Below are 269,223 nucleotides of genomic sequence, written 5' to 3'. Positions count from 1 at the left end.
TTCTTTTTGTTGGATTCTCCCCCTTTACATTTAATTTCTTGTCGTGCCTGACGGATTCATTCTGCTGGGCTTCCTGGGGCTGTGATCCTCATTATCTTTTCCTAAGATATTGTCTAAAATTTTTTGGAGTGCTGGTTTGGTATTCATGAAGTTCCTAAGGTGCTTTTTGTCATGAAAGTATCTTATTTCTCCATCAATTTTGAAAGATAGTTTTGCAAGGTACATCAATCTGGGTTGGAGGCTGTTTTCTTTTAGGGCTTGAAATACATCACTCCAACCTCTTCTTGCCTTGAGAGTTTGCACTGAGAAGTCTGCTGTGATTCTGATGGGCTTTGCTTTGTATGTGATTTGTTTCTTTTCTCTAAATGCTTGTAGAATGTTGTTCTTCTGTTAGGTTTCTGGAATCTTAACAATTATATGCCTATGTGTAGTTTTTTTTGATCAAGGCTATTTGGAGTCCTATATGCCTCACTTATGTGTATGTCAAGCTCTTTTCCCCTGCTTGGGAAGTTTTCTGCCATCACTTCTGTGAATGGTTTTTTTTTATGTCATCTGCACTCTCTCCTCTTTCTTCATTGACTCTGATCAGTCTTATGTTATTCTTCTTTGCATCATCTAGCAACTGCTGGATTGATTTCTCGAGGTCCCTTACAAGTGTAAAGAAATTTTTCTTTTTCTGGTCACTAATTGCAATCTTTTCTTCTATATCTGAAATTCTGTCCTCACATTGGTTCATTCTGCTGCATAGACTTTCAGTGGAGTTTTTAATCTCCTGGAAATCTGTCTGCATCTGTTTTATGGATTCCATTTGTTTCCTATGTTGGGATTCCATCATGTTCCTCAGCTCCTCTATTTTTTTTATCTGTGTCCTCTCTAGATTTATTAATCATGTCTTCCACTATAGGCACAATCTCTGCTGTTATGTGAGAAATTATTTTGGATTTCATTTTTTGCAGATCCTCTTTTGTTGCCAGTTCAGGAAGTCCAGGTGGTTGTGTAGCAGTGTTCCATCTCATTTCCCTTAGGGTTGTTTTAGGTGATCCGGAAGTCTGGTTTTGAAACTTGTTTATGTGTCTTCTCATTTCAATGGGGGTGTGTGTGGGGGGGTGCTGCTGGCACCCACAGGGCTCACCTTCTCTGTGCTGGCAGGGGTGGTATGGTGGCCTGGAAGCCTCCTCTTGTTTGCTGGCAACAGCTCACCTCCTCTGTGCTGGCAGCAGTGGTACGGTGGCCCGGAAGCCTCCTCTTGTGCGATGGGAGTGACTCACCTCCTCTGTGCTGGCAGGGGTGGTAAGGTGACCCAGGAGCCATTTGGTACTATTTTAATGGCAGTACTTCCAAACTGGACAGATCCAGTGTAACCCCTGTCAAAATCCCACCTGGATTCATCACAGATATTAACAAGCTGATTCTGAAATTAATATAGAAATTCAAGGGTCTCAAAATGGCCATTACTTCTTAAAGAAGTGCAAAATTGGAGGGCTTACATCTTTCCAGTTTCAAACCTACTACAAAGCTATAGTAATTGAAGTGTGGCACTGCCTCAAGGTAGACTATAGATCAGTGGAATAGGATGAGAGACAGGAAATAATCCCCTACATTTATGATCAATTGATCCTCCACAAGAAAGCTAAGAGAATTCAATGGAGAAAAGAATAATCTTTTCAACAAAAGTTAAATGGACAGGTAGATAGGCACTAGTAAAACAAAAGAAATAAACACCTACCTCACACAGTATCCAGCAAAATGCTTCAAATACCGAAATGTAAAAGCTAAAATGAAACTCCCACTCATTGCTGATGGGATTGTAAAATGGTGTAGATACCTAGAAAAGCAGTCTGGCAGTTCCTCAAGTGACATGGTTTCCATATGACCCAGCAATTCATTCCTAGGAATACATTCAACAGAAATGCTAATATATATCATAACAAAAACTTGTGAATATTCACTGCAGCATTGTTCATCATAGCCCAATGCAGAGGACTATAATATTGATTATGCCCAATGCAGGCTGTGAAGAGTTAACCCCACAATTGGCTTGTTTATAGAAGTGAGTCTGGCCAAAGCCTATGTGCCAAGGTCAGAGTAACTCACACTCAAATTCCATTCCAATAATTTAAACCTTCAGACTAGAAGGACAATGTTCTAATTACAACCATATATTTTGTCTATTCTGTTCCTAATTCGAGAATGCTTTGTCTTGTTCTTTATGAGCCTTGTTTACATTAATTTCCATAGAAACCACACGTCCCCTTTACCCCAATTGATTGCCAATGAAAGTCAGTGCCTGGGACTTTCCAGCACGTTTGTTGGTTGCACCAGCACTGGTTGTCCTGGCACCCCACTTTCTCTCCTAGTTCTGTCTCTTAGTGTATTTTTTTCTCAGGCCTGCATTGTATACTGGGCAAGTGGGTACTGGAATCTGACTACAGGGGTCTCAGGCAAACTGGAAACAACACAAATGTCAAACAAACAACAATATTTCCAAACTGGAAATAACACAAATGTCCATCAACTGCTGAATGGACAAATAAAATGTGATACTGTGTATTTATTCATTTAAAAAATGCAGTACTAATACATGTTAAAACACGAATAGATCTTGAAAACATTATGCTAAGTGAAAAAAGCTAGTCACAAAAGACCACAATGATTCCATTGACCTAAAATGTACAGGATGGACAAATCTATAGAGACAGAAAGATATAAAGATTAGTAGTTTCCTGGAGCTATGGAATAGGCAGGAAATGGGAAGTGATTGCTGCTGGTACATAGTTTCTTCGGGGATAATGAAAATTTTCTAAGACTGATTGTGGTGGTGGTTGCACAACTCTATGAATATGCTAAAAGTACTGAATCACACACATTAGACGGATGAAATTTATAGTATGTGAACTGCCTCTCAGAAAAGTTGTTACCAAACTTAGTTTGTCACAATGCTTGCAACTTTGTGACAAAAGATACTCGATGAAGGTGCTTTAATTTACCTTTCATTTTATTTATTCATTCACTCAACCTTGCTGTGTGTCACTACGCAATTCAGAATACTTCTGTCGTCATTTGTCACTCTGTGCCTTCTGTCTATGCTCATATGCTCAGAAAAGACTTGTCTATAGGGACAGTGGAATATTTTTTAAATCTAAATTTCTCATAGGATTTCTTTGGTTTTCATTTTATGTATAGCTCCTAAGTCTGGGTGGGATGCTTTTGCTGAAGGATGCAGGAGGGCAGTGCCCTTTGCCAGTGTCCTGGTGGGATTAGGGGTCCTTGTGGGATTGGGGCCCTCTGCTCCTCTGACTGGGTTCTCTGGATGCCCACACACCGTTCCCTCTGTCATCCTGACATTTGCTCACAGACCCTCACTGTTTCTAGTTGTGGGTCCTGTCCCCCTTCCCTCTCTCTGTTCCCAAATGGCCTCAGAGATGCTGCTGGTGGTGAAGTCAGGCAGGGAACCACATTTAGTCCATTGTGTCACCATCAAGGACACTCATGGCCATTAGTCATTGTGTTAAGCCACCTAACCCTGATGGCCAACACTGTTTCACCCTGCATGTTTCAAAGATGACAAGTCAGTCTCCGGACATTTGCACACGCTGTCTCTGGCCCGGCCTTCTCAGGTGATACCTGGATGTAGGGACAACAGGAGCCTGGAGAGAAGGCTCCATCCAACTCTGGAACACAGCTTGGTATGGGCAGACCCCAGAGCCCTGCTCTGCACAGGTCCTGCAAGTGGGCACTGTGGACAGAGAGGAAGGTCGTCATTGATCAGCTCCTTGCAGATGGTGCCCTGCCTGTGCTGCCTTTTTCTATCCTGATGACTCCTATACCTCTTCCTGCCTAAGGTCATAGAAGTTATGCCAAGCCTCTTGCCTCTCTTAACAGACCAAAGACAAATGGTTCTGTGATGGTTACTTTGTCTATGTGACAGGATCTCTGGAAGCCCAGACAGCCATCACCATCACTTCTGGCTGTGTCTGGGGAGAATTTCCAGAGAGCTTAGCATTTGGGAAAGTGGGCTGTCTTAGTTCCTTTCTCATCTCTGAGACACAATACCCAATTCCACAAATTAAAGAAGAGGTTTATTCTGACTCACATTTTGTAGAGGTCTCAGTCCATAGCTAACTGGCTCCAAGACCCAGTGGCATGGCAGAGGGGATGGTAGAGGCAGAAAGCAGAGAGAAAACAAAGGGCAGAGTGGGAAGAGATGATCCTTGCAGAGCATGCTCCCAGTACCTACTTCTTCTGGCCAGGCTCCAGCCTCCCAACATCATATTTAGCTATAAACTCATCAATGGACTAATCCACTGATGAGCATCACACCTCCATGATCCAATCATCTCCCCAAAGCCCCACCTATGAGCACATGAGGCTTTGGGGGACATCCTGATAGAAACCATAACAGGGGTTGAGTGGGTGGACAGCCTTGCCCAAGTGGGGGCTTTGCCCAGGCTGCAGGGGATGGGGTGAACTTTCCCGCTGCCTGACCCTTGGGCTGGAGCACAGATCGGCTGCTGCCCTTGGGGCTGCTGGTTTTTGGGCCTGCAGATTCATAAATTGTGCCTGTGGTGCCATCAGCTCTGGCCCACAGCCTTCATGCTATACTACTAGATGTCCCAGGTCTGCAGCTTGCACACGGCTGATTGTGGGATTTATCAACCTCCATAGTGCATGTTATGGTTTGTATCTAGATGTCCCCCCCACAGCCTCATGCAGTCATAGGTGGGGCTTTTGGAGGTGGCTGGATCTAAAGTGTGTGATGCTGGGATCAAGGATGTGGTGCAGGGATTGATTTGTGGTGTGATGCTAGGATTAAGGCTGCCCCATCCTGAGTGTGAGTACTACCTGCCCTAAGGGTGGATAGCCTGGATAGAATATAAGGGACAAAAAAAAGGGTGCTGCTGTTGCTTGTCACTTGCTGCTTTTGGTGCCTCCTGCCTTCCACCTTCCATGCCATGAACTGTTTTTCTTCCTCTGTGATGCCCCTCTACCATGTCACCCTATCTCAGAGCCAGCCATTTATGGACTGAAACCTCTACAAACTGTGAGCCAAAATAAACCTTTCCTCTCTTAACTTTAGGTGTTGAATATTTTGTCTCAGGAATGAGAAAAGTAACTAAGACAGTGCACAAGACAATGGCTTACAGTAAATGAACATTTGCATATGTTTGCATATATGGAAGATATATCTCCCACTGGCTGTGCCTCTCTTGAAGACTCTACAGCCTCTGAGTTCCCACAGCCTTTGAACACAAGTGCTAAGCTGTCTCCCTGTGTCTACACTGGGTTTTCATTGCTCCAGAGCTTGCCTACCAATCACTGCTCAGTCATGGTAACAGAGGGGAGACACTTGTACAGCCCCGGAGGGATGATAATAGCCTAAGGAGTGACAGCCTTGCTTCTGGCAGCCCCCTTGACTTTTGCCCTGGGAGGGGGGATGTGTGGAGAAGGGGTCCTGAGGACATACCGAGTGCCCTCAGCTTCCTCAGGGGCAGAGCACTGCCATTGGGCACCTGCTAGGGCTGGGGTCATTCCCTGGTAGAAGGGATAAGGCAGACTGTGTTCGACAACCCTGGCCCATTCTGCAACAGGGAGCTAACCTGGAAGTGAGGCTGCCATGTGTTTAACTTTCTCAAAGTGTGGACCTCAGGTCAGCAGCATTAGCTTCTATAGGAGATGTTATCAAAGACCCCTGCAGTGAGATTCGAACACCCATGAGACAGTATGATGTCTGCAATATAGGAAAGAGAGAACAAAGACACAGACACAGAGAGTAGAGAGAAGAAGCGGGGTCTTGGGCTGATCTAAGTTGCTCTGGGCAGCAAAGACAAAAGGCACCAAGGACATCCAGTGTTTATCCATTAAAAGCAGGGGAAGTAGGGGAGATGGGCAGGCCTCAAGACACCTGCTGATAATGGTTTTCACAGGTAGGACTGTGAAATGAGGGCACTAGCATATCTTTGCTGAAGAGAACAAATGATTAATTCAGAGGGAAAGAACTCAATTGGAGTCAAGTGACCTTGGCTGGAAGTGAATTCAGCCAAGTTCTGCTACTTCACAGACCAGGACTTAAGCCTCGATAGCAGCCATTAGCAAAGGAGCAATATCAGCCCAACTCTGCAATCTGACATGCCCATCTGAATCATGTAAAGCTTCAGTCAGACTCCTAAGATAGTACAGCCAAATTATAGAGGGGCAAGAAGTTTGTGCCACTTATAGCCTGTTAATACTGGACAGAGGTGTCTGTTACAAGCTTCACCTGGGAATGTGTTAGTAGGACACAGGCTTGGGCCCTACCCTAAGACCTGCACAATCAGAAACAGGGTGGGGTGGGGTGGAAATGGTGACCTGTGTCTGAGCAAGCCCTCCAAGTGGTCTTGAAACACATCTAAATTTGAGGAGCATTTGTAATCAACCAAGAAACTTTTAAAAAAATTGATGGCTATCCCCAAAGAGAGCTGGAGCCAGCTTGACCTGCTGAGTTTTTAAATTTCAGAAATTTTGTGAGTTAGACATTTAATATAGCCATTATATAAAATTATATTACATACAAACTTACAATCAAATAAATCATACTAAAAATAAAAGTAGTGCCAGCCATGATGCAAACCTGCAATCCCAGCCACTCAGGAGGCTGAAGCAGGAGGATCACAAGTCCAAGGCCAGCTTGGGCAACTTAGTGAGACCCTGTATCAAAATAAACAATAATGATTATAAGGGCTGCGGACGTAGCTCAATGATAGAGCCTTTCCCTACCATGTGCAAAAGCTGCGTTCAAGCCCCAGTACAATCAAAAAGAAAAGAGAGTAGTAAATATTCAAAACACATCATCTCCAAACTATCTTACTGCATTCTACTATTATCAGTGTTCTTGACATTACATCTATTTTACCTGCTCAGCGAAAACACTTATTACCCATTCACTGGGAGCATCTTTCTCAGCTCTGTGTCCAGGGCAAGCCCATTGGTACCATATTTCCCTGATAATAAGACCTAGCTGGGAAATAAGCCCTAGCATGATTCTTCAGGATGCTCATAATATAAGCCCTACCCCCAAATAAGCCAGAGATAAGATTCTCAGCCAGACATGTGCAGTTAGTATGTCTGTCGCAACACATGATGGACGTACTGAACTATAAAATATTAATATATAATTAAATATAAATAATATTCTTGAAAATACTTTAAATAAATGTAAAGGTAAATGATAATTAAGACTTTGTCAATACCTAAGCAGGTGCCTTTGGATGAGGTAAACACCTGTGTAAACGGATGAACTCGAGACTCATTGCCAAATGACCAATCAGAGCACAGATACAACACATGAATAACGTGTGCACTTGAAAATAAATAGACATGATTGTGTCTAAGATGAATCTTCCTAATTCAATATGCTGTGTGTTGTAACAGATATACTTAATGTACTTGTGTGAAATAAAGAAATCTTTTCTGAATTTTGGTGCCTGGAATTTTTTGTTGCTTTTGTGTGGACCATCATTCTTAACTGTCATCATTTTTGTTGTCACTTCTTTCTTGTAAGTCTTCAGTTAACACCTAATATAATGGTAGATTTAAAGGGAATGAAATTAGATTGTTTTACATGAAAAAATAAGAGACAAGAGCTATCTCCTGCAAATATGACCTGTTGGGTCTTTTGGAGAAAAAGTTAATATAAGACCCGGTCTTATCTTCAGGGAAATATGATAGCTTGAAATCAAGCCTCTGGCTCACTGCAGCCTCTTGGGTCAGGCTTAGTGGGGTCTGTGTGGAGATATCAGAAGGATCCTCAATTATTCCATTGGAGGCATAAAATTAGGGCAAGTAAATTCTGAGGAGCAGAGACCAGCCGGAGCACTCCCACCCTACTAGACCACACCCTGAGTGCTCAGCCCTACCCAGGGCTGCCACATGTGGGGTGCAGGACCGAGGCTACCAAAGCTTCTGGATTTTTCCAACCATGCTAAAAGTCAGTGGACTTCCAAACCTTGGGAAAACATGAAGGCTGAGCAGAACCTTTCTTCTGTCCAGCTTCATCCAGCCAGCTGCTGAATGAAACCCCTGTCTAGCAGAAGAGGGCCCCATCTGGGACATGGGAAAGTATGGCCATGTCAGAAGCAAGTGAAAGTCATACTTTTATTAGTGCATATCAGTTATACAGAATAATGGCTCACAATGAGAACCACTCTTGGTAGTTCTGTGGCTGCATCTTATTGGAAGCATAGACCCTGCAGAGTCACCAGATTCTTCCTCAGAGTCCATGTGATAAGTTGAGGCCCCAGGACCTGAGGAAGCAAGAAGGTAACATTTTCAGATTTCCCCTCATATGGTATAGTCTTCTCCAGATAGAGGAAGAGAAATGATCAGGGGACAAAAGGAATAACGAATGTTAAATCACAGACCAGGACAAGTCGGTTACTCCAGGACATTCTATAAGCTGACACTAATGCTTGAACACTGGTGTGGAAATCTGTGGCTGTATATACTGTCACAGAAGTATCTGGACAGAAGAACAGATCTCCTGGGCTGCAGCAACCTGTACACCTCATTAATCCTCATGGCCTTGGGTTTTCAAGAAGAATTTCTTAGATCCTTCGTACTTAGGTATGGACAAGTCTAATCACTGTCTGGTTATAGCCACAGAGAATTAGAACCTTCCAGTAGTGCTGGTGGGAATATAAAAAAGCTCTTCCACTTTGGAAGACAGTGTGACAGTCCCTCAAATAGTTGGACAGTCTTACCACACAGCCCAGCAGTCGCACACAGCAGTCCCTGTCTGAGAGACCTGGAAGCACAGTTACAGGGACACCTGCAACATGAATGTTCATAGCAGCATTAGTCACAATAACCTCTGGTATCCATCAGCTGAAAAATGAACAAACAAAATGTGGTCCACCTACACAATGGACAAAAAGGAATGCAGTACTGATCCATGCCATCGTATGGATATGCCTTGAAAACACTGTATTGAGTGGAAGAAGCCAGCCTCAAAAGGCCAAGATTCTAGGGTTCCGTTTATAGGAAATGTTCAGAATAGGCAAATCTGTGAGACCAAAAATAATTTAGTGGTGGCCATGGTCTGGGGTAAGGGAGAATGGAGCATTAATGCTAAAAATGATCTGGAATTAGATCATAGTGATGGCTGTATAATTAACCTTGTGAGTATACAGAAGCCACTGAATTGTATAAAGTGTACAATTTTAAAAGTTATGGCTGTCTCTCTAAGGAGATAGCTTGTACTCTGGCAAGAAATATGTAAACATTCCCTTTATCTCACTGTAGGTGAATCGGGACAGGAAGCGGCGTGGTGATTGTCCTCTGATGGCAACTGATATGACTGAGGCGAAAAGCACAGACTTTTGCCAACACTTGTTCCTGCATGGCCGAGGAGGAGTTGGGTCTGAAGACACATTGTTTGGAATCAAAGTATCACACAGCTATAAAATGTGAAAATGTAGAGGAGAAGCCCACAGGAAAGGACTCTCGTGCTTAGAATCCTGCAAAGGGACCTTGGGTAGGTAAGCTCCTTCAAGGGAGTCTGGGTGGCATGGCCTGACTTTGACAGTCTCAGAGCTTGGGGTTGCAAGGTGGAAACTGGGTGGACTGACCCACCTTAGCCACAGGCCACCTTTCCTTGGTCCTCCCAGGAGGGCAGGGATGGGTGAGGACCCCAAGAGGAGCCTCCCTCGTGGCAGAATCACTTTCAAACGCAAAAGTCTGGAAGAGCAAGGCCTAGGCACGTTCTCAGTGCTGTTTCTGACTTCAGGGGAGAACAAGGCAGTCGGTGTCCTGCTGGGAAACAGAAGTTGCACCATGTGCTCCAAACAGAGGGAACTGGCTATGAGGAATGGATTCCAAAATGCTGGGAAGGCCAGAGGGGCAGAGAGAGGAGGCTTGCCAGCAACTCAAACTAGAGAAGAGCAGACTCCCTGGGCAGGAGAGTGAGTAAACAGGAGAGGAGTTGGCCTGAGCTAGAGTGCTGTGGGGAGCACGGGCTGCCAGCTCACATCTCGGTACCCAGGGAGTCAGAGCTTAGGCTCCCTCCACTGCTGTCAGAGCCAGATGGCCAGACACCAACCCTATGTGATCCGCAGCCACCCAGCACCATGCTGCAGAGGCGGCTGTACTACTGTAGGAACCCAGGCGCCCACCCTCCACAGTGCTACTGAAGACTGGGAGGTTCCCTCCTTCCACTAGTGCACCCCAGGGACAGACAGACTGTGCCCCATGTGCAAGGCCCCAGCAAGGGGGAGTAGGAATGGGCTGAGGACAGGTTGGTCAAGAGGAGGCAGTGGAAGAGACTTCCATGGCCAGGGGGAGCTAAACAGAGAGGAAAGTACCTCATTTCCACCCTAGGTGGCACTTCATCTTGGAGGAAATTGGCCTTACCAAACAGAGCAAGGCACCAACTCATTCTCTTAGCCACTCATCCACACGTGGGATCCCTGGGTTATCCACTAATGCAGTGGATGGTGAGTGGCATTAGTCTCCTACCCTCTCACACCCTCCGGATCTCTGGTCCTCCTGGGCGTCTAGAATTCCCAGCAATCTCTTTTCTCCGTGCGGAGATTGGAGCTAATGTGGAAGGGGGTGGGAGTCCAAACACACTAATGACTCCTCCTGGAGGCTTTGTGAGCTCCCCCTGGAGCAGTCTTTGGAAATCCTCCATTTCAGAGTTCAGGGGGGCAGGACAGAGACTGAGTTCACACTGTCGTTTTGTTCCAAAGGCAGAAGCACACCTGTTCTTTGAGGGTTTGCTCTGGCACAGAATCCTAAAAAGACTTTGGTGTCCACAGAGCATTCTATGATGTGCTGTGCTGCCCTGTGACATCCTAGTGTCCTCACCACCTCTTCTCAGCCAACCCAGACCACTCTGGGTCCACGCAGCCACTTCTGGTGGAGGCGTCAGAGAAAATCCATGGGGCCAGAAAGGGCTGGGTCTGTGGGCCATAATGGCCCCAGAAGTGCAGGAAGTTCAGGGGAAGAACTGGTGTCTTGGGAGAGCAGGTCTCCTCCTGAAGGGGGGCTGCCTTGGGGAGCATGGCAGGCACGGAAGTGTGGCTCCCAAAGAGAGGGCTCTGCTGTGCCTGAGTTGGCCCTGGTGAGCTGTCTTGGATGGGGCAGGCACAGACGAGAGAATATCCGGGTGGGGCCTCGAGGAGAAACAGCAGATGGACATGGGATCTGAGGTGCAGGTTGAGTGGTGCAGAGAAAGAGGGCGTAGGGGGCAGCCTGTGAGCTGAGGCCTGGATCTAGCAGGGAGAGAAACAACATCCCTGAGTGGTTTCCATGCTACCCTTTCCTTTTGGGTCCCTCATGGTTATGGCAAGACACCTCCCAGAGCAATACAGCTCTGGCTTGTGGGTCTCCAGGACAGGCAGCTGAAGCTCAGCAGTGGAGCAGAACTAGGATCAGAAAAAGTGAGATCTGGTACCAGCCAGACAGGTGGAATTATGACTGCTGGCTGCTCCTGAGGGCCACCACGCAGTGTCTCCCACTAGGGAATGATGTCTGGGTAACATGCTCCTGCCACTCTAGGTTATACAGTGACCTGTGTGGCAGACATAGCACAATTGGGCCAGGGAGGGGACACATTTGTGTGTGGTGTGGCATTCTGGTGGGAGGAGATGAGTAAGTTATGATAGGAGAACTGTGGAGGTCCAGAGGATAGGCTCATGGTGTTTTGCAGATTTGGCAATGAGAACATTTCAGATCCTGGTTGGCAGATGGCCTTTTGCTATCTGGAGTTACCAGCAACTTGATGGAGTCCTCTTTCTAAACCAGGAGTCAGACAGGCCCCCGAGCTCAGGAGTGCATAGTCAGCCCGGAAGGAAGACCGCCTTGGTGGTCACGGAGGGGACGATGCATGAAGGAGCATATGGATGTTAGGAATGACCTGTCCTGGAGAGGGGAGCTACTTGCAGTTCTGAGTAGAGACAGGTAGGACAGATGGAGACCAAGTCAGGGCAAGACTGTCCCAAGAATGTCCCATCCTCCCTGTGCTGCTCCAAGGTCATCACAGCAGATGACCTCTCCTGCCAACTGGCTCCTCACAGGTTTTGCAGAAGGAGGCCTTGAGAGAGGCCAAGGGAGGTGGTCACCCACCCAGTTCTGGGCTCCAGCAAGGGTGGTGGCTCCATCTGTCTGCCACCTCTGTTGTCCCAAGCCGGCCTCGCTGGGGGAGGCCAGGTCTGAGAGGAAGTGCAGCAGCATCGGAGGGGGTCTCAGTGCCACCCAAAATGTCTGCACTGGCTTGTGAAGGAAAATTAGGGCACCTCGAGGCCAATGTCACTGTCAGGAGTGCGGCATGTCCAGAAAGCCAGCTCCTCCATCATCTCCCTGACTATGGGGACAAGGGACTCCAAGAAACACTCCAGAGAAAAACTACAAACTGCTAAAAAACATCCAAAAATACCAAAACGGCAACAACAAAACAAATGCAAGAATGTACACAAATGTCCAACTTCACCAGTAACTAAAAAAAAGGAGAAGAGTCAATATTGAAATGCCATTTTCTACTTCTGTTGACAAAGTCAAATGAGAATAATAAACACTGAGTTTCTGGAAACAATTACTGATGGGTACCAAATGGAGATGTAGTAGATTGTTTAGCAGAGTGTTATTTATGATGGTGAAAAGTTAAAGTAAGCTGTATGTCAAAAAATAGAACGATACTAAATTATTATAAATCCACATTATGAAACACTGTTAGATATTTATATCATCCTGAAAACAAATATCTGCCATCATATAAAATATCTGTGGAATAATATTACTTAATAAAGTAAAAATGGAAAATTTAAAATAGATGGTATATGCATTAATATGATCCCATTGAAGTCAAATATATGTGGGTGATAAAAAAATGCAGTGAGTGCTGCTGCCAAGCGCCATCCAATGGAGATGGAGAGGCGGAGAACTTCAATATGAGACAGTCAGTTGTGAGCTTCAGTGGAGAGAGGGTGAGTTTTAAAGTGTGCTGTAAGTTATCGATCACAGAAAATGCACTAACATGAAATTTTGTCAATCTCAATGGCTTTTCAAGGTCCTACTGCTTCAGATTCTAGCTTTTTAAAAAATATCATCATGGAAGATGAAACTTGGGTCTGTGGTTATTTATGACCCTGAGACCAAGCATCAGAGTTCTCAATGGAAATCACCCAGTTCTTCTCATGCTAAAAAAATATATCAGTCAAGATCAAACATCCAGGTCATGTTGATTGTGTTTTCTGAGCTTGAATGAATTATATAAACTGAGTTTGTAACCAGGAGCACCATGGTGAACTCTGAATATTAAAAGTGCTTATTAGAGCATGTAAGAAATGATGAGCAGAGAAAACAGGCTGAGAAATGGGCAAAAAGTTTCATCTTCCATCCTGCCAATGCTCTCTGTCACACAATGCTCCTGGTTCAACAATTTCCATCAAATAAAAACATTACAGTCCATCCTCATTTTCTTATTCACTGGATCTGGCATCATGAAACTTCTGGGTTTTCCTCAAAGTCAAAATGAGCATGAAAGGAGAGCATTTTGAATCAATTCAGAACATTGAGACAGCCACAACAGGGCAACTAAAGACATTCAAAGAAAGAGGACTTCCAGAATTGTCTCAAAAAGTCATAAGAATGATGGGGTAAGTGTGTTTGAAACTAAGGGGAAGATTTTTACAAAGAATTGATGGCAATGTGTCTTTATAAAAAATTTAAACATTCACTGTACTGTTTGATTACACCTCATGTGTGTGTTAATATTATATATGCATGCACACACACACACGCACACACACACACACACACACACACACGAATTTGATATGTTTAAAAGAGAAGATTTTAAATGTCCTGAGTCCAGGCCATACCGCAAAGCAATTAAATCATAGTAAAGTGTCAGGAAGGACATGGCTGTCAGTCTGTAAAGCGCCCCCAGGTGGTCACAATGTGTAGCCAGGGTTGGAAATCACTGGTGTAATTGTAAGCACATCCAGTCGTACTCTGTGAACTCTCCACCTCTCCTCCAAAAAGAGTGCAGCATAGTAAAGTTGATTTGCTGTAGAGAAGCCAGCACATCTTTCTAGGGCAGGAATCTGCAACATCTTAGAAGTCTGTCTGACTCTCTCTTGTGAGTCATCTATAGGTATCAGTCAGAGCCTTCTGAAAGTTAAGATGGACCTCAATTTATGGCCTCGTGCTTTATAAAAAGGAGTAAGAAGTAAGGCATCATGTTAATGGAGGCTCTCCAGAGAATCAGAACCAAGAAGCTACTCAGAGATGTGTTAAAAGACCTGTTTTCAAGGATTGGCTTATACAGTAGGGTGAAACATCTTCTACAGAGCCCCATCCAACTCCACCCAGCCCGGTTCCACCCGGAACTCCCTGTGACACCCAGGATCTGTCTGAGATTTCCACCCTCTCCCTGGCAAATTGCGCAGGAGGCTGTGGGGAGGATGTGCTGCTTGAGCAATCATCACTGCTGCCAACTGCCACACTGACTCTGGGGCTGTGGTCTGCTCCAGGTTGGCAGGTGGGAGAGAAACTGGCTATGTGCAATGTGGGAGGACAGGACTGGGATGAGGAGTCAGAGTCTGGGTTCAAACTACATGCTCCCTGCTTTCCAACTGCCTGAGACTCACTTTTCTGGGGAGTTCCCCAGTCTGTTGCATGGCTGTGCATGGATTTCAACCTGGCTGCACAGTGAGATCTTTAGCAAATACTTGTCCTGTGCCAAGGAACTGCAATGGAATTGGTGTGCGGTGCTGCCAGAGCCCCAGAGGGCACAAAGCCAGGCTAAGCCATCCCTTCAGGCTCAGAGTGGTGGATACAGTTTGGGAATGGTATTCTCCAGTGGGGAACTGGTGGCACCAATCAACATCAGCAACCCTGGGATCAGGTTGCAAATGAAACTTTTCAGGCTCTATCTGCCTCTGCCTGCTGAATCAGGTTACTCTCAGATACCCTTCCAGGTGATTCCCACAGCTAAAACTCCAGAGCCACTGTTCTCAGACTGTGATTCTCAACTCATATTCCTTACAGCTCCTGGGGAGGCTTGCATGGAGAATAAGACCAGGGACTGGCCCTCCTGGGTGACCCAGATTCAGTGGCCTCCAGGAAGGCCCAGTCTGTGTCTTCAGAGCTCTGCAGGTGATTCTAATACTGAGAACAGCAGTTTAAAAAGAGAAGTAGTTTAAGCAGAAGCCCAAAGAAGCAGTGTGCACAAGCGCATACATACACACACACACACACACACACACACACGCACACACACACACACCCCAGAGCCCCAGCAAGCTGAGAAGTGCTGCAGGATGTAGGATGTTTATGACATGATGGTATTCATCTCTTTCGTTAGTGACCTTTGGATAGATTGAATCATTTCCTTTGGAAACTTAAAGAAAATGCCTCAATTGTTTTTTAACAAGTCCTCTTCGTCTTTGAAAATATTTTGCAAAGCAACATTTCTCTGATTTGGAAGCCTCAAACTTCCTCTGGATGCTGTCTCTATTGACCTCAGCAGACAATAATATAATTCTGGGGAAACTCTCGATTTAATGGGGAAAATTCTCACACTGAAGTGGAGGGTTCTCTTCGATGTTACTCACTGCAGCCCTTCCTCCTCTGCTTCTTGGCTGGGAAACAGACATCCAGAAAACATCTAAAGGCCTCCGAATATTAATAGCTGAGCTGGGAAGGGTGCCACGTTTTTGCTGCCTCCTTTGGCTCTGTTTTTCACCAGATCACACTGTGTAGATGATAAGCATTTCTCTGGGAGTTCCTAGGTATCATCAGATTGAAGCCCTAAGATATCCAGCCTCTTGGATCAGCATGGCAAGGTTTGAGTCCTAGTTCAACAAGGGAATAGTTGTGAGGGTTTTGGCAAGTTACCTAACCTCCCTGTGCCTCAGATTCCTCATCTGATGGGGATTCTCCTGAGGATTAAGTGGGGTGATTCACATAAGGCATTTGAAACAGGGTCTCCACTTCTTAGTGATGGTATCATTTCTGTGCCCATGGGGCAGCTTGTCCTACTGTTGTGGTGCTAGCTTATTCGTCTCTTACCTTAGCCCTACATCCCTCTCTTGGGGGTCCATTCCCATGGAGTGGCTTGTTAGTCTGTGTCCTTTGCCAGAGGGTATGGGGCTTCACAGCCAAACACTGGGAAATGCTGCTGAGCATGTGGTGATGAGGGAGAACACAAGGCCTGGATGCAGCAGAGAAGGGTTCTGCTGGGAGAAGCCTGAGCTCTCTTGCTGAGAGCACTGGCCAGCTGAGCCACTGGGATGACCAGTTTGCTCCTGTGAGAGCAGAAGCACTTTGTGTGGCTGTCAGCGGGCTCCTGTACCCCTCACCAGGCCCTTGACCACACCTGCTGCAGAGATGTGGTTCTCAGCACGCTCATCCTTCCCTCAACCCCATCTCCACCCACTGTGACCTCTCTCCCCAGCCCCTCAGCCTCCACAGAAATCCGCTCCTCCTTTCTCCCATCTCCTTTGAGCCTCATTTAAAGCCAGATTCTGAGTCAGAGTGATCTAGCCTGAGACAATGCGGGCTCAAAATGGGTCCCTGAGGTACCAATTTCAGGAAACCAAGCTGATACTTAGTACAATTTCCTCAGGTCAAAATGCCACCCCCTAAGGAATGACTGACTTGTGGGTGGCAGAAATTTTCAGCACCTTGATAGTCTGGAGGGACAGTGTTGCTCCTAGTCAGGCAGCCCGTGGAGAGGTGGAAAGACACAGCCCCGGGCAAGTTCTGACCCCCTGGGTGCACCTCTCCCTCTCTAACCTCTGTGCACACAGTACCAGCTCAGACCCAATGCAATCTGCGGTCATGGCTAACCTCCGTCCATTTCTCTAATATCCTAGTACACACAGCCATGAGTCCACGGCTGCTCCTCAGAATATACTCGTATTTGCCTACATCCTTCTGTGTCTCTCATGAGGGGCCCCGGATTATGCAGACAGGGATCTCATCTCATCATCTTCCAGTAGCGTGAGAACAGTTAGGGCTCTCTCACCCCACACTGACTTCCCTTTCCCCATTTGCCTCTTGGAGAAAGAGAAACTAGAAAGAAGAAATGCCAAGTGTGTGTTGCTAACAGCTGCTGGTCAGGAGTTGTATGAAAAAGGGTGAGCCATGGCTTTTGCCTGAAGTGTCCCTGGCTACAGCCTGGGCAAGGGGGAGGCAATGCCAAGGGGTCAGCCTGGCCATCCCGTTGAGTTGAGAGAAGCAGGGCCAGAATCGCTACAGGCCAGGACGGCTGAAAAGTGGGTCAGCTAGGGAGTTGTCTTCCCACTGCAGTTATTACACAAACAATAATGGAATCAGGGAGGGACAGTCACTGCAGTCCTCCCTCAATCCATCAGATGTTTTTATTTTTCCAGGCCTGGTGACATTTATGCAAAAGCACTATGGGCAAGGGACCCTGCCAATTGTGCTGTCCTCCCGAAGCCTGACACCCCAGCAGGTCTGTGTGTGGCCACACACGCCATGGTGATTTAACAGCTCACAGCCTCTCTCAGCTCAGGGCACTTGCACAGTGCCACCAACAATGGATGAGTGTGCCTGTTTCCGGAAACTTGCGTGCGGGTAATGATTCTTACTATTTGAAATGTTTACTCATCTCGTTTGTTAAACACTGAACTTCTCTTTGTATTTGTTGCATTTCCTTGAGAAGTAGGAAGGTTGGGGGGGTGACTGAATCTGTTCTTTTGTTTGCTAATTGTAGCTCCTGCTTGAATTACGTCTGGATCTTCAAGGTCCCTGGACCTGCCACTCTGTGTGTCTCTTTGCCCAGGTGAGCCTGGGTTTGCTCAGGACAGGAACTCTCTGGGGCCCTGGAGCTCCCATTGTTAAATCCAGGATGAGCTGTTCACCCTATCCTTATGTTTTTAGAGACAGGGGTCTCACTAAGTTGCCCAGGCTGGTGTTCCTCCTGCCTCAACCTACCGAGTGCTGGGATTACAGGTGTGGGCCACCACACCTGCATCAGTCTCAACTATTTTCCAGTGTACACTTCAGTGGTATTAAGGGCATTCACAGTATTGTGCAACCATCACCACCATTCATTCCCTGAGGTCTTTTCACAATGTACGGACGTCATGGGCTTGCAATGATACATGTCAATAATGTAGTCAGTGGATGTGGCCTTGTACACGTGGCCTCTCCTGTCCCCTCCATCTGTGCAACTGAGGCAGCAGCAAGGACACAGCAGGTGAAGTTGAGAGGGCACAGTCAGTGTCTCCTGTACAGAGAATTTGCAGGATGGTGGGCATTGGGAAGCCCCTCCATCAGTGGGGTGAGGCCGTGGGAACACCTCGCTCTCCAGCCTGCAGATCCCCACGCCCACCTTTCTTTGAATTCTCCCCGTATCCTCATCTCCTTCCCTCTGGTCTCTGGCTTTGTGGCCAGCAGACAAGTGGAAGTGGAGCCACTGTCTCCCTGGACGTGTTGGCGCTGATCACCCAGCAGGGGCCTTGGGTCTCTGGTCCTGTGCATTCCACAGCAGAGGACACAGCTTCTGAAGATGAAATAACTATGAGGAGTTCTGTCCATTATTTTTTTTTAATGTGCTAGGGATTGAACCTAGAGCCTTTGCACTGAGCTATATCCCCTGTCTATCTGACTTTCTTTCTGTCTGTCTCTCTTTCTTCATCTTTCTTTTCTGTTCTTTTCTACCCAGACTGTCTGAGAACTTGTGATCCTCCTACCTCAGCCTCCTGGAGTGCTCAGATTATAGGCATGCAGCACCACACCTGGCACATGAGTTGTATTTTCTGCAGCACTTTCTAAGGACCAAAAGCCCTGCCAAGCCCTTGACACTGAGTTGGCCCCGCACCCGCTGACTGGCAGAGGTAGGTTGTCCTGTCCTTGCAGGTTCTAGACTTTTGCTAGTGCAAAAAAGATCACGTTCCTTCTTGTCAACCTGGGCAAGGCAGAAGTGAGTTGAGAGATGGCTGTACACAGGATGAGTGGCCAGGATACAGAACCAGGGGAGACATTTGGACCAAATATGGGAAAGGCTGTAGACTTTGGAAAGAGGAAGAAGAAAAATTTCAGGGTCCTGCAAAAGGGGTGTGGGTGACCAGAGGTCATGGAGTAACAAAACTGGCATGGCCGCGGGCTGGGGACACCCAAGTTAAATGAAAAGCACCTGCTAGCAGGTTCTCTCTGCTGGGGAGAGCCCTGGCAGGGAGGCCGAGGTGGACCCAGCTGCTCTACTGAGTGGTTCTGCATGGATGAGGGTGACTCAGAGGTCGATGTCACCCAGAGGAGCTCAGCACCTGGGCAGGGGGACAGCAGCCCCCAGAAGGACCTTTTCTCGGTTTACTCTCTGGAGTCAAGCATTGGTGCCTGGCGAGGTGGCTCTGCCAGGAGTGATTTGTAATCCACAGTTTCCCCAGCTGTCCCCCAGTTTAATGGAGATGAGTAATTTCATCTGACTTCACCGTGACATCAACTGGCCCATCTCCTGCAGGAGTTTTGTCTGCTGCCTGCCCTTCGGGTCGTATTTATATTTATGTCTTATTTATTCTCCTCCTCTGTGGATTGTGGTTTTCCGGGAGAGAAGTAAATTCTGCTCCAAGAGAGCATGGAAAATCCAATTGTTCAATAGATGATAAATCCAATTTCCTCTCTCTTTTTTCAAAATATGAGTTGTTGAATCACGTGTCAGGAGTGACCATAGAGCTTGAAATACCAGACTTCCCATGTTTACCCCTCATGCGCATCTGTGGCGTGTGTGCCTGACATTTGACCTCTTTTGCCTTTGGCAATATCAGTCTTCTGTGAGGCAGGTTCACCTCCCCAGAGAGTAAAAGTCTGTTCTTGAGTGTGTAGAACCACTCAACCCTGAAGGTCTTTCTTATCCCCCATCCACACCTCCACCACCACCGGGTAGCACTGTGAAGGGTGCCTTTCCCCTCGCTGTCTGCCTCCGACATTCCTCAGCATCCCTGTGGCCCCACTCAGTCCCATCCTCCCTCCTCCTCTGGAGCCCTGCGTGACCCCTCTGCTGCCTGCTGTCCCTGCTGGTGCCTAGCTGGGAGCTGCTCACCTGTCTTCACAGCCCTGTGCTTGGGACTGCCTGAGACACAGTGTAGTGAGAACAAATTACTCTGTATGAGAGGAGCCCACTTGCTACGCCCTTACCCCATGATGACTTCTGCAGTCCTTCCACCTGGAGGGCATCTCTACCTGTGGGCTTCTTTGGCACTGCTCTCTGAGCCCTGCTCCCTTTCTGGCTTCCTGTGCAGTGGCACAAGGCCTGGTGCTTGGAAAGTGCTGAGGAAGTGTTTGTTGAACAAAGCTTAGTTGGAAACTGAGTTGAACTTGCTCACAGTAGTGCTGAAAGGATGACTAGATACTCTGTACCAGGACTGCTCTATCCCGTGCTCTGCAAAGACAGTATTCCTAGGAGTCTCAGGAAGGATGTCCACTCTGAAACAAAACCACTGCCTGCTAAATGTCCTCATCTTTCATTGGTTTTGAAGGTTTGTGGAATTTATTGCTGTTGGTGGGAGGTTCATAGAAATGTAAAGGTGTAGAATGCAAGAGCTGGGAAGAACTTGAAAGCCATTTTACCTTATGGTTGGGAAAACGAGGGCCCGGAGAGACAGAACAACTCATACAGGTGAGTCAGTGGTCTCACCTCTCCTCAGCCTCTGCACACAGACATAGTGATGTCTGACCAGGTCGGTGTAAGAAGGACCATGAATACAACTTGCTTCTCCTCCCCTTGGAACAGGGAGCAGAAGTCAGAGCGATGGTCGATCCTGACTCTCTCCCTTGTCATGGTGAAGAATGTCAGGGCAGAGTCCTCAAGGGATGAAGGGATGGAGAGTGTTTTAGAAAGACCGGCAGAAAGCGTGACCTGAATTCCGCAAGCCTGGCTTAGGGTCGCAGGTGAGAAAGTCCCAGAGAGCAGGGCGCAGACCCTATAGTATCCACTGCACTCGCCACGATACCCAGCGCCTAGTAAAGAGTGCTTAAGATACATTTATTTGGCTGAAATGAAATCAAGTCTATGCACTTCACCAACTTGTGAAGTGACACAGAGAAGACAGCAGGTCCCCATGCTGTCCACAAACGTATACACGCATATACAGAACAGTCAATGTTCCCAACGGAGAATGTTCCCAAAGGAAGACTATGCACTGCACCCATGGGGACCAGATCTGGGGTGGGAGTATAAAGGAAACTGGAAATGTCTATTATACTTTACTTCTTGATAAAAAAGGGAAATCAAGGAGGAACTGAAACAAATATGATAATATATATGTATTTATTCTGGGTGATGGGGATATAGGTGTTTTTTGCTATTAACTTCTGTCATTTTTTCCAGGTTTGAGATTTTAAAATAGTACTATAGCAGTAAGTTCTAAAGTAACTATTTTAGATTCATTCAGCTTGGGATCTGGTGTTGGGGGTTCCTGAGACTATGTTCAGGTTTGACGATTTAATAGAAGGATTCAGGATTTGGAGATGCTGTCATCTTACAGCTACAAGTATGTGACCAGGAAAGGTACAGAAACCATCAGAGGAAAAAAATGTGCAGAAGGAAGAGCCAGATGAGACCAAACGTGACTTCCAGCCATCCTCTTATGGTGGAGTTGTCCAGAAAGGACTTAACTCTCCCAAATGCTGTGTAACAGCACACACAGAAGCATGCCAGTCTTGATGTCCTGGTCCTTTTCCTGTTTCTGTAACAGAACACCTAAGGTTGGTAATGTATAAAGAAAAGAGGCTTAATTAACTCACAGTTCTGGAGACTGGAAGTCCAAGGTCAGGCTGTTCCATCCATTAGGGCTCTGGTCAGTGCCACGGCTGGGTTAGGGCATGATGGGCAGCAATATGGCAGAGACATGTGAGACACAGCAAGATGGCAGAGGGGCTCAGGGGAGAGCCCGGCTCTTTGTATCACACCCTGCTCTTGGGGAGCTAAGAGAACTCACTAATCTCTGACCTGCTCACCTTTCAGAAGCCTCATTGCTCAAAGGGTCCATGCCACACACTCACCTCCACATGGGGAGCAAGGAGCTAGCACACAAAATGTTGGGGGACAAAAGCCCTTATACCATAGTACTCAGTGCCCAGGGCTTAGTTACTCCTCTCTGGTCTCATAGAGGTCAGACAGATACAGTGCAGCTCAAGATCCCGGTCATAAATCGCACTGCTAATGTTAAGCTCTCTGGTGTGGTACAAGGCCTCAGACACACAAAAATAAAAATTATGTTCTAGGTGTTCCTTTCAGGGATAGATCTGGTGGGGGAGAGAAAGTTTCTAGCACCCAATAAATTCAGAGAAGCTAACAGTGTCTACATATGTGCACCAGCCTCTGAAACTGGGAAAGGGAGCTTCCAACAGGGGCAGGAAGGCTCAGATCAAGTTTTGCAGCCAAGCTAGGAACACAAGGACCAAAATGACAACAGTAAAGCATCATGGGAAACAGCTAGGAAAGGAGACAGCAGTGGTTTGTTGAAAGCATTGTAGTAACTTTGGAATTTTAAGATTATGCAAATGAATTTTGATCTGTCCTTATATGAGCAGAAGGAATGAATGGGACCCTTAATCTTTTTATTTTTATATTTTTTGGTACGAGGGATTGAGCTCAGGACCTTGTGCTTACGAGGCAGGCAGTGGAACCACTGAGCTAAATCCCTGGCCTGGGACACTTAATCTTAAAAAGAAACACAAATGGTCAAAATAGGGGGAAAAGTGTTTAAATAAAGGTTGAATAAAACAAAAAATATTTTTTCTTTGGCTACAGCAAGCATTGAACACAGGACCTTTGCAATGAGCTATATCCCTAATCCTTTTTTTTTTTTTTTTTTTTTTTTTTGGTACCGGGGATCCCTAGCCCTTTTTAAAATTTTTGTTTTCAGGCAGGGTCTCACCAAGTCACTAAGTTACCCAAGTTGAATGTAAACTTGTGATCCTCCTGCTTCAGCCTCCCAGAGACAGTTTCTAACCTAGAAGCACAACAAAGAAATTAAGCATGGAATAATTTAAATAAACAGGAACTCAAACAACTCAAGTGTTCCCAAATGGATAGATTGCTTAAATACATTATGATGGATTAAAGAACCATATGGATATAATCCTATTTTGGCAGAAATAAAATTATTTGAACATGTATATGCGTATGATCCATATGACCTGAATGCCATACTATGCAGAAATGTTAGTGATGGTTAACCTCAGAGAGGGGGGAACTGCAGGTTTTCCTCTGTGTTCTTCCCTTGTCTGTACTTCCACGTTACGATGAAAATACAATGGTTTGGTAATAAGAACTCCTTCCCCCTCAGCACCTCTAAGAGCTCGAATTGTTTACGTGTGAAATGTTCCCAAACTTGCCTGCACGTTCCATTTGCTTGGAGATCTGTAGAATTTCCAAAGCCCAGCCTCCCTCCAGATGACTGGAATTGCAGCACCTGGGTGGGGTGCAGCCACTTGCACATCCTGGAGCTTCCTGGGCCTTCGATGGTAGCCTGGTTGGGGCTCATGGACACATACCTGCTGTCTGAGCGCCTGGCCGCTGTGTTGTGGGGAGTGTGACTTGTCAGACTCGCCTGGCTCCACCCAGGCCTCCAGAATGAGAATCTGTCTTTTGTCTGGATCTCTACTGTTCCCGGCATGTGCTGAAGTTTGAGAAGAGCTGGTATACAACAGGATCTGCTCTTGCTCTTTGTGACTGGAAATAGAGTGTGGCACATTTTCACTATGGGGTTCATTGGAAAGGGCAGTAACTATAGCTCCATGTTGGTAGACTTTATGCTTTCATTAAATTAAGTCACTTTCAACGTGCTTTCTTGGTTTTATTATGATTGTATTTCTGAATGACTATTATATATTCGCTTTCTAGTGCACGCACTTGAGTTCAAAAGGCTTTAGAGAAACTACCTGCTTTTTCCAACAAATCTTTTCAACCTTTGAATGGTACTATACCTTCTACAAAAGTCAAACTCTCCTCTCCCCCTCCTTCAAGCTCAGCAGGCTCTTACTGAGCCCTTGTACTGTGTGTGATCCTGGGAGGGAGATGGGGAGGCAGATGACGGTCATTGTCTCCGCTCCTGTAAGGCATAGACGGCTCTAGAGCAGGAGAGAATTTGAGGCAAAGGTGCTTGAGGATGGTGCCAGTGGTTCAAGTGGGTGAGCTCACTTCCTGCTACTGGGGCAGGGATAACAACATCAGGGAAGCAGCCTCTGAGCTCAAGGACTGGCACACTCCTGGCAGAGAGGCGTGCAGGAGAGAACATGCTCCCGGGGTGGTGCCCATCCTTAGCTGAGTGCTGATGAGTTAGGACGCCTGGGCGTGAGTGTCCTGATTCCAGCTCAGTGTCCTTAAGGCTGCAAGGCAGTTTTTGGCTCAAAATCTACAGGTCAAACAGTCAAAGGTTGGAGAGGCTTCTGGAATATTAAAATCTCCTAGACCAAGCCATCGAGGCTCTTTCCCTGATTTTCCTTCATGTCGTCTCTGATTAGCTTCCTTCAAATGACAGGGACATGACTACATGGCTCTTGTCTTTTATTTCCATCCTGCTTTCCAACACCAGAGAAGGAAGTCCCAGATATCTGGCATTTGCTTCAAAATAGTGAAGGAAAGGAGGAAGAAGATGTTAGAATTGGCCACGAATTGACGGAAGCTTGACATTCAGGGCAGAGGGCTTCATTATGTTTTTTGTTTGTTTGTTTTTGGTTTTTTTGATACCAGGGATCAAACTCAGGACCTTGCCCTTTCGAGGCAGGCACTGGAACCACTGAGCTAAATTCCCGGCTTCATTATGTTATCTACATATTTTTGTATATGTTGGTAATTTTCTTTCAGTTAAAAAAGAGAAGAAATCCTGCTATCCTGAACTGAGGCAGGCACCTGGAGCCAGGGGCCAGGGGATATGATAATGGACGAGCCTGGCAGCTCAACAGAGAACCTCATGGTTAGACAAGAGGTAGGAAGGAGGAGCTTGAATTCCAGGGAAAAGAAGGGAGGGTCTTGGGTACAGAGGGTCACTCAGGGGGATGCCTGAATTTATTACTAGCCTCCCCATGACTCCTGGGCCCAGGTTCCTGGAATCACCAGGCTGTCCCCACTGGTCAGAGGAACATGATTAGCTAGACACATTTGTGTCTAGCTCCTTTTCTGGAGGTGTCTTCACCTACCCTCAGCTGGACAGTTCCGAGTCACATTCAACAGATCCTGCAGCCTCACAAGGCCGGTATCTCAGTTTTGTCCATTCTGGCTCTGAAATGCTGATCTACTCCATTCCTTCCTCCCCATTCTGAGCTCCATTGCAAGTCCAAAGCCTCCCAGCCTCTGTGGCTCTAGAGTCCAACTGCTCCTCCAACACGGCAGCTTTCTACAATATCACTGTTCATCCCTGTGCCTCTGCTCTCGCATGGCTTCTTGAGGCCCCATAACAAGTGTAAGGCATAAAAACCTTAAGTTTTCATGTTGTTCAAAATCTGGTCTTAAACTGCTTTTAAAGCTTCTTGCCATTTGTGTACAAGTACATTTATTCTTGTGTGGTTTTCCACATGTTATCTCTTCTATGTGAGCACATTGGCGTAATTCCACATGATTGAGCTTAAAACCCTCCTCCTGTATAGAAAACCTTCTCCCTCTTCTCTGGTCCTCACGCTCTCTTTTGTGCTTCTGTGATATCCTTTTAGAGTGGCACTTCTGGTTTCAGACAGTAATTACTTTTTTGCATTCATGTCCTCCTCCTTCCCAGCAGAAACCCAGTTTAATCATAATGACTAGATCTCCTGCTCATAAAGCAATGAGAACATATTTTTTAAAAATAAATCTGAAAGCTAAAGCACAGAACAATAGTCTCTCTTGGTTACTAGGGATCCCCTAATTCTAGTTTGGTCACCAATGAAAGATCCACTTTGATCCAGGGAAAAGGGAGCCTTTTATGTGGAGAGCTCTTACAAGGTGTCTCCTCGTTCTGGCCCTCGTCCTCCTTCTCTGTAGTTCTTGTCAGTTTGTCCAAATTAAATTCTTTGAGCCCTCCTGAAGGACTCTGAGGCCTCTGAAACCAGCCCTCATGTCCTTCAGACTGAACACTGTAGCAGAATTATCACTCTTTCAGGAATTCCTTGCAGGGCATGGGTTTGAGTCACAGCCTCTGAACATGCACCAGCCTGCCTCGGTCTTCTCAGGCCAGTAGCTCTGGAACTGCACCTAGGGCGACTGGGAGCAGAGAAGACTCAGGAGTCCTGTTGGAGGCACAGCTGAGCTGATAGGGTGTGGCCCAGTGCACTTCAGCAGCTCCTGTTGAGGAACAAAGTCTCATTTGTGTTTATTCAGGACCAGGGGCTGACCAGGAAAGTCACGAGGATCACACAAAAGAGAGCCTGTCTTTGAAACCCATCCCACAACTGCACCAGCGTCTTATAGTCTGCAGAATGGTCTGCTAGATCTTTGACGACTTCAACATCTAAAGTGAATTTGTTTGGGCTTTCCTCACAGAATGTATTGCTTTTTAATTTTTTTTTTTTTTTTTTTGGTACCGGGGATTAAACTCGGGTCCTTGTGCTTTCATGCTTTTTAACTTTTAATCTATTTCTTCTCCTTATTTGACATGGCAAAGGGCAAGATATTTATCACATTATTTTCCTAATGGTGCGTTGCTTAAAAATTGATAGACGAGAGGTTCCTTTAATAGAGATAACACAAGGGAATGAAATAAGCCTTATCTCATTCAACTTTCAGAGCTAAAATGGAATCTAAGCCACCCACGACTGCTGGTCTTCTGAGTCAGTCTCCTCTGCCAGACCTCGTAGGTCTCTAACACTGGCGAGAGGAGTGTTCAGGTGGGGTGGGAACCAGGGAGATGTGTGTGACTCTTCTGTCCTACAGTGCTCATCACAAAGAAGAAAGACAAAGTTAAACCAGGTGTAATTTGTTACTGATGGAGGAGACACTTCTAATTACCAAGGTCTCTCAACACTGGGGCACTGCTACAAAGCTAAATATTGAGCCTCTGTGGATGCTCGCTGGGGAAAGGAATGTCCCTCGAAAGGGCAGCAATGTCCTTGAGACAGAGTGACCAGATCTGAAGGGATTAGATTGGCTTCATAAGAAGAGGAAGACAGGGGGCTGGGGATTTAGTTCAGTGGTTTCATCGCCTGCTGTGCAAGTACAAGGACCCGAGTTCGATCCCCAGTACCAAAAAAAAAAAAAAAAAGAAGAGGAAGACAACTATCCAAACGGACCTGTGACACTAGTTACTGGGGCAGAGGATGAATTTGACTTATACAGGAGGAGCTTCATGATTCACATGAGAAAACTATTTTGTAAATAGTAAGTATAACTTCTGCTGCCTACACAATCATGTGCATTTCACTGTAATAGTGGGGGTTTGAGATGACCATCGAGTACAGTATATATAATCTCCTAAGGGCAGAGTGAGCTAGCGCTATGAGAACTCAAGAAGAGAGAATGGGGATTAGAATACATTTTTTAAACCATCACTTAGAAGGGAGACTTTGACAGGTGCTGCGGACCCACAGACCATGCCTGAGGTTTGAAGGGCAGCTACCACTTTGGGCCCAAGGAACATGATAGTGATTGAGACAAATTTTGTTCCTTTTTTCCCATGGAACCTAAAGTTTTATGGCAAGGGAGTAGAGAATATGGTTTGTTTAAGGAATTGAAAGAAGGTTCTTATGAAGTGGGAAGTGAGCAGAGATGAAGTTAGAGAGAGAAGGACTCGGAGGCCATGTGAGAGAGTTTAGGCTTTGTTCTAATGACTGAAATATTTTAAGAAGGATTTTGAGGCTGGATGTGGTGCTGCATGCCCATAATCCTAATTACTGGGGAGGTTGAGGCAGGAAGATCGCAAGTTTGCAGCCAGCCTGGGCAACTTTGCAAGACCCTATCTTCAAATAAAAAACCGAAAAGGAGTGATGCTGTAGTTCAATGGTGCAGCTATGCTGGGATCTATCCCCAATATCACACATATACAAAAAAAAGGATTTTGAAAAATGACATGATCAGATTTTACAGCAGACAATAATTGAGGCAAAGACTAGAAGCCAAAACAGCAATGTACACAAAAAGGATTATAGCTTGGTTTGAGACAGGAATGGACTCAGTGACAGTTTGGAGTTAGATGTGGCAAGAGTCAACTCTAACTTGGAAATGGAGTAAGAAGAAAAAGGAGTCAAAGGTAATGTCTGCCAGAATGGTTCCGGCTCTGGGCAGTGGTACTCAAAGTGGGACAGGCTTGGGGACAGGTTGAGCTTGTTTCTGGCCATGTCCAGGAAACAGGGCCTGTGAGTCATTCACATGGAGATGTCTTAAAGGCAAATGGAGCAGAAATTTGAAGGTGTGCCCAGAAGTCTGGGCTGAGAGTGCCCAGGGCGGGCCCCTGGGCTGACATTGCACATCTGGATATGAATCTGTGAAATGGAGTGTGCAAGCAAACTGCAGAATCCAGTCGTATTTTTACATCATTCCCTTTTATATTTGTTTCACAACAACCTTTTTAAAATAAATAAGCCCATAAGAGCTTAGTAATCTGTCAAGTTGAAAACATAATTTTTTTTGGCAAACATTAGATCTGAACGGAGAATGGAGGTATCTACTAACATTTCACAAAAGGTAATGTCCTTACTGTAAGCATCGGAGCCCTAGTTATTGATTTAGCAATTGTTGGCCTTAAATATTGTACATCCCTCACCTCTGATTATTATTTCATTCTTACCTATTCAGGTGAGGAAAAATCATTTCCAGGCATTTCATACACAAATAGATTTGCCAAGAACCTGAGGTACAGTTGAGCAGCCTGTCTCCCTTAAAATTGCCTGTTGGTGGAAAAGCCCACACATCATAAATGCAGGCAGGCAGACAGACGGGCAGATGGTGCCCAGGCCAAGAAATTCTCCTGTCTTATCAAAACTCCTAAGAAGGTTTCCCCTCATTTCCTGGGTTAAGCTATATCTCAGAAGTTAGTGGGATGCATATTATTGGAACTCTTTGCACACAAGGTCCTTGCCTTGCTCTGGGGCATAGCAAACACAGTCCTTCTTGATTATAGGACAGCACTGGGAGGACACCACTCCCTACGCTCCTTCTCAGTTATCATTTTATTATCCGAGTTTATAGCATTTGGCATTTTCTCAGTGCTCTTTAATCATATTGTATGTGGGCTGATGATCTGGATCTCTCAGTGCACTTGGGATACCAGATGTTCCTGTTCTCCAGACCTTCCTGATGGAGGAAGAAGGCGGGGACCAGTTGGGTGAGGACAGCTCCTGAGAGTGGCAGGTCAGGGTGGCTGAGTCTTCACATTATGGCAAAGGCCTGCTGGTTAATGTCAGATGGTCAGTGGGACACTGTGACACTGGATGCAAGGCAAAATGTACTGTCTTGAGTCCTAAGGTTTAAAGACTGACTTCCCTGGATGATTCAGTGTTCCTCTGAAAACAGGAGCCCTGGTACCACCAGGCCATCAAGGCAAGAGCTGTCTTGGGCTCCTGCTGCCGCTGAAGCTGGGCTACCTCTGGTGTCCTTGCTCTTTCTCCCCTGGTCTAACAGCTTCTTGGCCTCTCCTGGTCTCTTAACTGGACAATAGAGATCAGGATGGGGAAGTGAGAGTTGTCTCAATCTGAAATACAAAGCACAGGATCCCATCACCTTATCCAAGTAACACAAACACAGATTGCAGAGATTCTGACAAAGTTGTACATTTGTTTATGACTGGATATTACATTTTGATTTATAGCAGCTCCCAAGAAGTACTGACACATACCATAAGAGCCAGCTCTCCTAGGCACATCCAGCTTGATCTGAATGGTTATGTATGTAGCTGCATGATGTTCTCTCTAGTCATCACCAGAATCTGTTGCAGAATCATATGGAAATAGTATTTCACCACCATTCTGTATCTGATTCGTGGCAAACACAATTGCCCCTCCCACTCCCAACCATCTGGAATTCTTTCTTTCATTGTAAATTGTGAATCTCATTTTTGTAGACCTGAAAATTATTTAAATATGGGGCTGGGTTTGTTCAAAATGACTTTGGCATTGAATATGAAATCAGATGAACAAATTGTGTTGTACTTTTTTTCTTCCTCTGGTTTCATTGTGAACATCACACTTAAGTCTTACTTAATAAGATGAGTAACTTTAAAGGAGGGTAACCTATCCTGGGCTTCCCTCCCAAAGTTGAAAGTTTGACCAAAGGTGACTGTTGGGGTTGTTTTTTAATGAGCTAAGTTGGTTTTTAATGAGTAGCTTTCTGGTAACCCAGCTGGGTTCTCACTCAGTGCTGGTTAACATATGGTCACATATCATCACATTCTCTGAGGCAGTGCTTTAAACCTAAGCTCTCCTTGTCACCTCATTCAATCTGTTCTTCCTCTGCTATTTCTGGTAAATAACTGCCAACCCAAGGGTCTGACCAGGGGAAAAATTTCTTGCTGCAACCTTACTCTCCGCTGTAGTTTGGATCTTAAGTGTACTTGAAGGTACATGTGTAGTACTGAGGGTGGTGTCACTGGGAGAAAGTGGGCCCAGTGGGAGATCTTTATGTTGATGGGGGCATGCCCCCAAAGGGAATACGGGGAGTCTGGGCTCTTCCTCTTCTGCTTCCCTTCTTTTGCTACCTGGCAATGAGGAGACAGTTCTGCTCCACCACACAATCCTGTCATGATGTGCTGTCTCACCACAGGCCCAAAAGGAAGAGGACCAATCATGAACTGGAGCATCTAGGGCTGAAAGCTAAGGTAAACCTTTCTTTTTTATAAGTTGATTGTCTCAGGAATTTGTTACAGTAATGGGAAGCTTACTATGTTGTCTCTCTGTCTTTACCTTCTCCCATTTACACCTGACTTTGCACAGAAATGCTACCTTTGGTCAAGCTGTTCCTCTTTTGGTGCCTTGAATCTCAACTTCCTGCTCCAAGAGGCATCCCTTCCTGAATCTCCAACTTCTTCTTGATGTTTCCTCCACTTGCCTACAAAAATATGGTTTCCCCTATTATTGAAAAAAAAATGCCCTACCCTAAAAACAAAATATAGCCGTATTTCTCTCCTCTTTTTCACCATCCAGCTTCTCTAACCATGCTTTATACTCATGTAGTGGGGTGAATAGTCTTCCACAAAAATTGATGTTCACCTAGAACCTCAGAATGTGATATAATTTGGAAATAGAGTGCTTGCAGATTTAATTAATCAAGAATATCTAGATAACTTACCAACCAAGAAAAGCCCGGGTCCTGATGGCTTCAATGCTGAATTCTACAAGACATTTAGAGAGGAACTACTGCCACTACTGTTTAAACTCTCCAATGAAATTGAAAGGGAAGAAATACTCCCAGATTCATTCCTGGAAGCAAGCATCACCTTGATCCCCAAAGCAGAGAAAGACCCAACCAAAAAAGAGAACTATAGGCCAATCTCACTAATGAACATAGGTGCAAAAATCCTTAATAAGATACTGGCAAACAGAATGCAGAAGATCTTCAGGAAGATCATACACCCTGACCAAGTGGGACTCATCCCAGGGGTGCAGGGATGGTTCAACATATGCAAATCAATCAATGTAATCCACTATATCAATAGAGCCAGGGACAAAAACCATATGATAATCTCAATAGATCCAGAAAAAGTATTTGACAAAATCCAACATGCATTTATGAAAAAAACCCTACAAAAATTGGAATAGATGGTCTCTACCTCAATCTGATAAAAACCATGTATGAAAAACCAACAGCCAATATCATACTAAATGGTCAAAAACTGAAATCCTTCACACTAAAATCAGGAACAAGACAAGGATGACCACTATCACCACTCTTGTTCAATATAGCTTTGGAAACATTAGCCATAGCAATTAGACAAGAGAAAGAAATAAAAGGAATAAAGATAGGAAATGAAGAAGTCAAATTGTCATTATTTGCAGATGACATGATATTCTATATAGAAGACCCCAAGAACTCCACCAAAAGTCTTCTAGACTTAATAACCAAATTCAGTAGAGTAGCCGGAGACAAGGTCAACACATAAAAATCAATAGTTTTCCTCTACACGAACAACAGGCTCACTGAGAGAGAAATAGGGCAAACAACTCCTTTCACAATAGCATCCAAAAACCTGAAATACCTAGGAATCAACCTTACAAAAGAAATCAAAGACCTCTTCTCTGAAAACTATAACACTCTGAAAAGAGAGATTGAAGATGATATCAGAAAATGGAAAGACATCCCTTGCTCCTGGGTAGGAAGGATCAACATAGTGAAAATGGCCATACTTCCAGAACTGCTATATAGATTCAATGCAATCCCAATTGAAATCCCAGCAGCATACTTCACAGACTTTGAGAAAACAATCCAAAAATTCATTTGGAACAAGAGACCCAGAATAGCAAAAGCTATTCTAGGTAACAGAGACTTGGCAGGGCGTATCACAAGCCCCAACTTGAAACTATACTACAAAGCTACTGTGATAAAAAAAAAACAGCATGGTACTGGCAAAGAAACAGACTTGAGGACCAGTGGAACAGATTAGAAGATGCAGAAACAACGCCAGACACACTCAGCCATCTCATCTTTGACAAAGGAGTCAAACACCCTCGCTGGAGGAAAGATAGCCTCTTTAATAAATGGTGCTGGAGAAATTGGGCTTCAATTTGTCAAAGATTAAAAGTAGACCTATACCTCTTACCATGCACTAAACTAAAATCAAAATGGATTAAAGATCTAAATATTAAAATAGAAACTCTGAACCAGTTGGAACAGAGGTTAGGTAGAACCCTTGAAGACATTGGTGTAGGAAAAGATTTTAAGAACAAAACCTCAACTGCCCGTGAACTAGCACAAACAATCAACAAGTGGGATCTCTTCTTATTAAAAGGCTTCTGCACAGCAAGAGAAACCACCAGCAGTGTGAAGAGACAACCCACAATGTGGGAAAAAATCTTCACCTGCTCTTCCTCAGACAAAGGTCTCCTATCTTGAATCTATAAAGAACTTAAAAAGATCAGACCTCCCAAATTTAAAGACCCAATCCAAAAATGGGCATCTGAAATGAACAGACATTTCTCAGACAAAGAAGTAGAAAGAGCAAATAAATACATGAAAAAATGTTCAACATCACTGGTCATTCGAGAGATGCAAATGAAAACAACGCTGAGATTCCACTTCACTCCAGAAAGAATGGCTGCTATCATGAAATCAACCAATAACAAATGCTGGCGGGGCTGTGGGGAAAGAGGAACACTGCTCCACTGCTGGTGGGAGTGTAGACTGGTGCAACCACCTTGGAAATCAGTATGGAGATACCTCAAAGAACTAGGACTGGAAGTCCCACTTGATCCAGCTATTTCCCTGGTGGCTATCTTCCCCAAAGAATTAAAAGAATCATACCACAGTGATATATGTGCACCCATGTTCATAGCAGTACAGTTTGTAATAGCTAAAACTTGGAAGCAGCCCAAATGCCCATCAACTGGAGACTGGATCAAGAAAATGTGGGGTTTTTTTAATAAAATGCAGCACTACTGAGCCATAAAAAATGAGAAATTAGAGACATTTATAGCTAAGTGGATGCACATTGAGGCAATACTCTTAAGTGAAATAAATAGGACACACATGTGTAAATACCGAATAGTTTCTCTAGTGTGAGAAACTGAAAGTGTAAATAAGGACTAAAAGGTATAATAGATAATGTGAAATAGGAATAAAAGGGCAAAGGGGAAGGGGAAAGTGGGAGGGGTAGGGGAAAGGAAAGAAGGGAAAGGAAAAATTATGAGAAGTGGAAAAAATGGAAACAAAGTCTTTATAAATAGGGAGGGATGGAGGGAGTGAAGGGAGGGCTGGGAATGGGGAAAAAAATAAGAACCAAGATGCATTATGTAAAGGTACAATTCCCAATGAGAAATGTAAATGTACTGTATACCTACAATGTACCAATAAAAGAATTTAAGGAAAAAAAAACCCTGGAGCTCCCAGTAGCCTGGAGCCTGGCAGCTCCAAAATCCTCCACCACTGCCCCACTGTGTATGTAATACCTAGGTTTTCGTGATACTTTGGAGCCCAACCTTAGTGTTCGCTGCAGCAACTTCATCTTTTGCCACGGCCACTCCTCCCAAATCCTTCTTAGACATTTCCCCATTCTTCCCCTTCCCGTAAAACTGAGAGCACACATCCTTCCTGGGTGTTCCTGTCCTGTGGCACTCTGGAAAGCCACAGATCCTGTGATATCTGAGATTATTTTGCTTCCCCCATTGGTTTGCACACTCTGAGAGGACATAACACTCCCCACTCCCACACTCTTGTGGGAATGCACACCCAGAGTGAGTGTGAACTTTGGGATCAGAACTGGATTCACACTGCTGCTCTGGGATGTGAAAGCTAAGTGACTGTGGAGAAGTTATTCCACCTCTCTCATCTTCACAGTTCCTGGCTCAGGCAGCTGAGGTTCTCAGTGGGGCCACACCACAGGGCAATCCTTCACCTGCACAATCCTGTTTCCCTTTCATCCCTGTCATGGAGCCCCTGCCAGGAGCAGCCTGATGAGCATCCTGCATGTGGGTCTCAGACCAGGGGTGGCTCCCTGCAGAACAAGTTGTGGCCATGCGTGTGCCACCTGGCACTGAGGCGGGGCTCTGTAAATGTGACCCTCTCCTTTCCCATCCTGACTGGCTTCGTGGGCTGCCACCTACTCTGCTTGTTGCTACACATTCTCAGAACTTTGCTGCACAGTCGCCTTTCCCATGAAGCCTTGCTCACTGCCGTCTTTCCCTGGGTGGAGGGCACTGCTTCCCAAACACCCGCAGTGTTTTCCATGCCTCTGTGAGCACTAGTCTAGTGGTCCCAGCACAAAAGAGCACATTCTGCCTGATCAGCAGGACATTCTTCTGGGGTAAGTGGGGCCACTTTCCATCCCAGGCCAGAGAACGTGTGCCCTGCTCGGTTTATTATAGTCCTCTGAGCCCATGGAAGGCTTTGAATGCTAAGAGTTTGTGTTTGCTTGGTGGCCAATTATTTTCAATGCTTTGGGAGAACAGAGCAGAATAAAGGTGACAGCATTTGACTTAGCTATTAAGTGACCTTTGAGGGGGCAGGTTACATGGAGTTATGGAGGTGATGCCTCAGCTTGGATAGGCACAATGCAAGTACCCAGGGGCTTCAAATACTGCTGCCTGTATCCCTTCCCTAGAGACTGGCCTTTGGAAGTTTTAAGATGCTTGGATAGTTTTCATGTGCAGAAAAACTTGGGAACCATGGGGCTGTGGTATTCTTGGACATTGAGATAGCAGAGATAGAAAGTATAGATCAGCAATGCTTGGGGGGAGGGGTGCAGGGACAGGTCAAAGAAACTGAGTAGCCAACACAGGAGGATGAGGCCTATTTGTTTATAAGATGGGGAGATTCTGGGAATCCTTGTTAGGTAACAGGGCGCACCTCGGAAACAGTAGAGACTGAAAGTGATAGACAGAGTGAGAAGTTTCTAAAGCCATCATTTTATCACTGACCTGGGGCTCTAGAGAGGGGTTTATGTTAGGGTAAAAAGGGAGACTCTATCTCTAAGGCAGGAGGCATTTGGATATGGATCAGAACCGCATTGTCGTTCATGGACTCTGGGCACTGTTGACTTAAGTTTCTCTTTTGCCACAAAAAAAATAAGAAAACTACCTTATTTCCCCCCAAATAAGATCTAACTGGAAAATAAGCCCCAGCATGATTTTTCAGGATGCTCGTAATACAAGCCTTACCCCCAAAATAAGCCCCAGTTAAAACCATCAGCCAGATGAACATATTTAGTACATCCACTGCAACACACGACGGATGTATTGAATTATAAAATAATAATATTAACACAATTAAATATAGATAAATGATATTATAGATCTTAATACTTAAAATAAATGTATTGAATTATAAAATAATATTAATACATAATTAAATATAGATAAATGATACTACGGACATTAATACTTAAAATAAAGGCTAATGTAAATTATAATTATTTGTAAATTCTCAAGTGGGTGCCTTTGGATGACAGATAAACGGCTATGTAAACAGATGAACTTAAGACTATTGCAGAATAACCAATCAGAGAACAGACAGGATGCATGAGTACTGTGCACACCTGATAATTAACAGATGTGGTTGTGTCTAATATGACTCTCCATAATTTAATACATCGTGTGTTGTAACAGACATACTTACTGCACTTCTGTGAAATAAAGAAGCATTTTGCAAATTTTGGTGCCTGCAATTTTTCATCGCTTTTGTGTGGACCATCATTCTTAACTGTCATCATTTTTGTTGCCACTCCTGTCTCATAAGTCTTCAATTAAAACTTGATTTAATGGAAACTTTGCGAAGCCTAGCCTGCAAGAATTTATGACTTGGGTGAAGAATTCATGGGATAAAATCACTGACAGCTGAGTTGCTAATGCACTACTGGGGCGTGGCAAAGCTAGCTGCTGGAGAAGTGGGCGGGAACTGTAAATTACAAGAGCCCAGGGTGCCCAAATGATTCCCAGGACCCTGTGTGCAGAATTTCTCTCAGACTCCCATGAGACATGTACGGCATAAAGAAAACCAGACGCCATGAGGAGCCTGCTATCATGACTCCTCACAATAGCCCACCCTAGGCCTCCCAGACTTAGGGTATACTTTTAGTTTTGCTTTTTTTTTTTTTTCCTCTTCGCTCTCTTTGTTTGGCCCAAGTTTGCACTGCAGAGCTAGTTCTTCCCTTACTCCTTTACCCCTCATTTTCAAATAAACTTTTGGCACCATTTTTGGCTTGTGTCATCCAATTCTTTATTGAGTCAAGAAGGACCTGGGATGCCTTTGTTTGGGGAGCCATTTCTAAAGGAACTGCCCAACAACCCTACAAGCAGGCTATGTGGGCAAGAAGTGCTCATTCAAGGAAAGCTCTATTGCTCCTCAGGAAGGATTGGCGTCAATGGTTCTACAAGAAATGGAGTTGCAAGAAATTCAGGCCGGAATTTGGGGTTTGGAGACTTATGACAATGTTCCAGCAGATGATATGACTGTATTGGAATAAATGTAGATTTTTATACATGAACAAATGTAGATTTTTGTACATTAGAAAATAAGACATTCCCTGAAAATAAGCCTTATTGCATCTTTTGAAGCAAAAATTAACGTAAGAGTCTTAGTTTGGGGGAAATAGAGTATATTTTATGACCACATTGATTTGAAGTCAAGTACTATATATCAAAACATGTACAAAATATATGCAAAAATGATTTCTCCAACCTAAAGGTACATTTTTTTCCTTCTAATTTAAAAAGATATCAAGACCTTTTTTTAGATCTCTAGAAGTATCTGAGGTGGGGTCAATGTGCTCAGCTTGCCTGATGGATGAGTCAGCCCTGTATAACTGAGAGAAGGTGAGAAACCACTCTGTGGGGCCTTTATTTCAACCAAGTCTTACGTGCCATCACTCAAAGAAAGTAAGCAAGTTGGAGCTGGGCATGAAGAGGGCAGATTTGGAAAAGCTGCTGGCAGAGGAGAAAGGATATCAACACCAGGGTTGCCACGCAACGGTGACACAGGGAAACTGGAACCCACCCACCCCATGTGTGACTGTACCCAGTAGTCCTGGCACTTCTGGAGGCCTTAGGTGGCAGATGCTACAGAAGATGCCTCCACATGGCCTTGGGGCATCCCTCCCAGACCAGAGAGGAATATTCCTTCTCTAAATATCCTGATGTCTCTCTGTTGCCTTCAAAAGAAAATAAAAACCCTTTAGTATGCTCCAGAAGTCATTAAAATAAAGTTTATTTTTCTTTTCCACCATTCTGAAAGTAATAATGTTCATTACAGAAAATCTGGAAGCCACAAGGACTAAAAATTTTAAAATAAACATTACCCATGGTCTTATAGCAAAAGACAACCAAGGCTGATATTTGAGAATAGTTCCAATCTTTTTTTTCCCCACTGTACATCTTCAGTTTGTTGTATGACACAGCTGGGATTGTGCCATATATCATATCTTAAGGAACTAGTGTGATTTGGGGAAGCCTCAACAGAAATTGTGTGCACGATAAAGAATGTAATGATTCCTAGTCCGGCTCCCTGTGGGTGTGACGTTTTAGTCTGAGTTCCCATTCTGAGGAGTGGAACAATGAGGTAGATTACCCAAGAGGAAGGAAACAAGCAAGAGAAGGCCTTTTTTAGTGAACTTCAGCTACTGATTTTAATTTCATCTCCTGCCATGGATGTCGCTAACCACTGTGCAACCCCCTGTGCCCACTAGTTCTCAGCATCCAAGCATGAAAATCCCTCTGTGTCCTCTGCACCAGTCTTTCCTCTTAGAATTGTCCCTTCCTCCTTCAACACCCCGCTCTCTGAGGACATCTACCACCAGCCCTGGAACAGAATGGATCATTCTGAACTCTCAGTGTTCCTCCTATTGCCAGGACCCTGAGAGCGATGTGGTCTTTCTCCCAAAAGGCAAGACCATGACATATCCAACTTTGTGACCCTCTTGTAAACCCTGTGTAGTTTCTGGAAAATATCATATTTAATTTTATTAATCACACCCTACCTTGTTCCAGAAATGATCTACAAAGGCTTACAAGGATACCTAAAATGTAAACTGGCATAAATTATAAATAGCATTTTAAAAGGAAAGAGAAAAAGAGAACAACATAAAAATAAGAAAATTAGAATTGCAAATTATTGCTGCCATACCAGGCCTATGAGAGGCTGTGAGTTTTCTGGGAGCCAAAGAGCAGGTGAGCTTCTGGACCACACAGTTCACAGCGTCTGTGGCTGGACATGGCTGGGCAAGAGTGGGGCAATTACTGTAACTGTCCAACTCTTCTTGGTATCAAACTGCAATGAAAATTTCTCCCCAGGTGTGCTAAAAAGACAATTTTAGGTGTTATGCTGAAGATCAGTTTTCTACAACTATGCAAGAAAGTACTCCCAAGCCTGGGGGCAAAATGAGGTATTCCTCAGGGTTCTGTGGTTTAATGGGCTTAGTCAGTCACTCCCTTGGAGTCCTTCATAAGGTTGTGGTCAGCGGTGGCTAAGGCTGAGGCATCTCATGGCTTCTTTACCCAAATGGCTGGTATCTGGCTGGTACAACTAGGGGAGCTAGCAGTTGGCCATTGTCTCTCTCCACGCAACCCTCCATTTGGGCAGCCTAAGCATTTTCACCATGGTGGCTGGCTTTCCTCATAGGAAACATATCAAGAGTGTCAGAAGGAAGCCACGGGGCTTCTCAGGACCTAAGCTTGGAAATTTTACAGACTCATTTCGACCACGGGTGGATAATCAAAGCAGCATAGACAACCCCAATTTCAAGGAGGCAGAGGAATAAAGTTTTCTCTCAGGAGGGAATGGCTTACACCAGGAGGGAAGGAATGAGAGTTGGCCATCTTTGTAGGTGAGCTACCACGTCCTACTGAATACCCTAATTGGCAATTCTCTACCAACTGTTTCTCAGTTGTACCTTTGCTCAGCATGGTCTGAGACACTGATTTATTCATAAATATATGCTTTTATTGAACAAATAATTATTATTTATAGTGAAAGTGCAAAGTATTGATTAAGAGCAAGGGTGAATCTAGAGTTTTCTACTTACTAGTGATGAGACCTTAAAAGTTAGTTAACTTTACCAGGAAAGTTTCCCCATCCATGAATTGAAAACAATAATGATATATATGTCATAAAGATTGTTGTGAGAATAAACTGAACCACTATAGGTAAAGTACAGCTGTCATACATTAATGCATTGGCACAGTAATTACTTATTAGTGTTAGTTCCTCTCATTATCACCATGACATGCCAGACATGAAGCTTTGCAGATAACACACAGCACAGTGAGTGGAGGAGTTCTCTGGAGACAGGCTGAGTGCTGTGATCTGTCCCTGCCTGCTGCAGACCTCACAGCTAGCAGAAGAGCACCTGCCAGGTAGGAGCCATTTCTATGTGCCAGTGCCTATGTAGGCACCTGTCAACCTTCACAAATCCCCAAGAACACAGAATCATACAGGTCAGCCACGTGCCCAAATTTACCCAGCTTGTACCTAACAGAGCTGGAATTTGATCCAGGTTTGTAGTTACTGCTTCATCTAGCAAAGGGATCAAAGAGATTCTGTATGAACTTTTAAAGTATTAGGGATCAGGATTTAGTCACTTGCTGCTGAAGTGTTAGGCTTGTCATCCTTGAACTCTTACCAGTTTACAAGGTCTTTTCTCCCAAAAAGCACTGTTATTTCCTCTTGCAGATGGGGAAACTGAGGTTCTGGGAAGTGGATTTGTGCCCATGTTTGCAAAATTGGAATTCAAATTCAAAGCTATCTCACTCCAAATTCTAAGCTCCTCCACTGAATCAAGCTGCTTCCCATTCTATTAGACTTAATAATAAATAGTGTTTTTTAAGTGATGAGCTCTGGATAGTCCAGCTCTGTACCGTTTTATGTGGTACGGAGCAGATTCCCAATGATATATTGCTATATATTTGACCTAAGTAGGGAAGAGGGAAGTGGCCACAGTAGAAAGACTGCAATGTGGGGTGGAGGCAGGCGCCAATGAGAGCATTCTTGACAGGACTTCCTGTGAGACCAAAGTCAGGAAGAGCAAGGGACAAGGAGGGCCTGGATACTGGCCTCTGAAGGGTAGTCACTGGGAGAAAAGAAGAGGCCAAAAATAGGGAAGAGAGTGTAGCTTTTCAGACAAACAGAACAAAGGGGAATTACAGAGGGAGGGAGGAAGCTAAGAGGAGGCTTTACAAGTCAGCGCCAGTTACGGAGGCTGATATCTCCCATGGTTTGCTGCCTATTGGTCTGTGATGCCCTTCAGTCCACAGGCACCAGGACTAGAGAAGCCTATGGTGAAACTCTGGTTCTGAGGCCAAAGCCCAGAACCCAGGCGAGGTGGAGGATGGAAGAGTTGCCTTCTTCTACCCTTTCATTCTACCTAGGCCCTCAAGAAGGTGAATGATCCTGCCCACTGCTCCCTTACTCAGTCCCCTGATTCAAGTGCCTTTGACATCCTCACAGACACACACACCTAAAAACAACATTTCACCTGCTACCTGAGCACCCCTTAGCTGGGTCAAGCTGACACACAAAATGAACCATCATAGCGGGTACTAACATGGAGAAAGTTTAGGTAGCAATATTACATGGACTCCAAAAGGAAAAAAATATGAAACTGGGAGAGGGGGAATCCCATGGACTATCTTGTGCATTTTCATATTTTCTACAGAAGTTACTACATTTCTGGCTGATAATAAGTCTTGGTAGAGCTTTGTTTAACCCAATTATAATAACATTATTTTGTTCCTCTATTAATAAAAAATTACTTTATCTTTCGGATGCTAATTTTAAGTATCTTAAAATAACTGCAATACCCTTATTCTAAAGTACTTTCTTTTCTCCTTTTTTGTGTTTGTCAAAAAAATGACCTTTATTATTTTATTTTAATTTTAAAATTAATATATGTTTACAACTTATAGACTATCTACACACACCAGAAACAACCAACCAACCAAAACAAAACAAACCTCCTTAACCTCACTGAACAGTAATAGTCTTTCCTGGACTTAAACTTTTAAAGTATATTTACCTATTATACATATTTCATGCCCTGTTTTCACTTAATATATTGTAGATATTTTCCTGTAGTGATAAATATGGTCCTCCAGTTCTAGTTTTGGTGGCACTTATTTAGTCTGTCTGAATGTACCATTGTGTACTTCTTTACTCTGTGAAGTTTCCATTTTTTTTTGCCTTTATAAACCATGCTGTCAGAAACATCCTAGTATTTAAAATTTTATGTGAAAAATGAGTTATTTCCTTTGACTAAATTCCAACCTGAAATACTGGATTATGGATTTGGCATATTTTAAACCTCTTTATATATACTGTCAAGTTCCCTTCCAGAAAGTTGTACCAATTAACACTTTTGGCAGAATATTGTATACGAGAGTGCATACACTCCTACGCCATGTCCAACAGACGCTCTTTCATCTTTTTGTTTAAAAAAATTTTGAGTCAATTCATGGATAAAAATACATCTTTAGGTTTGCTTTTAAAAAAACTAATGGTAAGTTTTTCTCATGCTTATTGGTCATTTATACTCCTTTTTATAAAATGGTTGTCTATGTATTTGACCCATTTTCCCCCCATTAAGGTGTTTTGATTTTTTTAAAAATGTGTTTGCAGCAAATATTTTTGCCCAATTTTCCTGTCAAAATTCTGAAGATTAAAAAAGATGAAATACTTTTATTACAAAGAATTTCAAACCTATATAGAATCAGAGAGAATAGTATACTAAACCCACATACACCTATGAACCCATAACTCAGATTCAACACTTATGAATCCATGGCTAATCAGTCCTGTTTCACGTCGGTTATGGCTTAGATCTAGAATGTTTCCAAAGGGCTCATGTGTGCAGGGGTGGGTGTTTGGGAAGGTGACTGGATCACGGGGTGCTGTACTCACTGGTGGATTAATCTAGTAATGAACCCATAGTTGGATGGGCTGTTAGAGATAGGGCTGGTTGGAAGAGAGGGTCTCTGGGGTGTGACCTGGAAGGGTATGTGCTTGTGCAGTGCCTCTACCTTCCTGTTCTGCTTCCTGGCTTCTTTGGGTTGAGCAGCTCTCCTCCGCAAGGCCCTTCCACCATGGTGTTTTTGCCTTGGAGCCAGACAACCATGGACCGAACCCTCTGAAAATCATAAGCCAAAATAAAGCACTCCTTTAAGTTGTGGGTGTCGGGTATTCTGTCCCAGTAAGAGAAAGAGACTAAGACAATGTCTCTCTCTTCTCCTTACCCTCCCCATATGATTATTATATTTTGAAGTACATCTTTAACATTATATCATTTCATTTGTAGATATTTCAGGATAGAGAACTGAAAATGTATGTAATCAAGACACGCACCTTTTCTTTTGTGATTTCTGCCTTTGATATTATGTTTAAAAGAACTTTTTATCTACATTTCCTCAATTGTCTTCAGTTTCATTTTTTAAAAGTTTTGAATTTTTGAACCATTTGGACTGGAATTTTTTCAATAGTTTAAACAAACGAATAACTTCATGTATCCTCACTGATCTGAAATATCAACTTTAGCATATATGAAATACTTTTACATAGTTGGTCATTTTGGTTACTCTGGTCTTATGCTGATATTACTATTTTGAGGGGATGATATTTAACATTTATCATCATAAATTCCCTGGAATAACACTATAAGTCATCATTCACGTATACTGACTGATTCAATGCATAAACAGCCAAGCTTTGGGATAAAAATCCTTAAAATTGATGTCATGAAATTGTTCATTATCATCTTAAAATTAGATCTGGAACCCAGCACATAAAAGCCCTATTCCTTTCCTTCCTACTTCCCCATTTAAAAAAAATTATATAGCTAAATATTTACTTCTTTTCTTTTATTTTATTTTTTTGGTACTGGGGAGCGAACTTAGGACCTTGCACTTGCAACGCAGGCACAGTGCCACTGAGCTAAATCCCGGCCCACTAAATATTTACTTCTTACTTAATTAAACACAATCTAGCTATTGTACCTGCGCACATTAAGAACAAAGTGATACACATTACTGGGACTTTAGTTGTAACAGGTTGACAAGCGTGCCTTGTGTCCTCATGGCCGGCTAGGAGCTGTCATTTGGTGCTGGCTGTACAGGGAAAAATGAGGGACAGTAGACAGTTCCTAACCTCAGTCCCTCACAGCCTCCAAATTCCACAGTCACTTCCAGGGACTCGGCTGCTGTCGCAGGACAGGGAAGCACAGCCTGTGGGTGTCTTTTTTCTCTCCCTCCTTATCTCTGGGTGCTGCCTCGGCACTCCATGCTCTCAGCTCTCCCCTCTGTGTTCCAGTGACCACATTTACTATGCTTTGCAGAACAGCCCTTGGGCAGAAAAAGGTCTGGGAAAAGATACTTTTCCTCCAAAAGCTTTTAGTGGAATGGAAGGCCCCTCACGCTAATGAATGCCAAGAGTCTCACAGTATGTTACCCTATTAAAAAAAATTATAAGCTTTTCACTTCTTCACATTTCAGATGTGTTAGTTTAATAGATTATCTCTTCAAAAATCTATTCCATCTTTAGTCACGCTTCAATATTTTTCTATGGGAGAACAAGCAAGATTTAGGAGTAACTGTTCTAACATTAATCAACAAAATATTCCCTGTCCTTATTGAGGAAGCTGTTAAGAACAATGTAAAATCTTTTGCTTCTGATTCCCAAATCACTTAATAACACATTTGGCTACAGATAACAAATAATGACAACTAGTGACATAAAAGTTTCACATAACAAGAAGTCTAGACAAAAATGGGCCAGAGCTGGGCAGTTATTCAATAATGGCATAAAGAATCTAGACTCTATCTTCCCATAACACCATCTTCAGCTGCAAAATTCAACCTCATGGTTGCAAGATGGCTGCTATGGCTCTAACAATAGAGTCTGTAACCCAAAAGGGAACAAAGCCAAAGTGCAAAGGGAAACATCAAGCCGATTCTGGCTCCATTAAATGTCTTTCCAAAGATCCTCCTATGTTCTCTACTTAGGGCCTACTAGACAGAAACATGTCAGTTGGTCATGGTCACATCTGGGGAGGTTGGGGCAATGTGTGTCTCTACTCTGAGTATTGCCATCCAGAACAAAATCTGGGCTCTGTTGTAAGATGGGGAGAACAGCACATTCCTTGGCTTGAGAGCACATAGATACTGCTCAGGTATTGTGCTGCTGGCACAGGTTTCAGATCACTTTGTCTCCTACCCTGCAGTAATACTCCCCACCCAGAGACCATACCTCCTGATGCAGATACTAAGTCATTCACTCATTCTTTCATTGACCAATTTAGTTACTATTTACTGATTGTCATCTCTATGTCAGTCATGTGGGAAATAATGATGAACAAATGAGACATGGACCTGATTTTACAGTGCATCCAGTGTTCAATTAAATGAAAGAGGGAAGTAAAAGGAGGAAGATGCATCTCAGATCCCAGCTAAACAACTAGGTGCAGTTTTTGAGCATGCGTATCCCTCTCTGATCGCCAATAAATCTATGGGTCATTCTATTCCACCTAAGGCAGTTTTGCCCTTATAAATCAAGGTAATCATGAGCCACTCAACGTTCTTCGACAAGGAAATCCAGTTGAACCTATGAAGAACCAGGGGTCTGCCCTGGCATTTGGCTGCTTGGCACACTGGGTAGTTTATCCCTCCAGCCTGGTATAGCAGGCACAGAGTTGTTCTGGGCAACAGATGATTGGGTGAACTTGTACCTTTATACTCCCCAGGGTGACTCTGTGACTGGTGCACACAAGTACCTAGCAAATGTATTTGCTGACCTGAACTCAAAAGCAGACCTTTCTCTACTAGAATGTTAGGGTTACATAGAAATTCTTTAAGTTCCCAAACTGTATGCCTCAGCCAACTGCTACCTTTGTTACAGATGTGCACAGATACCATACCTTTCAGCCCAGGGCAGCAACCTTCTCATTGCAGTGGGCACACAAACTTCACCACTGGCTCCCTGTGGTGAGAGGTGAACGGGCTTGGTACCACTGCTCTATTGAATGTAACTTCAGTCTTGGTTTAATATTCATCGCCCTCCCAACCCACATGCCTTCCTGGGGGAGTAAGTGCTCTTTCAGCCCACCTCCCTGCAGCCTCCAAACAGCATGAAAATAAGAGCCAGGCTTTAGCTGGTGGCTCGCACCGGTAATCCCAGCACTTAGGAAGCTGCCTAGCACACTGGATAGTTTATCTTTCACTACCCAGGATTGAGAGTTCAAGGCCAGCAGGGGCTACACACCAAGTTAGAGACCAGCTTGAACTACATGAGATCCTGTCTCAAAAAAGACAAAACAAAAAGCCAGGCATTTATTTATTGGTATTATACTGAATTGCATGCCATATAGGGGAGACAGTATCTAAATAAACCAGTATCTGGTGTTTAAATTCTCCTAACCTGTAGTCCTGCGACGAGACTCTTCCATTGGCAAAAGCTCTGCACTTGGGACTCATCCGAGGCCCCTCCCTGGAGCTGCACCTCCCCCACTTATAGGAGACAGGTTGGGGAGTGGAGTTGGAGCTAGACTGACCCTGGGGCACTGCGCACTCCTCCAGCTTGTTCCCCAAGTTCTCCTCCCGAAGATCAGATCCCACTGGATCAGAGACAGAGATCCCTTTGGCTGGGACCTTTGCTCCCCGTGGAAATGCCACCACCCATCTAGGACACTCTGAACACAGAGCAAAGAACACCATAGCAGCACCTCTGCAGCTTTCTAAGAGAAGGAAACCCAGTCCTGTGCAGCTGAGATGTGGCTTCCGGTGAACAGTTTTACCATGTGTGAACAAATTTAAATCAGACTTCAAACTTGTACTCTGAACAGAGTTTGCTACCATGTTTCTTAAAATTAATCGTGGATAGTTCAAAAACACCTAACACCCAACAAGGATTTTGGTGAAGAAATGGCTTTTGGCTCTTTTTTTTCTCTCTCAGTATTGGGAATTGATCCCAGGACCTTTGTACTGAACTACATCCCTACCTTCCTCCCTTTTCATTTTGAGACAGTCTCCATAAATTACTAAATTGCCCAGTCTTGGCTTGAACTTCCGGTCTTCCTGCCTCAGCCTTCCAGGGTCTTCCAGGTTACTGAAATCAGTATGGGCAAATTCACTGAGAGGAGGGTGATCCAAATAGTCCCATAAAAGCCACAAGGAGAAGTTCAGATTCTGGGAACATGTAGAACTGTTGGCCAGGAGTAATGATTCTGTCAGCCAGGGTCCTGGCGGCTCTGCCCAAGTCCAAGAGGGACCCCAGCCCCAGCTCCTATAAGAGGGAAGGGGGTGCAGAAGCCCAGAGCCCAGGCGCTGAGGGTCACACTTGGAAAAATCACTTAGAGATGGCTACCTCGATCACAACAGTTTAGAAACCCTGGACCCAGAACAGGTCTACAGGAACACTGTGAGAGACATCTACGACCTAGTTACTACTTCGCAAGGGACAGAAACCACTCAGTGCAGGGCGGCCCTTACAACCGCTGACTTTTATAGATACAAGGGCACACTGAAATCATGCCATAGGTAGGCGACAGCATTGCCACCCGCAGGTGACAGACCTTACGACCCCCACCCCCTGAGCTCCCCTTAGGGTACTGAGACTGTGCAATAATGAGACTCGGAAAACATTGGACACCAAGTCCCGATCGTCCCGAGTTTGTCCCAATTCTCTTCCACCCATGAATTCCTTTTTCTGCATAATCCCAGGAACCTTCCTCCAGGACTGCAACTTGGTTTGGGGCAGCGAATCCGAAGAGCAGGGAGCGAGGGGGCGGCTCCCTCTCAGGGCACCTGCGTCCCTGCGGGTCCCGCGGGGTTTGCGCCAGGCCGGGAGGCGCGCACCCACACCCGATGGGGAGGGGCCCGGGCCCGCGCGCATTCCCGCGACCGCCCGGAAGTCGGCGGGGGCGCGCACGGGCCATGGCCGCCGAGGGCTTTGTGTGCGGCGCGCGGGCCCGGGCTGTCCGCGCCTCGCCCGGGCCGCGGGGCCGCCGCTGAGCGCCAAGGATCGGAACGCCCGGCCTGCCTCCCGCCCCGCCCTCGCCGCCGTCCTCCTGCTCGCTCTCCGCCGCCCTCCTCTTCCGCCCTCCTGCCCTCGGTCCTCAGCTCCCCGCGCGCCCCAGCCCCTGGTGGGCCCGCCGCCCCGATGCCCGAGCCCGGTCCCAGGATGAACGGCTTCTCGCTGGGCGAGCTCTGCTGGCTCTTCTGCTGCCCGCCCTGCCCCAGCCGCATCGCCGCCAAGCTGGCCTTCCTGCCGCCCGAGCCCACCTACACCGTGCTGGCTCCCGAGCAGCGCCGCGCCCCGGACCCGGACCCGGGCCCGAACCCCGAGCCGGCCCCGGGCGCCGGCGCGAGTGCGGCCCAGCCGGCGCCCCCCGCCGAGGCCCCGGGCCCGGGCGCGTGCAGCCTGCGGCTGAGCGAGCGCGCCGACTGGCAGTATTCGCAGCGCGAGCTGGACGCGGTCGAGGTCTTTTTCTCGCGCACGGCGCGCGACAACCGGCTGGGCTGCATGTTCGTGCGCTGCGCGCCCGCCGGCCGCTACACGCTGCTCTTCTCGCACGGCAACGCTGTGGACCTGGGCCAGATGTGCAGCTTCTATATCGGCCTGGGCTCGCGCATCAACTGCAATGTGTTCTCCTACGACTACTCTGGCTACGGCGTCAGCTCCGGGCGGCCCTCGGAGAAGAATCTGTACGCCGACATCGACGCCGCCTGGCAGGCGCTGCGCACGCGGTGAGTGGGCGGGGGAGGGGTCGGGGCAGGGGCGCCCGGAGGCCCCGGCGGGCAGGGACGCGTGTCAGGTCGCCAGCCCTACCGGGACGGCTGCCACCTTCTCCAAAGCCACGCAGTCCCCGGGTCCTGCGGAGGCCAGCCTGGAGGGCCATGGCCTCCAGCTTGGTCTTTGTGGCTCTGGTCACACCAGGTGTCTGCGTGGGGTGCTTAACTATAACTTGGATCGTGCTTAACTTGTTGAACTGGCCACCAGAGGCTGGCGATCCTCGGGCAGAAGTGACCTTGGGCACGACACAGGCGTCCCTGGACCTATTTTCTGCCCTGTAAAATCGGGGGGGGGGGGAGGCAGGATGACCTCTACCCGACTTTCTGGCTGCAAGGTGCCCCCGGGCAGTGTCTGGGCAGCCCGGGAGGCAGCTGGAGGGTAGGGTGGGGTTTGCCTCCTGGCATAGTGGGCAGGAAGTTAGCCGGTGGCCTGGCACCTCCGCAGGGCCTGGGAATAACCCAGCATGTGTGATCTTCCAGGGGCTGAGGACTCTCTTGACCTTGAATTAGCCTTCAGGAAGGACTGAGAAGTGTTTGGTAAGGCACTTTTACACACCAGGCGTAGGCTGGAGGCCCTGTTTAGGGGATATAGTAGGCCTGATAAAACAAGCGAACAAAAAACTGAAGTTTTATTCTGAACTTGAACAAAAAGTCTGCAGTGTGGGCAGGGCAGGGGCCTGCTTGTGCTTTTGTTTGGGTGCCTGACCTTTCTCACCTGTTTCAGAGCAGTGGTGTGGAAATACCTGAGGTCAGGTGTAGGAGTAGATGGATTTCTTCAGAATCCCCACAAGGAGCACAGTAGCTTTCGTCATCACTAGACCTTCATGTAGCCTTTACCTGCAGCTCTGTTCAACTCATGCGGGCACATTAGTGGTCTTGTTTCTGTTTGTGCCCATTCCAGTGTCGTAAGTTACCCTTGGCCTGCTGGGGACATGGTCCGGCCAGCAGGGAAGCACTTAGTATTCAGTGTATGTTGCTTGTTCCTGTTCTGAATTTCTGCAGACCTGCCCTCATTTGGAACCCACGCAGATGAGAATGTATCATATTCGGGTCCTGAGTCACAACCCACAAGTAGTCACCTGTTCAGGAAAACATTTCGAAAATATGTGCCACACACAATCAGTAGATTATTAGGTTTGCCATTGGTATAGGTATTAAAAATAAGCTTGATGTAAGAACTTTCTAAAGGGAAACATAAAATTCTTTGATGTTTTATGTAAAATTTTCTGGGTGATATATATATATATATAAACATTCTCCTGTGTGTGCGTGTCTGTGTGGCCAGGAATGCTTTTCACAAGGCTGACCATTTGCCTGGAATATGCGGTTGTGTACGTGTGTATGTGAGGCGTAGTTGTTTCTTGTGGACTTTTATGATATTTGGGTGAACTGAGAGGCACTATTTTGGGTAGTGGTGAATTTTTAACTATCCGATGCTATTTCTAAATTTTGCTTAACCTTTCATGTTACATCACAGTCATATCTAAAATAGGTTAGAATTTAGTGGCTAAGTAAGACCCTTAGAATTTGAAGAAACTTCACAAATCTTGTCCTATGTTTTTCAAACTCTTTTGACTGTGTCCACCCCCTGAGTACAAAACTCATTTTACATCTTGATCAAACACTCGCATAACTCATCTGTGTCCATCTGTGTGAAACACGTGTTTCACAAAACTGTATTTTCTTCAACGGTCACTTCACACAGCAAAATGTGTTCTGTTTTATTTCACTTTAAAAAAATAAGAGTAATGTCAGTCATGAATGTTAAACATGTTTCCCAGCTTGTGCATGGATACGGGTCTGGTCTTGTCCATCCACCTCCCTTGACAGAATGATAGTCTCGCAGGGACGGCCAGTAGGTCTCCGGACTCCTGGTTTTGAACTCCTTCTCTGCACAATGTAGTCGTACATGTGGGATTTCTCAAAAGGTCCATGCATGTGTCTGTATTGTTTCACTGATGTGGTGTTACCTCATCCTGAAGGCTTAGCTCCTTCAGTCTTTGGCATCCTCTGTGTGCTGTCCCCATGCCTGGGACGTACCCATTCTCTGTTCCTTTACAGCTTTGTTCTGGTCATTGCCGTGGCAGGAGCAGCATCCACCCCGTGAGCCCATTTTCCTGTGGCTGGGTCAGAACCTCCGCCCCTCCAACCCCAAGTCTTCTGGGGGCCCGCCCTCTTTCTGGACTTCCTGGTTGCCCGTGCTTCTGGGAACACTGACTTGAGAGCTTGCCCTGCCCTGTGCCATCTCTGTCCCTGCCCCCCAGGAGGACATTGACCTGTGTCTGTCACTGCTCTGCAGCCCCCAGTGCACTGAGCCAGTGGCTCACCCTCCCTCAGCTTACCCCCAGTCTTTTGAATGTGGCGCTCTGTGTGGGCGGCACTGGATCCTGCTGAGTCCCGGGTTCCGACTATATCAGGACCCACCTTGGCATCCACCTGAGTGCCTGGCATTCACCCTTCTGTGTGCACTTACTGCAATGTGGCAGTATCTGTGTCCCCCACTAAAGTGAAGTTTCCTTCAGGGCAAGGACTCACCTCTTTATAACCAGCAACTAATAAAGTACCTTTAAATAAGTTACTCATTAAAATTTGTTTAGCTGTACATAATGGGTGCCCCATCAATAAATAGGAAACATTGAGTTTTTCCTAAGTTGCAAAGAGTTGTATCATTTTTAACTATAGAGTTTAATATCCCCAGTTTAACCATAGACCAAAAAAAGGGATTCTGGTGGATTGGCTTGAGCTTTGACCCACTTTTGTATCCATTATTTGGTATTCCTGTGACACTGAAGTGTCTGCAGGACAAAGGAGCAAAATTGGCCCTTCATTTGTACCTCTGCTCACCTTTTATCCATTGCTTATCTGCGCCAGCTCCTGTGTATGTTATTGTGAGCTGCACAGCGCCTAACAGGACTGGAAAAAAACACTCTGTAGTGTGCAGGCCCCACATATGTGGAATAGGCAGCAAATCCCCTCGAAAGAAGAGTATTAAGGTGTGCAAGTAATCTAGAAAAAGTATTTCAGGAGGCAAGAAAGCTAGCTTGTTATTTGGACAGTCGATAGTTATTTTGTTGTTCTTGTTTGCAGTTTTGGAGATCAAACCCACGGCCTTCTGCATGCTAGCGCTGTAATCCTGAACTATATACCTCCATCCTGTAGATGATTAAGGACTTGAAAGATTGCTGAAAAGGGCGTAGAGAGGTAGGATTTGAAGGAGCAGGAAGAATGTTGACTTATGTGGAAGAAGAAAGTTGGTTTGGAGCAGTCAGGGAGCAGCTAACACTAGATCAAGGTGCATTTTGCCTGTGAATTACCCTAGTGTACTTTACAAGTGTGCTGTAAATCGGAGTCCCTTGGAGGTGTTTTCGGAAGGATGCCATAAAGCTCAGGGCTGCCCTTTGGGAGCCTTTTCCTCCTTGAGTGGGGAAGTGAAGAGACTAATGTGTGCAGGTTAGGATGAGAGTAAGTGGCCTGGCCTCCTTGACACACATCCTTCAGGGCAGCTCCTGGATCTGAGCATGGGCTGTGGTTCCAGTGGGAGTGAATCCAGCTGTTCTGAAAGTAGAGACCCAGACCACCTGAAGAGTGAGTGTCCAGTAGACTCAGCATCTTAGCTGAGGCATTCAAATCTGGAGAAATAGCAAGCCGCTTGTGATTCAGTACATCATTGACATTAACTGATGTCAACCACAGAAGTTGTGTGTGTGCATCCCTGGGGATTGAACTCAGGGCCTCATGCATGCTAGGCAAGCACTGTACCACTGAGATATATATATATATATATATATACACATATATATATATCCCTAGCCCTTTGTATTTGGAGATGGGGCCTCGCTAAGTTGCCCAGGACCCTCCTGCCTCCGCCTCTTGAGTAGGAGGAAATATCGGTGTGAGCCGCCTCTCCTGGCCACAGAAGTTATCATCCATGCTTCTATTTGATGTAGATGACAAAGACTGGAGAATAGAGCCTTTTGGTAACATAGGCAAAGGAGGCAAATACAGAGAGAGGAAGATAAATGAGAAACTTGTGCCTGGGTGCAAGAAGTACAAAACACTTAATATTTCACTTATTTGATCAACAAATCATTAACCATTAAATACACATTTGTCAGTGCAGTGCTAGTTCCAGACACTGTGCCAGGTTCTCTTTGAGTGTTGTTAGTCTTGCAGTGTTTCTTGTGGTTGTGGAAGGGATGGAGTGGATCTCAAAAGCATTTTGAATGTATTTTGAATGTGATTCCTGCTGCCGTTGTGGCAGACCCCTGGTGACACCGTCCTTGGAAAGCACCTTCTGCTGGTCTTGTTCATAGTCACCACTCTGGGGCTCCCCCGCTCCTGGGAGTAGCCGAACACTTGCTTTCCTGGCCACAGTGAGGTTAGTGACAGATCGTTGTTCTGAGCTTTCTCAGAGGGGATACAGTAGTGCTGTTCGGGGAAGAAGGCTGCAGATTCCTGCCTGACTTTGACTGATCGGGAGACAAGGAAAACAGAACAGGCTATGAGCACTGCTTGTGGTCAGGCGAAGGCACAGGGATATTTGTAGAAAGGAAATACGGCTATCCCTTAGTACTCACGGGAAGATCCCCTGTGGATACCCAAACCTCCAGATGCTCAGGTCCCTAATAAAAAAGAATAATATTTGCACAGAACCTGCACACACCCTCCCATAACTTTATATCATTTCTGAGTTGCTTGTAATACCTCGAGCAATGTAAATGCTATATAAATAATTGCTATACTATATTGTTTAGGGTGTAATGGCAACAAAAACAGTTGTGAATGTTTAGTACAGATATAAGTTTTATTATTTTGAGTATTTTGAGTCCTTGGCTAGTTGAATCTGCAGATGCAGAGCTTGCAGATGTGGATGGAGGCCTGACCATCAGAGCTTGCTATTCAAGCTGGCCATGCTAACACCCCATTAGAAAGGTGGTGACTATTAAGAACAGACTGGGCATGGTGGCTCACGCTTGTAATCCCAGCACTTGGGAGGCTGAGGCAAGAGCATCGCTGCCAGTTCGAGGCCAGCCTGGGCTACGTAGTGAGTTCAGGGTCAGCCTGAACTACAAAGGGAGAGACCCTGCCTCAAAACCCAAAACAAACAAACAAAAGAACAGAGCTGGTAAAGGTACATTTGGAGGTCAGGTGTATTTGGGAACTTGTTCAGCGCTCTTCCCTTTTGCCCCCTTGTCTCTTTGCCCACAAGCTTTTGCCTCACCCACACTCACAGTTTGTTCTCCTTAGCACCAGCTCCTGTGCGCACACCACCAAAATTTATCCACTTGAGCTTGTTTTGAGGGATCCTACTTTTCTCCAGGAAACCAGTTAGAAAAGATCTGACAATTTCATTTTCTTTGTCAATGGGCATGTTCTTTTCTGAGCATGTTTGTTTTTATTTGGCATGTACTTGGCAAGACTTCAGTCTTGTGGCTGTAGCTGGATACTGCATGTTGATAGAAGCAGCATCTTGTTTCCCCCTGCAAGAGCCATTCACACCGTCTGGTCCTGTGGTCATGTGGCCTTGTCCTTTAGGGGCACTCGCTACCTTCTCCCGCTCCTCAGCCTTCTCCAGATTTAGTAACTTCTCGGCTTTGTTCAGCAGCGATAATCCCATTTAAGAGTTCAGAATCTGGCTTTAGGGATTTCGATGTTCAGCTTTGGTAGCAGCTTTACTCTCTCTACTGGCTTTTTCAGAGTTCATGTTGAAACTGTAAATCTGTTACACTCTAAGGAGCCCGATGTACAAGAATCTAAAACAGATACACTGAGAGATCTTTGTTTGGATAACAGTATGGTTTATTGTAGGAGTGATATAAATAACAAGCTCTCTGATTTTGTCTAGTAGATATGATTTACAAAAGTCAGACAGGTTGGATTAGGGAAATTAGTTCTAACTCTAGCAATCCCACTAATTTACTGTGTCACTTAGTCCATTGGTACTGGTATAATGGAATGCCCAAGTCTGGGTAGTTTATAAAGAACAGAAGCTTATTTCTCACAGTTCTGTTGTCTAGGAAGTCCAAGATCAAAGTTTAGTGTCTTGGGAGGCCCTGTGATGGCTTCTAAGTTAACACCTTGAATGCTGCATCCTCCAGAGAGGATGGCAGAAGAGAAGAAAGAAGGGAGGGAGGGAGAGAGAGTGAGAGAGAGAGAGAGAGGGAGAGAAAACTCATATTTATGGAGAGCCTGATGGTGACAAGACATGAAACCCCTCTTGCAGAGGAGCTATCCCAGCCTCATCTCCTGGCACAGATGGGATGGGAGTTAGATTCCAATATGTGCTTCAGAGTGAGCAAGTGTGCAGAGCCTGGATGATTACACTTCTGGTCTTCATACACCGTTGTTATTAAGCAGACAACAGTGAGATGTGACCAACTACGTGACTTCCAGGGGACACATCTCCTGCTTTTGAAATTGCTTTCTTGACCACACCAGGAAGCTTGGTTGACTCAGTCTGGTACTTTGGATCTCAGCCCTGGCTATACTTTACAACTTCCCTGGTAAGAGTTGTTTCAGAAGTGGTGCGTGTGTGTGTGTGTGTCTGTGTGTGTGTGTGTGTGTGTGTTGGTGTGTTGTCTATCCAGAGTAGAACTGTACTATCCTAGAGACATCCAAAAGCCAACGTACAAAGAGCAGCCTCCATCACTGTTGGTTGAGTCGGAGAAAGGGGAATGTTGGAGTCGTTTCACTCACTTATACAGATGGAGCCCACTAGAATAAACCAGATGACAGGAAGTGGTTGCAGAGAAAGAGCCACGTTTGTGTTGGAGACCCACGAGCTCCGAGGCTGGGCATGGACCCTCCCTCTGCAGCCCATCTGTGCTCAGGCTGCCTGTCCCCATGGTCTTCCATGGCACCACTTCTGCCTGGCTGCTCTGGAGCTGGCCCTCTTGGTGCTTGGTGACATCCCTGGCTCAACCTATTGTTCCCCTGGGTTAGTGACTGTCTGAAGAAACTCTGGCCTTCACTGGGGCTACAGGAGGGACAGTCAAGGCAGGAGGTGGCAGGTAAGCGTGTCCAGATCCTTTCCTCCATCCCTGCTGTGCCACCCATTCTGTCCTGCTCCTCTGAGGGGTGGGGACCACGGTCCATCAACAGTGCTTCCTGCTCAGTCTGTGTGTGACACAGAGTTCCCTCTGATGGAGAGCCTCAGCCTGAATAGTATGGACCATAGCTAGTTCCCAAGCCAGCTCAGAAGAGCGCACAGTCAGTGCCTGCTGTGTGGGCACCACTGTGGGCCTTCAGTGAAGGGCTCTGGGAAAACAAAGCCTCCTCCGTGGGCCTTGGGAAAGTGGCCTGTGGTGTGGACTTGATTCTGAGCAGCCCATAGGGAGGGAAGGCAGGCCAAGCCCAGGGTAGAAGGCCAAGGGCCAAGTGCATGGTGTTCACAGACTTCTGTGGGATGTGGTTACAGTTCCTCCAGCATGAAATGATTTCATGATTTATTTCTTCTTTTGGATCATTTACAGCTAGAACTCACTGTTGGCTCTTATGTCAGCATAACACAGACAAGGTTGTCTCAAGGGTGACCAGGAGGAATGTCCCCTCTGTTCTGGACTCTCTGTGATAAGTCACATGTTTAAGTGGCAGAAAGACCTGATTTATGGTTTAGGTCCTGCCTGTTGCTTGTGATTGCCTACCATCAGGAAAGTGCCCTAACCTTTCAAGCCTCAGTTAAGATATTAGTAACAATAAAGAAATAATGATGTTAATATTTGCAACCATCTTTGTCAGCTGCTGAACACAGTGCTTTCTGAGTACTAAGAGTATGACGAATGTGACGTTATTTTTCGGGATTATTTCTAAAATCGTTAGCACTGTAATGACCAGATGCACAGGTTGAGCTCAAAACCAGACCCTCAGGTCAGAAGGAGGGCTGGACAGTGCCTCTTTCCCCTGTTTGTGAGTAAAACTTCCCTGGTCAAGCCTCGCACAGTGGGTGTGGAGGTAGAGGAACAGGAAGGTGTTTCTGTTTCATTCACGGGGGAAAAAGGCCTTTTGGATTTGTAGCTTGTGGCTTCTGAGCTTTGGAGATGTACGGATTGGTGTTTTAAATCTGATAGCACTTCATCTACCAAAGTGTTTATATCCTCAAAGGAGAGCTTCAGAGAAGAGGAAACCCTACCTGTAATCCAACACCTGCAATTCCTTTGCAGACCATTCTGCTTTTGCTCCTTCTGTTCTGGTGTATCCAGGCTCAGCTCCTAGGAGTGGAGCGGAATAGAGGGTTCAGTAGGTCAGGGATCATGGGGACATGAAGGTGAAACCCTGTGAGCTGACCTTTGCTAGATAAAGTTATCCTTCCCTTTCCCTGAAGTTAGCAGAGAAACCTGAATCACACACTTCCTTTTAAAATATGAGCGCACCCGTAGTGCCTTGTACCTAGGAAGCCTGATGAGTTTTCAAGAGTCTGTGTAATGGAGCTCATTGATAATGCTGCAGTATTGATCCACGATGGAGTGTCAAAGGACTGTGGCACCATGGCGAAATTGGAAACCTCTGTTTCCAGGAAGCCTAGGTCATTCACACTCAGTCTCACTGTTTCGAGTATCTGTTACTTGCTGAATCACTGAGAAGAGTCCAGCCCGGAGATTTCTCACTCACAGAACACTGCTTCAATTTTCAAAGGAGAATGCAACACTTAAGAGCCCCAAATGATTATTCTTTTACTTCTTCAGAGTTTACATTTTTAAATGGTTACAGTGAATCTGGGTGGTTGCTGGGGGTGGTGGTGGTGGTGACGGTGTAAAGAAAACCTGTATTCAGAATACATCCACAAGGAGCGAGTTTCTAGATGTTTACTTACAATCTTCTAGCTAGAGCCTTTTGGTAATTGAAAGAGAATTCCAAGTTACTGAAAGCTGACTTTAGTGATTGTCAGGGATATAACGAAAATCTTTGTAATGATAATTATATTGACTGCAAAGGTCTGTGAAGCCAGAGATTATTTTTGTGTACAGCTTTAATGAAAATAATTTGATTTTGCCATATTTTCATAAGTAAGTCTATCTCACATTCTTTGTTTTGGGTTGTCATGATGTTTATCACTGTTTTCCTTATAACTTTGTAAAAGCACTATTTCAGTTTTACTATACTTGTTGAGAAAGGAGTACTTACATATTTATTGATCGAAGCATATTTTATATTATCTAACGAGGCTGGGTAAAATCAGCAAGTTAAAAAAATAAATGTAATCATATAGCTAATTGGATTAAATTAGTTTTTCCTATGAAAAACTTAAAGCCCTAGAAAGCTAGGTTAGGAACCGGGTATATTAAAAATAAACATACAAGAGAGGGACAGGATGCTTTGGACTGTCATCAGTGCACGGAGAGCTCGTCTGCATTCGAGGCTCTGTGGAAACTCACAGTTGGGGGCTCTGTCCCCCTCTGCTTGTGCCCTTGAGTTGTCTGGCCACAACTTGGGTTCCCTGTGTCTGAGACGTAAACACAACTCTGTGTTCTGACCTTGGAGCGCTTGTTCCATCTATCTGGGCTTCAAACTGGAGAGGTCTTTGCTGCCTTCTTGTCTTTGTCCATGCATCTAAGCAGCCACAAGTTTCTGTCAGTTTTCCTTATCCATCCCCTTCTTTGCTTAATCTAGGCCCTGGATAACTTGTCCCTAGTTATCACGAATTCGCTGGTTCCCCCTGTCTGGCATCCTTTTCCACACGGTGCATCCGGTCCCTGGCGGGGTGGGCTGAAATCTGTACAACCTGCCCCCTGCTGTCTGAGGCACCTGAACGGCACAGCTGGTGTGTGATGAGTGCTCATTGGACCTGTGTTCCGTAAATAAACAGACGAGTTACTAACCAGAGCTCTCAGACTTTAGTGTGAGGGTTACGGGTGGGGGGTTTATACCCAGTGCTGGACACAGTCTTCCAAGGCTGTGAGGCTGGGTAAGGTGCTGCCGCAGCTGGAACCACCTTAACCCAGTAGCCTGGAGTGAAGGGGTGGACACAGAGATTCTGGGCTGAGAGGCACGTGAAGGCCCCCACAGTGTGGCTCATGGTGTCTGTCACCCCTTTTTTTGGCTTGGTGTAATCCCCTTTGCCTGGAGCACAAAAGCTCGTTGTGAAACTTGCTGTTTACCTTGTAACAGGACTTGTCTGACTTCATTTTGAAGTAAAGCCGTACATTTGTAAGTATATTATAAATCTATCAGACCATTTTGAGAAAGCTATTTGTGGCCCTTGGCTTCCAGGATACAACGGTTGCACACTCTGTGAGGATTTCCATGTGTGGACCCCTCTGTTCCCTTTGTCACTGCACCTCCTACTGTCATCCTGAGCTCTTTCAGCTCTCTTCAGCAGCCTGCCTGGTGGCTCTTTGCTGATTATTCTCCTGCTGCACTCTGCACCACCCCACAGGCCGTACCTGTGGGCACACCTTGCTGCTTTATCACCTGGCATGCTCTGCTTCCAGGGTTTTGAGTTCTGAAATCCCCCTTTCTGATTCATCTCATTTCCTGTTAGATCTGCTTACAGCAAAGGTATCACGTACCCCGCCCCGTGGCCCAAGCATTCTTCCAGCACAAAACAAACACAATCCCTGCTGTGTTTGGGAGTTTCCACTCACAAGTGCTGATGACGAGCAGTAATCATAAAGAATTATTATCTAGAAGGTAGTTTATTAGAACTTGGTACATGCTATAAAAAAAAAACATGCAGCAGGGCAGGGTGTTGAGAACCCTGGAGAGCATATGTTTGGGTTGCAATTTAAGAGGGTGGTTAGGATTTGTGTCATCCAGAGAGTGACATCTTGCCTGAAGTGGGGTCAGTGTGTGCCGGCCTGGCCTGGTAGACAAGGGCTTGGTGATGGAGAGGGATGACAGACCCAGAGAGTGTGACAAAGCCAGGGCCAGAGCAGAGCATGTGAGATGCAGAGGCCAAGAGGATTGGTAGCAGATGAGGACAGAGGGTGGTAGTGGTGGTCACATAGGGTCTCAGACCATGGCAAAGCATAAAACAGGAGCTAATGGGGCTTGGGGTAGACAAGTGACATGATTGACTGGTATCAGAAGGACCATTGTCTTGTGTGCCACCAGAAGAAGAAAGAAGACCAGGTAGGGTTTGCTGGCAGCATTTTAGTGAGAGACGATGGTGGCTGAGACCAGAGGGATAGATAGAGCAGTAGTGGTGAGATGCTGAAGTTTTAGATGTATTTTTCAAGGTGGAACCAACAGTCTACCTTTATAAAGGAGCGCGATTTTTGGCAATGTTGTTGGGGACAGACTTCTGCCCTATCCTTGCTAGGTACAAGCTGTATTGTTCCATTCCTTTGTCCCATGGCACCTTTGGTCAGTGCCTCTGCAGACCCCAGCATGACAAGGCCAGATGCTTGTGGGAATGTCTGCTTGGCTGTCCTTGTCTCCCTTGAAGACAGTGCCATGTGTCAGGTGCTATGGATCCGCCTGCTGGCTTTGGCCCTTTGGTCCCTCTCTGTGCCTGGAGAGCGATCTGCTTTCCCCTCTGATCTTGTGAGCACCCAGGAGAGCCAAGCTTGCTGTTGTGCCCCACACAGTGGTGGACGGATTCCCAGAAATACCCTGCAGGCTTGAGGTTCTGCTGGAGCTGTCTTGCTCACTGCCTGATTCCTGGCTTCCACCAGATTATTTTGGAAAATCCCTCACACTGACCCAGTTCGCGCTAGTGTTTCTCACTGCGTGAAATGTGAAAGAACCATGATTACTTTTGAAGGGTTAGGGATGTAGAGGTTAAAGATTACCGATTTAATTTGCATAATGCTCCCTGCCTGTCTGTTTCTTGTATTCCTTCTCTGGACTGAAATCAGGACAAAAGTGTCTTGGAAACTTTTGCAGGTATTGGGTCTTCTAAAATCCTTTCCTTTCTTTTTATCCTCTTACCTTCACTGCAACCTTCTCTTTGTGAAGATAGTTCTAGGCAAAGTCTAAATGCCTTAGGGTTGTCCCTTCTGTCACAACTCTTTCCTGAAAAGTGCTACCTAGAACAAGAGGACTGTTTCCTGTATATTTCTGAAGGAAAACAAAATAGCTTGTCCCTTTTGTGCCCTTGCCTGGCATGCCCTTCTCCTGTGGTCAGGATTCCTCCAGCTCATTCAGTGCTCTGCGCTGAGCTTCCCAACCCTGCAGACTTCCCTGTCTCCACCCCCATAGCTCTGGTTACATCTCTGTCCCAGCTCCCATCACCTGGCCCCTTGGTTAGTTCCGAGTGTCTGAATGCCCTGAATGCCCGGTAAGAAGGCCACCACCTTGAGGACAGAGACAGATTCGCCAAGAGCCCAGGACCATCTCCACGCAGAGAAAGCTGCCATTGTTAGTTCAGGGCTGGGTAGAAACACTAAAGGGCATGTTAGTATTCACAACGCTTTCTTTTGCACATTGAAGATTCTGGCTCTTCTAGATTCTGGCCATGGAAGTCACTCATGTAGCTGTTTTTGCAGTCCTAGCTTCCTGCCCGGGTCCCACTCTGGGGTTGGGTGTGACATTGTAACCCAGCCCAGCAGAGCTTAGGGGGCCCTAGGACCAGGGAACAGAGGCCCTGGCCTCACCCTGAGGACCAGGAAATGGAGGTCCTGGCAGCACCCTGCCGTCTGACTTTCCATGCCTGCCTTCTCCAGGGAAGACAAGCTTGCTTTCCTGGGAAAAGCCTCACATGTGGGACATTCCAGGACAGGGGACAGAGTGCTGAAAGGAGGGTGCTTGTCTCACTGTGAGGTGTATGAGGAGGCAGGACAGCACCCATGGCTGCACTCGCTCTAGTGTGCTTTCAAAATACCTGGAAAAGATAGTTGTAGTTATTATTGAGGGATGTACACATATTTCTTGACAGCTAACAGTGTCAAGAATGCAGTATTTTTTAAAGGGTTTTTAAAAAACCCTGTACACTGCTTGTCTACAGCTTCATCTCCTTGGATCTCTGAGACTTTTCTTTTTTGCTTTTGTTATATTGTTTATTAAAAACAAAACAAAGCCAGGTGTGGTAGCACATTCCTGTAATCCAAGCTAGATTGACTGAGGCAGGAGGATTGAAAGTTCAAGCCCAGCTTGAGCAACTTCACAAGATCATGGCTCAAAATTTAAAAATAAAAAAAGGTCTGGGGATGTAGCTCAGTGTGAAGGCCCTGGGTTTAATCCCCAGTACCATTTGTTATGGAAAATCTCAAATTATATGCAAAGTAAATATGAAAATAAACCCCATAATATTAGCACCTATCTTTAAAGTTATTCATTCTGCTGCTCCTGTAGCATCTGCAGGACCGCTCACACCCAACCGTGTCTGTTCCTTTGTGGAGGTCTGTTTTTCTTGTTAAAGCAAGAGCATATGCTCTTTGAGATGCACGGACGTGGTTGTCTAGTTTCCCTGAAGCTCTCCAGCCATGTGTGCCAGCGCTTGATCTGGTGAGGAATGGTGCAGTCAGGCTCCCTCTCTGTGCTGTGCCAACAGTGTCACTCAGGCATGGGGGTGGATTGTGAGGCCAGGGAGGCAGCAAGCAGATTTAATGCCAGGTCAGTATTAGAGGGAAGGCACTAGGGGCCTGGCCACGTTCTTCAACGTCAGTCTTGTAAAGATATGTAGATTAGCATTGGTAGGTAGATGAGTAGATATCTAGTTGATAGATGATAGATAGACTTATTGATTGACAGATGGATGGACGGGAACTCCAGCATTGTGTCCGCTTTACCCAGAATTAGTGGAATGCAGAAGACAGACCAGTGTGGACCTAGAACACCAGTGGCTTCTAGTCAGTCACTGAGATGAGCAGCTCTGCGTCCTGGACAGTCATGCGATGTAATTTGGGCCCCAGTGTCTCCGTTCCTAGCAGGAAGTTTGTGTCAGATGCTGGTCCTGGTTGGGCTGCATTTGTTGGATGTTCTGTGCTAGGTGCATTTCACATGTTACATAATTTAAATTGCCGCATCTGTGCAGCAGGGACGGTGGTTGTCTGAATTTCACAGACGTGGAAACGGGAACAGGAAACGTGAATGACTTGCCCCAGGTCACGTCAAATTAAAAAGTGAGCAAGGAGTTAAACTGGGGCTGCCTGACCCTGGAGCCCAGGTTGTAAAGTCAGACAGCAGGCGGGGGCGGGGCTGGGCAGCATCCTGGAAGATGCTTAAGACTCTGCTGTGGGATTAAGAAGGGAAATTACATTTCTGCTTGTTTTTCATTTTTTATGTCTGTTTGTTGAGTGTTTTAAAACACCACACACACACCAGGAACATGTGGTCTCATTTTTATTAAAAAGGATGCATGACTTTAAGTTTAGACACCAGTGGTCTTGATTAATATTGTTATTTAATATAGTTTTGGATTTGTTTTCCCAAAATTATAGAATCTTGGCATGATAATAAAATGTTTAGAAATTTTTAATCTTTCGGCAAACTGAGCTCCTGGCATATGTAGGGGTAAGTGCAGGTACAATCTTGTATAGCTCACATAAAAAATTTAATTTACATTTTAAAAGAAGACTTTGAAAACCCGTGGAGAGACTTTCTCCCATGAAAGTCTGTACTGTTGTCTAACAAAATATTCTGAAGATATAATGTCTCTTGAATCTTTGGAGATCACTTGAAAGGAAAAGAAAAAATGCATTTTCCAGTGAGCTGGCACCGAGTTCCTTACAGCTGTGGGTCAAGTGGTTCTGACTGCTTTGCCGATTGTGGGTGGGTTCTGACCAGGAAGGGATGGCTGTAAACAGAAGCTTTGGTGACTTGAGTGGCCTCACAGTGCTGGGGTGAAGCGAGGGTCACAGTGCCAGCTTGCCTGGGTCTCCGTCCTCCTTGCACCATTGAATTGCTCTGTGCCTCAGTTTCCTCATCTGTCAGGTGGAGAATGATAGCAGTCTATATAGTGGGGCTGTTATTCATAGTAAGGGAGTGAATATGCTTATATGTAAATTTGACAAAAACAACTTTTTAAAAAACTGGAAGGAGGGAAAGAAATGAGTCAGTTTACAGTAATAGATAGTCCTCAAAGATTTGAAAAATATCAACCTACTGCATTTCTGGCAGATCTGTCATTTTGAAAGCATTTGCACATACACTGTGTTCCTAAGAGCAGCTCTGTGGGAAAGGCAGGAGCAATACTATTATTTCCACTTGATAAATTAGAAGAGGGAAGATCCGGAAGAGAGAGAGTCAATGATTTAACTCAGCCTAGGTGGCTAACTAGGGAGTACTTTTTTCGACTTTTAAATATTATTCGCCGCCTTAGTTAATTTGTTGCTATTGCTAGTTTTCTGTAGTTCCTCCCTCCCTGACGCCTTTGTCAGTTGTGTCCTAGAGGCCCAGCAATAGTCTTTCTATATCTGACTGTTTTCTCCTTTAGGGGAATTGTGTTTTAAGTCTTATCCTCTACTTATGGACATCCTGTAATTGGTGTTGAGAGTCATGATAACCTATTTTATTTTAAACAATAAAGTAAAGCATACTTTATTCCTGATTGTTTCAACAAGGTTTAGCTTCTCCTACTGAATTGCATCTCTTTAGATGAGGAGCTGAAATCTTTAAAATCGATCTGATTTGCTTATGGGTCCTCTGCAGTGCTCCTGACTTCGAGAGATAACTAGGGAAAGGCTTATGCCTTCCACGAGCTTGACACAGCATGGAGCCGGGTGGGGGAGTTGTGCACACTCTGGGGATGTCTGTCACAGCCAGCCGCACAGGAGTCTGGACCTTGACAGTTCTCAGAAAGGGTCACTGAACTTGTCCCCGACTTAGCTCCTGATATGCATCTGTCTCAGGACCACAAGGACATCAAGTCAGATAAGTCCAATGGCCTTTTGGGATCTACTTCATGGGTTCTTAGCAGGCTGAGTGTCCCTCACAATTTCTAGAGTAGAAGGGGCCCTTTATCCTTAAGATTCGAGGGCTCTGGCCACGGAAACCTAGAGCCTGTCCAGAGCACTGGGCCCAGCAGGACAGGTTACTGGTGTAAGACCATCAGTAAAGGAAATCATACCAAATCTCTCCGAGTTGTGGACAGAGAAACCACGAAGCTTGGTCACATCTCTGGTTAAATGAACTGTGTCCTGTGATGCCCACTATGTTCTCCAGTGCTTTTAAGGTTGCAGCTCTTACATTGCTGGGGATACCCTCACAGTGGACAGAGCGTTGAATTAATCTAGTGACTCCCTAATGCTGATCCCTGCACAGAAAGACATTTTTTACTCATCCAGCAAAACAGGAAGAAAAAAACAGCGATAATTTCTTGAAGCCTGATGTATTCAGTAGGTCCAGTGTTCTGAGGATTTTTATAAATATTTTATTTTAAACCTAAATCACTTCTTGTTTTATTGCGGGGAAAGAAAAGGGGTAGTTTGGAAAGTGTGTGAAATCTAGAAATTTGGACTCTATACCTTCAATTTGACTGAGATCTACTCTTTCATAAGTCATACTTGATTCAGGAATTTCTTTTTTTTTGTTTTTGTTAAATTCTTTTATTGGTACATTGTAGGTATACAACACAATTACATTTCTCATTGGGAATTGTACCTTTACATAATGCATCTTGGTTCTTATTTTTTCCCCATTCCTAGCCCTCCCTTCACGCCCTCCACCCTTCCCTATTTACAAAGACTTTATTTCCATTTTTTCCATTTCTCATCATTTTTCCTTTCCCTTCTTTCCTTTCCCCTCCCCCTCCCACTACCCCTACCCCTTTGGACCTTTTCTTCCTATTTTGCATTATCGATTATTCATTCTAATCATTGGTACATTTTAGGTATACAATATAATGACATTCATCATTGGAAATTTGCACCTTTACATAGTCTCTCTTGGTTCTTATTTTTCACCCTTGCCCAGCCCTCCCTTCAACCCTCCATTCCTCTCTATTTACAAAGATTTTGTTCCTATTTTTCCATTTTCTCATATTAATCCCATTCCCTTCTATCCTTTCCCCTACCCCTCTCACTTCCTTCCCCTTTGCCCCTTTTCTTCCTATTTCACATTACCTATTATACGTTTTAGTCCTTACTTACACTTTCAGTTTCTCATACCAGAGAAACTATTTGGTATTTATTCATGTGTGTCCTATTTATTCCACTTAAGAGTATCGCCTCAATGTGCATCCATTTAGCTATAAATGTCTCTAATTTCTCATTTTTTATGGCTGAGTAGTACTGGATTTTATAAAAAAAAGAAACACCACATTTTCTTTATCCAGTCTCCAGTTGATGGGCACTTGGGCTGCTTCCAAGTTTTAACTATCACAAACTGTGCTGCTATGAACATGGGCGCACATATATCACTGTGGTATGATTCTTTTAATTCTTTGGGGAAGATCCCAAGCAGTGGAATAGCAGGGTCAGATGGGATTTCCAGTCCTAGTTCTTTGAGACATCTCCATACTGATTTCCACAGTGGTTGCACCAGTCTACATTCCCACCAGCAGTGGAGCAGGGTTCCTCTTTCCCCATAGCCCTGCCAGCATTTGTTATTGGTTGATTTCATGATAGCAGTCATTCTTTCTGGAGTGAAGTGGAATCTCAGCGTTGTTTTCATTTGCATCTCTCAAATGACCAATGATGTGGAACATTTTTTCATGTATTTATTTGCTCTTTCTACTTCTTTGTGTGAGAAATGTCTGTTCATTTCAGATGCCCATTTTTGGATTGGGTCTTTAAATTTGGGAGGTCTGATCTTTTTAAGTTCTTTATAGATTCTAGATAGTAGACCCTTGTCTGAGGAACAGCAGGTGAAGATTTTCCCCCACATTGTGGGTTGTCTCTTCACACTGTTGGTGGTTTCTCTTGCTGTGCAGAAGCTTTTTAATAAGAAGAGATCCCACTTGTTGATTGTTTGTGCTAGTTCACGGGCAACTGAGGTTTTGTTCATGAAATCTTTTCCTACACCGATGTCTTCAAGAGTTCTGCCTAACCTCTGTTCCAACTGGTTCAGAGTTTCTATTATAATATTTAGATCTTTAATCCATTTCAATTTTAGTTTAGTGCATGGCAAGAGATATAGGTCTAGTTTTAATCTTTGTCAAGTTGAAACCCAATTTTTCCAGCACCATTTATTAAAGAGGCTATCTTTCCTCCAGTGAGGGTGTTTGGCTCCTTTATCGAAGATGAGATGGCCGAGTGTGTCTGGCTTTGTTTCTGCATCTTCTAATCTGTTCCACTGGTCCTCAGGTCTGTTTCTTTGCCAGTACCATGATTCAGGAATTTCTTAATGTTTTTAAAATACTTGAATGTCAGGTGCAAATTTGATCATAATTAAAGGTTCTTGATACATTTTATGGCCCTCTATCACTTTACATTTGTTTTTGTGCTTGTTTCAGTAATGTAGTAAGTATCCCAAACCGTTGCCCTTATAACAGCTAGGGAAATGGCACACGTTTATCCCTCAGCCTTTGGTCCCTGCCTTGCTCTGTCCTCCCAGGTCCACACCCTCCAGTCCTGAGGTGGCTAGCCATCTAACCCTGAATTGTCTTGGCCAATAATTCCATTATTATTGATAGCCACTCGGTCTCATAAATGTTGTTGAAATGAATAACTAAATGCATACATGGATATCAGAAGAGCTTCTGTTAAGCTCCACTCTGTTTTCATTTTCTCATTAACCCTAAGTCTTCAATATCCTATCAGATGTGTGGAATTTTCCACCTCATATACTCCTGAGGGAACAGGGGGCATCTTGTTCACACTTGATTTCTCACAGGACCCACCAGGAAGCAGAGCTTGGTGAGTGTTGCCTGAGTTGAAGTCTTCTCTCCCTGGCTTCATCATCTTTTTTACATCCCCAGTTCTTTTGGCCATTCTTTGGATGAGAAGTTTCCAGATCCTTTATGATTCCACTTCTCTCTGAACTCAGTCTTGATAGTGCATTTCTGAGGCAGGCCTGCAGTCACTAGTAATACTGCAGGTGTGGTGTAAACCAAGGGACCCCAATGACTGCAGTCCTGTCCTGACAGCCACTCTATGGCTGACAAGACCCAGTGATGACCAGGCGATCTGCTACTGTCGCAATAGATGTGCCTGAAAATATTGGAGCAAGAAGTGTAGACTTTATATGGTATAGGGATGATTTCACTCATTGGGGTTGAAATTTTTAAAAATAGCTCCCTAATTATATCTTGATTTTTGAATCATTAAAAAATGACATTTATTTTTAGTTTTTCACCTGTGTTCTTTAAATGATCCTTTATCCTGCACAATTGAACATATACTGTGCCAGCCCGATGCCAGTGAGTATTTAATGGAAACAAAAAGAAAAAAATAATCAAAGCTTATGTAACACTTTTCATCTTTTCCTCACTTAATTAAGCATACATGTCTTGTGCTTATTAATTTTAGCACTTTCATTTCTCCCATTTTCCACAAGTTTTGTGAAATGAAATATATGAGAATGAGAGCAAAATACATTTTCACAGAGGTTCTAAAATCCTGATTCGGCTACTGAACCCCTTTTACTCAAAGCAGGGGAGCGTACAGCAGAGTAGGAAGCCTGCCCTGTGCCCTTGCTCAGATCCCTGGGAGCTCTGGTACCCCCAAAGAGTCTGGAGATGATGGCCACAGAAGAGCGAGGCGATTTTGCAAGGCCTGCTGGGCTGGGGACTGCCTGGGCTATCATCATCAGACATGACAGAAGTCCACGGGCTACCAGGGAGAGAGTGGTGGGGAAGTAGGATTGTTCTGGAGTTGAACATTATCTGTGGAAGTTTGTTTAACAGCTCCATCAGTCTTTAGATCCCCTTACTTTTGATCCTCATATGAAGTACTGGTAAAGCAGGTGTCTAGCTTGGACTTTACTTTTTTCTAAAACCAATGTTGAAGATTTTAAGAAGTATTTATCTAACAGAAGATCATCTTGTAAGTTTAAGCCTCATGCTCTACACATCAATATCTCCTTGCCACTGACCTTATTAATATTCCATCTTGATTTTTAGATGAGGTTCTTAAATATAATTACTACATATTGCATATTAGCATCTGGTGACTTGGAGAGCTGTGGTCTCATTCCAATACAGTGATGTCATGTTGCTACCGCTGGAGAGACACAGTTGATTTATGAAGGGCAGATAAGGGACAGGAGAGAAATAACTAACTTTGTGAATCAGCCTGAGTAATGTCTGCATTTCATTTCCTTGCACAGCTGTGACTGGTTACATGGAGGGTAGTACTGTGCCCTCTTTTTTGAAGAAGGGCCGTGGGACCGTACTTGGAGCATATGTCTCAATGAACCCAAGAGGAAACATCACTGGGTACCAAGACAGGCCAGTGTGCCACTAACTCGGGCCAGGAGAGGAGAGCTACATTTTAATGGCAGAATTTAACATTTTCACTTAGACAGCACTTGGATACAACAGCAAGTTGGCCAGAAAAGATTATGATGAGACGCAGCGGGTTCCCTCCTACCTCCACTAACCAGCAGCACTTCCAACAGTTATGACCTCTGCTAAAAACAGCAGGATTCTTTAGTTTTCCCATCCTGCCACTTCTTTTTTCTATTTTCAGCACTGGGTAGTTATTTTTAGTCCCTTGTTGGCTGTGTTTGTGATTTTAAGTAATGCACTTAGACTTTATTTCCTGTTAAATCCACTTTCAACAGTGTCTTAGTTCTTCTCTTCACCCTTTTCCACCCCCTGCTCCTACTTTACCACGGCAGCAGCATACAGGCTGGGAACATTCGAGATCTTTCTGGCAATCATCCCAGTTTTCCACTGTGGCTCCATCATTTTGATTCTGTAAGTTAAATCAGTGAACACCAGTAATGTTCGCACATGAGATATGGTTGAAAAGTGTAGTCTCTGTGGCTATGATTGCAGGGTTCTGGATCTCTCGGATAACACAAAAATCTAGATTTTTTTTTCTTGATTACTGTAAAAGATACCAGCAATAGCTTAAAAACACTACCGTATATTTGGATTCATGTTTGAATCATGATTTCTGTGTTTTGCTTTTCCTCAACTTTGTGACTGCCTTTTTGTTTAGAAAAAGGCGATGAGATTTCTTCATGAGCTCAGTTGTTGCACCATATTTTGCAGAGTACCTTCCCTTGCCTTTCCAAGTACTTTCCATTTCCCTTGCCCATGCTGGTGCCCATTGTACGTATTTATTTTGAGATAGGATCTCCCTGAATTGCCCAGGCTGACCTCTAGTTCCTAGGCTGAAGAGTGCTCCTGCTTCAGCCTCCTGAGTGCTGGGATCAGGGCAGCCCCACCTTGCCCACCTTCTCCCATTTCAAGTTGCTGCTTCCCGGTCTGTGACTCAGTGGTCCTCTGGGGCCTTTCCCTCATCACCCTCTTTGGCTGGGCCCACTCTTTCTGGATTCTGTGTGCTCCTTCTTGGGCATCCTTCCAATTTTGATAGACTACATTCTTAATATCTTCAAGAAATGGAGGTGGTAGACTTGCTAGAAATCACTCTATGGGTCCATTTCTGCATTGAAGATTGAATTGCCCTGAGAATGTAGAACACATTGTCCTCGAAGTTTCCATACTCCTAGCTCCTCGAATGCAGAGCCTGGTGATGGACCGATTCTTCCTTTTTCTTTGTTACCAGTCATCATCATCATCATTATCATCACCATCATCATCGTTTTTGGTTGTCACTTCTCACTGGAGCAGGAACACTTGGGTATCTGATTGGGCTCCCTCTTTGTGTTGTGAGCCGGTGCTCCTGTCTAGTGCTTATCCCCTGAGAAGGAAGTCTGCTGGGGGCTTCTGTATGTGGCCTAGCAGGCTTGGTTTTATGGTGCAAGGAGGCCCCCCAGGAAGAAGAATGATGACCACCAACTAGAAGTCACAGTGTGGAGAGGAGAGGAAATTTGTGTCATTCCTATTCAAGCTTCCTAGAGCTGCCTGGTCTTAGTTGTGTGCAGACTCATCTTCCCTGCATCCCTCTTGTGGCAAGTTCTAGAGAACTTTCTCCACTCCTTTCTCCATCAACACGTTCTACATACCTCTGTTGGCTGGAGATGTTTTAGACTCACGTCTTCTGCTTTTGCCCTCTTTTCCTCTTCTCTCTGCTCCTGTTAAATTCTTTACTTTCTGAACCTTTGTGCCACTTTTTCAGTGGGTTTGAGTTGGTTGAGCAGTAAACATATGGGTTTCAGTCAATATTTTGAACTAGAAACCAAAGGAATCTTTTGTTTGTTTTTTTAAAAAAAGGTTTATTGAAGTATGATTGACCTACACAAAGTATGTATTGAATATATACAGCTTAATGTGTTGGACATTTATACCCATGAATCCTTCAGAACATTGCCACTGTCAGTGCCATGCACTTATCTATTACCTCTGAAAATTGTCTTCCATTCCTTTGTTTTGTTTTGATTTGATTGTGTGTGTTAAGAGCACTTAATATAGGATCTTCTTTCTTAGTAAATGTTTGACACAATGCTGTGTTGTTAATCATAGGCCCTGTGCTGAATAGCACATCTGCAGATCTCATTTATTTTGCACAACTGAAACTTCATTTGCTTTGACCAACACCTCCTCTTTCCTCTCTCCTGCCACTCTTTCTGTGAGTTTGCCTATTTAGGGTATCACCTCACGTGAGTCATGCCTATTTGTCTCTCTGGCTTATTTTACTTGGCATATCCCTCCTTATTGTTGCAAATAGCAGGATTTTCTTCTTTCTGAAGGCTAAATAATATTCCATGGTAAGTGCATACCACAAGATATTTATCCGTTGTCCAGCCCTGGACACAAAGGAATCTTTATGGTTTTCATGTGCTGGTGGGCAGGGTGACTCAGGGGTCATAGGTGACTTAGCCGGTGTGAGCAGTACCAGGAGTTACCTGGCTGCAGATAGGCCTCCCCTTGGATCGGACTCTCCTGGGATTTTGTGCCCACTGATAGCCAGTCTGCTTCCTGTGGGACCCGCTGGAGCACACTGGGATGGTCAGTGCTCATTGTGTCTCAGCCTTCCTATGTCCAGGGAATCTACTTGGCGTAGGGCTGGGGGGCTCCAGAGCTTTCCCTGTCAGTGGGACTCAGCCCACACACACTAAGTAACTCTCCAGACACGTTACTGCTCACAGTGAGGAGTACTAGGTAAAGCAGAGTCCACTCTTATAAACAGATCTTTCCTGCAGAGGAGAAAGTGAGAGCCACATTCCTGAAGCTCCTTGGGGCAGATGGGATTGTGCAGGAGGACGGACTGTGTGTACTCCGCATGGTCGCAGGCACCTGTCCTTCCTGTGACAGCTCCCAGTGGCATGGTCCCTCACAGTTTCGGTGACCTGGTGGTGCTGGCATTTGCCCATTAGCATGGCCTGTCTCCTGGCGGGGCTCAGGTCTTGGAGCAGAATTAATGTTAAATGATTTTCAAAACAAAATGTGAGGACATATCCTACATCTTATAGTCTGGATGTATGTGAATAACAACAGAAGGCAGCAAGGGACATGGTGTGTCCTATGGCCCTGAGTGCCCCACTAGGGAGAGAAGGGGACAGAGGGGACACAGAGCAAGGAGGGATGCCATGCTCCAGGCATGAGCAAGCCCCATGAGAGGAACCTGTCTCTGTCTCTCTCTCTCTCTGTCTCTATGTCTCTCTGTCTCTGAGTCTCTCTCTCTCTCTCTCTCTCTCTCTCTCTCTCTCTCTCTCTCTCTCTCTCTCTCTCTCTGTCATAGGCCTGGGACCCTCTTGTACAAAGGGGACAGAGGCAAAGTGTCCCCAGGTTCCCACCATGGGCTCTGGGGACAGAGCAGCAGCATCCTAGCTGAGGAGGAAAAGGAGCAAGCAGCAGACAGGCATGATGGTCACTGTGATCTGATTCAGAGGCAGGGGATGTGACGGTTTGCCATGTCCCCAGCACCAGGCAGGTCCCCAAGTCACTTATTGCTAGTAGGTGTTTGCAGGACAGCATGTTCCCACCCCGGGACATGGAGTAGACTGACCATCTCACCGAGTCTCTGGGACTCTCAGGGTCTCCATTCCCTCAGGAAGTGTTTGAAGCTGGTGCTGAGGGCCAGGCATGACAGACCCCATTGGCCTCCAGGCAATAGCTCCACGGTGGCCTGGTAGATAGCATTTTAAGCTCCAGAACTTACAGCAGTGTGTGATGGGATGGATCTAAGGTATCACGTGTGCTTCCGTTTATCCTGAGGGGGAAATAAGCAATGTAATCATTTATTAATGATTCTGAGTCATCATTATGGAAATTGAATATTGCACTATGCAGTTTTTGATTGATCGATTTAAGGCTTGTCTAGAATAAGGTATAAAATATAAAGGGGGATAAATTACAATGAAAAAATAAAAGCAAGGTTTGAAACAACGGAGCCACAAGTAGGTTTAAACTTGCCTCCCATCCGGGCCTCAATGTCTGCTTGTGAATTTGCCAGGCCCTGGGGTCTGTAGGTGGTAGATGGCCCACACTCATGCCTCGCAGGGCTTTCTTCCCCCTCCTCTGTGTCCTTCTTATTCTTAGTCTTATCTGAGATAGAGTTCTCTGCTCCTGGTCCTTTCCTTGAATCTATTTGTACTTGGCTTTCCGGTGGAGAGAATAGAGTAACATTCCTGTACTTTACTAATTTTTATTACAGGTTCCATCCTAGGCCTTTTAAATCCTGCACCAAGTAGTATTTCCATGTTATGTTACTTTGTTATAATGTTTTGATACTCCGGCTTCCTGCGGAATCACCAGAGTTCAGCCATCAGAGAATGGCAGGAAAAATACAAAGGCAGAGAGGAGTGTGTGTGCCTGGCCAGTGCGACCTGGCCTGGGGCTGTTTCATTCACTGGTGCAAGTGTCTGCAGGTATCAAGCTCCAGACTGATGGGAGAAACAAAAATGAATACAGCTGAACTCACCAAAACTTGCCCCAAACAACCCAGTAAACAGAACATTTCCTCTGCAATTTCTAAGCAGTAACCGACCTTGGGATGGAGGTTATCTAAGATTGCTGCTTCCCCAGCATTCTCTGAGCATGCTGCACTTCCACAGATGTGGAGTGGGTAGGGATTCCGGTTTCATGTGTCTAGCAGGTGTGGCTGTCTGTGTGTCCTGTAGCTGTGAGTTTCATCTTCTAGCTTAATATTTTTATATTCTGGTTGACAGTCAAGATGTTGGTTATCATATTACAATGTCTCTTAGTACCTGATGTTCTCATCAGTATTTTTTACATAGGCTATCATTGCAGTTTTAATTGCTCCTTGATTCAAAATTAGTTTAGAAAAGTTTGTGTGTGTGTGTGTGTGTGTGTGTGTGTGTGTGTGTGTTTTCTAAAATGCCTGACATTTTCTCTAGTCCTTTGGCTAATTGCTTCTTTTTCTCTTGTTCTTATCATTCTTATGTTGTTATTATTTGCATTGTGGCCATATCTTATTGTTCTTATCATTTGTATTGTGGCCAAAGAAGATGTGACAACTTCTGTTTACTTTGATTATTTTATTTTATTTATTTTTCTATAGTGCTGGAGATGGAACTGGGGGTCTTGCACATGAGGCAAGCGCTCACCACTGAAGTATAACCTCAGCTCTACTCTGATTCTTTTTATTTTGGTACCGGTGATTGAACTCAGGACCTCGCGCTTGTGAGACAGGCAGCGGCACCACTGAGCTAAATCCCCAGCCCTCTACTCTGATTCTTAAGATTGTCCCTTCTAAAACTTCATAGACTCTTTTCACATGTTTAGTATTTTCCTGTGGTTCTCTCTCTGTTCGTTATGTTTACAGTTGCCTGGTACAAGGAGTTGAAATAAGTTCTGTCAGAGGTCATCTGCAGCTGTGTTCCAATCTTGTAGACTAAGGCAGAGGGAGCAATGTTTAACTTAAAGTGCAAAAACAAAATGTGATGAACTTGTTAGAAAATACTCTTAATGGATCTGATGGAGTCTTCTCACTGCAAGGTGACCTCCACGCCTCTCCCAGGTCCTCCAACAACTAAACTTGTGAGAATTCTGGACCTGGTTGTTTTTGGTTAGTAAGTGGGTGTTTTAAGCAGAGGCAGCTGCCCAGTGGTGGGTGTGGTGTCATAGCTGGTTGGTGGAGAAATTTTTTTTTTTATTAAATTCTTTTATTGGTACATTGTAGGTATACAACACAATTACATTTCTCATTGGGAATTGTACCTTTACATAATGCATCTTGATTCTTATTTTTTCCCCATTCCTAGCCCTCCCTTCACGCCCTCCACCCTTCCCTATTTATAAAGATTTAATTTCCATTTTTTCCATTTCTCATCATTTTTCCTTTCCCTTCTTTCCTTTCCCCTCCCCCTCCCACTACCCCTACCCCTTTGGACCTTTTCTTCCTATTTTGCATTATGGATTATTCATTCTAATCATTGGTACATTTTAGGTATACAATATAATGACATTCATCGTTGGAAATTTGCACCTTTACAAAGTCTCTCTTGGTTCTTATTTTTCACCCTTGCCCAGCCCTCCCTTTAACCCCTCCAGTCCTCCCTATTTACAAAGATTTTGTTCCTATTTTTCCATTTTCTCATATTAATCCCATTCCCTTCTTTCCTTTCCCCTAGCCCTCCCACTTCCTTCCCCTTTGCCCCTTTTCTTCCTGTTTCACATTACCTATTATATATTTAGTCCTTCTTTACACTTTCAGTTTCTCACACCAGAGAAACTATTTGGTATTTATTCATGTGTGTCCTATTTATTTCACTTAAGAGTATTGCCTCAATGTACATCCACTTAGCTATAAATGTCTCTAATTTCTCATTTTTTATGGCTGAGTAGTACTCCATTTTATTTTAAAAAACCACATTTTCTTGATCCAGTCTCCAGTTGATGGGCATTTGGGATGTTTCCAAGTTTTAGCTATTACAAACTGTACTGCTGTGAACATGGGCGCACATATATCACTGTGGTATGATTCTTTTAATTCTTTGGGGAAGATCTCCAGCAGTGGAATAGCGGGGTCAAATGGGACTTCCAGTCCTAGTTCTTTGAGGTATCTCCATACTGATTTCCACAGTGGTTGCACCAGTCTACATTCCCACCAGCAGTGGAGCAGGGTTCCTCTTTCCCCATAGCCCTGCCAGCATTTGTTATTGGTTGATTTCATGATAGCAGTCATTCTTTCTGGAGTGAAGTGGAATCTCAGCATTGTTTTCATTTGCATCTCTCAAATGACCAATGATGTGGAACATTTTTTCATGTATTTATTTGCTCTTTCTACTTCTTTGTGTGAGAAATGTCTGTTCATTTCAGATGCCCATTTTTGGATTGGGTCTTTAAATTTGGGAGGTCTGATCTTTTTAAGTTCTTTATAGATTCGAGATAGTAGACCTTTATCTGAGGAAGAGCAGGTGAAGATTTTTCCCCACATTGTGAGTTGTCTCTTCACACTGCTGGTGGTTTCTTTTGCTGTGCAGAAGCTTTTTAATAAGAAGAGATCCCACTTGTTGATTGTTTGTGCTAGTTCACGGGCACCTGAGGTTTTGTTCATAAAATCTTTTCCTACACTGATGTGTTCAAGGGTTCTGCCTAACGTCTGTTCCAACTGGTTCAGAGTTTCTATTTTAATATTTAGATCTCTAATCCATTTTGATTTTAGTTTAGTGCATGGTGAGAGATACAGGTCTAGTTTTAATCTTTGGCAAGTTGAAGCCCATTTTTTCCAGCACCATTTATTAAAGAGGCTATCTTTCCTCCAGCGAGGGTGTTTGGCTCCTTTATCGAAGATGAGATGGCTGAGTGTGTCTGGCGTTGTTTCTGCATCTTCTAATCTGTTCCACTGGTCCTCAAGTCTGTTTCTTTGCCAGTACCATGCTGTTTTTATCACAGTAGCTTTGTAGTATAGTTTCAGGTTGGGGATTGTGATACCCACTGCCATGTCTCTGTTACCTAGAATTGCTTTTGCTCTTCTGGGTCTCTTCTTGTTCCAAATGAATTTTTGGATTGTTTTCTCAAGGTCTGTGAAGTATGCTGCTGGGATCTCAATTGGAATTGCATTGAATCTATATAGCAGTTTTGGAAGTATGGCCATTTTCACTATATTAATCCTTCCTACCCAGGAGCAGGGGATGTCTGTCCATTTTCTGATATCATCTTCAATCTCTCTTTTCAGAGTGCCATAGTTTTCAGAGAAGAGGTCTTTGATTTCTTTCATTAGGATGATTCCGAGGTATTTCAGTTTTTTCGGTGCTATTGTGAAAGGAATTATTTGCCCTATTTCTCTCTCAGTGAGTCTGTCATTCATGTAGAGGAAAGCTATTGATTTTGGTGTGTTGACCTTGTAACCATCTACTTGACTGAATTTGGTTATTAAGTGTAGAAGACTTTTGGTGGAGTTCTTGGGGTCTTCTATATAGAGTATCATGTCATCTGCAAATAATGACAATTTGACTTCTTCATTTCCTATCTTTATTCCTTTTATTTCTTTCTCTTGTCTAATTGCCATGGCTAATGTTTCCAGAACTACATTGAACAAGAGTGGTGATAGTGGACATCCTTGTCTTGTTCCTGATTTGAGTGTGAAGGATTTCAGTTTTTGACCATTTAGTATGATACTGGCTGTTGGTTTTTCATAGATGGCTTCTATCAGTTTGAGGTAGAGACCATCTATTCCAATTTTTTGTAGGGTTTTTATCATAAATGCATGTTGGATTTTGTCTGCTTTTTCTGCATCTATGGAGATAATCATATGGTTTTTGTCCTTGGCTCCTTTGATACAGTGTATTACATGGATTGATTTTCGTATATTGAACCATCTCTGCATCCCTGGGATGAATGCCACTTGATCAGGGTGTATGATCTTCTTGATGATCTTCTGCATTCTTTTTGCCATTATCTTATTAAGGATTTTTGCATCTATGTTCATTAGTGAGATTGGCCTATAGTTCTCTTTTTCGGTTGGTTCTTTCTCTGCTTTGGGGATCAAGGTGATGCTTGCTTCCAGGAATGAATCTGGGAGGATTGCTTCCCTTTCAGTTTCATTGAAGAGTTTAAACAGTGGTGGCAGTAGTTCCTCTCTAAATGTCTTGTAGAATTCAGCAGTGAAGCCATCAGGGCCCAGGCTTTTCTTAGTTGATAAGTTTTTAATTACATTTTCAATTTCATTGGTTGATATTGGGTTGTTCAGAATTTTTAGGTCTTCTTCGTTCAACTTTGGTAATTCATATGTATCTAGGAATCTGTCCATTTCTTCTGTGTTGTCCATCTTATTGGCGTATAGGTTCTGAAAGTAGGTATTGATGATCCTCTGGATTTCTGCTGGGTCTGTTGTCATTTCACCCTTTTCATTCCTAATTGCATGGATTTGGGCCTTTTCTTTCCTTTTTCTGACAAAGTTGGCTAAAGGTTTGTCAATTTTGTTGATTCTTTTGAAGAACCAACTCTTGGTTTCATTGATTTTTTGTATCGTTCTCTTAGTCTCCATTGCATTGATTTCTCCTCTGATCTTTATAATTTCCACCCTAGTATGAGCTTTGGGGTTGTCCTGCTCTTCTTTTTCTAGAAGCTTGAGGTTCAGCATGAGGTTAATTGGGCTCGTTCTGTTTTCCTAATATGCGTATTCACTGCTATGAATTTCCCTTGTAAGACTGCTTTCATTGTGTCCCATAGATTCCGATATGTTGTATTGTCATTGTCATTTAATTGAAGGAACTGTCTGATTTCTTTAATTTCCTCTGTGACCCATTGGTTATTCAGAAGTGTGTTGTTCAATTTCCACGTGTTTATAAAATTTTTCCAGTTTCTTTTGCTATGGATCTCCAATCTCATCGCACTATGGTCTGATAATATACAATGCATAACTTTAGTTCATTTGCACTTACTTAAACATGTTCTGTGTGTGAGTAAGTGGTCTATTTTGGAAAATGACCCATGTGCAGCTGAGAAGAATGTGTATTCTGATTTTGTGGGGTGGAAGACTCTGTAAACATCTGTTAAGTTCATTTGTTCAAGAATTCAATTGGGTTGTATTTCATTACTTATTTTTAGTCTAGTTGATCTATCTGTTTGTGACAGTGGGGTGTTGAGGTCCCCCACAGAATTGTATTAGTGCATATATGACTTTTCATGTCCGTTAGTATTTGTTTTATATAATTGGGTGCACTAGTGTTTGGTGCATAGATATTTATAATTGTCATCTCTTCCTCTTGGATTCTTCCCTTTACAAGGATGTAGTGTCCTTCTTCGTCTCTCTTAATCAGTGTTGGTTTGAAATCTACTTGATCTGCCAAGAGGATAGCCACTCCTGCTTTTTTTCGGGTTCCTGTCACATGGGGTATTGTTTTCCACCCTTTAACTTTCAGTCTATGAGTTTCCTTTTGAATGAAGTGTGTTTCTTGTATGCAGCATATTGTTGGATTTTGCTTCTTGACCCATTCTGCCAGTCTATTTCTTTTGATTGGTGAATTGAGACCATTAACATTGATGGTTATAACTGAAACGTATTGACTTGTCATTGCCATGACTTTTTCTTTTTGTTGGGTCCTCCCCCTTTCCTTTTAATTTCTTGTCATGCCAGATGGGTTCATTCTTCTTTGCTTCCTGGGGTTGTGATCCTCAATGTGTGTTCCTAGGATATTGTGTACAATTCTTTGGCTTGCTGGTTTGGTATTCGTGAAGTTCCTAAGGTGCTCTTTGTCATGAAAGTATCTTATTTCTCCATCCATTTTGAAAGATAGTTTTTCAGGGTCCATCAATCTGGGTTGGAGGCTGTTTTCTTTTAGGGCTTGGAATATGTCGCTCCAAACTCTTCTTGCCTTGATGGTTTGTGTTGAGAAGTCTGCTGTGATTCTGATGGGCTTTCCTTTGTATGTGATTTGTTTCTTTTCTCTAACTGCTTGGAGAACTTTGTCCTTCTGTTGTGTTTCTGGAATCTTAACAATTATATGACTATGTGTAGTTTTTTTTGATCAAGGCTATTTGGAGTCCTATATGCCTCACTTATCTGTATGTCAAGCTCTTTTCCCCTGCTTGGGAAGTTTTCTGCCATTATTTCTGTGAAGAGATTTTTTATGTCATCTCCACTCTCTCCTGTTTCTTCATTGAGCCCAATCAGTCTTATGTTATTCTTCTTTGCATCATCTAGCAGCTGCTGGATCAATTTCTCATGTTCCCTTATAATTTTGAAGCAGTTTTTCTTTTCCTGGTCACTAATTGCAGTCTTATCTTCTGTATCTGAAATTCTGTCCTCACATTGGCTCATTCTGCTGTGTAGACTTTCAATGGAGTTTTTCATGTCCTGGAAATCTATTTGCATCTGTTTTATGGATTCCATTTGTTTCTTATGTTGGGATTCCATCATGTTCTTGAGCTCCTCTCTAGATTTATTAATCATGTCTTGCACTAGGGGCACAATTTCTCCTGTTACCTGAGAAATTATTTCTGATTTCATTTTTTCCAGATCCCCTTTTGTTGCCAGTTCAGTGGGTTCAGGCGGTTGAGTATCAGAGTGTTCCATCTCATTTCCCTTTGGGGTTGCTGTAGGTGATCGGGAAGTCTGGTTTTGAGACTTATTTATGTGTTTTCTCATTTCAACTGGGGCGGGGTGCTGTTAGCACCTGCACAGATTACCTCCTCTGAGCTGGGAGAGGTGGGACAGGGGCCGTGAACAGCGGTAGGGATGGTGACCCAAAAGCCCTTTCCTGTGGGCTGGGAGCAGCGAGAGGGATGGTGGCCGGGAAACCCCTTCCTCTGGGCCAGGAGCAGTGGGACAGAAGGTGACCCAAAAGCCCTTTGCTCTGGGCTGGGAGCAGCGGGAGGGATGGTGACCGGGAAGCCCCTTCCTCTGGACCAGGAGCAGTGGGACGGCGGCTCAGAAGCCCCTACCTCTGTGCCTGTAGCAGTGGGACTCAGTACCTTGGTCTGGTGGTCTGGTGTCCTCTGCGTCTTTGTAGTGTGGAACCAGGTGGCTGCCTGTCTGGAGCGGAGTGATTCGACGTCTTCTGCGTGACTCGGGACCTCAGTATGGTGTGCACAGACCTGCCTGTCCGCAGCGGGCTGATTCAGTGTATTCTGTGCGACTCGGGACCTCGGTAGGGCGTGGGCAAACCTGCCTGTCTGCAGCGGGGTGATTCAGCATCTTCCCAGCGACTCTGGACCTCAGTAGGGCGCGCACAGACCTGCCTGTCTGCAGTGGGCTGGTGGAGAAATTTAAGGTGAGAAATTCAAACTTTCTGACCCTTAGAGTTGGGGCTGTGAGACCTCGCTTGGCAGGGCACGGTGCCTGTGGTCTGGCTGGTTCTGAGTGCTCTGACTCTGCCTAAGAGGACCCAGAGGAAGCAGATCCAGACCTAACCCAAGCCCCTCAGCTCTTAGAAAGAGATCCAGACCTTACCTCAGTGTTGAGATCGCCCCAGGCCAATGCCGACAGGAGCTTTTATGGTGTCAGTCAGGTTTAGGGATATGTGGGCCCAAGCCCTCGGCCTCGCTTTCTTGAGTCACCCATGTCCCTGAAAGCCAGGTGAACAGTGAAATATTAGGCCTCCCAGTGTGGGGATGAAACTGAGACCATGTTTAGAAGGTCAGATACCATCTCCCCCCAATAATCAAATTAATTTTCCAAAAGCACCGATTTTCAAAGTCCATCTCAAGATTTAATGAGCCATGTGAGTGTCAGCTGTGTGAAGCAAGTTGATAAGACTGTAAAATTGGGTGTTCTTATGTTAGGGTAGAGAGAGTGAACATAATCAGATCGTCAGACTGGCGCAGTAACCACAGAAAGGAACTGGTAACCTTTTGAGGAATCAGCTTTTCCTCTTTCTGTCTGTGACTCCTGGAACCCAGGAGCCTCATGTTTGTGACCCCGGGGGCTGGGGGGGCTCAGCTTGGGTATTTAGTATGTAATATCTGATTTAAATACTCACTTTGCGAGAGTATATAAAAGTTTGCTCACATATTTTACTTTGTGCCAAAGAAGTATCAAATATGACATCTTAATAAGCATCTTAATATTTTCCTACACATGTTGGCTGTATTGCTCCACGTTCTTTTTCTGCCTGAGGAATTCTAGTATGTTGTAGCAGAAGGTACAAATGTCCTTTTGCAGCATAAAAATGCATACAAATAAAACGTCGTTATGGGAAACATTTGTGCATACTTTATACAAGTTTTACATCTGATTTCTTTCAAGTTATGGGTGAAAAAGACCATTTCTTATCTACTGTTAAAATTATGTAATAAACACCTCCCTTTTCCAAATTGCTTTGCTCTGTTGGGAGCTCAAACACCATAGTAAACTGTCCAGAGTCAGATGTATTAGAAATGACAGTGGGGGAACATTTTTGAACTGAAGAAAGGAATTTGAACATTCAACTTATTAAAGTATTCATTGGCATTTTGGGTGGAATTTCAGAGACCAGGATGGTCTGGGGTCCAATGGGTTTGGGAAGAGGAGACTCCAACCAGGGAAGCTACTGTGGGCTGGCGTGACTGCTGAATCCCATTACAAACTGGGACAAGAAGGGATGGAAGCAAGCACACAGGAGCAGATATTCAGAAGGTGTATGTGAGCATCATTCAGAGGAACACAAGCAAATGGACCTAGCATAAGTAACCAGGAATCAGTGTCTGACTCCCATGCTTCTTTCTTCTCCCTGCCTTCTTAATCCCAGCGTCTGGGGATGGCCCATGGGTCCTGATGTCCCCTATCCCCATATCCCGTAGGATCTGCATCTTCTGGGGGCCTGGCCTGCCCCACCCTCCCTGAGCTCCTGCTGGCTGGCAGTGAGGTTGGTCCTTTTCACTAGGGTCCTTAGCACGTATGACAGATGCTTCTGGATATTGTTATGGCCTGAAGTTTTATCAGTGGCAAAACCATTTCATTTCACAATGGAAAACTGGTCTGCATCAGCAGCTGTCCGCGGCATGTTGGCATGCATCTTGAAGTGTCACCATTTCTAGAAGGACTGAGAGTAAAAGATGCACTGTATTTTATGCCCTGCCTAAGAAAAGCCATTGCCACAAGATGGTTTAAGTCATGGATGTCAACAGTGCAACTGAAGCATAGACTTGTGGGGTAAAAATCATGTGGATTTCTTACTTCTGAGGGAAGAGTTTTATACTCATGGTGCCTGCACAAGCCACTGAATCTGCTGTTCATGCTGCTGCATCCTCTCTGGAGTAAACTGCTTTTACTCCCAAGCCTGAGTTAAAGGATATCTAACTGGTTACAGTGAAGTGGCTAGAATGGAATGTGGTTAGCTGGGTATTTTAAATTATTAATGTCGTAGTACAGGATGTTCTTAGTGGCCAGTAACGGCTTCCTGTTTCTGATAAATAAAGATGTAGGATTTGCTTCATTAAGTTTATATACTACCTAGTACTTTAACTCAAATATAGCTTTGATTTGACCTCAAGGCCTTATTTTAGGCTGACTTGAAGGAGGAAATGGAAGCTTCTGTGGGTTAGGCCCCAAGTCTCTCATCCTCATGGAGATGGGATGTGGCACATGTGATACCAAGCCCTAGGCCTCAGACAGGCAGTGGGTTGGTGTGTGGGCATACAGCCAGCCCTGCAGCAGCTCTGGGGGGGTTCAGATGTGGACACTGGAGTGCTGTTGCTATTATATTCAGATGAAGGATTTGTTGGGAGAGGAGTTCCAGTCCAGGAGCCTGCCCAGTGCACAGGCCGGTTCGAGCCATCCTTCGGAGGGCATTCATCTCCCAGAGAAGAGGATGCAGGACTTGGCAGTGGCACATTAAGGAGGAGGTCTGCTTTGTTGTGCTTCCGGAAGTCCAGGCAGAAAGGGGAGGTAGTGGAAAGCTCTTCGCGGTGAGGAGGTCAGGGTTAGGGTTGAATAAAACAGAGTTGCTTTAAAATCCTGGCTTTGTTATCATTGCCATTCTCCCCTGAATCCACTACCTTCCCTCTGAGATGAACCATGAGTGAAATGTTCCTTTGTAAAGAAGCATGGTATTAGCCATGCACATTTTTCCCCCAGTACTGGGGATCGAACTCAGGACCTTTCGCTCATGAGGCAGGTGCAGTGCCACTGCACTAAATCCCAGGCCCCATGCACATGTTTTTAATAATCTCTTTCCCTTCCTCCCTTCCACTCTCCTCCTCTCCCCTTCCCTTTTCTTTGCAGTCATTATGTTGTCCAGGCTGGCCTTGAACTTGCAGTCCTCCCACCTCAGCCTCCTGAGTAGCTGGGATTACCGGCATTTGCTGCTGCACCTGCTATATAATCATTTTTCTTTATGTTAGTGATAAATTTGAATGCCCTTGGGTTTTAGTGAATTTACAATAAAAGTCAAATGTTGCTGTGTATTTCTATTACAGTTATTACTATTTACTGATTTTACTTTTATAGTAAAAATCTCATTTACAATTCAGGACAGCTGGAATTTTTCTTTGTACTATTTAATAAGGAAATGAATTGTGTAACTCAGATTTTAGAGGAAAGTTTATGTTTTCTTTTTTTTATTGGTGGTAAATTATAATACAGAATTCACCATTGTAACCATTTTTAAGTGTACAGTTCTGTGGCATTGAGCACCTTGCTGTGTGACTGTTGTCACTGTCCCCTGCCCTAGGACTTTGCTTTCTTCCCCGGCTGAGATTCTGGCTTGGGGATACCGTGTTTGCTTTCAAAGTACCCTGCTCGGGAGCTCTGGACATCACTCGGCTGAATTGCTTTTACCTTGGTCCTGAGGTGCTGTGTGGTAACCACCAGTCCTGAGCAGGCCACCCCAGCTCTGGTAGGGAGGACCCTCCTTTACACACCTGGAACCAAAACCCAGAGCAGGGTTGGAAAACATGCCACCCCAAACCTGTCAGTGGTAGAGGTAGGATTCACAGTTGTGCCCCTTGGCAGCCTCAGCTCAGCAATACCTCAGCCAGCTTGGTTGTAACTCATGAGACTGATGGCTGTTCCTCTACTCTAGTCCTGGTTCTGGTTCTGACCTGCTTATGGGAGCTGGCATGGTAATCATGCTCTGAGCTAAGCCAGTAACCTTGCCCACAGCTTGGTTCTCACTGTCTGTTAAATAAAGTGGCCCATCTGTATGGTCTCAGCATGTCCTGTGGTTTGAGATTCCCATATTTGATACTGTGAATTGTCTATGCTTTTAAGAAGGAGGACAGGATGAGGGAAATGGAAGGAAATGGAAGCATAGGAGACATGGGATGAAAGAACACAGGACAGACACATGGAGAGGATCCGGCCAGAATGGAACCAGAGATGGATCGAGGAGGCACCTGAGGATTCCTCCCTGGAGCTGTCCCTGAGGGCAAAGTTTCCATGGCAGTGTTGGCACTGAGCCTGGGGCAGAGTTGTGAGCAGGGCAGAGCCAGGCTTGGGTTGACTGTGAGCTGCTGGCTGGGCTCTGTGGGGGCTTTGGCCACATTAAGTTCACCCAAGCCAGGTTCTGGATCGGGTGCCAGGACCGAAGCCCGGGAGCATGTAGGAAGGGGATGGCATGGCGGAAAGCTCAGGATTAAGGCCAGCCTGCCCCGGGCCCAGGGGTCCCACTCTGTGCCTCCTTCAGCTCTTGCTGCAGCTACGCGTGAGGAAACTGTGTGCAGAGGGATCACACCGTGTACAAGGGGGAGCCCATGTGGGCCTGGAGACCCCCTGCTCTGCAGACATCCACCCTCCCTCCCTGCCCCAGACTCTGAGAGCGAATGCCTGCATGGCCCCAGGTGGTGCCAAAGCCCGGGGTTTCCCCTGCTTCAGGAAAGAGTGGTGGGAGCCTCACTAGGTCACAGCACTAGGCCAGGCGATGGCCTCAGACTCGGGGTGGAGTGGCAGGCTCCTTCTCTTGCTGTGCTCCTGTCCTTCCTAGTGGTACCCTGCCCTGAGCCAGCAGCAGAGAGTGTGGACACGCAGGGGAGGCCACAGCTGGATCCGGCTGGGCCTCACACTCTGGCCAGGAGATTTAGGACTCACGTTGGATTTTTGAAATTTGTTTTCCCACCATAGAGATTGCTTGGAATGTGTACCTTAGTTTTTAACTGCATCTCTTAGAGATGGAATCATGGGGGAGTTTTAAGATCCACTTTAGTCAGGTGTCTTGTCTTTAACTGTGTTTGTTGTGTCTAGAAGTAACTTTCACTAAGGGTCTTTTTGTCCGGTGCCCGTGCTGAGGCTTGACGTGAGCCCACCCCTGTACTCTGAGGAACCTGGAGGGTGGATGGTCTATACAGCACTCAGGTCCTTGTCCAGCTGTAGGGGCCAGGCAGCATTTTCTGGCTTTTCTGACATGTTGGATAATTACGGAATGACAAGATCTTGACTATCATTAGAATAGTTTCATTGTAACAAATCCAAAGATAGTTGGTTTTATGGTCTTTAGAACTGCAACTTTTCCTTTGAAAGATGAAATTTTTAAAAATTAAAATGTCATCATGCTGGGCCTTGTTTTTTATTGCCTCCATACAGAGATAGAGAGTTGAAGGAGTGGGGAGCATTCTTGACTGCCAGGGAAAGTTGAGTTGTTTTGAAGGTAGGTTTCGACCCCACACAGAGCTGTTCCTCCAGCGACCACAGAAGAGCAAACTGCAAATACCTGAGATAGAAGGATGCATTATGCACAAGGGTGAAATAATGCTATCTTGAAATAAATGTGTTTCAGAAAGGCCACCTGGATGAGCCTGTGTTTCACGATCTGAGCCTCCAGGAGGTCAGTTTCCTCACATGCTTTTTCATCCTGTGTCTTAAGTTGTTGTTATCTCTCATGGGCACCGGGTCCACATCACTCATGCCAGCGACTCTGCTGTCAGCCATCCGGTGAGGCTTACATGTCCTTGAATTCTACCAACTTCAGATCAGAGATATGCAAGAAAAAAATTACAGAAAATTTAGGGGCCGGGGATTTAGCTCAGTGGTGCCACCGCCTGCCTCCAAAGCACAAGGTCCTGAGTTCAATCCCCGGTACCAAAAGAAAAATTACAAAAAATTTGAAAAGCAAAACAAATTTGCTGTGTGCTGAGCATTGTGTGGAGTCCATGCAAACAGAGCAGTAGTGAGGGCCTCGTGCTTAACCTCCATGGTTGGCGGGTCCTGAGTCTCCCTAGCACCCACTTGAGGTCGTTGGCCTGATTCTCCTTGGAGGACAGTGCAGGGAGGCCAACTATGGTTGCATCTGTATTGAATGTGTGTGGAGTTTTTTTCTTGTCATTAGTCTCTAAACAATGTAGTGCAGCAACTGTTGGCATAGCATTTACACTGTGCTAGGTATCCTAAGGAATCTTGAGATGATTTAGAGTATAGGGTGGGTTACATGTCAGTGCTGTGCCCTTTTATATCAGGGACTTGAGCACCTCCTGGGGCCCTGGAACCAATCTCCATGGATACCCGGAGGACTGAGCTCCTGCTCCTCGCCTGGATGGTGATGGGTACCCTGGATGCTTCCTCCAGCCTCTTACCCAGCTCTCTACACAGGAAGGGGAACAGTTGTGAGCGCTCAGGATGTAAATATCGCATGGTTCCTCTTATGTGAGAAACTCAAAGTACAAGTAATTTAAAGAGCAAAATAAAAGACAGTAGGGCTTCTGGAGAGGGGAGGGGGACCTGGGGATGAAGGGAGGGGTAGGCGGGAAGGGGAAGTAGAAATGACCAAGATGTGATGCACTCATGTACCAGCTCTGTACACTGTATTCATGATCACTGTATTCATTATGGATGGCAAACATGTACTAATAAAAAATAAATAAAAGTGAGAACAGAAGAATATTCAGAGGGGTGAGGATTTCACTCAGTGGTTCCGCTGCCTGCCTCACAAGCACAAAGTCCTGAGTTCGATCCCCAATACCAAAAAAAAAAAAAATAGTGAAGAAGGAACAGCTGTGCAGCCAGCATCACTAACCTTTAATTCTTTAACTTTTCTCAAACAGCCCCAGTACTTTAAAATGTCCCCTTTGCTGTTGTTTCATTGTTGGAACTAACGCTAGGAGGAGCCTGTTTGTGATTTAGTATAACTGAAAAGCTCTCCAAACCTACAAAGGTGTATCTCAAGAAAGGGAAAAAGCATGTTTTAGGTGACTGATGTGTTTTTTTTTCTTTTCCTTATTATTAAACGCAAAGCACGTATTTGTTAAGCTTTAGCCCTGGAAAGTACAAAGCTGGTTTATCATTTATGTGCCCGAAAGCAGAAGGGTCCCCGGTGCCGCCTGTGTTCGTGCCAGGTCCTGTTTGTGCACCTACTTCCTGGCACCGCCAATCCTGTTGCTCTGAGCTTTGCTCCACGTTGAAGAGGGTTCTTTGTATCCACAGACCTCATCCTTCAGTTAACATTCATGTTACCTCCTGTATTTATCTTCTTCTTGTGTCTGAAGATATTTCCCCTGGGAATCCTAGCTCTGAAATATTTAAAATGTTGCCTTCAAAGACAGTGGAACTGTGCCAAACGAACTTCTGAAGATAAATGACAAAGGACGAAGTCAGGGCCCATTAATTTAAACAGGATGCAGTGTGTCTCCGGGAGGCTGGGCTTGGACACAGTTGGAGAAAGCAGAAAGCCTTACATTGAAACAAAAACAGGCAGTTTTGGCCTTATCAGCAATCGCTCCGGTGGGTCACTCTCTTTGGCACTCCCAGCCTCCCTTCTGCTGCCCAGAGGATCAGGATGCCCTTGGCCCCAGGGCTCCCACAGGCATGTCATCAGGGTGCTGAGTGGGAGCTGGAGCCCTAATCTTGGAAGTCTCGGCACCTCAGGGAAGACAGGGCACTGTGCTGTCACTTGGTGCTGCTGCTCAGGGGAGCATCACTCATTCCCAAGGGCTGAGGGCTTCCTCTTAGAAAAACCAGGAGACTTGAATTCCTTGTGCTGTGTTTTAAGAAAATCTTACACCATGCCTAGCAGCATTCACATTTACACATTTACTGAGTATTACTGGGTCTTCACTATTGCTCTTGTGCAAAGAGGAGACTCTGCTGCTATCCAGAACCCCAGGAAGATGTTAGAATTCGGATAGGTTTTGTTTCCATTGGAAATGATACCTATGTATGAAATGTAGTTACTACTTGTTTGGAAATAGCCTTTGGCTAGAAGCACATTGCATCTGAAGCAAGCTAGCGAATTCCCGAGCTTGGGTGCTTTAACTTCCCCTGACCTTGTTTAGAAATGGCTCCTGGCTACAACCACGTTCTAGCCAAAGCAAGCTATGGAGAGAAAAGCTTGGGTGCTAGAGGTAAGATGAGTAGTATCAGGAGTGAACAAATTTTAGAAACCCAAGCCACCCACTTATTCATGTAGCACACATTTATTGCACATCTGCCACTGAGCAACTGTAGATTCTGGCACTGAAGAATTCTACCTGGAAATAAATATGGAGAAGAGAGTCCAGTGAGAGTGAGCATTGGGGTTTGAGGGGTGCACAGTCAAAGTTTGGGAGAAGGAACAAGTAAAGCACCCAGCTAGAGAAGCCTAGCCAGTGTGACCCTGGGGTCCCAGAGGACATTTTCAGAATGACATGGTGTCAGTAACAGGTGCCAAAGGGGCAGAATGTGCATCACTCTTCCCCACCCTGCAGAGGTAGGGAACCTTCCCAGACCACACAACCCACAGCTGCCCTTGGAGTCCCTGCTCCCCATGCACAATACCCTGAATGTGCCTTCCACGCCTTGTGCTTGAGGCTGCTGTTGGGTGTTCATCAGAGCCCTCCCTGTCCTCGCCCACCTGTCTGTGTCATCGGGGACCCGTTTCCTCACAGGTGAGCTGCTGCCTTCGGGCTTTTCCCGACTTCCTTCCTTCTTAGGCATTCTGTACCCCTTCGAACTGATGGGGCACAGAGCCCCGCAAGTGCTGTGTGCTTCCCGACCTCTGTCCTAGGCCTGCTCACAGCCTTGTCCCCGCTCAGTTTTTCCCAGTTGTCTGGGACTTTGTGTGTTCTGCTGGTGAGTTTCCAGGTGAAAGCTTTGGGCCCAGGGAAGGCTGCTGTCACATGGCTATGAGAAAGTGGAATATATAGAGATCTGTACTGAGCGCGTCCTAGGGCCCACAAACCGGCTGGGACCCAAGGGTCCCAGATGAGAGCGCTCCTGCTTCTCCACAGGTCTTTGTGGACTTCGCTATCTGTGAGGATGGATCCTTCCCCACACTTCGAAGAGGCAGAGTTGCTTTCTTTGTCAGCTGCCTGAGACCTTGCCCTTGCCCTTTCCCACTTCTTTCTTCACTAGCCCCAACCCTGAGCCCAGGAAGTCCTGTGACCCTGAGCCCAGGAAGTCCTGTGATGTGTCATATACAAGACAGATGCAGGATTTTGAAATAATGTTTTACTATAATAATAAAAAGTGGGATGAACATTGCTCATCCCAGCAACATGTAAGTCCATGTAACTCATTTTTCAGATCCACTCGCAGATAGTCGGGGCTGGGCAGATGCTACCTGCACCTGGACGTCAGTGACTTTATTCTTGACTTTTAGGATTGTCTCGTAATCTTCTGTTCCTCATTGGTTACTGCTTTCAAGTGTCACTTCCCCTCTTCAGAGAGCTTGGATTTGTTTTCTATGACTGATACCAATAGTGGGAAGAGCCTCCCCCCCAAATGTGGAAATTGAGGATTTCATCCCTCCAGGTGCCTGAGGACCCCTCCCCATTGTCACTCCCCAGCAGCCTTTCTTTTGGGGGACGTGGGCTACTTTGAAAATCTGATTTAAAAATTGTGGAGGGAGGAGACCCAAAATACTTAATGCTTCTCCCCCCCAAAGTCACTAAACTTGAGGTTAAAACCCTGCTCTCATGGCCATCCCAGTCATAAAGAAAGGCTGTGGATCCATTTCAGGAGGGGAGACCGGGGAATAACTCACTCTGACCAGCAACCTGTCCTGTGCAGTGGCTGCTGGACTGGGGGACAGTGCTCTTTCTGTTGCCCTTCCCCCCAGCTCATGGAGGGCACCTTGTACCTTCAACTGCATGGTCTCCATGTTGTGGGCCTTGGGCACAGGACAGTGGCTCTTACTTCTTGCCTTGACCCTCACTGTCAACAATCTGTAAACAACCCCCCCCCCCGCCAGGACCGCAGCACCTGCAAGGACACCTGTGTCCTGGAGAGCTTCTCACAGGCTCGGTTGTTCTAGTTGGCATCAGGTTCTAGCTAGGGCTGCACAGACACTGCACCTTACAAATGGAGGGCATATCCTGTTTTTAATTTGTTACAATCTTTTGTGTCCTCATCCCTGTAGGATCCTTAATAGTTCCTTCACTGATCTTCTTGCTTCTTTCACATGCTCTTCTGGTCTCTCTTGCTCACAATTACAAGGCAGATCTTCCCTGGACAGGATCTAACTCTTCAGCTTCCTGTTGGAGCTCCTTCAGCAACACCCTTGCAGGCCTATCTTGCTCGGTCTTGTGCCCAGTGGCCCTGCTGATCTGCCCTGCCCTGCCTTGCCCTGCCCAGGGCCCAGAGACTCACTGATTGGCCTTGTCCTGTTCTAGGCCCAGTAGCCCTGTGGATCCTCCCCCGCCCCACCCTTGCCCGGGGCAGCATCCCCTGCACAGTGTGCTTCTCCAGCATGGAGACTATGTTCTCCTGTTCTCGTGACTTGTCTGCCCTTCACAACCCCAACCCAGCCCAGATGCTGGCCCCATAAAGCACCTGCCCATACTTGCCAGCCAGAGATGGCCACTCCCTCCCCGAATTCTTTCCTGAGAGCCCTATTTTCCCTGCAGGGAGGAAAGGGGCCTGGAATCCTGCTGCCCCCTCAGCTGTGAGTCTATAGTTCTTTCCACCAAAGTCTTTTATCAGGAAACACTTCTATTACCCTGGAAACTGCAGTAGATGTTTGTTCTGAAAAGTTTGATCATTGAACTCACCTTTACTAGATCATGTCAAATCATTTTCCTGCATGCTGGGACCAGTTTACACTCCTGTGAGGAGGTAACAGAATTCCAATGCTTTAAGTCCTCTGACATCTTTTTCATTTTCATCAGCTCTTAGGGGTAAAATGTTTACTCCTGGCTTTAATTTCCATCTTAATGTTGAGCACCCATCTTTTGTGCATCTACTAGGCATTCAGGGCCGTCTTCATTCTTGTCCTGCTCATTTCTAGGCACTCTGTATATTCTGGATATCCTTTTTAGGCCAGTAGGAGAGGATGTGCCTTCTCTTTTTTCTACCACGCATAGGGTGCTGCACTCTTCTGTGTCTCCACAGTGACATCCATTTCCCCCATGAGAAGTGGGAGAGACAAGCACACTCCCTGCCTGCAAAGCCACGACCTGGAGGGTGCTGCTATCACTTCTGCTCCTGTCCCATTGGCTGGAGCCCAGTTCTCTGGGCACACAGGGCTTCCTGGGAGGCTGGGAACTGGAGTCTGTGTGGACACAGGCATTTACCCAGTTAAAAATGGCAAGAGAATGGATTGTGAGACCATTGATGGATTCAAAGACTTGGAGCATTTAATCCTGGGAAGAGGCCACAGAAAATAGGGTTGTTTTCCAATTAATTGTCCCTTATTGAGCCTTTTTCTGATAAAGCCTCATATCTTCCATATCATTAAAACTCCACTTGAAGAGTTCATAATAATAATGTTACTTTGTCAAACCTGTTTTCATTTTTATTCAGAAATGGATTTATGATTATCAAAATCAAAGGAACAATAGGAAATGAGATGATTCAAAAATTGAAATGGAATTCATAATGCATTTATTTAGTTAATTAGCCAGAAAAACCATGTCATGTTCATTATTTTTGCAAAACGTTGTGGAAGACAGAATCTTAGTCACTTAGTACTGAAATAGGCCTCTAATATTCGTTTCTATCAAGTTCACATTCATTTTAATCTAAAGTGCACAAGTTAGGTGATATAGTTTTAGGCTGTCAGAAATGGGAGTATTGTGGGTTTAAGATTATTGTGGATTTCTCTCCCACCCCCTTTTATCTTCACACCTTAGCTCATGCCTGCAACCTCTGTCTCCCAGGTACGGTGTCAGTCCCGAGAACATAATCCTCTACGGTCAGAGCATTGGGACCGTCCCCACCGTGGACTTGGCCTCGAGGTACGAGTGTGCAGCTGTAATTCTCCACTCCCCTCTGATGTCTGGTTTGCGCGTGGCTTTTCCGGATACCAGGAAAACCTACTGCTTTGATGCTTTCCCCAGGTAAGCTCACATTTGCACAGGTGTGGAGTTGGTCAGAGATCCAGCTTCACCTCTGATGCTGCCGAAACTGTGTGCCACTCCCAAATCTCAGTTGAACACAGCCCAGAGTCACACCCTGTGCTGGGCACCAGAGGGGCTGTGAAGTGAATGTGATTTGTGTGCTGAAGAGAGACTTGAGCCTCAGTTGTGAAAATCTTCAGATGATGTGTGAAGATCTTTACTATGCTAATACTGCAATTAACTAATTTTATGTACTATGTAGCATAAAAAAGCACCCACAGACCTTAAAGGATCTTAGAGTTCAGTATGGTATTCATTCATCCATCTATCTATCCATCCATCCGTCCATCCATCCATAGGGACCTGTATTACTGAATCATAAAGAACTACCTACAAAATGTAGATGAAGCAGTGAGTGGTTTAGACACTGCAATAAAAAAGACAAGCAAGCAGAGGTTTCAGGCTCCTCTCTTTTGATCAGACAGGACAGGGAAGTAATGGTGGTGTGCTCAGTTAATCTTTGTAAACAGAATAAAATGGTGAGGGAGCTACCCACTAGCCAGGGTATGATCTCTGGTAACTGGCTTTGGGGACAGCAAAGTGAGCACCCCCTCCAGCCATTTCCCCCTGCTGTCCCTCTGGTGGCAGGAGGCCCCTGTGGAAAGCACCACGCCCACCAGCAGGGGTGGGGGGATGGGGGGAAGCACCAGCCAGCCCACTAAAGGAGGCAGAGCAACTGCTGACCTCACCACTGCTGTTTTCTAGTTCCACTAATAGAAAAAAGAAAAGCGTATGGTGAACACAAAAGCAAGAGCACATTGGTTTCTTGAATACCTGTTTGGAAATTTCGACTTGCTTTTGAATTTTTATGCTAAAGCGAGGGAATATTTTAATTAAAAATTATTTCTCCCCTAAACTTCCCACATATGTTGCTGAGGCAGCCTGAGCTGTTCAGGCTCACCTGGCTAGCTCAGCTACCCCAGCCCTTTACTGAGACAGCCCCAGCAGAAGTGAGACAGATTTAGGGTTTTCCTCGCTGTCATTCTATTGCTGCTGGGCAAGAGGCCGTCACTGGGCTGCACAGATGCCCATTCCACAGGCCATCTGGGTGCACAGGGAGAAACCTTTGTTAGCACCTCAAGGCTTCAGCGCTGAGCTGGTTGTCCCGGGATTCACGAAGCTCAGCCTCCTGGGAAAGCGGCTCTGCAGATGCCAGCAGTGTGGCTGGGAATGCCAAGTAGAGCCGACGTGGGGCTCAGCTACAGCCTTGCTTGTTCTGAATTGGTAATGAGAGGCCAGTTTGTTGAAAGACAGATATTTCACATGGTTGTGGGAAGCAATTCGGAGTGTTACCCTGGCAACAAAATGAATAGGTTTCTTCCTAGCTCTTAAATTAGCCTATACCTTAAAACGCAACCATGATAACTGGTTGCAATTTATTAATTAATAACAAATCAGCAACTTAGGCTGAGTTTGTCTGATTTTTTTTCAGGCTTCTAGCTTTGTGTTTCATACGTATTTTCTCCTTTAACGTTTGTAATAACCTCAGGAGTTGATCTAGTTATTGTATTCATTTTACAGATTGGGAAACTGAGCCTTAGAGGGGTCAATAACTTGCTTAAAATTGGTGATTGGAGAACACAAAAGCCATTCCTCATCAATACCATAAACTGTTAATAGGATAGATTTCAAACCATTAACAGTTGCATCAACTTTCATCATTAATTGAATTTGGTAAACATTTTCTTACAGTGTCCATTGCTGCCAAATGGCAGAATCATCTCTCTGTTATTCTCAAAGGAAGGTACTTTAACATTTGCGGGGGGGGGGTATTAAAAAAATAAAGGAATCCTGATCATTATTTCATTTGTAGTTTATTTTCTTTCACCTCCCTCACATTTAGGGTCAGACCATGGCATTGAACTTCAAATACACTCTCCAGACAGTAGATCCCCCTGGAGAGTCTTGGGCCTGTCCACACCACTGAGCAAATACCATTTTAATTGAGGCAGTTGATCTCTTTCAAAGGGAATCACTCTAAAACTGACTGTAGGAGAAAGTAGATTTCCAAGTAAGGTTCCTAATCTGCAGAACTGAACGCTGCTACGGAGGTGCTGCCCTTGGCCAATTCCATGGCCCAGGAGGTTTTGCCGTCTTTCTGGGAGGCTCTGGGAGGCTGGCAGCCTTGGGAGTTGTTAGACGGCTGCATGGTAGTTGTTTGTAATCTTCGGAATTGATGTCAGAGCTCTTTATTAACTCCACAGCCTCGTGCCTGTTACTTAATGATTGCTCGGAGCTTCAGTTTCCTCCTGATAAAACAGGATGGTCATGCTTTGATGGTGCTGTGGTAAATGTTTACCGCTAACGAGAAGGCTCCCTCTAAAGTACCTACTCTGATTCTCCTGTAACATTGTCTAGGATTAAATATGGAAAGAGAAATCAAAGAGGAGATGGCCCGTGGCAGGGGACAAGCTGGAGAGAGATTTGTTTCCCTGATCCATTTGTAGGTTAAATGACTGATACCCTGCCAGAGAGGCCACCCGACACCCCAGCCTGACAGGTGCTTCCCGACCATCATGCTCTCCCCTGAAACATGTTTTGGGAGCCTGAAGCATAAATATTCAACCTTTGAGAACAGATTTGATTTGTATAAACAGTCAGAAGACATTTAGAGTCAAATCTAAGCATCCCATTAAGCTTTCAGGCTAAGTTGTGCCATTTCTATAAAAAATAAGGACTTTTTATAAAACGGGGTTTGCATCTTGTTCACAAAGTTTCTTTAAAAAATAGTTCTGAAAATTTGAGTAGCAGGGGATTAAGTGTCCAACTTTCCAGAGAGTTATTTATTCAGATAAGTTAAGTGCTGGCCTGTTTATTTTTTAAAAAATCATCTCCCCCAAAAATTAATGTATAAAAAATATTAGTTACTGGTTTCTTAGTCTGGTGCTTTTAGGAGTTCTGTTTTTAATAAAATGACTTTGACAAAAACTCAACAGCTAAATGCAATGTGGTATTCTTGATTGGTTTCTGGAAGAAAAAAAGGACATTAGTGGACAAATTAGTGAAATCCAAATAAAGTCTGGAGTTTTTAGTTAATAGTAATGTACCAAATTAAGTTTCTTTGTTTTAACAAATGCACATGGTAAAGTACTATGTTAACCTTATAGGAAATGGGTTAGGAGTGTGAAGAAACCCCAAATTATTTTTTTATCTTTTTTGGAAATCCAGAATTTTTCCAAAATGAAAAGTTTATGTAAGAAAAAGATGAGACACTGGAAAAAATGGGGAGGGGGGCAGACCACCACAGTGTGTCACTGTGTGTCACCAGCTGTAATGGATGGGTGACTCTGGTGTGGGACATTGATGATGGGAGACTCTGTGTGTGTGTGTCCAGACAGCGGGTACATGGGAAATCCCCTCCTTTCAGTTTTGCTGTTAACTTAAAACTACTCTAAAGACAGTCTGTCAAAACCCCACCGTGTTCACTTCTTGCCTGTAGACACAGCCCCTCCTACACCAAGCAGCCTCGCCTACCTGAGCATAACTAAAAGAGCCCTCTCCCCTCCCCTTCTGTCTTGCAGCATCGACAAGATCTCCAAGGTCACCTCTCCCGTGCTGGTCATTCACGGCACAGAGGATGAGGTCATCGACTTCTCCCATGGGCTGGCAATGTATGAGCGGTGTCCCCGAGCAGTGGAGCCCCTTTGGGTGGAAGGGGCTGGGCACAATGACATAGAGCTTTATGCACAGTACCTGGAAAGACTGAAACAGTTCATATCGCACGAGCTTCCTAACTCCTGAAGAACACAGCTCAGCCTTACCTCATCTACTGTGAACAGACGGGTCCTCTGTTTTACACACGCTTTAACGGATAGCCTGATAGCCACGAAGAGGTGCCCAGCCTTTAGGGTGTTCTCCTTGAAGAGCTCATGAAATCTCAGTCTTTTGTATCTAGAAGTTGTTCTACTAACTCCTACCACCACACACTCCCAGCTTCCTTACCTGGCTGGATCGGAATCTAGAGCCAACTGTGGGGACCGTCTCCTAGTGCTGTATAAAGTGTGCTCTGTCTGTATGTCACCCTCGCCCACCGCCTCTGATTCATCAACACTGGGCCTCAACCCTCTCCTGCCACTGTTCTCAGTATTTGACATGCGGCTCGCTCTCCACCACTGGTTCATGGGTTCAACCATTTGTGAAGCTGTGATAGTGTAACTGGAAAACTCTAGTGGTGAAAAATCCTTTTATTAATTTGTGTTCACATGTCGGTCTTTCCCTAGACAAATGAGCAGAAGGGTAATTTACTGAAATGATCGCAAATAGCTTCATTCACTGTAACCCTACAAATATAACTGGAATATTCATAAAAGGAACTTGGGGGTTTTTTTTAAGTGTAAATTTATTACTAGCCAACAGAGTTTTAATATTTTGATTGTCTACTTGGTCTAACAAAGAGCCTAGCCAACTCTCTCCTATAAAGCCCTCCTTATAGGCTTTTTTAAAGTACTGTACATATTTACAATTACATTGTGCATAGATTCTTATTGGGTAGTTTTCTTTTGTGGGGCTACAGCGATGAACTGCAAATTCCTTGTTTGTAATATAAATGATTGAATACATTTTGTTCATATGTTTTTATTCCTATGTTTTGCTATTAAAAAATTTTATAACATTTCCAAGACAAAAATTCCAAGTTTATGCTTTGAAGAATTTATGTAATTAAAATTTCACTAAACTACTCTTTTTAGTTTAGGAGTTTTTTGGGTTTTGACACTGGAGTGGCACCAAATAAGCATCAGAAATATAAGATGCTTACAACTGCTACACGGCTTGTATTGGTCGAGGGTTTGGGTCGGGGTCGGGGGGGGGGTCCTCTGGTTTTAATTTCTTTTTCAAATTTCAAAGCCTTAAATGTTCTGTGAGCCTCTGATCATTGTAAACCTGGATTGCGGTTGATTGCCGATTTGTGTCCTGTTGCTTGACTGCAGCACAGTGGTTGGAAATGGAATAAAGGATGCATGGATCAGAAGGTGTGGGCTTGCGCAATTTTTCTTCATCTCTTGGTTAAAGAAATAGGTAAATAAGGGGCCGGGGATTTAGCTCAATGGTTTCGCCACCTGCTGCACAAGCTCAAGGACCCAGGTTCGATCCCCAGTACCAAAAAAAAAAAAAAAAAGAAAGAAATAGCTGAATAAGATAGCAACATTTTGTCTTGATGTAAGAGGAAATCCCTGGGGCCTGCTGCTGTTGCCATCTTTCTCAAGGCATGCAAAAGACCTGTTCTCTTCTGTCAGAGACCTTAAGTTCCTTTCTGAAGAGGCCAAGGCAACCAACATGAGGCAGAAGGTGCAGCGGCTGTGTGTGGGTGGAGTGTGTGGTCGGGCCTAACCCTGGGAAAGCTTGGGGATCTTGGGACAGCCCAGCCAGGGACAGGTACCTGTTTCTTCAAGAGGCTTGAGTCAGATGTGTTCCAGGAGTGAGAAGAAGCTGAGGGGTGCTGGCTTCCCACTTTCAGGACACCCTTGCCTAAGCATACAGGGAGAGGCAATGGTGGCGAGGGTGGGAGAGCAAGGGCAAGCAAGTGTACATTCCCACAGGCACACACGCCCATGGGGAGGCCACTTCCTGGTCCTAAGTCGGCTTCTGTGATGGGAGCTTCGGAGGGTGTGCTGGTTCCTGAGGGGTCATGGTGACACTCAGAGGTGATGCCTATCCCGGAAGTCCAGGAGTCCCAGCCAGAAAGAAGACCAGACATTGGCCTTCCTTGGGGGATGGTGAGCAGCTGGCCCGGGATCCCAAACCCTCATTTCTCATCTTTCCTGTGGATTCTGCATCTCTGTAGCCATTTTCCCTCCCAAACAGTTTTCCTTTTGTTAGCCAAATTTCAATGGGAAATGATGCATTTGACAAAAACAGAAACCAAGGTGACAAGGTCTTTCCATTTCTGTGGATGGTTTACCGACACTTGGAAGCAGCTCCTGCTGTCCCAGAGCTGAGGAGGGGAGGGGTAGTGCTCCTCTGAGGACGTTTGTGGTTTTCACCAAGTAGGGAAGCTTCTCAACTGTTTTCTTTCTCTCTAGTCTAGAAGGGAAAATCTAGTGGTTTGCTAACATCCTTTCAGAGCACAGCAAAGATACATGTAGCATTTCTAAAATATTTCATGTTTAGGAGAATTCTTTCCAAATAGGAGCCTAGAACTAATAGCAGAGCAAGGTATACTGTGACCACAAGCGTATGTGTGGTGCAGATTATTACTACATGCCGTAGAGTAAGTCACAAATTCAGAGTGGTCATGTGATCACAGAAAATCTCAAATCCTAGTCATTGCTCTGTTGTATTCTTTGAAAACTGGAGAATATAATGATTGCTACTGTCAAAATGGAAAGAGTACCCTTCTTAAAAAGAAAACACTGCTTAAGGAAGAATTTGAATTGTGAGATCCTTTTGCGGCTGAAAAGGGCAAAGGGCCTGTAAGCTGGCCCTTTGGGGAATGTTCCCCTGATTCCTGGTGCTTAGAGGAGGGCTAGGGAGTTAGCAGACTTCCGAGCTGCCAGTGAAGTACCCAGGGCAGAGTGTGTTTTCTTGATTGAGGATCTGTCAGGTTTAAGCTGAAACTCAAATGTCTTCTCTCTTGGGGCTGCCCTTCTCTGGGTGACCTCTCAGCCTCAGAAGTAAGACATACAAGAATAATTTGCCTAGTCCTTGCAGACGAGGCCTTAGAAAAGGGAATGGACCATATCTGATTTCCATGTCCAAGCTGAGTGGTTTTGACCTTGTTCCCTAATTTCTCCAAGCCTCTGACATATTCCCCCCGCTTTTTATCCCACTGAGGCCATATAAGCATTAAATGAGATGGTGGGTATGAAAACATTCTTTGCAAAGCTCCGTGAACCAAATTACTGATGGCAGAGCTACTTGATCAAGATGGAGTTCTCCAAAGAGAAAAGGCCAGTGATGTTTGAAGAACTAGGGAAAAAAGCAAACTTTTATTTAAAAAAACTAGGCTAAAAAAAAAAAAAGGCTAGGGGCTGGGGATATAGCTTAGTGGCAAAGCGTTTGTCATGTGTGAGTCTTTGGGTTTAATCCCCAATACTAGGCCCAAACAGTTAAAAGGATAAATTTTGTAAAAACTATTTAGAAACAGTTAATTCCATAGTCTAAACCATTCCAGTGGTATGTGTGTGTATACATTCGGGCACAGAGACTTAAAGTACTGAATAAAATACGGGAGAATCCAGTCCTCCGCTAAAAGACAAACAACTTGGTTAGATGGGGTTTGTTCTGGTTACGCAAACACAACAGGAAATACTAACTTAATACATACTAAGAAATCAAACAATCTCACTGATACAAGAAAAGAAAACAGTAGTGAACTTTGAAATCCACTTCTGACCTGATTTGAAATCTTTTAGTTAATTAGGTAGGTAGGAAGGGTAGTTGCTTAATTCAACAAAATCACCCACAACCTCAGATCAACAGTAAAAGCAAATAGGGTGAGACACTAGAGGTGTTCTCTGTCCCTACCCAGGGATTAATTTTACCACTGGAGTAAACTATAATGCTAGAAGTTCTAGTCCTAGCTATGTGCGAAGCCAGAGAGAGAAGGAGGGAGAAAAGGAGGGAAAGAGAGAGACAGTTCAACAAACTCAAGAGAAGCAACTGAACAGGGATTTAAATTCATGAGAGATGAATAAAATGATGACAAAATGAATTACAAACATCAATTACCATGAAAATCACGTAATTGATGGAGTAAAGGTCCACATTCAAGTTCAAAAACCAAAAATTTTGCAAGGGGATCAAACATCTGATGAAGAGAAAGATTTCTGAGATGATTAAACCCATTAAATAAACACAAAACAAAAAAAATCAATTACTGCCCAATTTATTAATAATAACTAGTTAGAAAATCACATGGGTGCCAGAGTCCATTCACAATAGGAGCATACAAAACACAGTAATGAGCAGGGTCTCATGACTTCTGTTTTCTGCTTGATGGTAGACTTGGGATGTGGAGCAACCTTCCCAGTGAAAGCAACACTGCCAAATTAAGTGGAAAAATCCTAAACAGATGCATAACCTGGCAGGAGCCTAGGTGCTGCACAGGCCAAGTGCAAAGTTCAGAGGAGAACTGGCAGGAAGAGGAGACAGAGCAGTCTCCTCTCAGAAGGACTTTGCTGGACCAGGGTAACCTGAGCTCTCGTTTCCCTGCCTGGTAAGTTCAGGGGACGGTAAACAAAGCCCAGGCTGCTCTCCAGGGCAGGGAGTCTAATTGAAAACTGCCCTCCTCTAGGGCAAGAAAGATGATCTTCTTAATAGAGACAGAGAAGAACTGATGACTCCAGTGTCCCATTTAAGATTTAAAGATGGGCCGGGGATTTAGCTCAGTGGTCCTGATTTCGATCTGCGGTGCAGCAAAAAAAAAAAAAAAGATTTAAAGACAAAACGTATCAAACCAAGAGTGGAACGAAACATATACCAATTAGAGAGTGTCTCAAATAAAGCAAGATTAAAATAATAAGCATTATATGGAGAGCTAAAACAAGAAGCATTGGGCTGGGGATTTAGCTCAGTGGTTCCAGCACCTGCCTCGCAAGTACAAGGTGCTGAATTCAATCCCCAGTACCGCCCCCCCAAAAAAACCAAGAAGCATTGTTATACATTAGACTGGAAATTAGCAATAATATCCATTATTCTCACTCTTCAAAATTACACAAAATGGTCTAGTAAATGCCTAGCATACCCAGGGCCTTGGGTTCAATCTCCAGCATGCGCGCGCGCGCGCACACACACACACACACACACACACACACACACACGAGTGACATAGAAAAGAAAGGATGATGAACATGTTCTAAAACTAAATTAATGCAGTGGTTTCACAACTCAGCAAACATAAAAAAAAAAATCACTCGAATGTATACTTAGAATGGGTAGATTACATGATATTTAAATTATACCCTAGTAAAAATTGTAAAACTATAGGAAATAAATACAACTGATACTCTCTGATTATGATTGTCTATGTAGAAAACCCAAAAGCACCTATAAATTAGCAAATTTAATATAACTTTAGCTAGGTTGCTAGATACAAAATCAATATATAAAAATCAACTTTATTTCTGTAAACCAGTTAGAATGTTCAAATAGCCATTTTAAAAAGTATCACTTACAATAGCACTTTTTAAAAAGTTGCTTTCCCAGGATGTATCTGGTGTATGATGGGCTAGTTGACTTCAGATATTTCGTGCTACGTTTTCCATGACCTGCCCAGAGCTCACTCTGCAGAACCAGCATCACCCAGAGGGCAGCTGGGCAACCCCAGAACAAGGTGCCCAGGCTGGTCGGGTCTCTGTTCTTGTCCCTGCTGGGCCTCAGAATCCTCATGGGTAGAGGAAAGGGTCTACTCCATCTGCACTGTCTTCGTGTGTGGTATAATCTCCCTGTGAGAGAGTGTGAAGGTTAAAACTTTCTAAGTACACAGTCAGGGACGTGCGGCACTTTTCTGTTATTGGCAATAGCCATTATCCACTTCCAGGATTTTCTCATTGTCCCAAAATGAAGCCCTAGGTCACTTACACATCAGCCCCCAGTCTCCCCTCACTCTAGCCCTTGGTAATTGGCATTTTCCCCCCTGTGTCTGTGAATCTCACTACTCGAGGAACCTCAAGTAAGTGGAGTCATACAGTATTTGTCCTTTTGTGACTTATTTCACGTAGCATGATGTTTTCAGGTTCATGTGTGTAGCGTATGACAGGATTTCATTTCTTTTTAAGGCTGAGTAATTTTCCATTGTACAGAGGGACCGTATTTTCTTTATCCATTCACCTGATGATGTAAATTTGGGTTGTTTCCACATTTTGGCTACTTATTATGAATAATGGTGCCATGAACATGAGTAGACAAACATCAGTTTGAGTCTGTTGTCTATTCTTTTGAGTGCATATGCCTAGTGTGGGATTGCTGGATAATATGGTAATTCTATATTTAATTTTTTGAGAAATTTTTTGGAGAGGGGACTGAGGACTGAACCCAGCATCTCATGCATATTAGGCAAGTGCTCTGCCACTATGCTACATCTCCAAACCTGATCTGAAATTCTTAGAAAGAGTCTTAGGATCTATGACTGCTTTGATATTATGCACCACATTTTGGATGTCTGCACCTGTGGGCATTTTCTGGGATCAACATCTACTTTTTCAGCAGGAAGTATCAGTGATTCCAGGAGATTAACAACACAGAAGTACGTGATATTTACAGACTCTTTTAAAGCCATATTTGCAGATTCTGAGAACTGCAAGTGCTGATTATGCAGAGGGAAGGAGCTTAGATTTATCCTGCAGGCAGCCCTGGGAGAGGCTGAGTTTGTCAGGCTCTGTGCATAAGGAGAGGATTCTGGATTTGCAGGCCCAGAGTGTAAAGACAGTGGAAAGGGTCCTGCATGCTGAGGTAGCCGGCCTGGGAGTTTTGTGCATAGTAACCAGGGAAACTTGAGAAAACCCCTTAACTATGTGGGGCCTTGTCCTTATCTCTAAAATGGTCGTAAGATCTACCTCACAGTCAAGAGAGGATCAGATGAGAATCTGTAGGTAGAAATTCCTTGCAAGATGCAATGGAAACTTAGACCCACTCATTAAAAGGAAGGCTGAGGTGTGGGTTTGGACAAAAACAGAAAACACTTGGAAAACTCCAGAGTAAGACAGTTTACCCTGTCCATCCCTTCACCACACTGTTACTTAATCATTACCCTGCTGCTAAATGATCGTCCACCTGCCTGGTCCTGGCCTGTCCACACCTGGCCCTGTCTGGCTCCATCTGGGTGTGGTACGAACGGGCCCAGGGCCCCCAGACCTGTGCAGATGCTGCCTCCTGTCTGAGCTCCCTGACTTCCCTTCTCCAGGCTTCCGGGAGCCCCTGATGGGCCCATGTGGCACATGCAGCTCCCGAGCCTCACCCAGCACTTCCCAACATGGGACCTGGTGCATCCATTGTATCTAGAATAGGAGACCCAGTGGACAGAGAGGCTCCCCCTGTGACCCTTCAGCAAGGGCTGGGTCAACAGCTCAGGAGAGCTCGAGTATCTCTCTGATAAAGCTTCAGGTGCATTTGGGAAGGGGAATTAGAAGAACCTCATGGAAGAAGCCCCTCTCACCAGGCCCACCTCTTTAACAGTTCCATCAGCTCCCAATAGCACCAAGCTGAGGACCAAGCTTTTAATGCACGGACCTTTCGGAAACATTCCAGACCTAATGATAGCACACAACTTGAAAGTGGGCTAGTTTTGTTCTAGTTCTTGATTCTAGCGATTCAGTCCACAGTCTGGCCCTGTTGCTTTGGAGCCTGCTGCAGGGCAGCACATCACGGCAGGAGCATGGGGAGCAGCTGCTCACCTCATGGTGGTCAGGACACAGACGGGACAGAAAGAGACCAGAGTCCACACCTTCTTCAAGGGCATGTCCCCAGTGGTCTAACTGCACCAGTCCCTGCCTCATAAAGGTTTCCACCCTCTAACAGCTTTAGCCTGAGGACCAGGTCTCTAACACACAGTTTGTTGGTATTTGCTGCTGTGTGGTACTATGTGAACACTCTGCAGTGTGTGCAATCTGTAGGTTGTCTTGAAAGGTTTTGGTGCTAAATGGTTATTTACATCTCATAATTAATCTTTATGGTCCTTAATCTTGGTTACATACTGAAATTCCCTGAGAAGCCTGGGTCCTACCCTCAAATATTTGATTTACCTGGCCTGGAATTCAGCCTGGGGATGTGGACTTTTAGGTCTCTCCAAGGTTTCCAATTTTAGGGTCATCTCAAGGCTGAGAACTACAGCTCTAAAAAGGGCTTCTTGGCCTTCAGCATGCACTCAACTCACTTGGAACTTTTTGTGAGACCTGGAATGCTGCCTCCCTGAGAGGCCTGCCCCTGCTGAGCCCTGGCGTATTTGGAGTCCTGCTGAGAGAGAGGGGTCTGCCTTCAGCCTCAGGGATGAGCCATGTCATTTTCTGTAGTGGACAGGAGTCCTCGGCTTCCACCCTGGACATACCCAAACTGTACATTTTGCTTACTTAGTGGATGTAAAAGTTATGACCTCAGTCACACATGAGAATAAACAACTTTCAAGACACATGAGTCATTTGGAAGTTCTCTATTATGAAATATCTGTGCATGACTATTGCCTACTTATCGGGCAGCTTTTATATCTTTTACCTTTTTCATAGGCATTACTTAGGTATTCTGGATACAACTCCTTCAGGTTGTTTTTAAAATTCCATTTATATGCTAAAAATACACTCACTCAATTTGTCCCTTGAAGAAAGCCTCCCTTACTAATCCTGGTCCCTCTTCAGAAAGGGTCCTTGTGACTGCATGGAGTGGCCCAACCATAGGGTTCTCAGAGTGGCTTAGAAAAAACACATGTAGGAAGCAGACTGATGCCCCTGGGCGATGCTTGGCTCTTTGCCCCACCTCACTGTCACCTCAGTGGTCAACTCCATCCCTCGCAGTGGAAGTCTCAGGTGGTCTTTCCCTTCAACACAAGACCATTCAGTGCACAATTAATGGCCAATTAAAGTAAAATATAATACGTATTCTTTTACTCAGATTCCGTTTATCAAGGTGAGTGGTGTACAAAATTCATTCCTTCATCCATCCATTCAGCAAATGTGGTTGTGGCTGTAAGGACGGGGATTCCAGGGACCCTGCAGCAGGCAGCCAGAGCTTCTGTCCACATGGAACCCAGACAATCAGCTATAGTGAAAAAGCAAAATTGCAATACGTACTGCACAGGAAACATTCAGAGTGGTTAAGGGTGTCAGACCTTCAGGCTGCAGAGGGGCCATGGTCTGACAGGCACCTCTGCAGTCAGCCGACCCGAGCTGGGATTGCAGCACTACCAGCTAGCGGCTGCGAGTCACAGGGATGAGTTGGTACTTTCCTCGTAATATTAATGAGAGGATCAAATGCGCCTACAACATCCTGAGCTCTAAATAGGGAACTATTATCATCTGGAGATGTAGAACAGTGTGTTCTGCATGGAGAGGACTTTCCACACTAACGCTCAGGGAAGAGGCCCTTGGAAATGTACGGGGAATGACATGGGTCTCTCAGTATGCCCTGAACCCCACACGGCCATGACTTTTGTCATGGGATCTTGTGTTTGGTGATAGTTTCCCTTACATTTTTATTTTCATTGTTTGGTAAGAATTTCCTTTGTAAAAGCTGTTTGGCTTTTTGAACCACAGAAAGTGTTTCCATTTTTCTTCTACACATTCCCCATGAGTGGTCACAACTCAGACCAGAGCAGCAGGAATGTATGAGTGAACAGGGCTTTCCTTCTGAGGGCAGCCTGTTACCTGGGAAAGACCAGGATGACCTAGCATCACCAGCGCAAAACCAGACCTCTCTGCAGGTGGAGTAAACATCGTTTCACCTGCTTGCTTACCATGATTTTAAAATGCATATCGCTATGGCTATGGTTGATAAGCATTCTATGAATTTATTTTAAAACATTCTTGGACTCACTAGTATGTAATCATGTGAAATATTTTCTTAACCAGCAAATAGTTAAGTACCAGTTCTGTCACTGTCATGGACTAGTAGTGCCCAGTGGGCTTCCCAGACAGGAGCACTGTGTCACCTGGTAAGGCAGACTCTTGGCACCTTTAGACCCAGTGAGTCAGGGTCACCAGTGTAGAGGGGGCCAGGCGTGACATTGGTGAGGGCCACCAGCCTGCAGTGACTGGATTAGTTCTTCCTCTGCCTGTGTTTTATTCATTGCCGGCCTTGGAGAAGGGAATTGCCAGAGAGCAGAGACTGAGCTAACACTGAAGCACAGCCCATTCCCTGGGGAGCACAGGACTTCCTAGCACCATGAGATGGTCACAATGACACTCAGGTCATGGCTGGCCCCGTGAGGCTGAGGGTTAGCAGATTGACTTCTTGGTGGTCTGGGAATAACATGCAGCATCTAACCAGCATTTTTCCAGGGCTTTATTTTCCATGCCAGGAATTCCTCCTAGGGAGTATTGTGTGGATCATAGTAGAGAAATGTATATTTCTCTGTGTCTGCTCAGCATCTCCTTAGGCCAGCACTGTGCCAGCCTGTGGATGGACAGAGAGCAGGAGGAAGCCGGAGGAACTGGGGTCCTGGGTCTCTATGCTCTGAGCTCGTAGCTGTGGGCAGAAGGCGGAAGGCAGCACATACACCTGCTGGGATCTACCCTGAAGCCCTTCAGGCTTCCCTAGGGTCAGGGTGGAGAAATGGAAAAAGGCCCCCAGAGACAGTCAAAGGTCAACTCTGCACTGGCCATATAAAAAGAGATGGAAAAACAAATTTTCTTGAAATCCAAGCCTGGGACTGCCAACCAAGTGCCCTCTGACTTCCCCAGTATTAGGGAAATAAAAATGAATTCGCTGATGTTTGGAAAAAGATCCAAAACCTACACAGTTTCAAGTGAGATCCTATTTATACTTGGTCCACTTTCCGTAAGTAGCCATCGGTGCAGCTGAGGTTGTCGCTCATGATGAAATGTGTTCAATGAGTCACCAGATGCGTGGCACCAGGAGTGGAGCCCTGAACAAAATGACTAGTTTAGATCCACCGGCAGGACACCACAGCAGTGCAGGGAGCACGGGAAATACAGGAGGAGAGAAAATTGGGGAAGAGCAGGGACAAGCGCGGTGGGGACTGAGGCTGTACACAGGGAGGATCGGCAAGCCTTTCTGAGCCAGTGATTTCTGAGCTGAAGTCTGAATGGAGAAAGGACAGGGTGGTCCTGCAGGTTTGGGGGGCAGCAAACACAAGGACCTCAGGCTGGAATGCACTTGTGCATTAAAGAAATAGCAAAAAGGCAAAGGTAGCAATGCTGAGAGAACCAGGTGGATGGTGACAGTGGGAGACTGCATGGGGGCCATAGGCAGGACCTTGAGACCATGTGGATTTTTATCCAAGGGAAAAGGAATCAGAAAACTCTCAGCAGGAGTGGGTCATGTTCTGACATCTGTTTTGAAAGAACTCTGGCTATAATTTGCTTCTTTGGCACATGCCAAAAAGACTGCCTAAGAGGAGGGCTATCTCAAACCCCCTTTGGAGCCTGACTTTGCTTCCATCTACCAAGCTCACTTGAAATTTTGAACCTCCTGCCTCAGCCTCTCCAGTAGCTGGGGTTACAGGAGTGTGCCATTATGGCTGGCTCTAATTTTTTTTTTTTGGTACCGGGGATCGAACTCGGGTCCTTGTGCTTGCACAGCAGGCGACGAAACCACTGAGCTAAATCCCTGGCCCTGTCTGGCTCTAATTTACAAAACAGTTTCTCTCTCTTTCTTTCTTTCTTTCTTTCTTTTCTTTCTATTTTTCTCTTCTCTTTCTTTCTTTTCTTTCTATTTTTCTCTTTTCTTTCTTTCTTTCTTTGTCTTCCATCCTTCCTTTCATTTTCTCTTTCTTTCTCTCTCTTTCTTTCCCTCTCTCTCTTCCTCCCTCCCTCTCTCCCTCTCTCTTTCTTAGATAGAATCTTGCTCTGTTGCCCAGGCTGGCTTCAAATTTGTGATTCTCCTGGCTCAGCCTCCCGAGTAGCTGGAATTACAGGTGTGCATAGCTATGCCTGGCTATTATTCAAACAAAACAACCCAAAAGCCCAGTTGCATAGTCCCCATCATATAGATGTAAAATAATGTATTTAATTTTCCCTACTGCTAGATATTTAGTATGTTTCCTTTTTTAAAAAGCATCTATTACAAACAGAGCTGCAATCTATAAACTGGTATTAATCATTTTGCACACATCTGCAGGATAAATTCCCGGGAGTAGAATCACTGAGTAAATGGTATGTACATTTTGTCAGGGCTCTCTTGCTGCCCTCATGCACACACTATACCAATTTAAGCTCTTAGTGGTGACACATGAGGGGCCACCCTCCACCCTCCTTGCCCCCAGTGCCCCCCGAGAACCAAACCTCTGGGATTTTGGCCACTCTTATAGGCGTGCCTGTATAGTTTTAGTGTATGTCCCTTCCCTTATGGATCAAGTTGGGGATTTGTTCAAATGTTCACAAACCTTCAGGCTTCCTTTTCTCTTGCATTATGTTATCAGTATAAGAAACACCCACTGATGTATTCCTTCATTCCCAATAGAAACACCGAGGGTCACTGCCTCTCCACTGGACACTCCAGTCACCATGGGTGGATGATGCGTTTGGGGACAGCCCTGCCTTCTCAGAGTGAGCTGTCTAGCAAGGGACATGGTTTTGAACCAACTGTTGAACGACTGATGGAATTGTCACATGCATCCATGTATTTCTGCATCTGTGTCTGTAACATACAGGAGAGTTGGGCTGCATACTGAAATTAACAGAGATGATCTTTGAGAAGTGATTTTTTTCCCTTTATGCTTTTCTATATTTTAAGTTTTCTGTAATGTACATAGATTACACGAAAAGTCTTTTTTCCTTTGCTCATTTTCTGAATTTTCTGTTTTTTACAAGAGGATACATATGATTTCTGCAATAAGGAGAAAGTAATGACATGAAGGTCCTGAGCACAGTGTGCACACATGGGGACCAGCAGCGTGAAGAGGCAGAGGGCTAGGAGTGGAGCTGGCTCCTATGATCGCCCGCCCCAAGTTCCTTCGCAGAACTTCCCGGGAAGACAGAGGCCGCTCCCCTCGATTCTCCCTAGCCCGGCGGCTCCATCTGCCTCCAGGGAAGCAGAGTCCAAGCCCAGTTCCTGCGGAAGATCCCGACTCCCGGGGCTCCAGCCCGGAAGTCTGGTGCCGGCCTCTGGCTCAGTGTGCAAGCGCGACGCCTGTTGGCGGAATGTGAATATGAGCGGGATTCCTGAACCCTGGTTCCCAGGATGGGGATGTCTGGGATTTTCCTTTTGCCCGGTTTGCCTAAAACCTCAAGGTCAGCCGCGCACTCGGCATCTGGCTTCGCAGCTCTCCTTGCTTCCTGGGTTCCAAGGTTTTCCTGGAAAACCAGGTCTGATTTGGAGGCTTGGATTGCGGAGCCACAGGTGTGTGCGCCCAGCCTTTCAGATCCCACAGGGCAGGCCGCAGGGGGACAGGGAGCGGGCTGTGCCGATCAGCAGGTGGAGCATGGTGGCCCTTGCTGTGCGGGGTGGACTGGAATCTGGCCAGCAGCCTCCAAGTGCCAGGCCTGGACGGCCTGTGGCAGCAGGGAGCAGGAAGGTGCTCCACAGCACACGGGGGAGGGCACGGGTGCAGTTCTTGGGCGGCAGGTGGCACCCTGAGTACAATATCTCCTCTCGTGGAGTCTTCAAGACATCCTGACAAGGACCAAGAAGCTCCCTCTTCCGAGCAGCTCTGGTCTGCACTGGTAAGACCTTGGGTTCTGGGCGGTAGGTGGAAGGCCACCAGGTTACTGTCACCAATACTCATCCTGAAAGCATGACCTCGAGGGTGCATGGACATGGCTGAGCGCAGAGCTGCCTGGAGAATTGCGTGTCTGCAGCATTGCCTTCCCCTGGGGCACTGTTCTTGATACTTGGGACGTGCACAGGGTGACCGTGACTTCTGTCCCCTGGCCGCGGTCTGTCTTCAGCACTGCAGCTGGACTCCAGGCTCACAGCATGTGGCCTCCAATCCTGCTGGAGCAGAGGGGACACTTCCACTGGCAAGGCTGGGCGTGTGCCACTCAGGCCCAAGGCTGGGGTGAGGGTTCTGTGTCTGGGGTTGCTTAGGAAGCTAAGCAGCCAGGAGTCGGGTGTGAGGCCCAAGTGGCACTTTACTGGGGAGGCTCCACTTGTCTGGCTGGAGACACAAGGCAGGGCTTATGGCTTGCCCCAGAGCCCCTCAAGTTACTTCCTAGGAAGGTGGGAAGGGGAGAGACTCCTGATCACTTCCTGCAGGAAGACCAGCTTCCCAGACAGGGCTGGGGGCAGAGGGTTTTGCTCCCTCGGGTCTGGAGGGGCCCAAGGCTGCTGCCCAGCCCAAGACCTGGACAAAGCCTTCCAGGTTGGCACCAGGGCCCACCTGTCGGTTCCAGAGCCTGTGGGCACTGCCGAGAATGTAGGCCAAGCTGGTGCCTACAGGACGCTGGCAGGGGAGGAAGAGTGGACGCTAGGACTGCAGCTACCTGGGGACAGGCTCGGGAGAAGCTCCAGGAAGAGGGACAGAGAGCCGGCCCCCAACCTCTCATTTTGCAGATTAAAATGAAACAGACGGGAAAACCCAAACTGCCCAGAGGCCCAGAGAGGAAGTGGCAAGCAGGAGATCACACAGCAAGTTCGAGGCGGCATGGGCTCTAGACTCTGTGAGACGCTTCCTGTGGGCTCTTCCCATGGCGCTGCTCACAAGGCACCGTCACTAGCCGCTCCTCTGCCTTGCTCTTGAGAACAGTGGCCTGTCTCTGATCCGGAGGTCAGCCCTGGCACCCCAACTTCCTGAGCGGGCCCATACTTCCCTGAGCTGATCAACATCTTCTCGACCCAGGAAGACCCACTCTCCTGATGTGAAGACTGAGGCCCAGAGAGGCTGGGACCCTTGCCCTCTGGCGTGTCTGACTATAGTTCCAGACCACGGTTTCATCTTTCTTTCGGGGGAGCTGCTGAGCCAGAGGGAGACATGAGTTTAAAAAGAAAAGGATTCTGAAACTCAGAGCCGCCCCGCTTGCTGTGACCCCGCGGCCGAGGCAGGCAGTTCTCCCCTCCTTTGGGCTCTAGCGCCCTCTCCCGGCGTTCGGGGATAGGGCGGATCTCCTGGCGGGGGCTAAGGGGCGGGGAGTGGGCGGGGAGTGGGCGAGGCAGGTCCTGCCAAGCGCTATAAAGGCGGCGTCCGGGCCGGGAGGCGGAGAGCTCAAGCAGAGCAGGAGCCTAGTGGCTGAGGTGCCACCGAGGCTGGGGACTGAACCCAGATCTCCAGGCCGAGTTCACTGCGCCTGCTGCACCGATCTCTGCGCTTGCTCCTGCGAGGCGCCGCACTGCCTCAGCCGCCGCCCCGGAGGTAAGCGGGCCAGGGTTGTCAGGGATGGATGGGGGGGTCCCGCGTCCCCGCACGACTCCTGCTGGTCCCCCTTGTCGTGCCGTCCGCTTGTCCGTGTGTCCATGAGTCTGCCGCTGTCCTCTGCGGGTCTCCCTGAACCCGGGGGTTCGGTGCGCGCGGCAGTGTAGGGGCGCGGGGTCCCCAGCAGCGTGGACCCCTGGGGAAGGCCCTGCCTGCCTAGTTCCCTTCGGAAGGAGGCCCAGGGCTGGTCCGCCCGAGCCCGGCGAGGGGCCGCGGGTGCGCACCGGAGCGTGGCTGCAACAGGTCTGCTCCCCGCTCGAGCTCCGCGCCGTCCCCTGGGGTCCCCTCCGCCTCTCCGCGCCGCGCGAGCACCACAGGACGTCGATGGCCTTGGGGCCCCTGCTGATACTCAAGCTGCCACCCTAAGACTGGCAGCGGAGAAGGCTCGGAGGTCGCTGGCAGAGACCGGTCGGCTCAAGTGGGTGGCCTCGGGTGAAGCGGAAGGACAGCGTCCTGGCGGGGCGCAGCCAGGGTCGTGGCCAGACTCCAGCTCCCCGCCCGGGGAACGAAGCCGGCGACGTTGTGGAATGGTCCGGCGAGAAACGAGGAGGGTCCGGAGCGCACCGGCCACCCACCGGCGCCGAGGCTCGAGGCTCGGAGTCCTGCTCCTTGAGCAGCGCTGCGCAGGTAAGGGCTCCCTTTCCGAGTTAAACCTTTGATGTGCGCGCCAGCGCCTGGCTCAGCCCCACGGGGAGAGGGGAACTCGGGCCTCTCTCCCTCGCCGCGGTCAGGAGCGCGTTCCCGGCGCGCCCCGGGGAGGGAGCCGGCGGCTCTCTGCGTGCCAGGCTCCGCGCCACCATGGACAGCTCCCAGCCGCTTCCTCCACGCGGGTCTGTGGCCCTGGGTCTGTGGAGTCACTCGCTGTTCCCAGGACGCGGGGCACTGGGGCGCTGGGAAGGAGGAAGAGGTGGACAGTCTGCGCGTGCCTCGGTATTCCATCCCCATGTACCACTAAACCACTGAGGAGGCACGGGAGAGGCTGCGGTTTGTGTCTTGTTCTCCCTCCCCCAGCCTGCAGCAGACTGTACAGCACCTCCGGGCATCACCTGGGGCTTCCTTGGCCTTTCTGTGACACTACAAGGACCCTTTCGGGGTGCTGAAGGTGCGACCCTTGAGTATCTGACCGGGGCAGTGAGACGATGCCAGACGTTTCTGTGTAGGACATAGGGTCATGTGTTTCATCTTATTGAACTTTGTAATAAGTGTGCTATCTGGAGCACATATTAATTTCACGGTGAATAACACAAATGGAGAAGAAATCAAACGGAATGAATTTACAATTGTGTGTTTGAATGCAATTTCAAAAGCAACCATACTGTTTTCTAGTCCTTATGGTTTCCTATGAAGTGCAAAATGCTCTTAAAGCAGCTCCCAGGGACTCCTGGTTGGCCCCGTAGCGTAGCGTTGTTCAAGTTGGTTACTTGGAAACAGTGAGAAAACCTGGGCTGGTTAATCTGTGCACGAAGTGACACATCTCCCTCTAGTGAGAAACAACACTGGAGAGAACCATTTTTCTTGTGCATCTTGCGTTTTAAATTGCAACTGAGAAGTTCTATGTGTGGTTGATGCCAGCCTGTGGAGAGAAAAAAAGAGTCAGTTAAACTCTTGAGCCTGCTTCTGTGTCTGTAAGGTGGGGTACTACAATCTGCCTCTCATGGCTGCTGTGGGAATTAATTAGCACGCTGTAAGGCTTTTAACCCAGTGCCGAGCACTGAGCCGTCTTATACGATGGGGCTGATAGCAGGGATGTTTTAAAGACAGCTTTGTATTTCTTGTGAACTGTGTTCACCAGCCCTCTGCCCTCTCTCCTAACCTGCTCACTCTTCAGTAGGGACTCCATCTCCATCTCTACTTTATTTTCACATTTGAGAACCTGTTGATGGGATGGATGAAAATGCTGAAGTTGATCACAGTGCTGAGAATATTCTTGAAGATAAATGGAAGAACTGTTATATGCAACAAATCGGTCAGCTGTCTTTTCTGCCTGTACCACTTGGAGGGAAAAAAAGTAAGTCACTTTCAAAGTATTATCACAGACCTCAGATTCAGATGATCATTCTTCTGGGCCTTTCTCTTAGAAGAATGCAAGGTCTTTCAGGAGATTCCTTGTCTGCCTGGGGATGAAGTGCTCTTGGGAGTCACTGCAGTCTGGCCTCCAAAGCCAGGTTCTCCAGGAAGAAATGTGGGTTAAGGTACCAGGCAGGAGCATCTAGGAGATCCCAGAGTGGCCATTGTCCCTGAGGAGGAAGCATAGTCCTTCGTGTTGAGACTGACCAAACTGTGAGATCCTGGCCAGCACCCTCTATCACATTGTTTGGTTCCAGCTGGATTTGAAAGTCCCCTAGAGCTCTGCATTTAGGAGTTCTGTCTGGTAGAAATCTAGTAAATGACACACCATGGAAACTGGGATAATGCACTTATAAAGTACCCAACCTTCCAGTTAGCTGTTTTCCCTTTGATAGTGTGTATGCCTGTGTGTGTATATGTCTACCAGTTTCACATTCAGTAGCCTTAGCTTTTCCTTCTCTCTTTCCCCTTAATAGATCAGAAGGACTCTTTGCTTCCTCCTTCTGGAAGGAGTTGAGCTAAAGGACAATCAGATTCTGGGGTCTTCCTGGGACTTTCTTCTACTGGTGACGTGACTGGAGCAGGAGGAAGACCCGAGCTCATGCCTGAGCTGAAGTCTTGCCTTTCTTCAGCAGAATTGCATGCAGATTTCAGTTTCCAGCATCCTTGTGGCTTTCTGGTAAGAAAATGGTTGAACTACAGGACACTCTTGGAAAGCAGGGCCCATGTGGGTAGGAAATGTCGAGCAGAAGAAAGGAGCTCTTCATGGGTCCTGTGACTTCGAGTCAGTTGCAGTGGTGTCTAAGTCCCCAGGACACACAGAGCAAATGTCAGTAGTAGCATTCAGTGAGAATGGCCAGCAGGATGAGAGGGGTGAGCTTCGTCTCTCTCAGCCTCCTTTGAAGTCTGCCCTGTAAATGACTCCCTTTTAGTACCTTCTGTGGTATTGGCAGAGAAGTACTTCTTGATGGATTAAATTCGTTTTGCATTTGCAGCTGTAGCTCAAGAGAGAAATGCAAGTTTGTAAGCTGGGTTCCTAAAAGGGAATAAAGTTATGCCTGTGGGCTGCATCCACAAGATCCCAGCTCTCTGAAAAGTCTGGGATGCATATATCTTTGTACCCAGTGGCAAATGCCCAGATGTTTGATCTGATCGGGATAATGTGTCAGCTGTCTCCTTAATGCTGTTTTTTACATCATGTTATGCAGGCAGTTTCAGCCTCCTTTGAACAGTGACTAGCAAAGGATCAGATCTGTATTCTCCTCTATCTTGTTGGGTTGATGGGAGGTTGGGCGAGGCCATGGGTACTGGGGGAGACTTATCAGTACTGTGTTCCTTTCTACTGTTTTGCCAGCTGTTCAGCTGGGTCTGTCCCTCCTCCTGAAAGTCTGGCATGTGTGGACTCTCCAAACTTGGGGGATGTGATGGCTATCATGGCGACTTACTAAGGTTTTGAGGCCTTCCCAGCCTCTCTGGTAGGCCTCACAGCCGCGCTTTTCCTCAGTCTGCCCTGTGCCAGGCTTTGTTCTAGCTGGGGTCTTTGGAAGGGAGATGGCTTGCAGAGAAATGCCATCAAATATACATTTGCTGCCTGCTTAGTTCCCTGGATGCCAGGAAGCACAATGCCCACCCAGAGGGAGCATGGCACTCCTACTCCTGTTATTTCCTAGGGCTCAGCCCTGGCTCAGTGTGGCTCCAGGAATCAGAAGGCATCTTTCCCTTCTCACCCTGCAGGACGGCGGCCTGGGAAGCACAGCAGGCCCTCTTGGCTTAGGGCCACTCCCACAGGGCCCATCTGCAGCCCCGGACAGCCTGTCTCCTTGCTTTGGGAAATGGCTGAGCTTTAGCTTTGAGCCTTTTGCAAGGGCAGCTGTAACATGGGTTTAGATACAACTGGAGTTTAAAGTGCATGGAGCAGACAACTGCTTTTGAAAACCCTAGGTGTTCCTTTCTCGCAGCTGTCTGCTGAAGGGCTTAGCCATTAGGCATTGTCTGTTACAGAAAGGCATGTCCAGAGCCCGGTGGTTCTGGCATGGAGAGCACCCACTGCTGTCTCCCATTTCAGATGGCATGGGGGGGGTGCCAGCCTGCTTAGCAGCCTGCTTCCTGGGCCCTGTCTGTGCTGGGAGTTCATGCTTCTGGCCTGAGTCTCCCTGGCTGTAAGACATGGACACAGCCGGTGGGACTGAGAATGGTACTGTGGCTTTGAGGGCAGGACACAGACTTCCTTTCTGTGGCCCACCAGTCAGGGGAGGTGGGAGCCATTGGAGTGTCCCTTGGGGACTGGATTAAAGGTGACAGCTGCTGTGACTCTGCTCCCTCCCTGGACCAGCTGCCTTGCTTGTACAGATACCTTGGCTCCTCTGATTTTCTGTTTCTTTACCTGTAAAACAAAGAGGTGAGGTTAGACCCTGTTTCCTAGACCTGAATATGCAAACAAGCCAGAGGGACTGGAGGGTTAAGGGAAAGTTCTGGTTTGGCTGCGGCAGGCTGGGCCCGCACGTCTACATCTCTAACAAGCTTCCTTCTGACGCTTCCTTTGTGTAGCAAGGACCTACATGGCTACTGACTTTCTGTGATTCTGACTCTAACTCATTTTGGTGTCATTTAAGTTAACTTTTGATGTCCAAGTTGATGCCTTCCAGCTGGCTTACACGCTCTTAATGACCTTATAATGACCCTTCAAATTCTTGGAGATAATTATTGTCCTTCCTAAGCTGTCTTATCAGTAGACTAAATATCTTGAACCACTTTAAGCTTTCCCTTTTCCCTGTTGTAATAAATTTTCAAAGCTTTCCAGACCGAGTTACTTTTAAGTGCAAGACCATTGTGCAAGTGGCAATTTATCTTTGCCTGGCAGAGGCATTTGAATGCAATTTTGGTGGTATTAAGAGATCACTTGGGGAATTTCATCTAACTCTGCTCCCAGACATTGAAAATGCATGTTTACATTTAAACAACTCTTCTTGACTTGAAAAGATCACAGTTGTTTTTTGTTTTTCAACCTGAAGATGAAATTTAAGGCACATTATCTTTCTCAGCCCCTACCCTGCCACATTACTGGCCATCACAGATGTATTCTGGGAGCCGGGCTACAGGTGTGTCGCTAAATTCCATCATCCACCACCACATACAGCAGCCCAAAATAGAGGACACATTTTAGATCGTCCATGTGGCAGGCTCTGAATTAGCCACTGGGGAGTTGGAATTGAATCAGGGTCCCCATCTCTATTGGGGCAACAAACATCAAAGTCAGAAGTTGCCTAACAATGTGAGGGTGGCCAGGACAGTGGGACACAGGTGAAGATAACTCAGCTAGAAGAGATCCCTGATGCTCATGGAGAAGGAGGATGGGGTAGAAGCCTGGCTGGATTACCGGGAGTTTCCATGAAGTCTTAGCTTAGGCAAAGGTGGGATATGGTGATTGAAGAAGGCGTTGCACACAGAGATCAGAGGCATTAAGTCCTCTTGGGTGCCTGAAGCTCCTCACCTTTCCAGGCCCCCGGAAACTCTCTTACCTATGGAGACCGAAGCAAGTCTTTCAGGCAGCTGTAGCTCTAAGGGGCCTTCAGTCTCTTGGATCAGTGGTTTAAAAATCACCTTAACCATGAAATGCTTTGTTCCAATAAAATCTGACTCAATCCAATTTACAAGGCAAACAGAAAGCATTTATGTTTGGGGGTAAGGGGTGGATCTTTCTCTTGAGGCAGCCAAGGGGCTCCGTGGGGCTCTGTGGGCTCCCAGCACGCAGCTGGAAAACCTTTGTCTCCATCATTTGTTTTGCTCTTGGCGGTCATATTAATAGTGTTATCTTAGTTTTATTTTCATCTCCCTTGCTGTGTCTTTTTAATATTCCGAGGTCTTGCTGTTTCGGGTGTGCCAACAATTTTCAAAAACCTGCAACCAGAGTTATCTTCTGTGTGATACCATAACAAAACTGGGGTGCAAGGCCTGCCGGTGGGGTGCTGGTCTGTAAAACTCAGCATGGGAGGAGGGAAGTGGCACTGTGAGCATCTTGCAAAAATAGGCTTTTTATTTTCAGCTTGTCAATCACTCTCAAACCTCCTAGGACTTTTCAGATTCTGAAAAGCTGGTAAGGAAAAAGAATTCATTTATTTCCAGGATATAAGAGTCAACACATTCTACACAGGACCTTGTGCCCCTTTCCAAGGGAAAGTTGTCAAATTGGATGTTTTCAAAAGTGGGGTTTAAAGGTGAGCTTGAGGCAGATGGGCCAGACTTGGAAGAGCTGAGCTGCAGGTCACAGTGGTAACTTCTGTGCATCCCCCACAAAGTTCTCCCAAAGGAAGAAATTGGTACTCTGAGTAGGGCAACCTTGGAGCACAGCCTACCTTGATGATGGGTGGTCCTGGTCCCATGAAAGGGCCATGGGCCTGGCCAGCTCCACAGCACAATCTTGTGAAGATTTAAGAGGACAGGACAGAAGCGAGGCGTGTTGAATGCAGAGAGCTCAGGAGCATCTCCACCTTGGGAAGATGGCCTGATTTCCCTCTAGGAGGGGGAGCTGCCCAGGGCCCCCTGCTGGGCTGGGCAGGGTTTCTATCTGAGGGACATTTACACCACAGGCATCACCATTGTGCTTGGAACTCTGAACCCTCCTGACTCCCGAAGGCTTTGCCTTCGGCCCTAATTAATTAGGTTGCTACTGTGAGGTGTGATTGAAAAATTTAAATTCCAAATTATTACGGTAAAAGACACATTGTCATTCATCCCCCTCAAAACATTCCCTATTGCTTCGAATACACTTATCCCATTGCTCGTGCCACTTTCTGAAGCAGTTCTGGAAGTCTTTTGTGAGCATATTAGTTGCATTGTTGTTGCTGTCTTGGTGTCCTGAATTGATTCAAAATGTTTATCTTTCATGGTCATTTTGACTTTGGGGAAGAACCAGGCAGGACGTTGCATGGTGCCAGATCTGGTGAATATGGTGGATAAGGATGTACTGTAATGTTTTTACGAGCCTGCTTTTCCATTGAATGGCACTTGGCAGCAGCATTCACCATAGTTTTGTATAACACCTTGTAAAGACACAAAAGAGCTGCCTCAGGAAGTGGAAAGAGTGATGGGAAAAGTGTGTTTGAGGGGCATGAATGGCAATGTGTCTTTTACTGTGATCAATTTTTAAAATTTAAGCACACACTGTATATGCTGATCACCCCTTGTACACAGTCCTGGCCTTGTGGCATGGGTGACCACAGATGCTGGTTTCCTAAGTCCCATGGCACCATCTTTCTGGGGGTCTAGCTGGTGGCTGTCACCTTGCCTTATGTCCCTTCCTCCCAAGGGGCAGTGGTGACATCTGCTGTGGGACACGTGAACATTAATGTCCAAGGCCACAGAGGTGGAGCAGTGTGGCCTGGCTTCTGCCTGGCTTCTAGCCACCTGCCTTCCTTAGAGGACACACGTCCATGCCACGTGGTAGTGACAACTGTCCACAGTGTGGTCCCCTGAGCCCCTTGGGCCCCACTTGTGTGGGTGTGCAAAGCTGTCCTCCTTCCATAAAGAACAGAACAGAGGAGCCCAGGGCGAGTGCAGAAGGGAGCAGGTTTGGTGAAATATGAAAAAAATATTGTTTTAAATAAGTCGGTGGTTTAGGACAAGCCTGTTTCAAAGACGTATTACAGACACTGAGTAATTTATATTATGCTCATTTTCCAGAGGTTTGGGTGCAGGAAAACCTCAAACATAGTGGCTAAGTACTTTTCCTTTCCTTCCTTTAAAAATCGTGTTTATTTTCAGAGGAATTTAATCCATATGGTACAGATCCATTTCCACGTTACTCAGCAAAACGTTTTCCACCAACATTGCTAAGCCATGAGTGAGTTTGGTCGTTTCTCTCTCCCTCTGCCCGTGCACATAGCTGAGTTGGGCTTCCAGCTGAGTGGCTCTGGGCCCCTTGGGGACACAAGGAAACAGGCACTGGAGGCAGAAAGGAAATCAGTAATACTGACCCCTCTCTATCTGGGAGTTTGATATTTGGTTCAACATGGATTGTTTGGGGCACGGATTTTGATCTTTAAAACATTGCATTATAATAATATTTATGTTAATAGCTGAGGTTTTAGTGGGGTGCCCTATTTAATTTTGCACCCAAAGTGAATGCCTCTTGCCTCACTTCTACCCTGGTAAATGCCCATTCAGAGCTCATTCCAGTGGAGGCCAAGTCTTTATCATGGGTGTTGGTGCTGCCAGGTCTCCTACACAGAGATGTGGACCTGGGAGAGGGCAAACATGCCTTCAGGGGAGCTAAAGGTTGATTTAAACTTGGAGAGGACTCTGAGTTCTCTTTGGGTTCAGAGTCCAAAGCTTCCCTCCTCCTTCCCCCTTACCTGCTTTTTGGATAGGAAAGAATCGTGGTGTTCCATGGGAGAACATTTTGAAGATTCTACTGAGCTGGTATGTCACTGTATCCGGGACATAAGAAGCCACCAAGCCCATCAGATTTCTCACCTGGGCTCCTGGTAGTGAAAGAGAAAGCAGTGGTAGGATTTGAGCTTTGAGACTTCCATCTACCAGCTCTCTTCATGCCTTAAGGGCTTTACGAAACCACGAAGGCTAGGCAGTCTCAGTAGTGTCTGTTGAGTTCACAGCTTCGAAGCCACGTGGAGATTCCTCCCATCACATAATTGAGGGTTGTATATGTGCTGGGGCTGAGAATGTGTTGGAATCTGTTTTAGATTTTAAAATCATTGGGTCAGATGGTTACCGATGAATAACCCATCAACATATTCTGGAATTTTCTGAGAATGAGCATCTAGGGAAGTTCATTTTTCCTTTAAACTTCCTCATGTACAGTTATGTTAAATAAGAAGCTGTTTTGGACATGCAGAAAAGATGATGCCCCTATTTTATCTGCTTCATAAGCATGAACTTGAGCTGCTGCTCAGTTAAGGTTACTTGAGAACATCACAGAGGAATGGAGCAGAACAGAGTGGGCCAGAGTGATGATCTGAAAGTCATGTGCCCCATGTGGGACCCTTTGGTGACCATTCAGGGACATGTGGTACAGGGGCTCTGGATTCTTTCAGCAGGAGGTGGTTTCTTTCTCAGCCATTTCCCAATCCACCCCGCAGCCCTTTCTTCATTTCAGGGCAGGATCTAAACTTGGATCAAATCAGAGGCTCTGTCATGTTCTGTTGATTCCCAAGGGATGGCACACAGCAGGAGCTCAAATGTTTCTTAAATACACATGTGAATGGGTCCTGGGCCAAGCATATATTCATACACCTCTCAGTGGAATGAATGTCATGCTGACTTTGTGAACTCTGCCCTGGGGATGGGAGGGAGCTGGAAAGTGCTGGCCACCTCTGAGCCCGGACTCCTCTGGCCTGTCTTATCCCCAGTGTCTTTTGTGACATGCAGTGTTTGTTGTGCATCTTCAAAATCGAGACGGGTGCAAGAAGCTTTACACCTCACTTTGTCCTGACAGCCCTGAGCCAGCCACTGTCCCAGTCTGCAGGTGGAGAAGACCCTGTGAAATCATTCAGCTTGATGGGGTAGAGTTGGAATAGGTACTCAGATCTGTGTGAATGCAGAAGTCCACGCTCTTAGTAATGACTGATGTCTCTTGATTCTTGTTCTTTGGAAAGCATGTTTAGGGAATATTATTACTCATTGTAATGTCATTGGAGGATTAATTGCAGGTCAGATGCATGCACTGTTGATTCATTGATTCTTTCTAACCACTCAGGATTACAAAGGGCTCTATCATACCTCCCTGCAATGGAGAAGCTTGCAGTGCAGCTGGGGAGAGAGACAGACAGACCCTACATTTTGCACTGGGAGAGGGGTGTGAACAAAGCTGAGTGGAAGCCCTGCAGACTTGATAAGGAAAAAGTGATTGCTGACAGAGCCTTGGAGTTCAGTGCAATTTTCAGGCAGGGAGGGAAGGGCAAGGAAGGAAGGAAGATCCTGCATGAGATGCAGAGAATCTAGAAAGCAAATACTTGGAGGTCTGAGAGTTTGCTCTGGTTGCAGTGAGGTGATAAAGGTGGAGCAGGTGACAATGGTGGAGTCAAGGGGTGTAGCCTTGAAATCAGCAGCTTTGGGCTTTGATACGGGAGGGTGTAGGCAGGAGCAGACATTTGGCTGATGTTTCTGGTGGCAGGTGGCTTGGGTTGGCCCTGTGCTCTTCCTCCCACGGGTAGCATTTTTTGGCAGGAAATGTACCTAGAATCCCAGCTCTCTCTTTGGCTGCTGGGGTCAGCTCACATCCACAGGCATGGAGGAAAACTGGATTACCTGGGATGAATTACTGGTACCACAGCAAGATGGGACAGAGCTCAAGAAGGACAACATGAAGTCAGAAACACTCGGGGCATCTGAGGCCCAGGTCACTGCAGACGTGAGCTCTATCCCTCTTCAAGTAGAGCTTCAAGCCTTGGAGGAAGGCTTCTCTGAGGCTCAGCATCCCAAGCCCTGTGTCACGCTGTCCCTCTGGACTGATGTGTCCCTGTGTTCTGTGTCCAGGCTAAAGGCAGGGACAGCAGCATTCATCCTGTGGCCTCTGCTGATGTTCTGTAAGCTGGGATGATTTTTTAAATTTTCTGAAATCCTCCGTAAATTCTTGAGCTGATTTCTAACTTGACCTACAGCAACAGCAGAGGAGGAAACATGGTGTAAAGCGACAGAATTTTCATATAGAAAGGAAGGGTCAGTATGAAAGATGCATTTTGGAAAAGCTTAGTAGATTAGACAAACTCCAAATGCCGCTGCATCTGGAGGTGCCCTGGTGGCCTTCTTTGGTCTTCATCTACACTATAGCTGTAACTAGGCATCTAGGCAATTTCAGTGAACAAAATCTATCCATAAATACTCCTTTAGTGCCACCTGGGCACCCAGAGCTGTACTTGGTCTTAAAGTTGAGCTTAAAAAAGCTCATCAAGGAACCAGTGGAGAGAGAGGCCACAGAGGCCTGGGTCTGCCATTTGACAGAAGCACATTGTGTTCATATCTCGGATGTCCCCAAGATGGAAAAACCAGACTGGGACCCAGGAAGTATTTCAGGAGGGACTCTCTGAGCATTTGTTGACTGCAAAGTAAACTGTTGTCCATGTTCCTTCCCCATCCACTTCAGGCTGTGCAGCTTCTGTTAGCCTTGGGTTATAGAATGTTGGAGCAGGTGCAGTGGTGGGTGAGCTTTGGAGCCCAGCAGATCGAGTGATAAATCTAGCCGTGTGACTTTGGACCAGTTGCTTCTCCTCTCTATGCCTTAGTGGCCTATCTATCCTCTGAGATGGGATATTTGTGTAATATTCTGAGTACTACATGCGCTAACACATGGTGAACTTCTTGGAGTTGTGAGTCGATACCTACTAGATTTACATAGCGTCACATCTCTGCCTCTGCCCAGTGCACCTGATCGAGTGAGCAGACTCTTTAAGTGGAGGCGGCAGTGCTGCCACTTCCAGGGGAATTGTTGACTCTGGCAAATGGTGGGCAGTGGCTGGCCCTGGAGCCCCCACCTGAGGGGCCTGCTGTGTGCTCCAGAGTCTCCTGCACAGGAAAGGTTCCACACCTGGTTCGAAGCGTGCAACCAGGGCTCCTGGAGAGAGTTGGCACTGGCCCACTTGTCCTCCAGCTCACCTGCAGGGGGAGGTGACATCATGGAAGTGTTTGGAGGGCTGTCCTGTAGGCAGGGCTGCCCTGTGCCCCTGAGACCATGCTGGCACTCGCCTGGGACTCTGCAGGCCTGTGTAATGGGCGCTGCTTCCCTGCTTTCCCTTGCACAGATGGGGAAACTGAGGCATTGGGTGATTTCTCAAGGCTACATGGCTAGCAGATGCCGTTAGGGGACTTCCAGAACAAGCCCTCTCACTTTAGAGCCTTGAGATACAAACTCATGCCTCAGGAGCACTAGTAGGAAGTAGAGAAAAGGAACTTGAAAATTTCTGACTTCGGATGCAAATGTGCTGAGAACATGGGAAAAGCAGATCTGTTCCAGTCTCTGTGCCTGGCTCTGAGCGCCACACAGAGGCCGAGTGTGGGGAGCCGCTGTCTGTGGGCGGCAGCAGGTGAATGTGACTGCTTCCTGCCAGGTCCCTGTGTAGCCTGGCACCCTCAGAGTTTCTTTTTTTTTTGGTACCGGAGATCGAACTCGGGACCTTGAGCTTGTGTGGCAGGCGCCGGAACAACTGAGCTAAATCCCCGGCCCACCTCAGAGTTTCTTACCTGCTTTTCTTTTAGGTAGTTATACCTAGCATCCCTTGAGAGGTGTCTGGCAGGGGCTCAGCCTCACCCACCGGGAGGGCAGCTATAGGACTCTTTCCCACAGGGAGGGTTACTCATGGGAGTAGAACAATTTATTGCTAATTATGGTTTTGAAAACCTAAGCTTAGACAGCCTTTGCTAAAATGTCTTTCTTGGGGGCAGCCCTGCCTTGATCTTTGGTGTATTCCAAGGTCAAACGGGTTTGACTCAAACTGGGTCAAACAGAGCCAGCCAGTGGCACTGTCAAGATCTCCTCTGTAGCCAGGTGCGTTGTGGGTCTACAACAGTGCTGGGTGAGGCCGTGGAACTTGTGTTGGGGAAACTCGGGCCTCAATCCTGGTGAGTGGGACAGAGGGTAAACAAGTACCAAGGGTAATTGGGCTTCTCTACCCCAAATCCTAAATGGGTGCTAATTACAGCTTTATTAGCGCTACTGTAATCTCTGGGCTTGAGAAGAATGCTCATGTCAAGATACGTTATTTTTTTTATCATTTTATTTTTGAGTCAGAGTATTACCAAGTATGTTCCTGGTTTGGGGATTTGAATGATAGGGCAGCCTGGGGACAAAGACCCTTTGTTCGTCTCTGCTTCTTTGCTCTCTATCACAATTCTCTGGTTTAGGGACAGGTGGCAGTGGCCTAGCAGCCCTACTTGGCCTCTGGAAAGGCCCCGCTGGAGCTGTCTCCCCATGGCCCTGGGTCAGGAGCTGCTCCTCTTCCCACCTTCCACCAAGTCAGACTGAGTTTCCAACTTTGTGACAGGTTGAACACCTCTAATCTAAAACCCCCTAATCCAACCTTTCCTGAGAACCGACATGATGCTCAAAAAGTTCCGGATGATGAAGCATTTTGGATTTTGGGCTTTCAGGTTAGAGATGCACTTCCAGTACAATCTGAGAAACTCTAAAATCTGAATCCTTCAAGTCCCAAGTGTTGTGGATTAGGGATCCTTAGCCTGTGGTCACTTCCATCTGACTGTCTTTGTAACCAGATTTTCTTCTATTTGCCTTGGCCCTTCACTCATTTATCCTCTCACTTGGCAATGTGCTAAGGCCACCTCATGATGTCCCAGAGTTTGCTTGACTGAGCCCTGGGTTGGGAAGGACAGTGCAGGACAGAGCTATCAAACATACACCCCAAGGTGGATGCTCCAGGCACTCAAGTGTGGAGGGGGCCCAAGATGGAGCTTTGAAGCCAGAAAGTAAGGTGAGGAGCCAGGCAACAGGGAGTAGATGCCAGGGCGAGGGGCAAAGGAGAGGCTGGGCAGCATCTCACCTCACCTCAAAGCCATGGAAGTCATCCCGTGGCTGGAAGCAGGACAGTAACATCATCTGATGTCTGAATTTAAAGGATTCCTTGCCTGCTCTCATCAGACTCATGTGGGTGAGGGAGGAGTCCATAGGCGACAGTCAGCAATGGGCAAGCAGGGGACAGAGGAGGCTGCGGTAGTGTCCCTGTGACAGAGACAGGGTGGGCATGAGGGCAGGGAGGCCAGGAGACTCAGTGCACAGAGCCGAGAGACAGACTTGATCCAGATCAGGGGAGGGGGCTGGACACCTGCACCAGGACCTAGGGTGACTGAGCTAGAGACCTCGCACCTTTCCAACACGCATTACTTGTTGTTTTTTTAAAAATCAGTTATTTAAAAATACACTGGATTTGTTTAGTTATTGCCTGTAATGGAAAGTAAGTTACAAAATTACTTCTGATCCATTTTGCAATCTATTATTGGCACGATACACATCTGTACCAGAAAATATCTGTCCCCAACAAACTTTTCAGAAGGCGTTTACATGGAACTTAGCAAGGGTTTTTCTCCGAAGTGTGACTTAGCTCCTCCTTGTGGATCACATCCAGGACTGGAGAGTGCTTCGAAGTGAACACGGCTGTGGTAGGGCTGTCTTTCACCCTGAAGAACTCTGCTTGACAACTTGGAACCCCAGATGTGCTCCGCAGGAGACTGCCTGGAAATGAACGAGCAGACTGTGGGTACTCTAGACAGACGTCCTTCTCACAGGCCTCTGGCCCGAGCTCTGAGTCCCACTTCTGTGTGTGATAAGCCACCCAGACGTTTGTCAGTCTGATCTGTTTATCGAAAAAGCTACTGGGGCTCGAAAGCTCAGAGACACTCTGTCAGGAATCAATAAAACCATGAGATACTGCATCTGCTTAGACCGATTATTCAGCAAACGAGTATTAATCACCTACACCACTCCAGACACAGAGGATATGAAACTCAGTAATTAGGGCTCCCACCTCCAGTCTGGGGGTGGGGTGGTTGTGGTCATGTGAAGGAAGGAGGAGAATATATGCTATGTCCACAGAAGGCACAGGGCTGGGGGCAGAAAAGTGGGAGAACTCCTTGAGTCTTGGGAAAATGGATCCTTGATTTGAACCTTACAAAGTGCGGTAGGAATCTGTCTGTTGATAAGAGCAGGGCCCTGTGGGCTAAGGAGATGAGACAACCTGGTGCCTTAAAGGAGCTGTGAGCAGAAAGGAACCTGCACAATGGAGACTTCTTAATACTGCAGCAGAACGCAGCCTTTATAACTAGCTCACCATGCAGGGGAGTCCCCAGCACAGGAGCCCACCACAGAGACACCCATCCATCCATGCATTCCTTAGGGGTGAGCTTGCCGTCCAGCCATGGTCCAGAACCTCTTGCTTCTGCAGCTTTTGGAGAAGATAGAGTGCTCAGGGGAGGTGTTGTCTTACTTTTTTATAAAGAGCATACAGGTTACATGTACATGCATATAACATGCTTTTTCTATTTTTTAGGTAATAAAACTATATTTCTTTACCAATCGGAAAGTATAAAAAGAAAAAAAATACCATAACTCTAACACCCAAGGTAGCCATGGTCTGAATTTTGGTGAATATTTTCCAAGTATTATTATTGAATATTTTTATATAGTGTTGATATAACTTTACCTCGAACATAAACATTTAAAAGTTTTTGCCTCAGTTTCCAAAATTATCATTTTAATTGCTGTAAAAGGACATCAAATTCCTTCCTGAATTTTTACTATTAAAAATTTAAAATGAGCTGGACATGGTGGCGCACCCCTGTAATCCCACCAATGGGGAGCCTGATATAGGATCGAAAGTTTGAGTGTAGCCTAGGCAACTTACTGATGCCCTGTCTCAAAGTGAAAAACAAAAAGGGCTGGGAATGTAGCTCAGTGGTAGAGGGCCCCTAGGTTTGACCTCTACTGCAAAATAACAACAAACAAACAACCCCTCTCCCCCCACCAAAAATTAAAATAACCATTTTATATGTAATACTTTCTCAATTTTAGCTGACCTGCATAGGAAAAATTCCTAGAAATGGATTAAACAGGTGAAGATATGTGTATATTCTTGGTTCCCCATCTACATGATCCCCAAAGATTTATCCGAATGAGCACTAGTTGTTTATACCAGTGCTATTTCACCAATATTCAATATTATTAACATTAAAAATGATTTTTAGTAGGTGAGAAAGTTACAGCTGATGATTTAAGCTTGATTCCTCGTGAGGTTGAAAAGTCTCCTATGTGCTTAATTATTGGTTTTTTTCGTTTCTCTTTGGAATTTTCTATTCACATCATATGATTGTGTATGAGGTATTCATATTTTTTTCAATAGCTGTGATCTCTTTCCATATTTGTACCTCTCTCTCTCTCTCCCATTTTTCTCTTTTGGTTTTTTTTTTGTAAAGTATGTGAAATATTTTCATGCAGTCTAATCTGTAGATCATGTGCATCTTGATTTCTCTTATCACTCTACGATTCTAGAGTCTTCTCATGGTCTGTGGCTTGATTTTTACATTCTTTGACCTGCCTGGAATTTATTTCTGCACTTGATCTTAGCCAAAAGGCTGAGAAGTGTGGAATTTATTTCCGGTCGTGATGAAGGAGTCACTATAACTCCATTTCCCTCCGACTTTCTAACCTGCTATCCAAGCGCAGTTCCCTTGAACAGTCTTCCTTCATCTGTTCACCTGTGCTGCCAGGAACAGCCTATTTGATCCAGTGAGCAGTGGGGAAGGTGACAGGGCTATGATAAGGCCAGTGTGGCAGGAATGCGGCTGACATTATCTGACCCTCTGGGCCCACACCAGAGTGGCCGCTCAGTAGATCCGGGTGGGCGCACCTGTGACATAGCAGCTCAGGCCAGCCCCTCTGCGGCAGCCAAATGAGGATTAGGTGGTGACACTAGGGCCACTGCTGTGTCCCACACAGGTCAGGCTGTCTCTGTGCAGCTGGTTGGGAGAGGCACTGTCTCTTGCTGCCTCATCTGTTCTGTCTCCTCCTCCATCCACCTTCAGCCCAGGCTCTGGGAGGGGGCCTGGAGCAAAGCCAGTTCTGAGCCCCGTGTGTGCTCTCTCCTGTGCAGTGGGACCTCATGCAGGCTTTACTCACAGTGCAGAAGCTGCTCCTGCCATGGGGAAGAGGCCCCTGGGCTCACTGCCATCCTCCCGTCCCCTGAGAGGTGTGGTGTACGTGGATCTTGTCCACTCTGGCCTGGACCTGGAGTGAGAGGAGAGCAGGGCTGGTGTCCTGTGTTATTGCCTTGCAGGCTGTCGCCTGCTCTCTCTGTGAATGAATGAATGAATGAATGGCAAATGTGGCTGCCTTTCCTAGCCCCTGCTTTCGAGGAGACTTAGCCTGGGTGGAGGGAGCTCTTTTAGGCTGCTGGTAGTTCTCCTTAATTAAGTCCTGGGAAAGCCTTACCCTCCTGTCATGTCATCTCTCTCATCCTGCCTTTCCTTTCACAAATACATGCTATAGTCATTCTCTAGAGGCCCTTACCAACCGTCTGTTCCAAGACCTTTACGGACGCTGGAGAGGAGATTTCATTCCAAGCAGCTCCCCGAGGCCAGTGGTATTTCCACCGTCTCTGGTCATGTTAGAAATGGTTCAGTACATGGTATAGGGAAAGCATTTCACTGATCCCTTCTGTTACCTCTCCAAAGGCCTGTTGTAAAGAGAGGCTGCAGGGGCAGAGGTTGGGGATGAATGGGAGAAACAGCTCAACCTGGTGCATGGGCCACTCTGGCCAGGCAGCACCTTCCTCTCTGGTGTGTGGTCCAGCTGCTCCTCCCTTAGGCTTTGAATTCCAGACACACACACACCAGGACCTGTCACTCCATGCTGCTTTTTACCATCTTGCTCTTTCCAGTGCCATTTTCTCTGCCTAATCATCCAGCAAGCTATAGCGAATTCCTCTTTACCTAGTTCAGCATCCCCTTCTCTGTGGAGAGTTCCGTAACTCTCCTTTTCTGTATCAGTAAGCTATTGCTGTGCAACAAAGCACCAAAGCCAGTGGTTTAAGTAACTACCATTTATTATTGGTCTGTGGTCAGCCTGCTGATTCTGCTGATCCAGACAGCTTGGCAGATCTCAGCTGGCTGCTGGGTCTACATTTCATTGGCAGGACAGCTGGAAGCTGGTTGACCTTGGATGGCCTCACTCACATGTTTGGCATCAGTAGGCAATCTGTCAATGGGATGAATGCGCTTGGACCATGTGACTCTCTCAGCCAATAGAGTAGCCTGGGTTTGTTCCCAAGGAAACTGATACCCTGCTGTCAGAGAGAGGAACAGCATATATGGCCTCTTGAGGCCTGGATCTCTCCACTCAGCGCTGTATCTTTGGCTGAAGCAAGTCCGCTTCCTACACAAAAGGAGGAGATTGAGATTCTGCCTTTTGCAGAGGATGAGGATCTGGGGAGAGGAGGGAAGGTTGCAAGGAATGGGCCATCTTGTGATCAGGCCACCACACCCACCTTGGACAGAATTCCTCTGTAGTATTGTTGCACTTGGACGTCCTGACCTGTTGTCACATTGCATGACCCATTTGTCTGAGTCCCAGTTCTGCCAGCATGGCCTGGTACTAGAATCTGAGTGTCGGCTAATCTTGGCTACATTGACCATCTACCTCTGAGTGCCATGGCCAGGCACGAGGTGAGCATGGAGGTGCCCAAGGGGACAGGCGTGTGGAGTGGGAAGGGGACATGCAGAATCCTGGCTGCATATCCAGAGCCTGCTTAAGCTTTCAAGGCTGCAGGGCAGGGCCAGAGCCCCGAGCAGCCAGTTGGCCCTTCCAGCCTTCCCAACACCTCTGCCTTCAGCCAGGCGTGGGCAGCCCTGGCAGATGAGGCTCCCGCCCTGGCCCCCAGTGCCAGGAATGCAGCCCCCAGAGGACCTGCCCACACGCCTGGCTGTTGACAGGGGAACGGCTCCAGCACCAGCTTCCATGGATGGTCTCATCACTTTTAAAATAATGACCATGGGGTGTGGGCTGGCTGGAATGGTGACATCACTTTCCTACAGTTCTGGGTCAGTTCCTTCTGCTTCTCTGCTCATCTTTAAGTGATAGAAATAAATCTGCCAATTAGGGGAGTGTCCTGAAAGATCACTCACATGTCCCCATGCCCAGCTTCCTGTGACTGAGATAGCAATGGCTTTGGGGTCAGAGATCCTGGGTTTGAGATTCTGGCACGAGTTTGCTGTGTGGACTTGGTCAGGCAGCTTGATATTCCCATGCCCGACTTTTCCTTTTTGCACAGTGGCGGGGACAATTCTTGGCTTTGCAGAACAGTGGCGAGCGGGAACTGGGCTCCTCCATCAGAGCTATGGTCTCTTTGGTTTGGGAGCTGTGATGAGGGACTATGGACTGCATAGTCCATAAGCCACAGAATGGTACTGCTCACAGTCTTGGGGGCTGGGAGTCTGAGGTCGGGGCGCCCACTGGATGGGTTCTGGTGAGGGTCTCTTCTGGGATGTAGATTGTCATCTCGGGTTGTTCGTGTCCTTTTGAGGCAGAGATAAGAGGGGCCCTCCCTGGAATGCTTTCCTAAGAGCATTTGTCCCACTTAGGAGGACTTCACCCTGTGGCCTCACTCCCTCACAGAGGAGGCAGTACAGTCGAACATGACGTTTGGGGAGACCCAAGCACTCCATCCACAGCAGCAGCACAAGAGCAAGGGGCCGTTCCCCTCCCTCTCTGCTCTTCGCCAGCACCCTGCTGGGTCTCCCCAGGGAAGCGTGCCTCTCTCGTGGACAGAGGTAGCCCCAGTATGCCGAGCAGTGCACTCTTGGAACTGCATAGCCCAGTGGAGGCACCTGTTTCCTAGGCTCCCACGGGTTCCTATGAGGAGCTAGTTCTGCCTCTGTTTTACCTCTGCGTGCTCTCTCAAAGTGGACCTAACTCACCATCACTGGCAAAGCTTTCTCTCCTTAGGGTAATTTTGGATTTCACTATTAAGTTCTAAGTGTACAAATGATAAAGGGCCACGGATTAGGGCTATGTAGACTCAAATCAAGAGCCCCCAGCATACCCTGGTCCACTGCCTTTATCTTGGAGAGAACCTTGTGGTTGTGGAGTTATATCTTCTCTATGAAAAAACCTTTCTGGGATTCTCTGCTTCTATAGGGAGCTGACGTTTCAGCCACCTCTGAATCTTGCCTGATCCGGCTTGGGGAGGGGAGCCAAGGGCAGGGTGATGAAGCCCCCCAGAACCCAGCACTTCCTGGTTATTTCCCAGTTCTCACTGTTTCTGCAGATGCTGAGAGCATTAACAGCACTACCTGGGCTGGCATTTGCCTCTCTTCAGTCTCTTTCTTCCCAGTGGTGATGGGAGTGGTGTAGCCAGCAAGTCCAGAACAGGGGCCAGGGAAGGAGGGAGCAGAACAAGGAGGCTGAGCTTGTGAGCTCTGGAATCAGACTGAGGTCCACATCTTGTTTCTACCCACACAGGCTTTGTGGTTACTGACTACTCCTCAGCCTCATGGAGCCTCAGTTTTCCTACTATAAAATAGAGGTCAATCACAGTCACGAAGCTTTGGTCACCCTGGGGGCTGAATGAGCAGATGTATGTGAAGTGCTGTGGCTGACACAGATCTCACCTGGAAATCCTGGAGCTCTGTGGTTGCACAGAAAAAGGGACACAAGTGCATGGCCTGTCTGGCACAAAGAAGCCAGAGGAGGGCGAGGCTCTGGTTCTTGTGTAGGGCAGAGGTACTTGGAACAGAGAAGTGCCCATGCAGGCTTCAGCCCTGGGCTGGCTCCAGCACGTGCATGGAGCACTTTGCAATTGCACTGCATAGACTGTTTGTGCAGGATGGCTCCTGGGTACCATTGTTCCTTGCCGGTACTCCCCACAGATTTGGGAGAGGGGAGGACTCCTCTGCTCAGTGGTGGCCTGCGCCTGTCCCCACTGCCCGTTCTGCATTTCCTCAGGTAGGAAGCAGAAGTTACTGCCTCTTGCTCTTGCCTGGAGGTGGGATGGTCCCCAAAGATGTACAGACTTCACATCATAGGTGCCCCTAAGCTGTGCAGAACCTCCCTTGGGGCACAAGGTTGTGGGGTCTGTCCACCTGTCTATGCGGAAGTCAGAGGTGCTGCACTCCTGCCTGGCATGAGCACCACTGCAGACAGGCACAGAGGACGTCACGGTCACTGGAGGGCCTGGCAGGACTGCTGTTCTCCTGACAGATGTGGTTCCGTTTTGATCCAAAGTTTCAGGGACTAGATTAGGAAATTGTAAGCCATGAAAGTTTCATTTCATTTCAAATAAGGATTTTATAAGAAGCAAACGATTGCAATGAACAGGTCCATGGATTGCAAGGCAAGATGGTGGAAGTGGAGGGGGCGATGCTCAGACCCTGGGCCGGGTATTTGCGCTCATCCTCAGACTCTTAACAGCTCCATGAGGTGGGGTCTGCACTGTCCAGTGAGGTTGGGCAACTGTCCTAAGGCCCACGGTTTCTCCGTGGGTGGGAGGCTTGCTGCTTGAGCTCAGGTCTGTCTCGCTTTGCCTCTGGCTCATTTTCTTTGGTAGTCGGTGACCATCTTTGGACCTCTGTGAGCCCATGCAGCATCAGCCAGATTCCGGATCTCTTATGGGCACTAGAACACTCTGACCTCCACAGCTGTAGACCGCGGTGCCTTTTTGGTACCTGATTGGTAAATGATGTTGCTTCCCAGCCAGGGAATGCATAAGACTGTCTCCTGCTTTTGAGGACACCCTTGTGATTTGATGCTAAGTTTTGGATGAAGGCATAGGATTCCTAAGCTTCAACATGGAATGTTTGTGTGGCCTGAGACAGATGGCTTTCCTGAGCCTCAGTTTCTGCAGCCAGATTGCCTCTAGGCTCCTTCCAGCTCTGACTCGAGGTCAAGGATGCTGGTCCAGCACTAATCCCTCCTGACACCCAGAGGCTGACTCCCACGCATGACTGGACTTGCTTGAAGCACATGTGTCTTTCCCAGTGGGCAGCTGGGATTCTTTGTGTCAGGTGAAAATTACAAAACCTCTGGGAAGGACTGTGATGTCAGAGAAAAGTTCTCCTCTTAGGATAAAGCCAAGTCTTTCTTCAGCCAATAATAAGCTGGGACAGAGTTCTCATCAAAGCATCTAAACCAGGGGACAAATAAAAGGGATGTGTGATTGTAGCTGGGCCTGAGTTTCCAGAGAAACCGAGCCCAGGCCAAGTCCTCTGGCTCCATGGAGAGCTGTCGTGACTGCCCTGGGATTGCTTAATTAGCACACGGCCCATCCCTGCAGCAACACCTATCCTACCCACCCCGGCTCCTGCAACCACATGAAAGCAGGAGAGGCAGATTTTTGCCTAAACAGCTCAAGGAACAAGCTTTGAACTCCGATAAAATCAGATGCATCAGCCCTGGAGAAAATCAGTCTGCCTCATGGCCTGCCGAGGCTGCGGAAGGGTGCTAGCATTCTGGGAGTCAGGTCCAAACCAAAGAAACACACAGCAGAAGATGATTATGGGTGTTTTTTGAAACCTGCCCCTTCCTGCTCAGCTCGGGACAATATTTACAAAGCAGACATGCAAACAAGTAGACCTTCTTTTCAGGTTCACATCACCTCCTGAGCCATGTCTTCGCCACACCACAGGCCCAGCCCAGCACTGAGTTCAGGGTTTGCAGAGCACAGTTGCCAGCCAAGTCCAGGCTTGGCTCATGTGGTTTGCCATGGTTAGTGAGTTCAGGGGCACCACTGCTCTTACTGAGGGAAGATGCAGCCTCTCTTTAAGGGAAGACATTCCCAAGGATGGCCAGTGTTGACTTAAATTACCGTTGCTATGATATTATTTAAACATATGCAAACATAAAATCAGGTACAAATTCCTGCAGCTTCTAGGTCTTCTACAGCTGTAAATCTAAAACAAATTTAGAAATGATTTACAAACAAAATTCTAACTTAAATAAAATCTAAATTGTCAACATGAACTCAGTACACTAAATCTAAAAGCCTGATGTGGGGCTTCACAGGAAAAAAAGATTTATTGCTGTTTTATGTCTCCTGAGAGTGTCTTGATTTATTGGATTTTGTATATAAAGGGCCATTGTTTGATTCTTCATGCATCTGTTTTCTCACTTTTTAATACTGAACTGATTTTGAGCCTCTAATGCATTATTTGATTAAGCCTATTGCTATAAATATGTAACTGAAGAAAAATGCAAATGCTGGCTAATGGACTATTCCTTGTTTCACACTGCTAAAGAACAACTGATTGTGGGTGCTGGCAAAGATGAGGTCTGGATGGTGCATCTGCTGGCAGGCATGAGGCTGGCATCTCCAGTCCGACTGGCACCATGTGGTGACTCTGTTCTTCCACCACTAATTATCATATGGTGAGAACCCGCCAGACAGCACCTGGGCGTCACCGACCTGGGCTGTTCCCAGGTGTCACTAAAGTAACCCTGGGTGCTGGAGTGTGTGCAGCCTCTCCCTCATTACAAGGGGCTCCCCAGTCACTCCAGAGCCTAAGACTAAGTCTACAGGGGTCTCTGACTCTGATTCTACAAAACACATCTGGAAGAAAGCCCACGTTAGTGCTTGAGTGTGGGGCAGTGCAGGAGAAGAATCTTCCTCAAGGCAAGAGGAAATGGAAATGGTTTTGTCCACGTGATCACTTATTCACTAAATACTTACAGAATTCCATCTTATTCATATACCTAGATCAAGGGGTAGAAGAAAGAGCAGTAGTCAAATTTAGTACAACTGACCTATTGAGCAGCTGCTTGGGAGAGTTTGAAAAGCCCTTTGGATTGGCTTTCTAAACTAGATTATAAGCCTAGAAGGAAATCAATGCCCAATCTTTAGTTATACCACACTGTATACCACACTCTATACTATTCGATCATCTACTTTCTTTCTGTTTTCAAGGGATATCCAGCTATTTCCAGGAATTAAATCCTAAGATTTAATAAGACCTTTAAGAATAGTCTTGGGAATATGCTGCAGGCTTTGACGGCTGCTCTGTGGAAAATGTCATTAGAAGGGGTGCCTAGTGCTTCTCGAGTGCGTGGGTGCTGTGGTAACCATCTGCAGTGTTTGTTGAAAGTAGATGCCCCTCAGTTTACAACTGGGGCCTCACAAAGAATTGTACATGGAATTCTACTGTTTGATCAATACCAAATGAGCATCAGAAACAATTGCCATAGTTTGGACCTGGAGCAACTCCCAGAGTCTTTTGTGTTAAAGGCTTGGTTCCAACCTTCTGTGTGGAGGTGGGGGACGTATTAGTAAGTGGGGCCTTGTGGGAGAAGGTTATGTCATTAGGGTTGCAGTGCCCCACATCTCTTCTCTCTCTTTCTGCTTTCTGGCCACCATAAGGGGAGCAGCTGTTCTCTACCATGTGCTCCCTGCCATGAGGCTCTGCCTTGCTACAGGCCCAAAGGAATGGGGCCAATCAACCATGGACTAAAACCTCTGCAACCATGAGCCTGTCAAGTTGTTATCTCAGGTATTTTGTCACAGTGATGTGAAGCTGACTGAAACACAAGCACTGTGAGTTTTGATGACAGAGTTAAAGTGTGGACTGGATTTTCCTAGGACAGTTCTAAGGAAGAAGGTGTAGAATGTCAGATAGGCAACTGCTATGCATGTCTTCTCCAAAGCTTGGGTTAATATTTATCTTCCATTGCAAGAGTGTTGAGCAGTGAGGCCTTTAAGAGGTGATGAAGGCATGAATGGATTAATGCCATTGTCCAGGAGTGGGTTAGTTGTCATTGGAGTGGGCCTCTTATGAAAGGACAAGTCTCTCATATTTCCTCTCTCTGTCTTGCCCACTCCTCCCATGGGACAACACAGCAGAAGGCCCTCACCAGATGCTGGCACCATGCTCTTAGACTTCCAGCCTCCAGAGCTAGGAGCCACTCTAATGACTATAAAGTACCCAGGCTGTGGCATTCTGTCATACTAGCAGAACATGTACCAAGACAGGGAGGTATAGATTGCAAAGAGCAGAGAAAGGGCATTCAAGTTTAGAGCAGGAGGGTTGCAAGTTTAAACTCAACCTGGGCAACTTGGTGACTTAGTGTGACTTTGTCTCAAAAATAAAAAACAATAAAAAATTTAAGGGCTAGGGATGTGACTTATTGTAAAGGCCTTGGGTTCAATCCCAAGTATCACCGTTAGAGGAAGCATAGAGATAGTATGCATAGAGATGAGGGTGTTTACATGGAAGGAGACGGAGGACTGGGCATGGTAGTACATGCCTGTAAGCCCAGCACTCAGGAGGCGGAGGTAGGAGGACTGCTGGGAGTTTGAGGCCAGCCTGAGCTATAAGTGAGTTCCAGGCCAGACTGAACTACAGGGGGAGACTTTGTCTCAAAAAAAAAGGAGAGGGAGGGGCTTCTGGGAAAGGTAGATTCCAGGAAAGGCATGAGAGCAGAGCCTCACAAGGTGCAGTCCTGCTGGGCTGGGTTGGTGCATTGGCCTCCGTGGTCTCTGGACATGGTCAAGTGCATAAGGATGTGGAAGGTTAAGTCATGGCAGAGGCAGCCTTGCTGGCTGGCAGTGGCATCTTAGATCACCTTCTCTGCACCCAAACATGGTCCACAAGTGCCTTGATTTCTCTGACAGAACAGGAGCGGCTGCTTCGCCTGCCAGAGAATTTACCTTGTGCTGGGAGCTCACAGTCAGCCTGCTTTTCACACAGACCCTCCCCACTACCCTGCCTTGCTGCTCTGACTTGGGTTCCTTGGCAAACTCCTCACAAGCACATTGGTCCTTGGGCTTGGGATTACCTGGGTGCAGAGCCCAGGACCACTTTGTGGCTTTCTCTCCTGTCCTTCTAAAGCTAATTTCAGCTAGAGGCTTGGAGGTCTTTTCTGCAGACTGCTCTTACCCTCCTGTTTGGGTTACAGTCTGGTGTAAGAGGACCCCGTTTCACAGCACAGACTCGGGTTCAAATCCTAGCTCTGTCTTTTTTTTGGTACCGGGGATTGAACTCAGGACCTTGCGCTTGTGAGGCAGGAAGCCTAGCTCTGTCATTTATCAGCTGAGTGGCCTCGAATGGGTTCCTTGTCCCTGCTGAGCCTCAGATTTCTCACTTGTGTTGCTGATGTCATAATATCTGCTCCTGGGCTGTCATGAAGATAGGAGGTCAGGTCACAAAGTGGGAGCTGCTTCTGTCGTTGCTGTTGTGACCGTGATTTGCAAGATGTATTGGAAGAATTCTCATATTTTTCCACAGGCGTAATTGGCTCACAGATCAGATGAACCAGATTTATGGCTCAGCATGTTTATAAAACACATGTAGTCATGTGTTTTCTAATGCAGCAGGAAAGCAACTCATTAGGTCTAATTTATTAGGTTGGGCAAAGCCTGGAGCGACAGAGCCCTTAAACACTGAGCATCTGCCTGGGGCAAGCAAGTTATCTAGAATTTAACGGGCCCTGCCCAGAGGGCCTGGCTCAGGTCCCAAGGTGGTTTCTTTGAAGGGCTGCACTGAGCACAGACAACCTTACACCAGTTGTGCTGAAATCGGGAAGACAGGCTTCAACAGGAACTTTGTACTTCCTATCACCAATGTGTTTTCCCTTTTGCAGTGAAGGATTAGTTTTGATTTTACTAATGCATTTGTCTCTTGGAAATAAAGGGAGACACTGAAGAATAAAAGGAAAAGCTAATGACAACTATCCACACTTGACCTTGAGAGAGTGACCCAACCCTTCCCTCTGTGACTGGAAACTGGTCACTTCTGCGTTGATAGGGTTAAAACATGGAAGTAATAAAAGCATCCCCTTCAGAGGGGGCCGTGAGGATTAAACCAGTGGACATGTGTTTAGAGCAGTGGTTGCCATGGTGTTCAGTAAGTGTTGGTGGTCATCATCACCATCACTACCACCACCATCACCACCATTCCCACCATCTCCACCAACACCAGCAGCAGCAGCATGATCCCCACCGCCAATGCATCACCCAGTGGCAGAAGCAGTCATACTGTCCCAAGAGTGGGAACCTGGAGCATTAGGAAGGCGAGGTCAGGTGAGATGATTTCCTCAGGGCCACACAGCAGGCAGAGTGTCCACATCCGGCTCAGGTGGATGGTCTCAGCACTCAAAACTATTTTGATGTTACACAGATATTAATCAAAATTGACACCAATTACCAAATACCTTTCCCTAAGGTGAATTTGATTGCTTTTCATTCCTGGATGGCTCCGGCACCTGGCTCTAGGCCTGGCTGAGGCAGATGCTTGTTGATCAAGCCTGACCCGCCTCTCCTCCCAGGGCAGGGAAAGGCCAGACTCTCTAGCATGACACTCAGAGCAGCCTGGGGCTTGGCCCCTGCCCTGCCTCAGCTTGGTCTCCAGCCTGGTGGCACATCAGTCCCTTATCCCTTGGCCCTGGAGGAGCCTCAGGTGTCACCTGTACCGGAGTCTCCTCATCTTTCAGGGCTCTTTCTCAATGTCAGCTCCTCTCAGTCTCTGCCTGTCTCTTTTCTACTCTCTAAACCTGTAGACAGAGCACCAGGGTGACTTAGAAGATGTCATTGTCCCTGGACGCTCCCCAGTGGGACCTGCAGGAGAGGGAGGCTTTGGGCTTGTGAGGTTGAGGGGCTCCTGGGCCACAGGCACAGACCTGGGAAGTTGCTGGTTTCCAGGGAGAGCTCAGCGCTTCTCCAAGCTGTCTTTCCCCCAGTGTTGTTGGGTCATCTTCTCCTTGCAGTACAGGTTTGAATTCTGCCACTGCCCTCGCAGTATCCTTGTTACCTCATGGTGTCCCCTACCTCTGATCTTAGTGGCTGTTGTGTCCATGTTTTCCCTGCCACCTTGTGACCTCCTCTCTGGTTTATTTTGCCAGGCCATGTGCTCTTAAAATTTGTTGAGGTTGTAAATTAAGTCTTTTCTTCAATGTATTCGTTTTTTGGCCTCTGATGGGATTATTAATTTTTTATGTCAGCAGAGTTTTTCATAGGCTTCCTGTAAATTTGTTTTAGGGTTTTTTTTTTTTAATGGTGGTTTAAAATGATAGTTGAACAATAGATAAACTTCTGTTTATCTAGGCCTGGACAGAACAGCAAGCTGTGCTCTCCTGGCACCTCTCCCTGGTGAGGGGGAGCACCTAGCAATTCAGGGGCTGCAGGGAGTGGGGCTGTCTAGGGCTGTCCCCACCAGGAACCCCATCTCCACATGGGGCCTTGTTCTTGGACCAGACTTCTGCAGTCGCCCTTTGGCCTGGCCTGACCTTTTTAGTACGTGCTATTCCTTTTGACTGCTTGTATTTTTGAGAGGATACTATGTTCACGTCATGAAAATAAGGCCAAGAATATTTTCCAAAAAGTTTGGCTGTGAGGGTTAAATGGGGTAATGTATGGAAAATACACAGTACAATGTCTGGTATACAGAAAATTCTCCATGAAAGTTCCTCCCTCCCTCCTTCCTTCCTTCCCTCCTTCCTTTCTTTCCTTCCTTCTTCCCCTCCTTCTCTTCTTTCCTTTTTTCTTCTTTCCCTCTTTTTCTCTCTTCCTTCCTTTTCTTTTGATTTTTAGCTATAAAAACAAGGAGTTAAAATAAATGTCCTCTAATTAAAGAGTCCAAGCATGTGCCTATTATAAAAGTGACTCAAAGGCCATGTTTTATTAGTGGGATATATTATTTGGAATCCTAAAGAAATATGATTGTTTTCAAGTTGGAGGGATGAGATCCCAATCTTTTTTCTACAGTGGGAGCTCCAGGAGTTAAAGGCAAAATGATAAACACATCAGAATGACTTCTTTATTTCTATTTATAACCTTTGCCATACAGCTTGGGGCACTGTGAGGTGCTTTTTCCAGCATAGAAACTTTCCTTGGCTGAGGAAAGGCGAGAATAAATACTTTTCCTGGGATGAGTCCATTACCGGTGCCTCTTTCCAATATTCCTCCTGATTGGAATTTATGCTTAAAAATCTCCATGAGTTGAGAGAGACTGTGGCTTTCTACAGCAAACCCTTTTACAGCGAGAAGTCAGTGCTGGTCTTTTTAAAAGGTGCAATGGCCACATGTGGATTTTAGTACAAACTGTATATAAGGTGCCTCGAAGATCACATCTGCTCAAGGTAACAGGAGAGAGAGACAGAGAGGATCTTCCTTGTTTCCCCAACTCAGCAGGACCCCTTGACCCTAAATGCCTCTTGCTCTATCTCACCCATCAGTGGAGGTTGAGAGACGCTGGGCTTGTGTTTTCCAGGGAGAGGAAGACTCTGAAATCAAAGCAATGGGACTTGCAAGGGGGCAGGAGAGTTGTCTGAACACTTCCTCTGACCCTGTACTTCCTTCTCAGGCCCCTTGGGGCAGATGTCTCTGCTGAACACTGGTCTTACAGTGGCGTCTGTCCTCCCAGCCTCCTTTCTGCTGCACTGGACCAGTCCCTCTGCCCCACCCACCCCAGGACCTTCCTTCCTGGCCTTGGTCTAGGTGCTTCTCCTGTGGGAAGCCTCACAGAATTTCCTTTCTTGTGATCTTCCAAGCCTCCACTGAAACCAGTTCTAACAGCCTGCTGTCAAGCTCCAATCTTACCCCTTCAGCTGGGTTGAGGCTATCCTCATGTGTTTTTGTGAGGAGGGACAGGGCTGAGTCTCCAGTGGGGCATTGGGAAAGAAGGCAGAAATCAAATGGAGGGGTCAGATCCTTGCTCTGCATACCCCAGCCCAGTGATGGGCACAGACAAAGGACCCTTTAGTACCTGTGCCTGGGAGCCCGCTGGGCGCCTGCCTCTGGGAGAGCCACTGCCAATGGGTGGGAGAGATAGACAGTTTCTTCCCCTGTGACTTCATTACTAAGATGTTATTTATATGCCTGATGACAGCAAGGAGAAATCTACTATAATATTTTTATGTAATGTATACTCTGCCTACTTCCGGGAGAGAATGGAGTTGGCTGACAGTAAAGAGTTTGCATCAAGGTTATTTATGTAGAAATAAACATGGAAAGCCACATGGTGGGAGGAAGGAGCTAAAATTACAGCACGTGGACTAAAATAATTATGATGATTATCTGCAGCTCAGATATAATCTGGGGTGGTGGAGGCTGTGGGGCAGCCTGCCCTAGAATGTGCAGTGTCTGTCATGGGGAGAGTGCTTCAGTGGTTGGGTGTTGCTTATAGAGGAATAGAATTTCCACAAATAATGAGAGGGTAGAAGCAGAGAGGATGATGGGACTCTTCAGAGGTGGGGTGTGACTGGTTCCAAGGATTTGGGTGACTCTTGCAAAGATGCAGGAGATCCTTAATTTAGTAGGCAGTGGTAGTAAATTATGGCCATATTTTTTACATGATTGTGTTTGGTCATTTTGGAAATAATTTTGGTGTTTTAGGGTCAGCTTTCAGATTCTGTCTTTCAGTGAGATCCATAACTTGCTTCCATGCTCCACTCTGGTGAAAATAATATGAGCACATAAATTTCTCTTTTGGAGTGCTAGATAGTTGACCAGTTAAACTCTTATCTTCTCATGGCATTATTTGTATATAATTTTTAGACATTTATATAGAATTACTTTCTTTTTTTTTTAGTACCAGGGATTGAACTCCGGTCCTTGCGCTTTGGAGGCAGGCAGTGGAACCACTGAGCTAAATCCCTTATGCTTAAACCCCTTAAATGCTTTCTTACTTATAGAATGTGGATAGTAGTTTGCCCTATTCCATAAACTTTGGAGGATTGCAGAGCTGATTGGTTGAAAGTTTTGTAGAAGTGGTGACAAGCAAAGCAATGCTGAGGAGACAAAAGCCCCCAGGCCCTATGCAGGTAGAAGCCACATCGCAGCACCTGCTTCTATAGTCACCATGGTGGAGGGCAGGGAACACTGGGGCGGGGGGTCCCACACTGGCTTTACACATGTGACACACCTCCCGGCTCCTCACATCACAGCACAGGGCACAGGGGTGCAGACCCACCATGGCCCTGAGCCGGGGAGACGGGGGTCAGTCTGACTTTGGTGCAGCCGTGTGCTGTAGCCTGGGAAGTACACGTGGTTTGCTCCATACGTGCATGGAGCAAGTCTTCAAGTGGCTGTGCAGGTGTCACAAGAGAAGCCCTGGGCTCTGGGCTGCACAGCACGTGGGCCTGATGTCAGAGCACCGCATGGATTTCAGCAGGTCGTCTTCCAGTGCAACAGGGATCCAAGCTGGAACCAGTGTGCTGCATGCTGGCGGAGTGAAGCAGTGTCACCTCATGCCAGGCCCCTGGATTGTCGGTGGCTCCTGGAGGACTGATGTGAAGGGGCTTGTAGAGAAGGAGATCTGGAGTTGATTAGTGACATCTAACGGGGGGACAGGGAGTGGTGCGTGGACCCTGTGGCCAGGACTTTGTGATCCTGGATTGGCTGTGTCCCTCAGAGGCCTGAGCAGTAGCTGGTGAGGGACACCTACTGAGACCCATCCTGGGGAATGGCCTGCAAAAGCCTCTCCTCTGTGTGCATCCCAGCGTCAGTCTAGCGCTTACAGAGGACCTGCCTAGGTCTGCATGAGTCTAGCTTAAAGTGCTTCTCTTTTTTTGGTTCAGCCCAGCCTGAGTGTCTTCATGCCTCTCTGGCTGCACCAGGCAGCATATCTTTCTAGAGACCCAGAGAGAAGGCTCTTTGCTATCCAAAAAGGCTGTTCAACGACTCTTCCAGCCAGTGCTTTCCAAAAATACCTACTCTTGTGTTTAAAATGGAGGGTTATATAATTCTTCAGCTGGCCTCACCCATTTCCCTTCTTGCTGAGCACCATGGCTGTCAACGTGTCTCAGGATACCATGGACGGCAATGACTTGAAACCACAGATACAGGAGCCAGGAAGCTGATTCCACTCATGGCGGGGCTGGGTCCTGTCTAGAGTGATGGCCTTTCTTTTAGGGATAGTCCAAGATGTCTTGCTGGGCTTGGCTTGCCAGTGTTTATTTTAACCAGGAGGCCAGCAGCTGTGGCTCAGAAGTTGCTTTTCATCTGGGATCTTGGTCATACACATTTACGTCTTAGCCATGGCAGGATGTAACCTGGAATGAGAACATTGCTACCATTCCTCTTATTTACCTCACCAGGGCTGTCAACAGCACAGCCTGTACATCCCCGCCTTACTCTCTGTGTTGTTTGTGAGTAGACATCGGGGCTCTAAGCACTTAGTGTGATGGGCAAGATGGTTTTCTACCCACTTTGCTGCCTTGGGGAGGAAGAGGGGACAGAGGAGCAGTTACTGAGTCCCTGGCATGGACTAGGACTGTGATGGTTTCTTCTTGCACATTGTCTCACTGACCCTGATGACCTTGGAGATTTACATCTTAATAACCCTGCTTAGTGAATGGGGAAACTGAGGCTCCGTTCAGTTGAATGACTCCTGGCCACTGTAGGGCAGAGTCAGGCTTCAAAGGCAAGCTTGCCTGAACCCCCTGAGCTTCTGCAGGCAGCCTGAGAATTGAACCGAGGACACCCTAAGTGCCCAGAGTCACGAGCGGGAGACTGAGGCTCAGTCTAGCCTTTCACTTGCCTGTTGTTCGTGCCTCAGGCCCAGCTCCAGCTCTGCACTGCCTAGAATTCTATGGGGCTGTGCAGAAACATGCCACCTGGTTTCTGCATGTGTGTGCCTCTGTCCCTCACCGATTTTCCTCTATTTAATCTGGGGCACTGGTATTCCTTGGTAGTGCTACTACCCAGACCAGTTGAAGGAAAGTGGGCAGCCTGCTCCTTGTAAATACCATGAGTCACATGTCTTCCTAACTGCCAAAAATATGTAGGCAATTCCCAGTATCCCTTTGGCCTATGTACTTTCCTGCAGGCAGGGAGCACTGTGTAACCTCAGTGCTCCCCAGTCCCTGTGGCTCACAGAGGTCTCTTTATCCTAGGAAGCTGGCTTCCGGTGGGCTGAGGAACTTTCCTCAGCCAACGTGGACTGCAGTTAGGACCACCAGGTACAGGGAGTGGGGGTGGGCCACAGAGCCAGGAGGGCTAGGGTGGTTGTTTACTGGCTGTGTGACTCTGAACTTTTCCCTATACTCTCTGAACCTGTTTCTCCATCCATAAAATGGGGTGATAACAATTGTAAAATGGGGTGGTAACAATTGTGACTAGAGAAGCTGGTGGAACAGCAGGGCCCCCAAGTAGGGGGCAGATTGCAAAGGTCATAGAAGATAAACAGAAAGTTTTATCCACGAAGACAAGTGGAAGGGTTGCCCTCAAATCAGAGGTAATGTGAGCAGTGTGAGAGTAATGGTGTGGACTTTGGGGCATACAGCAACTCCTGGGGTCTCTTTCTTCCCTGTGAATCTCTTGACCTAGGCTTTAGATTGCCCATGGGCTGTGGTACTGAGCTGGGGAGAGAGAGGTGGTGGGGTGCACCAGGTGGAATCCTGGTGACCACCCTGAAAGGGACTCTCAGGACAAGCTCTGCTTCCCTTGGCATTAGAAAGGGGTGCTTGTCAGCAGCTCCTGGAAGCCCTTGCACTCTCTAGAAACAACTATGTTGGAAGCTACCATTTGCCACTAGGCACTCAGAGAAGACACGGCCAGTCCCTCTTCCTCCTGGTTGCTGCAGCTTGGGAATCTGGCCCAAGGCCTGAATTGTTTCATTCTCCCATTGAGAATAAATGGAAGTGTGCCCATTTTTCCAAGGCTGACCTGGGGTCTAATAGTCCCTGAAGCCACTGTACCTCCAGTTGGCTTTGACAGATGTTCCTAGTCAGGGGAGAGAACCTGGAGGGACATTTCTTGTGCACAGCTACCTAGCTCCAGGCGTCCTAAATAAATGTGCTCCCTTTGCTTCTCCCTGGAGGAGCTGGAGCCTGGCTCCCCACAGGTTCTTGGAGCTGGGAGTTAGCTGAATGTGCCACCTCCAGGCCTTGCGGGAAGCTGGGTGATTGATGCCTGTAGTGACCTCACAGTGTTTTGATGGTCCTCTCATGTGTGGTCACAGCTCTGTCCCTTTCCAAGCCAAACTCAGCCTGTGCCAGGGACCAGGTCCCCGAAACAGCGCTGAGCTCCCCTGGCGTGGGTACCACGAGCCTCCCTTTAAGCCCCTGCTGCCTGGCTCCTGTGCAGATTGTTTTCATAGCCCCCGGCTTCCCGAGGGAAGAACAGAGGAGACCGTGGACAGGCGTTGGTCTGATGGTGGTAGGACTGGGGTGTTTGTTTCTCACAGTCACTTGCCCAAAGATGAGGGACATGTCTGTAGAACCCAATGCAGCTGCCCAGCTAAGCTCAGGTTGATTGTGGCATTGAACTGTTTCCACTCTGAGTATCCCTGCCCCCAGCGTGGTGCCACTTAGTCCACACACCTTGACTGACTTCCATCTGCCACCCCAAAGATCACCTCACTTTCAGCCCTGGGAGCAGATGGTCAGGAAGGAGAGCCAAGCTTGGGGAAGAGTCAGACCAAGGGAGAGCATGGGCTGGGAGCGGGGTGGGGGTGGGGGGGCAGGATCGGCCTTGCAGGAGCTACTGACTGCTATGTGGGCAAGAGAATGTTGCTTAGCCTGCCTGCCTCGGGTCCCTTGGCCTCTGACACAGCAGCACCACCACCAGAGCATGGTCCTTCCTGACACAAAGACAAGTGGGAGGGAAGGGGACACCAGGAAGGGAACTGGAGAGCCTGATTTCCCTGTTGGAGGGAGAGTGTCCCTGTGTATTCCCAGGAGTGTTGGCCTGTGTGGTTTGTGCAGATGCTTGAGTGAGTTACTTCCCCTGGAGCTGAGCACAAGCCTGAGTGTGTCTGAGGCTGGTGACTGTCAGTGGCGTGACTCGTGCTTGGCTCTAGAGGAAGTAACTCATGCAAGGAGCAATGAATGAGTCTACCCAGGTGAGGCCTTTGGAGCTGACACCACGTCTCAGTTACTTTTCTCATTGCTGAGACAAAATACTCAACACCCAAAGTTAAAGGAGGAGAGGTTTATTTCGGCTCACAGTTTGTAGAGGTTTCAGTCCATAGCCGGCTGGCTCTAAGGCGTGGCAGAAGGGCAGCACAGAGCAGGCAGGAGGCAGCAGCAGACAAGCAACAATAGCAAGCTTTCTTTCTGTCCCCTATATTCTCTCCAGGCTGCCTGTCCTTTAGGTGGGCAGCACTAATACTAGGATGGGGCACCCTTAATCCCAGCATCACAAACCTTAGATGGAATCACTTCCAAAAAGCCCACCTATGACTACAAGACACTTTGGGGAACATCTAGTTATAAGCCATAACACACCCTAACAGAGGGGAATCTGCCCTGGCAGCCTGGGCCAGAACTGTACGGGGCAGGGATGAGGGCTGGGATGCTGCTGGAGCCACGAGGACTCCTGATGTGGCTCCGGGGGACTCCTCAGCCCCTGACTGCTCCACACAGCCTTTCCTTCCCCCAGGCACTGGGGATTCTGGCCCTTTCCCAATTTTGTAATTCTCACACCACCCACACCAGTGTTTCCCATCTCAGCCTGGCGGGAGGGGACAGCCAAGCCAGGAGCAGGAAATCCTAACAGGTCCGCTGGCTCTGAAGGTAATGCGTGCAGTGAACTGGGCTTGGACTGAGGTCTGGGGAGGGAGCATCTGCCTGGCGAGAGGAGAGATGTGAGGAGGAGATAAGATCCTCCTTGCACACCCACCAAGTGCACCGCAGCCACAGCCCCCGTGGGTGTCCCCATCACACAGTGGGGCACAGCTGAGGCACAGAGGGTTAGTGGCAGAGCTGAGGTTTGGTGCCCAAGCCCCCAGCACAGCACATGTACAAGGGGCCTGGCTGATGGGCGTGGCCTTGGTGTGTTGAAAGCTCGAGTACTTTCCTGTTAAGACTGTGGTTTTCCCTTGGCCTGTGACAGTGATAGGTTTTGTCTCACTGATTCTAGGGAGAAGGCTTGAGGGGACTTCTGGGGGCCCTGAGGAAGGATTGAGTTTGATTGGCAGTGTCTGCAGAACCTGAGAGGGGGAGGTGAGGGACATCTGCTTGGCATTCTGGGCTCCTGCAGCCTGGCTCACACTGCAGTCCTGCTCTACTCCTCTGGTGCCTTCTCCATCAGCTCCAGGTCATTGCTGTGGGCTGTGGGAGATGCACTGTGTCTCATCTCTCTGGCCTTTGGCAGAAACTATCTCAAGGAGGCCCTCTGGTCAGAGCCTCCCCTGGCAGCCCTGCAGGTAGCCTTCAGGGCTCTGCTTTCCCCTTTTCCTCCTGATACCCCAGGGTCTCCAGCATCCTCTGCTTCCAGCCAGCAACCTCCACCCATGAGCCTGGTGCTGTCTCTGTCCCCAGCCACTATGCTGTCATCAGGCACAGCTGGGAATTGCAGCCTCTTGGAGGGCAGGGGCTCTGCTCCTAGTCTGGCATCAGCAGCCTGGCTGGCCCAGCTCTCCCCAGTGTCATGGCAGATCTTCCTGTCTTGTTTCACTCATTTATGTTTCACTCATAGTTTTACAGACCCTTGCTAAACAGGAAGGTGTCCTTGGTTTTGTCTTTGATTCTTTGAACCTCTTTGCTCCGGGTAGGCAGGTCCTTATATTCCCAGGTCCCCTGTGGTGAGCAGGACAGTTGGAAGGGACTCAATAGGTCCACCTTCCTCCAGCTCCAAAGGGCACCTCCCTGGACCTGTGGAGAGTGGTTGGTCCTACCTGCAGGCCCAGCTGTGGTCCAGTTGGGTTGGGACAGGATGTTGTAGAATATTCTCCATCTAGGCATTGCCTGTGATCCTGGATCAGGTGGATGCTTTGATCTCCACCGAGCTCGTGTTTCCCAACCATCAGCCAAAGAAGGAGTAAAGAGGAGTGACTATCACCCCAAACTGTTCATCGCCTTGTCTTGTGGGCTGTCAACCTGTACTGGAGCTTGAGGGGGGTCCTGGCACTGTCATTTAGAGATGAAGATAATTCTTGAGTGCTTGCTGTGCACCGGGTGAGCACTGTGTCACCCTGGTGTGTGTGTGTGTGTGCATGTATGAGTGATTGCAAATGTGTTCATGTGTGAGTGTACATGCATGCATGAGCATGTGTATGTGTGCATGGGTGCAAGTGTGTGTGTGAGTGTGCATGTGTGAGGGTGTGAGTGTATGTATGTAGGTGCATTGAGCATGCATAGGTGTATGTGTGTGTCCATATGTGAATGTATGTGTATTTGTATGTGTGAGTGTGTGCTGGTCGATATGTGCGCATGGGCACTTGTGAGTGTTATGCAGGTGTGTAAGTGCGTGTGTGTGGCTGTGAGTGTGTGTAGGCATGAATGAGTGTATGTGTATGGAAAACTCATCTGATAACTTTCACAACAAACCTATGGTAGCATCATCTTCAATTTATGAATATGGAAACAGGCTTGGGGGCTTACATGGAGTATTGAGGGACACCCGCTAGAAAATGCTTGGACCAGCAAAAAAGCTTGATCTTCCCAGTTCTAAGGCTCATGCCTGAGCCCCACCCACAATAAAACGGGTATTATTTTCTCCTCTTATTCTTGGAAATGTTAATAAGAATTTCCAGGACAGGGCCAGGCTGAAAGGCCCCTGCCTGACCTGTAATTGAATCCACTCCAAATGCTGAGCATCAGCCAAGCCACAGTAGACAGGGCCGGGCTCAGCAAGTAAGCATGGCCCTGGGCCTTCCCATGCGCATGTGCAGGAGAACAGCAGGAGGGGCACAGTCTGCCAGCCTCTGCACGTCACACTCCAGTATCTTCCAGGCCAAGGATGGGCAGGATGCAGGGACTGATGCTTCAGACTTTACAGTGCTTCTTCCCTGAGAAGTCCTCCCAAAGCTGTGCCATTACCCCTAGCAGGCTCTGGTCACTTCAGGCTGCCCAAGGGCACAGCCCTGCCTGTCGTAGTCCAGGCACCCCAAGCATCAACATGAAAGGCAAGTGCCCAGGCCTGTCCTCGGGCTCCACACTGTCTGTCTCTCTCTCCTCTTATCACTGACTGACTTAGTGTGCACTAAGGCTGCCTTGCATATGGTATGGAAGTTAGATACACATACAGTCCTGCAGCAAAGACCGTACATTCTGTATAACGATGCATTTTGTCCAGGTGCTACACATTTTGGATTATCTGAGAAATTTATTTTGAGTAGAGTGCTTTTGTTGTCTTCTGGATCGGTTCTGCAGGTTACTCTTTGCTTCATCCCCACAGACTCCCTGATGCATGTGATGTTTTGTGGCTCTGGTTTCTGTGCTGTCCATGTCCTGTCTCAGGATAACAGAGGTGAGCACCAGGGTATCAGAACCCTCAGTGCTGCCACTGTCTGTGAGGACAGGAAGGGTTTCCTGTGTTTTCAGTGTCACTTTATGCAACAACTCATTGTTCAGGGTGAAGCCAAGCATGAGCTTCAGGCCATGGAAGTCTCAAATCACAGAGCTTCTGCCTTCAGTGGTCACACATAGGACTACTATGTGCCAGCCTCAGGGCAGAAGTCACAGTCATGGGTGAAATGTGGCTCACAGAAGTAGTGCATGTGGCCTTTGTCAGTGTCATTTGAACACCATTAAGTGTAGCCTTCACTCTGCAGGGTGGTCTCTAGTTGGCTGAAATCCACACCAGTCCTCACTGTCTCCCACCCTGTTTCTCCCTTCATTCCCTGCCTGCCTGCTCCCAAATAGGCCTGAGTCTCCACTACCTGCTTAACTTGACATTCTCATTGAGTCTTCTTAGTAACATTTGACATACAAGGAAACTGGGGTTTCCTCCTATTTGGAGGTGACAGAACATATCCAGAGTCCCATTGCAAGAAGCAGGATGAGGGCTTGGTTTTAGTCTTCCTAATGTCACAGGCCCTACCCCTGCCTCCACAGAGTAGCTTCTAACCCGTCTTTCCATCTTTCATCCATTAAACCAGTTGTTACTACTGGGCTGCAGTGGCCAGGTCTGAGGGGTAGAAAGACACAGCTGTGACGATGAGTTTGTCCTGTGACCTGAGCTGGTGGTGAGGGAGAGAGCGAAAGAGAGAACGTTCCCTTTCCAAGATGCTTTCTGTGGATAGCAGAAGGGGAACTGGCCTGTCCCAGAGGCCACAGTATGGCCGGAGAGTTTTCAGTCTTAAGACAGTGATCTGACAGAACTTTTAAAAACATGCTCCCTTTTAGGGAAATCCAATAGAAAAAACCAAATAAATTATAATAGAAAACGTGCTACTCTGCCCCTGAGAATTAGGGAAGATGTAGCCACGTACCTGAGAGGTAGGGAAATTTTGGCAAAATAGTATGGGGAGGAGGCTAAAGTGAAAGTTTCCCTCCAACCTCTCCAAATTGCTGGGTCTGGAAGCTGACAAAATTAATTTACTGCCTGTTTACCAACTTGGGATTTCTATAACAAATCTGAAGAGTCCTGTCTCCTCTTCCCTGTCTCAGAGCAGTTTGAACAGGAACCCACCATCAGCCAGAATCCAAAATTGATAGATTCAGTTGAAATGTTCAAATGCAATTAATTGAGTTAAAAGACATTAATAGAAGGTTAAAGTGGGAGTCCTTGGAAGGAAAAGCACTTCGGTTTGCCCTAAGACTTCTTCACAACACTAAATACCAGGACATAGTTCCAGAGTCTGGATAGGAAAGGTTTGGTCCAAATATCACATTGTTTAAAATAATAAGGCTATAAACAATTTGAATCATTTGATCATTGAGCTTGATTTGAAAGACATGTTTTGAGTGCTGGACCTTACCTTTTAAACAAATTCCATGGCTAAGCATTTGTAGATTGAATATCTTCTTTTGTGTACTGAATATTTTTCTGGTGATATAAATGTATACTCCCTGGGCTCCCCATGAATTTCACATATGAAGTTTTCCAAAAGCAGGACAGACTAGAATTAAATCTACTAAGAACATTGACAGTGATCTCTTGTTTTTCCCAGTCTGGGTTGCAGTAACCATTATGAAAAATAAATCTTTGAAGTAGATCAAACCGAAGAGCAGGTTCCTTGAGTCTTTGGTGAACTAAAAACGGCCCCATATTTCTGGTCCTATGTAAGCCAGCAATCGAGTGGAAATCTGGAGACTGGAATCAGGCTGGGTTCTGGATTATTCATCTCTGCAGGAGGGAGAGACTTCCTGGGAAGGATGGATATTCAGCAGGGCTGCACTCTGGGAGCCCCTGTGAGGAGGGTCAGCGGGGGAGGGACACAGACGGCAGGTGCCCTTCTGGTGGCATCTGTGGTCACCCGCCAAATGAGGCATGGTAGGTTCGATGAGCTGGAGCATTTCCTAAGCAACTGTCACACTAGTCCCCTGGAGGCTAGAAGTGTGGGGCAGGATGTTCGGATGTGGACTCAGGAGCTCTGAGAGGAGACAGCTAGGCCCTAGGCTGCTCAGCTTCCTTCCGGAATCAGGCAGCAGCAGAGGCTCCTGGGTGGAGATGGTGAATGCCAGTGGCCTGGGCTGGAGAACTGGGCCCCCTAGGCATCCTCCTCATCTCCTTCCAGACACTCAAACATTCTGCAGGCAGCAGAGTCTTGTGCTGGGAAAGCCCAGCGGTGAAGTCAGGTGCCCTGCAGCCGTCCCTGCTCTCAGAGGAACATTCCACCCGCTGGCCGTCCTCAATGTGCAGCTGCAGGAGGAAGTGCGTTTAGAAGTAGAGTGACAGGGAGAGGAAGAGGGAGATGGAAAGAACCTGCTGCAGACACTTCCCATCCATTGTCACCCTGCTTTAAGCATCACCTGCTCTGGGCCCAAGGGACAAGAATGTTTGCAGAGCTCTGTAGAATGCCTGGCATACCCTCGGAGGGAGCACATGCCCAGTCCACCTGCCTTTGCTTTGCAAAGTCTGATTTGAAACTCTTGCCCTTTCCCCATTTAGCAACATTTTAATTACAGTCAGGGTCACAAATAATTCACTCTTTGATCTATGTTGCCTGTAAGTTAGCATATTGGGCATTACTTCAGGCTTCTGTTGCTTTGATTTCAAACAAATTGTGTGTTGGGGGGAGAACTTTTAGTTCCAGTTGACGGAATTTGCTTATGCCCCTTTTGGTCCAAATTTAATGGAAACTGCAAATTTCCAGACCGGCAGGATTGGGTGCCCACCAAGGCTTTGATGTTCCAGATGACTGCACACTCTGTGCCAAGTTAGATCAGGACGAGCCAGGGTCTAGTCCAGTGCTCAGGCCCCAGGACTTGGCACACTCGAAGCTCGAGGCAGCTGCTGGCTGAGCCCGGGAGCCCAGGTCTCAGAGCTGCAGCCCGTGGCTCAGGCCCAGCCTGCACCTGTTCTGTTCAGCTCATGCATGTTTTAAAAATCTGAGACATTTATGTTAAAATCCAGATATTTCAGGCATCTATGACTGCCTGACTTTCCTACAGCTCAGCGATTTTCAAGAGCAGTAATATTTATTCATCTCAAAACTCTGTGACGTGGGCAGGCTTGGCAGGGTCAGCCTTCTGTTCGGCTTCAGTTGAGAGGTGGGGCTGGAACCATCCCATCCAAGGCTGCTCGCTCCTGTGTCCTGCAGCTGAACTGGCCCCCAGGCAGACCTCCCTGGCCTGCAACAGCCCTTCCACATGGCTGCCCGGCTTCCTCCTGGTGCAGCAGCTATGTTTGGAGCAAAGGAGTCCTAAGAGAGGGAGACCTGGTGGAGGGGCCTCGGCTCTGCTCACTTGCTCTCCGAAGCTGTGTAGCACATCCCAGTTCATTCTGACTCCAGAGCAGTCAGAGAGGAATTAGATTCCACTTTTTTGATGGGAAATCATCGAAGAATTGGACATGTCTTAAAATCAATATGCACATTTCTCACATTTCTTGGGAAATGAGATGACCAGGCAAGACTGAGTCTGAGTTGTAGACAGGGCATATACCTCGGGCTTGCTGGGTACCTGTCACTCTCTGAGAGAGCACACCTGGCTCTTGGGGTGTGGGAGGTTGGGTGGGCGCTCAGTTCCAGGGAGATTCAGACTCAACCTCTGTTCCTTCAATTTGCAAAGACTTCTCATCTGGAAAAGTGGAACAGTCTCAGAGTGTAGTAAGTTATATCCACATAAGTACTTTTGCTATGAACTAAGCACCTGATTACTCTCCTTCTTCTGAGATGCTATTTGGAGGTGGAGGGTTGTGTGTGTGTGGGGGGAGTGGTGTGGGCAGAGGCTGCTGAGATGGATCCACCGATTAATGGTAGGTAGCAGTTCCTTTCTAAACTTCCTGGGATGTAACGAATGACTCAATCCACAGAGTCCATGCAGCCAAGAAAATAATTACATATATGGAATGCTTTGTGTTCAATAACTGAGATAATTGGGAAGTAGGCATTTTAAATTCTTTAAACCAATTGCACAAATCATAATGTACAGCTCGAAAGACGAACACAAAGTGGACATAGCCAGCTCTCCTGTGGTCATTTCTTCTTCCGCAAGGGGAACCATCATCCAGACCCCTGATAATACCCTCAAGTTTAACCTGGTTTTTAAAAGCTTATATAGTGGAATTCTGCAGTATGACTCCTGGAGTAGCTTCCTCTGCTGCATAATGTGTCGGTGGCAGTCCTATATGCTGTTGCTTGTAGCTGTAGTTATTTCATTTTCATTGCTTCTTGGGTGCCCTTTGTGTGTTAATTACTTGTCACTGTGTATTAAGACTGCCATGTACTTGTTGGGTGGACTGCTAATGAGCATTTAGTTTGCCCCAGTGTTTGACTGTCATGGATAATGTTGCTGTGGTGTGTGGCACTCCTAGCTATCCTGCATCTGTGTCCATACTTGTTATTGTTAGCCTGGAATCTTAGCCATTCTGGATCTGTAGCAATGGCTCCTTGTGGCTTTATTTTGCATTTTCCTCTTAATGAACGAGGCCCTGTAGAAGCAATTATGATTTCCTCTTCTGTGAAATTTCTAAAGTCTTTTGCCCATTTTCCCACAAGATTGTCTGTTTTCCTTAGCAGTGTTTCCCACTGATTACAACTATTGATTTTGGGGAGGAGATAAATCTCTGCCCTGGGTAGAAGGTTTAGCAGCATCCCTAGCTTCCAGCCACAAGATGCCAGCAGCATCCCTCCTGTATCTAAAAATGTCTCCAGACTTGGCCACACAGCTCCATGGGGAGGGAGGAACGGCCAGAACACCTCCATCTAATGACCACTTATGTGGAAGAGGTGCTCTGTGTCCTGGATAGGAGCCCTTTGTCAGTTATGTATGGATGTTGTAAATATCTTCTCCTGCTGTGTACCATGGTTTCTCATGCTTGTAAAAGTGGGGGGTTTTGGTGTTTTTTTTTTTTAATGAATGGGAATTCTTTTTTTTTTTTTTTTGTACCAGGGATCAAACTCAGGACCTTGCGCTTGGCAGGCAGGCACAGTGCCACTGAGCTAAATCCCCAGCCATGGAAATTCTTAATGTAGTTTAGTTACCAATCATTTTTTTAAAAGTTGTTTTTTCTTTGCAGTACTGAGAATTGAATATGCTAGGCAGTGCTCTGTCAAAAAAGAACCCTTGGCCAGGGATTTAGCTCAGTGGTTCCGGTGCCCGCCTCCCAAGTGCAATCCCTGGTACAAAAAAAAAAAAGAGCCCTTTTGAATTTTTATTTTGAGGCAGAATCTTGCTAAGTTGCCCAGGCTGGTCTCAAATTTGTGAATCTCCCGCCTTGATGTCCAAGGTATTTGGGATTACATGCATGTGCCACCACACCCAACTGTTAGGTCTTTTAAAATTCCTGCTTTATACATCCTTGCTGATCCTACATTTTCTTCTGAAAACTGTAAATCTACAGTCTGTGTTGGTATTAATTTTGTTAATTTATTTTTTGCACGATGAAAGAAGGTTAGGTGTCATTTTAAAACTATGTCTATTCAAGTGACTTAGCAACGTTTATTGAAACTTTTGTTAGAAGTCTTAATGATGTAGGTTTATAATATGCCTGGATACCCAGTAGGCTAAGACCTCTTTGCTACTTTTAGCTTTTAGGATGTTCATATAATTTCTCAGATCATCCTGCAGGTTTCCACTAAGAAAAAAATAGTGAGGTTTTCATTTGGATTCTCCCTATGAAACTGGAAACTCAAATTTATAATATTGAGCCTTCCAATTTGTGAAGATAGTTTATCTCTTCACTATTTAGGTCTTTCCAAATTTTCTCTTTCCCTAAAGAGGGATGGGTAAAAAAAGAGCTTGTAGTAGTAGCATCTTACAATAGCAAATGCTGTTATTTTTCAAAACAGGCATCTGTTTGCATTTTTAAAAATTATGTTTCTTGGATTAAAAAAATAGAGAAAGAGAGAGATTTCTTAGCCTGGCATTCAGTGGGTTTAGCACTCCTACTCCCTCTCCCCATCGTATGCATCTGAGATGCTGCTCCAAGTTTCCCAATCCCCTCTGCCTGGACTGAAAAACCCCACTGGTACTTCAGGGCCCAGGCCAAGTGTCTCTGGAGCAACTCATCCCTGATGGCAGAGTTGCTCCTTCCTCTGTGTCCCCTGGCGTTCTGGCCACACAAGCTGCTCTTGTGTCTGTCACCCTGTCCAGAGGCTGGTAATGTTCTAGTTCCCCTCCTGTGGTATAGTACACAATGCTATCAGGTTGAGAAATGTCCATTCATTCATTTGATGATCAGCCCCTGAGATCCTGCTAGCTGCCAATCCCTGCACTGAGATTCTGGGTCCCAGAGAAGGTAAATCATGCACCCTGCCCTTGAGGGCCTCCTGGATACTCACAGACCATTCCAGCACCTGTGGAACCCCTGGCTGGGTGGGAGAGGGTGGGAAGGCCCCACACAGAATCGTCCCATGGGGAATTTCAGAGCTCACCTCCCACCAACGCACACCCAGTCACAAGAAAGAGTGGGAGCTCAGACAGCGTTTCCTCTCTGGTGACATTTGTCATGTCTTGGCCTGGATGGCCCTAGGTGGCCAGGAGCCTGTGTGGTCTCCCTTTACCTGGGGGACAGCCAGTCAGTAATTGTCTGGCTCACAGGACAGACCAGTTTGTCTCAAGCAGGTGGCATCTCTCAGCCCATCTTGGTGGTCTGAATCTACAGGGTTTTCCGTAATGAAACACAGTAGGACTGTGTTTTTTTTACCGATTAGAAGCTGTGTGTGTGTGGCCTGGATTTCTCATGGTTCCTCTTCCTTAGATTTGGGGTGTCCCTCCCCCACTGTCTGACCCCCTTTGCCTCCCTGCTGGCCCAGACTATGTGGACAGACCTAAGCCTGGCCCCAACTTGAACCATGTGTGTTTTCAAAAAATAAAATGAAATTTAGGCAAAAATGGAAATATCTACATGTTTATTTTTAAGTAGACTTTTAAAATGTTAAGTGCTTTTGTTGGTTGGGAAACATCAAAATAGGTTGTGTGTAACTTGGGTTGCTCATAAAAGGAGCCTCACTCTTGATATATTTAGAGGAGTTTTCATATTAAATTTTTCTCTATTTTTCTTTTTAAACCAAAAAGAGCTTGGAAAATTCCTCCACCCTCTGCTGGTGGACTTTCCTGGCCTCGTAGTTCTGGTACAGACTGTTTCCTCAGCTGGAGAGTTAAGTTCACTGCGTGCTGCAGGACCTTGAGATCTGCTTTTCTCTCGGAGGAGCCACATCCTGTCAGGCCAGTGGCAGGAATGGATGGGACCAGCATTCTGAAGGGCAGAGCTGTGGCTTCCTCTGAGGGAAATTAGGCAATGATTTTAAACAAATTGTTTTTGCCAGTGCCTGGCTCTCCCTCTGGATTCCCCCCCCGGTTTCTGTCCACTTGCACCAAAAGCACTGGAAGAAATTTCACTGAAGGCTTCCCAGAGAAAGAGCATTTGGAAGGATTTGCAAAACACGCCATGAAAAACAGCTTGGGGCGCTTCCGGCGTGTGTCTGTTTTCTCTTGTCCCTCCTTCCACAGTGCCCAGCCCCACCAGGTCCCTCCTTCTCCCTCTCCCTCCTGGAGTTTTGCCAGCTGTACCCCTCTTATACTACGTAAATTTGGTCTCATGTCATCTTCCACGCCCACATCTTCACAACCCACCCAACGAGTATTCAGCACAAGAAGTCCTGCAGCTACCAGGACCACAGCAGGAGGAAGTTATATAATCTTTCCCCTTTTTCTTTTCTTCCTTTTTTTTTTTTTTTTAAACTAGGGGTTAAACCCAGGGCCTTTGCACTGAGCTACAACCCCAGCCCATTTTTATTTTATTTTATTTTTATTTTGAGACAGGGTCTTGCTAAGTCACTGAGTTGCCCAGGCTGGGCTTGCCCTTGAAATTCCTCTTGCCTCCCCATAAGTGATGTTATAAAACAAGCTAGAACAATAACGTAGTATTGTAAGGACTAAGCAGAGAAGTCGTAGAGGACTTTCTGAGCCCCTTCCTTGGGAACAGACCTGCAGGCCATGTAGCCTGCAATCATCAGCTAAATCTCATCCAGGGATGTGTCACCTTTAGCTGGGTCCCCAAGGCCAAGGGACAAGTGGGGTTGCTAAAACCCCGGAGCAGCCCTCTGGCCTCTTCCAGAGAGCTTGCCTCACAGAAATCACTGGACTTTAGCCAGGCAGTTGGAGACCTGCAGACAGGGAGGGACAGGGCTACCTTGCCAGGCTCTGAGCTTGACACACAGACAGGCAGACCAGTGAGTGGCATGTGCCATGAGGTGGAAGGCTGCCAAGAAGTGGAGTCCTCTGGGAGCTGTTCTCCCTGCAGCCTGGTACAGGCCACTTTGAAGGCATCAGCTCCTGTCTCTCCTCAAACCATTCCTGAGAGGTCACTGGAGCTGAGAAAACTACGGGTGTCCAGTCTGCAGCCAAAACTCGGATTGAGTGCCACCGAGGGCCCTCAGAGGCCATGTTGCACCAAGCAGCTGATGCTGGGTGCTGGACCCCTGTGCCAGCAGGGTTTCCTCTATCTTTCTCCCACCCAGAGGAAACACCCAACATTCCAGAGCATCCTTATATTTAGGCAGGGCCACTGTTCTTCGTTCCAGAGGCTGGCTGGTGAGGCCAAAGTGTCCCAGCTGAGTGCATAGTGTGGCTGTGGCTGGTACTCATGTGAGCCACCCCTGGTGGATCACTGCAACACAGCCAACTTCTTCCCCTGTCTGGGGTCTTAGCTGTACCCATGTGCACTCTGTGCCATGGCACCTGCAGGTCCCTGACTCCCTGCTGGGTTCAAGGCCAGCTGCAGTGCTGCCTTCTCTTGCTGCTGAGTCAGCTGGCCTGGCCTCTGGGCTCCAGCACATGATGGGCATCCCTTGCACTGCTGGGCTGAACTCCCCTGAGAAGTGTATTAGACCTCCAAGAATCCACGTCTCTCTGGATGGCCATAGAATTGGCATGAAGTACAGGGGCCTTTTGCCACAGTGTCTAGCACTCAGCTGCCCTCAAGTGTCTTGGCTGTGGCTGAGCCCTCTGAGAGGCAGGGAGTGTCCTGGGGCTGGGCAGGGTTCTCAGAACAGAGGGAGAGGGGAAGGAGCTGCACACCCTGAAGTAGGAAACACCTGGTTCAGAGGCCCTGCCCCTTCCCTGTCAGCAGGATGCTCACTCCACAGTGCAGGCCCCCTCCTGTTCCAAGGAGGCTCAGAGCAAATGCTGTAGAGCCAAAGGTGTGCATATGTGGGTGTGCACACCCATGTGTGTGTGCTTGTTTGTGTTATGACATTGCTGAGGCCTGACTAAAGAATGAATTAAGGAGACAGACAGGAAGCTTGTTCCAGTGGATAGGGTAGGATAGGTGAGCCCAAGGACAGGGAGGACTTGAGCATCTGGGGAGGGAGTGCAAAGCCTGGCTCTGCACCTCTCTGCGACTGCACCCTGAGCCAGCTCTGCAGGAGGACAGTGCCATCAACGGTCCCGGCATGGGCAACAGCAGGGTGAGGCTGCAGCTGGTGTTAGGGGTGGCTGCAGCCTGCTCATTGCCCCCCAGGCTCTTGCTGTTTACACGGCCTGGAAGATCAGGGCAGCCCTCATGGAGCTGCTCTAGGTCTTCGTCCTGGTGCTGACCAAAGGAGTCAGAGGCCTTGGAGGGCTGTATTGCTGCATTGAAGCTCTCCAGAAGGTCCCTGGCAGGCCAGTAGGACAGAAATAAAGGTCCACTCCTCCCTGGGTGGTGAGTTGCAGGCAGTGCAGTGGGTATGGGTAGTGACTCTCTACAGGGGCTGTTGCTCCTTCCAGCTTCTGACCTGCACACTGTTACTGTGGTCCAGCTATGTCCCCCACACAGAGCAGAGCTGTGAACCCCAGGACACAGTTGAGGAAACAACTATGAAAAGGGGGGCAGGGACAGGGCCCAGGTCTCCCAGACTAGATGGGTGGGGGCTGAAGCAGGGGTTTTTGAATCCTTCTTCTAGAGGGTCCCCCAGGCTGGCAGGGAAGAGAAGCCACCAGCTCCCATTCTGGAGGGAGGTCAGCAGTGGGGGCTCAAGTCCAAAGGGGGCCCAGTGGAGGCCTCAGGGCCCCTGGAGTGTATCAGTGGGGTCCCCAGCGGGCCCAGACCAGTCCGTAGCCTCCTCCTGGGGCCCTGCTGCCCACCAGCCCTGCCCTTGTGCTTGGTGTTGCCCCCAGAGCTGTGGCAAGGCAGCCGTTTTGAAATAGTTGTTTGGGCTTTCTGGAAACTCCTGAAGCTGGAGTGAAAAATCCTCCTGGTAGTTCTAAAGAAGGCTCCAGGCCGTGGGCGCCAGGTTCCTGCATGGCTCGGGCTCGGGGAAGTAAACAGGCCTGAGCCGGAGTGGTACAAGCCACGCTGCCAGACTGTAGGTGCTGGAGCCCACAGCATGGGCAGCCACTGCATGGGCAGCCACTGCATGGGCAGCCACTGGGGCCTCTGTGTGCCAGGGTTTGCCCAGGTGCCCGGGCAGGCCAGGAAGCAATGGTGTTTGATGTTATATGAGGAGCTCTAGCAGGCTTCCTGGAGGGACCCAGCCCGTGGGCTTGGTAGTGCCTGACCCCCCTCCATGAGGCCACCATGCCCAGCCTCCTTAGCTGACAAAGCAGGTCTCTGTCCTTGCTGGCCGCAAGTGGAGGAAGACACAGCTTTTGGAAACAGCGGCTGTTCTCCCAAGCCCTGGGTGGTGGGCAGCGTGGCCTGAGCATCCCCTCCCTCCTTGGCACGTCCTGGAGGGGAGACTGTCTCCAGTTGCACGGGGCGGCTTCAATTTCCCCCCTGCTGATCACTACCATATGGGGACTTGGGACTGGGTTGCCACATCTTCAAATTTTCCATCAAAACTAGATCTCTAGATATTTGTGCAAAATTTCTCAATTTTTAAAATTGTTCAAAACACTATGTAGGCTGAACCATACACACCTGCAGGCCAGACTCGGTCCCTGGGTGGTCCGCAGGTGACCCTGTCTCAGCTGTCAGACACCAAGGCCACCTGAGCAAAAGTCTCCATGCCGGGGGTAGGAGGGCACTGAGTCCACAGCCGAGGAAGATGTGGCAGATTCCTCTCCTGCCCTCCAGAGAGGGGAGGAAGTCCTCCAGTTTGTCTTGGTTCGCATCTGCCATCTGACCACAGTCATGGGGCAGGAGTGCACACACACTGTCCCTCTGTGGCATTTCTGTTGCTGTCTATCTGACCCTGATGTGCTGGGTCAGCCCCACTGCGGTTCACTGAGGCAGCTCCCCCTTCTGTGCCTACGTTCCCCTCTCACGGGTCTTGAGAGCAGCCTGGACCCTCCTGCTCCTAGAGGTGTGGGCCAATGGCAAGGCTGGGGCCGGTGCTGACCAATCAGAGCAGCGGCCATACAGTGAGAATTAATGGCAACATAGCACAGAGGGGGAGAAAGCAGGAGCCTTTGGATAAGAGACCTGGAATGAACCCGAAATTCCCCCTATAACTAGCCATATGACCCGGAGTTACTGCAGGAACTCTGTTCCCTCATCTGTCAAGTAGGGACAATAATTCCTTCCTAGTTGAGGTGGCACAGTGCTTGGCACACAGGGACTGGGGGCTCCCCAGAAGTTGTAAGTGATCCAGGCCCTTTCTAGGCCCCATCTCTATCAGAAGATGCAGGGCCAGGTTCTCAATGACCAACTCACAGGTTTATTTTCGGGACAGAAACAAGTTGGATAGCACCTGTACACATTTTGCAGGTGTATTTCCTTTCCAATATTTATTTTTGTCTCTTCTACATAGCATTGTGGCAGATTTAAAAGGCCCCTAGTTGTACCTAAAGCAGGCTTCCAGCCCTGCTGTCTTCCCTTCTTCCCACAGTCCTTTGCTCCCTTCCCTTCTCCCCAGGCTGAAGGAGAGGCTGGGTGCTGTAGGGCCTGGGGCAGGGGAAGTGCCCGTAACACTGGGTGAGCCTGAGAAGAGGTAGAAGCAGGGCAGCGGGGGTGGGAGGGGATGGATTCTGGAGATCTGTGGAGGAAGGAGAACGTGGTGAGTGATGAGGTGCCCGAGGAGGGTGGGGGGAGAAATGGGAACTGAGTGGTTGGCAGTGCCACCAACCAAAAGCGATGGTGGGAGTGTTTTGCTGAGAAGAGGTGACGAGCTCACCAGCACAAGCTGACCTCAAGATGTTGGCGAGGTGTCCAGGTGGAATTCATGCAGTCTTCACAGTGGCCCCACGAGCACAGGCACTGTAGTTGTCCCCTCTTCGGGTGAGTACAAGGAGGGTCAGAAATGCCGGGTACCTGGCTGCTCCAAGGTAGAGAGGCTGGTGAATGTAGCCAGTTCGACTTGGGAGCTCTTTGCCTTACTTACCTGTCCGTGCATTTGTTTCACTAACTTGCACCAGGTGCCTGCAGGAGGCTGGCACTGTGGGGGTGCTCTGAGTGCATCCACCGAACATGTCTGCCCTCCTGCTCTTCCTCTTCCTTGCACACACTGCCTGTGCTGGAGACAGAGAGCCCACAGATGAGGGCCTGTGGAGGTTTGGGGGGTGGGGGTGAGCAGCACAGGTGCCGAGGGAAGTCATGAAGGGGCTCTGCCCCAGCATCCTCATACCTGGGTCAAGAGAGAGGCCTGCCCCGCCCTCAGGAGAAGGCCTCACAGGAGCTGATTCCCATCACGGTGGCTTCCTTGGGAAAGTGAGACTTCTCATTTTTCAGATGAGGAAACCGAGGCAGGGAGGAAACAAACACTGCCCAAGGCCCCCAATGAATGAGCACTAGAGCCAGGTAGGAATGGAATCCAGTGTCTGCGAAGGCATCACATACCACTGCAGAAGGCCTGGCCCCAGGGCTCCTGCCCAGCCCCCCACCAGTCGCCCGGGCACCCACACCCCCTCAGGAGCAGCTGGTCAGTGGGTGTGGACTTCCTGCTCCTGCAACCCTCACCAGCCCAGCCTCCCCTTCCTGGGATGAGTTGCAGCTGCCCCCGGCCCCATGTCTGAGCCCCTGCCACTGGGGGTGCCTTAATGTATCTGGGGGAGTTGGCCAAGCCCAAGCCCGGAGCCAGTGCCATTAAAATAAGCCGAATGCCAGAACGCAGGGGCCTGACAGAGCAGGTGGAAACAGCTGCGGCCCCTCCTAAATTTAGGCAGGCGCTGCTCTGCCCTTCTTCCTCCCTCTGTGGGCTTTCTGGGTGGCTGCTGCCTCTGTCCTTGGCTGGGTACATTCCTGAAAGCCACCCCCAGTATGACTCACGGGGATAGGGCAGCCCAAAGAGGAATTTCTGTCTTCTCCACTGAGGTGCTTTTAAGCCAGTCAGGCCCGATCAGCTGGCTCTGCCCTCCACATCCTGTCCCGCCTCCCTTCTAGGCTGAGTTCCCAGGGGACCAGCCTGGTGACAGAGGAGAGCCTTGAATGATGTGGCCACGCCCAGACATGTCGGCACTTCCTGAGGCTGCTCTAGAAGTACAGCAAGGCTTGGGCTGGGGCCAGGGCCGGGGTCAGCCTCAGGTGGGTGGCCAGGGCCTGGCCCAGCCTCAAGGGGAGCCCAGCACACATTGCACCCAGTTCTTGTTTATTCTCTCAGTGTCAGCAAAGCCCGAAGATCAGCTCATCTGAGGGGTTCCTAAATATGAATGACCTGTGAGACCATTTTAAACTAATATAAACTAAAAATGTGTATGTATACCCAGTGTTTGGGCAGTTATTTGTTGGGGGATGAAGTGAGTATTGGGAGAGGTGTACATTTCAGAAATATGCTAAGCAAACATTGGGCTACACACAGTACAGTGACTACAAGTGGTAAATGATTGTGGAATAAGAAAACTGTCCATGGTGCCCAACCTAGTGAATGAGGGAAATGCGGAGGGCCACCTCCCTCTTCCTGCGTGTGTTCTGACCTCCTTCCTGGTATTTGTCTAGGGAAGACAGGTGCTTGGGTGTGACGTTTACATAAACTGATTTTAGTTTAGTGGAGTCCAGGACAGCATGGTTCAAACCTTGAATATTCCGTGGGGACTTTATTATGGGCTGGATGGGACAGACTATGACTGAGGTAGGAAATGAGCTAGATCCAGCCTCTAGGCAGGGCTAGATTAGACCAGAGAAAACAGGAGATGTCTCCTGCAAAGATGGGCTTGGCAACTTGGGGAATGAGCAAACATTCGGGCCAGACCCCAACACACCTCACTCCACCCTCCCCAGCCACACCTCAGTCTGACCCTGTCCTGGGTGGTCACGCCCTCTGCTACACCCACCCTGCCCTGAAACCTCCCCTAGGGGAGGGACAGGTGCTTCCTCTACCACCCTATGCGAACCTTTTAGCTTTGGGTCAAACCAGGTAGCAGAGGGAGGGACAGACACTATGGAAAGACGGCCACAGGACAGTTTTTGTAGTGTCAGTCAGTCCCAGAGAGATTCCAGTAGGAGCCGGACACCTCCCCCACCCACAGGTCAGAATGTGACAGGACACCTGCTTGCATGCCACTCACAGTCCCACGGAAGCCCCAGTCATCCTGAATATCCTGACAGGCTTGTCCTGCACCCCACCCCATGGAAATCCACTCCATTAGGCCCTCTTGTAGCATCCTGCATCCACACCTTGAACAACAACTTATTATATCAAGTCTGTAATTGTGCATTTGTTTTTGTGGCTGTTAGGTTCATGTGGTCCACCCGAAGTAGACTGTAAATCCAAGAAGAGGGACCGCGGCTGTCTGCTTGAGCACTGCTCAGCTCTGGCACACAGTAGGCACTCCAGAAATACTTACCTGATGAATGAATGAGGGGCAGACTTAGGAGCAAGGGCAATGGAAAGGTGAAGCATGACTCAGCTACATCTGAGGGTAGGTTGGTGCCTGGCGTCGCCCCCCAAGACAGAAATGGTGCTGCTTGGCAGGCTGTGCTGTTGAGAGGGCTGGGGTGCTTCGCAGGGGCTGTGTGGAGGTGCAGCCTGGCTTCTCAGGATGACCTGGCATGGCTAATGGGAATGATGACCGCTGCGGTACTTATGTGTGACTTGACAGCTTGAGGTGGGCATCGAGTGATGTACAAGCACTCTCTGATTTAGGCCTCACCCCACTTCACAGCTGAGGACAGTGAGGCTCAGGGAGGCCAATGGAGACGAGTGACTATGGATTTTTTTTCTGACTTTTTTTTTTCTTGAAATATAACTTACATATGTCATTTGCTCTTTTTTTTTGGTACCGGTGATCGAACTCTGGTCTTTGCGCTTGCACAGCAGGCGGTGAAACCACTGAGCTAAATCCCCAGCTGTCATTCACTCTTTAAATGTGTAATTATTTTGTGGGGAGTTGTGCAGCCATCACCAGCTCCACAAGCTCTGGAACATCTCATGGCCCCGGTTGGCACGCACCCTACCCGTTACCCATCTCTCCCCATTCTCCCCTCCTCCCAGCCCCTGACAACCCTTAACCTGACCTGTCTGTATGGTTTTGCCCATTCTGAGCTCCCACATAAATGCAATCACATAGTGCTGGTTTTTGTGTCTGGTTTTGTTCTTGGAGTGTAGTTTTTTCAAGGTTCACCCCTGTCATAGCATGGACCCAGGCTTCTCTCCTGTTCATGGCTGACCCCTGTTCCATTCCACGGGTGGACTATATGTATTGATCTGTTCATCAGTTGATGAACACGCGGGCTGACTACACTTTGGGGCTGGTGATGAATAATGCTGCTATGAACTTTCACATGGAAATTTGTGTGTGGACACTTTTATTTCTCTTGGGTATATGCCTAGGAGGAATTGCCTGGTCATGTGGTAACTGATTAACGATTAAGGAATTGCCAGCCATGACTGGAAGAGCTCTTGGATTGAAACCTCACCTGCACGTCACGTGTGAAGTGAGCTCCTCCACGTGGAGGCTGATGTCTAACCAGGGTGTGTCAAGTTCACCTTCTCTTTGGGGTGGCAGAGTTCATGGGTTCTGAGACTAACAGATTCAACAGATGCTGTAATAAATAGTAATGATCAGCACAGGAACTAACATTTATAGAAGGGGTACCAAGCACCAGTGACCTCAGTGCTTCCAATGTGCTATCTCATTTCATTTTCACAGTGACCTTGGGGGCAGGCTCTGCTGTTCTTTGCATTTTCCACAGGAGGAAGCAAGCTCTGAGTACAAGTGACTTGCCTGCATAGTGAGTGGCAGGGCCAGAGGGCTGCGTGGGAAGGCTCCCTGCTGCCACTCCCCTCTCCTGTGTGATGCTGCCCTGGTGGTCCTCCATGAGGGCCTTGGGAACAGTTCCTGCTCAGTGACTGTGGCAGCTTGAGACTGGCCCATCTCTTTCCTGCCTGGTTGGGCCCAGGTCCTGATGCCTCCAGCTAGGGGGAAGACTTGGGCATCAAACTCAAGAGCCAAAAGGTGCAGGAGGCTGAAATAGAAAGGTGACCTCGGCCTATGTGTCAGTGTGAGGCTGTTTCTTAGTGCAGGGTCAAAGGCTGTTGGAAAAGTCCTGAGGCTGTCTTCAGGGGTTTCCTGTTGCTGGCTGAGCCCTACATCCTGAGGGCCTTTGAAAATGGTCAAGTCCTGGGCCCAAGCCCCAAACTACAAAATCAAGATCTGCAGGAAAGGGCTGAAGAATGTAGCTTAGAAGTGTTCTAGGGTGTTCTTACCTAGCACTGGGGACTGGGGAAGGGGAACTTTGGGCTCCATGGGGATAGAAATGCCGCTGTCAAGCCACGTGAGGCTTGCTGGGGTGGCTGCAGGCAGGACTCTTACCACAGCTGCAGTGATGCAGGACCCTTCGGGGAAAGCAGAGCGCTTAGGAGCCGCCACCCAGGGAACTGAGAGTAGCAGTCCCGCCCTGCACTGCTGTGCGACCTGGGAGTAGGATCCTCAGAACTAGAAATGACAGGTATTTTCCAGTCCTTTGGGAGTCAGCGGCAGTTGTGTCTGTGTGATGAGCCCCAAGAAACAGGCCCTTGAGCTGTGGGATCAAAGATCACACCAAGGCCATCTCCTGGCACAACTGTAGGCTTGTCCAGAGGTAAAGAGCAGCAGGGAGCAGCAGGCTGGGCCTGATTGCTGGCCACATGGCAGACGTGGATCAGCCCATCAGGAGGAGCCGAGAGACAGGGGACCTGACCCAGTGAGCTTGGCGATGGTCAGCCCAACCCCAGACTCCTCCAGTGGTTTCCAGTGAGACAGATGCTGTGGAGCAAGGCTGTCCAGCATATGTGTCAGTCCTAAATACTTCCTGCAGGGACCAGGGGCACCTCAGCTCCAAGACTGGACACAGGGCTCTGCATCCTGTCATGGGAATGAGCTTCCTTCCAGATGGACAGAGAGTAGGTGACTCACCAGACAGCCTGGAGAAACCTGAGTGGGAACCTGTGGATTCTTCAGGGCTGGGGGCGAGGCAGACTCTCCACACCCTGACCTCCTCCTGCCCCCTGGCTCTTCCTGCTCTGTCTCCACCACTGGCCTCCATGGCCTTTTTCTGGTGGAGAAGCCATGCGTGCTCTTTGGCTCTGGGACGGGGCCATAGAGGCCTGGCTCAGCTGCCCCTGCCTTGAGCTCTGACACCCCAGGCTGGCCTCACCCCCCCCCACACACACACCTTGTAATACAGTTACAGGTACTGACTGAGAGGGCAGAGCCTGTGCAGGCCAAGGCTTCAGTGGGGCCTCTCCCCAGGCTGGGACTTGAACATAGCTGGTGCTTCTGGGAGAGAGATGAAGTTTGGTTTGTCTGGCCCCATCTACAGAGAACCTCTTCTGGGGCATCATGCCAGTGAGGCTCCATGGAGAGGAAGGAGACTGCTCCTGATGCTGCTCAGGAGGGTGAGTCCTTGAGTGGCCTGGGGCCTGCGGGAGCACAACTGTGTTGGCAGCTGCTGGGCAGGGAAAGGTGGGTGCTGACCGATGACTGAGCAGGTGCTGGGCCTGGCTGGCAGCCAAATGTGGCAGCTGGACTACCCACCCCCGTGCACCAGGCGGGGACTTCAATGCTCATGCTTTTCCTGCCTGCAAAGGGTGCCACCTGCCCTCGGGTGGGCAGGGCCCCAGGAGAAGGTGGGCATGTGGGGCCCTGGGGCCCAGAAGTAGGTTGCTTCTGCTCTTGAGGGCAGGGCCAGTCTTGCCCTGTGGGGTGCAGCCCCCACCAGGGACCCCAAAGGAACTTTCTTGTAGTTTCATAGCTCAGGATGAAACCTCAAACTTGGTGTGTTCTGTGATATGTTATACACACACACACATACACACACGCATACACACATGCATGCACAGCTTCAAGGACTTCATTTTTTTAAAAATTGCAGTGCTAGTGATGTAACTCAGAGACCCGCACATGCCTGGCAAGTGCTCATCACTGAGTCACACCTCAGTCCTTGGGGGCTCCTTTCAGTGATGTCTGTAGCCCACACCCCCTGCCTGATCCCCAGACTCCCCTACACTCTGCCTGCTGCCCACATCCTCACCTGGCTGCCTGGCTGCCCAGCTGGGAAAGGAGCCCACCTCCACCCAGATCACCAGGCTAGTTCCCTCTCTCCTGCTCATCTCTTCCTACAGCAAGACCCAGGGACCACACGGCTCTGAGGCCATTAGCCCCAGCACCTGCTCTTCATGTGCTGGAGGAACGGATGGATGGGGGATCATGAAGGACATGTAGGGTTTCTCTCCACATGACAGTTATATGTGGTTAAGCAGGGCATGCAGCAGACAGAGGAGAGAGCAAGAAAGAGCAAGAAGAGGAGCCAGGAATGAGCTGTTGGCTGGGGAGATCAGGAGGTTCTCAAAGGTGAGGCCGAGTTCCAATGTGCTGGAGGAAGCAAGGCCCAGAGTAGGCAGGAAGGATTTCAGGCAGAGCTGAGTGAGCCGAGACAGACACTTAGGATGGTCCGAGAGACCGTTCGTGGCCATGTGACAACTTTAAAGAGTGATCAGCACCTGTGTATTGAGTCTGGCAGGGACCCCTGTGCTAAGGTGAGGAGAGGCTGTTCTGGGACTTCTGAACATGATGGGAATGTCACAGATGTGGATTTGGGAGGTTCAGGTAGCAAGCTGGCTGTTGTGGTGGTCATGTCAAGGAATGGGCAGAGTGTGGAGCAGTCAGGGTCAGAGATGTTAGCAGGAGCTGCCCTGCCACTGGCTCCCAGTCAGGGTTGGGGGTATGTACAGGAGACCATGGGTGTCAGCTACCCTATCAGTGTCTTCCTGTCACTTCTCAAGGAGACAGGTCCTGGAGGATGTTAGGGAGAAGCCATGTCTAAGGGACTGTGCTGCCCGGTGGAGTTGAGGAGAGGGCCCCTCACAACAGTGGGTCCCCAGATGCCCAGCAGGCCTCAGTCAAAGCCAGGCCACACTGCCAGCCCTGTCTCCCCAACTGCTTGCTTGCCAAGGCTCCAGGGTTGTCAGTGACAGAAACCCAGCAATATTAGGCACTCTCTGTCACTGGCACCAAATACCTGGCATACATAATTTAAGGAGAAAAGGTTTACTTTGGCTTGTGGCTTTGGAGGGTTAGTCCCCATTTTCAGCTGGCTCTAAGGCAGGAACAGCATGGTGGAAGGAGGTGGTAGAGGAAAGCTATGCAGTCCATGGCAGCCAAGAAGCAGAGCAAGAAAGAACCAGCATGAGAGAGACACCCTCCAGAGGCAGCCCTAGTGACCCACCTCTTCCAACCAGCCCCACTACTTAATGGCACAGGCAGCTATGAGCTCCTCATTGGGTTAATCCACTAATGAGCATAGCACCCCACAATCAAAATGCCTTCTGAAAGTTCCACCCCTGAACACATTAGACTTTGGGGGACACTCTAGATCTAAAGCACAACACTGACTCAGAGTAACCAAAGCCAGAAGGAAGTGAGTGCTCAGAGAGTCCTAGGTAGGCTCGAAAGAGCAAATGTGGAAAAGAGCCAGGAAAGGAGGCCTCAGGCACAAGTGAAGCAGGGCTCCGGGGTGACAAGGAGCAGGGACAGAGGCTCCCTCCACAGCAGCAAGAGCTCTCTCTAGCCCCAGTCCAGCATCCTGAGAAACAGCTCCGTGGTCACACCAGCCAGCCAGAGCCAGCACCAGGGCAGGACCATGTGAGGGAGGGACAGTGTTGGGGGAGGAGACATACAATCTTGGGGTCTCCCACACTCACAGCAGGATCAAGGAGCAAGCAAAGGATGAGAAGGAGATAGTGATTGGCTGAAAAGCTTAATCCACCTCCTGATGAGCCTCATAGCATTAACCCGATTTGTTTGTTCATTGATCTGTGGAGTGCTGATTTTGCCACTCATCCAAAAACCATTGACTGAATCCCTATTCTGTCCTAGAGTCTGGACCAGAGATGCAGAGGCTCCCGTACTCCAGTAACTCCCAGTCTAGCTCAGGAAATTTGTGTAATAACATTCCATGGTGACAATCCTGGTAACAGACCAGTGCTACAGAGATGGGAAATAAGGAAGAAGCCAACACCAGTCTTCTGGACTCACTAAAGGCTCCAGGGAAGATGTGACTTTGGGTCCCCTTTGATGGGTGGTAGGTCCCTTCCATGCAGAAATAATGTGAGGACAGAGAGAAAATGAGAGTCCAGAGGGCACTGGGTGTCTGACAGTCATCTGGTGACCCAGAATGGCCAAGAGTGTAGGTCACAAGGTGGGATGGAGCATGGAGAGTGGCCAGAGTAAGGCTTGGGGGGCATCTAGGGATCACCCCTTGGGGTCTACATGCAATATCAAGGGTTTTTGGAAGGTGTGAAATACAAGATGCACCTTTGAGAAAGAATGTTCTGACAGCATTGCAGGTGATGGGGCAAATGGAGGAAGAAAGGCCACTGGCAGCAGATCTGGGAGCCACTGAGCATGGCACTGGAGAGATGATGAGGGAGGAGGGAGGAAGTCACAGGCAGAGCTTCATGGTTCATGAGCAAGGGAGGAGACAGAGTCTGGCAGGCAGGAAGGGGTTCTAGAGTCTAGAGTTTACTGCTGTTGGTTCCATGTAATAGCAGGCTAGCTGGGGAAAATCCAGTGACTTGAAAGTCCAATAATTTGAACTCTAGAGCAGATGTATTGCTTATAGATTATGTGAACTCGTACAAAACACTTAGCCTCAGAGTAGTCAGTAAATAGTTCAATATGCCTGGCACATAGCAGGTCCTAGTCAGGTGCAAATCATTTGAATCAGAATCTGAACCCTTTGGGAATTATTGGCTGCTTTCAATCTTTTTTAATTGGAGAGGTATGATAACAACTAATAGGAGCAGTGGTGTTGATTTCACTCTTGGAATGGTCACTGGTTTTTATGGCATGGGAAACATTCTGAGCCAGCCTACTGACATTTCCTCTGGCATTGTCTTCCTTTATACTGAAACGTGTTTTTAAAACAGTCCTTTGTTCTCATTCAAAGAAAGGTTCTCTGCCTCTGCTTTCATGTCACAACACACTGTGAGGGACACTCTCACCCCACCCGTTCACCCTTTGTGCCAGGACCCTGGAGACCAGCCAACAAGTGATGCTTGTCTCCTTGTCAGTGCCGAGGAGGAGGGAGACAAAGTGTGCTGTTAAGTGTCTGGGCCATGTTTGTTTGCTATTTGCCTTGTCTTTGTTCCAACATGGTTTGAGTTGTAAACACAGGGGATCCACTCCTGGTAGGTGTCTGAATGACTGTGGGGTAAGATGCCCATGGCCCACACCCTCATGCACCATTTCCATGGTCCTTCCAGGCTGGGCAGGCCAGGGAAGGGAATCCCCCCTCTGTTCTTATTCTGTCAAAGACGGGACTGTGCTCCCTCAGGAAGGCATAGAGAATAGGGTAGAAATGCACAAGGGGTCTCCTAAGACTCTAAGGTGGCCATGAAGCCATGCCACAAGGAGACTGGAACCAGGACAAAAGTTTCCAGCCTAGCTTTGGTCAGTGAGCGCAAGTGTTCAGGGCTGAGAATGAAGCCCCCCAAGCAGGGATGGGGTCAGGTGACCCATCCTGTCAAAGGGCAGGTCACAGAGGGTTCCAGCCAGCGGGGACCTTGGCTCATGGCAGAGAGCTGGAAAACTTTAGAATTTGGGGCATTTGAAGCCCCAAGAAGGTAATTGGCTCAGTTCAAATGGCATAGACCTTTAGTAGGGGCAGGGCTACCTGGGAAAGAGATGGGAACAGAGGGCCTGATGATAAAGGACACTGTAATTCTAAGGGCAGCAGGGTTCCCTCATCCCCCCTGCCTTCGCCATTCAGGGATGAGTGTGTGTGAGGAGGCTGAATACAGGGACAGGTGAGCCATGTGGAACTGACAGTTGTCCAGATCAAGCAGTGGAACACAGACAGTTTCGTCCTGTTGGCCCAAAGATGTGATTGACATTCTGAGCAGAGTTGGGACTGCTCTTTGAATGTCCTGCACGGGACCCTCGGGCAACCCAGATTCAGTGTTTCCTGTCCATTTCCTGGTTTTAGCTTACTTTATATTGAGTAATAACTATATATTTATGGGGTACAAGGTGATAGTTGGATACGAGTGTACACCATAGAATGATAGAATTAGTGATAAGAAGCTCTGTTAACTTCAGCGAGGGACAAAGAGCCCCAGGCCAGCAGGTTCAGGGTGCAGTGAGGAGCAAGGGCTTCATCCTGGTGTCCTGCTAAGACCCGTGATAAGTTGACAGAAATGCATATTTCAAAATAGCTGAAATAGAGATTTTAGGTGTGCTCAGTGGTTTTTAAGGTGCCTCTTGCACTAGAGTACTAGAATCCCAATGTCAAAGACAAAATACCCAGAAAAAATAGACAAACAGAGGCAGGAAATGCTGCTCAGACAGCGCTGTGTTCAGTTTCAGACCAGGCAGGTACCCCGGGCTTGGAGGAATGCTGTGGGCCAGTGTGGATGGCCTTGAGCTGAGTGTCATCTCCTCCCTCACCCAGGACCTCTCTGTCATGTACAGGGGAAAGCAAGGAGTAACTTTTTCCAGCAGAAGCCTCTGGAAGATCTGAGACAGCATAGTGGGCTTGGGCTGAACCCAAGCAGCCTGCAGGCTGAGCCTGAGGTGGGGCTCTGCTCACTGCCTGGCAGCTGCTGCTGGCGTGGGCTGTGGCCTGGGGGACCAGGCCAAGGGTACAGGAGGTGTGTCAGGCACTGTACATTCGCTGCCCTCCAATTGCACTTTCAAAGGCCACTGTGGGGCAGAGAGCCGTGGTGACCGGCAGCCGGTGTCCTGACTCCTTTGGGCAGGACTTCCTCAGGCAGCCACGTCTGCTTCCAGTAAATGTGAATCAGTCCCCACTCTGCCCCTCCAGAGCACATAGCCACGAGTGGAAGGTGCATGTGTGGAGCATGCAGCACGCAGCAGGCACTTTCCCGGGCCTTTGTACACGTGGTAGTATCTCTGAATTCTCTCAAAACCTTAATCAGGCAGAAGACACTAACATAGCCTTGTGTGCTAGCAGGTTGCTTTGCCTAAAACATCAAAGGGAGGTAGCAGGGAGGGAAAGGGGGAAAGATAGGAAGAGGAAAAATAAGTCCACAGGGTAATACCATAAACTATGACAAAGTGCTGCTATGTTAAAAGGAACCTATGGAACTCTCGACTTAGAGTCACTGAGGGGGCACAGGCTGGGGTCAAACATGCACCTTTGGAAGCACAGTGGTATTTGTTGGGCACCTTCTCTGGCCAGTTACCCTGCCCATCACCCCCTGGGCCCTGACTCACTATTGCCCAGCAGCCATCTGGGGACGGTTCTATTATCTCAGCATCTGCAGAGGAGAGAGCTGCAGAGTAGGAAGGCACTGCAGCCTCCCATCTGTGGCTTGTCTTCTGTGGTTTCAGTTACCCGCAGTCAGCCATGATCCAAATGTATGAAATGGAAAATTCCACAAATAAATAATTCATGAGTTTTAAGTTGTGCACCATTATGCACAGAGTGAAGAAATCTTGCACTGCCCCCCCACATCCTGCCCAGACACGTGCCACCCTTTCATCCAGCATGCCCACACTATCTGCTACCTACCCATGAGCCACTCCGAAGCCCTCTCGGGTACCACGCGCTGCTGTGGAATCTCAGTGCTTGTGTTCTGTTACTTAATAGCCTCAGAGCTCCCTTGAACATAAGGTGTGAGCAGGGCATAGACATGTACTCTCCATGGTTGCAGGTATCCTTGGGAGACTTGGAAGCTATCCTCCACAGAAAAGGGGCCAACTGTCCGTTTCACACAACTGCTAAGTGGTGGATCTGGGATTTGAACCAAGCACAGTTGCTTTCACAGCATCGTGTTGGGTTTGGGATTTGCAGAAACAAATAGCTTCGCCCGGCTGTACTTCCATAGCAGAGTAGGACCCGCTGTTTGCTCTCCACCCCCTTCTGTGTGAGGCTGCCTGGAGCAACAATAGGAAAGCAATCGTGCAGTGTAGTCTGTTCACACAATTGGATACCACTTAGCAGTTACAGGAAGTGAACTCCTGATACAACAACACAGGTGCTTCTCAAGAACATGCAAAGTGGGAGGAGTGGAACACACAAAGCCGCATGGTGGGTCAGTCCCTGGTAGGAGGCACATCTCCCCTGCGGAATGGCTCTGATACTGGTGATAAGAGGAGAGAGCTGCCTCTTGTGGAGAGAAGTGGCTGGACCAGGACATGGGGACACTGCCTGGGAAAGAGTCAGATCTCAACAAATGTACACAGGAGGCTTGCATGCTTACATGTAAGTTAAGCCTCAAAAACCTTAAAAACTCATGTGCAAATCTGCTTGCTGACACCTTTATGGTGAAATGTGCTGGAAGTGCCTCCAAACAATCTGGCTGATTCCTGGGTGGACAGGTTGACAGGTGGACAGGTGGATGATATGCAGACAGAGCAGTGTTACTGGCGGCATCTAGGTTGTGGATGGGTTAGTGTACACTGTGAGACTTTCAGCTGGACCATTTCTGCAGTGAAATGCTGGGTCGGTGGGGAAGTAGTTGTGTGGAGCCCTGGAGTCCCCTAGTGGTGAGTCGGGGTCCCGGGCCCAGGCTGGGCAGGAGCTTCCGAAGGCGGCTATCTCCGTCACAGCCCTGACTGAGGACCTCTATCCACAGAGAAAAAGCTGAATGCAACAGACCCTTGCTCCTTTATGGCCACTGCTCCCCGTTAGCTTCCTCAGAGCTCATTTTCCAGCAGAGAATGCGAGCTTCTGTCCTGCAGCCCAGAGCTTTGAATCACACCTGCGTGCATGGAACCAGCAGGGCAGTGCAAGGAGCTGGCGGCACCCAGGGCAGTAAAACAGGCCTCTGCGCTAGACTCCACCTGCCCCGGCTTCCTGGAGGTGTATTTGAAGTGGTAGGAAACCAGAGTGGTTTCCACAAATAAATAACCAGGAGAGACAAGGCTCTCAGATCAAAGGGACTGTGGCCCACCCTTGAACCCGAATCAAGCGTGCTCTCTTGCCTTGGCCAGGCACTGGGGGGAGCAGAGAAAGCGAAGCTGCTATGCAAACACTGGGCCTTCCTGGGTTTGTGTGAGCCCGCAGTGGGCTCCAGGCCGCCCTCTGAACTGCTGCCAGCCTGAGACCCTCCAGCCAGGTGGCCTCTGTCTGTGTCCCACCCGAGGGCTCCCCGGGAGCTGCCTGCCTGCCTGGGCTCTTTGTGGGACCTCTCGGGGCCAGTTTCCCTCGCCCTGAGTCCTGTGGCTCCTGGCTAACAGCATTGCTGGAGGGACACTAGGAAGAGGACAGAAAGAGATGCACATGGCCAGCAGGTCTTTCTCTCTCCTGGGGGAAGATGAGGTGGATGAGGTCTCAGGGCACAGCAAGGCCCCTTGGAAGCCATAGGTGGCAAGGCCAGTGTGCACTCCCATGGCTGCAATGGCCACCAGTGGACTGAGACCCTTTATTCCACACTCCCAGTAGCACTACCACTGCTCATGAGCCCTCCCTCTGTGGAGCTTACATACCATATACAACTCAGAAGTAAATAATAGGTGACTCTACACCATGTCCAGTGAAGAAAGCAACCACACTGTAGGAGTAGTTGACAGAGAAGGACACCTTCAGATGGGATGTGGATGTCAGAAAAATTCTGGATAGGAATGGGAAGTGAAACTGAGCCCTGAAGGTGGGTGGGATGGGGGAAGCTTTCCAGGTAGTAGGAATACCGTGTGCAAAGGCCCTGGGGCAGATGAGCTTGGCACCTTCTAGGGAAAGAGGAGACCAGCATGGTGGGAGAGGAGTGGCATGAGATGAGGCTGGAGCAGGCCAGCCCTGCAGGGCCCAGGAAGCAGGCTTCAGTCTAGACCAGCAGGCAGCCAAGACTGTGGCATGACCCACGCTGGCTGCTCTGTGGGGTGGGGTAGGTGAAGCTACAGAGCCAGCCTTTAGACCCTCCTGACAGTGCTGCAGGAGTGGCTGGGACTTGGTCACACAACGGTTTTCATTCTTCCTCCATGGTCCACCTTTGCTGGTGACATGGGCGCTGGGGATGTGCTACATTAGGGAAAGGAATGCTTTTTCTCGCAGGAAAGTAATCAGATTTACCTAAATGGGCATTTTATGAGAACCGAGAGACTTGTAAGGTACTAGCTTTCATCCTTCTTTCTCCTTTAGCTCCTTATTAGTCAGGATTGTTTCCACAGTAAATGTCCAAAACAACTCAAATTGGCTGAAACGAAAAAAGGAGCTTTATTCACACATGTAATTGAAAACTCCAAGGATAGGGTTAGCTTCAGGCACAGCTGGATCTGGGTGCCCAAGTACTCCTTCCCTCCCTCTATGGACTCTGCACACTTTATTCTCTGACAAGACAGAAACAAAGATGGCCCAGCAGCCAGGACCATTTCTGAACCAGTCCCACATCTTGGGCAAGGGATCTCTTCACTGGCCAGGTGATCCTGGCCTCACTGGGAGCAGGGTAGGTGGACCAGTGCCACTGCAACCTGATGTAGGAGAAGGGAGTGGATGCAGGAAACCTGAACGTCCACCTGGGCATGGAAGGCCCTGGTCAGGCGCTGCCCATGCTGAACTCTCCTTGTCCCGCCGTGCCCAGTGCCTTCTCCTCCTTCATGCTGCAGCAGCACATTCTCAGGCCAGGGTTTGAGGCACCTTTGGTCCTAAATCCACATGGGACCCTGCCTGTCCTGTGATTCTGTGCCAGCCTCACCTGACTGACCAGGTTGTGGGTGAAGCTTGGGGCTGGGACGGTCTCTGCCACTGACAAAGGAATTATGTCCACACTGTGCGAGGTCTCAGATCCTCCCCTGCTCTCCTGCCCCCATGGTGCCCCAGCAGCCTGGCCCCACCTGCCTGCACCCAGCGGGGCCCCTGCTGCCCCTCTCCTGCCCCTCTCCGACCTGGACACTCCTGGCATCCTTGCCCAGCACCCGTTGCTTTCACGGGAAGCAGACTTCTCCCTGGTGTCCCTGGTGTCCAGCGCATGGGGGCTCGAACGTGCTCAGTGGTCCCTCTTCCTCCTCCCAGCCAACAGACCCAGTGAGACTCGGCACTAACCTGATTCTGGAGGGGTCTTCTCAGGGTATCTCCCTACTCCAAGCATCAGGAAAAAGGGAAACAGGCGCCCCCATGCAGGAAGAAGACGAGGCCCCTGAGAGGGGTCTCATAATGCAAGAGACCACTGTGTGTGCTGTGCAGACAGAGCCCTGGGCTGGAGCCAAGCCAGCCCCCCTGGCCACGTGCACTACACAGGTCTCTATGCACTGCAGCGCCCCTAACAGTGTGGGGGCCAGGCCTCCCTCAGGGGCACATGTACCTGAGCATAGATGCTCCCTCTTGTGACGGGGGGATGCAGCTTTCACAGTGAGGCAAAAGGTGGCTCCTTGGGGGCCCACACACCTCTCACCCTGTATCAAGGCAGCAGCAGGCTGACGATCGAGGCTGAGTTGGTGGTGAGATTAGAGGGGAAGTAGCTAAGCCCGAGCGTGTGGCAGACTGGGTTTGATGAGAATCCGTAGCACGAGAAGGGACAGGATGTGGGGAGACTCCACAGAGAGCTTCAATATCCGCCAAGGACTTGTCAAAGCAGGTCACTGGCCCTGACTCCATAGTTCTCAGTTCCAGGTGGAGCTGTGCTCTGCCTTCTCACCAGCGGTGCCAACACCGCTGTCTGGTTCAACAGCATGGGGACTCTGAGCACATCTGCGGCTCTAGTTCGCCTTTTCTAAACCACTGAGCACTGGGGCTCCAAACCAGATCTGACCAGAGGCAGTGGTTACAGTGTCGGAGGTCACCCCGATCTGCTGCTCCCCTGGAATGTACCTCCTGCAAGTGAGGACTGAATTTTAATTTTATCTCCTTTTAGTTAAGCTGACTTAGCTCATGTGCCCAGTGGCCACTCTGTGGGGGCGGCACTGCTCTGAACAAAGGAAGCTTAGGTCTGTCCTGGGGCTGAATTCCTTACCTCCTGGTTTAACCTCAAGGAGTTGTTAGGAAATTCATGCCTGGCTGGGAGCCTAGTGATGGGCTGGGGTCCTTGAATGAAGTCTTCCCTTCCTCTTCCAAAGCACCAGCATAGGGCCCCCCATGGCTGCCAAGGCCAGGCTGTTGGATGTCTAGGAGGAAGGATGGTTTCAGAGCCACCTTTCCCAGCTATGTTGGCAAAGGCTCTGAAGTTGTCAGGCCCCATGGCTGATCCGATGATGCGATAAGGGATTTGGACCTGGGGATAAGCAGGATCTGACAGACTCCCTGTACTATGCTTGGGCATGGGGACAGGTCTGTGATTGGGGATTTCTATTATTACTGGGAGCTGTTGCATCTCTTCTATGGCCCTGAAGGTGGCTCCTGTGGGAATTCCCCATATCAAAGGAAGTATATTTGGGGGAGAGATAATTAAGAACAGATAAGGGATACGGAGGCATATGTTTACTACCCAAACTCTGACCTACGGTGGTGTCTCAAATGAAACGGCAAAGCGTGGACCAATTTCCCTTCTCCCTCCTTCCTCCCAAGCAAGCAGGGTGATGCAGAAAATGATACATGTCCCATGCTTTGGAGTCAGTGACTCTCCTCTCAGGTACAGTTCAGGTTTCTGCTTCCTTGCTCCTGATCAATATGAGTAACTCTCTCCTACTCTGTGGGCTGCAGTCTTTGTGTCTATGGACTGTGGAGAGTGAGTTGAACATGGTCCTGGCTGCACAGAACATGAGCTCTTGCTGGAGACGTAGCACCCAGCTCTGGCCCAGACCTGTGAGTGAAAACCTGCATTTTAACAATTTCCCCAGGGGGCTGATGTGCTGGCTGTGAAGCGTGTGTGTAGGTGTCTTCTTCCTAGCAGCTCCACTGTAGCCTGAGACTACACTGCAAGTTGCTTCTCCTTAGGAGATAGAGCATAGTTTCTGGGGAAGACACCAGGCTCCAGACTGCGTCCAGGGCTTTACAACCATGAAAGAGGTCTGGGCTGGAGTCTCTCAGATGGAAGGAACCACTTTCGCTGGAGCAGGTGCTTCCCACTGCAGCCTGGGAGGTGCTCAGTTTGTAGAAGCATTTTCCAAGTGCTTCTCTTTGAGGAGTAAGTGGTGTCCTTATCCCTATTATCACATATCCTGTCAGTGGCAGCCACTCTGAGATAAGGCTGGCACAGTGGCTGGGGCCTTCCCAGGGCTGGGCTTCCTCCCAGGTCTACCTGTGATATCAGAAGGGGGCTGGGAGCTGCCCTGGCTCCCTACTCCTTCTCCTCCCTGGGGTGCTGCTTCAGAACCAGGAGACTAGAGAGTTGCATTTCTGACCAGTGACAGTGCCTGTGGTGTCAGAGATCATCCAGATCTGCGGCTCCGGTGGTGGTCATGTGCCACACTCTGCTATGGATCCCCCAGAATGTGCCTCGTGCAAGTGAGGACTTAATTTTATCTCCTTTTAGTTAAGCTGACTTAGCTCATGTGCCCAGTGAGAGTTCCATTTCCCTGCCAGAGAAGAGCTGGGCCTGGGAGGGACAAGAGGCAGACAGAGGGAATGGATGTGGTTCATTAACCTGCCTGACAGAAGAGGAGGGTGGGTTCTGGCTGAGCATGTTACAAGTTTCTGCACTGCTGTCAATACAAGGTCTTTCCCTCCTGGGGGAACAAAATCTCAGCAGCTCCACTGGGCCTCCAGGAGCCGTGGCATGGATTTAAAGGTTTCACTAGAAAGAACTCCTGGTCTCATGAAAGGGGATGACACTAGGCTTCTATGACCACAAGAGAGCTGGGGAGGTACTTATCTGGCTTCCCCTCAACTGCACTCCAGCTTCATTTCACAATCACCATTTGTCTATAAGAGGGAGGGAAATAGCTCAGATCAAACACTCACTCTTCCCAGTAGACCCGGTGACAGAAGGCAGGGGTGGGGCTATTGTGCCCAGTTTTCGGAACCAGGCCATATGGGTTCAAATCCACACAGCCACCTACTAGCCCTGTGACCCTTGGCAGAGCCTCAGCTCCACCCCAAGGCTGCACAATCAGAACCTGCAGTGTAGCCAGCTGCCCTGGAGTCACTCCATGTGCATATAGTTTTGAGGCATGCTAGATGGGTTTCTCATATTCCTGTTAGCCCCTGTATTCTCAGACCCTGAGATTATATTCCAAGTAGTTTAATCATCAGGAATTAGAAATACAATTCTGGGGAAGAAGCAGGCTTTGGACTTTGCCACCAGTTAACCATTCAACCTTAGCAAGTGCTACACCTTGTGTCCCCATATCCCCATCAGGGAAACTGATGGAGAGAAAGGGTTTGTTTGGGCTCAGTTTCAGGAGTTTCAATCTATGGCCAGTTGACCCTGCTGCTTTTGGGTCTGTGATGAAGCAGCACACTGTGGCAGGAGCATGGAGGGAGGAAAAGATGCTCACTTCTGGTGTGCTGGGAGATGATGTTCCACAGTCCCTTGTAAGGACGTGCCTCCTATGACCTAAGACCTCCCAGCAGGCCTCATCCCTGAAAGACACCACCACCTCCCGACAGTGCCACACCTTTAACACATGGGCCTTGGGGACCACATCCAAGCCATAGCTTCAGGCTGTCCCAAGACAGTAGTATGCCTCCTGGACACCAGCTCCAGGGGATACTGTCATACTGGATTAGGGCTCAGCCATCTGATCTCATTTAACCTGCCTTACTTCTTTAAAGTCCCTATTTCCAAATAGTCTCAGCCTGAGGTCCTGGGTAATCAAGGTTTCAACAGGGAGTTTGGGGACACACAATTCAGCCCAGTAAGACACACAACCATATTTGGCAGGTAAGAGTAAATCAGACTGCACCCAATGCAATTCCCAGGGTGTGCTCGGTTCCAAAGCCTGCCACCTCTCAGCAGGAGAAAAGTGACCTGTACCCACAGGTGTGAACTTAAGGGCAGTGTCCAGATGCATCAGGCTCAGATAAAATATCTCCCCCAAACTCCGCTGAGCACTGTGGAGGGTGAGGGTCTGGATGAGGTCTGGTCATAGGTTCGGTCTCTTCTTCAAGCTATTCTGGAGCATCGCTCCTTGTGTACATGGCCCCATAAGATATAAGTCATGGGGCAGAATTCAAAGCTGAGTCCTCCCTGTGACTCCCATAGGATGGAGTCTGGAGACCAGGGCCCTGTGAGCTGGCAGGTTTTGAGCTAGCATATCCTCTGACCCTGTCACTGTACCCGTATTAATGATGAGGAGACTAAGGCCTAGAGAGGTCGAGTGGCCCGTAGGGCACACAGCTGATGAGAGCTCAAGGTGGAGCTCAAACCCAGGTCCTCAGATCCCATCCCCCGGCCCTTCTCCTGAGTGTCCTCCATGACAAGAGTACTGCTGCGTGAACACTGACCCTGCCATCTGCACGTGATCCTCACACAACCCTGAAACCTAAGGCTCATATTTCTGGGTTTACAGATGAACGTGAGGCCTGGGTGCTCAGGTGGCTTCTCAGGGCAGCATGGCTGAGGTTGAGGCTCAGGGCTCTGCTGCTGCCACATTTGGTGTGGGCTGAGTCTGCCTTGGCTTCCCTCTTGTATTTTCATGGGTAATCGAGGGCAGTCCCTCTGCCTCTCACCCGAGAAGGAGCCCCAAAAGCCTCAGCTCCTGTCCACTCTCAAAGCTTCCCCATGTTCCAGCCTCCTCTGTTTCTGACGCATCCCATGCTGTCCAGTCCTGCTGAGTGCTGGCCTTGAGGGGAGGAGCTGGGAATTTTTGCCCCAGGCTGAGATGTCTCAGGTGGGCTCATATGGGTGCTGTTGCCTGGGCCTCTCTGGAGGACCCTATACTACTCTGCTCATCATTTTATCTCTTCTCTGCAGGTGAAATGTGACGACTCCAGGCTGTAACCGGCTCCCTGCAGGACAAGCAGAGCCTGGGTCCCTGGGAGCCGAGGAGAAGCTACAGACCAGGAAGCAACACCTCCACTCCTGATTCTGCCTCGTCACCTTGGGCCTGTGAGGCTGGACAGACCCCAGCCCAAGTGGCAGTGGATTTGGAAATGCGGAGCTTCCGGAAAACTTGGGCTGGCTCCTGGGATGACTCATGGAGTTACCCTAAGTGTTGCCCTTGGGATGTCTGCATTTCCCTTCACATTGGGTCTGCCACACTCATTCACCAAACCCTTCATGGCCCATTGTGACTGCGAATCCAAGTCTGCATCTCCAATTGTCCTGCACAGGCTGACTGTGACAGCACGCTACTCTGAGGATTGCTGCAGCCAGCGCTGTTTCAACATCTTCGACAGCATCTTGCCAGCTGAGAATCTGAGCCCAACTCTACTGCCAGGAAGCTCTCAGTGACCAGTGGAGAAGCCCACCCTCCTTTGCTGGACAAGTCTCAGAGGACTCAGGGAACCATCCAGGATTTGCTTGCACAGCACGCACTTTGGGCACATGTGCTCTGCATGGGGAGCCATCACAGGCAGGAAAGCACTGTCACCATCACAGAGGGTCCTGGTCAGGGCTACTCTGCCTCCCATAGCTTTGACAGCTGGCTCTGTGACCCAGAAGGAGCCTCACTCCTGTTTGGGGGAAGGGGTCAAGTGTTATGCCCCCTGTGCACAGTTGTTCTTGCATCTACCCAGAAAGGGCATCTTCATCTTTCTGCTTTCGAAATGACCTATGACCTCATCAGATGAGGTTACTGCCCTCCCCACTCTCTCCATGGGAAGGGTAAGGCCCATGGAGCCCATGGCTCACAGGGGGTCACTGGAAGGTTAGGGCTGCAAGGTGCCACACTCCAGTCCCTGCACTGTGTAGGTGCCCCCCTTTCTCTGCAGAGCAAAGGACAAGCTACCTTTGGAGACTGAGAGGAGTTGCACTCTGGCTTTGCCCCAGGACCATGGAGCACCTCTGCTCCTGCTGTCCCCTCATTTCTGCTGCAAAGAGTGTGAAATGGAGCCATCTTTTTGGGGTGGGAGAGGTGCCATCCCCCAATGCCACACCGCGTGACCTCATTACCAGCTGAAGCACTAGAAAGGGCCTGTTGTTCTGAGAATCAGTCCTAGGCAGGCAGGTGCTCGTAAGAGGATACCGCCCCTCGCCCTTCCCCGTGCACCTGTGGAGAACAGGCGGGGCCAGGGAGCTCCTCTGGGACCCCTCTTGCCTGTCCCAGCTCACTGAGCGCACACAGAGCCTTGCTGTGCAGGAGAGGTCAGGCCGATCAGATTTGCTGTTGAGCTGGTTTAAGGGCAGCCTCTGTGAGTCCCATGTTCACCTTCTATATGAGAAAAGGAGCAAACTAGTAGTGGCTTTTATAAAATGGAAGTTTAATGAAATAGAACTTTAATTCTCTCGAACTGTAAAAGTAAGTCCATCTTCTAGGGCTATTTCCATTCTGCACAGGGACTGAGCTAAGTTTCTATCGTTTAATATGCTTTGCCATTCTCATGGCTCCTACTACGTGCCCCAAGATAGCTGCTGAAAAATCCAGCTATCATATCTGCATTCCAGCTAGCAAGAAGGAGGCAGGAGGAAATAAAATCTTCCCACCCTTTCTGTAAGGGCATTTTCTGCAATGCACACACTCCCTAGTATTGCTGCTATATTCAGAGAACCTAATTCCATGTCCACACAAGGGAGACTGAGGAGGGTGGGCTTTATCCTTGGTGGCCCTGTGCCCAAATAAAAACCAGAGGATCTGTCACTAAGGAAGAAGGATAAAGTGGATAGTGACAATTTGCCATCTCTGTTCTACCTTCCTCTGGGGCAGGTAATAGGAAGATTATTTATAATATGTGGGCATTTGTATTTAGGCTTTCAGTATTATGCTCCAGGACCAGCTTTCAAAGCACAGACCAGTAATGGAAAGGTTAGAAATCAGTCCACATCCTTCTTTCCCTCTTTGGGATCCTAAGGCCCAGAGAGCTGAAATGAATCAGCTGAGATCACACAGCAAATTGGTGTATCTCATTCCCAGCTCATGTTCAGTGCAGGTATTTCTGTTCTTCTGTTTCTTAAGAAAAAGCTTCATTCATTCTGCAGAGGTAGGGCCTCAGTTACCTGCTGTCTTGGAGCTGCAGAACACAGGCAGGACTCTGCAGGGTTTGCATGCCGTGATCTGCCCAGCCTGAATCATGGTGGCTGAGGACTGTGCTCTGGGCTGGCTGGAGTGCACCATCTTTGTCGTGTGTGTGTGTGTGTGTGTGTGTGTGTGTGTGTGTGTGTGTGTCCCTGTCTGTCTCTGTGCCTGACGCCTTTGCTTAATTTCAGGGCACGCTCTGTCAGGATGGAAGCCATCACGAGGCAGAGGCATGACACTTGGGTCAAGGCTGCGCTGGCGACTGGGTGGCTCTTTCTGGCCCTCTTCCCTGGGGCCGCATCCAAAGGTGAGGGACCCCTTAGGAGCAGTGGGGCCTGCCATCCCCACATGGAAGACACAGCACGCATCCAGGTTGCAGCGGTGAGAGGCCGGGAGAAGAATCAGAGGGTTCGGCTGGGTAGCTTCACTATGGCGCATCCTCATCACACTTTCTGATCCCAGGCGAAGCTCACCTGGGTTGCTGTTCCTCACCCGCAGAACTATGGGTTATGTAGAGTCAGGCTTGGAGCCCAGTGTGTGGGCAGGCGGGAGGGACTGGTGTCCCCAGGGCAGGGAAGCCCCTTGAAAGGGTCACCCACTTCCTAGTTCTAAAACTGCTGCCATGTGGAATGGGATGTGAATTTTTAAGAGGAACCAGGAATGTAGATTTTTATATAAGAGCTCCCTAGTTAAATGTTAACATCTAATTGAAGTTTTTCAAAACTCACTCTGAGGGTTTAGACAAAAACAAAAAATACATATCTGAGACCCAGCTTTCTACCTTTGTCTGGGCCACCTGGTGGCAGTGTCCCCTTCCTGCTTTTGTGTCACATCTGGGAACCTTAAGGAATTGCACAGCTGCGATGGGCTGAGCAGGGTGTAGGTCTGCTTTTCTATCCCAGTACCAGCAACCTTTGCCTTCAGCAATTTTAAATTAACATCCGTAGCCCAGAGCAAGTTTGCCTGGGCCAGAGTGTGAGGCAGGAGCCCATGAAGGGTAGAGGATGGTTTTGAAGCCTTGAATAGGGGTTTGCTAACATTACCACCAACACTGCCTATTTTTAAAATGCTAGTATTATTTAGTAAATTTTAGGCTTTGCTAAGTAAGAATCATCTCCCATTGAACTACATCTTGTTTTTCTCCACTCTCTGATGGAAGGAAGTCTTCTGTAGTCATAACTACTGACATTCCTTCACTGTGATCTCTTGTAGAATCTTCCCAGTCCTTAGGAGATGTAGCTAACCATCAATATTTCAACTTTTAATGTCATAACTGACAATATTGCCTGAATTCATTTACTTATCCTTCTGTCACTTACTTGGTCAAGAAACACAAAGTCGGTATTGACTCTGCCAAGAACTGGATCTGGGTTTAACTTTTATGGTGGACTCACCCTGGGGAGCGTACTCGGCACCTCCAGTGCCTCCCACCCTGCTGGAGTATAAACCCCTTGGAAGGGAGGCTATGCCTCTGTCCCCTCCAGCCTGTGCTCTTCTCTGGTGTTACAGGGATTCAAAAGGTAGGGCTTGCCATCCATGCCCCAAGTGGTTGGGACCACATAGCCGCCCCCGCCTTGGGAAGTCAGCATGATTGCCAGTGAAGGTGCTGGCCTGTTCAGCCCCTCACTGATCCATATGTGGAAATCCATTGACTTTGGCCATGTTCTGTGTACAATATCCAGCCACATGGAGCAGTGTCCTTCTGGGCTGGGCATAGCCATGATCCAGGCCTCTCGAGGGGTAAGCTTGGGCTCCCTGTGGCCAACAAGCCCACTACCTCCAAATTCAGGTTCAGTCTGCTGCCAGATCCTGCACTCAGGAAGCAAAATGGACAGCAGGTAGTCCTGGTAGGTGGGCTGGAGGCCTGGAGGCCTTGTGCTGTGGAGTGGAAATGACCCTTTCAGGGTGCTCGGGGCTCCCAGCCTGGGCCCTTGGACCCCCTTTAGCCATATCTATCCCCCACATGGCTGGGAGGGCTGCCCTGGAGACTGACCCACATGTTCAGGCACAGGGAAGGGCTCCAGAGCCCTGGCTCACATGAGCAGCCTGGGCGGCTCAGTTCCAAAGCAGAGAGCCAACTGGGCCCATCCTGGCACTTACAGGCAGCAACTCTGCCCTTCCGTGAGAGTGAAAAGTCCCCACTTTTCATCATATTGCCACTTGAGCCCTTGGGGTTTTAGACAGCTGAAAGAGCTGCTTTAGTGACACCCTCACCCCCCATGTGGAGTTCTCTTCTTACTGAAAGACACCCAAAGCTGATATCTACAGGATAGTGAGGTGGATGGAGCATAAAGGAACATTCCAGTGGTCCTGAGGAGGCAGGATAGGGATGAGACCTGGCAACCAGTGCTTGGGAAAGGATGGTATCTTAGTGACTTTCTAGTCACTGAGATATGTTATCCAATACCCATAATTCTGAGAAAGAGAGGGTTCTTTTAGCTCACAATTACAGTCCATGGTCAGCTGGTTCCAAGGCAGAGATGGCATGGTGGAAAGGCACTAGGCAGAGGAAAGCTGCTCATGTCATAGTGGCCAGGAAGCAGAGAATGCAGTGAGGTGGCAGGGAGGGAGATATAACCTTCCAGGTCATGCCACCAGTGACCCACCTCTTCTGACCAGGCCCCACCTCCTGAAAGCAAGTCAGTTACATCACCCCTGTGATTCAGTCACCCCAAAACCCAGCCTATGAGCACATGGGGCATTTGGGAGACATTCTTGATGTAAACCATAGCACTCTACCTCTGTACCTCCCCCCCAAAAAAAACTCATGTGCGTCTTTTTATGCAAGATGCATTTATTCCATCTCTGTCACCAAAGTTTTACAGTTCTAGCATTGCTGAAAAGTCCAAGTCCCAAAGTCTTCTCACACTCAAGGTAACTCTTAGCAGTGATCCCCTGTAAAAATCAAATAGTTAAACACTTCCAACATACATTGGCACAAGATAAACATCCCCATTCCAAAAGGGAGGAATAGGAGACTAGAAAGGAATAGGGCCAGAGAAAGACCAAAAACAAGCAAAGCAAACATTAAATCCTATAGTTCAGGGCCAGGGATTTGGCTTAGTGGTTCTGCCGCTTGCCTTGCAAGCACAAAGACCTGAGTTCGATCCCTGGTACCCCCAAAAAATCCTATAGTTTAGTGTCCAGCACCCAAGGTAAGTTATGATGATGAAATGTGGACTTCAAAGGGCTCAGATAGCCCTGCCCTTACCACATCACCTGTTGCATTCCCCATGGTCTTGCTCTTGGGCTGGCTCTGCTCACTGCCTGAGGCTTTCCTCAGCAGACATACCATATTCTTGGCTTCTTGAACTTTCTGAGGTCTCCATTACATTTTTGGTTTCACTCTTATAGTTTATATATGTCACAGGCACACTGCCTAACCTCCCAGGCCTTTTTCTGAAATCTGGATGAAAGCCTCTGTGACCCCACAACTGTTGTATTCTGCACAGCTATAAAACCAGTGGATGATGTCAAAGTCTGCTGCCAGCTTAAGCAGTAGCTGGGCCCCTTTGGATCATAGCTGCAGAGGCCTCTGACTCCCTGGATGGAAGAACTTCAGGAAACTCTTTTCTAGTTGGCCCTGAATGAGCTGGGCACCCTGAGGGTCTCTTTTCAGATAAAAGCTTTACAGCTTTGCACTCTTAAGTCTGCAAAGGGAGGGTTCTTGCTGATTCTTGCAATGCTGTCAAGGCATCCTTCCTATTGTCCTGATGCAACATACTTGGCTTCTTTTTAATGCTAATCTTTAAGCAATCAAACTCTCCTCTGCCAAATCTGCAGCCCCTTTCTGGGGAAACAAAATTATTCAAATGAACTTTTTGCTCTTGATTTTCAATATAAACCTGGTTTTAGCTTTCAAGAAGCAAATAGTATCCATGCTACAGACTGAACATTGAGCTGTCTTGAAATTTCCTCCACCAGATTAGTTTACTATCTTTAATCTAAGTCTCCTGAAAAGTCTCAGGACATGAGAAAAATACTGTATAGATACCTTTTTTGCCAGAGCATAACACACACATGTTCTTGATGCTATCTGCCAGTGGGTTGCTTGTCCCCAGCTAAAACCTCCTGAGCCTGGTCTTTACTGTCTGTGTTCCTGTCAGCATTCTGGCTTTCTGAGCTCCAACCAGAATCTCCCATCAAGCTTGGCTTAAAGAATTCTAGGGCTTTTCTAGCATCTTCAAATGTTTCCAAACACCTCCCATGAAACCAAATGGTCAGGTAATATCCACAGGCATGACCCCACTTCTTTGGTAACAAAATATGTGTTAGTCACCTTCTCATTGATGAGACACAATACTCAGCACCCTCAACTTAAAGAAGGAGAGGTTTAGTTTAGCTCATGGCTGGCTTCAAAGCAGAGGCAACATGGAGAAAGGACCTGGGCTGAGGAAAGCTGCTCACACCATGGTGGTCAGGAAGCAGAAAGTGAAGGAAGGAACTGGGGAGGGAGATATATCCTTCCAGATCATGCCCTCAGTGACACCTCTTCTGACCAGGTTTCACTTCCCAACAGCAAGTCAGTTATAATGTTCCTATAATCAATCACTTCCCCAGAGCCCCACATCTGAGTGCATGAGACCTCTGGGGACATTCTCAATCTGAATCATAACAGATGATCATGAAGCTCAGCAACCTGTGGCTGGGGAAGGAGGATGGGGATGGGGCTCTGCAATCACATAGAGTGTCTACACTGTGCTTTGCTTCATATGGGCAACAACCATGGGCTATCATGAACTTGAGGACCCTGCTGGTGTTGTGGAGCCACATAAAGTGATGACTCCATTCTGGTCTCCCTGAGATACTTAAATATGTCAGTGATGTTATAGTCCCAACAACTGAAGAAAAGACAGAGAAACCAGAGGCCCTTGGGGGTGCAGGTGGCTCATGCAGCCATTGTACCTGAAGGACCCAATCTCTCCTCAGCCTGTTGCTCAGCCCTGTGCTATGGGCCTGGCTTCTGCTCCTTCCTGCACCATCTTCCTCTGGCCTTGCCATGGGATGCCTGCCCATCACCTACCTGTATGGATTATATCTAGATGTCCTCAGGTACTCAGAGGCAGGGACTTGTGAAAGGTGATTGGATCCTGGGGTGCTGTACTAATCAATGGATTAGTTCACTGTTGAGTTTATAACTACATGTGCTGTTAGGAGGTGGGGCCTGTTAGGAAGAGGCAGGTCACTGTGGACATGACCTAGAAGAGTGTATCTCCCTCCCCAGCTCCTCTCTTCTCTCTCTGCTTCCTGGCTGCCATAGGTGAGCAGTTTTTCTCTACTCAGGCCCTTCTATCCTGCCACTGACCATGCAGGGACTGAAACTTCTAAAACATGGGCCAAAATAAATCTCTTCTCCTTTAAGTTGCAGATGTTAGGTATTTTGTCCCAGTGACGAGGAAAGTAACTAAGACAGCACCCCACCAGGTTATCCTGAAATCTCCTAGTTATAGAAGACAAGAGAGTCAGTCCAGCCATGCTCACCTTGCCTTGCCTGTTCTCCCTCCAACTTCCTCCCCTCTGGATTTCCCCTTGCTATCTATGGGGCTTCCCCTAGATCCTAAGACAAGCACCAAACACCCCACCACCCACTGGCCACACTGTTGAAGCATAGCCTTGTTTGCCTCATGAAGATGCAGATGCCTCCTAGTACTTCTAGTGGGGTGGAGAGAAGCTGCACCTACCCTGGAGCCTCTAGGCAGCCACCTGCCACCTTTGGATCAGATGCTTGAAGGGCAGGACAGGAACACGGAGTGCCAATAGAGGGGTGGCTGGTGTTTCTCCTTCATGGAGTGGCAGTGTCCACATAGCCATCCAGCTATGCTCTTTGGTCCCCCAAGTGACAGTGCAAGAGGTGTAGGGGGATAAGACTGTCACTGGAACCACCCTGGCTTAGTAGCCTCATGCCCCAGCAAAGCCAGTATCTCTCGTAGCAACTCCTTATATGTCACTCAGCATCCCTGCAAGGGACATGTCTAATTACAAGATTCTGTGCTTGCAGGTATGCCCACAGCATCACATCTCCACCAGGCATGAAAATAAAGTACTCATGGGGCCAGGGATTTAGCTCAGTGGCACCGCGCCTGCCTCATAACCAAAAGGTCCTGGGTTCAATCTCTGGTACCAGAAAAAAAAAAGTACTCATAACTCCTCCCAGCTTAAGGAACCCCAGTCAGGGTTCACTTTTCTTATAAGCCATGATGCTCACTAGCCTAATTTATAGAGAACCATCTTTCTCAAGTTTCTAAGAACAGGGCTAGAAAATTAACCAAAGGTCAAATTCTCATGCAAAAAAGGAAAAAGTTTTGTTGCCTCTTCTCTGTAAACACTGCTTCCCTGAGGGCAGACTATCTTGAAACCCAAGCAATTTGGGTAAATGATTGCATAACTTCAGATCTGGAAAGGTCCTGGCTGGCCAACTGGTCTACCCTGCATCTTGTAAAGGGGAACACTGAACTCAGGAAAGGGAAGTGACTTGTTCACAAACACATGGCAAAATAATGAGAAATATAGGACTATACCCCAGGGCTCCAGCTTTCTAGGTCAAGGTGCCTCTCTGATCACTACAGTCTTGCTTTGGGCTCCAGTACAGACGGGGAGCATAAAGATGTAAACCACCCTCCCCGCCTTGCAGTGAGTCTTTGCTTGATGATGCCAGTGGATGGGAGCAATGACATATCTATCTTTGGCAGTGGCTGCTGAGTGCCCTGACCAGAACCCTGAGCTGCAGCCCTGGAACCCTGGCCATGATCCGGATCACCGAGTGGACATCAGCCAGGGAAGGATGCTGCTGCTTGCCTCCTCTGCCACCGTCCACTCCATCAACATCTCAGAGGGGGGTAAGCTGGGGTCTCCCCTCCTCAGAGCCTCTCAGAGGGTGCAAGCTGCTGTGTTCTTAGATGGAATATTGTTACAAGCTTTGGGTTTGAGTCAGAGCCCCTGAGTTTTTGTGATAACCATCAACTCTTAGGTTAGCACTTAGGAATGACTAGTGCTGGTCCAGTCTTGGTAAAATTAGCAAGGAAAGTCTTTATTGGTGCTGTGAGAGGTCCTGCCCTCTCAGCTGCAGATGTTTGGTCACTGAGTGACAGCAGTGATGACTGTGAGCCAGATGGACATTATATGCACATTGCAAAGTGAAGACAAGAAAAAAGTAATCACTTGTCAGACAGTGAGCACAGAAGCCTTTGGAAGAAATACCTTTTGGCCTGTTTGACTGAGATGGGGACTAGGGGAGTCTGCTCTGGGTCCTTTGCAACCTTCCCCTCACACTGTGTTGCTAAGCCTCACCCCACTGCTCCCCCCTCTACAGGCAAGCTCATCATTAAGGACCATGAGAAGCCCATTGTTTTGCGTACCCGCCATATCCTGATTGGCAGTGGAGGAGAGCTGCATGCTGGGAGCACCCTCTGCCCTTTCCAGGGCAATTTCACCATCATTCTGTATGGAAGGTGGGAAAACCAACCCCTGCGGGGCAGATGCTGTTCTTGGGTCTGATAGGGAGAGGCAGAGCAGAGAGGGAGGCAAGAGAGCCAGACTCCAGCATAAGACAAGAGCCATGGTTCTGTTCTGCCAGATGGTGATGGGAAACAAAACAGATTCGGTGATGGGGTAAGGTGGAGAAGTCCATGAGGGATCTTATTTACCATGGCCCAGGTGTCTCACTGTGTCACCAAGGTCCCTGTCAGACTTTCCACCACCTCCCACTCACGCCATGGTTTGTGGAGCCTCTGAATGTCTACTTAATAAGTTATGATGAGCAAGTACAGGAAAACTCCACACAATAGCTGCCGCTGGCTGGGCAGAGTTCTAAGCAGCAGTAACCAAGAATGTGCAGGTCTAACAGCATAGGTGCAAGTGATCCCACAACTGGAATGGACCAGAATATAAGACTTAGACCTGAAGAGGAGAAGGAGGAACCTGCAAACTAACAGGTACTTCTGCTGGCCTCTTGGGCCTCCCATGGGCCTGGCATAGGGTGGCCAGTGCTGTATTTATCAAGTTGTCACCAAGCACGGCCAGCTGCATGGGACCAGTAGGCTGTTCTCTGTGAGGCCACATCCAGTGAGGAGCTATGCCTGCAACTTGGAGCTTTTCTCTTGCAGGGCTGATGAAGACATTGAGCCAGACCCTTACTATGGACTGAAGTACATTGGCGTGGGCAGGGGTGGCACCCTGGAGCTGCATGGGCAGAAGAAGCTCTCCTGGACATTTCTGAGCAAGACCCTCCGCCCGGGGGGCATGGAGGAGGGAGGCTATTTTTTTGAAAGGAGCTGGGGCCACCGCGGAGTCATTGTCCATGTCATTGACCCCAAATCTGCCATAGTGATCCACTCTGACCGGTAAGGTGGGCTTCACTTACACGTACAAACCTTCCTCCAGCACCAGTACACTGAGCCCATGTCCCAGCCAGGAGCTGTAATGGGGTTGTCTCAAAGCACTTGTCTAAGGCTGCTGAATTTAACAGGGATGCACACACACATGCACACTGAATTCAAATTGCAATTATTGGTAACAAAGGAGGAAAGACCATGGGAGATGTAGTGAAGTGGTTAAGTTACTAGGGACAGCTGGCCTAGTGCTGAGGAAAGGTTCCCAGCAGGACATAGCCATTGGACAAGCAGAGCCAGTGCTCCTGAGCTGCTCAGGGAGAGGTGGCACTCCTAGCAGCAGGGCACAGCCATGAGTGTCCATGAAAAGGCAGAGGGCACCCGCTGGCACACAGAGCGGTTGACATGACCCGTGGTTGTACTGGTCACAGTGCAGTCACTGCACACTGTCTGTGCAATGCTCGGTTCTCACCACTCTACCCAACGTGTGCTTTAATCTTCACAAACATTCTCTTAGCACTGCATTCTGTGGATGAGGTGCCTATGCCCAGAGTCCTAAGTTGGTGAGGGCTGGAGCTGCAACAGAAACCCAGATCTGTGTTACCTCCTGGTGCCAGCCCTGTGCAGTGGCTGGCAGAGCAAGTTTGAGCTGTCAGATGAAGCAGGACAAGTGTAGTTGACTGGGAACCCATTGGTCACAGGCTGATTCCTTCGGGATGATTCCTCACTAGGTACAGTGCTGTTCCTTGCAGCTGTGCAGCTCCAGATTAAATGAGTTACTGCGCTGAGAAACGAGAGGTTGTCTGGAAGCTGCTTGGGGAGGTTACTGAGATGAGACGCCTGCTTGCTCCAAAGCTCTTTGGCTTCAGTGTGTCGTGACCTCAAGGATCTGATAGCTAAGCATGTTAGCAAATGCATTCACTAACATGCACACACACACATGCACACACACGCATGTGCACACACAGCCAGAGTTACCTGAGAAATTGCTCAGAAGAGTGGGCACTTGGGTCACTCTGAAAAAGCAGGACGGATTTGATAAACTGGGAAAAGGCTGGGCTGAGTGAGCAGAGACAGCACCAGGCACGTAGCATGGTGATGGGTCTCTGAGAAGGGGCAGCCTTGTGGCAGATGGGCCCTGGGGACAGTGAGAACAGGAACAAGGCAGGGTTGGACCTGGTTATGCCAAGTTTAAACAAGTTTGGCAACCCAGGAGCAGGTATCAGGAGCACCTCTAAAGCTACCACTTGCACCATCTCTGTTTTTCTGTTTTAAGATCTCATTGGCCGTTTGCACTGGCTGGTTTTTCCAAATTCATTCTAGAGCTACATTGCTTGTTTAGTTCCAAGGCACATTCTTTCCACCGCAATTGCACAAAATCTTTATATTTACGTGACTGAGTTGGGATTCTTACCAAATTGTCTTTCCTTTGTAAATTCTTTTCAACAGTGGAGTAGTATTTTTTAAAATCTGTACTTTCTACATATTTTATGTATACTGTATAAGAGAGGGTTGTCTTTGTCAACTTTGAAATGATGAGTTCTTACCCTACGCCTCGTCCCAGCTACTCCAGAGACTGAGGCAGAAGGATGACTTGAGCCCAGGAGTTTGAGGCCAGCCTGGGCAACATAGTGAGACCCATCTCAAAAACAAAAACAAATAAATAAAAAAATGTAGCTAGAGATGATCTGTTCTTACTATAAGAGATGTGTTGGATAACACCATACCTGTAGTCAACCATAATTTATTGTACACTTAAAATTTTATTAAAAGGCTAACTTCATGATAATTCTTACCACAACGTAGTAAAATGATTTAAAAAAAAAAAAACAGAAGAAAGAAGGAATGCAACAATACTTATAACACTTAAGGGTTCTATCACTGCTACTGTGTAAGTCAGCGATGACATTTTCATGATTCTAAAATGTATTTCTATATACGGCCTGCTCTAGGGGTGGAAGGTGTGATGAGAGATCATCTCTGTTTCATTTCCAAGCTTTTGGAGAAGTGTTTCAGTCTAGAGCAGAGATAGAAATCCCCGTGAACGAGGTATCTGTATAGGGCGAGGCAACCGAACCCTAAGGATGTGACTGTGCTCAACATCCCAGAGCTTGAGGTCTCTGCTGCTGGAATTGTCAGGTCTTGGGCAACTTACCAATGAATTACCATGATGGTCAGGTCAGGTCCTTCTTGGACACTACCACATGGTGTACAAAGTTCCTACGCTCACTTGCTCTTTAAAGAAAAGGCTTCTTTGTTTAGAACCCCAGCCTGTGGGATCTCTGTATGGCATATTAGTTTTGCAACACAGATCCCTGTTTAGATCACTTTGGGGCTGCTATTGAGACTACCCAAAGCCTCTCTCTCTCTCTCTCTCTCTCTCTCTCTTTCTGTGCCCCTTCTCAGATTTGACACTTACAGATCCAAGAAAGAGAGTGAGCGTCTGGTCCAGTATTTGAATGAGGTTCCTGATGGCAGAATCCTTTCTGTGGCGGTGAATGATGAAGGCTCCCGAAACCTGGATGACCTGGCCCGGAAAGCTATGACCAAGCTAGGGAGCAAACACTTCCTGCACCTTGGATTTAGGTACAGCCATCCTTCCCTCTGCCTCTGCACTGGGTGCCACCCAGAACTAACCTTTCTCTTAAATGGTGACCCAGGATCCAGGCACATTGCCTGTCTGCACTGGACATCTTGGGGCTTGTGCTTAAAGGGAGCCTTTTTTTTTTAAACAAGTACAGCCCACTCTTAAACCCAAAAGGTCTCTGTTTATATGGATTCATTCAGTCAGTCAACCACAAAGCTTTGAGTGTGCTGTGTGTGAGAGCCATGCTCTGGGATGTACAGCTAATGTTCAAGTTTTCCTTTCTTGGCAAAAGACTCATGTCATGCCTTGGGGATTGGCAGGCAATTTTTTAAAGGATTATGCAAAGTATCTCTGCTCAGCCAAACATCCAAGGAAAAGAGGGCTTTTGATATGCTCCAGTGTGGGCTTTATTTGTTTCAAACTGTAGCATCATGACTGACTTTGGTGCACGCAGGTTGGCACTGAGGGGCGGCTGTTTGCCCTGCAGTAGTAACTACACCTCTTTATCCTGTGGAATCTGGGCTCAGGCCAGTTGAAAGTCGAGCTTACCTCTCCCATAGCTGTTGGGAGCCTGTGATGCCCCTCCTGTTGGCTTCCCAGGTGTAGGGCAAGATGGGAGCAGGTCAAAGCCCTTTCTAGTCTCAGGGCACAGTGACTTTACTAGCTGGGCAGAGGCTCCCTTGGAGAGGGAGGTGCTTGGCTTCGAGGGTGCGTCCTCTGACAGCTCAAGGCTGCTCCTTCTGGAAGAGGACTTGGCAGGAAACTCACGCAGCCAAAGATGACAATGCTATCTTGGCATGGCAAGACTCTTTTGTTAGCAAGCCCTAAGCACTTCCAAGTCCTTGTCTTATAAACCAAACACTAGTTTCTTAATTTGCAATGAGAGATAAAACCACAAGGGACTGGTTGTTTGGGGCCTCAGCAGAAGACAGCAATGGCTAAGGCCAAAGTCTGGCATCTGATGGCCTAGATGTGGGTCTAAACTGCTCCTCCTCCAAGGCAAGACTGCAGGTAAGTGATTCAGCAACTTGCTGCATAGACCCTACACGTGTCAAATGGGCTATCTCAAGACCCTTAGGAGAATCTCATGTGATGATATAAGCAAAATACCAGTCATCCTGTCTGGCACAGAATAAGCACTCTGTAAATGGCAGCGACTACTTTCTCCTTATAAATGAGAGCCACAGGTGCTTGCTGTGTTTGACCATAGCCAGCCACATGGGTAAGCCAGGTAGGGATTACACACTTTGCCCCTGCTCTGTGTGGAGACACACTTTGGATGAAGAGCACAAGAAATCTACAGTCAGTAGGAGCACTAAGACTTGACTCTGTCCTTGGTCCATTTACTCAGGAGATGGTTATGGAGCAGAGGCTGGTGGGAGGCACTGGGCTGGATCAGGTGTGCGAGCTCTCATGAGAGGGCAGAAGCTGGTGGGGACTGGTGGTGGCACATTGGAGAGCAAGACAGAGCACATGTGGGATCTAGTGTAGACTCTCAGGGGTGAGCGTGAGGCCAGGCAGGCCCCCACAGGGAGGCCCAGGAGGAAGTGTGGCTGTCCAGAAGAGGAGGGACAGACCAGGCAGCTGGACGGTATGGAGCAGGGTGAGGACTGAGAGGTGAGACTGGGAGAACGTGGGAGGGTGCACTGGCCATGGGGATCGATGAAAGATTGAAGGGAGAGAGTGCCAGGGCTGAGTCCTCGGTCTTGTTAAACGCCACTCAGCAATGACCTACTTTCCAAGGCAAGAGATCTGAACAAAAATGACTAAAGCTGTCCGGCACCTAAATGGCCTACAGAGATAGAAGGGGGAAATGTCTTTCCTTCTTCCCATCTAAGCTCTTGACTGAGGCCCCTGTGACAAACAAACTGATTGGAAAGAAAGGACTGAATGGTGTCTTTAACGCAGTGAGTTTGACAAGACTTCGGAAAAGAAAGGGCTAAGCCTGGGTGCTTTTGTCCGAAGTTTGAGGAAGGGTGGGGAGAATGTGCTGGGCAGAGCGTGGCGAGCTTCGGGTCTTCTTGGCCTTCTCCCTGTGGCATCCCCCTGTCTTCGGGGGTAGGGATGCTCCTTTCTTCTGGGAACAGGGAGGGCACCTCTGCTGTGAGGGGCTGTGACCTGCTTCCGGGAAGCAGGGTGAGGAAGGTCAGAGGTTGTTCCTTGCTGCTGTTTCTCAGACTGGAGCATTTAATGCTTTAACTGTACTGGGGCGGGGTGTCCTGAGCCCCTTCAGTTAGTTAGGCCCATGGGGATGATAAAGAGGACTAGGAAGCCACCCCTCCCCAGACCTGAGCCCTGATGGAGGAAAGCGTGACGTTTTGCTTACCAAAATGCAGCCTTCTTTTTCTCCTTCTCACTCTGTTTGTGAGGAAGAGATTGCCTTTTGCCTTTCCAAGGCCTGAGGCTGATGGCTAGGTGTCCAGTCTGTCCCATTAGCCTGTGTTGTTTTCCTTGAGCTCCACTCTTAGGGGAGGTGGGCAGGACAGAAGTCAGCTCCTCCCTTGGAACAAACTTTCCTAAGGTCCTCAGCTCTTGCTGCAGGACGTCACCCAGCTTGGTGGGTGGTGCATTTGGGCTGTTGAGTGTTTATTTATTTTTGATTCATACCTAGTCTACTGACAGCCTGGAGGTGAAGAGAATCATGATTAGAGGCACTAGGCTAACCGGGTAGTGAGGAGACCCAAACGGTGCTTGCAAAGAAAGACAGCTGACTTAGGGGGCAGGGAAGCCCCATTGGTCAATGGGAAAGTCCAGCTGGAGGGAGGAGGCCCAGCCATGGACCCGAGTCCAGCTCTGCCCCCAGGACATGTTCAGACGCTGGAAGAACTTTGCTTTTTGTTACTTTCAGACATCCTTGGAGTTTTCTCACTGTGAAGGGAAATCCCTCTTCTTCGGTGGAAGACCACATTGAATATCATGGTAATCTATAGTTAGTGTGAGCCCTGGGTCCCTCCAGTGTGTTTCTACCCAAGAGGCCCTGAGTCTTTCTGAGCCCAGGTCTTTCCCTCAGCACGGCAGCCCAGTAGAGTGACCAGCACTGACCTGGCCATGTTACTTGGAAGTGGCAATGGTCCATGCTGACCACAGGTCAATCATACATGATAACTTGTACATTTCCAGAGAAGTCTTCATTGACTTATTCTAAAACAAAGTTGTGGCTCAGAAAAGATAGGAGCTGAAGGGGAGGCAGCAGGGCCAAGATGTTGAGCTTGTCAGACCTGGAGATGGCTTAGGACACATGGTGGTGGTCCCCTCTGTCCAGCTGTGGGGAGCACTGATGGAGGCAACCCAGGGAGGGAGTCAGACTATGAAGAAAGGTGGGCTCCAAACCTGGGTTTATTAGGACTTGTGTCTGACCTTTCAGAACAGAAACAAAAGAATGAATAATAATCCACATTCCAAGTGAAAAGAATGCCCTGATTAATGGAAAAAGCTTCTTTTTAAAGAAATGGCTGCTGGCCCGTGGGCGTAGGGGTTTCCCTGTCTTGGAACCCCACCATTTGAATCTGGGTCTTCCTGGTCGATTCTCTGACAGGACACCGAGGCTCTGCGACTGCCCGGGTATTCAAACTCTTCCGGACAGAGCATGGAGAGTACTTCAATGTCTCCTCATCCAGTGAGTGGGTCCAAGGTAAGAAGCTGTGGACATCCCAAGACCCACAGGGTGATGAAGGCCAGGAACCATGGGCTATGCAGAACAAGGGTTTTCCTTGCAGAAATAGGTTACAGACTCAACTAGAAATTTGCAACTGCAGACTGTCTTTAATTAATCAAACCACACTGGAGAATAGGCCAAAAGGATGGTTAAGGTTGGAGTTTCATGTCTGTAACGGTCCATGGCATTCAGTTTAGTTGACAGAATGCCATTTGCTACATGGCAGGCAATGGCACTGACCAGGACACAGACCTGGACAGAACCTGCCCATCACAGAGCCTCCGATGGTGTGCAGAAAGCAGCAAGTCTAGCAGTAGTGCTTGGATAATGAGCTTACAGATAGGTTTTCTCCTTTGTGTTTATTTGGTTTTGCAATAACAAGAACTATATATTGCTTAATGAAAAAAGAAAGTCAACAGAAGTGGTTTTTTGTTTTGTTTTGTTTTTTGTTTTGGTACCAGGGATCAAACTTGGGACCTTGTGCTTGTGAGGCAGGAGCCAGAACCACTGAACTAAATCCCTGGCCCAACAAGAAGTGTTTTTAATGGAAAGGCAGACAAGATAGGAGACTTGGCAGGTTATTTAGAAGCACATTTACCCCTGCTGCTGCAACCATGGACAGACATCTGATCCTGTCTTTGCTTTCTGCCTAGATGTGGAGTGGACGGAGTGGTTCAACCATGATAAAGTGTCTCAGACTAAAGGTGGGGAGAAAATTTCAGACCTCCGGGTAGCTTACCCAGGAAAAATCTGCAACCGCCCCCTTGACATACAGGTACCAAATTCCCAGTGATCAATCGTTAGGGAGGCTTTATTATGAAGGAGATGCTATAGACTGAAAAATGCCTTGTCACCTATGCAGTGTGACTCTCCTGGCCCTCCTCCCTGTGATGCAGATGAATCAGAGAGTTCCATTCCCTCCTTAGAGACCGAGGCAGAGGCTCATTGCTGCCCAAAGCTAAGACTCGGTTCTTTCCTGGGTCTGCTCCTTCTCCTTCACCTGCTACTGCAGCTGCAGCCGACAGGGCCCAGACCAGGGTTGACTTAGCCTGCCCACCTCACTTCTTGACTGGCTTTCTTTGGGCCCCTGAGCTCACATACTGTGGCTAGCATTTGGGGTGCAGGCTGAGCCCAGCCCAGGGAGAAAATGAGCACAGCCATGTTCTCTATAGAGTGAAATAAAAGCATTCAAAGAACAGACCGTATGTTGCTCAGGATCCTCACCTGGAGTTCATTCTGTCCCAAGGACAGCTCAACCTTCACAGGTGTCTCCATCAGGAGTGACACTCGAAATTCAGCAGCTTAGGAGGCAGAAACTGGGGCTGTTCAGATAGCAGGAAAGCCAAGGGACGTGGGCTAAGTAAATGGGGTTTATTTCCTTACACCAGGTCTTGTACCAAAGCAAGTTTTGAGGCCATTTTAATACTTGATCTAGAATTAGAAGTCATTTGAGAAAGATGAGTCCTGTCCATTTTATCCTCTTTCAGTAAAAAAAAAAAAAACACAGTTGGCTCTCTGAGCCTGCAGGCCTCACAAACAAGGGTTCAGCCACCCAGGGAGCAAAAATATTTGGGAAAAAATTGCATCTGTACCGAACATGTATAGATTTTTCCTTCTTGTCATTATGCCCTGAACAGTACAGTTTATCAACTACACAGCTTTACAGAGTGTGAGGGATTGTAAGTTATCTGAGGATGACTGAACACACAGGAGGATGTGTGTAGGTGATATTTTAATTCCATGCCCTTGATACAAAGGACCTGAGCATGGGCAGACTCTGGTACTAGTGGGGAAATCCTGGGAGTTCCCCGGGTACACCAAGGGGCAAGAGCAGTGACCGACGTTTGCCAGCACCTCCAGGTCACCTCACCAGGTGGTCTGACTGTGCCCTGATCCTGCCACACTGTCCCAGGCTGCTCTTTCACCTCCACTTGCACTGAAGCAAGATGAGGAATCTTGGCCAGGGCTCCATCCTACACTGAATGAAGGCCAAGGAAGCCCTGCTCATCGCTTGGCTCAAACTCTTCCTTTCCCATGGCTCCATGGTTATGAAGAAGGATTTGCCCAGATTAGGTTGCAAGTTGCAGGCTCTTCTTGGGTCCAAAAGGATCAAACACCACTCACTCTCCCAAAGCACAGACTTCCTAGATTTAATTGAACTTTTCTCCTGCAGCCTTGAACATTCCAGTCTTAATTCTGAAATAGCCATAATCTTATCTCTTCGATGCCCTGGACCACAGGATATTTAGTTCCTTACCAGCTCCCCTCTCCAGATATTTCTGGAAATCCTTTAGGAATGCTTTTCTGGTCTGGTGGATCCCTGCTGGAGTTTTCTCTACCAGCTGCCTAACTCCAGGACACTGCTGATCAAAGGTGACTTCTGTGCAGCAGGTGAACAGCTTTCCTGGGGCCTTCTACTCCAGCCTTTGCTCTGCACCCAGCCCACACATGGGACCCAGAGCTTTGTTAAACCTTAGCTGAGAGCACACACACCAGACTTCCTTGGTGACCCACATCACACCCTGTCACCCTGTGCGCAGCCATGTCACAATTTCTCCCCCCAAAAAGAGCATCCCTGACAAAGCGTCCCTGTGTTCAAGTTCTCAACCATTTGAGGTCCAAGGAGAATAAAAAACCAAGCAATAGTTTTCCCCATACCCGAGGCTTGGACCAGCTTTCCCAAAGTGAGTGGCTTCATTCTATGAAAATATTCTGCCCAGCATTGTAGCCCCTCATTAATTCAAAGTTCCCAATTCCATGATGGGATCTTTGTTTTGTCTCTGCAAAAGCCTGTTGAAGGCAGTCACCTAACAAACAGCCTGAGGCCATCTCTAGAGCCAAGGAGGAAGTACTGCCTGGATGTCAGCTCCTCACTGGTGATCTGTAGTCCCCAGGACCCAGTAGCCAGAGCATCGCCTCTCACTCACAGTGGGTAAAAGTGGCAATGTACAGTGTACTCCTGGCCTGGTCAGCCCCGAGGTTGGGGAAGGGAAGCCAGCCCTGTTCTGGCTCTTGCTCACTGGAGGTGACACTGGCCAGAAGCAGTGCTCTAGCTAACTACCCCATAGGCAAGGTGGAGGGGAAACGGACTTCCCGTGCCGGCTCCGGCCCCTCTGGGAAACCAGCTTGTCCTCCCTCCCCTCTGCCCAGGACTATGCCACACTTACTTCACACTGTGCTTGCCCCAGGGCCTTGAGCCCTGTTATACAGACAGCGAGTCACTGGGACACCTGTGGGCACAGCACTCAGACCCTCTGGGGAGGGGTGTCAGGGCCTCAGAGCAGGCAGCCTAAAGCAGCTGGTCTGGCCCACATGACTTCAAGGAAACCTTTCCAAGATCTGATATCTCATGTTTCTGCAAAAAAAAAAAAAAAATACACCCCAAAACAAAATAAAAACACAACCACTCTTTCCAGGTCTTTGCCCTTCTTTTGGTTCTCCTTGGCTGAAGACCCCCTTGCCTCCCAGCCAAGGATGGACTCTTGGGATGGGGTGGGCACCTCAGGTGCCTTTTGTTTCCCCACAGTAGTGGTGCAGGGGCTGGAGGTTAAGCTAGTGGTCAGAAGAATGGGTCTGGAAGCCAGAGAGACTGAGTTTGCAGAGGTCACCTCTCCTCACCTGGAGCTTCAGACCCCGCCCTCCAGGTGCTGTGTTTAAGGGGGTACTGCCTCTCAGGTGCCCATTCTGCATTTGCATGATCCTGGGAGGGAGTGTTGCCTTAAATGTGGTGCCCTAGATGACTTGCTCACAATCCTAGCCTTATTCTTTAACTTTGTGCCTCAGTTTTTTCACATGCAAAAATGGGGGATAATAATTATTCCCTCATGAGAGCCTTCTGTGAAATAATGCGACAGTTCATGAAGTACCAGAGCCATGGGGAGTGCTCTTGATTTGAAATTGGTTTTATTGATTGTTTATTATAATAATTTTTTGTGGGGGGATACTGAGGATGGAACTTGGGACCTTGCGCTTGCAAGGCAGGTGACGGAACCACTGAGCTAAATCTCCAGCCCTATAATAATTTTAATTGTTTTACTATTATAAGCATGAATAACAATAAACTTATGTCCACTTAAGGTGGAGATCCATTTCACTAAATGGTGATAGATCCCTTTTTGTTTGTTTGTTTGTTTTGGTTTTCTGAGACAGTGTCTCACTATGAGATTCAGACTAACCTTGTACTGACTATGCAGCCCTCAAACTCACAGTGATTCTCCTACCTCAGCCTCTCGAGTGCTGGGATCACGGGCATGTGCCACCACTCCTGGCTCATAACAGATCCTTTTTTCTTCTTCTTGTCCAACACTAGGGTTGTTCTTCAGGTAGAGAAAAAAGAAAAGCAGAATTGTTCCCTTGAAAGTGTTGTTGTACCTTAGAAAACATCCAGCTTCCCTGGCAACGTTTCAGGCCAGGTTCTCCATATGTTAGGGTCTGCTAAAGACCATGTCGGGGTCAGGGGGTCAGATGGCCTTGAGCTTGGGTCTGATCCCAGTGGAGCCTTAGTGGTTTCCTCTAAAAGCCTGATTACAGCCCTGCCCCTGACTCTGTGGAGACGCCCCATGATAATTGGTTTGAGTGTGTTGCTTGCAAGAAAGGCCTCAATTTTAGCTATAAATTTCACCACACACAGCTGCATGATCCTCAAGACAAAATATTTGCTGGGTCTAAACAGTGTTTCCCAAAAAACATTGTCTGCCTCTCTTTTTAAAGATTAGCTTTACTTTCCCCTCTATCCCTCAACCCTGGTCCCTTTGGTTTCTGTGCCAAAGATGACAGCAACTGTGGCCTTGCTGTAACTTGCGTCTCTGAATGGCAAGCTTGGTCTTGAGGCAGACACACTTGGCAGGTGTGATCTGGCTCGCAGGGTCCTGCCTTCCTGTGAGTCTGTTTCCTAGATGCCCCACCTGGCCGCATAGCTTCTTGCTCATCAGCCCTCATTGACTGAGACCTACTCTGTGCCAGGCCCTGGGGCCAGGGAGACAGGCAAAACCCTGCTCTTGTCCCTCAGTACCTCTGCCATGGGCAGGGACTGGCCTTTGAACAATGGACAGCAGGATGAGGGGTTTGAAGGTGCAGTGGGGAGAGGCTCAGAAGCCTCAGCCTTGCAGTTAGGTTCAACTGGGTTCAGGTTGTGCTCTGTCACTTACTGGCTTTTTCACTCCACCTCTCTACCTGTCATCTTCCTCATTGGTGGCACCAATAATAGCCTCTTGATTTTGCTGTGAGGATGAAATGGGGTGTATGTAAACACTTGGGTCCTGAACCCCAACAGTGTTCCTCCAACTTCACAGTCCACTAGAATCACCAGGGCAGCTTCTAAACACCTGGAAGCTCATAACTGAACCTGAGCATCTGAGGATGGAGCCTGGGCCTTCGGTCTTTAGAAGCCTCCCGTGTGATTTGGTAGCCTGTCTGGGTACCACAGGACCAAGCACAGTGAGTCCTCAGCTGATGAAATTATACCTGGTGCATGGTGGTGGTGGTAGCCAGGCTAGATTCTGAGCACCCACTGCAGGGTACTCGGTGAAAAGCCCCTGTGTGGATATGGGGCTCTGCAGGACCTGGGAAAGGCCTTTGTCCATTCTGAGACATCATGCTGCTCTCGGATAGCAAAACTCCTGTGGGCACCTGGGATGATCACCTTGGCCTATTGTAAATAGTTTTGCAGCAAAGACAATTTTAGCCTTTTAAGTATAGAACGAGAACATTAATCATCACCTTCTTTCTCTGTGATGAGAAAAATGACTTTGCTCTGTGATTTCTGTGCCTCTTCCAGGCCACTACAATGGACGGAGTCAACCTCAGCACTGAGGTTGTCTACAAAAGGGGCCAGGATTATAAGTTCGCCTGCTACAACCAGGGCCGAGCCTGTCAGAGCTATCGTGTGCGCTTCCTCTGCGGGAAGCCTGGTGAGCAGCCCTCTTCCCTGCACGGTGTGGGTGTGGGTGTGGGTGACAGGTCTGCTGCCAGGCATTGCAGTGACAGTGCTCCTGCTGTGCCCAAGGTGGATGGCACACTTGTGTGACACAGGGCAGTGGGAGGGGCTTCGGAGCTGTCCGCTCAGCTCCACCCTCCCCACAGGCCTTTCAGGAAGGGGAAGGCCCTGGCTCCAGGACAGCAGGGTGCAGGTGGACAGCACAGACTCCCCACACCCTCCAGCACAGATGCACCATTATTTGCCTCTCTGGGTGCTGTGATTTCAAACCCAGAGCCAAGGTGCTGGTTAGAAGGGAGGGGGAGTGGTTGGTTTGCTCTAGGAGGACGTGGCCATGTCTAGAGGATGGTCATTAGGGTCAGGACTTCTGCAGGGGAGAGGCTTACAGTTCCTGTAAATAACAGTTGAGAGGAACTATATTTGTTTTACATCTTGAGCAAAGTGGGTGTGGTAAGGCAGCCACATTTAACTCCTCTAAGAAGTTAGTGGAAAATTCCCTCCCCAGAGCTAATGAATGGCTCTTCTCTGGTTGGGTTTTTGTTGACTTCAAAACCTTGCACCAAGACAGATGGAGGGAGCTGGTGATTTGGGGTTTGGAGAGGCAAACCTGGCATTTGCTTATTCAGGAGGGAGAAAGGAAGATGTGGACAGCCAGGAGTTTGCCAAGCAAAGGGCTGTGTCTCAGTCCTTCCTGTTTTGGTTACAGTGAGGCCCAAGCTCACAGTCACCATCGACACCAACGTGAACAGCACTGTCCTGACTCTGGAGGATAATGTGCGGTCCTGGAGGCCTGGAGACACCCTTGTGGTCGCCAGCACTGACTACTCCATGTACCAAGCAGAAGAGTTCCAGGTGCTGCCCTGCAGAGCCTGTGCCCCCAACCAGGTCAAAGTGGCAGGTAGGCCTGCACCCACTTTCCAGCCATGATGGCTCTGAACACTTCCAGACTGAGAGTAAACAGAAGTTTTGACAAATCTGTATCAGTCAGCTATGACCAGAATAATGATGTGTAACAAAATACCCTACAATCCCATGGAAGGAGTTTGCTTCTTACATCTACATGCATCTCTAGACCAATAATCTAGGTCGATTATTTGTAATGGAAGACATTGTGTATCAATTAAGGTGCTTGTGTTGTGAGCCACAGAATTCAACCTATGAGAGGCAAAACAGGAATGATTGGGATTCATCTTGGGGCTAGACTAGGATTGGGAGGGCAGAGAAGCAGAAGGACAAGGAGCAGGGCAGCCTCCAGGTCCAGGGTAGCAGGAGATCATGGGTGCCGCCCCGAGAACACTGCTGTCTTTAGGAACTGTGCTTGGTCCGGGGACACTGTGCTTACAAGTCACCTCCAGGGAGGGCATCTGACTGTGCTGTGGCCAGGACAGAAGCACTACTGGACATCCTAGACTGCATCACACGGAGGAAGAGCTGCTCCCCGGGGGAGCACCAGGCTGTGCCACCACAGAAAGGGGCACCAGGACTGGGCACTGGGTTACCACGTGCTACCGAAGCAGAGCACTTTGGGATGAGAGGCAGACTCAGAGTTGAGAAAGCCATCCCGTGTGCTCCAAATATCAAATAAACCTACAGGAACTAAAACTCAATGTGATCTTTTAGCTGACTGAGATGTGCTCGAGAAGGAATGTGAGGGCACACTTATAAAATGGTGGAAAATGGTGATGGCATTTAATACCTTTATTCTGTTCTCAGCTATCACATGACTAAGACAGTCCACAAACGCCACAGCTGTGGTCCCAGGGTGCTCGTCCAGAACTGGAAGTCTGCAGGGGAAGGCCGTAGTGTTGCAATGGCTGGGGAGAAGGCATCTTGATGAGTGTGTCTAGAGAGAAGCAGAGGGCCGTGGCAGCGTGCAGGTGGAGGCCGGGATGATCACATGCTTGTCCTTGACAAAGCAAGAGAGGCGGCAGTTTAAAATGACAATGTCTGAACCCCTGTTTGAGAAAGGCATTGGAATAGCTCACCCTAAGCACAAGTCTGAATGACTTTGACAACAGTGTGTGTATAGTGGGGGTGGAACATATTTAAGTGTAAAAGACATAGGAGAATAAATTCAGCAAATGTGGAGGGAGACTGGGGTTAGCGGAAGCTCAGGAAATAAGCCATGCTGTTTATCTCTGAAATTCCGGGTAGCCAAAGCAGAGAAAGAAAATTAACACATTATTTACCTATCCTTACCCAATAAAAGAAAGGAGACCACAGACGAAGAGGGGCACGTTCCCTTGGCTCTGAGCTCCTGCCAACTTCATCACAAGGGCTGTCACGTGAAGGAGGGGTACAGCAATGTGCATGGCAGCTCTGGAGCAGCTCACCACGCAGCAAAGCTCTGTGCGCGGGGCACTGCGCTTCTGCTCACTTGCTGGATGGGCCCCGCGTTGGGCATATTACACAAAGACACTGAAGAGGACAGTTTTGCTTCTGTTTTTGTCTGGGAAAAGCAGAATGGCAAACAAAGTGTAAAGAACTCAGGCCGCAGAACCAGGCATCCATGACTGGAATCCCAGAAATGCCAGTTATTAGCTATGAGACCGTAAGCAATTAAAAAAACCTCTGTACCTCAGTTTCCTCATCTGTAAAAGGGAGATATGATCATAACTACTTCATGGGGCAATTGTGGAGATTGAAGAGGTTCATGTGTGTACTCAAATACTTGCTGGTACATAGTAAGTTCCCAATAAACTGTAATTATTAATTATTAACTGTAATTATTAGAAGTATTAGATGCAATAATACGGCAGCTAGGCTTAATGATAGGACGTGGCTGGTGGGCAGTTGTTGAACCTTGTGAATTTCTTAGCTTATCATTTCTGCTCTTTTGGGACATGCAGGTATAGGGTGTTTAGAGGGAGAGAAGCAAACTCTACCATCTTTTTTTTTTTTTTTTGTACGGGGATTGAACTCAAGACCTTCCGCTTTCGAGGCAGGCGGCAGAACCGCTGAGCTAAATCCCCACCTCTCTTTCTACCATCTTTACTGACCAACACATGAGGGCTGTGTGGGCCTGTGGTTATTTTCCTGCCTGCCTTCATGCGTCAAGGAGTGGGTGGCAACTCTTCGAATGCATGCACCATGCCCTTCCTCTGCCCCAGTCTGGGTAGCTTCCCCCAAGCTTCCTCTACAGGATCACACAGAAGTCACTCAGCAAGTGGTTAAAGAGCATGTGTCAGATGTGCCAGGCCAAGTGCCAGGCCTCGGATGCTGTGGTGAGCAAGATGGACGCCTCCTCTGCCCTCAGGGAAGCTGCAGTTCAGCAGGGAAAACACACATCCATCAAGGAACCACTCCCATAAAAACAAAACTCCCACTGTGATAACTGCAGGGAAAGCGGAAGAGTGGAGGTGCCCGGAGCAAGGACGAGGGCCCTGGCAGAGTCAGGGCCAGCGTGGGAGCCTTCCTGGAGGAATCAGTTGCTGAGCCAGGAGCTGGAGGGAAGTGGAGGGACAGAAGGGCTACGGGGAGGAGCGTGATGTGGAGACCCTCTCCGGGGAGCAGGGAGCCTCACCAAGAGGAGCACCAAAGCAGCTGGAGTGGGGAACATGGGAGCTCACGGGGCTGCAGAAAGACGAGGAAGCCACAGGCCAGTGCACGAGGAGGTCACTGAAGGCCAGGAGCCTGGTGGGCACTAAGACGAGTGAGTTCTCAGTGATTGTTGGACCCTTTAGGTCTTTGGGATGACTTGTGTGTCAGCCAAGAGTGCATTGTGGAGTCTTCTGGCTGTCACGGGTGGCACTCAAGTGGTTTGGGTTGATGTCACTGCCCGTGGCTCTGGGCAGTGTCTGTGGTGCCTGAATGTCAGAAAAGCCCAACCTGAGCCCTTGCCTATGTTGAGGTAGAGAGGGGGACTGGGGAGATCTTTTGAGTCCTGAGCCTGGGCTGGGTGCCCCATGCCTGGAGAGGAGATCTGACTCTGAGCAGGTCCTCACAGGTGCCCACTGTGGCCTGGAGCCTGAGGAGGTCCTAGCAGGGCGTGTCTGGGTCCTGCTATGGATGTTGACACTGAACTGCTCCTCCTGTCTGGGATCTACCAATCGACCTTCTGCCTCTGAGGCCCCTTGTGGCTGAAACAAGAGTGGCAGGGCTACTTTGGGCCCTGGGTGCCTAGGGAGGGAAAGAGAAGTGGGGAAGAAGCCAAGTCCCTGTCAGACACCCTGGATTCCAGCTCAGCACCGCCTGCGTCTGACTCTCCTGGCCACCTCCCTCTCCCTTAGAACTGTGGACCCTGTGCTTTGCTTAATGCTGTGGTCCCATGAAAACAGCACCTGTGAACACATCAGAAAGCCCCAGGAAGCATGGTCGTTCTGTCTGCCTGTCCTGGAGAGGCTCCCATTCCTCTTGTTTGACCTGAGCCCTCCCTCCAGCACTCCATTCCCGCCACCGAGCAAAGACTCTGACCACCTCTCTCACCTCAGGCCCTGCCTTGCCCCTGGCAGCTCTCGGAGTCGCCTCCCCAGGCTGGCTACGGAGTAGACACATCCTCCTCCCACAGAGTCCCCAAATTCCAGTAAACAGCCCTTTTTGCATTTTAAGGCTTTTCTGATGGGAAACAGATGGAGGTAGCAAAATAATGATAATTTGTGAATCATCTAAAAAAATATTTCCAAGTTTTGCCAACCACTGTGTGATTCCCCACCCCTGCCAACATGGAGGTAGCAGTAGAAAATCTCTCTGGTTTGGCTGTTTTCATCACCACCTTCCCACTTTGCCTGTAAACACCCCACAGCTTTACATAACCATGGCGCAGTAGAAAGGATATTTATTGGGTTTTCCATGATGTCCCAAGAACTTCAGGTAAACCAACTCGTCCATCTCTGTGATAACCCAATGCTGTGGGCGCCGCTTTCCCCTTCATGGCTGGGGTAGAGACCAAGGGTCCCTGGACACCAGATGGCCAGACTCGGGCTTCCCAACGTGGTTGCCACATGTGTGGTTGCAAACATCCAACTAAAATGATCTAAAACCTAAGGTTCCCTCCCTTAGTCATGGTCGTCAGGTTCCAAGTGCTCAGTACTCACATGTGCCTCTGGGTTCACCTCAGGAACCCAGAATGGAGCATCTTGGGTGTAGAAGGTGTCTGTGGGGCTGATAGTGTAGGCCAAGCGAGTCAGGACCTGAGCCAGGATTCAAATGAGAGCCCCCCGCCCCTGGCTCCCGGCCAATGGGTGCTCTTCTGTCCTTCCTCCACAATCGCCTACTCCCACCATCCCCCTCGGGGAGTGACCACAGGGGGTTTAAACCTGCCCCTGTGGGGCCCCTACCCACGTCCTGGGCTTGTCCTTGTAGCCAATGGTCTGGAAAGGGAGATCCCACCTCCCCTGGGCCCAGATATACTGGGATCTCCTAGTCTGAGCGACCAGCATACACATTTATTTCTCCCATTGGGAGGTCTTGGTGTTCATCCTGTGGACCCCAGAGTACCTGATTCTGTGCTTTGCCATCAGCAAGCCTTGCGAGATGTGGAGCAGGTGCTGCCCTAGGGGAACATGGGGAAAGGCCAGTGTTTGCAGCCCCTCTGCTCCCCAGGTGGCCTCCTCCCTTAGCCTTTGCAATCATTTGGGACAACTCTGGCTTGGCCAGCTCCAGGCACCAGTGCTGGAGAAGGAGGGGAGGGAGGAGGCCAGTGGGAGAATTCCACAGACAGGCTGGAAAGCCAGGAGTCAGACACATGCTGCCCTAGGAGTCTGGGAGTGGCCTGCGAATGTACAGGCTGCACAGATAAACCTGCCACCGAGCTGACAGCCAGGGATTTTGAAAAGACCTGATAAAGACTCACAACAGTGGGAAAGGAAGCTGGAGCCGAACACTGGGGCAGCTGCTGTGTCCGTCCACCTGGTGCTGCCTCGCTCCCAGGGCTGGAGGAGCACAGCCCCGCTCGCACTTTGACTGGCTTTTCCCACAGAACGAAGCTGTCCAAGCTGCTGTCCCAAAGCCCTGTCATTCAGGCCTAGATTCCAGCCTTAACCTGGGGCAACACCGGAGGCAGCTATCTGCTAGTCCTGTTGGGCTTGGCCTACCCTGTCCCAGCGGTTGTTTGAAGAATGTTCGGTAGATTAACTCACTTCACAATTGTACTGCCTTTTAGGATAATGCTATTATTATCTCTGTTTCATAGATGAAGAGCCTGAGGTTCAGGGAGCTTAAGTTGTGTGCTCAGGAACACAGCAACAAGCTGAGTTGCACAGGAAGCTCTAGATCCAGCAGCCTCCCTGTCACCCTCCCCTACCCCTCCGGAAGGCCCTCTGGCCACCCACAGGCACAGAAACCTCTGACCCGGTCCGGCTGGGATGCCATGCTTTGGGGAGAACTGAGCGTGGGTGGGCGTGGGCCCTGAGCAATGGTCAGAAGGCCCAGGTGTGTGGCCTGGATTTGGGGAGGACCAGCCCACTACTGGCTCTGCTGAACTCTGCAGGACAGGGCAGGAAAGGCCAGTGCTCAGTATGTTTGTGAGTTTCCTGGGGAGACATGGAGCTGGGTCTTGAAGGGCAAGGAAACAGGCTGAGCAAGGGTGGACTCAGGGCTCGCTGGGCAGAGGGGGGATGGGGGAGGGGGCAGAGAAAGCTGAGGGAGCTGGGGTTCTCTCCACCTGTCTGGGGAGCCCATTTTGGGCCCTGGCTCACTGGACTGAGCCCAGCCCTCAGAGTCACTCCTGTGCAGTCTGCTCCAAGCTGTATCTCCCAGAACCCAAGCCTGCACCTCCTACTCTCAGCTTTGGCCAGTTCACAGATTGCCCTGAGCTGCCTCTGGACACTGAGCTCTTCTTGGGCTGTCAATTCTTCCTGTGTCTGGAGAATGGCTCAAAGCAGTGTTGCTGGGCTGAGGAGGACTTTGGGATTTTCTCTGAGCTTTTCCAGTAGTGCTGTCCTTTGCAGTGTCCACTAATAAAGAAAATAAACTCTGATCCAGCAGAGCCAGACACATGGCTCTTAGAAGACCAGGATCCTGGAAGTCTGAAGGGAAAGATGCAAAGAAGGACTGAATCTTCCTGGCCTGCTTATCTGCACAGAGCACCTTAGGCTGGGTGGCTTGGAAGACCGGGGCAGGAAGAGAGGCAGAGGTGCTGAACATCCTCGGATCTCCATAACCATCCCCAAGATCTGACAAGGGAAACACAATGAAGAAAAGTGTGTGCAGACAGCATTAGATGTGCAAGAGATTGGGTCATGCTGCATGGAAGATCACAGGAAGAGGGTACAGGAGCAGATATAGGGAGCCATGGTGCAAATCTGATGCCTGTGATGCACAGGAAGGTGGAAGGGTGGTCAGGTAAGAAGAGCCATAGGCCAGGGCTACAGGGGCTCTGAGAAAGCTGGGTGGCTAGAGAGAGCTCCAGAGTAGAGACCGCCTAGCAGGGAGTCCCTTGTGATGCAGAAATGGCTGACTTCAGTATCACTGCCACATGTGCAGTGGCAACCATGACCTTGGGGAAAACAGGTGGATCATGGAGATGTGGCTATTGGTGGTATGCTCCCTACACTCTGCAGCAGGCACTCTTGCAGAGCAGTCTCAGCAGCACACGCCCATGGCCACTGGAAGAGAGGACCTCTATGACAAGGTGACCTGTCAGTCCTTGAAGTCAAGGATGTGTGGAGAGTAAAGAGGTTCTAGAAGGAGGGGTCTCCTACCTTCATGAGGTGTAGTCTTCAAGTCATAGATGGAGGCTTCCAGGAAAGATGTGGCTGCAGTGCTCACACTGCCCCAGGCGGAGCCTGGGGTGACAGGAACAGCCTTGCACAGTCTTGCCCCATGCTCTCCTCAGCTCAACAGCAGATAGCAGCAGGAGCCCTGAGCACCACCGGACCCTCCACTTCCACAGAGGGAAACCAGGGAGCTGGCCCTGGAGCTGTGTGAGTCAAAGCCTTTGTGTGTGAGTCTCCATGGTTAGCGATGATTAGAGCCCATTTCTAGCATCTCCTGCGCTGAACACCCATTTTCCTCATCAGATGTACGCCTGGTGCAGCCTCCTGTCTGGCTCCTCCAAGCCATGGCCACTTAGATGCCATTCGAAGCTCTTGGGGGACAAACCCTGCCCTCCATACCTGGGAGGGAGCTGGATGAGCTGAATGGAAGGAGAGGCTTCCACCTGAGTGGCCAGAGGGAACCCTGATCTGGACCTTGAAAGTAGAGACACAGAGCCCTATGTATAGTCTGGATTTTTAATGTTGCCTGGAAGTCCATGTGTTAAAGACTGGGTCCTCAGCTTGGTGCTACTGGTAGGTGGTAAAATCTTTAAAAGTGGGTCTAAGGGGAGGTATTAGATCCCTGGGGATGAGCCCTGGAAGGGGATTGTAGGACTCTGGTCTCTTCCTTTCTGTTTGTTCTCAGCCATGAAGTGCATAGGCTTCTTCCTCCACCACACACTGCTGTGATGTACCGAGTCGCCACCGGTCAAAAGCAATGGGTCAGTCAGTCACAGACTAAAACCTCTGAAAATAAGAGCCAAAGTAAACCTTCCTTTATTATTTATTTATTTATTTATTTATTTATTGTTTGAGACTGGATCTTGCTAAATCACTAAGTTGCACAAGGTAGGCTTGAATGTGTGATCCTCCTGCCTCAGGCTTCCAAGTGCTAGGGTTATAGATGTTTGCCACCACATTCGACATCTTTCCTCTTTTTGTTTTTGGTACCGGGAATTGAACTCGGGTCCTTGTGCTTTCACAGCAGGCAGCGAAACCACTGAGTTAAATCCCCAGCCCTATCTTTCCTCTTTTGAAGCTGATTTTTCTTGAGCATTTTTATAGTAACAGAAATCTGACTAATGCTAGGGCTGTTTTTAAGAAGAATTCTGTGGCTGGCTGAATAATGGCCTTGAAAGAGATCCTCCTAATCCTCAGTACCTGTATGTGCCACCTTACAGCCAAAGAAACTTTGCAAATGTGATCAGACTAAGACTCGAGACAGGAGATTTTCCTGGCTCACCCCGGTGGGCCTGTGTAATTTCAAGGGTCCTCAAAAGCATGATGAAGAAGGGTTTGAGAGGAGGGAACGATGTGAAGACAGAAGCAGAGATTGGAGTGGTGTGTATTGAAGATCGAGAAGGGGCCACAGGCCAGAATACAGCCCTAAAATCTGCAAAAGGCAAAAACAGATTCTTCCCTGGATCCTCCACAAGCAAGCAGCACTCCCAGCACCTGATGTGGGCTGCTTAAGACTCATTTAAGACTTCTGACCTTCAGGACCGGAACAGGATAGATTTAGATTGTTTAAGGGAGTAAATTCATGGTAACTTTGTTACAGCAGTGATAGGAAACTAATACCAACTGTCATGAGGTATCTTCTCAGTTTCTTCATGTATCAACTTCACAACTTGAACTAAATGCTTCAAAAAAAGTCACCAACCCACTAAGGCTGCAGAATCCCCAAACCATAAACACTCTTAGCAGAGCTCAGACTCACAGACGTGTGCCTGGAGAGGTCACACAGGGTCAGCTCTTCCTGTGGGTGAGAGGACAGAGGAAGTTCACTGTGGTGTGCTTGGGCTAATTACAACATGACCCTCACGTATGGGCCCTGGGACTATCTCAGGGCTGAAGCGAGTTCTCCATTACTCGAGGTCGTGGTGAAAACCCAGTGGGGTGGGTAGCAATGTCCAGCCTCACAGTCCACAGGGGAGGTGGTTGCTCTTTTGTAACTGCACCCTGAGAGGGAAGAGAAAGTGTCTACAAGCCAGGTCAGCAATCTTAGAGATAAGCTGAATTTTTTTTTTTTTTTTGGTACTGGGGATCAAACTCGGGCCCTTGCGTTTGCGCAGCAGGCAGCGAAACCACTGAGCTAAATCCCCGGCCCAAGATGAGCTGAATTTAAAGCCATGCTAAGACTTTTTTATTGTGGAAAGAAATTGGAATTGTGCTGGAGGCAGAATCCAAGGCTGCAAAGCAAAGACAGTTCCAAGTTTGAGCTCCTGTCGGCCTGTTCTTAGGGTGCCTTTTCTGCACCATTGGTGGAAGGAAAGACAGAAATGGAAATGTTAAGAGCGTGTGGCAAGAGACTGAGTGGTATGGTGGGAGGGAGAGTGGAGAGAAAATGGAGAGAGGCAGCACAGAACCCTGGTTCAGAGACCCTGGCCATATCGCTTCTCGGCCTTTTGGCTAAGAGCAAGTGCAGAATCCTGGGCACAAGAGGAAAGAGATGACAACAGCTGGAGGAGGGGAGGAGGGGAGGAGGGGAGGAGGGGAGGAGGGGAGGAGGGGAGGAGGGGAGGAGGGGAGGTCTTTTTTTGTTCATTTTTTAGGGATAGGAAGGCTCAGGGGAGTTGGACAGCAGCGTTAAGAAGTCACATGAGGAAAGAAGTGAAGCTACTGGAAGAGGAAGCTACTGGGCCTGGGGCCAACTGCACACAAAGAGGCTGGAGGGAGAGAGGGATGGGTGCAAGAGAGCAGGTGCAACTCTTCCCCCCACTCCACATCGTGTCCACAGGGCGCTGGGCATAGTGGTGGACACAGAAGTTCCTGCCTGACTCTAGATACAAACCCTATAGCAGTGATGGCGAACCTTGTAGAGCTTTCGGTCATAACAAACACCTGCTGTGGCACTCATGCCATAGGTTTGACACCACTACCCTAGAGATACTACAGACCCTACAGATACATGCTACATGCCCCATAGACAGACGCTGTAGGGACACACCCACATGAGGGTGAGGAAAGCAGAATATGGACTGCTCCACTCTAAAGCAGGGGATTGAGAGAAACAAAGATTGCTCTATTTTCTCAAGAACCCCAGCTGGTAGGTAGCCAGGCATGCAAGCTCTGCAGGTCAGCCAGAGACCAGGTTTCTTTTCTGAAGTTCCCCTTCTGTCTTCTAGGGCAGGATTTTCCCAAGTTTAACACATCTTTCCACCCAGAGGATGTTCATAGTACTTCTGCTCATACCCTGTGGCCACGCCTAAGCACAAGGAGGCTGCGAAACACAGTTCCCCGGGCTGGCTGTGTGTCCAGCTAAAGCATAAGAGAGAGTCTAGTACCGAAGAGCCCATTTCTGCCACAGGCTTCAGCCCTAAGCTGTGGCTGTGGCTGGGAACCCTGGTTCTGCCCTCAGCATGAGATGTCACCTCCCTGAGGTTCCCTCTTCTATAAAATGCCCTGGGAGCCAAGGGGACCACTTAGTATGCGGGGCCTGGTGATAACTCATGTGCTCTTCCACCTTCCCTTTGCCCCAGGGAAGCCGCTGTACCTGCACATTGGGGAGGAGACAGACGGCGTGGACATGCGGGCTGAGGTCGGGCTCCTGAGCCGGAACATTGTGGTGATGGGGGAGATGGAGGACAAGTGCTACCCCTACAGCAAGCACATCTGCAGCTTCTTTGACTTTGATACCTTTGGGGGCCACATAAAGGTATGGGTCTGCCGGGCTGAGGCTGTCACTCCAGCCAGAAGCATTCCAAGGTGGGCAGGGGTTCCTAGGAAGGGCAGGCCTGGGTGCCTGGAACTGGAGACAGAGGTCTAAGAGGGACAGGCAGGGGTACAGTCCATGGTTTCAGCAGCTGCCAGGAGCAGCTCTGAGCTACCACCAAGGGAGCCCACGGGCATCTCTCCTCTTGCACACGAGCCACCACAGCAGAGGTTCAGGAAGTCTCTGGATCGTGTCCCCCCTCACACCCAGGAGAAGGTGGACCTGAGGTGTTGTCCACAGTCACCCACAGCCTCCATTCGCGGCACTCTGGCCATGCTTGTGGCTCCCCCAGGCTGTCCAGGGACACCCCCCTTTCTAATACCGGGTGGCTGGAAGGCAAGGAGGAAGGTCAGAGCGGCCCACTACCGTGCAGCCCCCATGGCCCCCACCCCAGCAGTCCCTGTCTTGCCGAATCCTCACCCATCAGTAAAGCCTCACTCCTCTCCCGTGGTGTAGGAAGAGCCAGGCCTCCTAACCTATGTGCACAGGATGACTCTGGTTTGCTGAGCCCCTGGGGGAACACTGGCAGTGCACCATGAGGACAGCGGTGCTGTGCTTTTGGGGTGTGGGGCAGGAAGTCCCTGGCCCCTCTGACCCTTGCTCTCCCTCCCAGTTTGCACTGGGGTTTAAGGCCACACACCTGTCGGGCGTGGAGCTGAAGCACATGGGGCAGCAGCTGGTGGGCCAGTACCCAATCCACTTCCACCTGGCGGGCGACGTGGACGAGCGGGGCGGCTACGACCCGCCCACCTACATCAGGGACCTCTCCATCCACCACACCTTCTCCCGCTGCGTCACCGTTCACGGCTCCAACGGCCTGTTGGTGAGTGCCCCAGGGCGGGTAAGGTGAGCCCTGCTGAGCCCAGATTCCAGAAGGGCCTCCCCCAAGGACAGCTCACCAGCTAGCCAGGCTCCAGAGGTGGGCAGCTAGTTAGCTGTGGTTGCTCACTGGAATGATGTGGGGTCCGGGGGTGGTTCTTTGGCACCACGTGGCAGACCTGCCAACACAGCTCTGGGTTGTGGCATTGCAGACTGACAGAGGAAGAGCATCCAGGGCCCCCCTCTGGGGCAGCAAGAATTCCTTCAGAGCCCGCCCTGAAGGGAGAAATATCATCACCAGCATGCGGCACATGGGCTGCTTTTCACAATTTTTATATCCAACTAGTCCCTCTCTAAATGGACTGAACATAAATTCTCAATCAATGTTAATGATGGATCCCCAAAAGGCCCCCTGTGAACTCAATCCCGCCACCAGAAATGTTTCGTTTGACTTCTACCTTGTTGAGGGAAACAGTTGGTAATTTTTATACCAAGTTGATAATTTTATACAGTCTGGAACTTTCTTAAGTGAACTAATATCGTCTGTAAACTGAGGTCACAGAAGGGCATCTACCAGCTGAATCCAGACACTAGATGTGCTTGGTTTGGCTTACACAGTGTCTAAAGAACCTTTGGGTTTGTTTTCCTTCATTTAAAAATGGAGACTGTGCATAAGTGTGGACCCCGGGTTCTCTTGAGCAGTAGGGGGTTGGGTGCGCCTCTACCTTCCCACATGGTGATTGGCCAGAGAAGACTGTGGTGGCACCACGCCTGACTTGCAGTCACGCTGTGTGCCCCTGGGTGTCTTCTTGCCCCTGTGGACATCTGGGTTTGTGAGCCCTGCTCTGCCCACCACACATGTGGTAACCGGCAGTGATCAGAGCCTGTCACTAGAAAGCCACCTCCAGCTCCTCACAGCATGCTCTTCCATGATGAAGGAGGTCAGTTTCTCTGTGGTCTAAGCGCAGAGCAAAGAGGAAGGGCTTTGGAGCCCGTCTACAAGGACCTGGGTTTAGGACTCGATCCCTGTGTCAGGAGCTCTGGGGCCTTGGGCAAGTTGCTTAACCTCATTGAACCTCAGTTTCCTCTTCAGTCAGGTGGTGAAATGGTGAGGATCAGTGAGATGTGAGAGTCACAGGAGAGGCCCAGACCCCGGGGCAGGACTCCCCAGCAGGTGGCCGGAGGGCTGTGCCGGAGCAGGTGCTATGGGATCTGGGATTTTTTTTTTCTGGCTCAAGAAAGAAGCAGAAAGACAGTGTGCTTGTCTGTCTGAGGCAGAAAGACAACATAATTTATAAGGAATTCAGAACATCAGAGGTGTCGTACAGCACTAATCTTTGGCTCTGCAGCCCAACGCCCTGGGCTCCCACCTCTGCTCCACCAGTTGCCTGCCATGTGATTGGGTCTGGCATTTTATAGCTCCCTGCCTCAGTTTCCTCTTCTGTAAATTTGAGGAGGCTTCTGCTTCCATGTTTGAGAGAGCAGAGGACCTGGGAAGTGAGGAGCCTGGGGCTTGGCCTGCTCCTAGTGCCAGGGCGAGCGCAGGGTCATTGTGGAGCAAAGCTCCAGGTAGGGCCAGGACAGCACTCAAGGTAAAGACACCAGCCACACATGGGGAAGGAAGGTGGCAGGCCTGCCTGACTCTCAGGGCGTCACCTGCTATGAGCACTCATGCTAACATTTTGTCCTTAAACCTTAAATTCACTTATATTGGACATTGCTAAAGAAAAAGATAGCAGAATCATGGCAAGCCCATAATGACGTTCTGAATCTTGGGGCACACACATACACACGAACACACATCTGGACACGGACCTGCAATGCCAGGCTTGGTAACCAAGTTGATGAGGTAGGACATGGAATCCCGACCCTGCTTCATCCTTCCTGAGGTGAGACAAATTGCCACACCTTTGACACCAGATGCAGCTCAGAGATGACGCCCTTTAGCTCAGAGCTGAGCAACACAGGGCTTGTAGGCCTGGAGAAGATGAGGTCTGTGGATGGACACACACTGCATGCTCCCCAAGGGCACAGAGCTCCCCAGACTCTGCAGCCCTTCTGGGCCTCCTTTGCTTGGTGGGCGTGCTTCATTTTCTTTCTTCATTTTGCCGGAAGGATCTACCCACGGCTGACTAGTTTAGCTGACAGGACTGAAGGAGGCAAAGATAGACAAAGGCATGATTCTGGTCTAGAACACAGAGACTATGCAGCAGCATCCTGGAAGCCTTTCTGTGACCTCACCCATCCAGGGGTCTCAGATGGGCATCAAAGGCTCTAGGGAGAGTTCTGAGTTGTGCAGTGCTGAAAGATGCCTTAAGGCCCCTCCACATGGGACCCATGGGTCCTAGAAGCCCCACTCCAAGGGTCTCTGTTGCTGCCTGATGCAGATGTGGTCTGTGTCCCCTACTTCTCTAAGGAGTCTCCTTGTCCTGCCTGGTCAGGTGGCTCCCTGTGATGCCAGGGTTATAGAGCAGAGTCACAGAGAAATGGAAACCTGCTGGGCCTCAGTTTCCTCCTCAGTAAAGAAAATCAACTTCAAAAGGCCCGTAGGAAGGTTAAACCACATAATACATGTGACACGTTCACACTGACATTAAACAGCTTGGTCACCTGCACCTCTGTATGTGACTGAGTTCTGAGTGAGCATTGCTGGCCCCAGGAGCAGGAGTCAGTCCTCTCAAAGCAGGGTGGCCTCGGCAGGGAGTGTCCTCCTCACACCCGGAAATCCCAGTGCACTGGGATCAGAGGCCTTCTTGTCATCCCAGCATGTGCAGTTCTGAACTCTGAGACACGAGCTGGGTAACAGAGGTGGAGGCAGGGGCTTCCTGTCCCTTCCAGGACACTTGGAGGCCATACAAAGGACTTGGTGGGCTAGGGAGGAGTGAGCAGGAGAAGAAAATATGTCCTGTCCTTTCCTACCCGGTGTACTGCTCCAAATGTCCCTTTGACAGAAATGCTTCCAACAGCAGCCAGCTGGTTGAAAGCATGTTCTGAACAGGCTGTGGCCAGGCCCTGTGGGTCACACCCCGCACAACTTGGCAGTGTAGGGGACCATGCTCATGGCTTGCAGTCTGCCCTGAGTTCTCCAGCCTTGGGGACTTCCTTGGCTTCCTCCTGAAGCCAGTGGGAGCCCCTAGTGCCCTCTCTCCAGCCTTGCAGCTTCAAAATGTGGGAGTGGCTTCTGCTTTCCTGGTTCTCACCTCTTCTGGTTCCAGATCCATCCTCTCACTGGCTACTCCTGTATTTCCTCCCCATGGGAGCTCCGGATGGGGCCCAGACACTCATCCTTGATCCTCCCAAAGCTCCCTTGGCCCAGGCTTTTCCTGGTATGCTGGGACACTGAAGAAGAGGAGGAGGGGTGCAGTGCAGATGGGCACTGAAATCAGCAGCAAGAAGGATGGAACAGGTCCCTCTCCTTAGGGGCCCTCTGCAGACCACCCGCTTCCCACAGGCTTCACCCATCCTCATCTCCTTGACATCCCTCTCCCTGCCCCTCCTGACCCACCTACTTCTCCCCTCTACTGCACTGCCTGAGAAATCCATTCCTTCTGGCTACCACCTGTAATCACAGCACTCTGGGAGGGTGAGACAGGAGAATCACAAGTTCAACCCCAGACTGGGCACTCTAACAACTTGGAGAGACCCTGTCTCAAAATAAAAAATAAATAAAGGGCTGGAGATGTAGCTCAGTGTGATGGCCTTGGGTTCAATCTTCATAAACAAACAAACCAACAAACAAATTACTCATCCTTCTCCTTACTAGGCAGAGTATTTTCCTTCTCTGTTTTCTTTTTAAGCTTCTATGTACATTTGCATATTCAAAAACTCATTAAGACACTGCAAAACAAATTATCCATCGCCCAACTCCCAGGCGCTATTCAAAAGAAATGTTTTTCACAATGGTAGAAGCTTGGAAATCAGTTTTCTTTTTAACTTGACTACACAGTAGTTATTGCTGAGTTTCTCACTGATATGTATTGTACCATACCCACCCCAGAGGGCAGGGACAAGATCCATCTTCTTTTGGGACCTAGGACCCCCTGTAAGAACCCAAATCCTCATTGCTTGAGCCCCTCATATAAAATGTCACCACATTTGCTTATAACCTATGCACACCCTTCCATGTTCAATCACCTCTAGATGATTTATAACCCTAATACCATGTAAATGCTGGTGAGTGGCTGTTACTCCATATTGTTTAGGAACTGATGACAAGGAAAACTTTGTACATGTTTTGTACACACAATTTTTAAAAAGTTCCACCTGAGATCGAACCCACAGATATGATCCTACAGACCCAAGGGACCCATGATATAATTACTTTCTGTTTGTGTTTGTTTGTTTTAAACAGCAATTTCCAGGTTTTTGTTGGAAGTCATCACCCCTGGGTGACTGTATGTCCCGGTTTGCACGGAGCAGTAGCTTTAGACCTGCCCCGTGTCACCTGCCAGCAGCCCCTTCTAGGTAGAGGGTCACACTCGTGGAGGCTGTGCTGGCTGACTCTTCCCGGGACTCTTCTTCACAATTATAAGCCTAGATCACACCTACCAACAGCTGAAGAGTTAAGACAGCTTTTAAAAATTGCTTTAATCCCAGCACTCTGGAGGCTGAGGCAGGAGGATTGCTGAGAGTGTGAGGCCAGCCTAGGCTACATAGTGAGTTCAGGACCAGCTTGAAACAAACAGAGACAGCGAGACCTGTCTCAAAAACAAAAAAAATGCTTGTATGACCTCGAGCTGTGGGGACAAATTTGTGCAAGAACGTGACAGTGGCTGGCAGGGCTTTGGGTTACATACATAAGGACTGGGCAGCCACCTGGGGCTGTTTATCCAGCTACTCTTTATCACTTGTCTATCTTCTATATGTCTACCTATCATCTCAAGCTGTGTCACAGTGTAAAAATTTAATTCTGGGAAGGATTCTAAGGAGGAATACTAGAGCTGAAGGGGACTTCAAAAGCCTTCTGATCACACCAGGCGCACGCAGGCAAGTCACACACTCTGTGGCCGAGTAACGCCTTCAGCTTGTGTCTTCTCCTCCCACCCCAGGCCTCCCCTACCACTCCTCTCCTGACTGCGCGTGCCTTGCTCGCCCATTCCTAACTGGAAGACAGCAGTGCGACCCAGCGAGGCTGTTTTCCTTCCGGAAGATGTTGAATTTGATTAGCAGACAAGTTATGCACCAGACAGATGGGAGAGATCAACTCCAGTTCTGTCCTTGCACTAGCAGTGACATGGGGGCCCCTTTCTGAGTCATTGTGTCACTGGCAGAGTCATAGTTGCGATGAGGTTCACATGAGAAAATGTGTAAAACATTTCATCGGAAATAGTTGCTTTTCTTCTAATCAGTGAGGTCTCTCCCCTCCCTGGCAATTGCAAGGGTCTGAGAGGGTTTCTTCCTCAGGCATTTGTTAGAAGAATGTTCCTAACTCATCATCCACTTCCCTTTGGAGAAGGATCGCCCGCTGTGCTGCCCAAGCTGCAAGGTGGGCAGGTGGGCAGGAGTTAGAAAGATCAGTGGAGCGGGCAGGACAAGGAGCTCCAGAACAGAGCGGGCTCCACTGGGAGGCCACCTGATGCCCTGGGTCACCCACGTCGCTCCTCCGGGTGCCACTGTCCTCCTCTGTGAATGAAGACATTGAACTTGATAGCAAAGGTCCCTGTCACACGAGCCGTGCATGTGTCCTTGCTTTTGGGCCTGGCTTGTCTTTCTAGGCTATTTATAACTAACTTCCAGTACTAACCAGCAGACAAGGGGACGATCCCATTGGATGACCTTGGCACTGGCTGAAATGGATATTGAAGGAGTGAGATTCAAGCCCACACCCTTCCCCGTGCCAGAGATGAAGGGAGGGCAGCTTGTTCAAGAGAACCAGGGCTTTATTGGAATAGAGCTGCTTGTGTGTCCGGATCCTCCCTTGTGGAGTGAATGGGCCCAGTTAAAAAAGCAAGGATGTAACCATGGCTTTGTACATGTGGGCTGTGTGACCTTAGATAAGTCCTATAACTTCCCTGAGCCTCATTTTTCTCTCCTCCAAAGAAACAGTTACTAGGGGATTTTGTAAAATTTCAGCAAGATGAAAAGTTGTATGAGGTCTACCCAGAGCTTGAACAAGAAGGGGCTTGGGTTGGGAACCTTCCAAGCTCTGACTGCCTAGGAGTCAGGGACCAGGCATTGCCCTGTGAAAGACTCTGAGGCTTTGCCCTGGATCAATACTTCTCAACCAGGGATGATCTTGTCACCCACCCCTGCTCACCCAATGGGTCATTTGGCAGGAATGTTGAGACAGTGTTGGCTGTCAGTCAAGGGGACCATCCTGGCACCTGGGGGCAGACACCAGGGATGCAGAGGGACATCTGTGGTGTACAGGACAGCCCCCCACAACACTCCTTCCTCAGTGGGTGAAGCCCTGGGCAGTGGATAGAACCCCAGGGTAGATGAGATGGCCTGGCGCTGCCTCCTGGGGAGCAAGCATCTCCTCTCTGAGTTTGGGCAGAAGTAGGCACCCGTGTATCCAGGGGGCTGCAGCCAGGGTCTGGCCAGGGACAGGAAGCTCAGGCCAGAACCCTCAAGGACCCCCCTGTTCCAAGAGTGAGTGATCAGGAAGAAGACCCCAGGAGTGCAGGGGTCCTGGAGCTTAAGGCCTAGCTCTGAGGTGGGGAAGTGACCGAGGACTGGACGGGGGCTCATGATGGCTGGGCATGCTGCTGACTCAAACCCTGGCCTCTCAGTGTAGACTCAGATCTTCTTCCCCACTGGCCCTGGGTCCCTCAAAGGCGAGGAGGAAGCTGGTGCTCCAACTCTCGCTGGCTCCAACCCAGGGCTACAGAGGTGGCTGGCTATGCATCATGGGGTTCTAGGCTGGATGTGAGCCTGCCCCTGCCCCTTGGCTGCCCCCTGAGCAAAGCGAAGCTCTCAGCATCCCTCTTGGTGCCCCTGAGTCCCTGTTAGCTGTGTTCTCGGCAGGGTAGGCACACAGGGCCTCACCCCAGGCCACCCCATGGAGCCTCAGCTGCAGCACCTCCAGGGACTTTAAGAGTCACCTTTCTGTTCCCTTGGCCTGCCCTCTCCAGGGCTACACTTGGCTCAGGCTCACTTCCAAACCCCCAGCACTCCTTACACGTCCTGGTACAGGACTGATACCTTTTAACGTTTGTTGAGCGAATGTGTGATCCCACAAGTGATGGCTGCTGAGTGAACCAGCCGTGTGTTGGCCCCGGCAGATCAAGGACGTCATGGGCTATAACTCTCTGGGCCACTGCTTCTTCACGGAGGATGGCCCGGAGGAACGCAACACATTTGACCACTGTCTCGGCCTCCTCGTCAAGTCTGGAACCCTCCTGCCCTCTGACCGCGACAGCAGGATGTGCAAGATGGTCACAGAGGACTCCTACCCGGGCTATGTCCCCAAGCCCAGGCAGGAATGCAAGTAAGGACCTGGGCGGTGGTGGGCGGGGGCGAGGGGGAGCAGTGTCCGCGGCAGAAGGGAGGCGCCTCGCGCACAGCCCTCCTCCCTCCTCCCTCCTCCCTCTGAGCCCTGAATCTGCAAATCTGCAGAGAACCACAGTAACCTCTGCCTGGGAAGCGCTGTGCACGCTCGCTGGCTTCTCCCAGACAGCAGAGGCGAAGGAGCGGGTGCCTCTGGCAGGGAGTCTCAGACTTTGTCACAAAGGCCTCTGCCTTTTTCACTTCTGCACTTGTTGGGCCTCAGTGGACCCTTCTGGAGAACCTGGTTTTCAGATGGGCATGGCAGTGGTCTTTCCTCAGACCCACCAGGTGGCAGGTGGTGACCTTCATGACTCGGTCCTTTCTGTCCCTCCCCACAGTGCAGTGTCCACCTTCTGGATGGCCAATCCCAACAACAATCTGGTCAACTGCGCCGCGGCGGGGTCCGAGGTGAGGAGCTGTGCATCCTGAGCTCAGGGCCAGGCAGAGTGGCGGGGAGCGTGGCCTGGGTGGGGTCCTAGGACTTGGTCTCAGGGGCAGTTCTGTCACTCGGTGGCCCCGGCTAGGAGCACTCAGCACGTTAGTGATACCTGGTGATGAGAAAGAAGTTGCTTCCCCTCAGAACGGTGCCTGGCACTTCAGTGTTGTAAGCAAACATTATCAATGCCACAGACCGAGTGCTCTTATCATCCCCGCCAGTTTGGGGAAACTGAGGCAGGGGAGCTGGAGTCCCTGGGGTGCATGGGAGGGAACTGTCACCCTGCAGTGACTCTGAGGCCTGGCAGTCAGCAGTCAGCACGGTGGCTCACAGAGAAGGACTCTGGAGGACTCTGATGGGAGAGTCACTCAGCCCACTCTGTGTCTTCTGCCCGGCCTGGGAACCACAGAGGCCACAGAACTACATCCCCTAGGCCACCCCTTGGTCCCTTGCCCAAAGCTCATGGTGCCGAATCCAGTGGCTTCCTTCTTGTCCCCACCTGCAGGAAACGGGATTCTGGTTCATTTTCCACCATGTACCAACTGGCCCCTCTGTGGGGATGTACTCCCCAGGGTACTCAGAGCACATCCCACTTGGCAAATTCCTCAACAACCGTGCTCACTCCAACTACCGGGTGAGTCTCGCCGCCAGGCCTTGCCTGCCACCCCGACACTGCCCTCCCACCTGCCAAAGTTGGTCAGAGCTATGTTCCTGGTGAGGATCTGAAAGAAAGCAGGGCATCCTCCCCGCAACACGCCAGGAGAGATTCTCTGTGTCCTATGCTGCAGCGACAGCATGTGGCTGGAGCCACGGGAGGCCAGCTGCTCCTTCCTTCGAGCTCCTGCTGGTGGCCCCTGGCTGAGCACTGATTTGATTCAGATGTGGGGCCGTGGTGTGACTGGAGACAGAGGTCTGACCCCGAAGCGAAGGGAAACCAGGAGGTGGCTCCAAGGGAAGGAAGCAGGGCGAGCATCCTTGCCTGTGTTCCTTCCCGTTCTGCATCTTGGGCATACAGAGTCACACAAGCAGTGAGGAAGCAAGAGCATCCTCCGTCACCCTCACCCCTCACTGGCACCCGCTAAGTGGCCCCCGTGTGTCGGGGCAGGTGCTGGGGGAGAGGGTAGGGGGTCCTCCCACAGGCACAGCTGCCAAGACCAGAGCTTGGGTGAGGCTGGGGCCAGAGATGCTGCCCAGGGATGGAGGTGGTCTGGAGGGTGCTGGGCCAGGTGTAGACTGGATGGTGCTCTGGTCCAGTTCCTAAAGGTGCCAATGAGGGAACTGAGGTTCCTATGGGGGAATGGACAATTGTCGGGTCAAAGAAATAATTTTAAAAGGCCCAACCAGAGAAAAGAACAAAGGGAAGAGATATAATCTCAGAGCAGACCTGTGCTTACATCTGGGGGAGTGGGGGCAGAGACCTCAGAAACTAGGATAGGATTCAAGGTGGTGTCCTGGCAGAGGGCAGCAACATCATTCTGCAGAGGAGAATCCAAGAGGCCTGGGGGTGGGAATCCCCACACTGAGGCATGCGCTGGGGCAGGGACACTGGAGAGTGCTTGCTGGGAGTCCCCACTTGACCAGACTTCGAGTGCAGGGGAGGTTCCAGCCCACGGGTCATACCCCAGCCCCAACTCCACACCCCCCGAGGGAGGGGGTTCCCTGGAGTGGGTCCTGGTATTTTGGTCCTTGAAGCTGTCCTGTGGAACAGGCGGAGTCTGCCCCTTCTGCAGATGGTATAGCTGCAGCTAAGGGGGTAAGAAGGCTTGGCCAAAGTAATAGCTTGTGACAGCACAGTTGGGGTTCTAAGCCCACAGGACCAAGGCTGAACCACAAGCCAGTGGGGGATGAACATGCCAGGGTCTGCCGGGCATCTAAAGAGAGACGCTTGCATGTGGGCATCCATAAGAGGCCCTGGGACCTAGGAAAGAAGGAAGATGGGATGGCCTGCCGGGCAGCCACACCTGTGGCAGATAAGGCAGATGCGTCTGGAGTCAGATTCGGTCGGGTTCTCTGCTCATGTCAGGCAGGAGTCCAGGCAGAAGTTGAGACGAGCAGGAGATGGCTGACCTGGGCAGAAACAGCATGGCTGAAGCTTCGCATCACCCTAGAATCTCTGTGGACACGTTTCCCGGGGTCCACACGTGTGTCCTTGATTTGGGGCCTGTGATAATAACGGTCCAAAGCAGAGTGGGCTCTGTACATGGACTTGGCTGTGTGGCCTTGGACAGGATAGGCACCCTCTCTAGATCTCAGTTTCCCCATCTACACCTCACACAGACATTACGTTCAATCTCGGTCTGAGCTGAACAGAACAAGGCAGGCTCTTTCCCTCCCTTGCTGCAGACTCTCTGCTCCCATTAATGTGGCCTCATAGCACAGCTGGTTTTCCTGTACACTCAAGAGCTAGGCTGGGTGTGAGGAGGTGCCTGGGGCCTGCAGTGGCAGCTAACGTGTCCCTAATGTCCCCTCTCCCCAGGCTGGCATGATCATAGACAACGGAGTCAAAACCACCAAGGCCTCTGCCAAGGACAAGCGGCCATTCCTCTCCATCATCTCGGCCAGGTAACCTGCTTGGGAAATCACATCCCATGGAGCCTCCCAGCCCAGCCTTTGCCCTTCACCCAGAGAGCACTGAGGTAGTTGCTGGGGTTCTGAGGTGCAGATCTCACCAAGGCAGAGTTTGAACTAGGATTCCAGCTCCAGTAGCCAAAAGGAGACAGAAATTTCTAAGGCTTCTGGGTCCCAGCAAAGTGATACCTGGTAAGTCAGCAGGATGGCCAGAGCTGCTGCAGGGCATTACCAGCATCCTTAAAAAGCCTCATGGCTTGGTCTCCATCAGAAGTGGGTAACACTAGCTACATGCTAATGTCCACGGGACAGTTTGTCTAGACCAGACACCAGGGAGCATCCAAGTCCGGAATTCCATTTTACTGCCAAGTGCCCCAGGAAAGAGAGCTTTCAGGTTGCTGGCTATCCCTGAGGACCTGGTGTCTCCAGACTCCCTTTGCTGCCCCCGCAGATAGCATTGAATATTTGGCTGCGAATGGCTGTCTGAACTTTCCTCTGTGATTTGACTGTACTCAGGGAAGGGTTCCCTGGTGGTACTGATGGACAAAAAGAGTGATGCATTTGCAGCTGCGTGGGGCTGGGTCTGCATCTGTGGTGAGCTCAGGAAGCCCACTCAGAGCCCAGCTGGGGCCGATCAGTTCTGTTCACCAGTGCTACCGCCAGGCTCCTAGTGCCGGAAGGCAACAGCACAGAAGCCCTTCAATGCCCCACACACCCCATGTTCCAGGTACAGCCCACACCAGGACGCCGACCCGCTCAAGCCCCGGGAGCCTGCCATCATCAAGCAGTTCACGGCCTACAAGAACCAGGACCATGGGGCCTGGCTGCGTGGTGGGGATGTGTGGCTGGATAGCTGTCGGTGAGTTGAACAGCATGTGGCGTGGTGAGGCAGAGAAGACAGACAGTGTCATGTGGCCTTGTTTCCTCCTGGCCAGGCAGTGACCAGAAGGGCAGCAGGCAGCAGCCAGAAGCATCTGTAGCAAACCCAAGGACAGCTTGGTGGCTTTGCTGGTGTGATTGGTCTCAAGGGTCACTGGGCTTCTATGTCCCAAGGTCACCCTGCCAGGCAGTAAAGGGAGGGTGAAGTAAGGGTGTTCCTGCACCAGAGCCTGAGCTGCATTTCTTTCTGACATGTTTCTCAGCCTGCCAATTACTGTCTCCACGTTAGAGCTGTCAATGGAGGCTCTGTGTAGTGAATGTCTCAAGGTCATGACCAGGAAGTGGTTGAACTGGGACTTGACACTCTGGTCATGGATTCATCTCACTGAAGGTCCCTGAGCAGAGCCACTGGCCCCACTGCACAGGGACCAGAAGGACAGGTGGCTGGGTGCAGTGTGTCTGCCAGGAGTGTTGTGAAGTTTTCTTCTCGTCTGCCTTTGCATTAAAAATGGGAGATCAGAAACTGCACAGAAGATGAATGTTCATTTTATTGTGACCAATTAAAGGAGAAATAAAGATGCAAAAGAGCAGGAGTGTGTGAGGAGGAAAACAGAGTCATAAAGGGAGAGAGAGAAGGAGGCTCCTGAGAAGAGCAGGGGTCAGAAAAAGGCTGATCCGAGGCCAAATGCCAGACCAGCCTGGGTGAAGTCCTGGGATACAAAAGGACATCTCTGACCGAGCTCCAGAAGGGCCTTCATGTCACACAAGAGAAGAGGCCATTAGTTTAGAGGAGTGGCAGGATGTGTGGCCCAGACAGGCTGGGGGACCAGAGACTGGTTATGTCTGCCTGGACAAAGGACACAAAGCTAGTGCTAACTAGAGGCTCAGCTCTGATTCTGCACTGCCTTTGTCCCTGGGGACCATGCTCCCTGCAGAAGCTACTCGTCCTGGTGCTGCAGAAGGGTGGAGTCGAAGGAAACAGACAACCATAGGGCAACTGAAGGCTCCTGCCATTCCCAGGTGGCATCTGCCTGACTTCTGGGAAGCTTGGAAGTGAGATGTTTGTATTTCTTCTGAAATAGTGGTGAGGATGCAAAGGGAATGAATTGCAGCCACAGAGCCTTTCCCAGGACTGGCCCTGAGTGTGGGAAGTGTGCCCAGTCCCCCACTCCAGCCCTCAGCCCTGGGCCACAGGCCACAGTGGGCTCAGAGGGCCTGTGACACAGGTGCCAGCAAACCCTAGAGCCACTGGGGTCACCGGTGTCCCTGGAACCAGAGACAGAGTGGGAGGGACCCAGATTATGCCGCTACTGTGCAGCATGCTGCAGTCACACCTTTGCAAAGCCTCCCTGAGGGCTGGGAGCACCCCCTCACTGGACAGGACTGATAGCACGCTAACCATCTGCTTCTGTCCCCAGGTTTGCCGACAATGGCATTGGCCTGACCTTGGCCAGGTAAGAGCAGGGTCCTCGTGCACCTCATCTGTCTGTGGGGACTGTGGGCATTTGTCTGGGGAAAGCTGTCCTGGGCTTCAGCTGCCAGCATCTTCTCTCCACAGTGGTGGGACCTTCCCGTACGATGATGGCTCCAAGCAAGAGATCAAGAACAGCTTGTTTGTGGGCGAGAGTGGCAATGTGGGCACAGAAATGATGGACAACAGGATCTGGGGCCCTGGTGGCCTGGACCACAGCGGAAGGACCCTCCCCATTGGCCAGTAGGTTTGCAGCTGGGCCACAGCTGGATGGCAGTGGGTGCTTAGCTTCAGCGAGAGTTGTGGGAGAAGTTAGGTGATGATTTCTGTCTGTGGCTGGGAATGCTTCTGTCCCCACAGCCAGAGGAATCACTGAAATGACTGAGACTGATGGTTGAGGGACAGACTCTGGAAGGGGGAGAATGAAGTGAACAAAACCAGTGTTGAAGATGAGGCGAGAGAGAGTCAAGGCCCTGGTCTGTCAACGGGAATCTAGTGTGCAGATGAGGGACCTCAAGTCCCTGTCCCTTGCTCCCTTCCTAGGATGGCAGCACAAGTGCCACTTACAGGAGAGTAACTGGATGTGCCACACCTGGAGGCTGTGGTGTCTCCTGTAGATGGGGACTGCGCTGTCATCTGGGAGGTGGATCACACTGGGGCAGACACATGCCCAGGTCTGCCAGGTGCAGGAGAGGTCAGAAATGGCTCAGCCAGAGACTTTCCTGGCAGTCAGATGTGCACAACAACTGAGTGGCAGGGCTTCCTTGGGAGTCTCGGGCTGTGGGGAGGAGCTCAGGGGAGGAGCAGGTGGCTAGAGTAGGAGCCAGTGTTCCTAGGACAGCAGAGCATGGGTGGCACCTCCTTCCCTGGGTGCCTCTGCTGAGGTAGGAACTCAAGCCCCAGAGCCAGGCTCTCAACCCACAGCCATCCTGTTCTGAGTGACAGGATCAGCCCTTTTTGCACCCATGGGGTTTCTTCTCTTCCTCCCCAGAAGTGTAACTCCTGTTGCTAGACTCCCAACCTGAGTGCGCTTGTATCTCCAGAAAGATCTTGCAGAGGCAGAATCCTGATCTCCTTTGACCTGAGCTGTGGAGAAGCCATCGCTCTGTGTAACTTACAGGACGTAGAAATCCTTGTGCCATCTTCACTCCTGACTCTGTCTGGTACTTAGGGTTTCTTTGTAGAGGGCTCCCGCCTCCCAGGGCCACATGTTCTGATGACTTTCAGAGGTGAGCATGTGCCCAGGAGCCCGACACTGGCTGGTTCATCCTGCGTAGAACTGAGTTAGGTCTGAAGGTAAATAAGCACAGGACTGAACTATGGTGTTAGCGGAATGGGCTGTCCCAAAAATACTTAGCAGAAAAACACCTAGAGCTGGTTTATAAGAACCAGGATTCCAAATGACACCATTAATCAGTTACAAAAATACAGACGTGCAGGGAATCTTTAGAAGGACTGGTGTGAGGGGACTGGGAAGGAGGGGAGCCTAAAAGGAAGAGTGGGACAGCCAGGGTATGGCTCTTCCCCAGAGACAATCCCTCTTCTGCTTTGTTTTCCTTGATTCCATCCTCTTTTCTTTAAGCTACCTGTGGAAGGGACAGGGCTGCCCCAGCATAGCAACACCAGCAGAAGCATTTGTGCTGGGCCTAGAGATGCCCAAGCTGAGATCTGTGGCTAGGCCCAAGAGGAAGCCCAGCCACTCCCTCATGAATCCCAGTTCCCCAGGCCCTGCTCAGGAATCTGAGGCCTGCTCTGCACAGCCTTCAGGCCAGGGCACGATCTCTGGGTCACCGGCCCACAGCCCTGTCCACCTTCTCCCTCCTGCCTTCCTCACAGGGCCTGCTTTTCCCTTGGGGATGTGCAGAAAGCCACACTGCAGTCACATTTACCACCCTCAATTCTGTGTCTTCCTCTCCATTCCCCAAACCCCACACACTGCCAGCTGAAAGACTCACTCACAAAGGAAAACTCATCTGGGTCTCAATCTGATTTAATTGTTATAGCAACTAAAACTAAGGCAGTAAAGACTAACAGTGCGACCTTCCCAAGGGACATAATATTGGCACTCTCCAGTAGCATTTACAGTATTTACCAATGACTCTTCATATGATGGGGAAATTGGGAGGAGGCATGTTTGACTAGAGGACCTTAAGACTCAAGCTAGCAACTAGATTGCTTTTCATTTGTCTTCCATCCATCCACCCACTCATGCACCTACTCACCCACCCTTGTTCTACCCATCCATCCATCTATCCACCCCATCCATCCATCCACCCACCCCATCCATCCATCCACCCACCTATCATGCACTCATCCATCCATCCATCCACTCACCTATCCATGCACACGCTCAATCACCTGTCCATCCATCCATCCATCCATTTACCTACCCTTCCATCCAGTCATTCATTCATGCAGCAATCATTCACTGATATTTGTTGTTTCTGCACATGCTTTCTCAGTGAATTAATTAATGGTTCATTAATGATTTAAGATGGAAGAGTTGTTGGAGGTAGAGATCAGGAATGGCTTTACCCAGAATGTTTCTCTTGGGGCTGGGGATTTACCTCTGTGGTGCCATGCCTGACTGGCAAGCACAAGGTCCTGAGTTCCATCCCCAGTTCCACCAAAAAAAAGGGTCTCTCTTAACATCCACCTTTAGAAGAGGAAATGACACGGTGTTCAGACTGACATCTGGCTCCCTTTACTCCATAGGAATTTTCCGATCAGAGGAATCCAGTTCTATGATGGCCCCATCAATGTCCAGAACTGCACCTTCCGGAAGTTCGTGGCCCTGGAGGGCCGGCACACCAGTGCCCTGGCCTTCCGCCTAAACAACGCATGGCAGAGCTGCCCACACAACAATGTGACCGGTGTCGTCTTTGAGGACGTCCCGGTGCGTGAGGCGCCAGGGCTCCTGAATAGCAGACTGGGTGGTGACTCACAGGTCCCTCAGGGCTGAAGGTTGGGCTGGTGCCATCCCTGCAGGGAGTAAATGACCTCTTCTAAGTAGTCTGGGCCACGGCCCATTGCTCTGCCTCCTAGCTGGAAAAGTACAGTCCCCCATGGCCACAGGTCAAGGCTGGGTGAGGAGGAGCCTCACGGCAGGCTCTGCCTAGGGCTGTCCTCCAAGGCTTCTCCATGCAGGGTCTCGTGACTGGGCCACCTTCGGAGGCACAGGTCATCCGACACACCAGCAGCTTCCAAGGGAGGTCGCTGCCAGAGATGTCTGGTTAATCTCTCCCTGAGAGTAGAGCATAAACAGGGGCCTCCTGCCATGGGCGGAGCCAGAGAAGAGGAGCTCAGGGCTAGGAGACCCTTAGGGCTGCCTGTGCGCCCAGCAGTATGGACTCTTGGCATAGCTCCTCTGGGCTGTGGGCTCCCAGGCCCTTCCACCTCTGCCTCCTCCTGCTCCTGCTCCTGACTGTTGCCTGGTCACTGCCAGTTGGGGAGAAGATGTGGTATCTGAGTTACTCATGTCTTCCCTTGAGCTGTCATGGCCTAAAGGAGGTCAGCCATGAAAATCTCCAAGGGCTTGTGCTGCAAGACTGCCCTGACACACACACACACACACACACACATACACACACACACTCACACTCACACTCATATGCTCTTGCACACACACCCTGACCACACTTTCCCCTGCCCTCACCTCCATGCCTCCTATCTCATTGCCACCCACACTCCTTGTCAAGACCCCCTGGCCACCCTTGCAGCTGGGCTCCAATGCGCTCCTCGAGATCCCTATAGCACATGCCCTGCAGTGAGCAGAGTCAGAACTGCCCGCCAGGCTGGGAGTTGAACCTTTGACTGTTTTCCTGACCCATCTGCCAGGTCAGCCCGTGGTTTCCTGCAGTGCCCAAAGAGTGCTTTGGTTTGGCTGGCTCCTAATGTCAGTGGAAATCGGAAACTTCTCCCCAGCCCCCTGACAGCTGGGTTCCCTTGGTCTCTGGCCCAGCCTGACTTTCCTGGGCTCTGTTCAGATCACTTCCAGAGTGTTCTTCGGAGAGCCCGGGCCCTGGTTCAACCAGCTGGACATGGACGGGGACAAGACGTCTGTTTTCCATGATGTGGACGGCTCCGTGTCTGAGTACCCCGGCTCCTACCTCACCAAGGAGGACAACTGGCTGGTGCGCCACCCAGACTGCATCGATGTCCCGGACTGGAGGGGGGCCATCTGCAGCGGGCGCTATGCACAGGTGAGGAGCCAGGACACACTCACTCACACATGCGCACTCACCCACACACGCACACTCAGTGAGTGCCTACTGTATCCCAGCTCTGCGTTGGACCACAAAGGGCTATAGAATTCTTTCCTCTTTTTCTTTCTTCTTTTTTCCCCCCTCATCCAGTAAGATTTTCACAAGATCAAATTCAAGGCCAACCTACATAGCAAGACTGTCTTTTTAAAAAGAAGTCCTAAATAAATAAATAAAAATAATAACCCGGGGACCTTGGGAAAATACTTGGAGCCTCTGCTTCCTTATCTATAAAATCAGGATGATGTTGGTGAGATTGTAGAAGCAAAGATGCAAATAAAATGCTTCCTTAGCCCTAAGCTGTCAAAACATAATACAAGCTACACACATGATCCTAAATTTTCTGGTGTTCATGTTAGAAAAGTAAAAAGAAACAGGAAAATCAACTTTAATAATATTTTATATAGTTAAGTATACTCAAAATACTATCACCTCAACATATGATCCATATAAAAATTATTAGTGAGACATTTTACATCTTTTTTTCCAGTTTTAAGTCTTCAAAACCCTCCATGCATCTTATATTTACAGCTCACCCATTTGGGATGTTAATCCATAACAAACTGAAATGCAGTCCTATCCTAACAAGCAAGTGGTGCTTCATGGAAAAAATTCATATTGCTTGTGTCTTGAAATTTAAAATGAGGGTCCTGAGCCACACCGTCCTCTTCTCCCGGGGTCACTGTATGGGACAGTATGGCCTGAACATGCCTGGGGGAGGTGGAGAGGTGAGCAACAGTCGGCATTGTTGTGCTGTGACCCTCGCTGCTGTTGACTAGTGATGAATGAGTAAGGGAGAGAGGCCTGAGAAAAGGGGAAAAGGGGGAAGAGCTTGGGCTGCCATGGTAGAGCGCTTGCCTGGTATGCGTGAGGCCCTGGGTGTTATCCCCAGACCCACAAAAGCAAAAGCACAAGGATTTTTGAGCTAACGGTGACACTGCCTTTGTTATTGTCCTATAGGGCAGGCGTGTTTATCTCTGCTGTGTTCATGAAGAACTAGGTGTTGGAGAAGAGAGATGGGAAAAAGAGTGAGTGCCAGGCAGAGAGGAAGGGCCAAGGGCAAGGAGGACAGGGGAGGAGGGGCTGGCATTGGCAGGGGGTGGGCACAGGGGGAGAGGGAGTTCTTTCAGCAGGAGGTGAGGTCAGGTCCACAGAGTTCACTGGGCCTGGGGAGGGCAGGAGGGAGGCTGCAGAGAGAGAGGTGCTGCAGAGCAGGGGGAGGAGCTGGGGTACTGAGAACCCAGCAGAGACCTGGCTCCTGAGCTGGGGATCTTCTTACCCCACTCAGAAGCCCCCTGGAGGCCCCAGCAGAGGCCTCTGCTGCACATGTGGACAGGGCGGGGCCAAGGTGTGGTGTGAAAGAATGGCTGACTGGAGTGATCTGAGGAGATAAGAAGGGAGGCAGAGCTAAAGGATGGGTGAGAAGCCCTCAGCACCTGATGGATGACTGAGCCCTCTTGTTTGCACACACTAGATGTCCCAGGCAGAGCCCTGAGCTCCTCCCACTTCTGTCTGATACTGCTTGTCTTCTGTAGAAAAGGGCTGTTAGACTTTGCCATAACTGGCTACTATGGTTATTGCTAATCATCTCTTCCCTTCACTTTGCAGCTTATAAAGTGCTTCAATCCACCTTTTACCTTTTGACACCCACAGGGTGGAGTTGGTGTTTGTCTTTCCATCAGATATGTGGTCACACTAGCGTGGGAAAATAGTCCCTCCTTCCAAAGGCACAATGTCCTCACTCGTCAGTGTGCTGGTCTCTCTTACCCACAGCTATAGGGTGTCACCTTAAAAATATGGAATGTGCCATAAAGCAGGACGGTGCTTTAAACTGAGGCTGGCTCTTTGGTCCCTGGGACTCATGGGCAATAGTCTCGTTTTCAGTTTTTTCTCTGAAGAAGACACATGCCCTCATCCAGTGTCCTGCCATCCTTGTGAGCTAGCCACAGGGACCAGACCCTAAGAGCCAGAGGAGAAGGAGGCGGCACACTCCCAGAAGCAGGTGGAACCATGGCCAGCTAACTGTGAGCTGCACTTGCAGCAGAAAAAGGCCTTTCTCCCTTCCACATGTCCTTTCTTTTTCCAAAAGTCATCTTCTGACTATTTGTGCTGGTAGCTCCTCAACACCACTTTTTTGAAAATGCAAAAATAGCATTAGCTGGATTGCACTGTATGGCTTGGGCTGTGTCCACCAACAAAAGAGATGTCCCCTTATTTGGCCTGTCTTCCATTCAAACCTTCTAAAAAGGACTCTGTCTTTGAAAGTGCATCTGCAGCTGGACACTAACCAGATGCCCTTGCACCAATTCCTGGTAACAGCCTCCTGTGTGTTTCCTTTTTGGGCTTTAAAAGATGTACATTCAGGCCTACAAGAGCAGTAACCTGTGGATGAAGATCATTAAGAACGACTTTCCCAACCACCCTCTCCACCTGGAGGGCGCCCTCACCAGGAGCACTCATTACCAGCAGTACCAGCCTGTCGTCACCCTGTACAAGGGCTATACCATCCACTGGGACCAGACGGCCCCTGCCGAACTTGCCATCTGGCTCATCAACTTCAATAAGTGAGTGGGTACGGGCAAGAACCAGCATGGCTGGGCACGGCTGCCTTTCTGAGCTCAGAGAGTGGTGATGAGGCTAGCCCACTCCCTGCAGGAGTGGCCCCCAGGGTTTAGATCATCTAAGAGCTAAGACTCAAAGGACAGAGTCTGACCCCACACTGGACCTGAGTGACCTCCCTTCAGATGGGTTGAGTGTGACAGTCCAGGAGTGTGCAGAAGATGGAATAAGGTGATGAATGTGTGACAGGTGTTTCCCCCAGCATGTGGCATTACCAAGTGCTCAAGAGATGACAACCATTATGGCTACCATTGCCATTTTATAGAGGGAACTGAGGATCCGTGAAGGAGAGTGATGAGGCTGTGGGCATCTGGGTAGAGATTCATATTTATGTCCATATTTATTGCTGACTTGTCACAGTATCCTGTGAAACAGACACTTATTGGATGCAGAAAATAATCCACTGTGCACTTTAGCCCCACCCCCATTGAAAGAAGCCTTTTCCTGCTCCCCAGCACCCCAATGCAGGCCCTGTATCCCAGCTGGCCCATCTGGTCATCCATCTTGCTCCTGGCTCTCTCCTGGAACACTGTGTAACTCTGTCATACCCAGAGCAAGTGTTCTTTCAAAGTTCCCTGTGCAGGAATTCTTGAGTCTCTCTTCCCAAGTATTCCCCAGTCATCCTTGCCTGGAACTGACCCTACTTGTGGTCCTAGGGGTGATTGGATCCGAGTGGGGCTCTGCTACCCACGAGGCACCTCCTTCTCCATCCTCTCGGATGTCCACAATCGCCTGCTCAAGCAGACATCCAAGACGGGCACCTTTGTGAGGACCCTGCAGATGGAGAAGTTGGAGCAGAGTTATCCTGGCAGAAGCCACTACTACTGGGACGAGGACTCAGGGTAAGGAGGCTCCCAATGGCTGCAGGGTGGGCTTGGCTTCACTGTGCCCTGTATCCTTTCTCACAACCCTAAAACAACCACATAAATGTTGCCAAGTAGTGCAGGAAACTCTCCCAGGTGCTTTGATCCTAATGCTGACTGCTCTGTGTACTGGTGACATTTTTAAAGCCATTAAGCCTTGGGGGGAACATAAACACTCTATTAAATATACATATGGACTTTAGGGAATATACTTATTTCAGGAAAAAAAAAGTGAAAGCAGCAAATCAGAATTTTAAAAATATAGCAGGACTGGGGGTGTAGTTCAGAGAGCACTTGCCTAGCATGTGCAAGGCTCTGGATTCTATCCCCAGCACAAGACAAGACAAAACAATAAAAATCCCCATGGTACATTATCCCCCAAAACCTGGTTGTAGAGGTTTCAGTCCATAGTTGGCTGGCTCCAAGGCAGGGAGACCTGGCAGAGGGGCATCAGAGAGAAGGAACAGTCCATGGCAGGGCAGCCAGGAGGCAGCAAAGCACCAAAGCAAGCCTTTTTATCTCATCCAGGCTACAAAAGTTTTGAGTGGAGCCACCCACACCCAGGGTAAGGCTTCCCATTATCCACACCCAGAAATACACTAAACCATTCAGTGGACTAATTTAGTTATCACACCCTTAATCCATATTTGCACATAATCCAACCGGCTCTGAAAACCCCCACCAGTGAGCACACAAGGCTTTGGGGGAACATCTGGATACAAGCCATAATAGCTTTTCACCCTGAGCTGCTGCCCTCTCTGGAGACCTCAAGAGGGGTGGGAACAGAATGGGGGCACCATCACAGTTCAAAGGGCCTTTCCATTTAAGGACCACGAGAGAGGCCTCCTCTTGGCCACTAGGTATTCGATAAGCAGCACTTCTCCAAAACCCTTGTGTGTCCTGGTCTAGTTAGCTAAATCCTGGGCAGGGGCCATGCATCATGGCACAGCCCAGCTCCCAAAGCCAAGTGGGATCCACGAGGCTCAGTTCCCAGAATGGGAGTGTGTGAGACCCTCATACCACATCTGCTACACAGATGGGGGACCCACCTGAGTGCATTCCGAGCTAGAGGACACAACAGTGAGTCCCAAGTGGTATTTTTCTTTTTTCTTTTGGTACCTGGGATTGAACTCGAGATCTTGCACTTTCGAGGCAGGCAGCGGCACCACTGAGCTAAATCCCCAGCCTGCAAGCGGTGTTTTTATAACTTGACTCCCTGTAACACACGGTTGGATTCCTTCACAATAATGATTATTTCAAATAAATTCTAAAATAATTCTTAGAATAAATGATGGCTTGGAGAAAACTAGAGTTAGAAAGACTGAGAGCCTTTGCTCTTCAGGCACAGTGGAGGGATGGGAATTCCAGCATGCCCACTCCCAGCTATGTGGTCACGAGCAAGCCACATCCCTTTTCCCCCTACCACTTCCTGCATCTGGGAAATTGGGATGATATATGGAGCAGGGCTGAGGACTAAGTGGGATAATGTGTCAGCTCTCACCATGCATATGTGGCAGAACAGAGTACAGTTCCCATCATTATCAGCTTTATCTTCAATGTGTGTGGTTTTCATTTCTCCAACTGGATTTGAACCGTGTCCTGGCTGGCATGGGTCCAACCCGGGGAGGAGCACATGGCCAGTGTCTCTTGTAGGGGCTACTCCGTGAACCCAGCACCCCTCCTCCTGCAGGCTCTTGTTCCTGAAGCTCAAAGCCCAGAATGAGAGGGAGAAGTTTGCCTTCTGCTCCATGAAAGGCTGCGAGAGGATAAAGATTAAAGCTATGATTCCAAAGCACGCGGGTGTCAGCGACTGCACGGCCACCACCTACCCCAGGTTCACCGAGCGGGCTGTGGTGGATGTGCCCATGCCCCCCAAGCTCCGAGGGCCACAGCTGGTGAGTGCTGACCACTGTGGTCCAGACTCCAAGAGGACCTCTCTGTACCCCTGCTGAGCCCCACAGCCGTGTCCTGATGCTCATACCTGATGCCCCTCTGTGCATTTTCCAGAAGTCCAAGGACCACTTCCTGGAGGTGAAGATGGAGAGCTCCCGGCAGCACTTCTTCCACCTGCGGAGCGACTTCGCCTACATCCAGGTGAGCAGCAGGCCTTGTGGGTGGAGCAGACAAGTGCTGGGGCAGTGGCTTTCCCAAGGCTGTCGGTGTAGGCATAACGAGTTCCCACAGCTGGGCCTTGAACCAGAGGCGAGTTCCTCTTTCAGTCCTGGGGCCAGGAGGAGGACTCCAAGATCAGGTTACACTCCCAGTGACTGTGGGGACCCCAACACCCCATGACCCACAGGTTCCTCCCTCCACCTCTGCCTCGTCTCCATGCGGCTTCTCCCATGTGTCTGAGTCTCACATCTCCCTCTGCCTTCTTTGTAAGGGCAACTGTCATTGGATTTAGGGCCCACCCTAAAAAATCCTGCACAATTTCACCCTGAGATCTTTACATGAAGTTATGGATGTGCTTCTGACACCATTCTAAAGGAGGTCACTTCCGTAGACTCCAATGGGGGGGTATCTTACGAGGGCTGCTATTCAACCCACTACAGGGGGCTGGAGAGCAGTGAGGAGTTTGTGCTTTGAGCAGCTGCACAGGCAACCTGTGCTCAAGGTGTGCGTGGGAGATACCCAGACAGGAGAACCTCACGTCTGTGCTGTGTGGGCCCTGCAGGTGGATGGGAGGAGGTATTCCAGCTCAGAAGATGGCGTCCAGGTGGTGGTGATTGATGGACGCCAGGGGCACGTGGTGAGCCAGGGCACCTTCAGGAGCTCCATCCTGCAGGGCATCCCCTGGCAGATCTTCAGCTACGTGGCAGCCATCCCTGACAAGTGAGTCCCTGCCTCTGTTAGTGGGTCTGGCCAGGGGCACAGCTAAGCTCCACCCACTGTCTGAGCTGTCACTGTCATTATGCTTCCTAGTCTGGGGAATTCTGGGCATTTTGAGTCTGCCCACAGACATGGACACTGTGTGTCTCATGTTGAAGGAGCGCTGTTGGGAACACAGATCAGGCCAAGGGCTGCCCATGAGTGGAAGGCACCCGGCCCTCTGCCCATCTTACACACTCTCCTCAATGACCTCACCCACTCCCACCCCCTCAGCATGACCCAAAAGCGGCTAGCTCCTGAGCCGCCAGCCTAGGTCTCTTTCCTAAGCCCAGACGCCCCACACAGCAGCTGCCTAGAGATGCTACCTGGACATCCTCTATGGAACCATGTCCTCTTCCTCGCCCCCACCCCATACCAGCCACTCCTGTCCTTTTCCTGTTTGGATTAAGTCGTCATCGTTAATCCAGCAGCCAGACCAAAATCTGGGCTTCACGTGTAACTCTTCTCTTGTTCCCTCACACCCTGACACAATCCCCGTCAGTCCCCCTGTGTGTCCTCTCGACCCTGCTCTGTCCTTTCCAGCCTTCCCTGTTGGTCACCAACACTGAGCAAAGTTTCCCAGTGTCCCCCTCTTCCAATCTGCCCATCTTCCATATTGGCTGCCAGTCTGAGAGTCTCAAATGCTGGCCTCACCTGCATCCCCTTTTAGCTCCCCACCACCTTCAGAGTCTGACACCCCTATGGCCTCCCTGGTGAGGGCTCTTCTGTTTTCACCAGAAGTTCTCCATAAAGCAGTGCTCCCAGCAGGAGTGGGCACACATCTGCCTCCCCATCCATGTGATGCCTGGATGCCAGTGCCATGTCTCACTCCCCTTGGCATTTCCAGCCCAGCCCCTAGCTGGTTAGATGGGTGTAGAGGTCACGCAGGAGCCACTGCCTAGTGGGACATCTGTGTGCATAATGTGGCCCCTGGCACATAGTAGGTGCTTGGTAAGAGTTCAGGAGAGAAAACACACACATCCTCGATGTGCTGTCTGTGTGGACCCAGGCAAGCGGGCCACTGGGAGACTGGAGAGTGGTTTTGCCTGCTGCACTTAGCTCCTCACTGATGCCACCCTGCTGCTTTAGGGTTAGATTTTCCCTGTGCAGACTGACATAGAAGGATGAGTTTTACCACCTGGGGAAAACACATTTATCGCCTAGAGAAAAATCATTGGCAGTTTTCATACCCGTTTTGGTCAGAGGACTTCTTCCTAAAATGAAACAAGATGCAGAAGCAGGAATGGGAGCACAGGGACACTGGAGCCAGGTGTGGCAGCCGTGTTCCCCCCTAGGGAAGGCCCCAGCTCGCAGAAGCCCTTCCTGGGCAAGCACTGGGTGCCCAGACAGAAACCAGGTCCCACTGACCCCTCTCTGACCTCCTGGGAAGCCACAGGGCAGGAGCAAGACAGGCCCTTCCCTCCCAGGGCTGCCAGCCCAGCCTTCCCACTCACCACAGGCCCAGGGAAGGGAGAGGGCAGCTACTCAGGGACGTCTGGCATGGGCTGGTGTGGGGCTCCGAGGCCTTGCCGATGGCACCGGGCAGAGAGGCTCCGGACGGGACAGGCAGAGTGATTCTGGGTGACATGGGGGGCGGAAGGAGCCCTCCTCCCTGTCTGTCCAGAGAGTAGGGCCTTCCTCTGAGTGCCCCAGCAGGGAGGCAGAGCCTCAGGGGGTGTCCTGGAACAGGCCCTCACCCATGGCCTAGGGCACATCTGTGAGGAGCCTTCCTCCTTCACAGGCCCCCGGCTCCCATCCCTGGGCTCCCTCGCAGCCCCCAGCCCCCACTGTCCTCCCCACACGAGGGCTCCTGCCTTCCAGCAGCCCTTCTGCTGCTCCCAGTGGGACACAGATGGGGGTGGCATGGGGTTCCAGTGATTGTCCAGTCGCTCCATGTCTGGACTGTGGTCTGTGGTTACAGACTTCCTCTGGGATGAGAGCTGGAAGCCCCAGTGAGCTTCAGCCTGGCTTGGTTTCTGTCTCAGAGGGAGGTGCTCACTTCCCGGTCTGGAGCAGCATGAGACTGTTTTCCCAGCACTCGGGACTCATACAGCCCAGCACAGGAAGCAGAGACATGGGCTCCCAAGCTGGGCCCTTCAGGCTGGGCACGACCTCTCCCCTCCCAAGCACAGCTCCCCTCTAGCCAGGGCCCTTGGGTTGTCAGAACTGTTTGTTCAGGCTCCCCATTTACAGCCCAATGTGTAACGACACAGTGCTTTTCCTTTTCCTGGGAAGATGTCAAACCAGGTCACGCTCTTTCTGCAGTGCAGAGGAGGTGGTCTGGGCAGCACAAAGCCCACGACCAGCAGACACTCCAAAAAGAACATAGGCTCAGGGAGTCAGCTAACGCAGGGAGATCTGCATCAAACACAGAGCCTGGTTTGGAAGGTGGGCAGTGGGCAAGCTGTTCAGTTCCAGGTGATAGCAGGGCTCCAGTGCCATTGGAAGCCCTGGGTGGTTTTATAGTCTGAGAGAAGACTCCTTTTTCCTTGCTTTTCCTCCCTCTTGTCCCCTTTCTATCTCCTGCCACCTGTTCGGGCTTTCTCCACCTCCCCAGCTCTGCTGACTCTGTCTAAACAGCGCTGACAACATCACATGAAGAAATGCATGACTCGTGCTGGTGCTGGTATGCTGCCAGAGTGCTGTGCTCTCTGTGCATGCTCTGTCCTGCTTGGGGACAGACATGTGAAAGCGGTGACCACGTACAGGCTTGAGAAGGCCAGGGCCTCGACGATGGCCAGATGTGTTGGAGGGTGCTCAGGATGTTCGTCACCATGTGGAAAGAGCCTGTCAGCTCAACTGCAGGAGAAGCTGCCCTTTCCCAAGTCCCTCACCAAGCCCTAGCACTCCTGTGTATGAGCCACCATCCTGCCATGTACCTGGCCTCTATTTCTCCCCATCAGAGTCATCTGATTGGTCCCTTCTCTCTCAGCTCCATAGTTGTCATGGTGTCGAAGGGAAGATATGTCACCAGAGGCCCATGGACCAGAGTGCTGGAGAAGCTGGGGGCAGACAAGGGTCTCAGGCTGAAAGGTAAGAAGTGTGATGGGTTTGATGACTGCAGACCAGCGCAGATACTCATCCTCTGGCATGGGGACTGCAGTGACCCCTCACTTAGTCTAGAACAGTCTTTGTCACTAAACATGGATGTGGTTCAGAATTTTGGACACACCTGGTGAGCTACAGGGGTGGGCAAGATGCCACCTATTTTCCATCTGTATACTACAGCAAGTGTACTTTAACTTGTGACCAGACACTGAAAACAAAATTGCTAGTCGTTCACTCATTTGCTCAAAAAGTGTCCGTTTATTCAACAAGAGTGTCATCAGGAAAGCAGCTTTGTCTGACCCTCCCTACCCCGTTCCCATATGCGGACTGGCTGGGGGCCCTATGTCTTCCTCAACATCTCAGCTGTTGGACATCAGTGTCCAACATTTGTTTAGTTGACTGCAGTTTGCAAAGCTCTTATCTTCTGACATAGGCAGAGAGGGAGAAAGTTAAAGCCCAGAAAATCCACATGGCTTATGCAGGTAGCTGTCTGTGGTGAAGCCCAGCCCAGACTCCTTGGCTGTGCGGGATAAGGCAGCCTAGCCAGAGAGGTCAGGTGGTGCTCATTAGTAACCCATCCAGCAGGTGCAATTATTTCCAGTTAAAATGAAAACACAGAATTACAGTTAAGCCCCTTGGTAAACACCAAGATTTGGATTGTAACCTTCCTAATCCAAAGCCAGGGTTCTGAGCTCTGTACCCTGAGTATGAAAGACATGGGAATACAAAGCCCATCACGTGGTGCTTATGCCAGACAGTAAGCAGGAGTCAGGACAACGACAGTCCTTCAGAGCAGGCACAGAAAGCTCAAGGAGAAGGGAAGCATCCTTTCCAATCCAGTCTTGGAATCATTCTCAGGCTTCTGTCCTTTAAATGGTGACCCCATTGCCAAAAGCTTATGTGCATAAGGTCACCTAAATCTAGTGGCACTTTGCCAGTGGTGACAAATGTGTGTCACCTGCCAGGCTGGGCCACTCCTGAGTGTAGATTTGGATCCCTGACCCTTCAGACAGTCAGGCTCTGGAATGCAAAGTAGGGAGTGCTGTGAGGGGTCAGGGTCTGGAGTCCTAGGCTGGGCTGCACCAGGTACTCCTGCCCTGAGGAGGTCACAGATAGACAGAGCTCAGAAATTGATTTTGTGGACAGAGGAGGACACTGAGACTCAGAGACCTGCTGGTGACCATAGGTCAGCTGGAAGGAGGCAGGATTTCTAGGAAACCCACCTCCCAGCCTGCCCTATGCCCTGCATGCACAGAGCCACCGCAGGGCTGGCAGTGAGACTCAGGGAGGCCTTCATGCCCCAACCGAGGGCCAGGCGCCATCCCAGCTGGGCCCAGAGCTCTCCCAGGAGACACGTCCTGTATGGCCAGGAAAGGGAGTGTTGAATGCGGCCCTACAGAGGGGTGGGCGGTAGCCATTCTCTCCTGGGGCCTTGCTCACATCATTCATCACTGCTTTGCAGAGAAACTGGCATTCATTGGCTACAAAGGCAGCTTCCGGCCCATTTGGGTGACTCTGCAGACTGAGGACCATAAGGCCAAAATCTTCCAAGTTGTGCCCATCCCTGTGGTGAGGAAGAGGCAGCTGTGAGGATGGTTGCCACCTTGGTGCCAACGCAGTGGACTCTGACATGGACCCTTGGCTCCCAGCCCTGTTCACAGCTACCCAGGGAGGTGGCTCGTCGACCCTGCCGGCCAAGGGAAGACATCAGAGACCTCTGGTGCTGCCACCTGCCCCAACTCACTCACCTACCTGCAGCCAGGGCAGTGTTGGCCTCTTGGGTGCTTCTCTCCTATCCATGCCTCCTCTGTAGGGGTCTGAGGTGGTCTGGGTTGTGCTGGCTGCAAAGGTCCATTTTGGCTAGAGCCTAGGCCCAGGGAGAAGGTGGCAAGGACTGGGTCACCTGCAGATCCCGTGGTCACCAGCAGATGTGTCAAGGGGACAGGTGTACAAATGACAGTCCCGGCCCTGAAGAGATCTTTACTCCTGTAAGCAAGGACGAGCCCTCACTGTGCAGACAGAGCTTGCAAAGTGCAGCTGGGAACCCGGGGAGTGGCTGCCTCTCGGGAGACTCCAGGGGCACATTGGGACCAATGCCCTTCCGCTCTGAGAAGCTGGAAGTCTGCGCCAGAACCCAGCAGCAGCTGAAAACAATCTTCCCAGCAGACTAGCCGGATTCGAGGGCTAGGGCCCATGGGGCAGGAAAGTGCTAGCCAGTGGGTAAGGATGACAGGCAGAGAGGCTGGAGAAGTGAGGAGGAGGCCAGTGCCCACCAGAGTTGGGGCATCGAAGTGCCTAGGAGGAGGCACTGGGGCTGGCAGGACCGAAGCACTGTTTGTTGGTGGCGAGGGGCAGGTGGCCTCTGGAATGACTCAGCAGTGAGGATTTTTCTGCCACCACCTAACAACAGTCAGGTGACTGCAGGGTCACCCTTGCCCTCTGTTAGCCAACCCATGTTGGCCAGAGACAATCAGAGGGAGGGCCAGGCTGGGCCTGTGCCACCCAGATCTGAGGATCCAGCTCTCAGAGGGTGCAGAGCAGGCCACTGACACAGCCCCTGTGCTGGGACATCCTCATACTTCCCCCAGAGCTGACCAGCTATGGACCAGCTTGTCCATAGCCTTCAATCAGCAGTGGGGAAGACAAGGCCCTGGGCTGGGAGAAGCATGAAGCCTGGGCAGCCAGGGCCCCTTTCTAGCAGTCGCTGCCACACCATGTTGCCTCCAAAGCTGGCTTGGGTAAAAGGTCCCTAAAGTAGCTTCCAAAAACGAGTCTGGTCCCCTTCATGGGAAGAGAAGGATCAGGAAGAACAATCTTTGGCTGACTGCTATTTTCTGCTGGCCCTCTTCTGGTTGTCGCGGTCCTGCACTGCTGTCACTTTGCTCACACTGCCTGCTATCTCTTCCCCGGAGCCCAGCAGCAGTGGTCACTTCCTTGGTGCTACTGCGTTTGCAGTCCCATGGCAAGGCCTGGCAGACTGCATCCTCACAAGTTCCTGGTGAGCCACGTTGGCTCATACAGAAGTCCAAAGAGCCTGCTGTTCTCATCTACTGCTCAGGGGCCTCTGGGTCCCACACCAGCCCTGGGCCACTCTGGCTGTGGCCTCCCCAGGGCTCATGAGTGCATGTGTCTCCTTCTCTGGCCCAGCCACAAACTCTTTCCTTGAGAGAGGTCTTGCTGGGCCCCTCTGTCCCTCTGCACCCCTGAGACCCCATCCCAGAACCCATTCCCCAGGCTAAACCAGACAGGTCTTGCCCATCAAACTGGGCTTCCAGCTGCTGGGAGGTGACAGTGGGACCCTGCCTCTTAAACACAGCTGCTTTGAAGGCCCAAAGCATGGGAAGGACCCCTTCTGGGGAGCCTAGTGGGCAGGAGTTACACTGACCTCATGCCCTTCTCGTCTAATGTTGTTGGATTCTCCAGCTCTTCCAACACAGGGGTCTCACACTGTGAACCACTTAGGATGTGATTACTTTCGGGGTGGCCAGGAATGTTGAATGTCTTTGACTCAGTTCATTTCGAAAAATATCTATTGGAAAGTTCTCAGAGTTGTACATATGTTTGAGACTACAGGATCTGTACATAAAATTTTCTTTCCTAAAGTGTTCACCAAGAGGCAATGACTAGGTGCTTTCTTGGTGGCACGGATCTCCTTATTGCTTAGAAAACTGTTCTTGCTGCTCTTTCTGTTTGTAAGTGACAGTGAGTTAGACCTCTAAGGAAAACAACAGTCCTCCAAAATTCTTGTCTTTTTCCTGTTGCCGAATTAGCTGGTCCTTTTTCGGGAGTTGGATGTACAGTGTCTTTTATATGTAAACATTTCTTGTATGTGCCACCATGAACAAAGATATATTTTCTATTTATTTATTGCATATGCACTTCAAGAAGTCACTGTCAGAGAAGTGTTGTCTTAAACGTCATGTCGGAGGGTGTTCTCTGGACTGCTTTGGAGGGGTGTGCCAGAGCCAGGGACATCAGCTCTGGTTTGGAAAACTGAGATGTACCTTAGTAAATATACAAAGGATGCCACTGTCTTGTCTGCTTCTTTCATTTTCCTCATTTTCAACCACTTATCTAAGCAGGGTTAGATCAATGTGCTCACCCTCTGTCTGCTTCTTACGTCTGTGGCCCAAGAGCTACTCATATGACTGTGCCCAGGGTGCCCGGAGTGCAGGAGGGCTGGTCCACTGCAGAGAGGACTCATGGGACCTTTCCTCCTGGGCATTTTTGCCAGAGGCCAAACACGATGTCTGAGAGGAGTGTGGAGGCTGAGGTGGGAACTCGGGTCCAAATCTAGCTGGCAGGCAGGTGGTGCCAGGGCGGGTGAAGGCACCCTTGGCACAGGTGGGGTTCGTGGCCTACAAGCAGGAAGGGGCAGGAACCAGCACAAGTGAGCTGGGTCAGCTGGGCCATCCAGGCAGGCAGCCATCAGCCACATGTGGCTTCCTCTACAGTATTTCATCATGGAAACAGTGCAAAGCTCAGTATCTCATGTGCACTGGCCACATGGCAAGAGCTCTGTAGCCACATGTGTCTTCTCCAAGCTGGACCACAGAGATGTGAACATTCCCATCATCACAGGAAGCTCCTCCCCTGACGATTTCCAGGGAACTACTGAGACTTATACACTGGGATTTAAAAAAAAACAACAAAGCCTCTATATCCCTGCTGTATCCAAGTAGGTGTGTGTGTGTGTGTGTGTGTTTCCAGTCTGCTGGAAGGGGCTGGTACCACACTGGTGGCATCAGGCTGTCAGTGAGATAAGACATCTGGTAAACGAGCTGTGAGTGTGCTGCATCAGGTGTGTGGTGGGCACTGGACAAGCAGAAAGGGGCCACATGTGTGCTGCACTCGGGAAGAAGACAGAAGCACTGCTCTGTGCCAAGCTGGGGATGCCAAGGAGTGGCCTGGCCGAGCTCTTCACATAGAGCAATTACAATACCTGGAGTGGCCAGACCAGGGAAGGTCCACCAGCAGAGATGGGACTGGAGGCAGCCGAGGAGTCAGGAATGTTAGGCTGAGCAGTGACCAGGCCCTGGGCTCCAGGATGCCTGGCATAAATCAGGGCAGAGGTGGGAAGGTGGGTGGGCCGAAGGATCTGACGATGGGGTAGGGCCACTAGTGACTTCTCAGCCAGAAACGTCCCCATGAATGGGCATCACAGCAGAGGCAGCTGGGAGGTGCAGAGGGTGGCTCTGCAAAGAGGTACTGGTTGGGGACATGACTCCCAGCTAGCTGAGAAGCCACATACAAACCAGTGTGCAGGGCTGGGCAGGCGCTGCGGCTTCCACATTCATCCCTGCAGCCATCACCAGAGGCCAGGGGGGTCACTGTAGAGAGCACTGGGTGGGCCCTGGGTTGTCCCCATGGAGACAGACAAGAGGATGTGCTCCACCCAGCCAGCTTCGGGCACAGAGGTCCAGAGGGTGCAGAGAGAATGGGTGGAGCGGAGATCTCCAGGCCCAGACTTCCTGCCGAGGGCACAGCTGGAGCCAGAGCTGGAGGCCCAAGGTGTGGACCAGGAAAGGCAGCGGGGAGGCACAGTGGGGTTCGCCCAGGGAGCTGGGGTGGCCTTGAGGGTAGAGACGGCTGGAGTGGAGCACATCTGCCTACGTGAACTGAGGTGGTATCCGGCCCCATAGCCAACGGGACACTCAGCTGGCACTCGGTGCCCTTTGGGGGCCAATGCCTGCATCTCCATCCTGCCTCCCTGCCCCCAGCTGGGCCCTCTGGCCACAGCCCACTGCCTCGGGGGTCTCCTATGCCCTCACCAGCGACCCTCTGTTGCTCTGCAAGGTGGGCTCTGCTTGGTCTCCAGGAGCCACCCATTCAGCCCCTTCTCCCTCCCGCCAGGGCCCGGCCACTGTGTCCCCCTCACAGCCATCACTCACCCCATCTGCAGAGCAGGGCTATCTGATTCTCCCAGGCCAGCAGAGCTGTGCCTCACATGTGTACACATGTGCTGTGCTCAGCTTGCAGAGCAGAGGAATAGAAACGCCATCTCTTCCCTCCTGCTGCCACCTCGCGGCCCGCCCTGTGACCCCACCCAGCTCCCTCAGCCCAGGGCCGGGGACATGGGAGAGGCTTTCTCCCAGGGGCAGGGGAAGGAGTAGCACACAGAGGGGGGAAGTAAGTCCACAGGGCCTGGCGGGGCCCCATCCTCAGGGCCAATGTGGGGGAGAAAGAGGGAGAGGAGACAAGATGGGGCAGGTGGGGCAGACGTGTCACTGGTCCCGCCCTGCCCTCTTCCCAAAAAGCGCCGGAGCACAAACAGAGCAGAAGGCATCATGAGAGGCCCCATTCAGTGGCCCCTGCACCGACGCCATGAGCCTCACACCACCAGGAGCCAGATGGCATAGCCAGCTCTCCTGCCCTCTTCCACCTGTGACCTGGTGGGCACAAGCTGCATCTTTAGGAGACCCAGGGCAGCTGTTGGCAGCCATGTGAGAGGTGTGGCTCTGATGCCACCAGGAGCCCTGGAAGTAGAAACGGGGGCAGCAGATTTACCAGGGGCCGCCCAGCCAGGGGGTCACGAAGGACGGAGGCTGAGAGGTGTTCCCTTGCTCCCTTCCAGCAGCGTCCCTCCTGGAGAGGAAGATGAGGGCCGCCCTCGGGAGAGCACAGGTTCACATCTCATGCGGGGTGTACACACGTGCCAAAGGAAATCACCCTGTAACAGACGAGTGTGTGGCAAGAGTGGCCCTTGGGCGCCTGTCCTGAAGAAGGCAGGAAATGAAGAGTTCAGGAAAGGGGAGGGTGGCACAGGGAGAGCTGATGGCAGCTCCTGAGGTCCCGGAGGCCCTGAGAGAGGATATGGAGGGAGCAGGGCCAGAGCAGCTCTCAGACAGCTGATGATTACTCAGAAATGAGGGCTGGGTTAGAATCCAGGATGTAACGAGCCCAGGTGTGAGGAGAGGGCAGGCACAGGCTGAAGCAGGGTTAAATTCTGTCTTCCCTGCGGCAGGAAGATGTGTTGTGCTGTTCTGGACATTGACGGGTTTGTAATTACAGGTTTAGCGGTGAAAACAAAAACTAATGATGATAATTAATCCCATTTAAGAGGAGACATCTCCTTTCCAAACCACTGCAGAGGAGAAAAGCAAATAAAATACAGCCTGCACAGAGAGAATAGAAAAGTTACCACACAAAAACACAGGATGACCTCACAGCACATGGGTAGGGAGCTGGCAGAGCGAGCCAACTGTTAGTCACAGCAGGACACAAACACGCTCCCTTCAACAATCAGACCCTCAGGTCTGACGAAGAACGCAAAATAAAATCATTTGCTGCCTCTGGGCTGATTACATGATTGCACGTCAGCAGCTTTCACAGGCCGCCTTCTCTCTCAGAGGTTAAATCCTGCTGAAGTTTCCAGGATTGGAAGGAACAGCGAGCCCCAACACCACCTCACCACACACACACAGGCACACGCGTGTGCACGCACACACACACACGCACAGATTATGAAGAACTGTTCATGCGATTGTGGAGACCGACAAGTCCTGGGCAGCTGGAGACCTGGGAGAGCAGGGAGAATCCAAAGTCCCCTCAGAGCTGGGCACCAGCACGTCCCCTCTCCTCAGACCTCCACTTGACGGCCATGGCCCATCCACCCTGGGAGGGCCTCCTGTGTGCTCCACGTCAGCTCCAGCTCCAGTCGCATCCAGAGCATCCGTATGCTGAGTTAGTCGGCTTTTCAGGGCCATGACAGAACAATGTAAGAGGAGGAGAGGTCCTGCTGGCCCTCTGGTTTCAGAAGCTCCAGCCCACACACAGCCCTGTTGCCTTGGGCCTGTGGTGCCTGGCCCATCACGGTAGGAGTACGTGGTAGAAAGGACCTATCTGCTGGTGGTGGCTGGGAAGCACAGGCAAGGAAAGTCCGGGCTGCAACTCCCCTTCAAAGCTGTATCCCAGGGACCTCACTTTCTGCCAGAAGGCCCCACCTCTGAGGGCCCCCCAGGAGGGCCACAGGTGGGGCCAACCCTTCAACGCATGGCCCTTGGGGAACATTCAAGATCCAAACCACAGCACAACATGCCCTGAATCATGTCTGACCAAATGTGGGAGACACTGGCCCAGTCAAGTGGACACATAAAGCTAACCAGCCCAAGCAGCCTCTTTTCTTCCTGATTTCTTCCAAATCGCACGAACTGCAGGAGGTTAGCTGGAGCACAGTCTTGCTGAAGATTTAAGATATTGGGCATCATTGCCCAAAATCTGCTGCACCCTCCCATTCCTGGCACAAACACCTGAAGGGAATCCCTGGCTGGGCTGCTTCTGGAACACAGGGTTCTCCCTTCTTTCTGGGGCACAGAATTGCTGTCTCTCCCACCACCGAAAACACAGGCCCTGGGCGTTTCTTTCCATATCCCAACACTCACCATGGTGCTCTGCTCAGCGAGGCCTTTGTCTTCTGGTCACTGCCCCTCTGCCGTCCACAAAACCTATACTTGGGGTCTTTCCTTAAAGTGACCAAGCTGTGCCAAGGACCTCGACGTATAAGTATAGGGCGGCAGATGACGGCTTCCCCTGCATCCTGAGGCAGAGCTGCTAGGCTTGTCCCAGAAGGACATGGAGAGATGTGGGTAGCTCAAGCTCTGCCACCCACTTCCACCAAAGGAACAGCAGCTTGGAGAGTCACTGCAGGGGGCAGTCCCAGCAGGAGATGCAGAAGAGCAGGACAAATGTGCTCCCCCAAGCAGTGTACCCCTAAACCAAGGGAGAGCGTCCAAGACACCCATCTGGGGAGCGTGGGAGAGTCTTCAGGAAGATGAGCCTGCTGTTTTGCCCTTAGCTGAGGCCTACTGAGCTCCCCAACCTCCTGAGATCCTGGTGTGAGAGCTCTCTGACACCAGATGGAGGGCAGCTTCCAGGCAAATGCACTTCCGCTGTTCACCTGGAAAGGGTAGAGGAGATTCCCCAGAGCCAAGCTCAGGGTGGAAGTTATCTCAGCAGCCCCAGGTGAGCAGGGTGAAAGGGGTTCTGCCCCGATGGCTGAGGGACCAGGAAGGGATTCCAGACAGAAGCCGCAGTCTTCCTTACAGGGTAGGAACCAAAGGAAGAAGGGTTTTGCTAGAATTTTACTGGAAAATGTGTGGGTCAGATCAAAATAGGTAAAGGGGCACCTTGCAAGAATCCCGGAACACATCCCAAGGCCAAGAGCCAACATGTGGACCCCTGCTGCAACAGAGGACACTCAAGGGCAGTTAACAGGAGTCATGGATGACTTTTAACCCCGCTCCTCCAGTCCCTCCCTGTGTCCCCAGCTCTGGACGAGCTGTCAGGAGCAGGGAGAGATGGGAAGAGAAAGAGCGGGAGACGGAGGTGGAAGAAGAGAAGAGAAACAGAAGAACTTGGGGCTCTGGAGGAAGAGCAAGAGCAGCCCCGTGCAGGTAAAGGCACAGGCAGAGCAGAGCCCGGCTGTAGCACTGTGGTGCCCAGCGTCAATTCTCCCACCCAGCCTGCAAATCTCTGCTTGTTTAACGGCGAGTTTCCACAAACTGCACTAGGCAGCTCATTGCTGGCAGAAGGCTGAGTCAACAGAGCCGCTCTGGAGGCAGCACTAAGAAAAAAAGCAAAACTCTCTCATGGTCTGTAACTCACCATCAGCTCATCCGACAACCAATTACAGGGCCTGCAAAGAGGAATGTGAGGATTGCTACTTACTTGAAAAAATTAAGCTGCATACATGGGATTCTGCTTATGGGTGTCTTTTAAATAGAATTATTTTCTTCTCACATTAGAGAGGAAAAACACTGGATGTGACTGAAGGATGACACCATGTGGCGGAGGGAGGTGCTTTCCTAAACAGGCCCCAGAAGTAACACTAAGGTCACTGATGTGACTACATAAAAACATTAAAATTCAAAGTTCTAAATGACATTGAAGATCCACACACAAAGGAAATGAGTTTGAAATATTTACCTCAGAGAAGAAATGAGTTCTCTCTGGATTCTGGGTCACTTCCTCTTTGCCCCACATCAGTTCCATTCCTTCCCCAGCATATCTGCCAGCTTTTCATGGCTGTGCTGAAATATCTGCAGTAACTCCTGTTACAGAGAGGTGTGGTCAGCTCATGGAGGTGGAGGCTGGAAGTCCAAATGCAGGGCTCAGACTCTGGTGAGGGCTGCCTTCAGCTGCTCCGAGTCATAGCAGAAGTCGGGTGTATCTGTGTCTTCCAGATTTCTCTCCATTCCTTAAAAAGCCAACAGGATTAAATTATGAGGGCTCCACCCTAACAACTTTATCTAATCTAATCCCTTCCCAAAGGCCTCACCCCTCAACACCACAGTAGAATTAAGTTCCACCTTTTTTATTTTTTATTTTTTTGGTACTGGGGATCGAACTTGCTTGCACAGCAGGCAGCAAAACCACTGGGCTAAATCCCGGCCAAGTTCCACCTTTTTAATACTATTAACACAACACTCTTGATTGAGTTCAGGGAGAAGCCATATTTAGACTCTAGCAGTCACCCTGTTTAGTGCCCCAGGAGGCTTTGTGACCCACTCATAGCCCTCAGCCCTCTGGCTCCCTGCTGGGCTTGGCTAGTTGGAGGAGCCTTCAAGAGATGGAAGGAAGGAAGAAAGTAAGGAAGAGAAATGGAAGGGAGGAAGGGAGGAAGGGAGGGAGGGAGGGAGGGAAGGAGAAGGTAGGTTCTGGTCAGGGATTGATTCCTCCATCTGCCTCCTTGCTGGGCCTCTGTGGATGGCTGGTCCCCCACAGAAGACCCACAGGCCTCCGGGTCAGTGGCTCTCTACAGAGCTCTGCCTCCACCCGAGAAACCACTCTCTCTCTCCTGGTGTCACCAAGCCCCCAACTTTTGCAAGCCCAGAGTTACTGCATTGCTCCTTGTTAGGGTCCTCAACTTTCTGCATACAATTTGCAAATGGTCCTGTCATTAAATGCTCCTTACTGTGATCTTGGCTTCCCGGGGAAAGGTGACGTGAGGGGAAGAAGTTGTAGGGTGGGGGCAGGAGTGAGGAGGAGGAAAGAGAGGGGGAGGAGGAAAGAGAGGGGGAGGAGCCCGGGGAGGGGCAGGGACTGCCTGCCTGCCTGCCTGGGTTGCGGAAGTGGTGCTGCTGACGCAGCCTGCTGCTTTCTGGCTACTGCTTGGGCTTCCCAGCTTTCTTCCCCGGGACGGAGAGGACAGCCCAGCTGTGGATGGTCAGATAGCTCCCATCTCCTGCCGCCAGTTCCTGCCCCTAAGCAGCACCGAGCAGACGGCGGCGGCAGCGGGAGCAGCAGCAGGCGAGGAGGACGATGGTGGACGGCTGCCGGTCTGTGTGGTGGACTGTGGCACTGGACACACAAAACTAGGGCATGCTGGAAATACAGAACCACAGTTTATCATCCCTTCCTGTATTGCTATTAAGGAGACAGCAAAAGTAGGTGACCAAGCTCAGAGGAGGGTGATGAAAGATGTTGATGAGCTAGACTTCTTCATTGGTGATGAAGCCATAGAAAAACCTACATATGCTACAAAGTGGCCAATCCGCCATGGTATAGTTGAAGATTGGGACTTAATGGAAAGGTTTATGGAACAAGTGATCTTTAAATATTTAAGAGCAGAACCTGAAGACCATTATTTTCTTTTGACCTAAACTCCACTGAATACTCCAGAAAACAGGGAATATACTGCTGAAATAATGTTTGAGTCCTTCAACGTTCCAGGCTTGTACATTGCAGTGTAGGCTGTTCTTGCCTTAGCTGCATCCTGGATCTCAAGACAAGTAGAACGGACATTGACTGGTATGGTAATAGACTGTGGAGATGCTGTTACTCATGTCATTCCTGTGGCTGAAGGATATGTGATTGGCAGCTGTGTTAAACATATTCCAATTGCAGGACGTGATATAACATATTTTATTCAGCAACTGTTGAGAGACCGAGAAGTAGGAATCCCTCCAGAACAATCCCTGGAAACTGCTAAGGCAGTAAAGGAGTGCTATAGTTATGTATGCCCAGATTTAGTGAAAGAATTTAATAAGAATGACACAGATGGATCAAAGTGGATTAAACAGTATACTGGCATCAATGCCATCTCAAAGAAAGCACTTTCCATTGGTGTTGGCTATGAGAGATTCTTGGGACCTGAAATCTTTTTTTACCCAGAGTTTGCTAATCCAGACTTTACACAACCTATTTCAGAAGTTGTAGATGATGTAATTCAGAATTCTCTTATTGATGTCAGACGTCCTCTCTACAAGAATATTGTCCTCTCTGGAGGTTCAACCATGTTCAGGGATTTTGGACATTGCTTGCAAAGAGATCTGAAAAGAACTGTAGATGCCAGGCTCAAATTATGTGAGGAATTGAACGGCGGTAGATTGATGCCAAAACCAATTGATGTACAAGCTATCACACACCATATGCAGCAATATGCAGTTTGGTTTGGAGGATCAATGCTGGCTTCCACGCCTGAGTTCTACCAAGTATGCCACACCGAAAAGGATTATGAAGAAATTGGACCTAGCATTGGTTGTGACAATCCAGAGTTTGGAGTCATGTCGTAAAATTGGGGTTACTGGGGTTAGGGAGGTGGAGAAGAGATAATCTTTCAGATATCCTGTTTTGTCTGGATGGCTGGTTTTGAGGTTTTAAACCTGACTTGAAATAGTAAGACTAAACATGATTATACAGGAATATTTTAATAAGCGTATCAACATGGAGATGTAAAAGAGAGCCAAAATGATTTTTTTCTTTAGATTGAATATTTGAATCTTATTGTAAGAAAAAGAAGTGGGTTTTAGTTCTTTCTGTGCCTTGATATTCTCTATATTATTGAATTATCAAAGATTTGATGAGATTTATCTGTATGTAGATAGCTCTATAATGCTTGAATTGTACACTTCTAAGAAAGTTAAAGAAAAACTGTAGTATTTGAGAAAAAAAAAGTGACCAAGTAAAGGATAAATTTAAAAACAGCTTCATGAGACTTGGCGTCCACACTTACGGGATTCCAGTTATTAGGATATGAATTGCTTCCATTTTCCTCTCTGCCTTATTCCCCACCAATGGTTTTCTTTCCAAGTGCTTTTGGAACTAAGAAGCTAGTATCTTGGATTAACTGGTGGCTGCTAGTGCTTTCTGATTACTCGCATCTGTTTCTTGCTTTAAAAGGAAAGTAAAGACAAGACTGTTGGACCAGTAAATAAATAAATAAATGTTCCTTACTGTGACCTGCTTTCTCCCAATACTTCACAGAAGAGAAGTTCTTACAGAGCAGCAAGCAAAGTGCCAAAAGAAAAATTGAAAGGGGCAAATTTACACGAGAAAAATATAAATGGAAAAAGGTACATGTAAAGTTTAACCACCTTGGCAGTTATACGACGAAGTCGAAACAACAGTGAGGTGCTGTTATTTACCTGACAAGTAGCAAAAGGACTAATGAAAGAGACAAATAGGCACTATTAGACAATGATGTTAGAAGAATAATTTGGTACAACTTTTCTATAAAGCAAGTATTATGTAAAAATGATTTCAAAATATGTGCAGATTCTGGTTCCAAAATTGTGCCCAAGAGTTTACCTTAAAGAAAGAGCTACAGCACTGCAAAAAGGATTTATGAAAAGGACATTCTTTGAAGCACTGTATGTGATAATGAAGATTTTGAAATAACCTATCAGAGATTGGTCAAATAAATTGAAGTATATCTGTCTTCTCAAGATAAGGGTTGAAAACGATTGCTGAAGAGTTGATAATTATTAAAGCTGGGAATAAGGAATGGGGATGTATTATACTATTCCCCTTATTTTTTGCACTTTTATTCAACATTTTCTTGATGACATGTTTTTGAAAACTAGAAATAACCATTTTAGAAAATATTCAGTGTTATGAATCAAGAGCCTTAAAAACACTCATTTTCTTTGACCCATTAACTACTTATCTGGGAATGTAGCACTGGAAGGAAAGCTTAGGTATAAAGATGTTCACTGTGGCATTATTTATAGTCAGCTGATAGATTCAAAGAACCTAAAAGAGCCAAGCTCAGTGGTGTACATCTGTAATCCCAGCACTCAGGAAGCTGAGGCAGGTGGATTCCTGTGAGTTCAAGGCCAGCCTGGGCTACATAGTGAGACCCTGTCTCAAAAACAGAACAAAATCCCCTCAGAACCTAAATGTCCGGCTCTTTGCAATGATGAAATAAAATACGGTCTCATTTGATGAACTGTTAGACTGCATGGAAATATTTACAAAGGGTTTGGGAAACAGACTAGTGATTCACAGAGCAGTTTCGGGGGCCTTGTGAGTTCTGGGGTCACAGAGCACTTCAGACTGAGAGACCTCAGAGCCCAGCGGGCCCATCGCGAGTGCTCGCTCACCTGTGCACACACACGCTCACACTCCTCCAGCTCTATGGCTTCCTGGAGCGGCCTCTGGCCTTGGCAGTGTCCTGTCCCTGTCTCGGCCCCGCTGCCGCAAGCGGTGCCTACCTGTGCGAGGCCTTCTCGGGCCTCCCATGCATCTCCCGAAGCACCTGTGAGCCCTGGGTGTGGCCCTGAGCCTGGGCCTCTCCGCCCAGACTGTGCCCCTCCCCGTCTTGGTCACCGGAGGAATTGGCCTGAAGTGGCCACCTCCTCCCTGGAGGCCTGGGAAGGCTGGTGCATTCAGGCTGAGACCCGGAGTGGTGCTGGCTTCTGGCCCAGGGCGTGCAACGATACAAACTTAGAGGCAGAGCTGGGGCAGCACCTTCCTTACCCTTACCCTGCAGATCTCACAGAGGAGCGCAGGCCTCAGGAGATCTGCTAGGCAGGCTCTAGCCCAGGGCAGTCAGGGCTGCCTGTGCCTCAGAATAAGGGTGGCCCTTGTCCTTTTCCTTCCAGGATCTCAATTCCAACCTGGGCAGGACTTGCTCCCCTGTTTACAGAACACCAGGTTTGGCACCCACTGTCACCACACTTGGGCAGTGGGAGGTGAGGATCAAAGGGCCTGTGTCTCCAGCCCATCCCGAGACCTCCCTGTCCCACAGGAGGAATGTGGCAATCAGCCTGGTGCAGACAGAAGCAGACCACACGTCCTGGGCATTCCTGACATTCCACCCAGGGCTGCTGCGGCCTCGCCTCTGACACTGCTGCCGCCACGGAGGCCCCCTTCGCCTGCTCTGCAGCTTCACCTGGGAACCTCAGCAGACTTCTCTGGAGGGGAGAATGAAGCTGCTCTGGGGCTGCCCGGGCCCTGTGCACCAAGACTTCAGTTCCCACAGGCAGGTGGCCAGCTGAGGTCAGGGTGGGCAGAGTCCAGGTGTGTGTGGCTCCACCTCCACCCTGGTTGTACTCAGACTTCCCTGGATGATCCCTGGTTTCTGGCTGTGACACTGGGCAGGACTTTGTGAAATCTGCTCGCCAAAAACTTCCTAGTGACAGCAAACAGCAGGGTCAGCCTGCAGTGTCTGGCAGCCAGGGCCTGGGGGACTGGATGCTCTGCCATGTGCACTGCACTGGGCTGGGGCATCTTTATGGAGCAGCCTCTGCAGCCGTACACCCTCTGTCCATTTGGGCAAGGATGTGGTGCCTCAGCAGAGCAGAAGGGCCTGTGGGTGCCTTGCTGCCTCTGCCTCCTGTGCCCAGGCAGAGGGCTTAACCCACGAGCCTCTGTTCACCTAGAACCCAAATCACACACACCAGTGGTGTCAAGTGACATGCACCTGCTCCATGTGGCCCTGCTCAGAGTCCTTGAGACAGTTCTCTGCGTGGAAGCCTGGTAGGCCCATCGAGTCAGGATGACAACTGAGAACGCACAGCCGGCACCCGAGAGCCAGATGGGCACCTCGCTCCACCTGGCCTCATGCTAATGCCCCCTAGTCCCAGGCTTGCAGGGTTTCAAGAGGGCATGAGACCGGCTGTAAGGACCGGGCAGCCACGCAAGTAGAGGTCCCAGGGATAGGAACAGCTCACTCCCCAGGCTGTCTGGGGCTGTCGTGGACTTCAGAGCCTGAGGGCTCCAGTCCAAGTCCCGGCTTTGTTGCTGTCCTGTGGTGGGACTCTGGAAAAATACTGAGCTGCTCGGGGCCTCCGTTTCCCTGTGTAAAATGGGCATGATAACACAGTACATACGTTGCACGCGGGGACCTTGAGGGGGTGAATGTTAGAGAAGAGCACAGGGGTTGGGTAATCCCTGAGGATTCAGAGAGAAATTCAGAGACAGATTTCCACAGATAATTTGCAAACACAGTTGAGCAATGTGCTCATTAAAATAATAGCTGAGGAATTCTCACCCAAGAAGCAGCAGTAGTCACAGCCATAATTGCGGGGAAAGCCAAGGGGTTCATGGTCTCTGCCGCCCTCTGGTGGCCACGTACTTGAATTTTTCAAATTGATTTCAGAGCGATGGTTTTGGAAGATGGTGCTTAGCCAATCACTTTCCCAAGCTGTGCCTGGGGTTTGCGGACTATAAAACTGTTGTACTTGACAAGGGTCTTACGAAGGAGGTCGGGCACTGGCTGGCTGGATGATCACAGGAAAGTTCCTCACTCTCTCCAGCCACTCTGGAAACTGGCCTCCACCACCAGGAAAGAGAAGTTCTCTTACATGTGTGTAAACCCTAAAGTCTAGGCAATTTACCAAACCCCGTGTCAAAATATAAAATAAACATAGGTGTTACGGCACACTCCTGTAACCCTAGCGTTGGGGAGGCTGAGGCAGGAGGATTACTGAGAGTTCAAGGCCAGCCTGGGCTACATAGTGAGTTCAAGAGCCAGGCTGGACTACATAGGAGACTCAGTCTCGGATAGACAGACAGACAGACAGACAGACAGATGGATAAGAGGTGGGGATATAACTCAGTGCAAAAGCCCTGAGTTCAAGCCTCAGTACCAACAGAACAAAACAAAAAATCTGCATTTGCTATCATAATTATCATCAACATCTCTGCTCCCTAGCTCCAAACAAACTTCTATACGTGCAACTCAGCCCCTCTTGTTTTTCTGGACAGTTTCCTCTCAGACTTTGTCAAAGAAAGCCAGAGCCTGACATTAGTTAAAGCCATAAGAACAGGTTTTCACCACGAACTACTGTAGCAGGGCTGGGGACTCGAGTGTAAAACTGGGCTAGGTTCCAAGTACAGCAGGACAAGTGCGGAGTCAGTGCCAAGGAGCAGGGTGGGGGCCTGAGGATGCCAAACAGCTGAGAGGGAACATCAGGTTGGGGGATTCTTGCGGAAGGTGGGCCAGGGTCCTTAGCCATTACGGGGCGGGGGTGGGGGTGGCGAGCACAAAAAACGGGTCAGATACCTGGTGTGATCAGAAATCAGAGGAGAGTGGTTGTTAATAAACTGACTACAGGGTTCTTGCTAACCTGGTGGCACCAGCCTCCCAAGGACAGGGGCTGCAGGGTGAGCCCTGGTGGGCTCAGAGGAGCCTGAGTGGAGTTTGGTCAAGAAGGGGATGTGGTTCCCAACTGTAAGCCCTGCCACACCCAACCTATCCACAAGAAACTCAAAGGCTTCCCACAGGAAAGCACTCTGCGACAGATTTCAGTCACAGTAATTTCTATGTTCAGTAAAAATACACACATTGCAAAGCTCAGGAGAAGACAAAGGGCTCTCCTTGTTCGCCTTCCTTAGCCTTCTCTACTCAGGTGGGACTTGGCCTGCTGAATCTCATGAGGTACCAATCTCAAGCCAGTTCGGTGGTAGGAACCTGACCCTTTATATCTAATCAAGCTCCCCTAATTGTTTCCTGTAGTTCACCCCCACTCTTGGCTATACACCCCAGCCATCTTCATGGTAGTCACAGTTGAGTTCAAGCTCTTCCCCTCACTGTAACAGGGACCACACACCTTGAAAAAGATCTTCCTTGCCATCTTTAACAACTGTCCAGTACAAAGTTTTTCTTTAACAGAGACCACTAAGAATAAGAGCAAGAGAACAGGTCATTTTCACAGGCGGCACTGAATTTTGGTAAGCACAAAGAACATAAAATCTCATTAATTAAGCCTGCAAATAACATTTTATACCTATTGAACTAGCCCTGGTACATAGGTGATCAATAAATATTTCCTAATGAGTGATGAATTTAAAATAATGTGGATGCTATGATTTATATCTGGATATCCCCCTAAAGCCTCATATGATCATCTTTGGAAGGTGACTGGATTATAGCTGACCTGCTGGTAGGAGGTTCAGACTGGTCAGAAGAGGAGGGTCACTGTGGGCGAACCTGGAAGGTTATATCTCCCTTCCTGGCTCCTTTCTTACACTTGCTGCTTCTCGACCACCATGATATGAGCAGCTCATCTTCACCATGCCCTTCTGCCATGCTGTTCTGCCTTGGAGTCACCTGACTAAAGACTGATATGTGAGCCAAAATACACCTCTTCTCAAGTTGTTAGGGTTGGGTGTTTTGTCCCATGACGAGGAAAGTGACTGAGAGATTTTGGTACCACAAGTGGGATTGTTGCTACGACACTCTCTGACCATGTGGTTCAGAAGCATTTGGAATTGGTTCATAGGAGTTTGGAAAGGTCTGGAGATGCTGGCTAGAGATGACCTAGAACGCTACAAGTCAAGCTTGATGGAAGATTCTGGTTGAAGCTCAGAAGATCAGAATGCTGACAGAAACACAGACAGTAAAGACCAGGCTCGGGAGGTTTCAGTTGGAAACAAGGACTCTACTGGTGTTTAAACTCCAAGCCATGTGTTATGCTCTGACGAAAATTTGTCTACATTTTGCTCACAACCTGAGATTTTGCAAGAGCCCGAGATTAAGGGTAGTGGACTTATTAAACTGGCAGAGGAAATTTCAAGGCAGCCCACCACTCAGGCTGTGGCATGGGTACTGCTGGGGGGGTTTAGCCACCTCTACACAGAGAACCAAGAGCAAATGACATAGCAGAATGATTTTAAGTTTTGAGTTTCACCAGAAAAGGAAGCTTCTATAAAGTTGGGCCTGTAAAGCCTGGAGCAGAGGAGACCTTGGTTCCTGAAAAGATTAGCATTAAAATGAAGCCAAGTACTTTACAACAAAACAATAGAAAAGATGGCTTGAGGACATCAAAGGAACAAGCAGGGCCCCACCCTTCAGTTCAAAGTTGCAAAAGTTAAAGACTTCGCTTTGAGAAGAGAGCCCCAGGACGCTCTGCTACAGAAGGGCAGCCTAGGGAATTGATTCCTCGGGATTGGGATTTGGTTCTCCGTGCTCAGTCATCTAGGCACTCAAAGGCCTCAGCAGACATGATGCAAAAGGGCCTGGGTACTGCTAGCTGGTGGCAGTCCTTGGCAACATTCATGTGGTGCTTGTTTTATTCGTGTGCAAAATGCAAGAGTTGTAGGGTCAGGAAGGCTTCCACCCAGGTTTCAGAAGGCCTGTGAGGTCAGGCAGTGTGTCCCTGAGAGAGCAGTGTGTGAAACTGTGAATGTGAAGCTGGAAGTGCAGTGAAGACCCCAGGAAACTGGAGAAGCCAGGAATGTGGAACATATAAGAAAAGTGGTAGACAATTAGCAAATCCAATGGTTAGATTCAATGATGACCTTGTGGGGAAATTTGATTTGGTTCACTACCAATTCGATTTATGACCAGAATTGTGGAAAGAATGAAACTTGTGAACTTAGGTACCACCATAGCTTCCTTCTCTGCATTTCTGCAACCATGCCATGAGCAGCTCTCCTCTGCCATGCCTATCTGCCATGGTGTCCTGCCTTGGAGCCAGCCAACTGGGGACTGAAACAAATGTGAGCCAGGACCTGTCCTCCCTTAAGGTGGAGGTTTGGATATTTTGTCCTAGCAATGAAGGAAGTGACTGGGCAGTGTGATTCTGGTGACTTTTTGGTAGAAGTGATGGGTTTGCTCATATATTGGTGGTGACAGTGCAAATTGATGTAATCCTTTAAGAATTAAATGGCGGCCTACAGTAAGACCATGTCCTTTGTTCTAGTACTCTTAAAGTCAACGAGAGCACTAATGCAGGGAGAGGGGCTGTTTATTTCAATGTTTTGGACAACTGTAAATAACTGAACTCATTCAACATTACAGAAGTCACAGAAGGCACTGACATGGGCACACACAAGGGACTTTGCACACCTGCTCTGTCTCATCCTACAGACGGTCACAGAGTGAAGAAGTCACAGGGAAGATCAAACCAATGGCAGAAGCTTCTTCACAACCCCCTCAAGTGAAAAGTTTAAAATCAAGAGTCCTAAACTCTCAGAATCTAATGAAAACCTGAATTGTCACACTAGGTCAGAAGCTTAGGGCAAGTTTTGAAATTTTGCCAACAGGTGTTCTCAATCCTCTGCTCAAGCTGTTTCTCTAGTAATGACTCAGCTGTCAAGTCATTCAGTCTCTGGCTGAAAGAGGTTTTGACTTGGCAACCCAGGGTCAGGTCATCCATGGGGCAGATGCTCACCTCTGGCCCCAAAGACTGTGACCATCCAGGGAGACAGAGTAGGGAGAGGGTGGGGCACAGGCAGACACTAGCAACATGGAGACCTCATTATGATGCAATGCTAAGCGGGGAAAGGTGAAAGCAAAATTCCACTTCTGCTCTGATGACAGTGATGTGTGTACAATGTTCAGAGATAAGGATATGGAAGACCCTCAAACAGGAACAGCTTGGATGGCTGGGATGGTGTGTTGACTGGTATAAGTTCTGTCCTCTGTAGAGAGCTTTTAGCATCTCTCTGATGTTATTTTAGTTTGAACCAAGATTTCAGTTCTTCCTCTGTAAGCAAGAATATGGGTATCCAGGAAATTGGAACTTTTAAGCATGGATAAATAAATACCACCAAAAGACTGCTGGTTTAAGATAGAAAAGCAACCCAGACCTATATGTCTCACCCTATCAGATTTGATCTTTAAAATGTTCATCTTTGAGTGTGCATGTTTTGTTTTTTTGCTTAAATTCTTTTATTGGTACATTTCAGGTTTACAATATGTTTACATTTCTCATTGGGAATTGTACTTGTACATGATGTATCTTGGTTCTTATTTTTTCCCCATTCCCTGCCCTCCCTTCACCCACTTCACCCTTCCCTATTTACAAACACTTTATTCCCATTTTTTCTTTTTCTCATAATTTTTCCTTTCCCTTCTTTCCTTTCCCCTTCCCCTACCCCTTTGGACCTTTTCTTCCTATTGCATGTGTGTTTTAAGAAAAGGTTTCATACTGTGTTCCAGGAAGGTAGGTGTCTGTTTTGATACAAGGTCCCATTACTTCTTCTTTTTTTTTTTTTTCTGAGTGTCTCCCTATGTAGTTAAAGCTGGTCTTGAACTCATAGCAATCCTGCCTGCCTCAGCCTCCTGAGTGCTGGAATTACAGGTGTGCATCACCATGGCTGGCAATAATCTTGTTTTGTTTTTTTGAGATAGAGTCTTACTATGGAGATCAGGCTGGCCTCAAACTCAGGGAAGTCCTCCTGGGTGCTAGGATTATAGGCATGCACTACCATGCCCAGCTCCCCACTACGTATTTTAGGCAGGCTTTGAACTCATGTTGTCCAGGCTGGCCTCAAACTGTGTTTCCCTGAAAATAAGACCTAGTTGGAAAATAACCAGAGATCAAAATGCCAGCCCCATCAGCCCATCCTGGCCTTCCCTGTCATCACTTTTCTCTTGTTCAGTGGCTGCTCTGTAAGGCAGGGAAGACCAGGATAAAAATATCTATTTCAAAATTGCTAAGAGTAAATTTCGAATATTCACCACACAAAAAAAATGGCAAGTAGGTGACAGATGTTAATTAAATTAGCTTGATGTAATCATTCTACCTTGTGTATCTCAAAACACCATTGTACTCCATAAATACATTCAGTAATTATGTATCAATTAAAATAGTATTTTAAAACAAGCACAGGAAGATAGAGGCCACCTTTCAAGCAAGGCCACATGCAGTACTGTCCTGGCTTGTCTCTCTTCCCTGTTTGGTGACAGAAAAGCAGGGAAAAAGCAATATTCTTCCCTGAACTGCAGCTCCCAGGGAAGCAGACAGAGCCCAGAGCAGGACGGAGAGAGCAGGGAGACAGCTCTGAAGACTCATGGGCAATGGCTGGGACATGCTGTCTGCTGAGCGTGGGTAACAGGAGCAAAGCAAAGATGGGGCATCTCTCCAAACATCATGGGATTCAGAAGGCAACAATAACAAAACCACACCATGCAAACAGTCAGTCTATTCTGGAAAAAAACACGACCAAACGTGAATTCTCCATTTGTACTTTTTTGAGTTCTAGGACTTAATAAAAACTTGAATTTGATAAAAAGTTCAAAGATGAGATAAAAATTGAGTATTTAAAAATCATTTCAGAACTAAGAAAAAAATTGGTGCCCAAAACACCAACACAAAACAAAAACTAAGACTAGAAGGGAGACTTACAGAAAGATGGTGGAACGGTGAACAGCAGAGAAACAACATCTCTGAGATTTGGTGTCCAGATGCTGGAATACAGCAGTGTGAGAAAGAGGGGGGAAGTTGGTCTCCAGGACCCGGTAAGGATCTGAAGCAAGAACTGAAGCCCACTGACAGTGAAGAGAGACCTCAATGCAAGAGGTGGAAAGCAGCACTTTCTCCCTCTGCCCTGACTTGCTGCATGAGAGGGGCAGCTTGAACCTTTGGATGCAGTTACTACTGGTGATCCGAGTCCTTCATGGAAAAATGCAGGAGTGGAACATAGTAGTGGAGGCAGCAGACTGCAGTGGCTGGTGAGTTGTGATCATACGTCCCCTAGGAGAGGACAACTGTCCAGTAGCCGTCTTGCAGAGAGGCTAACTGCGCTCAGAACTTCTGGTTGGCTCCATCCAGTGGCTCAGTGTCAGGGTGCAGCAAAACCGAGTTCAAGTTTGCAGATCAAGGAGCCAAGTTCAAGCCAGGAGGCATGCAGTGTCATAGGCTAAACAAATTGGGTTCCAGCCTCATAGCCAAAAACCAGCCTGAACTTCAGTGGAACTAAAGGTGTAGGATCACTAGGATTATTCACCAGTCCACTGCAAATCTACAGCTGGCTTGCTGGGATTAATCAACATGGGATCTGGGCTCTGTATGCCCACTCTGTATACCAGTGAGAGCAGAGATACACCCTGAAGTAGACATTTATGTTCTTCTTTAGCTTTTTTTTGTTCTTATTTTTATGAGTGTGAAAATTGTTCTTTTTGTTCTGTTCTTGTCTTTCTTTTCCTGTCTTCACCAGTTTCCCAAAGTTCATGTGATCTTCCTTTCTCCCCCAGCCTTGCTTCTAATCTCTGCCTCTTCTTCTATTTCTCTATTTCCCCCCAACCTCTTTTAAATTTTTTCCCCTGAAGGTAAAATCGCCATTTTGAGCACATATTTACTGTATACAATTTTTCTGGTTCTGGTTCATTTTAGATTTTGTTATATAACCACAAATATAGTCATAGAGTTAAAGGTGGCAAATTAATACTTAACCATAGTTTGTCATTTTCTGGGCTGTTTATGCTATTGGTATTGCTGATTGTACTACTTTAGCCAAGGTGACATCATTGTTCTAATCAGTTGTTCCTCCTGGTATGACAAGACAAGAGATTGCCTAAAGGTCATAAACAATACTATAGGTCAGTGCCAAAAAAATCCAAGGGCTAGGTACAACAGGCAGCAAGTTCTCATCCACAATAAATTGAAGAGGTAGGATCTTGCAGCAGACTAAAAACCCAAAAGCCAGCTACACCTAGAAGACACCTCTGAGAAGTAGTCATTTCCTAAGGGTTCTCAATACTAGCAATAAAGCTACCTGGCATAAGCAATTTACAAGCACCAATGGAGGAATTAAACTAAAAAAGAAGAAAAAGAAAATGAGAAGACACAGAAGTAAGATGCAACCCCAGACTTCCAGCTCGCCAAGGGCAAACCCAGTGGGCAATGAGGTGCAACACTGTCAAAGCCACTCACTTGGACTCTCTGCAGTGGTAACCGTGGAAGTAAAAAATGTTGAACTTCAAGAAAAAGAAGAGCAAATCAAGACCAATCCTCATATGAGGGAGGAAATTATAAAGATCAGAGCAGAAATGAATCCAGTTGAGACTAAGAAAACAATACAAAGAATGAAGAGTTGGTTCTTTGAAAGATTAAATAAAATTGACAAACCGTTAGCCAACCTTATAAAAAGGAAAGAAAAAAACCCTCAAATCCATGGAATTAGGAATGAAAAGGGTAAAGTCACAACAGATCCTGCAGAAATCCAGAAGATCATCAATACCTACTTTGAGAACCTGTATTCTAATAAGATGGAAAACACCGAAGAAATGGACAGATTCCTAGATAAACATGAATTACTAAAGCTGAATCAAAAAGATATAAAAAATCATAAATAACCCAGTAACAGTCAATAAAATTAAAGGTGTAATTAAAATCCTACCAACAAAGAAAAGCCCAGGCCCCAACAGATTCATTGCTGAATTCTGCAAGAAATTTAGTGAAGACCTAATGCTGCTACTTCTCAAACTCTTTAATGAAACTGAAAGGGAAGCAATATTCCCAAATTCATTCCTGGAAGCAACCATCACCCTGATACCAAAACCAGAAAAGGATCCAACCAAAAAACAGACATACAGGCCAATCTCCCTCATGAACATAGATGCAAAAATCCTCATTAAGATATTGGCAAAGAGAATGCAGCAAATCATCAAGAAAATTATACACTACAACCAAGGAGGATTCATCCCAGGGATTCAAAGATGATTCAACATATGCAAATCAATAAATGTAATATACCTATCAACAGAGCCAAGGACAAAAACCTCATGATCATTTCAATGGGCACAGAAAAAGCATTTGAGAAAATCCACCACCCATTCATGATAAAAAAAATTAAAAAAAAAAAACTACAGAAAATTGGAAGATGGTCTTTATCTCAATCTGATAAAAGCCATGTATGACAAACCAACAGCCAACATCATACTAAACAGACAAAAACTGAAAGCTTTCACTCTAAAATCAGGAACAAGACAAGGATATCCATCTATTATCACCACTCTTACTCAATTTAGTTCTGGAAACATTAGCCAGAGCAATTAGACAAGACAAAGAAATAAAAGGAATTAAGGACAGCAAAGGAAGAGATTATCATTATATGTGGATGACAAGATACTCTACATAGAAGACAACAAAAAGTCCACCAAAAGACTTCTAGATTTAATAACCAAATTCTGTACCATTGCTGGATACAAAGTCAATACTCAAAAATCAATAGCATTTCTGTACACAAATAACAAACTGAGAGAAATCAGGGAAACACTAACTTTCACAATAGCATCCAAAAAAAGAAATATACCTAGGAATCAATCTAACAAAGTAAAAGACCTCTACAATGAAAACTACAGAACTTTGAAAAAGGAAATTAGGATATCAGAAAATGGAAAGATATCCCTTGTTCTTGGGTAGAAAGAACCAATACAGTGAAAATGGCCATACTTCCAAAATTGTTACTGATTGAATGCAACCCCAATTAAAATACCAACACAACATCTCAGAATTAGAGAAAACAATCCTAGAATTCATTTGGAATGAGAAGAAACCTAGAATACCAAAGGCAATTCTAGGCAACAAAGGGAAGGCAGAGGGCATCAAAATCTCTGACTTGAAATTATAGTACAAAGCCACTGTGATAAAAACAGCATGGTACTGGCAAAAAACAAAACAACAAAACAGATCTGAGGATCAATGGAAAAGATTAGAAGATGCAGAAACAACTTTACACTCAGCCACCTTATCTTTGGCAAAGGAGCCAAACACTTTCCCTGGAAGAACTACCTTTCTACATACCAAAGATTAAAACTGGACCCATATCTCTCACCAAGCACTAAACTAAAATAGAAATGGATCAAAGATCTAAATATTAAAACAGAAACACTAAACCTGCTAGAAGATAGGTTAGGTAGAATTGGTGTAAGAAGATTTTACAAACAAAACCTGTCACACAGGAACTAGCACAATCATAACTGGGATCTCATTAAAAAGCTTTTGCATAGCAAAAGAAACCACCAACAGAGTGAAGAGCCAACCCACAGTGTGGGAAAGAATTTTTGCATAATACCTAACTCAAAAATTTAGCCTCCCCTTCAATTTGAAGACCCAATCCAAAAATGGACATCTGAAATGGATACACTTCTCAGATGAAGAAGAGGGGTTTTTTGGTACCGGGTATCAAACTCAGGACCTTGCACTTGCCAGGCAGGCACAGTGGCGCCACTGAACTACATCCCTGGCCCTCAGATGAAGCAGAAATGGCAAACATATGAAAAAATATCCAACATCACTGGTCATTTGAAAGATGCAAATAAAACAACACTGAGATTCCATCTCACTCCAGAAAGAACAGCTATTATCAAGAAATCAACCAATAACAAATGCTGGCAGGGTTGTGGAGAAAAAGGAACCTTTCTCCATCATTAGTGGGAGTATAGACTGGTGCAACCACTATGGAAATCAGTGTGGCAACTCCTCAAAACAATAAAAGTAGAGGTTCCATTTGACCCAGCTATTCCCCCTCTTGGTTATCTTCTTGAATTAAAATTCATACCACAGTGATATAGTCACACCTACGTTTATAGCAATAGTTTGTAATAGCTAAATCTTGGAAACCACCCAAATGTCCATCGATCAATGATGAATAAATGATAAAGATGTGGCTTTTTTATACAATGGAGTATCACTTGGCCATAAAGGATAAGCTTGAGACATTTCTTGGTACATGGATGCACCCTGAGACTATACTCTTTAGTGAAATAAATCAGACACACGTTTAAATACCACATTGTTTCTCTGATGTG

The 269,223-nt window shown here is 48.5% G+C and overlaps 2 protein-coding genes, 1 long non-coding RNA gene and 1 pseudogene across 6 annotated transcripts; 3 read left to right on the top strand and 1 right to left on the bottom strand.

Moving 5' to 3' along the window:
- Positions 1-47,445: 47,445 nt before the first annotated feature.
- On the top strand, positions 47,446-97,244 carry Abhd17c (abhydrolase domain containing 17C, depalmitoylase). Its single transcript, XM_004852890.4, has 3 exons — positions 47,446-48,273; positions 92,036-92,215; positions 95,797-97,244. Exons 1-3 carry the CDS (start codon positions 47,687-47,689, stop codon positions 96,014-96,016), a joined length of 987 nt encoding a protein of 328 aa, XP_004852947.1. The 5' UTR covers positions 47,446-47,686; the 3' UTR covers positions 96,017-97,244.
- Positions 97,245-111,013: 13,769 nt separating this feature from the next.
- Positions 111,014-246,548, top strand: Cemip (cell migration inducing hyaluronidase 1). 3 transcript variants are annotated; one of them, XM_004852889.3, is made up of 29 exons: positions 111,014-111,167; positions 183,477-183,592; positions 189,975-190,121; positions 190,595-190,733; positions 191,388-191,624; positions 194,019-194,198; positions 197,048-197,118; positions 197,735-197,830; positions 198,508-198,629; positions 203,631-203,763; positions 204,496-204,687; positions 214,966-215,141; positions 215,812-216,021; positions 223,241-223,446; positions 223,844-223,913; positions 224,447-224,575; positions 226,418-226,503; positions 227,237-227,368; positions 228,807-228,842; positions 228,947-229,102; positions 231,575-231,755; positions 232,846-233,061; positions 235,474-235,685; positions 236,397-236,582; positions 238,294-238,498; positions 238,611-238,697; positions 239,278-239,435; positions 242,404-242,504; positions 243,982-246,548. In XM_004852889.3, exons 2-29 carry the CDS (start codon positions 183,493-183,495, stop codon positions 244,107-244,109), a joined length of 4,092 nt encoding a protein of 1,363 aa, XP_004852946.2. In that variant the 5' UTR covers positions 111,014-111,167; positions 183,477-183,492; the 3' UTR covers positions 244,110-246,548. The 3 variants fall into 3 exon arrangements, with proteins under 3 accessions (XP_004852946.2, XP_021120566.2, XP_004852945.2); XM_004852888.3 differs by lacking the exon at positions 111,014-111,167 and adding an exon at positions 181,703-181,937; XM_021264907.2 differs by lacking the exons at positions 111,014-111,167; positions 239,278-239,435 and adding an exon at positions 181,702-181,937 and having other exon boundaries at positions 243,982-244,229.
- Positions 160,677-162,334, bottom strand: LOC110350759 (uncharacterized). Of its 2 annotated transcripts, XR_015441783.1 has the most exons (4): positions 161,547-162,334; positions 161,304-161,435; positions 161,097-161,194; positions 160,677-160,958 (listed from the first exon to the last, which is right to left on the bottom strand). It is a non-coding gene; the product is annotated as an uncharacterized LOC110350759 (long non-coding RNA). The 2 variants fall into 2 exon arrangements; XR_015441782.1 differs by having other exon boundaries at positions 161,097-161,435.
- Positions 246,549-253,993: 7,445 nt separating the features above from the next.
- LOC101713957 (actin-related protein 3 pseudogene) lies at positions 253,994-255,187 on the top strand (annotated as a pseudogene).
- Positions 255,188-269,223: the final 14,036 nt, after the last annotated feature.

Source organism: Heterocephalus glaber, unplaced genomic scaffold, assembly GCF_053883595.1.
Source record: "Heterocephalus glaber isolate CG9 unplaced genomic scaffold, H.glaber_assembly_v1.0 deba00001531, whole genome shotgun sequence".
NCBI lineage: Eukaryota > Metazoa > Chordata > Mammalia > Rodentia > Bathyergidae > Heterocephalus > Heterocephalus glaber.
Note: the sequence above shows the minus strand (reverse complement) of the source record. Positions and strands in the feature narration are given on the sequence as shown.

Coding starts and splice junctions, on each gene's coding strand:
- Cemip (XM_004852888.3), top strand. CDS start 181,900: ATGAGGTTACTGCCCTCCCCACTCTCTCCATGGGAAGG. Junction 190,122..190,594: donor CATCAACATCTCAGAGGGGG/GTAAGCTGGGGT, acceptor CCCCCTCTACAG/GCAAGCTCATCATTAAGGAC. Junction 228,843..228,946: donor ATTGGCCTGACCTTGGCCAG/GTAAGAGCAGGG, acceptor TTCTCTCCACAG/TGGTGGGACCTTCCCGTACG.
- Abhd17c (XM_004852890.4), top strand. CDS start 47,687: ATGCCCGAGCCCGGTCCCAGGATGAACGGCTTCTCGCTGGGCGAGCTC. Junction 48,274..92,035: donor TGGCAGGCGCTGCGCACGCG/GTGAGTGGGCGG, acceptor TCTGTCTCCCAG/GTACGGTGTCAGTCCCGAGA. Junction 92,216..95,796: donor TGCTTTGATGCTTTCCCCAG/GTAAGCTCACAT, acceptor TCTGTCTTGCAG/CATCGACAAGATCTCCAAGG.